General features: G+C 48.6%; 2 protein-coding genes across 3 annotated transcripts; both read left to right on the top strand.

The window, feature by feature from the left end:
- Nucleotides 1-38,374: 38,374 nt before the first annotated feature.
- On the top strand, nt 38,375-232,648 carry ARHGEF9 (Cdc42 guanine nucleotide exchange factor 9). Of its 2 annotated transcripts, XM_082323303.1 has the most exons (13): nt 38,375-39,908; nt 48,739-48,886; nt 51,427-51,536; nt 163,728-163,907; nt 176,855-177,046; nt 184,113-184,292; nt 186,767-186,999; nt 191,510-191,639; nt 200,210-200,341; nt 216,648-216,891; nt 217,602-217,670; nt 228,718-228,877; nt 231,308-232,648. In XM_082323303.1, exons 1-13 carry the CDS (start codon nt 38,478-38,480, stop codon nt 231,312-231,314), a joined length of 3,216 nt encoding a protein of 1,071 aa, XP_082179429.1. In that variant the 5' UTR covers nt 38,375-38,477; the 3' UTR covers nt 231,315-232,648. The 2 variants fall into 2 exon arrangements, with proteins under 2 accessions (XP_082179429.1, XP_082179428.1); XM_082323302.1 differs by having other exon boundaries at nt 228,718-232,648.
- LOC309595733 (uncharacterized protein) lies at nt 113,709-113,888 on the top strand (the record flags this gene model as incomplete). The annotated part of the gene is made up of 1 exon (XM_082322998.1): nt 113,709-113,888. One exon carries the CDS (start codon nt 113,709-113,711, stop codon nt 113,886-113,888), a length of 180 nt encoding a protein of 59 aa, XP_082179124.1.
- Nucleotides 232,649-251,331: the final 18,683 nt, after the last annotated feature.

Here is a 251,331-nt window from a genome sequence, read left to right as displayed (position 1 = left end):
GCTGCGTATGACTTGCCTGGTTACATATGCAGCTTTTCAGAGTCAACAGCCAGCTGGTTTTGGGCTACGATGGTCTCCAGCTGAGCAGGGAGGAGGGCAGCGCTCTTGCCCTGAGCCAGCCCCGGAGCTGTAATGCGGTTTTACTGACCCTCCTGCGACCGTGAATTCAAGTCCTGTTTTCCTGGACAAGGACTAACAGCCCTGGAGCACTTTTCCTGCAGGATCCTTAGCTGGCTACTCTCCCTGGACTTGCCTGCAGCCAAGGTACATCTTAGCCTTTGCCGGGACAATTATGCAGCTCTGCATGCCTTTCTCTTGTTGCAAGGCTGGCTCTCCACACCTTGGCTTTCTCCAGCCCCTCTCTTCTGAAATCTTTTCCCGACGGGTGATCAGGAGGGCAGTGGTGCCGCTAATGATGTGTAATGTCATCTCCCTGCCTGGGTCATCCCAGCCAGGAGCACAGCGCCCGTGGGAGCTGCCCACAAGGGCTGCAAAGGGCCCGCTGGGGTCCACCCTGCCTGCACCTCCCCTGCCAAGGATAAAAAGCAATTTTTTTTTCCTTTTGCTGGTGCGAAATGCACCTGGGCACACATGCTTTTACAGTACTGTTGGTGCTTTTGCTCAGGTGCCTGACGCCAGGGTGAAACCAAACATCTGTCTGAGCAGCAAGGGGCGGCAGCAGTGGCTTTGAAAGGCTGCGGGGATAAGGTGCAGCCGGGCAAGCACCAGAGCAAGGTGTTTGAAAAGGCTGAGCAGCTCTGACATTGAAAGCTCCGTCATGAACAGTCAGGAACAAGGGCTTTCAGTTGGCTCAAAATACACCCCAGGGTATGTAGGTGGGGGGACAACACACTGGGGGTTATTTACAGAAGTGTGTAACTGGATGAATACGTATAAATAACAAAACATAAGCCAAAATAATGCTTTTTTTTTTTCCCCCACCCACTGAGCTATGCTGGCAGCAGACCCCCATACTTCTACGCTGCCTGTCATTTCAATCCTGTATTGATCTGTTCCGTACATTCCTCCTCCCTATTTACTATTAGAAATGACACTGCACCAAAAGGGTGAATCATGGAGCCAGCGTTTCTGAGGGTGTTATCCATGCCACAGCGGCTGGGGTGCGTTAGTCACCGAAGCTCCGTGCTGGAGGTGCTGGAAATCCCCTCTGGCCGGGGCTTGAGAGAGGAGCTGGAGGGATGGGACGGCAGAAAGCATCCCGCCGTGATGCTGCGTCAGCGTTCGGCCGGCGGTGCTGGGTGAAGGTGCTCCTCTCTGCCTCCTCCCGGTCGTATCCAACCATTAAATGCCTGTTTGTAGAAACGAGTGGGGACGCAGCGTCAGAGGAGGCCAGCACCGTATACGATGTAGAAGAGGTCTGGGATTTTCAGACTGTATCTGGCATCTGGAGGAACTTTGCAAGGCAGGTGGCAAACTCTCCATTGCTCTGAGGGCTTTTGTTTCAAATTAGGTGTTTTCTCCGATGTGGGTTTTCCCTCCGGCAGCATTTCCAGGTCAGCAGCCGAAACTCCATGGCCCAGGAGACTCAGGGCAGGCTGGATAAATAAAACGATTTCTTCCAGGCTTAAAATCAACTGTGGTATTTTGCCTGGGTGCTGGGGCCCTCAATTCTCCTCCGCCTGTGCTCATTCACTTGTCCCCACTGAAGCAGCAATCCTGCAGAGCTGACCAAGGAGATGGGTCCTTGGGGGTTATTTCTGGCAGAGCTGGAGATGAAAAGGGTCTCTACCAGGACTCCTCTGTTTTCCACCTCTTCTGCAGCTTCACTCAAGTTTGGCCGTGCCCTTGTCCCGAGCCCACCGGCGTGACCGCTGCCGAGCAGGAGCCGTCCCAGTGACGACGGCTGGCTGGCAGCTCTGCTGGGCCCCAGCCCCTCCGGGCTGCCGGTGGCTTTGCCGGGGTCCCCGAGCTGCTCTGGGGCCAGGCGAGCGTGAGTCACGCTGCAGAAATCTCCCCGGGGCTGCTCCTGCGTCGGGAGATCATGCCCATCTCCAGCGTGCACGTTGGGACTGGTTCAAGCAGAGCTGCTTAACTGGGTTAATGCCTTGGCACCCCCGTGATGGGAGGAGCCGGGCTGGGGCGAGAGCATGGCTCCTCTCCCCGGGGAGAGACCCGGAGGCTCCTGCCCACCTCCCCCCTGCCCGCTCGGGCTCTCCCTCCTGGTTTTGGCTCTAATCCCCAGTGTGGCTGAGGGGGGTGGTCTCACAAACACCTTCCCCCTCGCTAGAGGCCCGTGGCTGTGGGCTGAGCGTCGGCAGCGGGAGGAGGAGGATGCTGAAGAAATGTCTCCTCGCAGGCCATCGCACGGGAACGGCAAAGGATGGACAACGAGATGTTTCAGCTGGGAGCTGGTGGGGAAACGAGGCTTTTGGTCCCAGCCATGTCACCGAGGGGTCCCCCTCCCCTTGCTGGCACATCCCGGGCAGCATATCAGAGCAGATCGATCCCAAAGGCGCTGCCGGGGCGAAGCACGCGTCGGACGGGACCCAAAACCTCCCTGCCTGACTTGCAAGCATCCAGCTTTGTTCTCTCTCGTCCACTGCTCGCTCAAAAGGCCACCTCTCCAGTTAAAAGAAAGTCATGTGCTTTAAGAAACACGCAAATGCTCGAGTCTGTGCTGTCAGTGATGGAGCTATCGGGGTTTCTGCTTTCGTGGGTGCTGCCGGGGCATGTTCCTGGCTTGGGCTGCAGCCTTGCCTTTGGCTGCCTCCCCTCTGCTCCTGCTGCTGCACTGGATCCCAGCGGCATTTGCTTTGCAAACACAAGGAGACCATAGTTTCCTCCTCCACAAATAGAAAATAATGAGACTGCAGTAGGTTTGATGTTAAAAAATGTGGTTTCCAGCATCCCAAGTTGAGGAAGCAGTGAAAACTCGGGTGTTTCCCAGATCTTTCCTCAATGCTATTTTCCTGCGAGGTGTTTGCAGCGCAGCTGCAAGGGACATGGTTTTTCTGCGTGTTTAGGGAGTGGATCCCACCAGCATCGTCCCCTCCCGGGCATGGAGGGGTGCTGGGAGGCTGGAGCCCGGGCCAGCCCCGGCCACGGCTCTCGTCTGCAACGTGCTATTAATAACCCACCAGCGAGGCTGCCGGGCTGGAGGAAACGAAGGAAATGAAGTTAATACATGGAAATGTTTCCTTGTTTTCCCACTCGGTGCTCGGGGGCCTGCCTGTTGCTCCCTGCCCCTCTCGCCCAGCCCAGGCTGTGGCTGGGCTCAGGGGCTGGCTGGTAGCTTTGGGAGAGCCCAATTTGGGGAAAAGTGCTGAAGAACAGGGATTCGGGGGATGGCAAGCAGAGAGCAAAGGACGGTTAAGGCATGTCTGAGCTGCTCAGAAAGAGGGAGAAGGGTTTAGGGGGCTGTTCCTTCGGGGTGAAGGGATGAAAGGGCTCTCCTTGTGGATTTTGGGGCAGCGTTGTTCCCTGCCAGTCCCGCACGAGAGCTCTGCGGTAGCTGGAGACTGGAAAACCACCTCGTGCGCGGAGGACGGGCTCTGCGGGGCCGGGGCGACGCAGCGTGACTCAGCCCAGCCGCGCTTCCCATGCCGCGGTGCCGCCGGCAAGTCCCTTCCTGCAGGCTCTGCCCTGCTCTGCCTGCTTCGGGCACGTGTGGTCCTCGGGTGCAACTGCGAAAACCCCCCAGCCTCCCTTTCCCACCTTGTCTGCATTATTTCTGAGCAATCCTGCCATTCTCCAGGTGGCCCTATGGCCACTGCTAGCCGGGGAGGCTGCTGGTGGCGATGCTTTCCCGGGAACTCGGGGCAGGAGCCTTGGCTCTGACCCAGAGTGCAATGCTTGTGCTCAGCAAAGAGTGGCTTCGCCTGCAAATCCCAAACCCTGCCAAGGTGCACGGGCTGCTGCAAAAAACCCTGCCTTTGCAACAGGGAGAGAGAAACGGCGCCGTCTCCGTGGGGCGGCTTCGGGGTGCCGAGCAGCGGCGGCTGGGGTATGTGCTAACTCTTGTTGTTGTTTGTTGTTTGCTCCTCTGCCAGCTGGTTTCTTGTTAAGACAAGATCCTCCTTACCGAGTTCCTGGGTGGAGCTGAGCCTGCTGCAGGGCAGAGCCATAACGTATGGAGCTGAAGTCTACGCCATGCTTGGGGAGGGCAGAAACGGGGGTGCAAGGAGACCCGTACGGCGGACGCTCGAGCAAGCACCGTGTATACAAACCTCTACAAACGATGCAGCAAATCAGCGGTGTTGCAAGACAGCGAGACCTTCCCCGCCAAGCACCGGCCAGCGGAGACGGCAAGAAATACGTCTTGCAAGCTTTCTGCTGAGTTATGGAGAATCAGCTGGGGATTGCAGCGGGGAAGAATTTGTGAAAACCATCTGAGCTCCCGCGGAATCGGAGCGACTCCAGTGATGTGCCCCGTGCTCAGCTCTCGCCTTGGGGATTTCATCCTTTCCTCCAGGTTTCCCACCCTTAATTTGTTTCCCACTGCAGTTTGCCACCCCCAGGCTCTCGGGGTGCGGGTGATGCTGTGAGGGCTCCTGTGTTGGTCCAGGAACATACTCCTAGGCTCACTTTCCCCTCCCTAAAAAATTATACTTGCAGACGAGGAATAAGCAAGGCCCAGGGCAAGAATAGGAGTCACCCGGGAATAAACCCAGCATGTTGAAAGGGGGACAAGGAGCACAAATGAACGCTCATTATAGCGCGAATCAGGAGTTAATGAGTGTGGTTTGGTGATGTGCTCGAGAGCAGAGCATTTCTCTGCCCCATCCTCCAGCCATTAAAACTTTAAATGGGGAAAAAACCCCAGCCCCTCTCTGATCTCCTGCTCCAGGTGGACTGCCTTGTCTCGGACGTGCAGCTGGAACCTGAAAGAAAACCCAAGCCTCTGGCGAAGGGGTGCTAACGCCAGGGTGAGGGCATTCATCCCCCTGCCTGGTGTGGCCGAAGCCGCAGGGCTGTGTGTTATTTAAAAGGTAGAATAACTGTTGCTGATGGGCACCAGGCTGTACCTTCCAGCCCACCGTCCTTAACTCAGCATCGTGCTGGCGGTGGCTACGTGGAAGCTGTCCCCAGCCATGCCCCTGAGCTCACCAGGGCCACCTCGCCTGGCCTACGGGTCACTGAAATGAATTGTAGGCTATAAAACTGGGTGATGGACTAAGCCACCCAATGCCTGTCGCCTTTGAGACCACGAACCAAGATGACGTGAGTTTAATCCTCCCCCTGCCTTGTTACGGGTGTTTGCCCGACCCCAGGCCAGGTCTAACCTGAAGCCAGAGGGAGCACCAGGAAAACGACGGGGTGGGGAAATTGCCCGGTTTTAGGAGGCTCTGCATTTGGATTTGACTCCCAAGTGCGGGGTGCTGGGGTGTTTCTCCCCCCAGACAAAGAGGCGGGTATGTCCGGCTGCAGTACAGGGGATTAGGGAAAAGAGAGCGGAGGAGAAGCTGGCGCAGCCGAGCAGCCCCGCCTGCCACGGCGGGGGGTTTGGGGTGTTTTGGGTAGGTGGGCAGCGCCTGGGATTCCCCGTCCTGGGTCAGCACAGGGTGCACGGTGCTGCCCAAGCAAGACTGCACCCCTGCCGCTGCGCAGTCTGATGCCCAGCTTCGGTGGAAGGACGATGGGGCCAGGCATCCTATCTCAGCTAAAACTATTTGAGCTGAATGTAATAGAAAATGAAAGGAGACAACGAACCAGATGCTGCTGGATCTTTATAAAGATAAAAGATATGGAATAAATTAGGAGTATGGAAGCACTTAACCCTTCTGGGAGGGGGGAAGGAGCCTGTAACAGCTGGTCAAGGTGTATCCATTAAAAAAAATGAGGATCTATGATTCTATGATCTCGTGTTTTCATTGATTTCAGTGCACACATTGCGTATGAAGAGGTATGGGACCGATAACGGGTTGGCTACAGAGAGCGGAAAGGACTTTAGGTTGTAGGATGGGGTAACGCCGGGTGACCGGGCACCCCTCCACTGGGCATCCAGAAGAGACCGCTGATGTGACCCATTTCAAACGGGCTTTTGCAACCCACTCCCAACCCCGTCCATAAGCCCCAGCTGTAAATCGGAATCCCTGCAGACGCTTGAGGTCCCCTTTACAAGGCGGCTGCACGGGTTCCCGAGCTGCTTTTGCATTGCTGCAGGGCTGAGCTCCCTATGGGCATCCCAGCGGGAAGCAGTCGGGCTGTCTTAATTACAGAAGCACAATTTCTGACGCCTGCATCTCTGCAGAAACTTTGTTTGGGTTTCCAAGAAGCTGTTAATTCCTTATTGCTTTTGTTTTGTTTTTTTCTCACTTCAGGGACATGGAAGGAGTCGTGTTTAGGCGGCCCCAGGGCAGCTACGTCCTTGATGGTATTTGAAGCGAGGCATCACTTGGGGGAGAGGTAAGGAGGGAGGGAAGGGACAGCGGCTGGGGAGGCCACCACATCGCCTCTGGCCGCAGCTGAGCCACCTTAAGCTGCCAATTTTTGCTAGACCCAGAAAAATAAATCAATAAGCCAGCTCAGCATTTTCTGGGCTTGCCTTCACCTTCATCGGTCCTTTGGTCCCTTAAGTTTGTTGATCTGTTGGTGGGCCTAAGGCAATATTCAAAGGAAAGTCCATTTGCTCCTGTCATTTATTTCTCGCCTGGGCTCCATCACCTCCTCTTTGAGACACGAATCGCCCAGCCTCACCGCGAGCCTGCCTGCAATGTCAGTCATTCAGTTCTCGGCAGAGCACTGAAAGTAAGTACCGGGGAATTTCCCCGGTGTAAGCAGGATTTAAGGTCTTCCTGCTGATTTTAGAATCCTCAGTGTTTTCCTGTGGGTTTTAGGCTTCTACTCAAGTGAACCCTGTTATGGTTCTGCTCTTTCTGCCCCCGAGCAAAGCCCGGGAGCGGGAGGCAGCGGGGAGCACGGCCAAGGGCTGCCCGGAGCTCGGCGGCTGCGGTTCACGCAAAAAAAGGAGTAGCAGTGTGGCAGTGCACAGGGTGCTCCTGGAGGGAGCTCCAGGGTGCTCCTAAGGTCTGGCCCTGCAAACCTTGCTCAGGTATGCGAATCGGTGCCGTTCCCCTGAGTTAACAGGGCGGTGAAGGTCTCGTCCTGCACCTGAGGTTGCTCCTGTGCCTGATTCGGGGAAGGGATATTAATGAGGCCCAGAGGGAGGTGAAGGATGGCAGCTCTGGCTTGGGGATGAGCAGTGCTGGTGCTCCTGTGCTGGGTAACAGGGGTTTTTTTGGAGGGCCTTCATAAAGGGGAGCCTAGACCTGCTAGGGTGATGGTCCTGGAGAGGTGGCGTGGCTTGGCCTCCTCGCCCCCAGGCAAGGTAGGGAGATGCTGGGATGCTGAGGCTGTCTCTGCAAGGATGGGCGGTGGAACACTTGCTGTGTCCGTATAGCTATAGGTTTCTTCTCTCGTGGGCATGCAACCACCCTCCTGGGACCATCAGTGCTCAGGGCTCTGCGATGGCACCACTGCCAAACACCAAAAGCCAGTTTCCAAAGTCAGTAGGTCAGAAAGGGCCAGAGCTATACGCCGTCCCGAAGACAGGACAGAACCATGCTGTCTCAGTAACCGCTGTTGGTCAGCTGGTGATGGTGGCCCTGGCCTAGATTTCATTTTAGTCCATAAAAAAAATATATCCTGGTATCTTTAGGGAAAGCAGAAGCGGCCCCATGTTCCCTACAGGTCATTTAATAGCTCATGGCTTACTGGCTCTCTTGCAGCACGGTCAGCTCTACAGAAGCAGCCGAGGTCTGGAGCACTTGCGACACAGCAGGCAAGGGCACGAGGTGTTTCCGATCAGTCACAAATTCAGGGCCCGCTCCAGTGCTCCGTGATTTTTGGCCCACGATCAGCTTTAGCTGAAGAAAATGGAAATGATATTGGTGGGAGGGAGGGGGGACGAATGGCTTCATGCACTGCGCCTTTGGTTAGCTAAGGTGGCTGTTGGCCAGTGCTGACTTAGCAGAGGGAAGAAAAAGCCGTGTGTGCTGGGCTGTTTGTTAGGATTTAAGGGCTGATACATCATAAAAGCTGGGGTTTGGGGGGAAAAGGGCTGAGGGTTGCGAGGTGTTACCCTCATCCCTGGGAGATTTCATCAGACTTCCACCCTTCTTTTCTGGAAAAGCGAGCTTTTAGCTGCTTCCCGCAAGCAGGAGAAGAGGAGACGTCACGGCTCGATGCTCCGAGGGCAAACAGAAAAAGCAGTCCAGAGAAGAGCCCTCGCCTTCGCAGCCAGCCCCACGTGTCTGACCACCCGAGACAGGGTGCTGCGTGCGCCGGGGCTGCCCGTGGGTGCTTCCCTGTGTGCCGGGTGCCTACGGGGTGGGGAGGGGGCTGGATGTGGCCCCAGCAGGGCTGAGCTTTTCCCTGGGAGAAGCATCAGCCGCCAGCAAGATGCAAACAGCCTCAAACTCCTCTGTGCCGCGATGCAGTTCGCTCCGTCAAACACCCGGGGTGACCCATCTCCTGCTCGGAGCAGAAAGGCAACGTGGTCCGTGCCTGGTGCGGAGCCCCCATCTCTCATCCTCCCCTGTAGCTTAATGAACGCTCTCAAAACCTCACTCTTCCTATGGAAAAGGCGTTGTTTTCCACCTCTCCGAGACTACGCAGGCAGCCATGCTTTTGCCTACTGATCTTTTTTCCTGGCTGATCTGTCCTGCTCCCAGGTATATCGATAAATCTCGGCAGTAAAAAATAAAATAAACCACCAGACTGCACGAGCCCTGTGGCACAGAGGCATCTCAGCTCTACCCCAGGCCAGACAGGGATGGGTGTGAATGCTTGGAGAAGCACTGGAGCAACGCGGGTGGATTTTTGGCCTTCAGGTTAACTCTCCGTGAATGGGTCGATGGCGTAGAAAGCTAAGGGGCTTCTTTCTGCCTGTGCCCAAAGCCAAAGAAAGCATTTGCAATTCGATGCATCACCGAAACAATCGGAAAACCAGGTGAAAAACTCTGAGCTTGTGCTGCTCCATGGAATGATTGATATGATGATCCCAATTACACTTAATTGTGGTTATCCTATTAATAACACCCTCTTTCTGTAGCACACACCTGCCTCTCCATGGGAAACACTACTAATATAACTTAAAACACCAATTACATGCGATGGAAAAGCAGCAATTAAATTCACTGAGCCTTGCCTAAATAATGGTTTCATTTCCCTCCAATATTTTTAATGTTATAAAGGCTGTTTCTTAAAACAAAAGCAATTCTTTTATTCGCGTGATCTCCTGTTTACCCATGCAGGAACACCTCCAGACTGGGCGCTGATGGGAAGCACGTGGGGTTTGCAGGGGCTCTATGGAGAGCCGGCGGGGATGCCAAATCTCGTTACAAACTTTCAGGCAGTGCTGTTCGGAAATTATTTTTCTCCAGGGGTGTTTTTCTGGGGTGGGAAGAGTGAAGCCGAGCTTCTACTTGTGTCGTGTCAGGGTTGGGGAAGGGGCTGGTACAGCTCAGCGCTGCTTCACCAGGTGTCTGTGGGTTATCAAATGAGTAATTGGAAGCACCTGGCCAAACCCAAAGGCGCTGGTTTGGCCCAGGTGGGCTTGTGGCTGTGTAAAAGGTCTCCTCTCCGTCTGGGAGAAGGAGGAAGGTGGAGGAAGAAGTGGTCTCGCTTCCAGGGAGAGAGACAAAAGAAGCTGGGAAGAAGTTAACAGCAAGCCCAGCCCGTGATGGCAACCCCATTCAGAAATAAGGAGCCTGGATAAAACTGAGGTAGTTTTTTAAATCTCCCCAGACAGGCTGTTCGATAGCGGGGGAGAAGCTGTGGTGCAGCCCGGTGTCTGGTGGTCTGACTCAGCGTCTTTTCGCCATCGGCACCCGCAAAGCTGGGGTGTTGGCCCACGTGGGGTCGGGGGCCCTCGAGCCCCCGCAGAAGAGGCCGGTGGTGGCCGGGCACCCTTTGTACGGCAGCGCCGGGGCCAGGCTTGCGCCCAGGCCTGCTGCATCCCGCGGGCCCTCGATGGCAAGCTCCCGTGCCTCGGTTTCCCCGTGCCTCGGTTTCCCCGTGCCTCGGTTTCCCCGTGCCGGGGGGCCGCTGCGGGGCGGGATGGGGCTGTCACCCCGGTGTCCCCCCCGCGCCGGTGGCGGGAGCAGACGTGGCCACGCTTCCTCTGATTGTCCTTACCGCGGGAGGGGGGACAGCAACCCCCGCGGGCTGTGCTGAGCGGGGTCAGCGTCTCCCCAAAAAGCATCTCTCCCCCAAAAAACCCGCTTTCCCCTCCGGGCACCCCCGTCGCCCCGGGGCGCTGCCCGCCGTTCGGCGGGCGCGGAGCCTCCCCCGCGCTTCCCCCGCGCCCGCGGAGCGCAGCGCAGGGCGGCGGGCGGCGCCGCGCAGGCTGCCGGCGGCGGAGCGGGGGGGGGCGGACGGACGGACGGACGGACGGCTGGCTGGCTGGCTGGCTGGCTGGCTGCTCGCCTCACCGGCTGCAGAAAGTTTCCCTCCGGGCTCCCGCTCGCATCCAGGCCTGGGACTTTCCTAAAAATTAAGAGTGTTCTTTGAACTTTTCCTTGGGTCGTTATTGCCGTTTTCGGGCAGCGCCCGGGCGCGGCGAGCACCGGGCGGGCCCCGACGGGCCGGGGCTGCGGGGGATGCGCGGCGGCGGCGGAGCAGCGCGGCCCGCGCCGGGCCTCGGCGGGCGCCCCCCGCGCCCCGCTGCCCGCGGGCGGCCGCCGGCCCCCGGGGCGGCCCTCGCCCGGCCCGGGGCGGCCCTCGCCGCCGCTCTCTGAGCGCGCTGCCGGGGCCGGTGCCGGGGCCGGGGGTCCCGGGCCGGTCCCGGGGCCGGCGGGGAGCGCTCCCCGGGGCAGAGCCGGGCGCGGCGGCGGGAGGCAGGTCCCGGGGGCGGCCCGGCGGACGGGGCCGCGCATGGCACGGGCACCCCCTTGTCCAGCTTTTTTAATTTCATTTTTCTCGGAGGAGCTCGCACCATTAGTCGCTTCTTATTTTTTTTTTTATTTAATTTTTTTTTTTTTTTTTTAACATTTCAACTTCAAGACGCCAGCGGAGAGCTGCAGTTATTCCCCGGGACCGAGCGGCGCCGAGGTAAGAGCGGGGCTGGGAGCGGGAGCGCCGCGGCGGCTCCGGTCCCCGTCCCCATCCCCGTCCCCATCCCGGGACTCTCAGCGGCGGGGGTCGCATCAATTTTCTTTCTATTGTGACCTGATAAGTACGTGTGTGTCCCCCCCCTGCCCCCAATATGAGCACAAAGCCGCAAAGTCCTGATAAGTTTTGAAAGAAAATCTGTATAACGTAACATGGAAATACTTTTTGATGATGTTTGTTTTTTTTTTTAATTTGGGCTACTGAGGAAGCACCAACTTGAAGTTGAGCTGGGCAGTTACCACTGCGGGCCCAGGGCTGACTGCAGCCCGGTTTTATTTTCCAGCGTATGTGTCAGATTTCAGTAGTTTATGCCTGGTTTACGCTCGTGTGAACTGCCGGAGAAGTGGGTCATTACTCACCCAGGCTGATTCAAAGTACGTTTGAGTCCAGGAGAGTATTTCTCTTGGCTTTAGTGAATGTTTTTTGGCTGGGAGGGTTCAGTCCTTACCGGTTTTAGGAGTCCCAGGCAAGCTGATGGGGCAACCTTGGTGAGAAAGTCTTAGTCATGTGTTTACAGAGCCTGGCTGGAGGGTTCCTGTAAGATGCCATGTTCAGATCTCCACCTCTGTGGTTTTGTTTTACACCTGAACATTTATTAGATGAGATATTTCAAAATACAGGGATTAATGGCTGATACAACCTCCCTGCTCCTCCCTCGCGTTTTATTATATGATGAGGCACAACGCTTTCCCGCAGTGGCGACTGCTCACGGCAGAGCCAGCGCCGGCTCCGTTTTTAAACCAGGCCGCTGCGGTGTAGCGGTCATTGCACGGGGCTTAGCGGTTGTGTTGGTTACAGGTCATTAAAACCTCGGTCTGTGTTACAGCCAGGCAGATCTAAACATATTGTAACCATTTAAATCAAATATTTATGGAACGCTGCTCACTCCCTCCACGGTATCTTCACTCATGAGCTTTGGGGAGAGTAAAAGTGCCAAATTTATGTCTGTTAGTAAGTTGACTTGTCCCGGTCCAGGTGAATGCTTTGCTGGAGACCCCGCACGGAGGCATTTGGGCTGCCCTGCTCGTGTGCCGAGGGTGCCCAATGCTGGCGGGACGGCTCACGCGGGCGGCGTTTGGTCCCCAATTGAACAAATGACCCGACAGGGATGGGGAATGCCCAATTTCTGCTGTGCCATCTCGTTTCCCTGCTGCTGTGTGAATGCTGTTCATGCCCTCGCGCACAGCTGGAATAAATTAATTTGATTTCTACATGCTCCTGTAAGGAGAACCGACCGAGCGGTCGTGTCGGGGCGGGAGAGGAGTATGCTGCGCTGCCCAGGGTCCGCGGTACCCAGGGAGGCTACGTGACAAGAGCCGCTTGGTGCAAAGCCTCGTGTCCTCCCGTGTTACTGGTGGCCCGGCTGTGGCGGGGACGCGGGGCAGGACGGGCGGCTGTGCAGCCTCCGATGGGCTCCGTCGCTCAGAGAGGTTGCAGCGAGTTCGCTGCATGCTCTCCTCCTGCAAAAGAAGACCCGACCCAGAGCCCAGGAGCTCACCCAGCTGCTGGCGGGGCTCTCAAACCAGAGCTGCGGGCGGTGGCCATCACTTGTGTGGCGGGGCCTGAGCCCTTGGGCCCCGGGAGCCGGTGGTCCGAGGGGAGAAGCTGCTCGTGGGAGGAGGGAGAAGCAGGTGCATCGCACGTACGCTGCAAGCAAGGGAAGGGAAGAGGCATCGTCTCCTTTGCGGGAGCCTCCTGATGAGTTAAGCTGGAAGCACTGGGGCAAGGTCTGCCCTGAGAAGATGAGTCTGGAAACTGCAATTCCTGATCCTGGATACTAAAAGTCACAGGTGCAAGAGGTTGATTTTCTGGCCCTTTGCTCCATTTTTGGTTCATCCCAGACCTGTTGCCAATGTTATTTCTTCCCATCCTGGTTCCCTGAGCACCGGCGTCTCCTGCTCTCTCCCGCTGCTGTTACTGCGCATTTTCCTGAGCGCTAATTGCTCCCAACCATCCTGTTTGGTGGTTTTTTATTCTTTTCAGCTTGCAGGCTCCTGTGAAACTTCCAGGTGAAGCGTGAGAATGGGTTTGCTTTTGGACTTATCTTACTAAGACCTCTCAGAAATAGTCTTGGGAATCCCGAGGATCTGAGGCCAGGAGCTGAAAACCACCCAGCTAATTACTGCAACCCAGTTACGCTTGGAGCAATTCTTTCTGCCTGTATTTACCTGGCTGTTTGTTTGTGTCTTGTGATCTCAAAGACTTCCCCAATTTTTGCAATAATATTAGCTGATTTAATAAAATTGCTCTGCCTCGCTTAAAAAAAAAAAAACCAAAACCCTGACACCTGCCATAAATAACATGGGTAAAAAAGAGGAGAAATAGAAGGAGTAAAAAAATGCCAAAGGAGCGGTGCTGCCCTGGGCCGGGCGCTGCTCCCACCCTGGCCTCCTCCACGGGCCAGGTTCCTGCCGGCACCGCGGGCCAGGGATCGGAACACGTGTCTTGCCCGGTGGCCTCTTGCCAGCTGTGTTTCAGGGCATAAGCATCACCCGGTTTGATTTTTGTGAGGCTTTTTTTATTTAAGGTTTGTTGTATTTGGCCTTCTTACATCAAACACGCAATAGCTGTCTGTGGAAAAGAGGTTATTTCTGTGCTCGGTGCTGACATTAGGACGAGCATTAATATTCTGTTAAATGACAGATTTATTGGAGTTTTCTTCATCTACACAATATGACCCGAAAACCTGAGTTATAATTTGCCAGAAGGGGGCATTTTGCAAACATCGTAAAGGATTTCAGTAGCACGGGAGATGGGCAGGGTGAGCTCGGCTTGATAATTAAGCAGGCAGCGATGCACGTTTGGAAAGCACTGCCTGCTGGGGAAGAGTTCCCCGGTGCCTAAATGGTGTAAGAAAATTATGGTGCACCTGCGTGGTAAAGAATGAGTTTTGGAGTGTTGCATGCGGGGGCTGAGTGGGTGGTCCTGAAAGTAAGAAATCATGGAGTAGCGTTGGATTTTTTTTAATGAAGCCACTTCAAAATGCGTTTTCCAACCATCTCCCAGTGAATGGCTTTCTTGCTGTAGGTTGAGCTCCGAGAGCTTCGGGCTGCCCTGATGTTCTTGCACGTGGTTTCTCCGCTCTTCCTCTCTGGAAAGAGGGCATCGCCCCATCTGGAGCCCACGGCTCCACGTCTCCCTTCATTTGAACACGTTGCCGAGCTGCCCGGTGCTCATCCTGACCCAAGCCAGACACACATGGCCAGTAAAGCCGGTCCTTCACTGTGGAAACGCCGAGGAGCTTTGCTGGGGCTCTAGGGGTTGGTTTTCTTGCGTGGGTGGGAGTTGGATGTGGGGTCCCAGCCAGCATGCACTCTCCGGCCGCACCATCTCTGTCCTCATCTCTTCTGTCCCCATCCCAAACATGGAGATCCTCCTTAATCTTGGGATTGAGGCTTTGCTTTCTTTGTCTTTAAACATTTATCTGCTGTAGGTGCAGCTGACTGTAAGAGGCTGGCGGGGGGCAGTCCTGCCCTTTGGGGCGCTCGGCCGCAACCTCGGATGGTGGGAGCTGCTGCGCGGGGGTGCGACGTCTCTCGTTCCCTCTTCATAGCAGGGGAGAACAAGGCAGAGACAAGTTAGGTGAGCTGATGGAAGAAATGGGGTAAAAACCTCTTCCTTCTGCTTTACCGGTCTCCTGTTCAACACGCCAGCTGCTGGGTGTACGGTTTTTCCTTGAAAACTGGTCTCTTTGTTGTGTATCAGCGTATCTCTGGAGCAAAGGCCCCGAGCACTGGGTCTCTAAACAGCCCGGACCGATGTGCTTTGCAACAATTTGCACTTTATACCTGCTAAATTCAGCAGTAAGGGACTAAATTTGGCCAGTTGTGTTAGTCAGAGGTCTCCTGAAGCATCCCGAATTGTTTGGGATCGCTGCTAAGCCAGGCTCAGGTGCCATCACCCGTTTTCTGACCTTTTTCCTCTTGAGATAAGTGCTGAGCTTTCTGCGTGCCCATGGCAAGGGCCTTCCTGGGCTGACGGGGAAGGGACTGCCCTGCGGTGTAAGGGCAGGTGCTGCGGGATGTAAAAGAAGACGCTTGTATTGTCCATATTTTGCTATGGATGGTTTCAGGCAAGTAAGTAACTTTAGGGCCAAAAAACCTCATAGAAATGGTTTCTGCCAGAGAGGGCTCTGGAAAAGATTATAGAAAAATGAATGACACCAACGTTTGATGACAAGTGTCACAAGTAGAGCTAGAGTGATGGTAATGATGAGACGTCAGAAAGACGTGGAGTGTGAGGGTGGTCCTCTACCCCGTGTTGTGTGCTGAACGTTGCATCTCCTGCAGCTGAGAAGGGTCAGAGCTCCCTGGACCGGGGAGGGGATGGCAGCAGAGCCCAGGCACGTGATGTTTGCAGCTTCAAGCCCGTAGCTCTCACGTCGTGTTGTCAGGTGGAAAGGCAAAAAGCTCTTGAGCTTGGAGCAGGGCGCTGGTGGTACCTGTGTTGAGCACACTGGATTAGTCCTTCCCTCTTTCACTGATCTCTCCTCAGATCCTCAAGCCCAGCAGAGCTGTGGAATAGCCAATTCCTGTTTTGCTGTAGGAGTCTTTTCATTTGCTTTTCTTTGTGCTTGGGATCGCAATCCATTTTGATCCCTCATTCTCGGTGGAAGCTCCAACGGGTCAACACCGGAGCATTTTGAATGCAATTACTACCTCTCAGTGTCCGATGCAGTGCCAACGGTTGCTCTTGTCTTGCCGGGACCTGTGCCACCTGTGGACGGGTTGCTTTACCATGAGAGATGCACTGGGCCAGCCCTGCTCCTCGGCTTCCCACACCATGAGAACGGCGACGTTGTTCGGGTTCACCCCAGCCCAGCTGAGATTGAAGCCTCCCAAGTCACAGCCCGCTCCGACATGATGTTTTCACAAGGGCTGCAGGGTAGTGAAATATCCGTGAGAGAAAGCTGCGTCCAGATGTTGCAAAAGGCTCGGTGCAATAATTAATTATCCACAGCCATTCCCAGGCTGGACGGATTCTGTTTCGAGCCGCTGGTGGGGTTTTGCCTGCTTCCCGGCCTGGACTTAGTTGCGGTGCTTTGCTTGTTGCAAAAACAGTGTCCCCGGGAGCCGCGAGGAGTTGCCCCCGTGCCGTGCAAAGCGGCTTTTCTCGTGGCAGTGCTTTCCCATGGTGTTTTTCTCCCAGGAGCTGGCGCGCGCCGCCGCACAGGAAATTCTGGTTGCACCATTATTGCAGAGCCTATTGTTTGGGGCAAGAGCAGGATTCGGTCTTGCTCACATCCTAAAACGTCTCGCTGCGTTGAAAGGACGTTGCAGAGCATCCAGGGCTGCCGACGGAGCCGCAAAGCTCAAAGCTGGTTTTGCGCAGAGTTCACGCTTTAGCCTAGATCCCGGTGTTTATGCTCAAACTCGCCACTCGGGTTTTTCACAGGAACCCTCAGGGTTAAGGAAAACATGGAGTGAAACCAGAGTCAGGGCACGGTCCCTCATCGCAGTTTGCAGCTTCTTGCTGCCTTGCCCACTGCTGCTTGTGGGTGATGTGTATCAGCCGCGTCGAGTGATGCAAAATCAGCATCCGCGGGTGTGCAGAAGATACAGAAACCCATCAAACCCCTGCCTTTGAGATGCCAAAAGCTGTGGCGTGCATTGCACAAGCGTGAATAGGCAGATACAGCACGTGGCAGGCTGTGTTTTCATCTGCCGCAGCCTCGTGGCGTGACCGAGGACGCCTGTTAACCTCTCCGTGCCTCAGTTTCTTATCCGAGTGCTGGAGCGAATGCTGGGCTGCCTGTCTTTGCTTTCACTTTGTTTTTTTTTTTTTTCCTTAACTAATCTTTGTGGCCTAGATGGTTGGCAGTGATAGCCTGTATTTCCCAGGCTGCGCTATCCAAGTTGCAGAGCACCTTTCCTCACCCGTGCGAACCGCAGGTCCCCTCACGCAGGGCTACGTGTAATGTTTTGGCTACAACTTGCCCAAAGCTTCACTGCCCGAATTGCGTTCCCCCTCACTGCGGGGATGGTTGCTCACTCCTCGACTTGCCTGCCCAGGCTCTCGGCTCCCCTTTGCTGGGTTTTCCCTTTGCTTTTGGCTGCCATCCCAAAAAAGGGAAAACACCAAACCGAGGCAGGTGTAAAGAATGAGGCCGCACGCGTGACATTCCTCTGCTGCTGCGCGCCGGGACAGAATTAAGCATGGAAGTTCCCAGGGCTTTTGCAAACTCTGCATCCCAAGAGCTGAGATTTGCTGCCCCAAAAAAGCCCTGGAGAGCCTGCACAGGCAGCCAGCCCCTCTGCGGACGGGCTGCACAGAGCTGCCAGCAACCTGCCCCGCGCTGGGAGTGAATTTGCTGCTGGAGGCTGTCTTGGTCCAGATACCACGCTTCAATGTGCGTAGGTGAGGAGGAGACCCCCCTTGGATCCAGCACTGGCTGGTGAGGGTCTCACCACCCGGCTGGCGAGGCAGCGGGAGATGCACGCTGGCTCCTTTGCTGCTGCAGCAAACTGCTGGTATCTTCGCTTCAATAGACGCCGGCTTCGGTTCGTGGGCTCTGCTGGATTTGTGGAAACAGGGTGGCTGACGCCGCTGTGCGCTGGCACGAGAAAGCGAACCAAAGGGCTTCTCTGATGCTACGGTGACGAGCGGAGCAAAGCGTGTGCCTGGCAGAGGGATGGGGAGCCTGGCAGGAGCCGTCCCGTGGCCCTCATCTGAACAAGCCACACTGGGAGCGGTTGTAGCCCGTTTGCTCTTGCTGCTCCTCTTACGCCGGGTTGGTGCGGGGTAGCAGCTGGTGCCATCCCAGTGTAACTGGGTTGACATTGTCTGCCAGAGGCCTCCCGTACACTCAGAGACTTGTTTGAGAGAACTATTAATCAGTTTAAAACTGCCCCATTTCACTTGCGGATATGAAAAATGCCTATTGTGTGTAAAAACAATGCCGCTGATGTGAGTGTCTGCCCTCAGCGCTGGAATTGTTTAGCTGAAGTGGTATGAAGTCGCATGTCTAGCCGGAGCGGTGCGGTCGCGGAGCCTCCAGACTCTCAGCTTCAGCCAAGCGGTTGGTGTTGGGCTTCACCGCGGCACCATGGCAATGCCCGGCCTCCTCTGCCTGCACGGGTGTAGAGGATGCCGCCGGCTGGGCGGCTGGAGGGTGGCACCAGGGTCCTGCCTGAGCTCAGGCAGTGCAGCGGAGAGCGAGGAGGAGGAGGAGGAAGAAGAGAGCATCCACCAGGTTTCTGAGCAGCACAAGAGGTTGGGTTTGTGTTGGAAGGGCGCTTGCCGGCGAGCAAAGACACCAGCCCTGGAGCCCGTTACCATCTTCCCATCCCTTCCTTCTGCCGTAGGGAATTTGACAGTGTTCCTGGGTGCAGAGCACATCCTGAACTTCTGCTCTGCACTCTGATTTCCACACCGTAGACCGGAGCCGAAAAAGACACCGGCAGCGGTGAGAGCAGGCGAGCAACACACGCCGTGTCCCTGCGATCACGCTCGCAGCGCCTGCTTATAGATAATGGGGAAAGCCAGGAGAAGAAGTGGGGCTCAAGGTGGTGGCCTCTAAGCGTTTTCACACCGCGCCGCGCATGGCCCCGTGGGGTGGGCGATGCCGGCGGGCTGGGCGCGGCCGGGGCGGATGCGTGGGAGCCCACCGCAGCCCCGGGATGCTGTCCGCAGCCGTGGGGGATGATGGCTGCACGTGTTTTCCAGTGAGATTTCATACAACAGCGGCCGGTGAGTTTACTTTATATGGTGTAATTCCTGCCAAAACAATTTCTTCCTGTTATTGCTCCTCCGGTCTTAGCGGAGCGATAAGAGCCTTTTGCAGGGAGCTGGTTTCTCCCAGGGGCTCTCCTGCTCCGAGCTGGGAGCTTTGACCAGCAATTCCCAGGATGGCTCTTCCACAGTCCTTTAGCTAAATTTGAAAGTTAGATTTTGTTGAACAATAAAAGGAGCATCTGAGTGTGGTCTGTGTAGGGTCTTTCCACAGCCAAATGGATTGGGTTCATTGTAGGCTGTGTTTCCCATGAATTATCTTGTCACTTACAACGGAGATGCTTATGGGATGGCAAAGACCTTGGCCTTGAAGACAGGTGTTGCGTTAGGATATATTGACGCGGAAGCTGAGACAACGTGGGGCTTTGCTTGGACCGGGACTGGAGCTGGGAGAGCGCCCCAGGTCTCGTCACATCCCCAGCTCAGACCTGGTGGCTTCAGCGGACGTTTCGTCTTGCCGCCCCGTTTTATTTCCTGACGCTGAATGGGATCCAGCGGTGCCCTGCGCTCAGGGCTGCTGCAATGGTGCTTGTAGGTTTTACTCCTAACCGGAGGGCTGCGTGGGTACCTCACGCTCCCTGGAAAGTAAAATACCATCCTTTTCGCACCTAATTCTGGCAGAATTAGGAAAATGGCTTGGAGTTTCAATAGCTGGAAAGCTCTCCAGGCTGGGGGAGCGATTTGCATGGAAAGCTTTCTCAGCTTCATAGCGAGAAAACACTCTTGCTACAGGAATGCTGCTGTATATGGGTTTCCCCTCCTGCAAAGGAAGATTTTTAAGGCCAAGCCTTAAATGTTCTAATGGGAATGACGATGGATCGTAAAACCCCTTCTGCTTCTTTTTTAATTCCTTTTGAGTGAATGAACTGAACCGACAGCGGAGCCACAAGAAGGGGTGCTGGCTTCCAGCGCAGCCTGTGGCAGGCAGTGCGGGATCAGCTGCAATTGCTTGCAATAAAGACATCGTTTCAGGTTTCCCGATTGCAAACACAGTGCCGGAGCTGGGAGGCCTCTCACCATCACTTAACAATTTGACTAAATTGAATAGGCTCCGCTCCCGTTCCTAAGAGTGGGCTGCTGAGAGGAAGGAAAAACAGGAAAAAAGTCAGTTAGTTGCTAGGGGGAGGTGATGCCCTTCTGAATATGGGCGGCAGGGCAGCCCTGTGATGCTGCAGGTCGCCACCTCACCTATGGAGAGCAAGATTTGGGGTGGATGTGTGCCTGGAACCGCGTCTCTGGTGTGGTTACCCCGCAGTGTGGCTGCAAGGAGAGCAAAACGGCGGTGCCGCAAACCGCCCCGCGTTTGGGGCTTGTGTCAGAAACGCTGGGCTGTAGAGCAGCTTTGTTGTCTAATTATGGTGCACGGCGACGACATTACCAGTCTCCTGCTCTTTCCATCGCCTCGTTAGCCCAGCCGCAACCTCCGCCGTGAGCGATGCTTCGTGCCCGGCGGTGCTCAGATCGTGCAGAGCGCTTCCCGCTGCCGGCAGCAAAGGCAGCTCGTTGGGGAGGCGAGAGAAAAGGGGCCACAAAAGCCTGATGTGAGCGAGCAGACATCTGAGCGTGCGGGTTGATCTGCAAGCAGGGAGGGAGCCGAGTTCCTCGGCTAGGCTCCCCAGCGGGACCTCCTGCCCAGGTCTGATGCTGTGAGCTGCGTCAGGTCAGTTGGGGCTTGCAAACAGGGATCCTGCAGAAGGGATCTGCTGGAGCAACAGCCAAATCTTTGCTTCTGACTCTTCAGTGGTTGATGTTTTCTCCCTCTGGGATACTACAGCAGTGCCCGTAATAACCCCCAAGGGCAGGCATTGGCTTTCTGGCCTCTCCCTGGTCTATAATTCATCCCTGTGACTTCTTGCCATAGTAAGTTAAAGCCAAGCATTTTAATAAACTTTTAGGAAGATAATGAGTTGCATTAGGTAGAAATATTTATATAAAAGGGAAGTAAATAAATGCATTTCGGGGCATAAGGCAACCCGTGTTTGACACAGCTAGAAGCAATTTTCTCCAAGGCACAGGTTATTCCGTAATTGCTCACTAATGAAGTTCTTGCCTCCTTCCTCTGAAGCGTTTGCCCTTGTCCAGAGCACAGGAGGAAACAGCGGGTTATGTGGAAGCCTCGCGTGATCCAGGCTGGCCTGTTTGTACTCCTTAGTGCTCCTCTGATTGTAATCGGTGGGTTTTGCACCCATAAAGAATTGGGGCAATGTCACGTAAACTGGCTATAATAAATACAGGGAGTCTATTCAGATGGTTTCAGGCTTGAACTTTCTGAGCGATAATTACTCTATAATCTTTCTAGGCACCTTGCTTTGATTCTGAAAGGTTTCACCTTTATTTACAGCTATAGGGTAAACATGTTTAATAAGACAGAGTTGAAAACACAAGTAAGTTTTTTAGGGAGAAGAGCTTTACTGCAGGATGCTGCAGGACAACGCCATGGCTCTGGGCAGGGCTCTAGCCAGGGGACACAGACCTGATTACTGGATACTCCTTGGGGCACCGTTCAGAAAAGCAAAAGCGTTGCCTGTCTTCCTTCAGACACGCTTACGAGTGAGGTGCAGCTTTTGCTGGGAGCAGGGAGTCACTGATTTAGGGATAAAGTTGTCTTTGGAGACCAGCTCTGTCTGAATGCTGGTGTTGGAGAAACCCCTCTGTACTGCATTTCCCTGGTTCTTTATATACCCTCTGCTGCATGAGGATAAATAGATTGCAAGAATGCATATTGAGATCCCTAATTTGAGTTTAGTTTCGGCACCTAGATGCACGTTTGAGCATGTAAGTGGGAACTCTGATTTTTGTGCTAAAGGTGCAGCTCTCCCCCCGGCAGTCGGGCCACGGCTGCGGTTGGGGGTGTCTGTGAGATGGATGGGCTGTGAGCGTTTCCCGAGTGTGCAGGGGGGGTTCCAGAGAAGCAGCAATCTGGGACAAGATCTTCTGCAAAGAGGCCAGCGAAGTACCCTTTGGAGCCCTGTGTTAATCTGCTGTTTCTTTCTGCTGGTGGTAACAAGCTGGCGTTCAGCCTCATGTGGCTTAAATTGTGCTTTCTAGCTATGAGGGTATGGGGAGACCACATTTTGAGCTGAATAAATGGCAGCCAGATTTGGCCTGGAGGCTATGGAGCCACGTTGCTATAGTGATGGGTCACAACTTCACATTCAGCATAAAACCCAGCTCCCAAATTAGTTGGTTAATTCATTCATCTTCTCCTTTGCCCCTTCTCTGCTATTGCATCCAACTGCCATTGAGGCCGGGGAGGCAGGGAGGCAGAGGAGGTGCAGCTTGGGAGGAAAGTTCAGCTCAGCTTTCTTTCAGGGTTGAAAACAAACTGAACATGGGCGTATGCCTTGGACGTGAGGATCAAAAACATTGGGTTTAATTTGGTACACGGGCGCTTCTCTTGCTGCCTCGTTCCCGACTTCCCTGGACCTGTTTTCGTCACCCGCGCGGGGCCGCGGGGCAGAGCGGTCGCTGCCTGACGTGCGTTTCTGTATCCAGGCCCTCGGCCGATGCTGCCGGGACTGAAGCATCCTCCTGCCCGTGTGCCGGGGGTAGCTCTTTGCAACCCTTCCCAATTGCCACGTCTTTCAGGGAGGTTGTTTCTGGCACGCTGACTGCGTCGGGTTTCTCCATTTTCCTTCTGCGAGGAGTTGTGAAACAGCGGCTGCTCCGCTAATGCCAGCGATGGCTTCCCTGCCGTCCGCTGGGGCCCTCGCTCTCGTTTGCACCCTGCTGTGGGGCGGGGGGAGCATGTATTTAAAGGCAGACAAGAAGAAGCCCAAGAGCGACTGAAGTCAATGGAAGATCCCTCTGGCTTCTGTGGGAATTTTGCTCAGGTTTTCCGCTGGACAAGACCATATTCTTAAATGCTTTTTCTTAAGCACTTCTTTTGTCTCCTCTGAAGGAAGAAGGGGTCACTTTTTCCATGCTGCTGACGTGAGCGGTGAATCACAACTGTTGTGGGAAGGTGCTGTTACTGGGACCGGTAACCTGTCAAAATATTTGTCATCTTCATCCCGATGTCCTCAGGCGTTTTGCAGCCCGGGTGCCAAATGGTTGGGCATGACCACAGTTCAGAGTGCTCTTTTGATGCTTCTCAAGTGGGCTGGGCAGGAAGGATTGACTCCTTAAAGGATTTTTATTTTAAAGGAGTGATACAACCTATGTATGGGAGAGCCCGTTCATTTTACTACAGGAAGGAAACGTGTCAGCACGTAGCAAAGATCCAGCATATGGCCTGTAAGCCGAGGTGATTTTGCCTCGGTACTGAGTGCTAGCTCCAGCCAAATAAAAGACACAACGCTGGAATAACATCCAGAAAACTCAGCAGATTTTGCAAACGCTGGCAAACGCCGGTGAGCTGGAGCCAGGGCCGGCCCTGCCCTGCCTGTGCGGGCAGGTGGAGTGCCAGCGTGGGAGTTTCTGCAGCTCTTGCACCAGCTGAGCAGGGTTTGAACCTGAGCACGGAGAAAACACGAGCTAGTGTGCCTTGGCTCGCCGTGGGCTGGTCCTGTGCCTCCAACAGCGCGCGTGTCCTTGCAGAAACGTATATGCTTGTCTTTTCCAAGGTGTGCTGCTGTATTTGCAGTCTGATGCCTGGCTTGCCTGTGGCCTGCTGCTGTGAAGGTCCAGAGCCTTCCAGAGCTGTGGCAAGGGTATCGCTGCTGCTCGGTGTTAGCTCAACACCGTAACGTATAAAGGATTTAGGTTCGTGTGACATGAGCCGGCAAATCAGCGTGTTGGTTTTTTCCATGATAGCAATGTTCCTGTATCCATGCCGTGCAATTTCCTGCAAAAACTAGATGTTGCCTGCATGTGTTCCCAAACCGTTTGTCCTTTTAAAGCACGGGTGAAGATGTAAGTGCGCTGGGCTCATCCGTGGAGATGGGGAGACGCGCCTTCGGAGGGATGTGACGGGCGCCTTCAGGGTGACTGGTCCTGTCCTTTCCTGCTTATGGTTTTTGTTTAGTCCCTTGCCACCCGTAGCAATAAATTCACTTGCTGTTGAAAAGGAGTTATTGGAGAGGCTTAATAGAATATAGGAAGGGGTGAAATAAAAAGATGCCTAATACTTGGAACAAAATCCCCAGCTCCTTGTAAAAAAGATTCAGGCTTTGTTCCATAAATGGTGACAAAGGGAGCCTTTAGCTGCTCCTGCTCAGCTGGGTTTTTAACCCTAAAAAAGGGAAAAGCGTATCCCTGAGGAGGGCGGGGGGGAAGGCGGAGGAGACGGGACCGTGTGGCCACCTGTGCGTGCACAGCCCCATCCCGGCGGCGCGGGTGCGTGGCGGGGGCACAGCCGGAAGATGAAAAAGCTCGTCGGTAATGATGCTAATTGAATCCGACGTTGCTTCCCTATGTTCAGAGCCGGCTGCTGCCGCCATCGCCCAGCGGAGTGTGGCTGGCTCGAGCGAGGCCCCGGTGCGTGAGGAATGCGAGCTGACAGCCTCTTTTGCAGGGAAAAGCCACGTCGGTGAGACCGTGCAGCGGTCCAGACAGGGGATATGCTCGTGGTGCCTGCTTAAAAGCTGCTTGTTTGGTTTAGTATCCGTATCGGGTCGGCAGGGCAGGCTTGCATCGACAAACTAAGGTTTTGAAGTCTTGGGTTGTAAGATGTGCATGTGGGGACCAGCTCTGGCCGAGCTGGACTGCAGGAATGCAGGATAACACCTGCAGCAACGGCAGCACTGCCACCAAAACGGGGCTCCAAACGTCACCCACCCACTGATAATTCCTGCAAAGCAACCACCACGAGCGCCAGCCTGGGCTCACCGTGTGGTCTCGGCCAGGGTGTAATGGCTCTGGATGCAAATAAGGATTATTTTCCGTTGTTGCTATTGAGGGGGGAAGGCAGGAGGAAGGTGTCTGCATGTCTAGGAGGCACCTTGTGACTTTTGAAGGTTCTGGGCATGGGGTGGGCATGCTTGGATTTGATGATACACTCACCTTGTGAGGGAAAAGTAAGGCGCAGGTGGGTGTCAGACCCCTAAAAGCTCTGTGCCGCTCTGGGGTGAAAAGCCCCAGCCAGAGATCAGGCTGGGCACCCGGCAGTCGTCGTGCTTCTCTAGAAACACAAGATTCGGCTTTTCACATATCTAAAAGCAATTTTGTGCAAGGCCACCTGCCTCCCCAGGTCGGATATCCCGGAGTGCGGCAGTGGCCGAATGCCCAGCAGGTGTCATTGGCCTGTTTGGAACATCAAACCTCCAAATACCCAGAAATTGGGTTGGTTTTACTCAAAAACAGTGCAGAAGACTCCTAAAGCAATTGTTCGCCATTGAAGGCAAAGACACTTGTACACCTGGTATGCTGGGCTCCAATCCGAGGATTGCCACCAATTTCGGAGCACGGTAAGGTTATACCTCACTTTTTAGCCAAAAGGCTTTGCTTGATGAATTAGGTTTTCTGTAACGCGATACTTGGGGAATTGAGAGCAAACCAGCAACCAACTGTTCAGTCCCGTGCTGTTGTGTTTGTGTTTAAAGGAGGTGTTGGTCGTTGCGGTTTGCTGTGCTATAAAGCACGGCTGTGCGGCAGGTTTGTTCCTAGCAGCCTGTTTACGAGAGCAGCCCTCCAGCCTGCGTCGTTGCCTTTCCATTTCCCTCCTCTGACACCGCGATGGGTTTGGCCTGTTTGATGGAGAAACCTGAAAGAAGTGATGGTTGCTGTTCAAACTGCTATAAGGAAAAAGGGCATGGGGGAAAGAAGTACAGGGGAAATCCCACCCATCTAGCTGCCTAAAAAGAATATATCACTTGGTATCTGTCTGGAGGTAGAAATAGGGCTTAGAGGGAGGCAGTGAAGTCCGTGTGAGATGCCCTTTGACATCGCCAGGGCAGCGTAAGGGAGTTGCTGAGTAATATGCTGAAATAATTCTTGGAAATGTTTGAGCAGAACCGGTTGCTGCATGTGCTCCCAATCCTTGCATGTGAATTTGGGGCCGTCGTTGGCACTCAGCTCTTTGCTTCTGATCCTGAGCTGAATGTGCTGAACATACATTAACACAGAAACACAGATTGCAAGGTCTGTAACTATGGCAATATATCTACAAATGTGACCCTCCGCACCTAATTTCAATATTGGCATCGGCGAGCTGCCTTGTAAGATGGCACTTATTTTTTCTAGTAGTAATTCCATGTCAAAGAGGAAATATAAATAAACTCCCCAAACAAAAGAAGCAAGGAAAAAATAATTCTTTCAAACATTTGAGCAGGAACAATAGGGTAGGATATGCACTCTCTGGGGAGAGCTAATGGCTGAAACCGATAGGAGCACAGCGCCTGCCTTACTCCGCTTTGTAACTAGCGCAAACCTTTGCTCAACCGAAGGTTATTTATAGCAAATGTTATGGCAGAAGCATGTGTGACCTGTAGGCTCCCTGCTAGGGGAAGAGCTTTCCTGTACTGTCTCTGGGATACAATAGACAATTATTTAGACACTATCTTTGTCTCAAGATATAAACAATTAAATGCTGGCTACTGATTTCTGTTCTTATGTTCAGCCTACGGGCAGCCGTGCTTTTTTACTTAAGGATTTTTGGAGAAGGAAAGGATTTTTAAGGGGTTCATTGCGGAGAAATGTCATAGCTGTCAAGTTCCTGAGGCACCTCTACTAAATCGACTAATTGGGAATGCAAAGTAATGTCACAGGCATCATGAAGTCGTTGCCTCCCAGCATCCTCACGGAGGATGGCAGCCCGCGGCTCGATGTTGTTCAGCTGGCAGTAATGGGGCATGTATGGGTGTAGACCCCTGAATCTGCCTGTACGGCTGCCTTTCAGCTCATCGCTGTGGTATTAGGAGTACCTACGTCTGCTACTGGATAGTGATTACATGTTCTTGTATATAATTAACTACTTTCAACTGACTACTGAACAGCTTAAATAATCAACGTGTAATGGCAGATATTTCTGTATTATAATGGCAACAGTCAGTGCCAAATACCTGAGAAGACTGGGGAAACAGCTATTGTGCATCAAAACATAACCTTGTTCTGGAAGATGACTACTTTCTCCGGCTCCCTCATTTTGTTGTCGGTCCCTGCGCATCCTGGGTGTCAACAGCGAAAGTACGCTTTTGGATCTATTCGGTACTCACCTTAGTTTTATTTTCTGTATAGCAAAAGACTTTAGAATTGCAAAAAAGGGCTTATGGAAATGTGAAGGAGTGTGCAAGGGATAATGCTACCACAAACACGCCGCCGGTTAAATGGCAAAGGGTGCATTCTCATCTGCAATTCATGGGTCAGCTGTGCGAGTCTGGGGAAACGTTTAGCAACAGGTACAATGCCAAAGCCGCCTGGGCCCTGCGCAGAGCCTTGCTCTGAAATTCAGCTTCAGTAGGAATTAATCTGCTACATCTTCGTCTCTTCATTCCAGTTAACATGGGCTTTTATAACTCTGCGTTTTCTTCTCGAGTTTCTCCGGCTCAGCTTTGCATGAGGAGCTAGATGATGGCTCTCCCCTTTTCTGGGCAGGCACTGCAGATACAAAGCCGTTGCTGGCTTGGTGGAAGGCTGTAGGGCGCAGCGTGATGCAGAGCCAAGTGCTGGTACCCTGGTAAGCTGCCTGGCACCCTCTGCACCGTCACGCCATTGCATCGGGCCCACCAAGCCCCGAGTGTGGAGCCGCTGGTGTTTGCGGTGAGCCGGTCCCTCCCCTGGCAGCACCAGCACAAGTCCAGTTTATCTGACAGATGCAGCTGAGCAACTCCGTCTCTCCCTCGGCTGCAGGCAAAATGAGTCTCCTGCTCTAATTTCATTGTGTTTAGCCATCGCACAAACTCTAAAGCTCCCTGAAATGGGAAGGAAGTAATGTTTAAATTATACATGAGTGAACTGATTTGCTCAAACCGAAGTTTTGAGTTCCGTCCTTATGAATACAGGGATGGAGCTATCTGTCTGTGCATCCATCCGTCCCGGTGAATACTGAATTAACAGAAACACAAATGCAGTTTCAGTACTGTAAAAGCTTTGGCTTAAACCAGTGAAAACCGTGCGGGGCAGATGCACGCTGCCACAAGGAAAGCGGCGTGGTTGCCTAGTGTTACTGTGTCTGGTAGGTTGCCCTCAGTGATGGAGTGAGACCATTGCTGCAGATTCCCTTCTGCCACCGAAAACTCAGTGTTTTGGTAAGTTCTGTCCGCTCCCGACTGGGAGGGGATTCCAACTGCTCTCCTGTCTGCCTCCCGCTCCTAACGAGGGGGTTTAACTTCTGTGTAACGTATTTTGCAGAGCATGTCAAATGCTGGTTAAATTCTATGGTCGCTTCCTATGGGCACTTGCTCAGCGCTCCTCGGGGAGCCCAGCACCGGAAAGCCGTAACCGCGCTTGCTAATGGCCTGGAGATCCCTTTTGCAGATGTTACACCCAAGTCTATTCTCCATGGTCCTTCCACCTCTCTATAAAAAAAAAATAATGTGCAAGCTGCAGTACTGCCATGCCTGGCCGAAGCTGAGCAGCAAACCGTCCTTCTTGTCCCCTGAACAAGAGATGCTGAATTTTTGTAGGGGCTGCAGCAATGGGTGGTGCGGGCGGCTGTGAGCTGGGGATCTGCTGGGCGGGCAGGGATCTGCTGGGCGGGCAGGGATCTGCTGGGCGGGCAGGGGCTGGAGCGTGGCTGGCTCCTGCCTGCATCATCTGGGAGCGCGCTGCGAAAGCGGGAACGCGGCTTTGCGGTTGGTCCTTGGGAGCGGCACCGAGAGAGGCTGAAATGTCTGTGGAGAAATAAACAGAAAGGGGGAGAAGTCACGATTCTCTCCCTATTTATTTGACCTAAATACACTGAAGTAACCGTACCCTCATGAAAGAGATAATTTCCTGACGCTGGAGAGCTTAACATCTGTTTCCTCCCATTTTTTTTCGGTGGTAGAACGTGGTAACGGAAGAACTGGCGGGGTTTTCTTTCCTCTTTTTCTTTTGTATAGCAAGAGGCGCTGCATGCTTGGGCTAAATACGCTCTCCGAGAGCAGACAGGTTTCTCTCAAGGGTTATATGATCATTTGTTCTCTATTTTCTCTCCTTCCTGCCTCCCCCCGCCCCTCCTGGAGAGGAGCGGATACACCGAAGCCCAGGCAGGACTTCCTTAGCTCAGCCATGCTTTCTGGCAGGCTGTGCCGCGTGCCCTCGCCCTGTCACCCCCCTTCACCGAAAAACAATGGCCAAAGGCTCCTTCTTGTTTGTTGTTTTGTATCCCGCAGAGGAAGAGCCGAGTGGAAGATCGTGTCCCCAGGGGCCCTCGGTGCATTCCAGCTCCGGCTGCCGCCTTGCAAGGCTGCCGGCGCCTTTGCTGTGCCGTCCCCAGGCCTTGTAGCACAAATTGGCAGCGCTGTGTGATGCTGGGGGCGGCCCATGGGTTTCGAAGCAAATTTAGTGCTGCTGAAAGGTGAGAGAGGGGGATGGAGAGCCTCGGAGGGGTGTCTCGAGTCATTGCTCCGCAGCAAGAGCCGATCCTGTCCTTTGAACGTCCAGCGCAGCACAGGTAGTCATGGTGCCAAGAGGAGCTGGGCTTTTGTACCAGCTATTTCTGACGTGGCTTGAGCCCCCTTGTGTGCTGCTAGTATCTCCTTTGCAGTTGGGGCGTAGTGAGCCTCAGACCTTCTACAGCCCTGGCTCCAAAACCCTAGAGGTCGACCTCGGGTCTCTCCAGGTGCTTTCTGCCAGAGGCTCTGCCATGGAGAGCACGTTTCTCGCATGTGATCCTGTCCGGACCGGCCCAAGGGCTACCGCAGCACCAGTTTCCTCTCAGATCTCTTCAAAGGCTTGTTGCTCCTTGGGGCCCCAGTCGAAATAGTTCCTCTTTCGGGTCACTTGATAGAGGGGATTTACAAGTTGACTGTAACCTGGAATAGCCATTCTCCAGAATCCCAGAATGCCTAGGAATGCCTGGCTGGGGACATGGGTGTTATCTTATTGATTGCATCTTTTGGGATGTACACCCTACCACCCAGAGATCCATCGTCTTGGAGCATGTTCCCATGTGGCGTTCCCAATTAGTTGTTTCACCTTACCAACAGTAATCAAAATCAGGCTCACAACATGCACCAGTACAAACAGTCTGATTACACAAGGATATGCAAGGAACTGAAAGGCCATTACAAGGCTGTAAAGACCTGTCCTGGAGGAGAGGAATGGGTAGGTGCCATTCTTTCCTCTCTCCACAAAGCGTGTCCCAGGAGAAAAGGGGGTAATTGCTGATTTTCTCCATGAGACGATTCTCAGAGTACTGGGACAGCAGCAAGGTAGGACCCAAATACTAGATCAGGCTCAAGGCCAGTGCTTTTATCATAGCTCTCCCAGGGAAAGCAAAACAAAGTGATAGACAGCACAGCAAACAGCAAAAATGGAAAACAGTCATTAACAATTCTTGGAGTTTATTGTACAACAAAAAAGGGATCAAGCACTGGCATGTGTGAGGAAACGCGTACGTCAGCTCCCACAGTAAATACGCCAGCAGCAGCCAGTGAAATAACTAAACAGGTATAACAGCTAGAAGTTTAATCTAGCACACACCAATCACATCTGTTATTATCTTGAACCCCTTGAGCCCCACAGTGGCTGCCAAAAAGGTTGTGGGTTAACCCTGGTAGGCTGCTAAGCAGCACACAGCTGCTTCCTCACTGTGGGATGGGGGAAGAGGAAAGGAAGAATAAAAGCAAGAAAACTTGTGGGATGGGATAAAAATTGTTTAATAAACAAAAGAGAAGTGGAAGAAGAAGGAAAGAAAACAAACCAAGCAATGCAAAGGCAATCCCTCATCACCTCCCACGGGTAGAGTGGTGCCTGAGCAAAGGACGGCCATCTTCTCTAAACCCCCTCTTTTCCCTTTTTATTGCTGAGCATGACATCATATGGCACGGAAGTCTCCGTGGTTAGTTCAGGTCATCTGCCTGGTTGTGTCCCCTCCCAACCTGTTGTGTACGGCCCAGTCTATTCAGTGAAGGGGTAGAGTGAGAAACAGAGAAGGCTTTGATGCTGTGCAAGCACTGTTCAGCAATAGCTGAAACATTAGCGTGTTGTCAGCGCTGATTCGGTCACAAATCGAAAACACAGCACCCTACAAGCTATTATGAAGAAAATGACCTCCATCCCGGCCAGACCCAGTACACGGGGAAGGAGGTAGTTCTGTCTGCCCAAGCCCATGTGGCTTGTATGTTCCTGCGGCTCTTTGGGTGAAAACCAAAGTCAACGTATCTTCTGTTGGGTTGTTTCCCCATCTAGCTCTGCTCACGCCCGTAAATGCTTCTCTTGGTGTGAGGGCAGGCAAGCAAAACTCCAGCTACAGTGAGAGGAGCGGTGGGTGGCAGCGGGGAGCTGTGCTGGGTTGGGACATGGCATCTCCCCGACCTTGCTGCCTGCCTGGGTGGAGGCTCGAGCCCTCCCTCGTCAGTCTGCTCTGCTAAATGAAATTGCCTCCTGCTCAGAGGCCTGATGCCGAGGCAGCAGAACACAAGCTCAGATTTACAGTCGTGTGCCGGGTGTAAGTGCAGGTGAAACTAATCCTCGGCAAAGACGTTTCCCAAAACATCTGCTGTGTTCCTTTATATTCTCCTCTGAGGGGTTGTGGTTCAGTTGAGTTTTAATGTTCTCGTGGCTGAGAGCGCCCTTCCAAAATATTAAAGCCTGAAACCCCATTGTAGGTCCCCTTTCATAGAATCACAGAATCGTCAAGGTTGGAAAAGACCCTTAAGATTGTCGAGTCCAACCGTTAACCTAACACTGCCAAGTCCATCTATACCATGTTCTCGAGCACCACACCTATCCATTCTTTAAATACCTCCTTTCCTGACTATCCAGCATTTTTGGTGTTTCTTCTAGGTAGTGAGCAGCTTTATAGTGCTAAATATTAAAAAACCCCCAGCCTTCTGCTAGTTGCCTGAAAACTGCAGTGATCTAAAGTAGATTTCAGGAATTGTGTGCTGCCAGCCTTGCAAACAGCCTGAACTGTGAGCAGTTCGAATAGTAAATAAATGGGCAGTTTCTTTCCATCATTGGGATTTCTTGGGAAAACGCAGCTCAGCCTGGATTGCTAGCTGGTCTCGCTACCCTGTTGCCTTTGGTAGGCACGTGGACACCCTTATTTTGCTGTGGTTGTGGATAACTCCTGTACATTTATGAAGGGCCAGCGCAGAAGAACAAGATTGCCCAAGAAAAGCATCAGTCCCCGAGTGGTGGCTTGTGACAGCCCTGATTGCTTGGGCCTTCATTTGGTGTCCTTTGAGTCTGTGAGAACCGTTAACTTCGGTGGGTGTTACCTGGGCCCGTGGTGTTATTTCTGCTCTTGTATCCGTCTGCTAAATCACACTTAAAAGGAGCAAAATTGCTATTACTCCCACCTATACCATGCAAGAAAAGCCTCGTTGCCAAGGAAATGTTGTGCAATCATGAATGAGATACGAAGTACCTAGTTCTTTCTTAAGGATTTGGGTAATGCAGAAAAAATGGGAAGAATTTGGAGGGGGAGTCATGGCCATAGATATGGATGATTGTGTAACACACCTGGTGCCGTTTGCTTGGGACTTTGTGCAATCCTAACTTACTTGTCCACCTCAGTGACCTGGAAAAGGAAGGTGAATTTTCAAAACGAAGGGCTGCTGCTTGCGTGACGAGAAGGACAACGGGGTCTCGTGCAGAGGGCAGGGTAGGGACCCGCGTAGCTCCTGTAAGTTGGAGCAGTTTACAGTGTTTGATTGATAGCTGTGGTTTTATGAAACCGTTTTCCTCACTAGGTGAGGTGTTGTGTGTTTTGTAGACCAAACACGCCGGCCACAGCCACCTGGCTGAGCCACCCTCTTTGGGCTTGAGGTAATTCAGAGGGTAGTGGAAGAGGTGTAAGGTAATAGCATTACCTCATGTTTTCTGTGGTTAAAGTCCGGCACACAGAGCAGCTTAGCTGCTAGGCGGTAACTTGCTACGACTTGACATCTGCAACTGTGCCTGCAGCCCAAGGAGGGGGAAAATTAAAAAGGTGGTTGACTAACTGTTGTCGTTTTCTGGCTAATAGGTGTTCTCAAAAATATATTCAAAGTGTTACTTCAAAACCTCCTTCTCCTGCACCCCAGAAGGATGATTCATCAGATACTCTCGCGACTGTTCTCCATACTCAAATTTTGTGTTGTCATTATGTCCCTGAGCCTGTGTGGTTTGGTTGATAAGGCCACCTTTTCTCTGTTTGCCTTATTTAAAACATAGGTTTCCTGCAAGCATGCTGCTGTTGTGTGTTTGCACAGTGGCAGACGCTGATTTCGGCGGCTCCATCAGTTGATGGAGCATAGCAGATTTTGGCACCCGGTCGGGGAAGACTGGGCGAAGCTGGCTGAAATTTGTTCAAATGCAGATAATTTGCCTCGGTGCTGGGAGGCTTTGCTCTGGGTGAGGCAATGCCAGTCCTCGGGCTGGATCTGGTTCAGGTGAGAGTGCTGGGACCACGGGCGCTAACGAAGCTGCGCGGCTGTGAGTTGGCTCCTGCCAAGGTTAGCCAGTGGTTTCAGTGTGTGCTGTCCTGCAGGCTTAATTGGTGTGAATTAGACAGCAAGAAGGTGCTTTTCTCACACTGAATATTTGCTAGCAGCCGGTCAAAAGGCCTTTTGAGCACCATGCCTGTGTCCTGCTATTCCATTTATCCCGCAGGGAGAGCTTTGTCAAAGCAACGATGATGGTTTTAAGGGTTAGTAGAGGTTCAGGTGAGGCTGGGTGGAAGGGAAGGTGGAGAGGAGCCACCAAGCACTGGTCCCCTGTCTGCTTAGAGCACTCAGGTCTGGCTTCGTGGTGGCGGCTGGTTTTTATGTCTGGTTTAAAGCTGCTTTTAAAAAAACTAAATTTATATACATTTTTAATTTTAAAGCCACCCTTGCGCCCTGTATTTCTGGGTTGTGTTGCTTCTCTGGGGAGGGCTGCGCAGGATCTGTCTCCTGTTACGGGCTCTCTTTTGCTCAATGCATGAGAAACAGCCTCTCTCCTCTGTGCTAGCATCCATCCAAAGACTTCGCAGACAAGCCTCTTCCCTTTGAATCTTCTTTCCTCATGCAGGATCCACCCAGCCAAAAACAATAAAACATAAAACTGGAAAGAGAAAACAAAAAAAATAGGGACCTTTTGTGATTTTTGTCTTTTGCTGCCAGTTGGCTGCACAACTTGAAACTACTCAAATGCTCTTTTTTTTTCCCACTCCTTCAAATCCATTCAAATGTGTTACTCTTTAAATTGCAGCAGGGATGCCTGTGAATAACTCGCAGACCCAGAGCGACAGATGGAGGAACTGCCCCGCTAAACCCTTGCTTTTTGGGGAACAAAAGCTTTCTGTGGTCTCCGTATGGACCCAGGGCAGCACAGCTCCTGTATGAATTTGTGCTACAGGGTTTAAGTGGTGGCAGGCGGCACCAAGGCCCCAAAACAGGCCTTTGCCTGGGGAAGGAGGTTCTCTTCTAAAACCTCCATCATGGCGAGTACAAAAGGCAGTGGGCTGAGTAAATAGATGGCCAAAGCAGAGCGAGGTGGCGTGCATGGAAGATAGTCGCTATGCAGTTAGGCTGTGTAACCGTATGGGGTGTACTTGGCGATATACAGTTAGGCTGTGTAACCGTATGGGGTGTATTTGGTGAGGGGTTGGTACCGGGGGCTGCGGGGGCCGCGGTGAGGAACGGCAGGGCTGCCCCATGCCACGCGCGGCCGGTTCCCGAGCGGCCGCACCACAGCCCGGAGCGGAGCCCATCCGCAGCGCTGGCAGCGCCTCTCTGGAAACATGTTTAAGAAAGGGCAAAAATGCCAGAGAGGAGTGAAGGGGGATAAAAAAAAGTGAGAAACAGTGCTGTGAACACTGAGGTCAGTGAAGATGGCGGGGAGGAGGTGCTGGAGCAAGGGGATGTTCCCTGACAGGAATTGCGACCTGTGGACGCTCCACGCAGGAGCAGGTTCTCCTGACAGGAATCGTGACCCATGGAGGCCATGCGCAGGAGCAGGTTCTCCTGACAGGAATCGTGACCCATGGAGGCTCCATGCAGGAGCAGGTTCTCCTGACAGGAATCGTGACCCATGGAGGCTCCATGCAGGAGCAGGTTCTCCTGACAGGAATCGTAACCCATGGAGGCCCCATGCAGGAGCAAGTTCTCCTGACAGGAATCATGACCCATGGAGGCTCCATGCAGGAGCAGGTTCACCTGACAGGAATCGTGACCCATGGAGGCTCCATGCAGGAGCAGGTTCTCCTGACAGGAATCGTGACCCATGGAGGCTCCATGCAGGAGCAGGTTCTCCTGACAGGAATCGTGACCCATGGAGGCTCCATGCAGGAGCAGGTTCTCCTGACAGGAATCGTGACCCATGGAGGCCCCATGCAGGAGCAGGTTCTCCTGACAGGAATCGTGACCCATGGAGGCCCCATGCAGGAGCAGGTTCTCCTGACAGGAATCGTGACCCATGGAGGCTCCATGCAGGAGCAGGTTCTCCTGACAGGAATCGCGACCTGTGGAGGCTCCACACAGGAACACAGGGAAAGGATGAGGAGAACAGAATGGCAGAGAGGGACTGTTATGTCCTGACTGTACCTCTCCCAATTCCCTGTCCCCCTGTGCCCCTCAGGGGGAAGGCAGAGCCATCAGGAATGAAGGACGGAGGTTCAGCCATGGGGAAAAGGAGGTGGGCGGGGGTAAGGTGGTGTGTTAGTTTTATCTTTGTTTCTCGTTATCCAATTCAATTTTAATTGGCAATAAAGCAAATTAATTTTCCCCAAGTTGAGTCTGTTTTGCCTGTGACAGTAACTGATGAGGGATCTCCATATCTTTATATCAACCCATGAGCTTTTTCATCTTACTTTTTCCCCCTGTCCTCACTGGGGAGGGGGACTGATAGCGCGGTGGGGTGGACATCTGGCAGCTGGCCACGGTCAACCCACTGCAGTAGCAAACATTCATTTTTGCTACCCTAAGTACCACTGGTGCCAAAAATGCTTGGTACAACCCCTGTGTCATGGCTGTAGTAAAAGCCAGATGACTGTTGTTCATAAAAAAGTGCGATGGTAGTTGTTTCTGTTAAGGTTTTTGATCTCACTTGGCTGTGCTCTGGTTCCTTGGTGCCTCTGCCGTCCGTGGAGGTCTCACGGGTTATTCCTTATTGAAGACAGGTGTAGTGGCAAGGTAGAAACAGAGGCTTATTTGACTGTATGCAAGGGTGAACCTTTCCTTGTCCATGAAGTGTCCAGGGCAATAGCTGCTGCATTAATAACCTTTGTTTTAATAGAAATAGTGAGTGTAATGGGTTTTTTAAATAGATATGGGGACTGCTCACAGAGCAGTAAGAGTAAAATGGACGAGAGCGGGAGTGAGGTTCATGCCTTTGTGTCAGCGCTGCAGGGTGGCTGCCTGTTCGCCCTCCGCTCGGGGGAAAATGGGGAGTTTTTCCATTGTCAAACCCGTGTCTCTGGGGCTGTACGCCTTCTTGTTCCTACTCCTGCTTCCTTCTTTCTCCTGAGAGTAGGATTGGGAATTGAGAGAATTTAACCCCGTTTAGTGCCTGGCATGTAGTTCTGCATGTCGCAAAGGTAGACGGCAAACCCAGGACCACCTTATGAAGCTGTAGCAGCGAGACAGGGCAGAGGCACACCAGTGGAAGGGAAGCTTTAGGATCTGTATGAGCAGGAGTTCAAATGTATTCCCACAGAGGGTTTGGAGTGATTTCCATTGCTCTTGCATATGGGGTATTTGTAGTTTTAATCCTGTTCACTTAGGGTGGAACTCACTTGAGGGGAACACATGTGTTTTGTGTAGCGTTGAGTGGTGGCCAAGCAGCTTTCATTTAGCAGTCCAGTTCCAGCGAGGGATTCCCACGCTGGTGCCATAGCTATAGTAGGAAAAACCTGGCTTGGCTTTTCCGTGAGTTTTCTGATGTTGTAGTATTTCAGAATTGCATCGGTTCCAGGAAAAGGCTCATCCTGACTTTTCTTTGAATGCCTGCCTGAAGAGACTGAACTCGCCGGGAGCGCATTGCTGGTTCCTGGCAGATGGGGCCGGTAAAGATGACAGTGACATGCGCAGGGACGCTTTACTGTAATTGCCTCTTTTCCTCTCTGTCACATACTCCGACATATTTAGAGTCCTAGTGATTTGCAAAACGAAGATGTGATTTATGGTATTCTCTGCATACTTTGTGGTAACTTTATTAATGCAGGAAGTTTATTTGTGGTCACTAAATCTTCAGTCATTTAAATCAGATTTAAGTTGTTTTAAAATTTATATGGTTTGGGAGCAAAATTTCAGCCTCTCTGAAATCACTGGCAAAACCACCATTGCCACTGGGATAAGATGTGACCTGTGATGCTTTAACAAATGCGTCTTCTGAAAAAACTTTCTGCTCCTAATTGCATTCCTTTGTTCTTTTTTCCTTAAGTCTTGTGAAGAAAACAATCTGAAGACAATGCATCTGTGACCCCTGATACCAGCTGGCGAGCCGGGGCGATGGAAGTTATAGAGGGCTGCCGGCATACCGGTCCCGTGACAGCTCCAAATGGATATGCAAACAGGATTTTCCAAGCAAGCATGGAGGAAGGGAGTACTGACGTGTTGGAGGTCTGTGGTGCTGAGCACTGCACCTCCAGCGATGCAATCCCGAATGAACGGGAGGAAGCACCCAGGTATAAGAAGATGACCAAGGGCAACCGGATCTGGAATTTTGTTAGACGACGGAAAGGACTCTCTACGAATAAAGGAAGACCCCAGTCCATGATCCTACTGGGAGGTACCTCTGAGGTCTCAGAATTAAAAAAAACATCCTTCATGGACAGGGTAAGGCCATTAAAAAAGGGAAGAAACTCCAGGATGCCTAAGAATGCGGATTTGAGAGCATCCAGAGTGCAGGTTGCTTGTGACCCTGAGGAGGACCATCATGCCAGCGGGCAAAGAGCTGTCTACAGGGTTAAAAAACTGGGTGACAGTCGGAGGCCCTCCCGCCACTCGTATGCGGGGTACATTGAAGATTTGGATTCTTCTTTTGAAGACATAGAGCTGAATATCAGCATTCCTGAAATTGATGCCAATGAAAGTAAATGTCTCAGGGATATTAGTGTCAGATTACACAGTGAAGATAATGATAGTAACTGCCATAGAATACCAGCTAGAAAGAGCGAGTCTTTGAATTTTGAAAACTTTAAGAGTCCTGCAATTACAGAAGGGGACAATCAAAAGAGGTGTGCTGTGCTCCCACAGGAGAGCAGAAGAGGAAGAAGCTCTGATGTCTGGAGCTATCTGAAAGGAATTTCATTAACTAGCAAAGATAATTCAAAGCTTCCAGATCAAAAGGCTGAAACCAATTTCCAGAACTTAGAAAATATAACTGATCATTCTACTTCTTATTTTGACTTTGATATGAGATGCGAGGAGAATCTCAGCCAGCGGAAAAAATCAAACAGGGCAGCCAAAGCCACTACCTTTGTGGGTGTTGTGAGGTTCTTCACCAGTGTGGCCGAGGCAGCTCGGAGGCTGCGAGGCTCCTCAAGGGCATTTTCACCTGATGAGAAAAGGCCTCAGCGGAGCTTCCGAAGCTGGAGGCAGGATGTTACCTCCCACAAAGAGGACTTGGTTATCGAGAACGAGAGTGCAAGAGCCTTCTGCACAGTGGGAGCGTGTCTGCAGTCCCCAGATTCAGGCACATGGGACAATCTGAGCTTTGAGAGTTTGGCAGGGAAGGAGTCCATGCAGCATTGCAAAACCACAGAAGCGTCGCAAGACATTGGCTCCTCTGCCCTGGGCAGCAAGAATGATAGATTTAATGAAACGTCACTTTCTCCCTTTGGGCCAGAACCATCCATCTCCCACCTGCCAGAGCTCGCAGATGGCTCTTTCACTGAGCTAAATACTAAAGTCTCCTGTGAGGATCTGATCAACTTTCCACAGACAACTCTGACTAAACAGATTCAGGATTTGGGCAGTACTGCAGAGAAGACACAGGCCATGGGCAGGGACCTGCCATGTTCTCAAGATCTTCCTGTGAATAAGCTGGATACTGTGGACCTGGGCCGTTCACCAGCTGCTGATGGTGACTTTTCTGCAGTGACTGAGGCTCAGATCCACCTTCCACAGACGACCCTGACTAAACTTGATACCAAGGATGTCGCTTGTGCTCCAGTGGTTGCTAAAGACATGGATCCGTCTCCAGCGGTGGCTCAGGAGCTTTCAAAGACAGAACTGGATATGCAGGACTTGAGAAATCCTGAGCTGCCTTTGCAAGATTTGTCCAGAGGTGAGCTGGGGATTCAAGACACTGGCAGCACTCCAGAGGACACACAGGTCGTGGGCAAGGACCTGCCATGTTCTCAAGATCTTCCTGTCAATAAGCTGGGTGCTGTGGACCTGGGCTGCTCTCCAGCTGGTGATGGTGACTTTTCTGCAGTGACTGAGGCTCTGATCCACCTTCCACAGACGACCCTGACTAAACTTGATACCGAGGATGTGGCTTGTGCTCCAGTGGTTGCTAAAGACATGGATCTGTCTCCAGTAGTGGCTCAGGAGCTTTCAAAGACAGAACTGGATATGCAGGACTTGAGAAATCCTGAGCTGCCTTTGCAAGACTTGTCTAGAGGTGAGCTGGGGATTCAAGACACTGGCAGTACTCCAGAGGACACACAGGTCGTGGGCAAGGACCTGCCACGTTCTCAAGATCTTCCTGTGAATAATCTGGATACTGTGGACTTGGGCCATTCTCCAGCTGCTGATGGTGACTTTTCTGCAATGACTGAGGCTCCGATCCACCTTCCACAGACGACCCTGACTGAAAAGATTCAAGACGCTGGCAGTACTCTGGAGAAGACACAGGTCGTGGACAGGGACCTGCCGCGTTCTCAAGATCTTCCTGTGAATAATCTGGGTGCTGCGGACTTGGGCTGTTCTCCAGTTGCTGATGTTGACTTTTCTGTAGTGACTTTTTTAAAATGTGCCACAGTTAAAGGACAGGTTTTAGAGCAGACTGATTGCCGCTTTAGAAAGCGCGGAACCGCTTCATTTGTAGAACAAAACTCTGTAGAGATAACGGACAATGGGGAACAGTTTAACTGTAGCGACGAGTGCCCTCCGTTCCAAGTGCACGTCTCTAGAATTGTCTCTTCTGGACGACTCAAAAACGGAAAGGTAAGAGTAACTTTTACTGTAATGTTTTCAGTAAGACGATGCTGTTATACATCTTATGAAGATGGTTTGCACTTGAAAGCATTCCTCATTGGGATTTTCAGTTAAGTAGTCCATCATACGAATGATGGCGGTAGACCCAGCTTTTGTATCAGGCTGAGAGGAGTCAGTTAACTGGTGTATCCCTGAGCTATTAGTGCAAACCTCCAGCGCTGCTCCTCCTACGGCCCTTTGGCCATTTGTTTGTATCAGTGCCTCTAAGAGGGCTCAGGCAGACGTTTATGTATTTCTAGGCACTACCTTTAATGTTTTTCCTCTCTGCATTTAGTTCATTTGAAGTAGAAACTTGTAAGAAGAGTGCTTTCGACAAATTTAGAGTTTTAAAGTGGTTTGTTGATTTTTATTCAGTGATGCTGGTTACAGCACAGCATCTAGAATACCAGTCAGAGTCCTGGCATACAGTGCAAGAACAGGGAAAAAAAAAAAGGCGGCCCATGTCTTGTAGAGCTCATCAGATCATTTCTCTGGCAGATCTAAATGAGCTCTCCAAACCTGTCAGAAGTTGTGTGGCCTCGATAGTTTGGTGCTGAGCCTGTAGCAGAAAGCCTTGCTAAGGGGCTGGGTGCATAATGTGAGCAAAATGCCTTCCTAACGTGACTACAGGCCGAGTGCTGCCTTGCGTCCGTCTCTACACAAAACACCATAGCCTTTTGGGATGTTAAATACCCAGCCCTAAGTGAAAGGTGGACAATGGTGGTGGCTCTAATTATGGCAATGCATTCCTGTTTGTTACAAGCAAGTCTTTCAAAGCCCTTAAAATTGTCAAAACATTGAAGCAGACATTGCATTTTGGACTAGGTTCTGGTATTACAAATCTGCATTGTCCAGCTTAAAGCTAGGAGACCTCAGCAGTCCCCTGGCTGAGGGAGTCATATGTGCAGAATGAGAAGAGGCCTCCTGAAGCCGACAGACTGCCCCGTTAACTCTCAGCCCATCGCTATAGCACCTGTGCCTGCACCTCTGTGTGTGGAGCAGGAATCTGTGAGCGGTACCAGTCCTGTCAGCCCTGCCAGGTCACTTGCCACCATGCCCCAGCCTCGTCTCTCACAGCAGAGGCACTTTTGTGCCTTGCTCAGCCGCTGAAGGGTCTGCTGAGGCTCAGGTTGCTCCGTGCCGGTTGTGGAATCCGTACAGGTTTGTGGACAAAGCGTGGTGGGACTGACTGCGAAGCCCAGCTGTTTTCTTTTGGCTCCCTGCTGATTAGCTGAGGCTGAAATGAAGACTTTTTTCTTTTTTTTTTTTTTTTTTTTAAGGTGCCAGGTAGGGAAATTGGGTAAATTCGTGAAGAAACTTTCTCCTTTCCTTTTGGGCTTGGAGAGACCAGAGATGTTACAGAGGTGATGACATTGTTCCCTGTTGGAAAAGGGGTCACTGTAACTTCTGAGCTGAGAGGGGAAGTGTTTGAAAATTGGCAGCAGATTAGAAATGCCGGGCGAAAAAAATCTGAACTTCTGACTCCCAGCTAAAATGGGCAGTACCATTGTTAGTTATTCCTGGATTTGTTTTTCTGCTCCATTTTGTGTAATACAAAAAAATAAAGACAGCTCGCTGTGTAATTCCAGGCACTTACGAAGTGGGGTGAATAGGGGTTAGTCACTTCTTGTGGTCTCTGGAAGAAATGTTTTTAGGAGGAGCTTAAATGAGAGGGCTGTGGTTTGATATCCCCTTACAGGGACCAAGCTGAAAGTATTCTGGGCAGGAGCAAGATAACAGAGGCACAAAAGGATTGAGTGGAGCAGAGGAAAATATTGGTGCTCTCTTCCCAGAGCAGCCACATCTCTGCTAGCTGAGGGCAATGGCTGCATGCCTAATCACAGAGCTCTTAGGGCAAAATCTGAGCCATTTCCCAGGTCAGCTGTGTGAACAGGAGATGTGGTAAGCCCCAGCTCAGCTGTTGCAGCTTACAAACATTACCAAGAAACTCAAATATGGTGCTTGAGATAACTGGACAGGAAACCTCCCCCAAGTTCCCGTCGAGTGTGGCGATAGCAGTATGACCTCCAGATTGCTGTGGCTTCCGGCTTCACTTCACGGCAGGCCCGCTGCCGCACCAGGCAGAAGCAGCAGCGGGATGGAAGGGAAAGCATGCAGCCTGCCCTCGTTTGTAAACACCTTCTGCATCCCAGAAACTCGGACTAGAGATATAGAAATGCGCAGTGATCTGGCAGCAGCATCAAACCCAGAGCAGTCAAGAGTGAGGCTAAAGGAGGGATGCTCGTGGATAGGAACGGACCTGGAGAGTCCACCAGCAGCTCCCGTAACCAATGTCCTGAGATACCCGAGGGATTTGCTTGCCTATCTCTCATCAGGGAGCGGCACTCGGAAACGTTTTACCCAAAATAAACATGCAAGAGGAATAACTTCAGCCTGAGCGTGGCAGTAGCAGCAAACTCCAGCCTCGTATTGTTTTAGGGCTAAATCCAGCATTTTGCTGGCACCTGCTCCTCAGGACAGTTGTTGGCCCTCCTGCCTCCACTCCAGGCTGCTCTGCATTAATTGAAGGATTTGTATTTCAAGTGAGATGCTCAGCCACAAGTAGGGAGAAGGTGCTGCCAGGACAGGGTGGCTTGGCTTGGTCAGCTGCTGTAAGCAAGCGCTCCAGCAGTTTTAAAGTGTGCTGGCCGTGTAGAGCAGAAGTAGCTCAAGCAAATATTTTCAAAACAACCTACAGATTGTCCCACAAAGAGCACAAAAGCGCCGGTTCTCACTGAGGCTCCCTGCCCAAACCTGTTAGGAGATGATGTAAGAGACTGAGGCTGGTGTAGCACAAAGGATGCTGGAGTGGGATTTAGGGGACCTGCGCATTGGTCCTGGCGTCTACCAAATCTGTTTAGCTGTACTCTCCTGCAATTAATGCCCATTTCTTGCTTTCCTAGTCTTGCCTTTTAAAATTTTAATGTCTTTGGGCCGGAGCTGAGTGATGTTACAGGCAAGTAACAGCTCAACAGGAATTGATCTTAATGCTGTAAAGGAAATAGATTTGTAGCAGCATTTTAAGAGCAGCTGTAGAAAGGCGGAAAACCACTTACTTCTCAAACTGTCCCCCTGCCTAGTTGCTTTGAGACCCCATCCCAAATTCTCGTTTGTTCTGGGAACTTGTGAAACAGTGGAGATAAAAGCATTTTGAAGAATTGAAAGAACAGGAAAGGTCAAAATACAGATTGTCAGTGGGAAATGAATTACTGATTTCACCATTCACACTGCTACAACTCTGGAATGAAAGTGCCTTCCTTGTTTTCAGAGAGAGAGATGAGAAACGAACTGAAAGATGATATGGAGGTTTTACTAGATTTTGGACAGCTGCAAACTAGAAAAGTTTCCATTTTCCGTGTCCGCACTGAAGTGAATTATCCTCATCCCACCTCTAAACAGCATCCCAACAGGGAGAATGCTGCTGGAGGGAGTGGGGCATAGCCCCAGAAGTTGTATTTGACACTTCCAGCAGCTTGAGATGATGCTTAGGGGGAAGGAAGATTTGATACCACATAGACTACTTGGCGGTTCCAGCTTTTTCATCTGGGTTTCAAACACTTGATGTGTCCTTGGATAGGGTTTGTGGGGGATTTGATAGTTCCTTTGGGAATGGCACGAGGAAAGGTTGCAAAATATGCATCCGATTTCGTATTTCAGGCATCAGTTTAGAGTTTTTAGGACGCAGAAACTTGATTCAGGCTTATTGCTGGCAGGGAGATCCTGCTTGTCTCAGGGGCATGCCCAGGGACTGGGCACTGCAGAGCATTTGGGCTTGTGTCACTCTTGCAGTGAAGGAGCAGAGGGTTTTCACTGCAGTCTTTTTATGCCCTCTGCTGGCTTATTTGTGAAATAAAGGTTTATTTTTTACAGAACAGAAAACCTTATCTTTTTCCTTAGGATTTTGAATTTTACCTCCAAAAGGTTTACAGACTGCAGCTTGCTGCTGGCTGTTGTGGCTGCACATAGACACCAGCTGGTTTTGTGATGCCATTTTCTGGGGGAATTATGATTACCAGAAGTGCGAAAATGAGATTTCTACAGGTTTGTCAGCCTGGGCAAAAGGTGTCCATCCCATAGGATGAGGTGCCAGGCCGACCTGGGATGCCCCGGCTTTCCCAGCCAGTTTGGTTTCAGTGCCCTGTAAGGGGCTGCCTGATTAAACCCACTCCTCAGCATCACAGCAGATGGTTGCAGATGTTTCTCTTGAGCAGCTGTTGAGTTTGTTCCTCTGAGTCCCGTGCTTAGGAGCCAGCCTGTCCGGGTGCCATAAAGGTGCTCCCTGTTGCAGAGCGGCCCGTGCTGATGGCACAGGATCGGTGCTTTCATGGCGTTATTAGGTTTTGTGATTTCTGTGCTGCTCTGTCTGGGAAAACCAGAGGCTCTCCCTGTGCGGTGGGTCTAACTAGAAGCACAGGATTACTGATTTGCCTGAGTGTGCGCGTGCCAGAGGATGCGTTTGCAGATTTGTGATCTGATAGCTGGGGCATATCGCGGATCCTCCCACAGGTTTGGAGTTTTACTTTAGCAGCTGCAAGTGCCTTTTCAGGAGAGGAAGTTACAGCAACTTTCTTTTTCTGTGTTTGATGAGAAGTTGCAAGTGATGTGCAAGAAGTTCTCATAGTGACCTTTAGCTTGAGATTGTTTTATTGTCTCTCTGCTACAGAACGTTTGTCGAGCAGCTCCAGAAATGGGACTGCGGAGTTGATTTGTCTTTTCCCTCCCTGCCCTGTTGAATGACTCCAACCAGGAAAGGGGGATTTCTGAGAGCTGATCTTCAGAGCTCTCTTCATCTCCTGGTTATTGGCAGTAAACTGGGTTGTGTCTCACCCTACTGCTGGTGGTTGTGCTTACAAAAGACTTCATAGTCCTTCCAAACTAAGAAAAAGTACTTTACTTTCTAAATCCTGCCGTTCCCAAAAAAGCACCATACTCCTCTCTGTAGCAAGGTACGATTTAGTTGCAGAATGAAGTTTCTGTGTATTTATGGCTTTTAATATGGTTATGTCTGACAATCATCTTATTTTTAGTGGAGGCAAAACCTCTAAAGCCTGTCTCCAAGCTGTTCAGATTTTCCTATTTTTAATAACCACGGGGTGCTAGCAAAATCTTGAATTAAAGCCTATATTTAGTGCTATGTATAGTGGGGTAGGGTTTTTTTGGGAAACATATTTTTAGCATCGTCAGGGAAAGGCAGGTTGAGTTTGCAAAGCCGATAGGCTTTACATGTATATATAACCAGCCACCGAACACATGGATAATTCAGATTTCCACATGTTTTCTTAAAATACTTGTTGGGTCTTGCCTTCATCTAGTTCCCAGCCTCAAAAAGGCCACCTCCTGCCATCCTTGGTGCCATCAGAGTAGTGATATGAATGGGGACCTCTGGGCATTGCTGGCCTGCATGCTAAAGGGACTACGTGTCCAAAACTTCTCTGGGTGGAAGGTTTGCTTTGGCTTTTACCTCCTCCCAGCTGTTATCCAGTCAAGAGAAGCGTACTGGGTCACTGGACACAGTGCTGGTGCTGGGAGCAGGGAATGGGAGATCAAGCCTTAATTCATCCACAGACTCCCACTGTGCCTTTGGGGTAATTATAGCCTGTCCGCTTCGGTTTTCGCCTGTAAATAAAGATAACAGCACATTAGTGAAAACTGGGGCTGCTGGAGTCTTGCGGACAGATGCGCTAAATCATACGAGGCACCCAGTTATTAGCAGAGCTGTGGAAGTATGACAGATCTGTCTCTAATTGAGGCTAGAAGCCTCCCAGTGAGGACCCCCTCCTGTTTTCTTCTCCTGACCTTTGTAAACTGATTTTTCTGCTGATTTCTTGACTCGTAAGATTATACACAAGACTTCCATGGTGTCACATGTCACAGAGAATAAAATGAAAAATAGGAGTTTGAATTGTGATTTTTTTTTTTTTTTTTTTACAAGAAAATTCCATTCTGCAGAATGTCACTGTACAAGTTGTCTCTTTCAGGATCTTTTCCTCCTGAAATAGGATAATAAAAGTTGGAGTCATCCAAAAGCGAGGGAAACTCCAACATTTTTCTCCAGTTAGCTATAAATGCTAATTCATTCTTTGGATTAATGTTACCAAATGTTAAGGTATAACTGCGGTATTTGACCACTTTATGGGTGCTTCAATCAATTGCAAGTATCTTACTGTTTCACGTAATATTTTGTAGGCTATTGATAGAGAGGATGTGCCTTGTTAGCAGGTGTTATCAGTCAGCTTCCAGAGAAACTACTGTGATAATTTCTGCTTTCCTCTGTGAACCTTTCAGGAAAAATAATTGTTCTGGTTTTGCTAAAAACATACCTGGGCATTTTGAGAGAATGAGAGAGAGGTCCCAGTTTACTTTTAAGTGGTTTGCCCCATCCTTGCATTTGGACCATCTGAAACCTGGCAAGGGCTGTAACTTGTGTTCTCCCTGGAGATGAGGCACGCTATAATAACTGAAAAAAAAACCAAACCACAATTGTGGTGGTAGGTGCTACATACATTAGAGAGAAAATGGTGTAGAGGGGTGTGCTGTCGGTGGCCCCCTGTAGCAGACGTTCAGAGGAAGGTGCAGACCAAACCTGTTTGGTGCATCGTGCCCAGCTGGAGGGGGGTGTGTGTGCAGTGGGTGCTTCGGCACCCTGTTCTGGTCCAGACGGTGAGGCTGTAAAGAGCAGGCATCAGAAATGCTGGGCAGGGCAATTAGGAGCTAACCTTTTAGCAACAGTAGCAGGACTTTGGACCTGTTTTGATCAGCAGGGAATATTACCTGTGTTTCATGCCCTACAATAAGCTAAACCCCAATATTTTGGGAAAAGACCTAGAAAAATTCATCAGGGTAACACGAAGGGCTGAAGCATGGGCTGAAGCCGATGGTCCTTGGTGGATTTGGTCCAGAGCAAGGCCAGGCCATCTGCAAGCAGCTAGGTACATCTCCCCGGTCACACCAGAAGCCACCGGGAGATGTAGGGTGGGTAGGAAGTATCTTGAAAGAAAAGCAGCTGTGCTTATAAAGAGACTTGATTTTAAAACTATTGGGTGGCAGGAGGGTCAGTGCATTTGTACTAGACCTTTGTTAGCAGCTAAGTGATGTAAGACTCAGCTTCTGAAGGAGGACAGGCGGTGGCTCTGATATGTTCTTTTGCAGTTATGTATTCTACCAAAGCGATTCAAATCCATCTGCATGTGAAGAGTCCTTTCTCTCCCCAGAAGGCTCTCTGTACCCTCCCGATGACTCCAGCAGCACAGCAGTAATAGCAATTGTTATGTTTACTCACCTCCTGTCCTCTTCATAGACCATCTGTAGGCTTCTGTTTATGGAATTGGAAAAGACCTTATATGACCTCTGGAAATACCTGGAAGGGAGTGTTTGGTTAAGATTTTTGGGAATGAGGAAAATGACATCCTGTTACTAATTTAATTAACTTTTACATGGATCTTATTATCAGGAAGACTCTTGAGTTTTGCAGGAATTGTTCTTGATGGGTATCCCAGCTTTATTCTAAGAACTTGTAACTTTTATTTTTATAACAGTATGGGCAGATCCTATTATTACACTGCTGAATGAGCGCACACATTAAACAGGCTGTTCTAAATTTCGCCATTGCAAACTTGTTGCTCTGCTCATGACTATATCTTTCAAGTCCTGGAGATCTTTCTGAAAAATCCTCGTGTTCCATTTTCCACTTGTTACACACATGTCTCTTGAGCATGGCTGTACATGGAGACCAGTGATGACTAATAGCTGTAACCTGGCAAAAAAATCCAGAAATTAAGTCTCCTGTTTCCTGTAGGCCACCAAAGGATGCATCTCCTAGTTGAGTTCAGGAGTGCCTGTTGAAGCAGACCTCCCAGCTGTCCACCATCAAGGTGCTTTGAATGCACTAATTGCTCTTAATGACCCTAAGCAGTCTCACCTGGGGCCTCTGCACCATACCCAATGGGCTTGGCAGCTCATTTAAGCTCTGCCCTGGGTGCTCAGTCCTTCTTTGAGCAACATGGGAGGAGGAGTGCTGGTCTCCAGCCTAGCCGTGGGCCCTGCTGGGCTAGACACCAACCTGGGGCCTGATTTTCTGGCTTCACCTTGGAGTTGCTTCACCACCATGGACCTGCCCGATGATCAGGGGACTTTGTCTGACCCTAATCTGTAAACTGACTCATCTGCTTTACCTTGGACCTGCTTCATCACTAGGAATGTGCCTAATGATGTGAAGTCTAGCAGACCCTCGCCACCATCTCCAGATCTGGCCTGGTCCTTTGCTTGGGCACCATGGCATGGGGCTGGTGGCTGAGGCCCCATCCTGCCAACCAGGTTATCTCTTTGGCTGCTGGTTTGCTGTCCCTTAGCCAGCCCTCGCTGCACGTCGTGAAGCCAACCTGAAAAGTTTTAGCTAGTACTCGGTCCTCGGCACCAGCTAGTTCACTCCCTGTGCGTGCTTCTGCTGGGACTTTGTAACGGGAGAGTAGATAAAATGCTGCCCAGAAAGTGGACATCTTCATCATGTGTTCCTCTCAGAAGTGCCTCGGAGGCTAAATGCCACTGGAAGTTGTTGGACTCAGACACCGTGAGCTGCGTTCAAGGTATGAGCCCCATGCAGCGGGAGTTAGGGCACTCCAACACAAGCCAGCAAGTCTTAATCTTTCAGTCAAAAACAATGAAGCGGGTGCAGATTGCACTGAGAAAGTCTAATGTGTGTTGCGTTGTCCTGAAAATTATATGTATTAGTATATGTTTTGTGATTGCTTTGTCTGAGGTTTGGCACATTCTTAAAATTCTTCTCTGACCCTTTTCTTGCCAGCCGATGTCTCATCCTTCTCAACCATCGCCGCAAGCACCACCCTTCAAAGTCCTTGTGGAGAGATGTCGCTCCGAACCCCTCTCCCAGAGCACCCCGATGGGGCTGGACCAGGTGGGAGGGCGCATGCAGCACTTGCTCAGGAGACGGGGTGAGTAGCTTTGCGGTGTTTTTCTCCCAGATTTGATTTTTGGTCTTGCCCATCCTGCAGAGCAAGCCAAGGGCACTATGGGTTGAAAAGTCAGAAGTGTGGCTTGCATCCATGCTTGTTACAGCCCTGGAGCCAGGTGAGGGAGCTCTGATAGCCACATGCTACAGAGTTTCTTGCTAGCTAATAAGATCTTTTTGTATACAGTGTATTTGTGAAATAAGGCTATATTCTCTCTTTAATGTCTCTGAACACAGTCCCTATAGTTTGGTTACGAGAAGATGAACAGATAGGCCCATAAGGTGGAAAAGCTGTTCAGCAGCTTCTGTGCGAGTTTTCATTTGGTAGTTTCCTCTTGGCTTTCTGTCCTCTTACCAGCCTCTGTTGTGAGTACTTGCCATTTGGAGGTGGCAAGTGGTGATGGATACCGAGATCACAACTGAAGTCTGATCTTTGTTTGGAAACACAGCAAGAAGTGAGGGTGTTTTTCTCCTGTGCTTGGGTACTCTTCTGATCAAGAAGAGAATCTCATGAGCCAAAGACTGTGATGAGCTATCCTCTGCATTTGCCCTGCTCGAAACGACGCTAGAGAAAGCACTACAGAATGTATTTGCTGGAAGGGTCTTGCGTTGGCAGGTGAATAGGCTGATGGTTGAATAGATGACATCATTTTTTGAACCTCTAATTAAAAAGATTGATAATTAGAGTAAGGAAATTATTTCCTGAAGGGATACTGCTAACACCAAGAATCCTGTGATTTAGCAGCGGGCAAGTACGGGAGTGCTGCCAGACTGTGCTGGCATTGCTCAGGAGCACACGAGGAGTCCAAGCCGTTAATGGATGGTGGCAGCACATCAGGGTTAAGAAGAACTAGGAAGGAAAAGGCAAAGTGGCTGCCTCTTTAATCCATGGCTCTTCTGTCAGTGTGCACATGTTTCTAGCACATGGGGGATAACACAAGCATCTCCCAAAACGCGAGCATTACTCTGTTTGCACATTGCTCCTGAGCGCTACTATGTCGGCACATTGCCTCTGGAGCCTGGTTGCAGCCTCTTGCTATAATCGGCACTCGCGCTGCAGCTTGATTATCTGCGAGTCTAGAAAGTGAAACGCGTGTTGCTAAAAATAACAGCAGGCTGCCTGCGTCAGCATCGCGTTTAGGAAATAGGTCTCAGTGCAATCACTCTCCCAGCAACGCTGGAAGAAAATCAGGATTGCTGCCCACCCAGCCATGCCAGGGCTGCGGCAGGGTCCCGGCTCTGCTGCACTCTGTGCCGCTGTCCTGGGCAGAGCAGGGTCCCCACCTATTTGATTTGGGGACAGGGAGCATGTGGCGTGGGTGTGTTTTGCCCCTGTAAGGTAAAGGTGACCTGAAGCCCAGGAGCAGGGGTGTGGATCTCCACTCTCCCAAAGCCTGGGACCATTTACCCTTTGTTATCTGGTTTCAAACCCCTCAGGACTGAGACAGTCCGAAACCTCTGCCTGGGTTAGAACTGCATCAGGAAAAAGGGAAATTAGCATTGTGCGTCTTTCGGGGAAGAATTCCAGAATTGTCCTGCTGACAGGAGCCGGTGCTGGCAGCTGCCGTGGGGGCACGAGCGGTGCTCAGCTCTGTTTCCTTCCTCCCAGTGGCTGTCACTCCAGGCTAGGGGATGTGAAGAGTCTGACAGAGGAAGGGATTAAAATCTAACCTTGCCAAATGTGGGAGGGAAAAACCCCCGTCTCGCACAGAATGGCAGTTTCACCCCCAAAAGAGAGGGAGCTGAAAATCTGGGTTGATTAGAAAAGCAGAGCTTAATTTTGAAAGGTGAGTTGCCAGCCCTCCTCCACCATTTGCCTCTCCTTTACAAGCTGTTTTGTGCTTGGTTATATACCATCTGTAAGGCCAGGCTGAGATTTGGTGTAAATGGTCTAGCTCGCTTAAAGCTAGGTCAGAATTGCCTCTGCGAAGGATTGGCCTGAAATGCTTGGGGCGAGAAGTAGCCCAGTTTCTTTGAAAAACAGCTTTTACGGACTTTTCTGGTTTTGTTTTCTGCATAAATTCGAGGAGCTGTTTCTTTTTCAAGGCATTGCATCATATGGACCACAACGACTGTAAAGCTGGGATTTCTGCAGGTCCAAACTGCAGAGGTGCTGTTAGCAGTTACGACCCAAGGAGCTATTGCACTTTCAATGCTGGTGCATGCAGATGAGGCTCTTGTGCTGCCGGGTGCTCCGAGGAGAGCACTCTGGCTTCACACCCAGCGTGTCTGACCCCACCTGCGGGCACCACCTCTGAATTTGGCTCTTGGCTCTTAGTTTGTGCCTGCGTTTTTGTAGTATCCAAGCTGCGCTATTTTTCTTGTATCCCAAGAGCACTGAATAAAGCACCTAAATATACTCTCTGCTCTCTTTTTCTAAAGAAGAGGTTGAATGAGTCTCTTGCAAACAATTTTGTTTCTTTCATTTAAAAGAACAGCCTCCGCCCCCAGCCTGAGCTAAAGCACAGCATTTATCTTTTGTCATTCCTTTTTTTTTTTTTCCTGTGGATTTTATCCTGGCAGCTGAGAACGAACAGGCTTCAAAGACTCTGAAGGTGCGCGGGAACTGCAGGAACGGTGGACGTCGATGGAACCTCTTCAAGCCTGGAGCTGAGAAGCTGCAAATCACTAGGGTAAGGTGGTGTTTGAAATACGCCTCCGCCTGCTTCGGGGTGCTATTTACCTGCTGCATGCTTGGCCTCGGAAGCTAACGATATGCTTTACTAACAGCTTCCTGAATCTGTGGTTCCTTCAGCTACGGATGGGAATTTTTTTGTTATTAGAGTTATTTTGTAGCAATAAAAGAATAGTTGCATTATCGTTTCCCCTCTGGATTAGTTCCCCTTCAATGTATATCGGAGGCTTTATGGTCTAACGGAGGCCAAAGAAATGCGAGGCCCAATGCCTACAGATTTGCTCTGTGGTTTTGCTGATTTTATTTTTTTTCCTTCCCTTTTTAACTATGAGTTCTTTGGGTTTGGTACTGCTACCAGCACTGTCTTGGTGACAAACTCATGTCACCGATTCTTTCCTAAAGTATTTTGCAACTATAGGCACAATCCACTTTGTTCCTTTTTTGTGAATGATACTTCTAGAGGGGGAAGTAAAAGCTGTTGTGGGCCTGGGGACGTTCATGTGTTTCTCTAGGAAAAATTCAGAAAAGATGGCAAAAATTGTACCGTTTGTCTGATATGTTTCCTTGCTTGTGTGTGGGGTTGTTTTTCATCTATGCTGTGCCATGCGTTTGAAGTCTGGAGACCTTGGTTATTCCATGGTCTTGTTTTGGATTTGTTATTTGTGAGTCTGGTTTCACTGGTACCCAAGGTGTAAGACTCTGGATTGTCCAAAACCCAATAGATTTCCTAGCTGGCAACTGATGTGATACAAGGAGAGTTTTCCAGTGAATAGGGCAGAAGAGGTTTAGCCCTTGTTGTTCTGCTAGGGCAGACAAACAAAGAATGATCTGGGAGCCAGGAATTTCCCTGCTGGAATCAAGACGGGGAACTGACCTTCTGTGGTTGTGTCTGTGTGGCTCTTTCCCTCCCTATTACTGTCCTTCCTTACCAGTCCTTTATTGTATTCATTTTCCCCTTGATATCTGATGAACTTCCTGAGGCGTGACTTCCCGGGGGGACCTGGCCTCTGGCTCTGTTTTTCCATCATAGAAGCAGTAAGCTGGCAGTAAGCGAGGCTGACTTCTTCAGCCTGCTTGTGCTGGGTGTTGGCGTCCCGGGAACGCGGGCAGGGATGGACCACTGGTGTTTCAGTCACTTGTGACTTTCTGGCATGCCATCTTGCATCCCTTCTTTTTTTCTTTCCTGATTTTTTTTTTTTTGTGGGCTGAGGTACAAGCCAGAGGATAGATAGACAAGGAGTTCAATGCTTCCTTTTTTCTCCCCTCCCTTTGAGTCCTACCTTGCTTCCCAGGCATAAACTGCTTCTTTCAACTCAGGAAGGCTGTTTTGGTTGTAGGCATGCTGAACATCTAAGCTCCTGGAAGGTAAAATGCTCCAAACCAATACAGCTGTTTGTCCTCGGGGCCAGAATAAAGGCAGGCAACTGCAGAGTTGCTGTTACAGCAATGAAGTATCCTGTTGTACAGTATGCAAGCCCTACCTCAGAGTATTGTCAGGTGTGCTATTTATATAAACCATTTCCATGTTTAGGATGTGGTGCTGACCAGTGCATGGATACGTCTGCTCTACCTTAATTAATCAAACACTTCCTTAGTCTCTTAAGAGGAGCCATATGTTTCGCAGCCTTCGTAGCTGTCCTTCAGGCCCTGCTTGGAAACCAAGGTGCAATTCTGTTTTAAGGCAGTATTGCTACTGAATGCATGAGCAACAAGATGGGCTGTGTCCTGAGTCATCTCCATAAAACCAGACCTGTTTCTGATTGCAAATAGAGCCTGACGTTAGAGCACCCTTACAAAGGCAGCTGAACTGAAACTTCAGCAAACCTACTGCTGAAATTTGGGAAGGGTTAGTTGAGAAACTTTGCTTCTCCAGTGGTGGTATCTAGGAAGGATGTGGAACTGGAAAGGGAAATGAGCTGCTCACGAGCACGAAGACCTGTGTGTGATGTTTGCCTCAAACACGGGCATGCCAAAGACCTGCGCATCACTGGGACAGAGAATTGGTTTTGGGTGCTGATCGAGGCGCCCTCGGAGACTCGTTCAGCGCTGCCACTAGGCAGCTTGTTGCTCAGCCTGAATTACGGCGAACAGGCAGGTGTGAAACCTGGGCTGGGGGTTATAAATCAGAGGTACTGTGTTAAGTGCTGCAAGAGTAGGATATATAAATGTGGCTCACAACAGCAGTGCTGGAAAATTCATCTGTCGCCTCTGCCCCAAGCTGAATGAAGATCTACGGGTCTGTAAATCACCTCTTTGCCAGAAACAAATTTCTTCTTTGGCAAGATTTATAAATTTGAGATAAGATTTGTGGGCTTGGGTATCTCTTGTTAGGTGCATTCATTGACGGCTGGCGACCAGTCAGGTGGCAGAGCTAGCAGAGAAAGGAGTGAGTTATACTTCTAAACCAGAGGCCAGGCTTCTGCAGAAACTGTGCCTGATTTCCATCTGGAATGAGAATATGTGAGGTGGAGAGAGAGCAAGGGGAGACCGACAAAGCGTTGGGCTTGTTGTAGTGGCATTGGTGCCATCTGGGCCCTTGGAGAGATCCGGGTGGTTGTGCAAAAAAGAGCCTTGGTATCACTACATGTCATGCAAAAATGCGGAGCTGTCGGTGAGCAGCTGCCTTGTGAACCCTCAGAGGCTGCTTATTCTTTGCTCTGTGCAACGTGCGGATTTTGGCAAAAAACATTCCCCTCCCCTTCCTCTTTTTTTTTTTTTGGGGGGGGGGGTAGAGTTGTATGTGTGATTTAGAAATGGCATCTCTCAGCTACCTGCTGGCCCAGAAGTCTGGGCTGAGAGACAGATCCTAAGCCCAAGGAGGAATCCCCCTTATCAAGACCACCGTTTGTCACTGTTGTTTGTCACATCTGGTAAGTGTCCATCGTTCTGCAGCTGGCTGCATCTCAACCCATCTGTCCAGACAGCGGGGATGGCAAAATGCAGTTGCAGAAGTAAATGGTGGTAGCAGGAAAGGAGAGAAGGACAAATGTCTAATCCCGTGCTGCATCTCATCTTCATCCTAGGAGCGCACTTGTGCACACACAAACCTGTGTTTTTTCCTTCTGCTCATGGCTCTCTTCTCTTATCAGTCATGCCCAAGCTGTCCGAGCAAGTGAGTGTCCGCAAGGCTGAGCACAAGCTTTGGTAATTGTCTGTGGAGTAGGTAAGGTTTGTTGTTCCCACTTTGTAGATGGGGATAAGAAAATGGAAAGAGGGTGATACATGTAGAGCCATGCAATAATTTTTTATTTCTCTCTTAATTTCAAGAAGCAGGAAAAAAGTAAATAGGGTCAAACTGAGTCAACTTAAAAACTTCCAGTATTTTTTTTTTTTCAGAAGTACACTTAGCCTGGAGAAAACTCTGAATTGAAATGGTTTATGTGCAAGCTGTTTTGTTTTAGCACTTAGGTCACTTGGAGCCTTTGCTTTTATGGGAGTAGTTTGGCACGATCAAGACTAATTTTCACGAGACCTCCAAGTGCCCAAACCACAGGCTTTGCTGCAGCAGGCAGGTGAAATGCCAGAGTAACCCGAAGGGGTTACAGAGCCCTAGCTCTGACGGGGCCCTCGGCGTCTGTCATGCCCCTGTGATTTACCCTCGGGCAGGTCCTGCCAGCTGGGCCATGGCTGGACCCCGGCTGGACCCCGGCGACAATGGAGAAATGAGTTACTTTCTCCAGCCCCAGAGCAGTTCTGGGAGGTGTTTTATGGTCTGGATGGCAGAAGCAGAGGATGACAGTCCCATCCCGGACTGGCTTCGTTCTCACCCAAATCGCTGGCCTCTGCTGCTGTTTATGAAGGGACTTGTTGCTGCTAGTTAGCTGTCCAGTCTAAGTTGTCTCAGCTCTTTCCATAGGCAAATGCTGTGGGGACGTACTCCAGAAGGAGATTCAGCCCATCCTAAAACTGGAACTATCCTCTCAGCGTGTGGAGACATGTATGTTGCTTCTCTCCATCTTGCCTGTAACTAGTGGTTTAATTTTTAGCCTTTACCTTAGCAAAGATGACTGCAAACATTCCTGTTCTCTGCTCCCCCTTCCTATCCTGTGTGCTCTTGTACGAGGGACTAAAGCCCACATTTAGAGGCTGGAGGAAGCCACAGTCTAATTAGTTGGAATGGAAACTTTGTATGAGAGCCAGCTTCTTTGACATCCCCTATACTAATAATAGGCAGGCCTGCTGTGCAAAGGTGTTGAATATTCACAACAAAGCCACCAGCCCGGCCTGTCCTTTCTCCTCTCGAAGTCATGAGCTATTTTGAGAGGCTGGTGGGGGGTTGCCATTGCAATGATGGTGGATGCGTGAGTCCCCAGCTCCCCAAAGCTAATTCCCTCCTGGTGTGTTCATGAGGAATAGGAAATTCAAACAACGTGTAGCCTCCGAGAGAATAGAGTGAAGGGAAGGTTGATTTGGGTCCTCTCTTGCCCACACCGTGTTGCAATGAATAGGGAACGCTGCTTGATATTCAGTACCAGCTCTCCTGCTTTCTATTTTTGTCTTCTAGCATAATGCTGAGTGAGCATTTTGTTTAGTGGGGTTATTTTTTCTATTTGAAATGTGTCCTGCACCATGTTTCTCTTGCCTTGCTACTTAGGGGAGGAAGGGGGTGTGGCAGGGATCACGGACTGCTGCATTCTGGTACGTGAGCTGTATGTAATCGCAGTCATTTTTTAGTCCTTCTGTCCATGTGAATAGGCTGATAGAAAGCATAGTCCCGTGGCTTTCCTGGTGCTAATTAGCTTAAATATCAGTGCGCTGGTTACGAGAGGTTTATATGCACATAGGGAGGGCTGCCAGGAAAACGCATCCTCTTATAATCTCCCTTCCCTCATTTTAAGCACTGCGTACTGCTGCTGGCAGGGTATGTCTGATCTGGATATTTTTGGGGGGTTTGTTCTGTATGTTGATAAACCTATTAAGCTGCTCTACTTAGCAGTGCTCTGAAATTTTTATATAGTTTGTTCCATTGCTTTCCTCTGTGAAGCCACTATTAGGAATTTATAAATGTTTTTTGCAAGTTCTGAAAAACTGTCTGTGCAGTATTGTTTAAAAAAAAAAAAAAATTGGCTTGCTTATTCAAGGAAGAAACAGCAATTCAGTTCAGGCTGACGGATCCTGATGGCCCTGTCTCAAAGCCGTGTAACTCTGTTATATGGTCCCATCTGTCTGCGTGAAGCGTGCTCAGCAAGGATCTCTGAATTAGCGGGGTTTGCAGCCTTTTAAGCACCTGAGGTCTCATGTGTCTGATCCGATTTAGTTTATGAACTGGTCAGAGCCCGGAGAACACTGAATGAATCTGGATAGTCTCGGGTGAACTCTAGGTCATCCCTAAACCCATTTGCATCCATTTCGCGTGAATGGACCTGCTTTGAACTTGCTCCCCAGTGACTCTGATTGTTAGTGCAAAATACACTGGAGGATTCCGGGTGCCAGAAGTGAGCAGTGCGTACAAACTTGCCACGCTCTGGTGATTTTGTCTTGCTTAGAAATAACATTTAAGAGTGCTGTGTTTCTGTACAGAGCAGGGCCGGGGGGACATAAGCCTTGATTATGTTGGTGTTAGACCAACAGTGCCATAGCCCGGGTGTTTCTCCACCGCACCCGGGGACAGGCAGGGCTTCAGTGAGCGTGAATCCTTACGGAAGTTTGAAACGATGAAACGGTGAACTTTGAGTTGTGGGTTTCTGGTCTGGATAGCACAAGAGAGAGACTGGAAGTTCCAGACTTAGAAGAGGTTCTTGGCTGTTTAGAGGTGACGTGTAAGCCTATATTAAGAAGAATCTCGGCTTCCAGTTCGTGATGGTCTTTACAGTGCAATTGGACCTTGGGGGTGTTTTCTGCGCAACTGCAGGTGGTAGGTGCTGCATCCTACAGAGTACTAAATGTGCATATAACGGTGACTGTACATAATCACTGCTTCTATAGTTCAACTTAAGCTCTCTATCCTCATCTTAAATATCAGCTTGGAATGGATCCTTTTCCCTGTTGCTTAGTAGTTCCACCTTGATTGCTCTGCTTCAACTCATTGCTCAGCTCTGTTGCGGCATTTCACTCTGGGATATGGTTTATACAAAAGAAGCTTTAATGTAAACTCCGTTTGTGTTGCGTTGCTAAAACCTTAATGACATTTTGCTTGGCAGCAGTATATACTCTGTGGTTTGCCCTTCCCCACTGCACTATGTTCTCAATAAACTAAAGTCCATGGTAGGTGTAGCATGAAAAATCTCTGAGTAAATATTGGAACAAATGCTTTTGTAGTGCTTCCTAAGCTCTGGCTGCATTTATGATTCAAGGCCACTGCAGTGTCACCAGTATTTAGCTGAAAAGGAGCTAAATTTGGGAGGGAAAGGCGAAAGCACAGGTCATAGCTTCAAAATCTCTTCTGTAGCTGCTGAGATGTGATTCTGAGATGTGTCTTCCATACAAAAGTGCTGCTGAAGCCACTGGTCCCTGGCTAGGTGAATACATCCAGAAGCTCATCAAGGGATGAAGGGGAAGCGGTCACCATGTGTGTGGCTCCCTGTACTCTCGGAGATGAGGTCCGAAGCGCTTCGCTGCATCATCAGACTGACATGGCCAAGGGCAATTCCCCTCCGGCTCCCGTGATGGAGAGCTGCAGTGTGGAGGTGGGAGGGCTGTGCTTCTACTCCTGTGGTGGTGTGAGCTGTGTGCAATACCATGCTGTGTCCAAAGCTGTTGATTTATTTCCGTTGACGCCCTGGAAGGGGCATCGCCTCTGTTCCTTTCCCCCATCTCTTCTAATCTGATGATACTCGTGTAACGTGGAGGCGATACATTCATAAAAACCAAAGACAGTGCACCCAGCCACGCTGCTGTGATGCTTTGGGGTGTGAAAATCTGGGGCTTGCAGGGAAGGTGCAGTTGCTTTGGCTGGATTTTTCTCTGCGTTTTGAAATTAAGCAGCTGAAGTAGGGTTTGGGTAACAAGCTGCCGCTACCTAGTACCACAGGTAGGAATAAAGGGGCTAATTTTGTCCCCGGTTTTGTCCTATAGAATTATAGTGATTTTCAAACCTGAATTAAACTCAGGACGTGAACCTGACAGTGCACTTGTACTTGGAGAATGAGAAGTATAAAATTAACAGGACGAGAAGCTGCAAAGGGAACTTGGGTGTTATATTAGTGAAATCACATGGCCTGCGATGAGCTCCTTGATGAATCAGGGAAAACTTCATCTCTTAATGGACTGCACAGAATATAGAGAATAATTCCCCTAATAAATCTCTTTCAGTCTCTAATATCTAGGGAAATACATTATCCTGTTGTCCAAAAACCTTGAGAGATCAGTCTTATCTGAACAAGAATACACATTTCATGTTAGCTCTGTCTGGTGTGATAGGGTCAGCAGTTGCACTCCTGTGCAGCTGGAAAAAAGATGGAATAATAGCTGGTTGCAGTACTGCTCTTCCCAGTATTAAATAGTGTTTGCCATCGCCATACCAAGCCAGAGTGCATCGGCAGGATGCCTTGCAGCATGCTTTGCAGAGCTGGGGAGGCTGCAGAGCCTGAACCACCATGAGCCAGCACCAGAGAAACCACCCGCTTGTCAGGGATGCAGCACAAAGCCTGTGGCCATTGGGGACCACCTTTGGAGGGGTCTTTGGCCACTGGCCTTGAACTGCTCTTGCCCTCCGCAGTGGATTTAACTTCGGCTGAGTGTGGAGAGCTGCTTGGGCACTAGTCACTTCCCAGGTGAAGATGTATTTTCCTGCAAATCTACATGCTAACAAAGGGTTGTCTTTTGCAATTCTGCTTGGCTGCTATTGCTTTGTGTGGTGGTGTCAAGCGTGGGGTTTCTCCCCAGTGGTGCTATATATGATTTGGTGAGAGAAAGGAAAGCAAAATAATTGCTGCAGGCCTGATGTCAAGCGCAGCTGGAGTGGGATGTCCAAGAGAGATGAGTCAGTACTGAATGATTCCCCGTTACACTCCTCCTAATACAAGAACTTACCTATCTAAAAGCAGAACTAACTCCACCACTGCCCTTTTTATGACACGTGCTCCTCAGCTCTCAGTCTCTTGACATGCTTCCAAATTTTTAGGCGAGTTCAGCCTTGCCTGGAGAAACAAGCGGGTCCCACTGCAGCCAGGCATGATTTGTGACTGTCTTTAAAAGGGGACTTGCTGTGCTGTAGGGAGAGTTGGTATCTCCAAGATATTTAGATTTGGAAGTGGAGGTTGTAGCGAGGTGGGGGTTGGTCTCTTCTCCCAAGTAACAAGTGATAACGAGGAAATGGCCTCAAGCTGCGCCAGGGCAGGTTTGGGTTGGGTATTAGGAAAAATTCCTTCCCCGAAAGGGCTGTCAGGCCCTGGCCCAGGCTGCCCAGGGCAGGGGCTGAGTCCCCATCCCTGGGGGGATTTAAAAGCCAGGGAGATGTGGTGCGTAGGGACGTGGTTTAGTGGTGGCCTTGGCAGTGCTGGGTTAACGGTTGGACTTGATGATCTTAAGGGTCTTTTCCAACCCAAACGATTCTATGATTCTGTGATGCAATCAGTGTCAGCATAATGCTGGGGAACGGACTGAATAGCGAGCAGCATTTTGCCAAGCAGCGACAGGGCTGCCTTGCGGCAGTTGTCTTTCAGGCACTTCAATGGGCTGCAGTCAGGCGATACCCTCTAGAAAGCAGGAAAGCAAAGAGGAAAAGGTAAAGCAAAGCTTTTTCAAGACTTTACCATAGCAGTGATACACTCCAGTGTCTCGGCCATGAGGACTGCGTTCCTGGAATTGCGCAGGGCGATGCTGACAGAGGCTGTCTTGTGGGATTGTCTTTGTCTCGTGAGTGTTGACTCCCAGATGTTCAGCTGTGTGGGCCACTGCTGGCTTGAGCACCTCTGGGAGATTTCCACTGTCTTTGCCGTACGACAGACCTGGGCTCTGCACTGTGAGGCTTTCAGCTCCACAGCAACTCCATGAAATGGTTAAGAAGCTAATGCAGTCTTTTGCAAATGAGTACGTTATTTTGTCTCCGTCAGGCCTGCTGAAGGGTGTACTGTCAGGTGTTTTCCCTGTAATTGCGCTGTGTGGTGCTTGCTGTGTAATTCCCCTGCTGAAATCTAACACGGCACAACTGGCCAGCCAACGCCGTCAGTGAAGCTCCCAGGATGTGGTGTTTCAGCGCAGGGTAAGCAAGATGTTTCTAGAGTCTCCTCCCATCTCTGGCAGCTCAGTGATTTGTGCAGGTGAGAAATTTCCTCCTAGAGATGAGGAGGGAGAGCTATTCCCCACCACAGCCTCTGTCCCGTCTCTTTCCGGCGGCCAGGGTTTGTAAGGGATTGAGCTGCTCATGGTCTCATGTCATTCGTTTATCCGTGTGCCTTCACTGGAGCCAATGAGTAGGCAAGTGAAATGCCTCGAGCCCTTTTAATGTGGGGTGCGGATAAGGGTGATGGATGAGGGAGGAAGATGGCGAAGGGAGATGTCTCAAGTGTAAACTGAGCAATAATCCTGCCCAAATGTGAAATTCTTGCTCAGGCAACACCATCCTGGGAGGCAAAGCTTTGGCTAGGAGTGAAGGAAGAACCTGAAGCACCGGTGCTTTCAAAACAAGGATGTGCTACAACAAAACCAGTCAATTCTCTTGGCCCAGTCAGCTGTGCAGATGAGGAAAATGTTCAGTCCCACCTCTACAGCATTTTGCAGTGACAAAGTTGTTATAGAAATGGATTTTGTCCATCTTTTGCCGGTAGTCAGGGACTGGCGAAGAAGAACCAGTGTTTGGATCTTTTTGTACACACGATTTATTTCCCTGCATTCTTTATTAGGGCCACCTCTTTCTTTTCTAAGCTATCTCACTTTTATTTTTAACACTGGACAAATATCAAATATTCCTCAAAAGAGATCTGTGATTACAGCTCAGTTTTGACAGTTGAGAATCGTCCAACCGACACGCTCGCTTCATCTGAAATGCTGCTATTTTGAGCTCTGCTTTTGTTTTTAACCATCAGTGATAAGTTTGCATTTCCTACGGGTGATATTTTGGGTTGACGTGAGTTGTTACAAACCGGGGCTGCAGTGGATCTGGCTGTAGTGTTTAAAACTCCACTGTGTAAAATGGTTATCTTCCTGTGTGAGTTTTGTTTTGTCTTTTCTGGTTTGATACTCTTTCACCCAAAACAGAGCAGAACTAAATCCCCCTAGCCCAGCCGGTCCTCACTAAATAATTTGGTTTACGTATTTTATATATATATATATATATATATATTTATATTTATATATATATATACACACACACACAATAATTTTCAATAATTTGCTGAAGCATTTTATAAGTGCTTCTGCAGAAGGAATTTTTTCCTCCTTTTTTTTTTTTTTTTTTTTTGACCTTAAGATAAAGGCAAACCGAACTTTACAGGCACTTCTGTAGGAATCGGACATTTTCCAGCTATTATTTTGCAAACTATTAGAGCGGCAGATCATGAGGTGGGAACCCAGTTATGCAAACAAAGCCACGTCACTCTTGGCCAAAAATAGCTTCAGTACATGTGCAGTAAGGTGGAAACGAAGGCCTTTGGTGTACATACAGCAAACAGCGATGGGAGGGAGGCGAGAGGGGAAGCTGCAGCTTTTTGTTTAGAGCCTTTCAGGAGATATTTAGAGAAAGTGCGTTTTCCAGAGATGGGCAGAGTATTGCTGCTTATCACTTCAGTGGGACAGGAGTTACTGCCTTTCTTATACAAAAAGGGGATGAGGGTTTTGAGATGGCACTCTCTGTTCCCAGGGGTGTTAATAATTTTTAACATCCAGGTCCCACACAGAGCATGAAGAAATACTGGAGAATAGTTATAAAATGTTTTCTTTCCTTTTCTTCCTCTACTCAGTCCATCTCTAGCGCAGTGAAAGCCTGTTTGTTTCTGCAGTCGCATGTGATCCTTGGATAGCCCTTCGGTTCCTTGCTGTGGGAGATGGTTTCACGTCTCATTGCGGAGACATTTCCTTTGCTACCTTGGCTTAAGTCTTCATCTGTGTTCATTTCAGCCTCATCCAGCGCTGCAGTGCCCTAAATAATTTTGAGATCGCCCTACTAGCTATTTGCTGTGTGCTTATGGACATGCTGCCAGTTAAGTTTACTGGGTATTTGCAGCAGGGAAGTGGTCTGGCTTCCTTTAATATGCTCCATGTTACTCTCTACGAGGCTTAAAATAAGCTTTTTCTTTCTTCTGGAATATTGCTACACTGAGCTCCCTTTGCAGTGATGTGCTTAATTGCAGTTTGTTATCTAGCTGTTAGGAGATCGTATAGCGTTTCTGGCCCAAGATACAGTTTTAGGTAAAAAGAGGAAATAAAGTAGGAACTCAGGTATAGAAATGCAGCTTGTAGATGTGTAGATGTAGCTTCCATTGGATTAAAGCCTACTTTTTATGAAGACTTGCAATTTCTTATCTCAAAGTACTTTTCTGGGGTGAGTCGAAAGGGGCCTATGAAGTTGAACAAAGGCTTGATGTCTTCTGTAGTGGGCCAGGCGATTCCCAGGCACCGTTCGTTACCTATTCCTCACAGAAGTTTTTTTTGTCTCAATTAGAAATCTTGGTCAAATTATCTCTATGTTCATCCAGAATTGCTAGTGCCTATCAGAACATCTTACTTAATGTGTTCAAATAGGAGTTCTCTATTCCTGCTCCTCCTCTTTCCGAAGGTATGTATAAACTTTTTCTCCTGCAAAAATTTCCAAACCCAGATTTTTATTGTTTAGGTGTCGTCCCCCCCAGTTTTGTTATGTGTGTGTCTCTGTTTCAAGTGTTAGGATGCTTTGCCTTTCCCAAACTTGAGTGTTTTCCCAACAGGATTCTCGGGCATGTTGCTGTTTAGGTTGTGCCAGTTGAGTATTGCTGTATTCTGAAAGAGCTGACCTCGGCTGAATGTCAGCATGCACGGCTACACAGAAAGGGGAGATTAGTGCTGATTTATTGGCCTGTCAATTAAATGAGAGCACTAGGATTCTCACCGCGTGGCTGAGAGGTTAAGTATTGTGGTGACAGCAAAAGATCGGCTTCCTTAAATGTAACTGCTCGTTTCTATACATTTATGTTTTAATTAAAATATTCCTACATCCTGCACTCTTCAACATGAATTCTGAGATTTATTTTGAACCATTGCCAGGGGAATACATTGTTATGGCATCCTCTTTCCACATCTATTAGCAGGAAGAGGATAATTGAGGAAATCTCACACAGATTTAATTGGGGACTGAGGGCAGGAGCAGGGAGGGGGAGAAACACAACACAGAAGTAGGTCAGAAGTTTGGCAGTGGATAACTCTTGCTTGACACTGATCGATTGAGCTGAGCGGCGCTGTCGTGCGCAGCCTGCTGCGATTTTGGGGTTAACCAGGTAATTGGTGGTGGTGCGAAAGGAGTTGCCTCCCATGGAGCTTATATAATGTGCCGCATATAGGCCAGCGCAGGTCCGGCATCTCCAAGGCGCGGAGCATGGTGCAGCCCCCTCTGCGGGAGTCACAAGGGCGGGCGGCGATCCCTCGTGGCTTTGTACAGTATGGGTAAGGAGATGGGGATGGCCGAGAGCAATTCAGCCTGGTTTGGGGGCAGGCTGTGTGCAGTTTTAAGCTCTAGTCAGGAGAAGGCAGATGTCGTGCTCCACTTTGCGGCCGCCTGCGACATGCTGGGGAGCAGCGTCCTTGCAAGGATGAGCCCTGGGCTGTGCGGGGAACGTGTACTCCCTTCGCACGCTGTCAGCCCCTCCGCTTGCGCCGTGGAGCCACGGCTCTTGTGCTGGCAGCAGCACCTCTGCAGACGCTGAGGAAGGGTCAGGATCTTCTTGCAATTATTATTTCATTATTTGCTTTTTGCCTGATGTGGCTGCAACACGTGGCACTGTTCTGCAAACGTGCATTAGGCATTCTTTTGCTGATGACGCCTCTGCTGTCTAGTTAGATCCACATGCTTTTTATGCTAAACTTTGCCTGCATAGCACAGATGCATAAGCAGGCCGCATTCAAAAACCTTGTGAAGCTGCAATCTTTTGGTCAGGGCTCTAAAAACGTACGGATTTTCTTTGGACCCTCAGTCTGGTGGCTCCTCCATCGAGCTTTTAGACTCCAAGCTCCTACTTGCAGTGCAAACCTTAGGTCTATACTTTGGACTTCCCTTCTGTTCTGTGCCTAGACAGTCCCTAAAGCAAACCTGTGCCCTGTATGGCCCGTGGGCTGGGCTGCACCCCTGAAGCAGGTTCCTGCCAGCTGTGGGGTGCTGACACACCAGCATGACTGTCCACATGCGCCAAGAACTGACTTGGGGTGCATGGATACAGCACCCCGTAACCAGCAGCAGGTGGGCTTACGTGGGTGTCAAGGGTACCTCCTCCGGGGACAGCATCAGGCTGGGGACGAGGGAAACGTGGTGTGAGGATGTGGCAGGCAAAAGCAGTAGAGGAGAAAATACCACAGTGCTTATGACTGCCGGTCTCTTTATCGGCTCATTTGCGGTCTCTAACAGCCCACCCCCTGTGCTGCCAGGGGGGTGTGGGCAGGAGGGGGTTAGCTCTTTCGTACAGCCATGAGATAAACAGAGATAATCGCAGTAAATGGTCCTGTTCTTGAATATCGCCTTCCTGACTCAGTGTGGGATACTGGAAAACTCACAGCTTTGCTGTGCTTTGGCATCCCCATCCCTGGGAGGGGCAGCATCGGGCTGGCCTCCGTGCAGCAGTGTTGCGAGACTATCGCATCCCCTTTCTTTGGTGCAAGAGATGTTGGGTATCAGAATGTTTCATTTGGGTTTATGCTGCTGGGATTGCAGTGCTCGATGCAGTTGTGTCCGTTGGGATTTTTTTGTGGCTTGGGGGAAGCACAGCACCGTTGTGTTGGGGAAGGCCAGTGGTGTTGGCGTGCAGCACGAACTCTGGATTTGCTGGCTGGATCGCCGTGTCCAGGGATGCTCAGGGTTAATGAGCAGAAAGAGGCTGCCGCAGGATGGCCTGTGGAGTCTCCCAGCGCCTGGGAGGAGAGGATGACCACCGCCTGGGGCGGTGCAGCGACCGTCGGGAGCAGAACTGGGTGCACTTTGCTCATTGTCTCCCAGAACTGGAGCTGGGCAAAGCCCGCGGCTGGTGCCTTTCGCAGGCCTGGCCCGCTGCCGCAAGCCCCGTGGTATTTAGCTCCCAGCTGGGAGCAAAACAGCTCGAGCGAGAGATGCCCGTGCTGTGTGTGTGTTGTTGAATATAGCTTGCGGCCCGGTCCGGACCGAGGCTGTTGTATCTGAGCTTGTGCAAACAGTAAGCAGCAGTGTTTGCCCTAAAGAGCCCGCAATGCAAACACAGAGAGACACTTTCTAATAGAAGAGGGCATTAATTGCAAATCTTGCTGTTGAATATTTTTACTGGGTTTTCCCGAAAGCCTCTTCCACCAGCATTGCCAACCTGAAGCATCAACAAATACAGGTCTGGCTTAGAAACTGATGTAATTAAGAAATACAAACACACAGAAAAGGGTGGGGGTTATTTGCCTCTGTTTTTTGAGCCTTGAGGCAGTCTCTTCTCAAGCTTTTTCATCTAGTCGCACAGACCAGACACTTTTCCAGCTTGTATTAAAAAAAAAAGAAAGAAAAATTATTCTCACAATAACAGCAGGTCACCGACTGTTTCTCAGGCTGTAATACGGCACAAACCCCTGCCTGCTACTTGGGGTTCTTGCTGCCATACCATACTGCCAAGGTTTTGGGGTTTCTTTCCTCATTACTGCTTTCTAGGATTCTCCCCCCTGTTGAAGCGTTGCAGTGTGGGTGCTGCTGTGGTGGTGAACCTGTGTATTTTCTCTGGGATGAGTCTTTCTTTCCAGCTATCGGTTGTAAAGCCCACAGATGCGTCTGCTTGTACTGGAACAAAATGTACAAAAAATACAGTCCTCAAGGACATGGCTTTGTGTACTACAGTGGCTGATGTCAGAGGATGGAAGAGGTCTTGTTTTCTCCGGAAATCTTTATTCTTAATGTGCATTCGAGAGAGAGAGAGAGAGAGAGGCAAAAAAGTGTGTTCTGCTAAACCTAAGTTAAGAAGCTTGTTCAATTTTTAAACAGTTACATAAAGCCATCAAAGTCTGACAGGAGAGAGATGCAAGTTTGTGCAAAAGAGAAAGGGAGACAGAACCTGAAGTGGAGTGTTAAAGTTAATTCCCCCAGGCTTGCACCTAAAACAGCCTTAACTCACAGATGAACCCACTCCTGCTCTATCGTTTTCTTTTTTCTCCCTTTCTCCTTTTTTCCCCTTTCTTGACAAAGGTCTTCATGTTGCTGAACTCCTGGCTAAGTGTGAATGCATCTTATGTCAACACTCTGCTGCTTTTACCAAACCAGCTCCAGGTCCAAATAAGCATTTCTGTGCTACCCTTGGGGAAACAAATCTGTGGACATAAGCAATGGGAATAGGGCTTGTCTGAAACACAGGCGGGGATCCTGGGCTCCTGCATGTTTTTTGCTCCTCAACAGCTAGGTCTGCGTGAGATTCCCTGTTTGCTACTGCAAATGTTAACATTTGGGGTACTCAACACTACCAAGACTCAAGCCTTGGTGGAGAGCAAGTGCTGCTTTGGCCCATGGCTTAAAACCAGCTAAGCCTTCCAAAAAAGTCTGCCAGTTCCTGATGGTGGCTTTTTCTCAATGAAAGAAGAAATTGGAAGCTTAGGATAGTGGGCTTTGATGTAAGGCTGCCAAGGATCACAGCTAACTGCTGGTGAGGAGTGGGTGCGGGAGAAATTTGGGGCGCATTCATGGGAGTCACGTTGTCCCTTCCAAAAGGAAGAAGTAGGGCTAGTCTGCAGGGATAGCACCACGGTCACACCGTGCCGTACAAGTCTTGCAGTCAAAAATATACCGATCTGCGAAAGAGCGCAAGAAAGGGCGATCAGACAAAGTTTTGATGCTGTCTCTGCCCTTGCTGGTTTTGATGCACCTGAGGCCAGATCCCTCTTTGGCACTGTGCTGTCCATGGACCTGTGCTGGACAGTCAGAGGGGCCTGGGCATCTGGTCACGACAGCCGCCATTATGACTGTGTAGGATGCTGGAGGAATTCCGTTCATACCTTTTCTGGGCTGCTGGCTGTAACAGATGGGAGTATGAATTTCTTAGGAGCTCAGAGCTGGGAATTCATCTGTCTTTGAGGGTTCTGAAACATAGTCATGGAGTTCAGACCCAGGTTTGACCTCACATCTGCTATTCTTGTTTTCTTGGCCGGTTGTTTGATTTGAACACTGCCATTCCTACCTGAAGTCAGAGGCTGGTAGGGCGCTTTGCCCGCAGTCTTTGGATGTGGTTTCCTGATCTTCAAAGTTTACTGAGCTTCCGTTTTGTTGTCGGGTCTGATGATGTTTGTCACTCCCTTTACCAGAAGAGAAGAGATTGGCAAATGGACTCTGAGCAACTCCCCAGCACCCCTTGACCATTCTCCTCCAGGCAGCAGATGCACCTCCAGGTACCTCCTTGCAGGTAGTGATTCAGGAGCTGAATGGGGCACTCTTCGTTAGGCAATAGATGTTTGGTAAGGGCTTGTGCTATAGTGTCACTCCTCTCTGGATAAGGCACAGAGATGTTCCAGGTCTTTGAGTAATATTAATCTATTTATATCTACTACCTAGATACTAGAAATCCATTATATCTGGTTCTGTCTAGACGTGATCAAGGACATACTTTCAACTCCCATTATTTTTCGATAGCATTAATATTAAAGCACGTCTTTGTCTTAAAATGTATTCAGAAAGCTGTAGTTATTGAGGAAATTCACAAAGAATAAAAAGAAGTCCTCTGACAAAAAGGATGTCATATCACAGAAGTATACATGGAGGGTAGCTGGCACGTCTGCTATCAGAGTGCTTTCCCCCAATCCCCCCCACGACTCTGAGCTATCGTTCATGTGTGGCTGAACAGGCAAATGAAACTCATATGATTTCCCCTGGGTCATGGAGGACGGCTGTGATAGAAATGAAGTAACTGCTCTTGACTCCCTGGCCTCTGTATAGGTTACAATCCTTTTTATTCAGCTGCCGAACTTTCTAATGTCGTATTCAGTATTGAGAACCTAGCTTTGGTTAACCTCAGGCATTCACTTTCTTCACATCTGCTGTAAAGGAGATGTTTAGATGAAAATTGCTACCACACCTATCATGAGCATAATAATTGTTCCAGTCGAATCTTCAGGAAATCACAGTTTAATGGTGCTTGGTTGGTAGTTGGAAGCCCTGGCTTGCCACTCTTGGGAGAGTGGAGTGGAGGTGGGAGCCAGGAATCTTAGGAATTTTCCTTAGATAAGGAAGGTTTGTGTCAGGAATGGATGTATCTTCTTTCTTATGCGCAACAAGGCTTTGTTCCATGCGAGGGATTCCTAGAGAAAACAATTGGGGAAAAAAAATGCTCAAAATTCAGGTTTGCCCTTTAAAAAATTAATAGCATTTGAGCCTCTGAAGTGCTCTCGTGCTGTCTGTAAATTGCACCGTTTCCTTCCTGTGTTTGAGAAGTGCCTGAACCTCCTCCGAGTCTCCGCAAGCTGCAGGACGTCAATGTTTACTTGAGGGTACCTGACTCAGTGGCATTATCTGTGTCTCACAACACTGTCTCCAGCCTGAAGGTCTAACCAAAAAAATCTGGTTTTAACACGATCAGAACACAAAAACTTCTGTACTCTTTGTGCATCTGAAGAGCTGCCCCCGTGTCTGCATGGCAGCGTCCCGAAGGGACTGACTGCTTTGGTAGGACTGTGCTAAAGGTCTCAGTGCCAAGAAACTCGCTGTGTAAAGTTTTTTCTTTTACCTTGTTGTCACAGGTGGGGGAAACTTTCCTCCCTTCATGCCCGGATCACTGCGTGCGTTAGAGCTGCCGCGTTGCACTGTTGAGGTAGTTACGGTTCAGGGATAAGTGCTTCCCTGCTTTTACGGTGCTGGGGGATTCTTGGGGATGACAGGCACTATCTAAATACAAGTAATTGTCATTAGAAAAACTCAAAATATTTCTGCTCACACAGCCTCAGGTAAAGGACTAATAATGAAGATGGGCCACAAGGGAGGCAATTCTTGCATAATTAAATCACTGGTGTTTGTATGACAGATGAAACAGAAATATTTGGTCTGCTCAGTGGGGATACAGTCACTGCTCAGTCAAAAATCATGTGGCAGGAGGAGAAAGAGGAGTTTGCAATTACTGTGCCCGGCGTTGGCGTGCCTTAGAGCGCAAGGACAGTGCAGTGGGAGCTGAGGATGGCTTCAGCCAGCCCTGGAAGGCAGGAGGGCTGTGGAGCAGGTGGCCGCAGCGATCTCGGTGGTGGAGGGCACTGGTGTCGACTGATTAGAGAAAACGGGGAGACTGACCTGTTTGGTGCATCTCTCTCATCAACACTCTGAATTTCCCAGGGATTGAAGAAAGTTTTTGGAAACGAGCAGCAGAGGAATTCTGATGAAACAGCTGCCAAGGAACAAAGCGTAATAAGCTGGTGATGTGTATGCCGTGTCTCCTGGTGTGTCTGCCTGATACAGGCTGCCACACCTTTCCTGTGGGAATGGTGAAGTGCCGGTATCCTCATCGTAGGCACAGATAATGGGGACACTCAGAATTGACCTTTAATTTTTAAGTTGAGACACGTAAGCTGGACTTTGCATGAACTTTGGAGAAGGGTGTGAGCGAGCCGTTTGTCGGAGTGTGAGTTGCCAGCAAGATGATGCTTGGAGGGTAACTATTTCTAACTCAGCAGCCCTTCCCAATAAACCGTATCTCTGCGTATCCCTCAGCTTTAACTGCAGGCAGCATTTTGTACTTCCTGGACAGTTCTCAATGTTCCTATCCACCTCTCTTAGTCTGAACCCAGTTTTATGCTGGATTTGAGCCGGTGCCAGTCCGAGCTGTGCTGGGGACACAGCAGCACTCCCAGACACTGACTTTTTACCTGTACAAATCTGCTGCGCAGATCCAACTTTCTGCCTTATCCAGACTTCCCAGTCCTAAGACTGAACCCCGATTTCTGTTTAAAGCGTTGCAGTGGCAGCTTCTCAGGTGAGCTATCTTTGTTCTGGATGTGAGAAACCTGACGGGGCTGCACTTTGTTCCTGAGCTTTCAAAGTAGCATGCCTGAAATAGAAACACCGCACAGGAAGGTCTCCAGTAAAAATTACTTCCAATAGGCAACTCTCGTCTTGGATTATCACCCTAAGGATTCAGTAAGGTTTGGTTCTACTTGAAGGTCATCCCTGCAGGTTCAGTCCTGAGCCTTGTCACGGTGCCACGGGAAGGGGCTGAGACACGCAGCTGGCTGGGGGTGGAGATTTTCCCCTGTTAGGGAGCTCCCTGTTTCTCTGCTCCCACCTGGGAAGCAAGGAAGGCAGCGCAGCCGAGAAGCAGCACGCCAGCAGTCCCCGGCGGGTAGATAGCCCCATGGGGCTGTTGCACATCAGCATAATTGAGAGCAGTCCAAAGGATTTCTCTTGTGAATTAGACTGACTTACAGTGACTGCTCAGGGATAGAGAAAACCCGTTCCCTGCGGCAGCTCTAAGCCGTGCTAGGATCTGAGTGGGCTCCCAGCTGCTGCAGGAGTAGGAGATTGCAGCATTTATAACCTCTGCTGTGCTCAGCAATGGAAGAACAAATTGGAGGTCCCAATGGGACCCATCTCCCACAATTCCCCTTGTTTCTGAGGTTTTTGTTAGCTGTGTCTAGCTTACAGGTAAAGATGGGTCTCTCAGTGCTGTCTTTGTCTTTCTAGTGCCATTGATACTGTTCTGAAAGTCAAGCTAGCTTTGTGGTTCCTGTGTTTCTACCAGAGCTGGATTTTTGTTTTAATTGAACTATTTGTCCTTATGGAGACCAATTAGTCACTAATCTGTGGAGTATCTAGAAAGAGTGCTTGTCTTAACCCCTCTGGGCTCTGTCTCTCCAGCTACCAGGTCCTGGCTAGTCCTGGTGCTGGTTCTGCCACACGGATTCTTCTGCTTCCTTTCGAACACCGCAGGTGTCCCAGATGCTGCTCTCTGAATTCTGCCTCTCCATTTGTCTCTTCCTTTCTATCCTCTTGCTGTTAAAAAGAAAAGAAGGGAGGGGAAAAAAAGCAGTTTTGTGGTCTAGAGGGGTTCCCCAGTCTCCGGTAATTGTTGAAGTGTCAGCAGTCGTAAGAAGGGAGTCTAAATGAAATATCTTGCCTTCCTTTCCTAGCACGGCTCAGCTTATCCATTTTGTCACCTGAACTTACAAGCATCCATCAGTTAGAGGATGGAGATTTGCATAATTAGTGTTTTTGAGGTACCTTCTGAAATGCAGGAGAAGATACTCTTACACATCTCAGCTCTTATCTAATGAGGTGCTGACAAAGAGGTATCCATGGAGACATCCATTATAAGGCACTGCTCTGAAATCGGTTCTTTCCAATGCCTGTTAAAATGCCGAGAGGTTTTCTTAAGCATAATTTATACCATTTCTTTGCTTCATCCCTAAACAAAAATAGTTATGCCTGAATGTGATGAGAACCATAATTTTAAAAATGAGGTTTGCAAGCTCTTATTAAGAAACAGGGATAGGAGTGAATTGGGAGACAGGTACTGAGTTTTTTAAGGTATCCTACAGGGCCTTTGAGCACGGAGAACTACTGCTGGGATGCCAGGACAGAAAGCCTGTAGCCCTCTTGGCCGAAGAGAGGTGCTGAGCATCGCTGACCCCTGGGGCATCCTCAGCATCTAGCGATTCGCTTCATCTAGACGCCTCCGTGGTGCTGGGGGTGACCAAATTCCACCCATCCAAATGGGTCCATCCAGATTGGCCACGGAGATGGCGTCCTGTGAGGAGGACACCTAAACATCCTTAAGGGGCTTCCATGGCCTCTTTCCAAGGGGATGGAGCGGTGAGGCTGTGTGGTGGCCGCAGTTGCTGGTTTATGGTGTTTGCCAGCCTGTGAGAAATTACGGGAAGAGTTTTGGCAGACAGGAAATAATCCTCTATTCTTGCAGACTGGGCAAACTTAGTGGGGCACGGAATTCTGGTGTTTTTGGAGACAGGTGATCGCGTCTGTGTTGCAGTGCATGGATTTTCTTTAATTTCCTCTCTTTCCTTCCCTCTCCGCCATTGCTCTGGTCACAGCACTTTGCAATTCCACAACCCTCTCCAAGTCCTGAAAAAGGTGGCTGGGGGAAATCAGGCCTTTCTAATGCAAGAAAGGAGCTGGCAGCGTCAAGCTTCCTATCACACAGCTCTCCGTGTGCTCTGGCTTTCCTGCTGTGAGCCTTGAGCCCATACCTTTCTCTGTCCCGTGGCTGTGGGCTGGTCAGAGACATCTTTACCGCCTCAGCCAGCGTGGTGGTTTATGATTCTGCAGCTCACACACGTGTCTCTTCGGCTCTGACAATCTGCGCAGCATTTGTATATAAGCATTATCTGTTGTTACAGCAATATGCTGTTAAAAAAAAAAAAGAGATGGCTCTAACTCCACCCTTTCTCCTTGCCTTTCCTGTTTTCTTGCCCTTGCATGGTGAAAATAGGAGTTTACTGAATCCTGCATATCTGACTTGGTTATTTATAGCTTGAGGCTGTTGGGGTTTATTTTTGAGTTCAGCTAATGGGTTATTCTTTGTTGGAGCTGTGAAGAGGATAGGAAAAACCTACAAAATATTAGAACCCAGACTGAAGTGATGATTAAGCTGTGTGCACAGTCCTCCTCTGATCTGTTCCTGTATCCACGTGAATACCCACAGTCGTGTGTTCATTAAAAAATAAATATCAATCTCTAAAGCAGGAGGATTCTCCCAAAGGGAAATCTGAACCGTGGCTTAGACCGCACTAGCTGACACGTACAATTCACACTGTGTTGTTAAGTCATGTAAGTCATCTAATTAGAGAGCATGCTCCTGTGACCTGGTCTGAAGGCTTCGGCGTGGAATTAGGAGGCTGGAGACGTGCTGCCGGCTGCTTGGGCAGGGCAGAGGTAGTCCCATCACCTCTCTGCACCCTACCTTCAGTACTGCTTCTGCAGAAAGCCGTGTGCCTTCAGGTCTGCTGGGATGGGTGGCTGGAAGTTTTCTGCAGAAGCATAAAGAAGGTGGGATTGGTTGTTCATCAGGGAGTTGCAGCATCTCAGTATTTGAAAATTCTGCGCTGGCTTGCACAGAAGGAAGATGGGCTTCTTCACGTACATCCGAAGTAAGTGGATTCTTCACTTACGGGCTCGGAGCACTCCTAGATAACTCATTTGAGAATTAGGGTATCATCTCCAAGCGAGGTCAGAGCCTAAAACTTTATCCTTCTCTGTCATCCAGGCGTATTCTCTCTGTCTGGTGAATTTGAGGATTGCTGGGCAGCCCTCAAGCTGTGGAAACTTGCTGAGCTCCAGCAACTGGTGTCTCAGGTGTATTAGTTAAAGCAGTGGTTTCTGAGCTGTGCTCCATGTGCTGCTTTGAAGGGATCTCTAAACAGTAACTAAGAAAAGTGGGTCTAAACAACGGGCAGCTTAAATTCATCTTTGAGTGATCTATCGCCTTGTGCTTCTCCACCTGGAAATTTGTTAGTGCTCTACAAGCCAATTCGGCTGGATGCCACAAGGTTAGGCACCTGTAATTGAGCTGACCGCTCAGGCATGGCCATTGTGGAGCAGTCCATCAGCTGTAAAGATCTGGACAAAATTAACCTAGCAGCTGCGCTCCTCCGGCAATGGGGAGCTTTGGGGAGGGTGCCACCAGGATCAGGGAAAAGACAACTCCAGCACCTTTGCTGGGGGTGGTGCATAAAGTGCTGAAGTGACTGAGAGGGTCTGGTGGTGAAATTAGTATCTGAAGACAAATTTTTTTTTTTTTTTTTTATTATATCAAAGAACAGGGAAGAGAAAAAGGGGCTTGGCTGTTTAGGAAGAGCAAAAAAGATTTGAGCATCTCTGGGCATTTGAAAGAGTCTGGCTTCTCTTTTCTGACAGTCTCCTTTTAGCACGTACTGGAGACATGGCTTTCTGTTATCTGAGCTATCTGAATATTCAAGTCGCTGTGGATAATGCAGACTTAAGTGGAAAAACAAAAATGCGAAAACAACAACTTTCTGGCAGCAGATTTCAGCCTGACATCAGTCTCTAGCTGACAGTTTGTTTGGATACTGAGAAGGGTTGCAAGGGGAGGGAGGAGGGTTGAAGCCGTGTTTGTGCTGAGCAGGAATTATGAGAGCTCGGAGGAACTGCAGCCCCCCAGATCTTTAAATGCACTCTGAAAAAAATCTCAATGGGGAGCTCCCCGTACGCCAAACCAGTCCCTACCGTCACCTCTGTTCTGCTCCTTCCCTTTCCCGTCCCTGCAGGTGCTGTGGCTGCCAGGTCTTTGATGTGCAGACACAGCGATGCGTGTTTCATTCCCTAATCGGAGCCCGGATAGTTTTGGAGTAGGGGGAATGTTCAGGGCTCCAGATTGTACACAATGCGGCAAAGATGTGGGGAGGAGGGAGGGCAAGGGGGGTATTGGAGCAGGCAGGAGCGTTCGGGCTTGCGTGTGTGAGGGGAGGCAGCAAAATGTCGCTGGAGAACCCCTCTAGGTTGGTCCCTTGCTGCTATTGCAGCCCTTTGATTCTCCAATCGCAATAATTTTCTCCAGGGTTGAAAGAAAGGACATTTAATGGTGGTTCCCCCCATCCCTGCGGCACTGCCAGCCCGAAGCATTCACAAGTCCTGAGTCAGTCCTCACCATCTACCCCCAAATTATAACACTGATGGAAAAATTGCATCTTTGGAATAGAAATGAAAGGAACATGTTAGTTTTGGGTTCTTTCTTTAAACTGGCCTTTGCGCCGGAGCTTTTGTGGTGCATTTGGCTTATGTGTCTCAGTCCCGTGCTCCTCTGCCTCCAGTTTTGCTCACACTGGGCGCGTGCAGACTGCTGGCACTTGATACAGGGGAATTAAAAGCTAGCATTTGATGAATCTGTGACTTCTAGGTGATCTGCGACTTGAGCCAGGCTTCAAAACCCTTCATACCTTGCGATCCACATGCAGAGATTTAAGTGCTGCAGAATGCTGCTGGGAACACCCAGTGCTAATAAAGGGCTTGAGAAACCCAGCTGAGATCTCGATTTTGAAGCAAAGAGTCACTAAGCATCTGTGGTTTTACTTGAGGCCCATTTATATCTATTATACGTATTAGTCAGAGAAGAGTGTCGGGGCTAGCTGCAGTACAAGGCAAGGTGCTGTATTCATCACAGGAATAATCCCACTACCTGCCTTCAAATTAAATCTGCAATGACTTTTTTTTTTTGACCCTGAGGATTGCAGCAGAAGTGCTTATTTTGGTGTTATGCTATGTGATATCTTGCAGTGGAAAGAGAGCTCATTGTTTTCTTGCAAATCTGTCTGTAAAGGCGTAAGATGTCAGATTTTTTGACCCTTAGCACTGCTGCTTTTCTGAGCTTATGGCTTCCACAGGATGGTCATGGCATGGACTGTGCGAATGCTCCTTGCCCAGATCTTGAGGGTGTGTGGCTTAGCTCCGAGCCTCCAGTGGCACGGGAAAAGGGATTTTCCTTCACTGCTCAGTGCCCTTCTGCATGAACAACTGATGGCTCATCTGTCTCTCACCGGCTCAGCAGCTTAGAGTTGGGTTTATGTTACACTTGTGGCTAATGTTAATTTATAACCTGTTTTCTCTCTTCTGGCAGTGTGCTTTAGCTTCTGATTTGGAAATTAAGCTAATAGCATTTTAGGTAATTTAAAGAATCTGTATGTGAGTGTATGCCTGGTGGGAATATACAGCAGGTAGTTTCCCACATAAAGAAGGTTAAAGGCCTTTGTGAAGGCTGGAAATTTCCTTTGCTTTCAAAACAGGCTTCTAATCCAAAAATAGCAGCGAGCTGGTAGCTTGGCTTCTTGTTTATTAGCAGCAGATGCTGCTAATAGATGCAGAGAGCTGTCTGGAGGAGCGGTGTGCACACAGGGCACCGAGGTACCTTGCTGGTTGCTGATCCAAAGCAGACACTCATCACGGGATCAGATCCACACATTCCTTGTGGGATTCCCAGGCCTGCTCCCATTGCAGGGAAAATACAGCAGTGACAAGCCATTATTTGCTCTCAGCTGTCCCAATTGGCAAGGAAAAAATACAACTCAAGAATCTATTTTATTCTGTGATAGCTATTAGCTTTTATACCTATGCAGGCAGACATTCCCTGTCTGCATGTGATGATTATGCAGAAATTGGGACAGGAGCTAGCTTTGGAGTTTCAGGGCTCATCTGGGAAAATCTGTGTCCTTCTATTACAGAGTTGTGCAGTTTGCAGAAATACAAAAATGAGTGAAACCAAGCGTCTGTTCATGCAACAAATCTGCCTTTCCCCAAACGTCAGGACTGTTCTCATGGCTGATGTCAGGACTGCATCATATAGCTGAGGTTGTGGTGGCAGAAAATAAATTAATGGCGAGGCACTGGAAGCTGCTTCTGTGGTTGGTATGTTTTCTGGAAGGTGGCATCCCCGTTCTGCTCTGGGGTGTTGCCTTCCTTGGTTGCGTTTGGGGCAATGCAGGACGCAGCATTGAGGTCTCCTGTTGAGGACCTTCAGTAATTCAGTCTCTGCTATGGAGTAAACCCACCTTGTTGACAGTGCTGCTGATGCTTGTTTTACTGGCTCCCTTTCATGCTGTAAGAATGAACGCAGACCTTCCTCTCATGGTACCCTGTGTGAGCATGCAGATATGATAGAGCGTGTCCATCGCCGGACCGAATTACTGCCTTCGTGAGCAGATTCTGCCCTGGCCTGAGACGCACACCTCCAAGCTGAGGTTTGCACAGCAGCCGGTGGAGCTCTTCTAAAGGCAAAACTCAGTTCAGCCTCCACCTGCACCCAGCGTGGATTCCGTAGGTTTGTTCTTGGCTCACAGAGCATTGGAAGGATGTTACTTGGTGGGAGTCAAAGATGACTCCGCAGGACATTGCTGGGAAAATCGTGCTCTAGGTGAGTTAGAGCCCAGGGCAGGGTGGTCTGGGGCTGATTCTGGGAGCCGTACCTTCCCCTGAGCTCAAATCGAGTTGCGCCGCTGAAGAGGCTGTGGGATAGGATGTGGCTCCCAGGCATCTTCCTCGTAGCCCTCTTGCCTGTTGGATGCTCTTTGCTTAACGACTGTCCGGCACTGTTAACCCCATCCAGAACCTGTGTTTCTGCGAACAGTAATTCTTCACGCTCTCTCATGTGGTTCCTGGAAAACTTTTTTGTGTCCAGTGGTCTTCTATTTTCCATTTCCTCCAGCTCCCTATCTTTTTAGCTTATACAACAAAACAAAAGACCCTGCTAAATTCCTGTAATTATAGTCATCCAAGCAGGCACATTCACGATAGGCTTAATAAGGCAGCAACATGTCAAGCCTTTGTTTCTGAGAAGGGGGAAAAAAAGTCCTTTAGTACTTCAGTACAGTTTATGACTGTTTCTGTGTATAATTTGCAAGGCATTAAAGCCAGGCCTGGTGGTGGCCCAAAAAGGCAGAATGCAGTCATGAAAATGGAAACAAATTGTGCAGTTCCCCACTGTTATCGGACTCATTGCAAGTGAAACATCCAGGAGGAATTTTAACTCGTGGCTTTTGATGCTCTAACTTAGTCGTAGCAGGGCTTTTGCAAGGCAGGAGTTAACCCACTTCATTTCCATTTGTTGCGGGGTAGGGTCTTTCTCTCTCCCGGCCAGGGTGCACAAAGAGTCAACATTGAGCCATCAGGTGATTTATCATTTAAAAAGTTTTATTTGAAAGAGATTGGGAATATTGATGCACGGAAGGGTAGCATTCATTTGATCCCAGGGATCCCATGTTCAGTACTGTGTGGTGGGGTCAGAAAGGAGGAAAAGGGGGCGGCAGGAGCCTGAATGCGTCTGGTGTCAACGCCCTGGCTGCACGGAGACGACACTGGAGCTCGGGGTCCCACGGCAGCTCTGCGTGGGCTGCTCTGATTTGGGTCAAAACCACCTTTGTCTCTTTGGGCGGCATCTCCCCAGCAGGGAATCTGCAAAATAGATGTTCAGTTCTCTAAAGCACCTTGGGGTTTTACAGCGAGGGCTTTCATGGGAATGCAGTGTTTCATGTTATTGTTCACCACCTGGGCGTGCAGTGATGTATGGTCTTTAATAAAGCGGATAGGAAGAGCTGCTTGAGCTGGCCAGAGGTTCTGCCTTCCTTATCGACTTACGTATATTTGCAGAAGGCCCAAACCTACCAGCATGATCTGTTATAGCTGATGTGCATTTAATCCTATCCCCTTTGACCGTGGGTGTCGCAGAGCTGACCCAAGGGTTTTATCCAGGTCTTCCATCAAGTGACGACAAAAGGCAGCGGCTGTTGGGGGTAACAACAGACAGGCTGGAGGAACAAAACCCCTTCTGCGGCTGCAGGAGGTGATATTTTATCACCTTTGTTCTCTTTTTAGCCACATAACTATTCCTGGAAGAGCTAATATTACCTCCCCGTGTCTATTTTTTAGAAGCTGGGAAAACAAAAATCCAATTGAATGTCCTTGTTTCCAGGTGAACTGATGGCTGATCTGTACAGTTGGCTCCGAAACCCCTGATGAGCTCTTACATCACCAGCCCTTGGTGTGGGGAGGCATCGAAATAGGTGGTTATGGAAGCGGCAGCATGAGAGGGATTTAAAAATATTCAGTAGTTTATTTAATCTTAGTGACAGACTGTTTGGGAGTTACTTTCTGTGCCTTCCCTGGGCATGATGCAGATAGTCACGGAACACACTCGTCTCGTTTTGCTGTAAAAAAGCAGGTCCTGAGATGGTTTCAGTAGAGGCTCAATTCCAAAAGTCAGAATTTAGGCAGGATATTTATCCAGGATTTGACAGTGTGTCTTGTCCTAACGTTTCCCATTGTATCCGGGATGCTTAAGGCTAGATTAGAGACGGGGAAGCGAGTGTAAAAATGGATTGCAGAGGTTCATGTTTATTCCCTGAGTGACATCCATAGCAATGTTGCTCCGATTAGAGAGAAGGGATGATCCTTCTAACTGCCACTCTGCCACTCCACCTGGGACCCAGCAGACAAGTGTGCTCTTTCTACATTTTAACATCGCCAGTTAAAAAAAGCCTTTAGCTGGTGATTTTGTCAGTGAGACACAGGTCAAAATCAACTCTGCTTCGTTCTCCCAAAGCTGTGATGTCGCTGCGGAGTGAGAGGAGCAGGCGGTGCCGTGCCTCTGCCTTCCTCCGGCAATGGTGAGGTGGAGAGAGACGTGGCAACCTCTGTGTGGAAGGAGGGACGGGTTGTCCTTGGGTCAAGGGAAGAAAAGCAAGGCATGATGTTGGACTTGCTTTCCCCAGAGCTGACGGGGTGAGACTGGGGCTGCCCTTGGTCGCAGAGGGACTGGTGGGACTGGAGTACCAGGGCCAGGAGGGAGCCGGGCTGGGCATGTCTCTCCACCCGGGCTGGCTGTGTGGTCCATCAGGATGCTTTTTTGCTGAAAACACTGCTTGAACGTTTAGGTAACGGCTGCCTGTTTGTGGAGAGGCGTCAAACCCCAAGTGTCAGTGAAGGCCAGGGCAGGCGTGGAGGAGCCACGTCCCCCTCATCGCTGCCTTGAGACACCTGGAAGAAGGGCTTGGTCTCTCCCAGGAGTGTGTAAGCTCAGGGGAAGATGCTTCTCCTCATGAATAAAAAAATGAGTGGCAGTCAGGACCAGAGTTTTTAATTAAAACGTCTTTTCTAAGTAGCTCGCCGATAGCAACCATCTTGAACAGCATGAGTAGCATGATTTGGTGAGCAGTTGGCATCAGAGCCATCTGAGGCACTGAGAGAAACTCTCAAAGATGCTGTAAAACCACCTAAATAATTAAAACTAATAATAATAAAAAAACCTGACAACTTCAATGTTTAAAAATTAAACGTTTTGATGAAATATTAAATGCTAATTATTTCCTTGCACTTGTTGTGCTGGCATCAGTTCTCTTGATGTTAGCAATATATCTTCATGTATCAGTAACTGAAGTGTATTGTCAGCATTAGTACTACACTTACTACACAAGGCCCAAACCCCAAAAGCTCTAAAGCGTGTGTTTGATTTTAAGTGTTGAATACTTTGAAGTCTGCTTTACTGGACTGGCCGTAATGCCGTGAATACCAAAACCATCCAGCTAAATGCCACAAAATCTTTGGCCGTTTAAAAGAGCCCCTGCGCTCGCTGCAGGGATCTGACAGTCTAATTCCAATAGCGAGCACGGTGAGGTGGGCTTAATCGATACGCGAGAGACTAAATGAAAAGCAAAATGAGAGGGCAAAAGTATATTTGGAAAGCATTTTATGGCTTTCATGTTTTGTATGTCATTCTAACTTTTAGTCAGTTCAGTTGAATTAATTGTTTGATATTAAAAAAAAAAAAGTAATTGAACTTAGCTCAGGGTGGGCAGATGAAAGACCTGACTAGCAGAGGAAAATGCCCGCATGTGTTTCTTTGGTTACTTGCTTTCCTTTCTGTGTGAGAATGTATCAGTGTCTTCATTTTTAGGAAGATGGCTGCTGATATTATCCATGAAGGAAACATCAGTACAATACACCCCCAGGGGCCTGATTCAGTACACCCTTCTTCTCTTGCTCCCCCCCCAATAATGGGGTATTTTACACATTTGTAATCACCTTGGGGGGTATGCAAACATCTGAGAATCATTCTTCGCCTCTTACTGCGGATATTGGGAGATCTGCTGATGTTTGCCAGTTGGAGACTCCTTTCTCTGGCACGCACCTGGCCTTGCCAAGAAACCTGCCGTTTGCTGCCGTGGCTTTGGGCGCTCAGCGCTGCGAGAGGGTGCCTGCGCCCTGTCCTGAGGCACCGCTCGGAGGGAGCGCGGCGTGCGGATAGCCAGTGCTCCCGTTTCGGGGGCAAAAATGACATGAGTTCACTCTCCAGCACTGCAGATCTTTAGAAATCACTGATGTCTGGAAAAATAATTGGAAGTGAAAGATGTGACACGTTTTACGGCCGCTTTGCTTTGAAATTAAGGTGGTTTCTTTGCAATGTGGGATTCTCCTTCAAGAGGTGTCCGAGCCTTGTACTCAGCAGAAAACGGGTGGATAGCCTTTCCCGTCCTCCCCGCGCTCGTCTGATAGCTAAACCACAGGCTGCTGCTGCTTCAAACTTGCATAGGTTTTCATCGTGTTGACACAGCATTTCAGGCTGAGCTTGGCCTACATTTGGCTTTCTGGAATAGCAGGACTCTGTGGCTGTATTTAAATGAAATTACTTCTATAAAAAGTGGCGGCTGGTTTTAAAAGCTAAAGCCTTCCTTTTCAGAAATGCTGTCACATACTGTGCAAGTGAAACAGGCAAACCACAGCCAGCTTCCCCCAGCACCCTTTTGCTGACAGTGCCCCGTGCCAGGTGCTTCCAGGGAGACGTATGTGGGATGAAATGCTTTTCCCCTTGACTTACATCCTCATACAGAAGAGCTGAAGGTTAGCATGGAAGTGTGAGAGTTCATATTGCTTCTCTGGCTCCTGCCCTTGCTGCTGGCTCTCCGGAGGTCTGGACGGTTGGAGCATCTCTTTGCTCATCTGCCTGAGGTTTCTCAGCTAACCCAACTGAGAACCACTCCTTTGGGTGACTGTGGGGACAGCCCGCTCTGGTCCCAGCAGCACTTGGCATCGCCCATGGCACGGAGGCTGCATTCAGGTTCGCGTGGTGTTAGCTTTTTAGAGAGGATGCTGCAGAGTTGGGGGGGGACGCTTTGCATGGTCATGCCTTCCCAGGGCACTGCTTATTTTAGACCAGGCATGAAGGAACTATTAAATATTTTTCAATTATTATTTGAACTGGAGAAATGTTTGCATTTGGGGGTATTTGTCCTGCTGTTTCATCATCTCAAAGACATTCGGGCAGCTTTTTCATTTTCTCCCTCCCACCGTATCAGTTCATGAGTCTTAAAAATATTCCGGTGTGCAGTTTCAAATAGGATTTCCAAAGCAGGTGGGAGATGCACATGAATGCACATCTGGGAATAAGAGCAGAGCCTTGCTGAAGGAAAAGTATTTGTTGATTTGCTAGAATGTGCCTCGTTAAAGTGAACAGCATCTCTTGTCTCTGAAAGAGCAGCTTGAGAAGACAGATAAGAGTGGAGAAGCAGGGAGAGCCCAGGGATGATCTGGGATTCCCAAAGCTTGGCTCAGAGTATGGAAGTGATATTGTGGGACATGGTTTCAGCCTGAAAGCGCTTCTGTAAGATTGAAGCTTGACACTAAACATTCAGCCTTTGGTGAATGGCTTTGGAGAGAGAGGAGGGGATCTAAACGAGGAATCAAAGTCAGGTCTTCCCACCATACGCTGTAAAGAAAAGAAAGCAGCAGCTTCCAGCTCGGCATCACACGACGGCTGCAGCTTGAGCAGGTGGGGAATGGGGCGTGTTGATCACCACACTGCTAAAGAAAAATGTGCTTCTAAAAGGGTAAAGAAATGTTGATTTGTCCTTGGAAGTGATAAGGGGGGGGGGGGGGGGGCACGGGTGGGACAGATGGCTCAGGGGGCTTGTGCTGAGAAATGGGTTCATTCAGAATGACTGTCTGTCCTGCCCAGCTTGCTGGTGGGGAGGGAAAGCCAGGGAACTGTGCCTTTTTGGCAGCTCCTCTGGGATGGGGAGCGTTAGTGCCTCCTGCCCGATTGCCCAGGTACCAATAGCTGTGCACAGATGGTAACTGAAAGTGCTTTGAGGGCACAAACTTGTCCATCTCCGTGTCCAGGAGCACTGTACACGGTGTCCTCGGGTCAGTGAGGCGCTGGTTTGCTCTCAGGAGGAGCTGGATGAGGTCCTACCTTGGGGCAGAAGTTGGCAGGGTCATGGGAGGACGGGGAACGGACCGATGCTTTCCTCTTTTTGGGGGGGGTGGTCTCTAAGTCATGTTTAACGAATGGTGCAGTGAGGCTTTTGTTGCCAGTGCTTATCCGAGACCTGTTTTGGAGTCTCGAGGGTTATTAAACTAGCATCTATACCCAACCCTACATTCACTAATAACTTCTAAAAGCAGAAACGATTAGCAGACTCAGTGGGAGAAGAGCTTTCAGGGAGAAGCAATTTAATGTGCTGAAAGACTGCATATGCAACATAATCGATGTCGTGTACTGTATGAACATACCAGAGGTGGCTTTCCAGCAAGCTTCACGTACACTGATTTTTCAGGCTTTAATAGTCTTCCTAAGCTCAAGAAAGCACTAAGCTCCTTGAGGGAACAAATAAAGCAAGTGGACACAAAAAGTAGTTATATCAAGGATAAATTGCCCTGTTGTTCCTGTTTCTTATGGAGCTTTTGCAGTGTACCTTGGCTTCCTGAGGCAGGTCAGACCCACAGTCCTCCCGTGATCACCAAGGATAACTCCTTGTCAATGAGCTCTGTAGATGTTTGAAGGTATTACTAAAACCTGTATGCTTTATAGGGAAGGCTTGCAGGAGGAGCCGCTTCCCGGTGAGAAACTGCAGGGCTGCCAAAGCTTGCTGCACTTTGTTGTTTCTCAGCCTGGCGTACTCTCATCCTCATGCCCAGGGAAAGGTTTTTGAAATTAAGGATGTTTGCAGTGAATAGCGGCTCCCTGGTGGCAGCACCGCGGGGCACTGCCTTGTCCCGGGCAGGGCCGTAAATGGGAACGGAGCAGGATTGCTCATCGCATCCAGCATGGTCGAGAAGGGACTAGTTTCCAGTTTCCCTTGCACTGCTGTGGTGCCTCTAGGCTTGGTAGAGTTATTTGAAACCTCCAAGAGAAATGGGGCCAGCATGAAGCTCCCACATGGTAACTGCAGAGCTACACGAGGTTGCCAGGGATTTTTTGAGTCCTGCTCATGCGCGTTCCCCTGGGGAACATCCCTGCCGGCACCACTGCCCATCCCGTATCGTTAAACCGAGAGCTGCTGAATGAGCACAACAACAATTTAACGTTTTGGGGTTTTGCAGTAAATCCAAATGTAAAACTCCTGTTGAAGCCAGTAGGACTGCAATGTCCAGTAAGACATCTCCCCTCTTCTTTTTCTCCTGTTTATTCACCACGGCTGACACAGCAGTGATGGACCAGTGAGCACCCAGGCTTATGCTGAACAGTTTCGTTAAGGGCTGCTTGAATATTTTCCATTGAGATTGTGGTTTTGGGTCAGAAAACTAGATTGACAACCAATTTTTCTGTTCATTCTGCTACCTGGAAGTTTTTCCTTTCTTTCTGAGGGTGAAGGCTTAAATAAGAAAAATCAGAAAGTTTTAAGGCTCTGAAGTATAATCAAGTGTCTCCGTCGGCACACTTAGCTTTTGCATTTTAGCTGAAACTGAAAATTTTCTTCAGAAAACTTGTTAAAAAAACCCAAAACCCAAACAAAAACCTTCCACAACCTAAGCCTGTTTTTAATATCTGTGAGCATTTTGTGCAGAGGCCGCAATTTCCGGATCGGCTCCGCGATGGCTGTGGTACAGCGTGCATTTGAGTGTTCTTTGCCTTGGGCCTTTATCCATTGTACGGTTTTTCTGGGGGCTGTCAGATAATGGCTGCCTTCAACAACGAGCTCCATTTCAGTGAAAGAGAAAGTGAATGTTGTGTATAATTCCTGTAAATGAGTGTAAAGTGATTTGAGGTCTTACAAGATTCAGCATTAAGAATATTACAAAAAAGTGAGTAGTTAAGAGCCACTAAAGCTCAGCCCTATTGCTCCATCTGTTTTACGTAGGCTTGAAGTCAGCGGGAGCAGAGAATGCCTGGGGTATCGCAGGAGTTGGCCCCATCCGGGATGGGGGAGCAGAGCTGTTATTAAATGTTAAAAATAACATTGAAATACAAGAAATATGGTGGGGGAAAATAAAAGAAAAGAAAAAACTGAGGGGGAGATTATGAGCTATTTTCTCTCCTCATGCAGTTTTCATAGCCACCAGGGCCAAATGATACTAGGAGGTTTATGTAGCATCAGAAAATAGAGCCTGAGCATCATGTAAGAAATGAAAGCGTGTGAGCTCTGAATGGCATAACAACTGGCAGACCAGAAAGATCGAGCAGATATACTGTGGTGCCTAAATATGTCAAATCCAGGCTTGCTATTCTGAATGTGATGCATACAGGGCAAGAAGTGCTTATTCCATTTTTTGTTGCTTTTTTTTTTTTTTGTGTGTGTGGGGTTGAGTGATTTTTGAAAGCAGTTTCCCATTGTTTTTCTTTTAAAACCTCAAAGTCAGAGGGGAAGTCTAGAATACTGCTGGGGACTTTGGAGAAAAGACAAGACTCCTGATGAATAACCACTCAGTGCTGGGTCCCTCCTGAAAATGTGGCCTTCCTGTCGCTGAAGTACGCAGCAAAATGGTTTTCTGGTTTCCAGCTGCAACTGTAGGTATCAAAGCAAATCATTTAACAAAAATGATCTCTAATGAGCAGCAATTCTGGGAATCTTTGCCAAAATCCAGTTTTTTCTTTGGTTTCCAGTGAAGTTCTGCAAGCTCAAAAACCTCGGGAGATGTTTTGGGGGAAATGCAACCAAATAAACCTGCGCATCATTAGAGTTGCTGGTATAATCAGAACGCGGCTAAAGAACTATCTACTTTCTTTTGAGTTGGAAAAGTTAACTCGCTCTTTCCTCTTTGGGTTAAACAAAACTTCTCTCCTTGTAGAAGGTAACTGTTTTGTTTCTAGTCTAGGCAAAAGTCGTGTCACTTGGTCATGAGAAATGTGGTTAAAGGACGCTATGACAGCATTCTGCCCTTGCTGGTGCTGGCTGGGACAAATGTGCTGTCATTTTCAGAAAGAGCAGGAGGGAAATCAAAGTTACTCAGTATACTTCATCCAAGAAAGGTCTGAAGTCTCTTGTGCCCCCCCAGAAACCAAGCGTGCGCACAGGGCTCTCGTGGCGTATCAATCTCTGTGCAATTCCCCACCTTTTGTAGTAAGTCATACTCTCCCCAACATGTGTAGTGACTGGATGTGAAGAAGAGGCTGATTGTTTTACCACCAAGGAAAAATTATCAACCAATAATTAGGAATTTATATCATCCTGTAATAACTTCAAGCAATATGTATCTTATCTCCATGTAAAGAGTATACACATATTTAGGTAAAACTAAGTCGCAGCCCCAGACTTTGTGTAAATAGATAGCACTACTGCCAGCGCCACAAGGTTTTGCCATCCTTGGGAGAATGCATTCGCCGGGACTACAGCACGCAGTCGAACCAGCTTTAAACCAGGTGTGGGGTCAGTGTTTTCCTGAAAATCCACTTCACGTCTGTGGGCAGGCAGCGAAGAGCTCCTCGCCGATGCGTCTCTGCTTTCCATTCAGCGAGTTTATAACCGGCCTGGGTATGCCGCAGAGTGCTCTGAAGACATCTTTTAAATACAGTTAGTCCCAAAGACGATATGAAAATTTTGCAAAGCCTGTTTGCCTGCTGAGTTCATGTGTAATATTGATCCGCCGGCTGACGTTTTTGATGGACAACCAGAGTAACTAAGGTTATGCAGCTGTAAGTGAAAGCATCTTTGTGCCAGAAACTTTAGCAGTGAGCTACCGTGTAACATGGTAACATTTCTTCTTTGAAAGAAGAAATGGCTGAAGTAATTATGCAGTGCCTAATATGCGAGTCATTAGCTGCTGTTTGCCGGTGAGATGCATCTCTCAGGTATGCTGTAACTGTCCGTGTTCGCATTGCTTTGTGCCGACTGGGAGCTGGGATGTTCTACCCGAGACGTGGCTGCGATTCAAAGCTGGAGGAAATTCTGCATGGTTTTATGTGTCTTTATAATGAAAAGGCCCATGTATCGGTGAGAGATGAGAGAGTCATTCAGAGACGCAGAGGAAGCTCCCCGCATTCTTCCTATTTGTGAGTGGATCAGTGTGTTCTTAATCGAGGGGTTTGTAGACTTAATCACTTTCTCTTTATGGCAGAGCTGACACCTGAGCGTCACTATCCACTGAAGGAATCGGCATGAAGTATTTATGTACTCAAAACTGTGCGCTAGTTGTGCTTATCCACAGACGCGAAGTGGGGTAATGGCAGAGCGCTGAGTTTATTAATAGAACACAGCAGCCAACATATGGCTGCATAGTGGAAGCAGAGTAAAGCATAAGCCACACATTTCTATTTAAGAACATGTATTTCACACCTTTTCACACAGGAATATTTTTGCGATGCCTCTACAGTTAGTCTGCTATCCTCAAAAGGCTATTTTTATATTTTCACAACATGGCTTAATTAAGAAAATTTGTGTTTTATAAACAATCCTGTACATTTCAAACCCCCCTTTCAAAAAAAAAACCACCCCAGCAAGATCCAGGTGGTAAATGGCAAGCAGGCTGCCTGGTTCAGCACGCTCAAGAGGAGTTTTCTGGCTGCGTGTATAGCCTCCGGAGCAGCTTGGTTGAACCGTCTTGTGCATGTCATGTATTTCACATGCCATGAGAGGTCCTGTCTGGCAGAGAGTTTAAGCAAGCAAAGGCCACACACCCAGCGTTTGTTTTAGCACTGTGCCCTCGATTCTGTCTTGTTTTTTCACAGTTGAGATTTTAAGGATTCAGTGATTGTCTTTAGCCACGTGAGTCAATGTGTCTGCTTGTTGTGTTTCCAGAAGCTTTAGTTTTGGGGAAAAATTTCAAAAGATGATCTTGCAGCCTTACCTGGCTTATGCAAGTAATCTTGCCTATTTCTTTCTTGAGGGACTTTAGGTACATCTTTATTTTGTGAAAATCTAGGGTAAAACACAAAAATCTGCCTTTCTTGTAGATGGAATACAGGAAAATTTTCAATGGCTGCCTGTATAACTTACTTCTCATGCCATATTCTAAACACTGTTAAAATTGTCAGTTTACAAGAACTGCACTCTCGGAGGCGTTAGGACACTCATCCCGCCTGACAACATCCCTTTCCAAGAACCTGCGAAGATTAGTTTGTAGCGTAGATGTTTCCCGTGTTGAAGTTTATAAGGATGAAAAGCCCCATGTAGAATATATCTATGCAACTTTAGTGACGAAAATTGCTAAGCACATTATATATAAATAGCAAACCGCCTTCTTTAGGGACTGATACAGACTGCTCTTGAGATAGCTAAGTAGACAAGTATATAGTAAAATATGGGTATATTTAGCACTCGAGAAGGCGATAGATGATGTTCTGACTTCACATCACATGGGCTCTTAAAGCCTTTACCTCTGTGTAATCCCTTGTACTCAGCAGTGATGTGGCACATTTGGGACCTAATTACAAGCTTCCCTGCCAATCCAAGTACCAAATGGCAAAGGACAGTTTTGGAAGGCAAAGGGGGGACCTGACTCTCATGAATCGTGAGTAGCTGGGAAGGAGGAGCCGGAAAAGGCCGGGGCAGTTTAATGGGATTTGGATTCAATATGGTTTAATGGGATTTTGGCATAAATGTGGTTTTTAACATCTGCCTGCCTCATTGGTTCTTAGAGGCATCTGCTTGGGTGAATGTATTCTGGTTTGCATCCACTTCTTCGAAAATCAACACTTAAATGGTTATGGTCATACGAGACTGATCTCGCAAACGCCCCTGCCAGGCTTGTCGCGGTACGTCTCCTTAGGGGCAATGGGAGAGAAGTGGCTGAGATAGCGGCCAGAGGGGCTGTGAGGAGCTCGATTAACCTTTCCCAGGCCGGTTCAGAACAGGTTTTCCTTCTGGATGTGTTTTTTCCTGGTTGTGCGAATCTGTGCCAACCTCGAGGCCTTCCCACTTCAAACTCACCCTCTTTCCCAAGGCTGTTGAAAAGACTCAGCTGTGCTTCTGATTGGCATGCGAGTCTGGAAATACCGCAAAGAATATTTGTAAGCGTTACCTTTGAATCAAAACCACCAACTCACTTGGATAGCATCCTTCACTTCTTTCTTCCTTTTCCCCTAGCCTTTTATAAGAACAGTTTTGCTGCTGTTGAGAATATTCATCCAGCATTCATACCCACACATACATATTTTGTGCTGATGTAATGATGTCTGTTATTGAGTGTGACTTTTTTTTTAGCTAAAATAAATGAAATGGTAGAGTTGTGTTGCAGTTAGTGGGAAGGCGCTGTCTTAAACTGGTATTGCTATGTTGTCTTCCTTCCAAGAATGCTATCCTTCTAAACAATGCTGCGTTTATTTAAAAGGAAGGTCACATACCATGCTAGTTATCCTTAGAGGATGGGTTGAGCAGCAGAAGGCTTATGTGACAACACGTCCCAGCACTCCTGTAAATAGGGAAGCCATGTAACCAACTCTGGGATCCTAAGAGTGGTACAGAGCTCGGTATTTTGTGATCCTTTGAATCCTTGAGCAATACTAACACTAAGATAAGTATATTCAGAAACAGTTTATTGGGGAGCTTCCTGTATTATGTCATCTCAAGTTATACACTCGGTTTGTCCTCCTAGTGCTCCCGTCATTGCGGTCAGACCATCTCGGTGACTTTTTTTTTATGCCTGGTGCTTTACTACGAGCACGCTGACATTGTAAGGTGTGAGCAGACCTGGCAGACTGACTGGTGTGGGATGATACGGTGAGAGTAAGTATGGAGTGGCTCTTATGTTCTTGGCAATGGTGCATTAGCAACTACTAGTCTCAAAGTGGGACACTGTGGAGAAGAAAAACAAATGCACGCAGGCAAAGCATGTAGGTGAGCGACTCTGGCGCAATAACCCATGGGCATCTAGTGAAAGCAGGCTGAGTTTTAGATACCAGCTCGTTGAATCCTATCTGCATAGTCTGATGGGGAGTGACTATTGCAAAGGATTTAATATCTTCTCTGGCCTTAGTACCTGCTGGGGTGATGGCTGCCTCCCTGGGGCTTTTCGGGGACGGACACACTGGGACAGCTCCATTTGTTTCCAGGAATTGCAGGGTCATTTTCCATCCTCTTAATTTCCAAGCCTCCATCCACTAGAGGGAGAGAATGCTACATATTTATGGCTTCATATGCGTGTGTGGATGTGCGTTTAATAAGGGAATTGCTTTTCTACAGGCAGGCTTCCCAGGCAGTACTGTAGCTGGTTTTAACCCCTTTACTTACTTGACTGCAGTTTTAGAACTGCTCCTGAGATTTGACCTCTGTAGACTTCGGTTGGTTTATGACCTAAAATTGTAAATGCTCTGGAAGATGTTAGATGATCCTTGTCCATGTTTTACACCCTGTGTTTGCTGTTGAGCATCCCTGCTGTGAAATGGCTTCCATGGGGAAACCTTTGGCTCCTCCTGGATCTGCCTGTCTCCTCATGTTACTGCACACCCGGCTGCACTGATACGGCATAACATACAGCGTGGCAACGCAGAAATGAAAGACGTGGGAACAGCGGGAGAGCAATACCCCTTCCTACTGCTTTCTTCCCGGCAAGCCAGAGTCTCTTTGAGCCTATGGCCTCTTTCCTCTGCAATAATAAAACAAGCCCAAGAGGGATCTCATTTCATTTGGAATTAAACCATTGAGTTAGTAATTATTGTAGGCAGATGAGTTTTAACAGTTTCAAAGGACGCTAGCAAGGAGTGGAAGTTTTAATAAAGGCAGTGTCAGAAAGTGAATTTTGTATATTTTTTTAAAAATGAAACAAGGTTAAAACTTTCTTTAGCAGATTGAGCTCAGTGGGGAAGACCCGTGGACTGGCTGTGTCAATGAAAGTCTGATGAGGGGACTGTGGGACTTGGAGGGGACTTGAAAAGTAGCCTGGGATGAAAGCAGCCTGCTCAGTGGGTTTGAAGAGCTGCAACCTTCGGTCTGCAGTACTATTTATCAGGTGAATTTACATCCCTCTGCGGATGGTGGGTGGTGAAGAGAGAATCTCTGCCTTTCTTTTAACTCCAGGGCGTGACTCAAGGCAGTGCTCTCTCAGAAGGGAAACCTCATGGTGCTTTAGCAGCCTGAAGTATTGAAGGAGAGCGTCTCTCTGGGTAATTTTCCTGACTCTGAAAGTCAATAGTTCCAGTTAATAGAGGGACTCAGCAAAGAGGTTTCCTTATGCTGATTGGAGCTGCAGATGATGCTCCAGCACAAGAAGTTCTCCTGGTGAGGCTGGGGCTGGTCCCAGCTGCTCCTTCCCCTGCCTGTTTCACTTGCCCAGCTGCACCCTGGCTGGCACAGCTGATGGCAGGCACGAGAGAGCAGAGAGGGAGTTGTGCAGGAAGGCACTAGAAACCTTGAGATTGACCTAACCCAGGCCCATTAGAAAAATATGCGTGTAAGGACTAAATGTCATCATCCTAGAGAAGAGGGTCAAAACGCTACTCGTTGTCCTGGGGGTCCGTCACTGGACATCCCATACTTGTAGGGCTGAGGTTCGGCTGCTCTGGGAGCCCTCCCGACTCTGGGGTGCCCTCCTCTCTGCGCACCCTGCTTGGCTAAGAGTCTCTTATCCTGTACTGGGGAGACCAGCTGAAGCCTTGAAAACACGGCTGCGAACCGAGTTGCTTAAGCTCAGCACCCAGGGCTACAGGTCACAGCTTGTATTGAATAATAGAGCTAGAAGAGCGACGAGTGAATATGAAAGACTTCTCTACATCTCTCTGTGCATTTTGATGAACTGTGGCCATAACTATATAAATATGACCTGCTCGTTAAGCCTTCACCTGCCTGATGGAGATGTGAGGTCTTGGGAGACCAATCTACTTGCCTTCCGTGCAATAGCTTTGTTTATTGAGAGCCAAGCTGTAAAGTTGTTATTCAAGCAGTAATCCCGTGGACTTCCGTGGGAGCTCTGCCTTGGCTGGATCAGGCCGTGCCGTCTCACCGCTGTGGTTTCTGCGGGTGCAGATACCTCAGTGGGAGGACAAACATTTCTGTTCCAGGGTTTAGTATATACTTGTGGGCGTAGGACCAGGTCGGGATGCCTCGTCTGAAGGCACCCAGCTCCAGTGGATCCCCACTGGCTTTGGGTGGGGGCGAGGGGCCGGGCAGGAGCTTGGGTGCGAATCTAGCTTTCGACGTTACGACAAGGGAGGGCTGTAAGAGCCCCTAGGCCGTGAGGCATGGCCATACTGTGTGCCCCGGGGGCTCTGTCCCCGGGTCCTGCAAGGGAGCATCCCTCCAGGCAGGAGGGAGGAGCACGGTTGCAGGGTACATAGCTTCACCAGTCCCTTCAAACATTAAAATGCATGACCTGGGGGAGCCTCTGTTGTTTCCCTGTGGGTCTTCTTGTCACTAGTCATATTAAGCTCTAGTTTTCTTTAAAAAAAATGCTTTTTTTGGCTGCAGATCTCTCTCTAAGTACACAAACGAAATGAATTTATATACAAGCATTGTGCTACTTGTAAAAGCCCTTTCTTTTTCAAATTTAGTTTTATTCCCTTTTTTAATCTCCGTAGGATTTTCCCTGAATAAGCAGAACTAGGGCAGTGCTAGTAACAGATGGACATAAAGAAGACTTGGATGCTGGAGAGACTTTTAACTGGCTTGGGGATCTGAAGCGGGGTGCTTTCCTCATCACCCTAAGAGTTTAATTTGACTGCAGGTTATTAATTTTCGCCTCTAAAGCAGAGGTCTTAGCAACAGAGCGCGTTCCCTGGCAACAGACTGCCATGGTTTAATTAAAGCAGGTGTGGGAGTTTTAAAAATGCCACTGTTGGAAAAAGTTGAAAGATATTAGCAAATCAAATGGGCTGAGGCATGAGTCGTCTTGTCAGTCAGACGGGGGTGACAGGGAAAAAGGAATAGTAAACAAGATGCAAACCGTGGAGGCAGCTTGGCAAAGGAGCGGTTCTGGAAGGGAGGCAGGTACGGGGCTTGCATGTTTTGCTGCCTTCCCAGGGGCCGGGCTGTGGCCCGTCCCGCCGGACAGCCTGGAGAGGGGTGGGAGGAACGGCTGTGTGTCCAGCAGGTCTTGTGCTGCACACTGAATAGTCTACTTTATTAAAAAATTGCTTTTTAAAAACAGGTTTCCAAACTGTGGTTTTCCACTAGGGCTTTCATAAAAGTTATAGTTTGTTTTCGTCCTCTCAAAAATGGAAGCTGTCATTTTGTTAGTAAAGTCAAACAAAAAGTCCTTTGAGGAGAGCCTGTGGCAGCGTGGCTGTGGCCCGTTGCGTCCTTCGCCTCCGGTACCACGGGAGCAAGCTGTGTCTGATGCGCACCTCTGCCTGGAGCTGGACTGGTGTCTGCGCTGGGACTGCTAAATACAAATCTACCGAATAATTAATAATGCCAAATACGCACAATTAAATTAGAAATAACTCTAGCTTGTGCCAGCATATAGAGTGTACGTACACGTAGCTGATCTGGACTGGAGAAGTGGTTTGGAGCAGAGAGAGACAAGTTTGGGCTCCCCTGTCTGTCCCTGCCGCCGTGCTGACATGTAGCCTTGGGCAAGCCGGGGGAAGACCTTATGCCCCTGCTTTGCAGCTACGAGAGGGAGATAATCATCTTTTTCCCTTTCTGTGGTAAACAGCAAGATCCCCATCGCTTACATCAGAGCAAATGATTTTTATGCACTTGTTCAAGTCCTGTAATTTATGACTAAAACTATCTTTGTGTCAGAGTCAGTTCAGGAGGACGCTTGTATCTGGAGCTTCTGAATATGTCATCTCCTATTAGAGAACAAACAAACTATCTTGTAATGTACCATAAATAATAATAATACTTTGCAAGAGCCCGAAGCGCTGCATTATTGCTGTGCTAATCTGAGAGGCACTGGGCCATTATGAAAGTATTCCATAGGGTTTGGGGTTTTTTCCTGAAGGAAGGTACGTATTTCATAGCTGTGTAGCGTGGCTGATTGGTTTATAAAGCCAGGCTGGATAATTCCTAGCAGAGGTTAGACAAATTCCCCTCCTTTCTCATTAATTAACCTGTAAGGTTTGGTGCCTTTTCTTTGCAGCTCAGTAGAGAATGGCTGCAAGAACATATTTCTGCTCTCTAATACGCAATGAAGAACAGCTGCCTTCTGCAGCAATGAAATACGCACTGTGCGGCAGGGCTCTCCAAAGAAGAGCACTGTCGGGCTCCCCCGTGAATGAGGCGATTCGGGGCTGGAATTTCGCTGGGGGGTGTTCTCCAACACCTCCAGTGAACGCGGTAGTTGGGGAGAAAGGAGAGAGTGGGTGAAAAGCAAAGGAAGGGAAATCCCCTTGGGAAGGGGGCGGCAAGGGAGGGAGAAAAGCATCTTGGAAAAAGTTTCCACAGCCAGAGAGTGGCTTATAGCAGTATTCTTATGGTGGGATTAAAGAAAGGAGGCCTTGAAGACCTAAAGGAGATTTCAGTGGTGATGTGGTACTATAGTATAGTGAGGAAAAGAGATTAGAGGCAGGTGAAATCCTGTGATGCTGCTGTGCTTCCTTTACTGCTCTCGCAGGTTGCAAGAAAATTAACCATCGAGTTTGGGATCCCGGTGTTGCGTTTTGGATCTGTCTCAAGCTAGGGATCTGCACCCAAAAGCTGCCCTGCGATACCGCAGCATAATAGTGTGTAACAGTGGGAGAGCAGGGTGGGTGTCTGCGTGTATTGGATCGGACAGCGGGTCGCGGTGGGAATGTCGTTCAAGTCTCGTGTGTCACTTACATGACTCCAAATGTATTGGATGAGGTACAAGGATGGGGGTTACTTTTTGCCTTTTCAGCAGTGCGGTGTGATAGTAAGTGTCCTTCTGCTCATACCCATTTGCTTGGCTTTTGATTAATTCTCTAGCTGCAAGTAATTAGGAGAAAAAAGTTACCCGTGGAAAAGTGGCATTAATATAATAATTATAGTCCTTATATCAGTTACTACTGCTAGTACAGAGTAGTTTCCAGGTGAACCCTGTCCCTGCCTTCCCACCTCTGCTCACCTGTGAGGTGGTTATACATTATGAGTATCAGTCACTTGCCAGTCAGCAGTAGACCCCAGACTGGACTGGACTGTCAAAGGGAAGGTGTACCTGTGATTTGCCATTCCCCCCTTCGGGGGCTGGAAGGATGCTCCATGCTGCAAGAGGTTTTCTTAGTCTGTACAGATTTAGACCGAGTGGCTGGATTATCCCAACAGTTGGTTGATCCAGAGCAAGATTGCGGTAAAAGGAATTGTGCAGGCAACAGGGATCCAGAGGCAGCAATCAGAGCCTGAAACGCACCAGCTGGTTTTGGTCCTTATTCCGTAGGGAAAGAGACTTTTAGAGTCTGTGGCCAGACCAAAGCTCTGCTGAGAATGACTGGGACTTCGTGTTATCCACAAGAAAGGTGTGTGTTCTGACAGGGGACTTATTCTGGAGCAATCCCCCAGACAAACCAAGGACCCGCTCTGCTCACCAAAGCAAAATCTGCTCTCTGCCTTCCCAGCGGGACTTGGCGCTGCTTTGTGTCGTCTCAGGTGTGCGAGTCCCCCGGGGCCCCGCGGCAGCGCGGGCAGCCCTCCAGCTGATCGGAACCTCTGCAGAAGCGCGCTGAACGTGCTGACGTGCGGCTGTGACGCATCCCCGCCTTCCATGGCCAACGGAGCGGTGGGGAAGGGATAGCCAGAAGGACCCTCTTCTATTGCCGACATCTTCAGTGCCTTTCTAGAAATAGAGGGATTTCCTTAAATTATTTCAAGCAATATTGAATTATTCACTGTCATTGGTAGTAAAAATCACATTTTTTGTAAGCTGAATCACAAGGCAAGAACCTGCAGTGCAAACTCTGTGCCCAAATACTACACACTTCCAGTTGCCTCTGTTTCCCCTTAGGCAATGTGGATTTTACTACCAGCGCAGTGCCTGTGGCGCTACTCCGTAGTGCTCTGCGTGACTCACAGCTCCGGTGTGGTGTTTGGAATACCACGTGTCCGGCGCGTGCTGGTAGCGCTACCCACTGTGCGTTCACGTGCGCTCGGTTGCAACATCCCCACTCGAACGTCCGGCAGAGGAGCCAGGGCGCGGTGCCCTTTCCTGAAGGGCAGGTACCTTCCCCCTTTGTGGGCTTGCTCCAGTGGAGAAGCTCGCAGGTGGCTGCTCCTGTTGCGCCCTCGGCTCTGGCAGGGGCTCTGGGGTTGGTCCCCTGCCCGCTGGCTGCAGAATGCTTTGCGTAGAGAGTGAGGCAACAGAGGTGTTTTCTTGGCAGGGGAAACGCAGCTGGGTTCTTTCTGAGCCTGCATGTGCCAGAGAGAATCGCTGCCCCACGGATCGGGGCACGATTGGCTTTGTGTGCAGTCTGATGCCGATGCGGGGATTTGGCTAATCTCTGGTCCTTGTTGCCTTTTGTCACCTTCGCAGGGAGGAAGAATTAACCTGGCAAGCTTTGGTTTACCTCTCAAATCAGCTTAGCATAGACAAGGGATAGGAAGTGAAACAGTGGAATATTAGCCTTATTGACAGGCCTAATCAACAGCTGACAGCAGGAGGAGAGAAATCAGTATAATTTCTGCTTGTGTGTAACAAGCCTCAACAAAAATTGTCCTCCTCCTCCTCCAGATCCACTTTACCAATTAGAGCAACAGGGTGGGATGTGTCAGACAACTTCTCCCCCCATTTGCGCTGCCGAGGTTAAGATGGTGTAACTTTGACTGAAGTTAGTGGAGTTACTGGGATGATGCAGTGCGTGTTTTAAAGATGATCTTGTGCTTAAGAGGGTCTTTCTTGTGTTATTTGTGTGTGGGCTTGACAATAATGCAGATCTCTCATTTAATATTTCCTTATAGAAAAAAACATTTACCCTTCAATTACAGGTAACCTGATCATTGCTTTTATTTTTAGTTCAGTTTTCTGAAGGAAACAATGCCCATGCGTTCAGGGTATCTGTCTGTCTGTCAGTTCTTCTGTCCCAGCTCTCCCCAGCCCCTGCAGCTTTTGAATCAGTTGGAGTGGCACTGGCTCCGACTGACATCCCAACCAGATGATGTACCTATGAGCTCTGTGAAAACCAGGGCTGCACAAAGACGTGGCCATCACACGCAGCCGGAGATGGGGCTCTCCCCAGGGAGGAAGGTGAGGAGCAGACCCAGATTGACAACACGTACGCTCCAGAACGGTTTTCAGAGGTGGGATTTTCAGACCAGAGTCGTCCTTTGTATGTAAATAACTTACCTGGGGTTTCTGGCACCTAACATAGGAAACTTAGGCAGAATTCCAGAGTTTGGACATCTATAAGCATTTGCCTGCTGACTCTTTCTTTTGTCAGCCGTCTCTGGGAATACTGATGGCTGTCAGTGCCTGTATAAAAGGTGATGGAATATGGCTTGATGTAACTAGAGCAGGCTGCGTGGGGCCCAAGCGATGCACAGATGCTGGGCAGCATCCCTTCGCTTTTGCCTGTGCTTTTGTTCTGTCCTATTTAAATAAGTAAGCGAAGACACCTAGGCTCTGATCCCTCGCGCATCCTGCTGAACGGCGCAGGACCAGCAGAAAGTGGCAGTCACGAGGAGCTGCGTGTTGTTTCCTGACTCAAAATCTCCAGCTGCAGGAAAAACATTGAGTCCTCCGGAGGTCAGGAGCAGGAGATTCAAATGCCCTCCTGCCCTTGAGGCAGGAGCGCATGGGAAAAAAAAAAGCCATTCAACCACAACCCTAAATCCTCTGCAAACGTGAGAGAGGAGATTGTAGCTTCTCTAGAGGTTTTGCAGTATATCCTGTGTATGGATCCAGTATATCCAGTGTACCCAGTGTGTGTATGTCCTGGCTGTGGGCTTCTGTACCCAGAGCAGGAGGTCAGCCATTTCCCACGTTGTCTTCACGATTTGCACCTGCCCTCTCCTGCCTCTGAAGCTAGCTGCAGACTTCATCAGCTGCCAAAGAGGAGATGTTGGGAATACTGGTGGGGTATTTTGACTGTATTCAGGTGTCTGTCAGTCCTTGCGATGGGCTGCCCCTTCCTGCGGGCAGCCGGCTCCAGGAGGATGGGCAGAGAGCTGCTGCGGCGGCGGCGGCAGCAGCGCAGCAGCCTCTTTGAATGGCCTTGGCCAACTCCTTTCGATCTCCACGTCGCCTCCATAAAATGGGGAGAACCATGTCGACATACGTGTCCCAGATGGAGGAATCGGGAGGATTCAATCCTGCTTCCAGTTGGCTGTGCGCATCCCATATGCTATCGCCGCCTCTCCTAACCAGCGCCAGACAGACTGGTCTCATCTACCCCGGTGTGGTGGGTGGCCGTATTGATGATGAGCGCTTAATGAGCATCTTTTCTCCGACTGTGTGGGGGGCTGTCGTTTCCTTGCTCTGACCAGAAAGTCAGGCAGAAACAAGGGGAGTGGGCAGGGGGATTAAACATTTAGCAGGGAGCAGAGCGCGGGTGCCGGGGGGAGGGTAGCCCTGGGCAGGGGCAGCGCTTTGCCGGGCTGGGAGGTTTTGCTTTGGTGGGAAGGGGACTTATTCTGCATGCGGAGAGCAAAGTGAGAACTTACTGCTCTTCAAAGTCAGCAAAATCCCCAGCCCCTGGCTGAGCGCGGGTGCACGTGCTGGCTCTGCAGATTTGGGAGTCCCGTGGTGCCGGGGGCGAGGGTGACCGGGCACTGGCGGGAGGGCAGGGGTGCTGAGCGCCTGCGGGGACCCTCCCGAAGTTCTCGTAGCTCCCCCCCTCCGCTCCCCTCCTGCAGAGTTTCAAAGCATGGCAAGGGAGAAAAAAGGACATCCCCTCCCCTCAAATCCCTGGGTCTGTGACTGAAATAAATAACTACAGGTAGTGAGGAGGCTGCTAATAACGTGCTGTTGGCAGGCACGGGATTGCCAGGCTGAGGGATGTCTGACTGAAAGCTCCCGGCTAGGGTGGGGGTGGGGGGCTTCTTTTTTTTTTTCCTGCCAGCTCTCGCCAGGCAGTAGGGATTTTTTTTTTTCCCCTCCCTGATAATAAGGACATCATCAGAAGCAAGATGCAGTGGCTAAGGGATGGATCAGGAATGGTGAGTTCAGGTAGCTATGTCTTTCTCTTTTCCTCTTATTGCAGTACTCTGATAGGGAAATAAGCCTCCGTCCTATCTCCTGACTCCTCCTTTACTCCCTGTCCTTGAAACCATTGATCACTCTGTAGCCATTTTATGGACTCTGCATTCCCAAACTGCTGAGCAAAAGAAGAAATTAAAAGAAAGGAAGGAGGGTGTGCATGCCTTGGGGCGTGGGAGGGGGGGAGCGGCGCTTGGCAGGGGCTGGGGAGGTGGGTTTCGGTAGGGTGAACTGGTGGGTTTGTGGGGGAGAGCAAAGGATTTTCCAGGTGCTCGCATGTGGGGTGTGTGGTGTAAGAGCTAGGGGAGAGGAGTACGGAAAGAGGGATGCTGGCTGTCGGCAGCGCTGCCGCCGCTGGGACCTGTCAGATCTGCCCCTTCTGTGGATGATGAGTTGCGGTGCACGGGGAGCCTGAATTTGCTGCTGAGCTGGAGCGTCCCTGCCTTCGCTTGCATCAGACTGTAAAACACTCCTCTGAAGTGTACAGGCTTCAGAAAAGCTGTTTAAACAGTGACAGCTCTGCTTCATAAAAAAAAACCCCAAAAATCAAACCCCTGCTAATTTGCAGATGCCCTCGCTGTGCCTGGAGTACAGCTCTGAGGGGCTGTATCTGCCAGGAGGGAAAGCAGGGAAGTTCCCCCATCTTGGCAAGGGTCTCTGTTTCTTTTTCAGAAACTTCCCTGTGAAGAGATGTGGTTGTTATTGAGATCCTCCTCCTCCTCCCCAGCTCTCCTTCATCGCACAGCTTTGCTTTGCAATGACATTTGCCTCCGCTTTCCCCTCTCTGTGCTGGGCTGGGTTTTGCAGGGGTTTTTAGTTTTGCCCTTGCCTGGGCGTTTTGCATCCTGCAGGGAGCCTTGGGGCATCCCTACGGGCTGGTCCCGCGGCATGGACCGGCTCCGGGTGGCTGGCAGCATCGGGTCGCTGGCGTCACCTGGCTCAGCCCCTGCGTTTCGGCTCCGTTGGGGGCACCCGGCAGATGCTACTGGCAGCGGGGATGATTTTGGAGCCAGCGCAGAAATCACTGCCCGTTCTCGCCCGGCCGCCAGCGCCGTGATGCCCTGTGCAGCTTGCTCCTGCCCTCCATCCCCTTAAGATACTTACACAAACGGGAGCTTAATGGTTTGTGCTTCTGAAAGACTCTGAAGCCGGTGCTGGAAGCGTAGTGTGGGTGTGCAGACAGCAGCCTGCGGCAGATAGCAAATTTGTTTAGGGTCCTGTTTAAGGCTTGTCTACCACCTAGCAACAGTTTGGGGGTTTTGCTGCCTCCTCCCACCCTCTGAGCATCCAGGCTTTTCCTTCCCCTCTGCCACCCTGTCCCCGCACCTCCCCGCATGCACGCCAGCGTAGCACTTTCCCCCTCTCTGCCGGTGTCTAAGCAACACAAATCGCCTTTCACCCGTTGCCAATTTACATTTTCAGAGATTACGAAGCTGAAAGAAAAGTGGTGATGGAAAGCTGGATATGTGGCTCTTTCATCCTTTTTCCTTTCCTCCCGGGTGACTGCTGAGCTCGGGTGGGGAGGGGATGCGGTGCAGGGCAAGCTGCTTTTCTAATTGCCGTAGCCCAGGACCTGACGCTTTCTCTCCCTCTTATCTTTCCAGCTTCCTTTCTTGCTGCTGGCAATAAGGGAGACTTTGTTATTTTGTTCTGATTAGTCTAATCTTTGCTTTCTCTCAGAGAGAAATTATAGTGGTTGTTGAATAGCCTGTAATTTAAAATATTTTGGGGGGAAAGTGAAATTCCAGTGATTGATTTTTGAAGCAGGTTCTACCCAGGAATTGCCCAATATTGCTGCTTCTAATAAGGGAGAAATGAAAGAGAGGGCTGTGGTTTCTGTATTTTGTACAGCACTTCAACAACCTCAGCAGTATTTGAAGATGCTCCATGTATCTCTAGATCATCTGAAAGTAAGGTGAAAAAAGATTACAAAACAGTAAAGCAGAACTAAACTGAATAAGATCAATCCAGCAGAGATCTTTGCACTCGCTGGCGAGCGAGGAGCCTGGTTCCCCGGGGACGGGTGGCTGTGGTCCGAGGGATTTGACGGGCGAACAGCGCTCCTGCGCTTGGAGGCACCGGGCTGCTGGGAGCGCTCTGGCGGCTGCGCTGCGAAGCCAAGGTCCTGGTGACGCTTGGTCCGTACGAATTCTGCTCTCTTTCTGCGAGACAAGGCATATCGGGCCAGATGTCCTGGCCAAATGCCAGCAGAGATAGCTACATTCCATCTAATGCAGATTTTGCCTGCTGTTCCCATTGGTGAGTTACTTTAATTTTTAGTACTTAAAACGTTGGGTCATATTGATGTACTCTCCTAAACAATTGAGTTATTCCACACCAGAAGTAGCTGCGTTTCAGCAAGTCAGTGTGAATACTATCATCTCCGTCTGCTGGCTAAAACGTGCTACAGAAATATAAAATGGCTCAGTTCACTCCTAAGCGAAGGTTGGCTGCTCCGTTCACACACATTAAGCTGCCCACCGTATGGTGAAGAGCCTCAGCCTTTCATGTAGAGCAACACCAGACCAATTTTCATGGGCACTGAGGCTCTATTATGAATTTTCAGCTGTCTTTTTTTAGTCCGATATTATTTTCTGTGTACCTACTAAAGAAGAGCAATAGATACTTGTTTTGGATAGCATCCCTGGACTTTGTTCTCCTCAGGCACGTTGGTCTAAACCTGGATTTTGGACTGATTTCTCCGAAGTTCTGCACAGCTCTGATTCATTGAAAGTGCTGTTTTCTACCCTTGGCGCTGGGTTGGGTTAAAGAACCAGACCCGCTCCCTTTCAGAGTTAGTCATCTCCAAGAAGCATGTCACTAATACTTTACAAGTGATAGTACCTTCTGTTCTCATGGCAGGTAGCTCTTTATTTCTAAATCAGCCCCTTACACCTTGCTATTATCCATAATATTAAGCTGTCGGGGCTGCTTTCTTTTCTCCTTTGCACGTGTTGCTTTCCGTTTTTTAAACAACTAATCTTTTGCCGATTATGCTAGCATCCCATGAGGGTATTTTACATGCTTCATTGGTACTAAGTTGCTAAACTCTGCTAGTATCTGTTTCTAACCCAGAAAGATGAAACTAATTGTCACTGGTAGTGATGAGAATAAATCTACGCATCTGATCGGCATCGTAAGTGCGATGGTTATTTGGTTAGGCGTTCTTCACCCGGAATATTGATCCAGTGTGATAATCAAACGAGTTGGTTTAAATCATGCCATGATACAGCCTTTTCTGGAATAGTTTTTTATCTGACAAGGGCAGAGTTTTTCCCCAAGCCTTTGGCTGCATTACAGGAAAGACAAGCATGCATCTTCCTTGGTGTTTCCTCACCTAGGGTCTCATTCTGGGCTGTGAAAGTCAAAGTGAGTGCAGCCGTGAGCTTCGATAGATACAGAGTCCCAGTCTTTTCAGTCTTTTTTTTTTTTTTTTTTTTTCTTTCCCAGGCATATATAGCCATATTTTTACAGTGCGTGTTGTTCAAATATTTAAAATCAATCTGTTGTTGATATTTTACATTTCTGTCGTAAACAAAAAGGAAGCTGTTGTAAATCAACACAACTTAAAATATGTTGAAAAGGAATTCAGTGAATAAAAGGGCCAAATACTGCAAGTAGTGGAGATGTTCATAAGCAGGGCAGTTCAGCAGCCAGAAACTTTCTTACGTTTTTCCTTACTGATTCTTCTCCGCTTATCAGTCTGCAAATCATGGGATATTTAAAGTACAAAGACTCTTTGCACTCCATAATCCTAAAAAGCTCAATGTGATGTCAGAAAAAGAGAAGTGGAAGAAAGCAGTTCTGGTCTGATTTTCATTTTTGGAAGTTCGGATAAGCAAATGCAGTTGGTGGGGAGAAGCCAGGCCAGGATGGGATGGAAAAAGGATCTTGCAGTATCCAGGCATTAGGGAAAAACGGGACTGAACTCCCTGAACTCCCTGACACCCTGAACTCCTGCAGAGCTCAAAGGGAACAGAGAGCACTCGGCTCACTGCTGATGGAGCACCTTGCCATGAAGCACCCGGGGAAGCCGCAGCAACCTGCTGAACGGTTTGGGGGTCCCGCAGAGGATGCTGTCTGGTCTCTCCTCTCCGTACAGCCCCAGCAAAGAGCGCCTTTTTCCACGAGAGAGTGGCTTACTGCAAGTTTGTTCCTTTTCATCCTGGGATCTGCTGTCGCTGGAGGTTGATGCTTGGGTTGAATGAGCTCTGCGTGCACGGGAGAATTTTGTGTTTGCTGCAATGCCATAGAGCTCCCAACGCCTTAAGTCAGCCCTACCGAATGCATTTCTTCGTGGGATTTTTCTCACCCACATCATTTCTGTGTTTTGCATTTCACTCCCAGTTTGGGGCTTCCTTTAATCTTTCAATTATAGCCTCCTACTAGCGTTGCTATACGAGTACACAATCAACATCCATGTTAAGAAAGAGCTGATGTTATGGTAACTAAAAATATTTGCATTAATAGCTGATATATGCTGATGATTGCCCTTGTGTCCATCCCAAGAGTGGCTGGGAGGAGGCCTGGCTCTAGTCCCACGTGCAAACCATGGCTCTGTGCCCCCGGTCCTACCTGCTGGATAACGGACACGCTGATAACTTCTCTGTCTCCTGAGATATGTCCCGATGATTCATCAGGGATGTCTGGAAAGCCCTTTGAGACCATTGCTTGGAGCCCGAGTCCCTCTGTCCCTCCTGCGTTCAGGGTTTCGGTGTTTGAGCACAGCAGGCTTTGTAAACTGCAGTGGTTTTTAACTGCGAAGACCCTGATTTCTTTGTATCTAGTCAAAGGGTTTTTCTTTTTTTAAACACTTCATGAAAAATCTCTGAAATGCTTCAAGCTAACATCTTAATGTATTTATGACATTAGCTGCTTCTGCTCCGGAACGGTTGCTCTGAATCTCTTTGAGCCTGGCTGTTATTTTGAACATGACTAATTCCCTGAGTGACTAAGCTCTTAGATAATAGGAAAAATTCATCAAGTTATCTCGGTCTCCAATAGTTTCTATTGTTATGAAAAGACATCTTATGAAAAATAAATAAATAAACTTGCCTATTATGTAATGTGGGCAGGGAAAGGGAAGGCAAGTATTGTCAGAGAATGGCGGGAGCGTCGGATCTGGGAGCCAGTTTCAGGCTGTGAAATCCCTAACCTGCTCTAGTAGGAGGGGGTGGGTGAGAAGGGAAGTCCAGTTGCTGGCCCGGAGCTCTGGTGAACTCCCACTGAGCCCAAAGAGGTGTATTCACGTGCACAAGTGCTCTGTTCAGAGGGCATCCCAGCTTCTGTCTCCCCAGCTCTGCCATGCTACAGAATTCCTTGGATTTAACCCAGGATAACGTTGGGCGTGCAGTAAATGACACCGCACCTTCTCTGCTGTAGTTGTTTTCGGGCCGAAGGGCTCAGAACTCCTGCAAGCCGTGTTTCGGACAGCACGGTGAGCCTCGGCTCTATCCCAGTGCACCTCTACGTTGGCGTTGCTGATGAACGATGCACAAGTGCAATTTGTGCTTCTTGAAGAAGCCAACGCACCACCAGGTTCTTTTCTGTGCCCGTTGTGTTTAACCCGTGTCCTGCAGCAGGCAGGTTTATCCGTGTGATCCCGCACAGCGAGCGTCCCTTTGGCTCGCTGCGGTCGCACGTTGTCAGGAGCAGTCGGCAGGAGGGCAGCGCTGGTCGTTCCTGGAAGGCTGCTGTACAGCATCAGACGGGGACCGCAGCCGGTGCGAGCGATCCCACTGAGTCGGGGTGGAATAGGAAATGAAAGCCTGTTGGCATTCGTTTGCCTCATTTGGAGGAAAAAAAGAAGGGAAAAAAGCTGTAAACTTTTTTTTTTTCCTTTTTAATGCTGATAATATTGCTGATAAAAATGAGTGTTTTATGTTCTATTCATACATCTACTGATATCCAGCTGGAATTCCTACTTCATTAGGTTGTCTGGCATCGTTTTCTTCATTAAGAGAGTGCCAGATTCAATAGGCTGTTCCCTCTCCTATTTTGGGAGGCAGAGAGAGGGGGAGAAAATGATTTCTATGAAATACATCCAATTCTCTAGGTTAATTTGTGTGAAGAACATGAGACCCATGGGTCAGCTTCTTAATAAGATGTTTTTTTCTTTACTCAATATCTTGACAAGAAGAAATCCAGCGAAGCCAAAGTCGTCAGTGTCGCAGAAGGAGCATGAGGAGGGCTGCAAGGAGCTGCAGGCGGCTTCTTGCCATCCTCATCCTTCTTGCATGAAGCAGGGCCGTGGCTTCTGCTCCCATCTGCCACAGCGTTGCATCGTGACTCTCAGGAGTCATGGGACTGGGCCTGGGCTCAGCTTTCCTAATATATACATGGTGGATAATTTCATACTTCCCTCAGAGTAAGCTCAGGCTGACAGAGCAGCAGTAAAAAGCTGAATAACAAGTCCCAAGGAGCATACTGCATTAGGACTTTCGTACGCCTTTGCATTTCTCATGGTGCACTGGGGCAGGGCCTGATGTGGCCATGGCCCTAAGCAGAGCTGGTTATAAGCTGCTCGGTGGAGAGGGGAGAGTCCTCGTGCAGGAGAGCTGCTCATTAACCCCACGCTTTCTGCAAGGTCAGTCAAGAAAGGCACAAAGCAAAACCAGAAACTTTCTCTTCTTTTCTGCCTTTCCCTCTGTGTAGTTTCTGACATTGCTGTTCAGTATGTGCATCATGGATCACACCGATTCCGTTCTGCCCGGCATCTCGCTCTTGCACTGCTAATTGCTGGACCTCCGCAGGCTTAGGCAGATGAAAATACTCTCTTAGATTTGCTTTTTAACTGCATAGGAAATGCGATGCATTGGATTTCAAAGGCCCTTCCTGTGTTGGGGCAAAGCTGAAATGCACCCTTTGATTTTCACAGCGAAGAGCTTTCTCTTCTCCACGTCTGCGCAGCTGTATTTCTCGGGGACCGCACTGGGGACACTGGCCCTGGCTTTAGTAAGGTAGTTTCTAGTGGGTGATGATTTTTTTTTTTCACTTACCACTTTGTCCAGGCATGCGTTGATGTGAAGATCTCTGCAATTTAATTTCAGAAACGAGAGCAGAACTGGAGTTCCTGTAAGAGTGCCTGGAGGGAGCAGTGGAAGGAGGGGACTTGTCTTGGATGCTTCTGCAGTTTGGGCTTTGGGGTTTTTAGCCTTGTTTCCAGGCTCAACTGCAAGCCCAGAAGCCTGAGAAGCAAATTTAAGAAGTAAATGTCTATATATTTTTTTAAGCCGCTTTTTTTCAGACAAAAGAGAGCTTACATAAGGTTAAAACGAATATCTGAATTTGATGGGTCATCTTTTAAACTGAACTTTCTCGGTCCCTGAAGTCTTTCTCTGTGACCAAGGTAACTGGTGTTACCACATCTGATTTCTGCTGGATTTAAGCTTTTGTTTTTCTTCTCTTTTTCAAAATTGGGAGTCTAGGGATGCTTCTAGAGTACAGGCTGAGGTGTGGAGCAGATGCAAGGAGAAAAGAAAGCACTTGCAACATGATTGCTAGGGGCAAGGGATTTTAGTCTGTCTTAATGCTTTAAGTTCAAATAAACTTAAAAATAGAAGTTTTGTTTTTCTCAGTGCAATCCAGACAAGCACAATGGAATCAACCCCCCAGACAGGCTCGCTCTCCGCGCCATTTCAGCATGATTTGTTACAAAAGCTATGAAAACTGATGATATCGGTCCATCGCTCCTTGTTGCAGCGCAGCCACGCTGGGGTCGAGCCTTGCGGTTGGGTACGCGTGGCACGGCACAGCAGCTGAGGGCAGGGCGTAGGCAGGGACGCACTGAGCCACGCTAGGACGCAGGTGACACCTGGTCAGGGTGCTCTGGAGAAAACATCTGGGCACCTTATACGACAACAGTGACGAGGCTTTGGCTTTATTTCCCCCCTCACAGCATCGTGCAAATGCTTTAATTCTTCAACAGAGGAAAGAGCACCATCTGCTGAGATGCTGGCTCTGTTTGTAGAAGGAACCAGGATTAATCGAGGTCTCCAGATGTGGTCCAAGGCCAGCCTTGGTTAGTATCTGCCATGTCACTACTGCCCTCGGCTCAAGGGGTTAAGACCTGTTTATCTGGAACATGGTTGGTTTGCAAGAGGGTGGTTAACCAGGGCTGGTGCGCAAATGCATCGCAGCCTCCCTGGCCTAGCAGTGATTGTTGCCTGGCTGTTGGTACTAAATGAAATAGCCATAAATAAATCAATCTCTACACTGGGAACGTAATTCTGTTGTGTATCACTTCTTGTTTTTTGAGATAAAGCTAGAATTGGTGAAGAAAGGGAAAGAGTTCACCTACTACAGCTCGCCTGAGCAATGTGTGTCTTTGTATATAGTACGTATATACAAGGGTCGAGCTGTGGAGGTCAATGTGATGCTTCCCATCTTTTGGTGAAATTCTCGTTTTTCTTTTCCATGGAACGTTTGGAGCAGCGACCCAGAGATGCTCGGGTCTGTCCCCGTAGCCCCTGAGCTTCGAGTAATGCTCTTGGCCACTTGGTCACGCAGGTTAAGCAGCGCAGCAAGCTCAACCTCCGACAGTGCCCTATGTTCTCTAAACATTGCAAAAGTGGGCTTAAAAACTTAACTTATTCTCTTTTCCAGTACTCTTAGCCTTGCTAGAAGAGCAGCTTGCTTCACGGGTCTTGCTCTGCACTCTTCCCCATCCACTTTCTCTCCTGTTTCACTGCTTTGCAGGCTCTCAACTCGGTCTTTTCTTATGCAGTTCTTCTTCTGAAGTCTCCCCATGCCTCGCCAGCTTTTCAGATCATCATCTTATCCTTGCCCACCTCTCCTGCTTTCCACTTTGTCTTTCTGTAATTGTATTTTATATTAGTTCTGTAAATTGGATCATTTTCTTGTCTAGCTGTGCTGTGAATTTGCTATAGCGTGTTGTGCCGTTAACGTGGAAGATGCTGGAGGAAGCTGTGCTTGCGGCAGCCGCCCCGCCACTTTGTTTTGTTGTTTGTCTCTCTGGTAGAGGACACTCGAGCTGCCGTGGGAGGGAGGGCTGGGATAGAGGGGGAGGTAAAATAAAAGCTTCTAAGGGAGATGTGTAGAGCAAGGAAAAGGAAGAAGGACAAAAGAAAGAAGTAGGGGAAGTTACTGGAAGAAAGTCCCAAGTTCATGTGGGCAGTGAGGCACCTTTGCATTTGAAGGATGGAGTGGAGAGGCAAGGAAGAGTGGGTGACTGGAAAGATAATTTTTAACTGCCAAAATCCGTGCCCCGAGTCCAAGTCTTTACAGATATTCCTCCATTTTGTATGCTCCTCAGTTTGGGCAAGGAATTTTAGGCATCTGGGGATTTTTAAAGCATCCCATGAAACCAGTCCATAAACATACAAGATTACAGAGATTCTTGAGGGGAAAAAACTGCCTTTTGCAGCAGCTTTGCAGCTCGTAGGCTGGTGCCTCCCCTCTGGCCGAAGGATGGGAGAAGAGGGCTCTGTGTCAGGCTTACCACAAAGAGAAAGGAAAAAGAGGCAACTCCCAGTTTAAGAAAATCCTCCTTTTTGGAAACTTAGCAGATCATAATCCCACTGGCCTTTAATCTCTGAAACCCTGAGCTTAATTCCTGGCTAGATTTAGAAAAAAAATAATGAATTTGGTGGTCTCCTGATAATCTCTAATACAGCCCATGACTCAAACCCCACGTCGGTGCCTGGCGTAGCAGGCAGCAGTCAGTGAGTGCCCAGCAGATGAGACTGGGAACGGAGGAGCAGTTGCCTGTCTCCTGCCCACACGTCCCTGGGTACCGTTGCTGCTCGTTCCTCTTTGGGGGCAGTATTAATTCAAATGAAACGTTTAAACTTTTTTCACGGTGCCATACAGGTCTGAGATGGGGCTTGTGCTCAAAGAGGGAATACAAAAGAACCGAAGCAGTTCAGGACTGATGATCGCCGGCAGCCGTTTTCCCCAGGCCATGGGTTTCATCCAGTCCAGACCAACACAACCATGCTTTTATTCCCACTCAGAATCACAAGCCACTGTGGGATTTTTTTGGAAACATTCCCAAATTCACCAAAAGATTTATCTGCTTTGGCTGACTGATGAGCAGGTTTTCCTGGCCTGGCAGAGCTGGGGTCCTCAGGCCAAGTCCCAGAGCTCAGCCACGCTGCTTCCTACAGCGGCATTAGCAGGATTCCCTGGGTCTGCATTGAGGTTACGTGTTTGAGTGCTGCGTTTTTGCAGTTAATGGAAGATGGAGCTGATGTGTTAGGAAAACATAGATGCCTCTGCACGTCCAAGAGATTTCTGCGGCGGAGGTGGTTAATGCACACAGGGGATCTACGGCAGAACAGGGAACCGGAGCTGAAACCCTGTACTGCCGCGCACCCCGGCCTATCCTGCCAGCTCACGCGGAGACGCTGTACCTGTCGGTGGGAGTGCAATACAGGACCTTTAAGCATTCAAATGATAAACCCTCACTCCTGAGTTGGAGCTGCATTTGTTCAGCTGGAAGCGGTGGGCTGTGCTAATTACTGGAGCCATCCATTGGAGGGAGTTGTGGCCACGTGGCTGAGCCCAACCTCTTACGCGCAGAAGGAATCAAGCCTTGGCATCCTCTGCTTCAGAGGCTTGCCTCGGAATTACCATATTGTGATTAATGGTATTGGAGTGGCCCTTCTGATTTGTCCGTTATTTGGGAGGCCAGAATACACTCTCTCTTTCTATATACGTGTATATACAGATTTCTGTATGCTTATAGATGTATGGATGTGGTGTGTTAGTGAAAGCCCTGGCTGAAGCTCAAAACTGCTTTCTCATACAGAAGCCATCGCTGATCTTGCATTACAAATTGTGCTCCTGCAAGCTACTGTAGTGTCCGGGCATGTGCTGTGCTGTCAGGGGAGGTGGTATTTTATGTAACTATTACAAGTCTTTTCTCCTTGCTCCTCGGTTTAGCTCTATACAGAAGGTTAGGCTAAACTTCTCAGAAAGCAATGCATGAAGTTAAACTTTGCGGTAGTTTTATATAAACCCCTGATGTGTAGGTGTTCTTTTTCAGTAAGGCTTCCAAGAGAAAGTATCATCCATTTTCATAGTAAAATTAACATTTAGTGCACGCAGAAGGCATGGGAAATTATATAAAGCAGCAAGTACTATTGGGAATACTGTGAATATAATTTAAATAGATGCTTCTATGCAGTAAATCTGCTTGTGCTGATCACCCTTGGTAGCTGTTACACGCACAGCTTTCACTGGAGCCCAATATTGGGATGCGGTGAGGCACCCGCCGCTTTCCTGCCTGATCTTTTGGGGCGTTTGCTCTGGAGCGTGACCTGGGGAGGACGCGGATGCTGCGGCCCGAGCCTCCCGGGCCGCACCGGCACTGCGCGCCTCTCCCCCGGCCCCTCCGGCCAGGGAGGACGGCGGCGGGGTCTCCGCAGCCATCGCCCTGCGGTCCGCAGCTGCTCGTGACGCACAAGCTGTGCATGGTGAGTGGGATGGTGGGGGACCTCCTGCCTGCTGCTGGCAGGCGGTTACAGACAGGGGGGCTGGCTTCATTGCCTCTATTTATAATCTCTGCCCTCCCCTGCACTGTGACTGGCTCAGCTCTTGCAGAATGACTGCCTGAGACCTGCCAGGCACATTGCTCATCATGAAATCCTCTTTTTCAGCTACGGAAGTGGGTATTGAGCATGTGTGATAGCTACTGCACCTTTTTTTCTGGATATTTCTTAGGCCTGTGCTGCTTTTACCTGCCCAATTTTTGCTCCCCCTGTCTATATGCAAAGGCACAGACGAGTCTGCCTTGAAACCCTGCCGGGCGCTTCCCATTCTTGGCGTTGAGAAGACACGAAGCGCAGGACAAGGCGAGGGACGGGCTGTGTCTGCGGAGGTGTCTGCGGGCCCCTGGGGCTGCTGGGGACGGGTAGAACATCTCCGCTGCGCCTTCCGTAGAAGTAAGGCTGAATCTGAGGCTGGGGTCTAGACCTAGGCACTCTCTGTGCTCATTCCAGTTTAGAGGACAAGATTAACTGGCTGTAAAGATGCCTCGAAATTTGGGCCTGTTGCAGGCTTTGGAGAGGTCACTGTTATTACTGAGACCGAAACTGGAATTTCCTGGACGTTTGTGGGAGGTCAGGCTTGGGCTTTGGAAAATTGCCTGTATTGTTTTGGGAAAGGGTGGTAACAATAAGAAATACTCCACATCTATTATACGTTTGCTATTCTCATTAGTCTAAAACTGCATCAGACAGACTGACTAACCTAAAAACACGTACTTGATAGGAAACGCAGGTCTGGAAGCTGGTGATGCAGCAGATCCATCACCTGGGCACAGCCTGGCCGTGTGCTAATGGGGCAGCCGGGCTGCTTGCCTGGGGCAGGTGTAAAGCAGCTTCTTGTAAATGTGCAGGTGAAAAATCGCCTTTCCCTGTCCTCCTGAATGAGAAATTCTCTGCTTGAACAGAGCAGGGGGTCTCAGTTGCTGGAGACAGTCTCTGGCTTTTAGTTATCACACAAAAGAAAAAAGAGAGAAAAAGAAACCACCTGACTAACCCAAACCTTTCTTATTTCTAACTCTGCTCAACACAACCCACCCTCTGCGTCTGCGAGCACGTCACGGCCCACATGTGCTACAAAGCTGGCCAGAAACGAGGAGGACGGTGCGTTGGGCAAGCGTTGGTCTCGCCCAGACCGCTGGGTCTCAGTGGAGGCCGAGGAGGGAGGGCGCTGTGGGGGCTCGGTCCTCGCCCACCCGACGTGCTCTCTCATTTGATGGTGTTTGGGGGCGGATATGGAAAAAGCCTGCTCCTTTTGAGGGAGCCCTCTGGCAACCCAAATAGCAAAGGGATTAAAATAAGATAAGCCTTGCAGTAAACAACTGGGTTTAGTATCGGTTTGAACGGTAAGGTGGGGTAGGAGCGTAATCCAACCTCTCCCTCCCCCAAATGCTGGTGACAAAAAATATCTGCCCTGGAAGGATGCTGCGACGGGAAGAAGGGCGGCCCCTCGTTGGCGCGAGCCAGCTCCAGGCTCTGTCCGTTCAGGTTTAAAACATGAAAGTCTTCCTGAACTCTTGTTGTTTGCTACTGGAGAAGAAAATAAGTGCTTGTTTGTGCATGCCGGCCTTGTGTCCGTGTGCGAATGTCCCGGGTGTGTTCGAAGGAGCGGGTTTCCTGGAAGGTGCTGATGATCAGCCCCCCGTATGCAGGTTTTAGCGTGTAATGCATATGCATTGGCAACATGTCTATATTTGTCTTTGCCTGTAAAATCATTTGCTTTTTCCAGCTGAGCACATCTTTTTGTGCGCGTGTGTGGTGCCTCTCTAAGGTAACTGCTGGTTCTGGGATCTGAGAATGAGGTTTGGGATAGAAGCTGGCACCTGGACCATAAACCCTGAGCGTGTATGTGAATTTAATGTAGGAATGAGCTTTTCTGGCTGCTGTAGAAGGAATAAAGATGCTCCAACCTGTCCTCCTCCCTGCTCCTCCACCCCCCTTTGTACATCTCTATCTGTAGAATCAGAATTCAGTTTAACTCTTAGCATGGAGAAACCCAGTGCAGTGCTGAGGGGAGAGGCTATGTGATAAATTTATGATGGGATGATGTCCATAGGATTGTACAGAGCCAAAAAGCGATTCCCCCTACCAAATCCCCACGTTAGAGGCTCGCAACAGATTTCCAAGTTACCAGGGGCTGCCTTTTTGTTATTTCGGCTGCTTTTCTTCCCCGCTCTTTCTCCTGCTCCCCTACCTGGTCTGAGCAGGCTCCTAGCAGCACTGGCTCTTTTTGCTGGCATTTAATATTTTCCATCCGAAGCTTAGCGCAGGCGGTACAGACGGGGCAGACGTGTCCCCGCCGTACAAAGGCAGCGAGGAACGGGATCTGCGTTGCACAGAAAGCCCGGAGACGCCTTCCTGGAGCTCAGCGTTGGCATCCGACCGCGACGCCGGCTTCCCGGCCCCCCGCACAGCTCTGTTCTCCGATCTGCCGCAAAAGTCGAGGGGAAAAACATGCCTGCATGGCGCTCCCTGTCACGGCGGGCGGAAGACTTGCGTATTTATGGAGCCAGCGCTTCCTTTTGCGTTTGACTGACAGCCAGGATCCCTTCGCTGCCTGGTCACTGGAGCTGATTAGTATGCGAAAGGGTCCGCCTCGCACCGAGAGATGCAGCCGCAGCAGCTTGCAGAGCTGTCACACTCACACAGGCTTCTTATCTGCACTGGCTTGACGAATTAAAAAGCAAGCCAGCCAGCAAGAGAGAGACCGGGAGAGAGAGGGGGGAAGAGAGAGAGAGAGAAGCTTGCAGACAGCGCTCGCTTTCTTTTCCTAAAGGAAGGATTTTGCATCTTAAGTGCTCACTGGTTGTGATGATGCTTCACTTAGCGGGCTCCAGAATGAGCTAGAGACAGCAGATAGGGGGATAAACTCAAAGCAGACCACAAAGCATTACGAACAAAACCAAACCAGGAACAGTTTTCTCCTCTATTCTAGCATGGTGGATGTATGGACAGTCTTACAGAGCAGAGGTTGACTTCTCCAAATCTGCCAGCCCCACATCTTGAACACTACAGTGTTCTGCATTGCACCATGACCTTGGATGTTCAAACGGTGGTCGTTTTTGCAGTGATTGTGGTGCTATTGCTTGTGAATGTCATACTCATGTTCTTCCTGGGCACTCGTTAAATGGATTTTTTCTCCTGAGCTGTTGGGGGCTACTACTACCACTAGCAATTCAACAAGAGAGCAAGAGCGAGAGAGAGAGAGAGAGAAAGGCGAGAGAGAGAGAGAGAAAGAGAGAGAGAGAGATTTCTTACTGAGGGGGGAAACGCGTTGAGCTTCAACATGGCCTCGCTGTGATATGTATGACGTTGGTATATTATCTCTCCCTAAATCTTTTGTCATGTCTTGTCTTTTAAGTATGCCTGTAAGTGTAGCTGCTTTTGCCTGGGTTTTAAATGTGATAAATAATAGTAATCCATTCCTATATCGTTCTGTGCTAGCGAGATAGAGCTATACATATTTAGTTAGAGGCAGAGTGAAAATATCTTTCTGTGGTAAGCACTGGCTGTGTTATTTTGCTTCCTTTAAAATAGAGACAAGTTAATAATAAGTCATTTTGTGTGGAATTTCTAGCAAGCAGTTAATGTGCAATGTCTGTGAGAGTAACCATGTAGCTGCCAGGTGAGAGGTGGTGGTGTGTGCAATTGAATCGAGCTCTGGACATTTTGAAGGGGGTATGAGAAATCCTATTAAAGGATTAAATCTTTGCTAAAATAACATTCAGCCACAAAAAAGGGAGAGAAATTCTACTTTCTTTATTGATCTGTGTTGCCTTGATGATCTGACTTGATTTCTCCATATTCAGCCCCAAAGCCTCCAAATTCTACCTCCACACTGATGTAGCCTAGCTCCTTTCTTTAAAGATGTGAGAGGGACCGAAACATAACCTGCCGGGCTTTTTTTCTGTTTGTATGTGGTTTATATCTCTGCAAATTGGGAAGGAGGGATCAAAGAGAAAAAGGGGATTGCATGCTTTGTTTTTCTTTGCTTAAGCAACAGATACGGAGGGGTTGGGGTTTGCTTTGATTTCTTTAGAAATTTTATTTTGGCTTTCCTTTTTTTCATGTGTGTGTGTGTGTGTGTATATATATATATAATTTTTGGTAATGTATGTAAGAAAAATCTTTGCCCACCTCAAGGATAACAAGATTTTGAGATGGGTTGTTTTGCGTGACTTTATTTACATTGATTTTCTGGAAAATGAAGTGCTAAGTTGTATATTCTAGGCTTGCTGAAAAGGTGTCCACTAGTTAGAGGTCCTTCTGTTGAAAGATGTCGAGACCAAAATTGCAATGTTTACAGCTTGGACGCAGAGCTGGCTGGGGGGTTCAGCGTCAGTGCGTGAAGTTTAGAGAGAATATGAAGGGAATCTCTGAAAAAGAGTAATGTCTTTTCTTCTTGAAAATACGTCTCTGTACTGTGTTTCTGTTAGAAATCTATAAGGATTTTTTTATATGTTATTTTCCCCTCCGGAAAAATCAGAATTGCTCAAAACAAAAAAAAATATCTCAGTTTGAAAATGTTTACATCTCTTGCTAATGTTCGCTGGTATTGTATTGCCTTGATAATTTAACTAGTTCGTGCTAATTCCAGCTGTCTGTTATTTAGCTGATGTCTTCTGCTAATCGGGGGGAAAAAAAAATATCATGTAACTGATTCATAAAGACATAGCTGGAGGTTATAGATGGAGACGTATAGTTATTTCCATGTGAGAGTCTGCCTGCTGCAAGTTAAATGCATAGCTGGGCTTAGGAGCTGATTTCTTTTCGGCTGGTGGCATGATTGGAAATTGAGTTAAATGCTGCAAATCTGGCACTTTCAAAGTGGCTTTAGCTGTAAATAAAAGAGAAAAAATAATTTCCCCGAGTCCTGGGGTGGTAGCGGTCGGCCCCCAAAGCTGACAAGAAGTGTTGAGTGGCAGTAGCCCATTTTAATGGGTAGAAAAGCCGAGAGCCGGTGACACAAGCCCAGCGAAGGTGCTCCGGTGCCTGCTGGCTCTGTTTCCCCCTCTTCACTTGTAGCTATCTGTGCAAGAGGCATCGGCTTCACTTCAGAAGAGACTGAGCGCATCTTCTTCTTATAAAAAAAACTCAAACAAATTCAATGCTGAGGATGGTTTGGGTTGTTAAACGGCTCAAATTTGCTTTATTTTCCTGTTAGCTATCATATGTCATTAGTTTTATAGGCTGCAGAATCTCCTGGAAATATCATTAATGAGCAAAGATCACCGTGGAAAGGGAATCAATCGAACAGCAGCCCAAATAATCCTGTCAGTGAAACAGTTTTAAGCGACATAGTGATTTGGAGGAGTAAGGGTGGAAAAATGAGAAAAAAAACCCCAAAACAAAACCGCGAGTTAAAAATGGGATGCGGCTGTGTCTGAATGTTTCTTTTTCTCCAGGTTAGCTCTCTGGCACGAAGGTTTACCTTTCAATAAGATTTCTATGAGGAACGCTTGGTACCTAATGCGGTTTTCTGGCGCGTGCAAAGTGCATTCCGTGATCCGGAGCTTGTACTTCTCGGGTGATAGCTGGGAGGCGTGCGTGTACGCGACGGCGTGGGTTATCGCATGTGTCGGGAGCTGCTGTGTCCGATCGCTAATCCCGGCCAGCCCCGTCCGGTTCCGTCGGCGGAGCCGTGTGCTGCTGGAGGGTCTCCGGCTGGTGGGCTGCATGGGGAGGACCAGGGTGGTGTGCACGCTCGGCTGCTGGGCAGTGGTCGCTGGGAGCTTGTTTTTTTCCATCGTGGAACGTGCTTGAGAGAATGAATGTAATTTTATGACAACTTTCTCACCTTTTATTCTCCCAAAGGCTGGTGGAGTCAAAGAAAGGAAGTTTATGCAGAGCAATATGAGCGTGAAAGTTGGGAGCATAAAACTTTGTTATTGTAGCAGCACCGTTCTTGTGTCAGGCTTCCCGTTGGACTTTTGGGGGAAAGAGGGGAAATAAGCCTAAAAAGTGAGCAAGGGCTGGGGTTTCTGCTTGTTTGGTTTGATCCCCGTTTCCCACCCCCAGTCCTCAGCGGCCACCTTCTCAAACAGGCCTTGAGCCACCTGCCCCAACCCCATTTTTGTAGTTTTGCCCCTGCAATTTTGCATTTTCCAAGCCTGCAGTGGAGCCTCAAACTGCCTGGTTTGCAGGAGCAATTAGCTGGTTAAACAGCTTTGTCTTCCCGTACTTTTCAGGAGCAGCCCAATCCATGACATTCTGCATTAGCAGCTTTTTGGGGCGACAGCATTCCTAGTCGCTTGCAGTGGATCCCCTGTACTCCTAAGTGACTGTGCTTGCAAAATTCGGGGTGTAATTTGCACGCTGTAAAATATCTCCATGTCGTGGAGCTTTCCTTCTCCCTCGGCTCCGTGGGACGATTCGGGTCGCGCCTGTGGCTGGTCGCGGTCGGGTTCCTGGAGGTCGTTTGGCCCCCAAACTGCCTCCCGTTTGTGGACCTTGGGTTCGTCATGTTTGTGGGGATGCTCAAGCCCACGGACGGGGAAGAGGGATCAGTCCTTTAAATAAATCAAGGCACTGACCCTCTGGAAAATACAGCCCCAAAGAAAAAAATACTCATTTGTATGCAAATAGCATATTTTATAACGCATAAAATCTCTTTCAGTGATTGCTCCTGTGTATTTGCTAAGGCTGGGTGATGGGAGACCTGCCTTGCTGTTTGTCTGCTTAAGCAGGATTCAATGTTATTTGCCACAGGATTCATGAAAATGCCTCTGACTGTATCATAGCAACCCCGTTTCACACAGTCCATAAAAAGTCCATTCCTCCTGAGCGGCAATCCGCCGTCTTAAAGATTCAGGCACCCTTCTCGCCCTGAGGAAAGGGTGCATTTCTCCCTCTTCGTATGCCTCGGAAAAAGCATACGTGTCAGGATGATCCCCGCTAGTCCTGCGTTCGCTGTGATTTTAATGCTCTTTCTTTAAGGCTAATAAGAGGGCTTCCTTTGGGGTTTTTAAACGCTTCCTCCCCCACCCTGGATATTTCCCACCTCTGTTTTAAACCTCACATGACAAGTTAAAAGGGGGACGGGACAGCTCAGAGGTCTCTGACGCGATGGCTCTTTTCTGTCCTGCCATTTGGATTTTCCCCCGGGATGGCAGCAGCACAGCACTTGCTTATGCTTTGTAGTGAATGAAGATCTGCCCAGATTCGAGCCCTTCTGTGGGAATGCAGAGGTGCTTTCTCATCCCGTAGATGAATGTTGTTAAGAGCTGCATGTTCACCTGACTCCTGCCCCCATCTGTTTGCATAATGTGGTTATATTTCTTTTTGGATCAGGTATTCAGTACACAGCCCAACTGCTGTGTATAATGTCTGAAGGAAAATTGCCAAAAATCCATGTAAGTTTTTTTGTTTGTTTTGGTTTAATTTGTGAATAGACCCCCTCTTCTGTATTGTTCACTTCATTTTGTTGTCGTTCTTCAATTTCTGTATGTAATGAATGCTGGTTGTGATGGGAGATCCGGTGCTCTTTGTGTACGGTGCTTGCTTGCATGTATGTCTGTGCGGTGCCTGTATCGTAGCTGTGTGTGCTGTATGTCGTGATAATGCATCTGTGTCGGTGAGCAGGCGGTGTTGTGTATTTTGCTTTTGCAACGTGTATCTCTCTCAGCTGGGTGGGATAATCGTGTTCAATCTGTATCTCCCAGTGAAACGTTGTGAGAGCTATTCTGATAAAATGCAGGGATTTGTCTCTTACAATGCGGGGTCTCCAGTGACCAGAAGTTAGCAAGCTTGAGGGAGACTCCCTGGTGTTAATAATTGTGTAAGGCTTGTCCTGTTGTGAAGGGGGTGTTTGTTCAGGGGCTACAGCGGTGGCAGAGGAGAGTTCTGCCGGGTCCTGGTTTTGCCACTGATTTACTGTACGGCCTTGGGCATGTTCCTTCGCCGCCCTGTGACTCCTCTTTCCCAGTTGTTGAAGAGGAACATCGCCCATTCCCGAGGCGTAGCCAAGACCCACTGACTCCTGTTTCTTCCCTTGCTGCAGTGCCCTGCAGCTGCAGGGCGCTGTTCTGGTCAGGCGGCAGGGGTACGGCCGTAAGGGTGCCCACGTTGGCCCAACAACGCGTAGCTGGATTTTGCCTGTTGGAACTGTTGTAGATGGCAAACTGTCGTGATTTATGCTTCTTGCTAAAAATAGATGCTCCTGGAGAAAGAGTTGCTGGAGGAACCATGATTTATTTTTTTTATTTTATTGGTTATGGTTACTTTCTTTTCTGAGTGGAGATGAGTCTTAATCTACAAGAGCCCACAGGTGCCCAGGTTGTCTCTAGCCCTGCTGTCCTCCTCACCAGCAAAACACCATGAAGCCTCAACTGCTTATTTCTAGTTTTTGTAGAGTATTACTCCTGCGTTGTCGGAAACACCGCGCTGACGGCGTGTTCGCTAGGACATCTGAGCTCAGGGCAGGAAGCCCTCAGAGCTCTCCTGTTGATGAACGTGTTGGGCAGGCCTGAAAGCTTTACCATCCGAATTAAAGAGGGCTTTAGGGGCTGAAGGAACACCTGCATGAAGGTATTTAAAGAATTAGGTCTGAATTTCAGCTGACTTTGGTTTATTCATAGAGAAAATTTTATCGGAGTGTGCTACTTTGGGGAGCTACCCCAGCTCCCATCACAGAGCCAAGGAAACTGAGGCAGGCAGCGGTCAGAGAGCAGCAGGTGGTGGGGTGGGGGTTAGGAGCGGAGCTGGGAGCGGGAGCAAAGCTCGGGGGCCCGTCGGTTGCTCTGCCCGCTTGGCTGCGCTACCTCCTCCTCCTCCTCAGGGAAGCAGGGCGGGCAGCCATGCCGCTCGGTTTCTGGCTCGTACGTTTTTATCCGAACCTTCCTGTTTGGAAGTGTCGGAGGGACAGGCTTGTGCTGGGGAGCCGTGGAGTGAGCTGCCTGCAGGCTGCTGAAGGATCTCTTTTAGGGTATTTTGGAGCTCCCGGAGTAGAAGACAAGTCAGGCCCGTGTGGAAGGTCCCATGTGGTTTAGTGCCTGCCCCTTCTTTCGCATCATCCGAGACATATATAACATAACGTACAGACTGCTGGCAACGGTTGTGTTTCTATTTTAGGCGGCATCTCTGGCTAAGTAAAGCAGGGGCTACACTGCAAGCCACTTTGCTCTGCGATCTTATTTAAGTCTCTGAGGGATGAACTGTTTCTCTGGCCCTGTTGCCTTCCTCTGGGACCTGCCCAGGACCTGCAAGGCAGACAGCCGTAGCCCCGGTGGTGCTCGGGTGAGAGCAGGCAGCCCTGCCGTGGCGGTGCTGCAGCCACAGAGGTAAAGCGGTCTCGATAGGTGGCATCGCCCCATTGCCACGGCATGGGGTCCATTGGCATGGGGTCCATTGCCACGGCATGGGGTAAGGCAGCCCGACCTGGCAGCCTGTCCCCCCCCTTTTTTTTTTTTTTTTTTTTTTTTTTTTTTTGGATAAAACCCACAGTTAATTTTTAGGTCATTTATTGTTATTAGATTACCTTACTGCCCCACCACAAGCACGGGCAGCTGTGTGCTCCGGCATCCTTTCCTTCTCAAGCTAAGCTGCCACGTCGCGTTGCTGCCGTGCCACGGCGTGCCCCAGGGAGGTCCGCGCTTTTGCCGTGGGGGGCTGTGGATGGAGCGGTCCTTCCACTTTGTCTCTGGTGGGGAAAGCGGCATGCCCAACTCTCCTGTTGCCTCTCAAGACCGTGGCCTCTGTCCCCAGATCTGCTTCCCCGCCTGCCTCCTGTGGTGACCTTTGCGGAGCGTGTCCTGCCTGGAACGATGAGGATAATTGTCATCGGCTTTGCAACGTGGGCAGGGATGTACCTGAGCATCCTGGATGTGCCCTGTGCCACCAGGGAGCCGGCTCGGCCTCACCAGTCACCAAGTAAAATTCCCTGGATGTTGCTGGTTGGGTTTGTTTGCCTCAGTTCCCTCTCGCTACTCAGGATCTTTGCCCCAAGAGCGTCTGTTTCTAAAGGGTTAAGCTTCTCCTGGTGCCGGTTCTTGGGTCCGAACGGCGCTCGCTCAGAGCTCGTGGCTGTGACAGCGGTTGCAGCTCAGACTCGAAAGATGCCGGGAGAGGAATGAGCCGAACTACGAGGATTTTGAAAGTAGCAAAGATCCTAACTGTGCAGGGGGTGTTTCTTATAACTGAAACAACGCAATGTGGCCTCAGCTACACAAATATGAATTTAGAGAAACACCCTAAGGATCAGTCTTTTACCCTGCTAAGCAGTGGGCTAATTTGCTGGGCATCTCTCTAGAAAAGTTTTGTCACGTAAAATTGTTCCATTTGAAAAAAAGCATCGGGCTCTTGCTGGCGTTATCAGAAAACATCTTTTTTTTTCAAAGAATTTCTATGGACCACGTTCCCCGTGCTATTTCTGATGCTTCCACTCTCCTGTATTGTATTCAGTGTATCTGACAAGGTTTTCTTAATAGGTTGTGCACTGAAGTTTCTGTTCCGATACCAAATTTAGGGAAGGCTTGTTATCTAAAATTCTTTCTTCCTGGCTTGATAAGGTGCTGATTAATTTTATGCAGCTCTCTTCCCTTATCTAGTTGAGCTTCAGTCAGTTTTAGTGTAATCTTGGGAAAGTGCGATCAATCTTTAATGTTTGTTTTTAAGGTTTATTCCAAAGCCTTTTGGGCATGCTGGATGTTTGGTCTTTTGTGAAGTTCTATGAGAGTTAAGTTAAAAAGTAACAATGACAGAACAGTTTTGGAATCCAGATGAAACGGTTTAAAGTTTCTGTAAAACAAGAAAGAGCATCCTTTAAATGGTGCTTGACTCTGATGTGGTTTTAGGTATTAAATTAGAATTCTATTACTCTAGTGTTGTACGTATGCAAAGGTGGATGCATAAACCAGAGAATACTAATGGTGCCCGCGTATAGGAACGCGTATGAGGAACGAAGGAGAGGGACTGTCCCCTCTCCATAGGTTATCTAAAGGTAAGGTAAGGAGGGGCAGGGGCAGCTTCACCCATCTCTGCCTCCCGCTGTCGAGAAGGGCTGTGGGGGCACAGGGTGCTGTACTGGGGAGCCGCCTCCTGCTTCTGCCGACAGGCACAGGCGAGAGGAGGAGGAGACGGTGCGAGGAAGACGGTCGTGTCTGTCCGGTGCAGCCATCTCGCTCGGGGCGAGGAGGGGGCTCGCCGGGGCCGCGGCAGCGTTGCGGGCAGCTGCCACCCCTGCCAGGCGCTGCGAGCGGGGGCACCCGGGCTGGGGTGGCGAGGAAACTCGGCTGTCATCGGCGGAGAGCGTCTGCCTTGATTTTGTGATCAGGAGTTGACATCTGGATAGATTTTCAGTCTCCTCTGGTCCAAGGTAGATGAATTTCTCATCTGATGCCCAGCAGCAGATTGATCCTGTCTCCTGGACACTGAGGGTTTTGCAGAAGCAGCTAAAAGTCTTTCCTAAAGAATTAAAAGTACACGCGCCTGCAGGGCAAAGAACCTAAACCTCACAAACCTGCAGGGTGGGAACAAATATGCTTAAGACTAACTGGCTGCCTTATAATTGTAAGTCCCCAACCAGGAGGAGCCCGTCTTCTTCAGTGCATACCTGGAGCCCAGGAAGCGCATTCACAGGCGTTAACAGGATTGAGACCCTAGATTTATGGAATTTAGAAAGCACTGGCCTCGCTCCCCTGCTGCACCCAGCACCCCGCTGCAGGAGTGGGTGCTGACGAGCCAGGGGCTGATGCCAGCCCCCCGGGACGGGACGGCACTCTCGGCCCGCTGCCATTGGCAAATTGTCACAGTGGCCCCAGCTGCCGCAAAAGCCATTTTTCCAGCTCGATTTTAAGCTCAGTATGAGACTGTGTCTAGTCCCCAGAGCCCAGGTTTGGCTGGAGGTTGTAGGCAGCGCGTTCCCGGTGCTTCTTATTTTGCCATCTCCCCCCGTAGCTTCCCGGTTCCTTGTTCTCCTCCTACACTCCCTGTGTTAAACAGTAGCTGTGTTTTGCCCCAGAAAATGGTGATGGTTTAATCTGTCTCCAGCGTGTGTTTTTAGAACAGATGCCAGGCTGTCCCCTCTCTCTCGTCCTCGCACGCAGCACCGTGCATATGTGTGCATGCTTCTGCTGGCACTTGTGCATCTTCGTATATATTTCTTTTTCCATATACAGGGAGCCATATAGATTAAAACACATGTGCATACGTTTTCCTTCCCAGATATATTTTGGAAAATATGAGTCAGCAGCAGGCAAGAACATATTACATAATCTCTGGGAGTGAAGAAAACCTTGCAGTTTATTAGGAGGCAGGCATTCTGCAAGCAGCATTTTTTAACATCGTTTTGTTACCACACGTTGGTGTGTGCCTCTCGGTCGAGTGGCCTTATTTCCATGGTACGCAGTTGTGTCCGATGCAGAAATGTAGTCCCTGTAGCTTTGGGTTTTGTTATATTTTTAAACGCCACAGTAACAATAGCAGAGTCTCGGGGCTGTGATGATGATAACGACTTTTCTCCTCTTCCTTAACATGTTTTCCTGCAAGGACTCTGCGCTTTTCCTTTTTGGTTCCCCCCACTCCCCACCTCCTGCTGTTTTCTATAAAATCTCAGTGCCGAGAGAAATCGCACATGAGTGCAGCTGGAAATAAATGTTGCCCCCTCCGCCTCCCCTCTGCTCACGGCCACCCACCTCCACCGCCTACACCCAAATGGGAGAGTGAAGTCAACATCCACTTTTAGCCCTCGTCTCCTGCTCTCGCGCGGCTCTCCCCGCAAGCTTATTTCCAACGCCTTGCCGAGCGCGGTGGCCGTGCCTGCTGTACGCGCAGAGGGTGACATTCGGAGGGGGTTGAACACCGTTTTAACGGCTTCTGCAGCCATAAGAGCACTTGTCTGGTCCCATCGGCAGTCGTGCTATCATACGCCTTAACATAAGGGGATGAGAGAGGACACGCGGTTTTCTTCTTGTTCACTAAGCATCGCAGGGAGGGGGGAGCATCATGAATTATGGAGAGAACAAACAAAAAACCAAGTAAGATGGATCTGGCTCAAGTCAGAGAGCAGTAACGCCAGGGCTTTGGATCCCTCAGCCTGGGCTCCGACGGGTGTCGTGAGCGGCGGCACGCGCGTGGGGATGGGAGGCGGCGGGGCACCGAGCAGGGCGCGGTGCTTGGGTGCTCTTAGCCTCTCGGCAGTGCTGTATCTCAGTTTTTCCATCTCTAATGCCAGGCTTAATTCCAGGCTGTTCAGTCGAGTCCCTGCATTTCTGAAGGATGCTTTGAAAGCCTAGGAAGGGAATGGGCACTAGCAGAGTTAAAGGAAATAAAGAAAAGGACTTGTTTGTTTATTTTTAATTTGCCCAATAAAAACAAAAGGTTTTGAACTGCTTTCATCTCCCAGGGCACTGCAAATACTTCCGCTGTGGCTAAGCTAGCGGTTGCCTTTCAAGCAAAGAGAAAGCTCTGTTGTGGTTTTAAAATATCAAAGCCTTCCCAAGGAGGCAGTAAATTGCCATGCTGGCTGAAACCAGGAGTGCAAGCAGCTCCGTGCCCTGTCTGGGACAGCGTCTGAGAGACATGCTGTAGAGAAAATTGAGAGAGACACAATAATTGATGGTGACGGAATAACCTGTTTATCCAGAGCACTCTGTCTTCACCCCCATTAGCTCGCGGGTTTCTGATGCTTGGAGACAAGAGAATTTAAATCTTCTGTATTTTTAAAACCACAAAGATCTGTGCTAAACCCAGGAAATTCTCATGAGCTCAGCAGAGGGGATGTGCTCTTCAGTCCACCATCCATCAGGGCTCTCCATGTTTTATTCCAAAGCCCGGTTTGACCCGTATGGGTCTGCCCAGCGTTTGGAGCAGTTGGGGAATGACGGGGTGCTCCCGGGGCGGGGGTTCAGGAGAACTGCCCCCCGTTCCCAGCCTCTCTGCAGCCGTGGGTGATGCCGCAGAGGCCATTTCATCTTTCTACATCTTAGCTTCTCCTTCTGTAAAACGCGCAGAAGGAAATTGCCCTTTCCTGTTAAATGGTTTGACAGCTGAGGATGAAAAGTATTGTATTCAAGGCAGATGGGATTATAGCAGACTGAGGATTGCTGAAAAACGCCACCCTGCCCTTGGGAGGCGAAGAGGAGAGAGGGCGATGGGCTGTGCGGGGGGCCTGGGGCACACCAGAGCTCCCGCCCGGGCCGCTCCCTCCTGCGCGTAAACGCGGCATCTTGCACTCCACCTGAGAGCCCCATGGAGAGGAGGTGCCAGATGATGTCAGCAGGGTTCCACCAAAGATTAATTTGGCCTCAAATATTTTGCATATGCACCGTCAGATTGCATCCTTATTATTTTCACTGCTTTAAACAGCATTCAGCTAGATAAGGTCTCTGTACCTCTTTAGAGCCTTCAATCGTTACTCATTAATAATACAGTTGCTCTCTGTTATTAATTGATCCAAATTAGGCTTTTTTGTTTCTCTAAGCCTTTTGTGATATTTCTGTGCAGTTAAGAAATTAATCTGCGTTAAGTAGAAATACCTAAGTAAAAATAGTGGCTTTGCAGTAGTAGCTTTTCAGTCTTTCATGGCGTAAGCTCCAGGGCAGAGCCGTTGAGGGTAAGCAATAATCCTCACCTCAGAGCAGCAATAAGGTATGGGAGAGGCTCACAGTGCACGAAGGGGTGGCTCAAAAGGCACCCAGGGCAGCCCAGCCCGCTCTGGACGGGGGATCGCCTGGAAGGGCTCTCTCCTAGAGACGCGCTGTCACTCTGAGCGACACCAGCTCCCGTCTCACTTCCCAGATCTTTCCCTTTAGAGCTTCTGTGTCCGGCCATCCTCTCCCCAGGAGGAAGGTTGTTCCCTGGGGCACGTTCCCTCCTGTTTTGTCAGACCTGGCAGGAAACGTCCGTAGTGGTTAGTCTCAGATGGTCATGAAAGACTTCCACTCCTTCCTTTGAACAGTTCTCCCACGGCTGAAAACATCTCACCGTCACTAGCAGTGGGTTTAGGTTTCTTTTATTTCCCTTTTTTGCTTTCTGTTTCTACTGCAGACAGTTTTACCTTTGCGGGATTTTTTCCAAATCAGATTGAAATTCAAGCAATAATAATAATACTCGACAATCCTTCATTCCAGCGTCTGTTTTCTGAAGTTGGGTTACTTAAAAGCCTTTGTGCTATATAAATACTCGAGTACTTTTTTCTATTTTGAAATGGAAATGGGTGCCTGAAAACCCTCAAAAGTCAAATGAAGATCAAAGGCTTGATCTACTAGCAGTTTTCTCCCATTATCCACAGGAGCTCAAGAGTACGGTTGTATAGGATACGTGCAAAGGGACTGCTATGCTGATAAGAGCCCAGTGCATCTGTAAAACTCACCCCGATGCTATTGAGGGCTGGGCTTGGGGTCTGACGTTCCTACTGCTGGCCTGGCTGGAAATCCCATCTTTTATCATCTTGTTTTCATGTCCATCCCTGTGCAACAATGGCCAGCAAATGGCTGGAGCGGGGTTAATGGTAGCACTGCCCTTTTCAGTGGCAGCTGGACTTGCTTCACAAGCTTTTCAGAAAAGCAAAGCTGTTTTCCCGTCGTCCGTCCTTCCTCACCATTTTCCTCCTTCCCTGTGGCTTATGAGCGGGAATCAGGACAATAGATGGAAATTTATGTCTTGGAGGCGTGCGACAAGGGTATCCTGAGGGTTCGGGGCAGCTCACAAAACAATTGCCTCTGATAAATGCTCGGAGGTTTCCGTGAGTTCTCTCAGCAGCTATAGTCAGTGCTCACAGTGGGTATTTTCACCACTGACCAGCTATTCGTTGGGAAATGTTAGACGGCTGTGTAAGCCACCAACAGCATAATCCTTGTAGTAATAAAACATAAAAATGGATGCAGAGCAATTTGGAGAGAAGAAGAGTGGACAGAAAAAGATAGTTAAAATCCAAGGAGTGGCTGTTGAAATGCAAAAGGGTCTAGAAAGCAAAGATGCAAAAATAAAATCTGAAACGGAAATGAGTAATGTTTTTACAGCATTGTATAACTCACTTTAATTGCAATCCATCTAGAAATCTATTTGAGGCAAGAAATCAATTCAGAATTGTAGAGCAAAGCATTGGTCTTTCAGATGTTTGCAGCTTTCTGGATTGTTATTTTCAGCTTCCTTCCACAGTTTGTTTGAATTCCTTCTCCCTTGCAGTGCCCATGGAAAGGCTCCCCCCGATTGTGTTGCAGATGGGGCAGTAAGCGGAGTGTCCTGGGGCTTTCTGCTCTGAACGTTCCCTCTCGTTGTCTCTTGAGAAACCCCATGAGGTGGTCGTACTGGTGAGCACGGGGGGCTGGAAGGTGGAAGCCCCAGGGTTTCTATAGGATAACCCCGCTTTGGAGAGGACCACGCTACGTCTTCCAGGCTAGACGGAGGTGGTCAGGATGGACTGTTGCCCACGCACAGGGAGCTCCTGTTTTCCCTAGACAATAGATCTGTATGAGTGATAGAGCTGGGGCCATACTGTGCTATTTACTCTGATCACCTCTTTTAAATACATTAGATCAGGTCATGCAACATAGGCATTATAGCTGCCTAATCATCTGGTATTTATCTTTCACCATACTTATTCTCAGCCTGCTTAAGAGACTGGTTGAAGTCCATCAGCGTTAAAGGCTTCTGGTATCTAGGCGGGTATGGTACGTTTGTCTTAGCAGAATTAAGTTCTGAGTCTAACAGATGTCATCAGTGTGGTTCCCAGCAGTCTCCTGAAAGGCCACCGTGGCGCATCTGACATTTCTCTTGTATTTGGTGGAATTTGTGAAGGAGGTTTTACCTTGTTTCTTGTCCATCTTGAGTGTTCAGGGCTGCTGACAGTGATTTGCATGGAATCCAGTTCTTGGCAAGTGCCGTGCAGAGACTAAAGCAGCAATGTGTCCGGGCAGAGCTCAGCTCTGCTGCCGAGCCACCCTGTCGCACGGGACAAGCGTTCCTCCCCTCCTGGGAGGCAAGGCTCTGCTTCGCTCTGCCTGTCACGGCCTTTGGTCAGCTGTTGCTGGCCCAAGCTCACCGTTTGGCTTTGGGCTGTGCAGATTGCTCACCAAGTGCCCCTACTTTGCGCATGGGGGACTCGAGGAGCCACCACTCGCTGGCTGCTTCCAGAAGGTCCCTTTAGACTTGGTCTCCTCCAGCCTCTTGTACTTGCCTTGGGTGCAGTCCTGGGAGCTGGACTCAAGCAGTGGGGCAAGAAGCAAGCAACCGAGGAGGCAAACCAGGCTCCTCATAGATCAGACGTCTCTTTGGAAATCAGCTTTGCAGGCAGGTGAGGATTTGAGACAAGAATCCAAGGAAACAGGAGACTTTCCTGACAGCCAGACACTTAGAAAGCTTTCCCAGCAGAATGGCCCAAAACATAAGCAATCAACTCTGGACAGGCAATATCTCCTCTGACTTCCCTCCTCGCTTCCTAGTGTGTCCCCCTCACCTTGTGTCTCTGGGAGTGTCCTTACGTGCCCGGCTGAACCGTATCCGTCGCCGCTCCATCCCCTCTGGGGAATGATGGTGCTACAGGCTGTTACTTAGCGGGAGCTACGCTGACCTCCCTGCTCGGGCAAGGAGGGAATTTCCCCCGTGGGACAGCACAGCGCAGTTTGGCTGATGAGTCTTTTCACATTAGTGGTGGATGCAGTCTCTAGTCCTTGTTTCTGCTGACAGGGTATTAAATGCATTCATGTTTAAATTACCGGCTTAGAGCAACAGAGAGAAATGGAAAGGGGGTTTGCAGTAGGTTTACCGAGTTGGGATGAATCTGAAGAGATTGCATTGTGGAGAAACGGTCCGTCGTCTGAGAAGGAGGCGAGGAAAGGGGAGATGCAGGCTTTTCCAAATCAAAAGAGTGCAGATGAAAGAGCGAGAAGGTAAAACTAAGTATAGAGGAGTGGTGTTACAAAGGGAAAACGGGGGCTGGAGACCAGGACAAATTAGAACATGCAGAAAATGTAATCCAGTAGGCCATGGATTTGTATTCCTGGGAAATAACTGAAGTATCTTCACATGGGACAGTTCTGATGAGATTGGAGAAAATACCAGAACAGGTACTCAAGGGGACGGTCTTCCTTTGGCTTTGAGCAGAACAGATGATCCAAATACGGTTTTTCGAGCGCAGGGCCCCCTGAATTGCGAGGAGCACTGCGTTTCCTCACGTGCCGGCAGCACAGCTTAATGAAGGGGCAGCACCAGCAGGATTTGCACAAAACGGAGTTTATTCTAATGATAACTGCAGAGAGGAGCAGCAGACCTCCCAAGGACAGATGGATTCACAAGTAGAAGGGCTCTGGAAATGGGCCGTTGGTAACACTGGAGCAGAGAGGAAGGGAATATTTTATTATTATTACCTGGAGTGGATTCAAGCCTTAAACAGATGGTAGGATTTGCCAGTTTGGCTGTGCTAGAAAGCTGGGCGTCGGAGACTCGCAAGCCGGTCAGTCCCATCCGTCGCTCTGGCTCCGGGGTCCTGTGCCCACCAACGCTTTGTGAACCTGAAAAGACTGGTTAAGTACAAGGTCAAGGTCTGGTTTGGTGGTGATGCTGGTGTAGACTGTGGTTATAGGTGCTAGGAGCTTATGCCGCAAATAAGTCTTGGTTTTGGCACCGGTCCTAAAGAAGAAGAAACAAATAAGTGAGATATTTCATATGCTGGAATCAGTGCTTTGATCACTGCTTTTGAAAGATTGATAGAGGTGGATTTGGCTGTAAGAGAAGGCTTTATCTTGGCAGTTCAGTAGCCTATTCCAAACCTTCCTGATCTCTCTAGTGTAGTCAGAAGTCCCCTGGATTGATGTGTGACCTTAGAAAGCAGAGGCAGCATTTGGTCAGCCGGGGTGCTAGAGAGACAGGGCTAGAGAGTCTTATCTGTGTCCAGCAGCCTCAATATCTTATTTTTAAAAAGGCTCCTATATTCATTACCAAGAGCATCGGGTTCTTCTTCTAACACATAAAAAAGCCTTAATTCTTAAATAATTCTGTCCCATCCTGTGCTACTTATTCATAAACTCTCCCTACTTTACGCTGATGCATAAATACAGAACAGACTTCTTTTTCCCCATTTTCCTTACCTGCAGTAGCACCAGCCATTTTAAAACTGTGAGCTGCAACGCCAGGGTTCTTGCAAATCCTGATGGACCTAGTGGGGGAGAACACTGGGAAGGGATTCTGGGAGTCTGGAAATGAGCCCGAGACCTTCGAAACCATGAACCTGCTTCTCAGTCAACTAAGGCTTCTGAGCTTTCCTAATTTGTTAGGAAGTCACAAGATTCTGGTAGCTATCAGATTTTAATTTTTTGTCTTAGACTATCGGGTATCGGAAAAAGATATCAATAATTTAAACCTATCCACTTCATTTTCAGGAGAATTATTTTGACATAACAGTAAATATACAACAGTTCCTAGAGGAAAACGTAAAGGCTTAGTCTCTTTGGAGTTTGTATTAATGAATATGGCCAGGCATTTGCCTATTCCCAGGGCATTTGTAAGGTGCTTTCTGCACATACACGCTACCCATCCAACCCCAAGAAAAGGCTATTTTTTACTACCTGATGTAATTAAAAGCACAGAATATAAAATGCGTGTTGGCTGTTGCGTGCTCACAAACACATATAGTGTGCAACGGGATATTGAATTGCAGCCACGCACGTCAGAATTTACCTGCACAAGTGCTGGGGATGTGTGGACGTGTGTAATCACGCATCTACAGAGCAATGTCGAGGTGACCCCCCGTGTGTGCAAGCAGTCTTGAGTTGTGTGCAGCTCCAGCGAGCCAAATATACAGACATTGCTGCACGCGAGTTTGGACACGTGGGATTCTTGCGTAGTTCCTTATGTGTACGGTTATTGCATGTACAGAGACAGACCTCTGCTGCTCACGGATTTACACGGAGGTGCCTGCCCACTCTGACTCAGATCCATGGTGGTTTATTGTTGAAGACTCTCTCTAAAAATTCCCTGGCATTCATCCAAAACGAGTGCCAATAGCCTTAAACGCAACTCATTTTCCTTTACATCAAATGACGAAGCTCATCGATAGCAATCTCGGACTCCAGCAGGGAACACAAAGGCAGTTTGGATTTGACACCCTCAATAGCCTTGCGGTAAATAGGTCATTACTAATACAATAGCAGTAATAAAACACAATGTATGAATTTAGAGAGTTAGGAATGATGGTGTTTGTGGTCCTTTTCCTTTGGTAGCCAATATTATTTCTAGTGCCAGCAGAGTCATTTAGGTAATATTTGCTTGTTTACGGAATCGGTGAACGGCATCTTACCACAGGTTTGCGTCCGGGGTCTGACAAACGCGCAGGTGCTTTTGTACCTCTGTGGTTACTTTCATTAACTAAAGTGGGCTTAAAAGAGAAGGTGACACCCAGGAGGTCGCTGCTGCTAGTCCTGTTGCTGCAGGCTGGGGCTCTAACCAGTTCGCTGGGGCCTTTTCCCAGCAAGTTGCTCTCAGAGCCTTTGGTTTTTCCAGCGGGAATGTCACATATGATAGAGAGACTCAAGGGGCCAGTTTTACCTTTGAAGTCTAGGTTTAATTTTTTCTGTTAAAAAAAAATGTGTTTCGACAGTTTGTCACATCGGCTCAGCCTGCCATGTCGTGGGCAGTGAAGTGTTAGGAAGGAAGAGCAAAAAGGATTTTGATGAAGGATCAAGTCAACTCACTAACGTTTTCTGAACATCTCCTGTGTTGCCCTTGGTCCGTGCAGACACCCGCCTGCTTCTCCAGCTCTCCTGTCTCTGGGAGAGCTTCGGGAGGTGCTGGGAGACTGGCCAGGCAGGATTTGGGTAAAAGTTTTGAAGGGGATTTGCTGGAGGTTTGTGCTTTGCAGCAGAGACATTTTGCCAGCTTCTCCTGAATTGAAGTCTCCATCATGTATTTATTTTTGAACTGAGGAGGAGGGAAGGAGGGAGGTATCATCATCAGGCATTTTTATAGCTATGGAGAGTGGGGAGGGCAAAGTCTGTGTATCACAAGAGACCCTGAATCTCCATGCTCGGGTTCAAGAAAAGCACAAAAGCAGTCTCTCGTGGGTTTTTTCCCCTTTTTTTTTTTTTTTTTTTTTCCATTAGACAAACATTTAATTATTTTACCTTCATGCTGCTGCTGAATCAAGTGAGAGAACTACAAAAGATAATGTACTTCTATTTTTATATCTTATACTAATGAGGCTCAGGCTAGAATTTTCCCCTGTATGATTGGCTAAAACAAGGTAGGAAAAATTCAGAGGGAGAGGAGGAGGGAGCGAGATGCTAAACATTTAGCAGCGTGCATGTGTGCGTTTCGGAGAAAACGTGCAACGCCTTAGCGAAACGGAGCGCTTGGAAAGCAAGGAGAGAAACATTTTATTCATATAAAACGATCACGGGAGGATGGGTCTCTCTGGGAGGAGCTGTGGCACAGGGTGGAAGGAGGCAGCGGCGCTGTCAGGACTGTGCTGCTGGCTCTGATTTCTTGGCACCGCTGCTGCGCGGCGGGGCCGTGCACCGGCGCTGCGTTGCACAGCCCCTAGCCACCAGCGTGGTCTCGCTTGCTTTCTGTAAAGCATCCTCTTTCACTTGGCAGGATTCAAGCACTCCATCAAAAGTTCATTAATATGTTCAGTTAGAGACACACGGCTGCGTGCAGCCCGCTAGCAAACACTAGGGAGAGGAACGTAACGGACCGGACTAGGTCAAAGAGAGCAAAAAATGTATAGTGCCTTTGCTATTAGTGGAGAAACAGCTGCGGAGGGGAGCACAGGTAGCGGTGCGGGGGCGTAGGGCTGACCTGCGTTGACTTGTTAATCTTAACCGCAGTATCTGACACCCGGGCACTGCAGTGACTGATACCTCCGAAGCACCGTAGCTGGACGGCTGCTAGATAGCACTGCGCGAGCCAAGGGCTTAGCTAAGGCTGGTGTTGGCGGCTCAGCATCAAGAATAAAATCAAGAACAAAATCAAGTCTCTGTGTCTGAGAGCACGTTCTCCAGCAATTTCAGTCCCAGACAGCGGAGATTCGGCCTCGCTGCTTGAAACTGGGCTGTGCTGGGAGTCAGCCTGGTAGGATTGGGTTTGCAGCTGCGGTGAAATCGGAAATGAGATCTGGGGTTGTGTATGGAGCAGCCCCGGTGAGCCGGTTGTTTCACGGGTGAGAAACTGCTCCTAAACTGCTCAAATGCTTCTGAAAGAGTCAAATTAAAGGTCTGAGGATTTGACATTTTTCTTTTGTAATAAAGGAGAGGGAGTAATCAACAAACAGAGCCGGTGAGTGATTTTATTAATCTGCTGAACTGCAGTGCTGTCGTTCAGTGGTAAATAAGACATTGGTTTTTATCTGTGAAAAATGTGTGGGGAAAGTAAAGTATAAATCACAAAAAAGCAGCATCGCTTAGGTGTTCCAGCAGCTGATTTGAGCTAACCCAAGGGACCTGAAGGCCACAGGTCCTCAGCGTCCCTGCTTACATTTTGGGAGTAATAACGTGCAATATATGCACCTCGGAGAAACCAGCTGCGGTATGTCAGTACTTGACTGGTTGTGTCTTTGGTTCGACCTCCTTTGAAGGTGACACAGAGAGGATGTGCGCTTGGTGAGAAAAACTGGGGGAAAGGAGGAGTGTGCCTGAAGAGTCGCCCTCAGATACCAGGAGGTCTATGTAGAAATTCGTCCTCTTAAAAGGGGCTCAAATGCGGAACGGTGTTTTATAGTGCCCGTAAAAAGAGCTGTTAATAAAATTAATCTGGAAGGGAAGGACAGCATGGGAAGAAAGATGAAATTTTACAACCCTAACATACAGTAGATGAAAGGTGTAAATCCAGCCCTGGCTGGTCGTGTCTGGGAAGCATTCCTGTTTGACCCCAAGTAATGTTGCAGCTTCAGTCCAACCGGACAGATACCCACACCGCCCCCACCATTACCGTAATTCATGTCCCCGTTTGCAGATGTCGTTGTCAAGGCCGAAGACTGAACTGCCTTGAGCCCAAGAGATTGCCTGCTGTACCTACCAGTGAATTGGCGTGGTGCAGCCTCGGGCTGCTGGGGCTACGGTACGTGGTGTGCGTATCGCAGGACTTCGGTCTGTCAGCGACACAACAGCGTGTCCGTAAGGGCAGGAAAAGGGAGAAAAAGGAAAGGATGAACCACCGTGATCAATTCGGAGCCCGCCTTACGGGAAATAGGAACCTACATGCACGTAGGAGATGTATGGAAAATGTAAAGACAAGGGAAAGCGGGCAGCACGATCGCGCGTGACGCTGAGGTTTGTCATCTGACGCTGTTAAGTCTGAAGGGTCCCATGACGGGTTATTTTAGCTGTTCAGGAAAAGTTTTATCTCAAGAACGCAAAGAGCTTAGAACATAAGGAGAGCAGAAAAAAGTAAACGGCACCACGTTAATACGGGAAACGGTGAACGCTTGCGCGTCGGAGGCACAAAACCTGACAGCTGGGAAAGACGGCTGGGTCTTTGATAAAAGCTAATGGCTGAGGCTTCCCTGCTTCACAGGACCTGTGTTTGTGCTTCTGGCCTTTTAAAAATTGAAGCTTGAGAATCTGGAAGAAATAGACTTTTTATTTGGTTAGTCTTTTGGACCTGTAAAACTGAAAGTCATAATACGCTGTAAAACATTTGAGGCGATTTGGGAATATAGCATTCCTTATTAAACTCTACGGGTTTTAGAGACTTCTTACGTTTTCATAGCAGCGTAGGGGTATGACCTCGATAATGTTCAACAGGATACTTGAAAAATTGAGACCAATTTAACAAGAATAGCTGCCACCTTGGTGCTCCAGCTCTTCCATTTCTTTTCTGGCTAGAGTTAAGTTCATAATGGTCTAACTGAACCTTTTAGTTGCTAAAAAAAGAGATTGTTGTGGTCTGGGCATAAGGGACTAGTTTTGACAGAGATTTTATCAGAACCATTTGTCCATGCCTGGAATAAGAAAGTGAAATGCCGTAACTGCAGTGTTTTGAAGAAGGTCAGAAATTGTCAGTCTTTGCATATTTTCAAGGTTATTTTTGGCCATTATAACAAAATATACTGTTATTTGGGAGTATTGGGGAATACAAAACCCTGTGGATGAAGAGGAGGCCTCCCAGTCGTTTGCCAGCTGGTGTGACCTGACGTCTCGGGGATAGCAGTGTGTTTGCACCAGACCTAAAGTGAAGGCCCAAGTCCAAAGCACGGCAGCTGCAAGCCTGAAATCCAGCAGCAGAGATGTTTTTCTGTAGCTGGCATTTTGAATGCTATATGTCTGAAAATCAGAATAACCAATTTGTTTAAGATAAGAAATGGTTAAGAAATCAGAATTCTGGGGCACTGTGATTTTTCTGCCTCCAGGATGCCAGGTTTGTCTCTTACCTTCTTTTCTCTTTGTTTCTAAATGAGATGTGCCCAGTTTGCCGCACCAGGCAGAGGGTGCTGTACTGTGGCATCTGGAATACTCCGTTTCCCACACTCTTCCCTGTTTTGCGAATCTTGCTGCTAAAGCTCTGTGTGTCTGCAGGATGAGCACCAGTCCCTGCATGGCACTGGCACTTTGGAAGAGCAGCCAGAATAAACATTATTGCGTTTCTTTAATACGTAGTATTTCCTAAGGTGAAATAAGAATGTGGCTGCCTTGCTCCGCAAGAAGCTCAAGCGAGCTTTTAGAGAGGCTGGAGAACAGTGTGCTACAGGGGTTTTCAGTCTTTTAACCTTTCTCGAATTGACGAATAATTCTTTGCTGTTCAATGCAGAACGGTGAGTTTCTTTAGGGGTCACATAGCACCTCCCTCTTTTTAATATTGCCTTATTGATGAGTCTGAACTGAGAATTAATCACTGTAATACTTTCTTCCTCCAAGCCCTCCATCCCTGAGGCTGGTCCCCTGCAAAGCCAGAGAGTGGGCAGCCTTCAGCCTCTGGTAATGACTGCTCAGGACTGGTGCCTGTCTAAACCAAAGAAATTCAAGAGGTATCGTGATATATGTAGGAAGGGAGAGCGATTTCCACGTCAGGTCTGGCAGGTGGTTATCTCGAAGCCGCAGCTGCTTGGACAGGTAGTGGTATTCTCAGTAACGCCGCGAGGCCGCCGGCAGAAGGACATAGGTAGGAAACGCAGTGGCACCGCTCACGTTACCTGTAAGTTAACATCCTCTCCTGACATCCATGATCCTTTATGTCAAGGTGTTTGGAAGATAGCATCAAAAGAAGAGGCGTGGTCGGAAGCTTGTTTAGGGCAGAAATGCTTTCCTGAGGGAAAAGGATCTGTCAGGCGAGGAGGGGATGCTAGCACTGTTGCAAACCCCAGTGTCTTTCCTTCCCGCTATGTTAACTCATGTGCGCTGGCCATGGGATTTATCGGCGTCTTCTGGAGTCAGTGGCACAATCCCAGATTGTCCCAGGGAGCTGTGCTCCTGCACAATTATCTTTGTTTGAGAGCAGGGATTAAATCACATTTTTAAAAAACGCAGACAAGCAAGCAAAATCTACTGGCCGGGTTGTTTGAGGGGGTGAAGGGGACTGAGCAGCCAGGGGAGTGGCTCTTCCCGTCGGAGTGTAGCAGACCACACTGTGAGGTCTTGTGGGTGATGGAGAGTGGGAAGGATCAATCTTAAACTGCAGTTAGCCCTCATCAAGATGCTTTCTGTTCCTCTCTCACGGAGGATGCGTGCTCGCAGGCTGGCGTGTCACTCGCCAGAGCCACCGCAATACTCACATTTTTGGCAGGCAACCAAGCCGACTGTCCACCCCAACTGTCTGCTTGTCCTTCCTCCTCCCCCAGCTGAGTTTGAGCTCGGTTTGCTCTGGGTTCATTAATATGCAAATCCTCCTGCTAGGCTGCACCGGTCCCCGCTCGCCAGGCTTGGGGCCGATACCTGCAGTTGCTGCGGAAGAAAGGTGATTGCCTTTCTGTGTCATTAACACAGCGAAAGAAAGCAACTGAGGTGTTTGACCTTGATGGCAGAGAGGTTTTGGAGGTGTGTGCACCGCCTCTTTGGGGCCTTCATTATATTCTATGTAAAACTTTTAAATAATGAATGGATGATGACTGAGTAATTACTGTCATGCTGCCTTCATTCCAGTTTTGGTCTTTCAGAAACAAGGCACGCACACTTGTGCCCGTGTGCGCGCACACACGCAAGAAAATTCTTTGTATCGGTGTTTGGAAATTAATGAAATCAACAGAAGCTTAAAAGCTCAGAGCAAAGCTCTGTTGCTGATTTTCCAGAAACACCACTGAGAGAAAAGAGAATTTCATGCAGGCCACCAAAAAAACCAAGCCCAAAAAAGCCACGAAGAAGGAAACTCCCTCCAGGTTTCAGTTCAAGAATTACCCTGATGTATCGGCTGCCCACAGTTTTCTCTGCAAAACCTCCCTTGGGTCCCTCTCAGGCTGGTGTTATTTGCACCACCGAGGCTGGGAAGCGGAGAAGCAGCAAATAAGGCACCTTCTCGCCGGTGAGCTCTGCCGCGGGAGGACCAGCAGCCGGGCAGCTCCGGGAGCTGGCATCGGGCACCGCTCCTGTGCCGTCCCGGTGAGCGCCATCCAGCTGGTGGGGAGCTGATGGGTCTGCCAGCTTGTTTGCAAAGGTTGTAATCTTTAAGGTATCAAGCAGCAGAGTTTAAAAATAACAGAAAGAAATTTCCCTTCTACAAGGCACAAATAAAAAGAGAATGGTTGAGATAACAGTAATTTAAAAACTCTTGTTACTGCCTCGGGCGCTGCGGTGGAAGGAGTGGCACGTGCACAGCAGTTTTCCCCACGGACAGCAGGTGCTTTCCTTATTGTCCAGCTGGGGGAATCCAGTTTTCATTTTCATTTTTCTTTAGTTTTTCTAGTTTTTCTTCAGTTGCTTTATTTTTCTTTAGCATTCTTAGGATCGTCCTGTGCTCCTAAGCCCTGCTGTACCGGATTTGTGGTACAAGAAGAGCAAGTTGGGCGGGTGGGGGGGGAGGTTATATTGTGTTGAGCTTAATTTCTATTAAAAATCCATGCTGTTAGAGAAGAGGAGTTTCTGTCCTGCTTGAAGCAAGGAATTTGGGATAAGATGCTTTAAAGTGCTTAGAAGCTTAAAATGCAAGGTCAGTAGCAGTTCAGATGTCTGAGACCTAGTGAGCTGTGTACGGACCCCTGCATCACCTTTTAGGCACCACAGAGAAATGTGGGTTTTTGGGGGGGAACCCGTAGGCAAGTGACGCCGAGGGACGCTTTGCAGCCCCGCTCTGAGCTGCCCCAGGGCGGCCAGCCGCAGCCGCCGTGCTGCTGCCTCATGGCTTAGCGCTGGGGCGTTCGCCTCGAGACTGTGAGATCTTTGGGGTGGATGTACCGTTCTGCATGCGTTCTCATCGAGGTGAAAGCAGCATTGCGCAAACCTTGGTGGCATTAGGGAGCGAGGAGCTGGTGGAGTTAGCCAGTTTAGATCCTCTACAATGCCTTTTTCAGAGCAGCCGTGCAGAGCAAACTCCCAGCTATGTCCGAAGCAAGTTTCTGCACGCTTGAATCATTTGCATGCGTAAGTATAAATCTGCGTTTCCCAATAAAGCTCTGTCAATAAGAGTACCACATCTTCTGGTGCAAGGCAATGCTTAAATTAAAGCTGCTAGAGAAAAGACTCGTAGGAAGAGCACTAAGCAGAGAGGGGAGATAAGGAGAGTGTCTGAGCTGCAGAGCTGTCGGCACGCAGCTGATCTGCAGCTCCGAGCTTGGGTGGTATCACGTCTGCGCTCTGCCTGTGCCTGCCCGAGACTGGGGGATTTGGGGGGAGGATGAACTGGCAGAGCATCCAATCTGGCCAAAATAAAGAGGGATTAAATCCTGGAGGAAGGATCAGGAGGGTTTTTCATCTCTTATCCAGGAGGTTTGCAGCACAGGCACCTGGAGGTTGACAGACACACTCAATAAATCTCAAAAAGACACAGGAGCAGAAGTAATCGTGAAGGCAGCGCTGAGGAGGGCTGCGGGAGGCTATCGGGGGCACGGGGCTGGCTTTGCTGCTGCGCGCTACCTTCGTCTGCGCCTTGGTGCGCTCTCCCCAGGCGCGTTCTTTGTCTCCTAGGGCTGGTTAGTTTTGGTGGTATTTGATGTTTTCAGGTTAGACGCATGAGCAAAAATCACTCCTCTAGGAGAGAATGGCAGGCCACAGCTCTTTCCCCCATTTAAATGTGGTCCAGAGCTGCAGTAGCCAAAGCTGGTCTGAAAACAGAAGCACTCATCAACCAACCAGCTTTTCGTTGGTTACCGAAGGGAAGAGGATTTCTCTTTGGAGGCAGATCCTCAAATCTCTGCTGAGAAACCAAAACAGCTGTGTTGTGTCAGGTCACTTGATCCGAACGACGGTTGAATTGCAGTTGAAGGCCCCTCTAGCTTCTGCTTTCCTCTTCACATTTTGTTTCTCTCCTTTAACCTTTGCCTGTCTTTCCCTGCCCCTTCCTTTGGGCCGGGTCCTGGCCTCGATCACAGCAGTTAAATCTGGGGTAGCTGCTCTGTGGGTGAGCCAGTGGAGTATGTCTAGAGCAAAGTTTTGCTGCTGGATACTGTCAGCCCCTGGGTCAACCCAGTGGTGGATTTGGGAGGCAGAACCGCACACCTGCACGAACCACTAAGCAAAGTTGTAGAATTTTAAGTTTGTTGGTACTCTCTGTACAAAAGACGTATTAGAAAGTCTATAAGCACTGCTTTGTAGAAGGAAATTGCGTAGTCTGAAACATCTGGATGCAGCCGATGGCGTAAGTGCGTGTCCGTGTGTGGTGTGTACCTCTGTGTTTGCACGGGAGTGTGTAGGGTTTGTAGTGCATGTATGTAGGCCTTGGTGTGTGTGCGTGTTTATTATTTATTGCTATTTTTTTCAGTGTGGAATACTGCACGTGGCTTTTATTCTTTTATTATCGGTAAGGGGAGAATCAAATTTGGCTTGGATACTCACAGAAATGTCTGGGAATTATCCAAGTATAATCGTACCTTTTCTCAAATTTGGATGACCTACCTTCTTCGTTTCCCTTAATTCTTGGTCTCCCCCTAATATTCTTCCCCTTACCAGAAATCTTGCGGGAGTAGGTAACCCAATCCTACGCTGGGACAAGAAGACCCGATCCTGATCTCATTCACACTCATACAAACCAAAAATAAAATCTATGGGAAACTGGGAAATCTAGCATATTGACACAGATTTCCCAAATCTGCTGGTGGTTTCTGGATTCCTGTCTCCTTGAAACTGGACTGAGAACTATTAATTCAGGAAACAGCAATTTGAGCTTGATGGGAATGTATTGACCTTAAGGCTTCCTTAATATAAAATCAGCTTAGTGCCCTCGGTTGGAGGGAAACTCTCTTCACTTACTACGCGACGTGAAACTTCGTGGTCTTGTGCCCTAAGGTAGGCCAGTGTGCCCTGGCACCGGGGCTGTTCCTTCTGACAAAAGATTGTCTTTCTGGAAGCTGAATCTCTCCCGTTTCAGGTTGTCCATTCGCTTGGGCTTTGGAGACCAACCTGGGTTTAGCATTTCTGTTCCTCGCTATGTTTATGCCTTGAATTATTTAACAGGAAAGTGAGTTGCTGAAGAAACATCAGCCTGTGAAAGAAAGTTTCTGGAGCTTTTAGCACAAGCCACCAGTGTTTTTCCCCAGAGTTTGAAGGGTGTTTTGAGGAGGGATTTGAGCTTGATGGGGATGCCAGAGAAAGTTTGAAAGTATGGAAAATGTCTCTGTCTTTCCTTAAGTGCAAAAATAACTATTTATTCAAGATGAGAAAAAAATTCTGCGGGTGGATTGCTAAAATGATGGGGAGGGATGGAGAAACTTGGCAGCGGGTATCTTTTTCAGCTTGATTTCTTCAATGGTTTTGTCAAATTCAGTTTTCTTAATGTGGACACTCACGGAGAGGCTGAACTTCCTCGCATGTCCTGCTCTTGTGAACCTGAACGTCCCTTTCTTTTTTTAAAAGACAGAGATGTTGCAGGTTAGTACTTGTTGCACGGATGGGCTGAGCTGTGGCAACTGCTGAAGCTGAGGTGCGAGTAGAAAAGGGTCCGCCGGTGTGGGAGCAAATCCTGTCCTGGAGCGGGAGGAGGTGTTTTGAGGTGGGATTGTTGTGCATCGCTAGTGGGAAACCACCGCTCCGGCACACCTCTTACTGCTTCTGCGTAAGGCAAGAGGACTTTCTGTAGAAGCAGGTTCAGGGCTGGTTCCCTGTTCAGGGAGCTTTGACGTGAGCCATGTGCATCCCTCTGGAGCGAAAGAAGGTGAAAAGGGTTAAAAAAGGCGGCATATCTGGCTACCTCCTCCCTCGTGAAACGCTTGTACGTGCAGCGGGAAGGTGGCTGCGCTCAGCACGGTGCGTGCAGCGGGGTGGCTCTGAGTGGCCGGGCTCTGCCTCGTCTCTGGTGTTTTAGAGGTTGGAGTAGCCAAATTTGTTTCTCTTCCAGTACGTGTGGGAGGGGGGAATTTGCCTTGGTTTGACCCGCTGAGGTGACCTGCTGGTAAGTGCCTGGTCTCGTGTTCCTCAGGAGCTGGCTCAGCAAGGTGCGGACAAATCCCTGCTTTTATTTCAGGTTTTGTTTGCTGGGGGAAGCTGTGATTTTGTTCTGCTTCTGAAATACCTTCATTAGTCTGGTGCTGAGATGTGGGTCTAATTTTACCCGGATAGTGAAAACTGGCTATTTAAAGAGGTGGTTTAAGCCTTGAATTTTTCTGCTGCTTATATTAGCAGGGAAGTGTATGGAATATTACCAGGGTAACCAAATAACCAGACCGCAGATTTGAGGTTACTGGCGGCACACAACAGCAGAGAGCAGTATGTGGCTCACAGGGGGAGCAGTGCCTGCTGCAGCCTTCTCTTGTGCCTGCTGGAAGAAGACTGAGCTCTATCAGGGTGATCAAAGACTGACGATGAGCTGACAGTGTGATAGGGCCATAAAAAAGCAAGGTATGATCCAAGGATGTATTAGAAGATGAATTTCCAGTAGAGATTAATGCTGCTGTACCAGACAGTGGTGCAACCTCACTTGGACTAGAGTAGGCTGTTTGATTGCCAATATTCAACAAAAATGAATGCGAACTGGAACAGGGACAAGGACAATCGGGGGAATGGAGGATCTGTCCGTGAAGGGGAAGCTGCAGAGTGCCTTGTCTAGCCTGGCAAAGCGGCGACTGAGCAGGAGCGTAGCTGGTCTCTACAAATGCTCTGAGGACAAAGACTGGCTGGGCAGAACTGCTTAAGATGAAGGATGAAGGAATGAGTAGGTATTGGGTGATCACAGCAAAATACAGGCTCTTAGTTAGAAGGTGGTTTCTGATCATCAGGCAGGAGTGTGGTGGTGGAGCAGCCTCCCTTAGGGTGTCACAGGGATAAAGGATGGAGAAGGATAAAAGAGGATAAAGGATCCTCCAGAAGGGTGGAGGCTGAAGAGCAGAGATCCCTCCAGGTATAGTCATGGCAGCGGGAGGGTGCGTTCGGGACCCCTCCGTGCAGCCTCGCCACCGCCACGGCTCGCACGGCTGTTGTGAGCACTTAGCGGCCGCGGGCTTTAAACTGGCCGTGGCTTATTGATAATTACTGACAATGAGTGCCTGGCTCTGATCACATGCCTTAATTTTTTTCATAGACACTCAGCTCAACCTCTTTTGCTCCGCTTTCTTCCTACCAGTATCCTAAAATTGTATTTGCTAAAACATCAGGAAAATGAGAGCCTGCCCTCAGACTCATACGCAGAATAACTAGTCCTAATGTCCAGGTCTTTAGAAGTTTTTTCCAGCTTTTATTGAGTAAAGAGGTGTCAAAGCCTCCATCAAAGGAGCAAATCTGGCTTCTACACGCACCCCAGGCGCTGGTGCCCGTTGTGGCACCTGTTGCAGGGCTCTGATCCGTGTCTTACCAACCTGGTAAATGATGCGCTGTTAACTCGCGTTGCTGGGTTTCCATGGCAACCCTTTCGCTAATTAACGCGCAGTAGTGAGGGGGAAAAATCTGTCCTTAATGGTGAATTAATTTGACAAGATTGTTATGGTAAGAGTTCTGAATAGACGCTCTGAAGGTGTATAGAGGGGATGTGAGCACGCTCGTTGCTTATAAGAACAAGAAGAAGATGTCTGTTCTTCTGACCTTGCAGCATTCAAACTGAAATCTTGCTCACAATTTGGAAAGGGTTTGCATTTCAGAAGGAAAAAAATTATCCTGAAAAATGTCTAAGAGCTTAACTCAAATGGTTAGGCTTTTTTGTTCCTTTTTTTTTTGGTGAGACATTTTAACTCATTTTTTGGTGTTGAAAAGATTAAATAAAAGCAAATTGAATTTAAGAAGTTAAATGCATGAAAGAATCAGAAAATTCAGATTTAAAACCTACATTATTTTATGTCAGAGAAAAACCCAATTCCTCATGACTCGTCCCAAATTTCAACCCACTCTGCTCTTCCTTGCTCTCGTTCCCCGAGCAGCGCACGTGGGAAATCGGCAGTAGCTGTTAAGAGACTGGCCCGAATGAAACCCCAGATTGAGCCTGTTGTTTTGAAATTCGACAGAGAACCAAATGCAACTTCACAGCGTGGTCCTGACCACCGAAGCGGTGGCCTCGGAAGCACGTTAGCAGAAGTAAATAAGGAGTGAGAAAAACAGCAACTTTCCGATGTGTGTTGGAGATGAGTCACGGATGTAGATTCCCATCAGTGGCAGCAATTAAACTCCTTCAGCACTTTGTGCACAAGGCAATGGGTTAAGTCACAGTGTCCTGGCTAAATTCTTACTTGGATAATTGTACTCAGCCTTCCTGAATCCTCCCCTCCTGCAGTTTTAATTAGATAGAGCTGTGGCTCATGAGCTTCTGCGTTGCATGGACCACAACCTAACAGGGAGTTTGGTAGAGACTTGTCATCCTGCCAGTGATCTTGCGACTACCTCCCATCCTGTTGGGACTGCCGCAATTACTTACACGGAAAAGTAGTGTTAGGGAAATAATGAGTGTGTTTTCGCTGCTGTTTAATGAGATTTCACTTTCAGAAGTGAGGGCACCATAGAATCGTTTAGGTTGGAAAAGACCTTTAAGATCATCAAGTCCAATCATTAACCCAGCACTGCTGAGTCCACCACTAAACCACGGCCCTAAGCACCACATCTCCCCAGCTTTTAAATACCTCCAGGGGTGGGGACCACTTCCATGCTGCTAACCGGCTCTTGGCAGAACTGCCAGCAAGCGCCCTGTGAATCTGCTGTACCCCCCGCCAGAGCCTGCAAACTGGCAGGGTCTTGAGCTTGCTGGATCGCACCTCCCGGGGTCCTGCAGGGCTGGAGGAGCAGTTAGAAGTTGCTGTAGTGGCTGTGTGTTGGTGGAGAAGGGAGTAGAGAGGTGGCAGGTTGCACGGTCTTGCCGTTCTTGCTCTCCGTGGCTGCTCAGGAGCAGCCCTGGGATGGAGGCGGGTGCGGGGTCCAGAGGATTCGTCTGCTGTGTAGTAGAGCCGGGCTTGTGCTCTGCCCAGCCCCATCCAAACACTGCTGCCTTCATCACCGAGAGGTCCTGGGGTCTCAGACTGTGGCCACTTGAGGGTTTTAAACCATTTACAGCTGGGGAAGGAGGCTTTTTTTCCTGGTGGGCGGCAGCAGCCAGGGTTGTGCACAGTGCATGGCTTCAGGACAAAGCACTTGTCTCGCTGGAGCCAGCGCAGCGGGGCTATCGGCAGGAGCGCTGGGGCATCGCTCAGCGGCTGGGGTTATCGGGGGGTGCCGTTTTGGGGGGAACTGCAGCTTTGGCTGCCGTGGTGTCTGCGCCTGGCTGGAGAGCAGGGGACTGCGCAGGGAGAGCGGCCGGGGCGCCGTGGGATCCTGCCATCCCACGCAGCCCCGAGGCATTTGCCTTTCTCCTCTTTTGCAGAAGGGCAGACAGGGTGAAAGACTGGAAGAGATTCTGTCATGAGATTTTGGCCTCTCCGGATCCCTGGCAGCGCCGGGGCACTGCAGGGTTGTACCTTTCTTGGTGACTTACCTGTGCTCCCCTGGCAAAGCTGTCCCTACACACGTTTGCACAGATGACAACGTGCACAGGTCTATGTTTGGTAGCCACGGGCCGCCCAAGCCCACGTGCAGCTGTGCCGACGGCTTTGCGTGGACGCGTGAGCTTCTTGAAAATGTGTGCCCAGCGTCCAAAGCTTGCAGAGAAGTCACTGCATTTGTTGTCTCTTCACGTGGTTGCCCCTATGAAACAGGCATGTTGCATCAAGGAACACCTTCCTTTCCCCCTGGATAGCTACTTCTATCTGAAAACAAGCATGCCAAAACCTGATACCAGCACGTGATCTGTGTTTTTAATTCCCCCAGCTCAATTTAAGTGCAAAAAATGTTCACGCTTCCCCCTCCAACGCCGAGTGACCCACGGAGGAAGGGCTTGGAGGGCTTTATACAGTGTAAACGATGCTGTAAGTTGCCACTAATGACAGTGCAGACACCTTTATTGAGATACTTTGTAGTATTTATATATATTCTTACTTAATTAAGGATGTTTTGGGCACTGAAATGATGTGCTTTGAAACCTTCACAAATCTCCTCTGGACTTAATTGGCTGCTGACTTGAGTTGTTCAAAGTTGCTTGAGGAGCTGCATTACCAAGGAATATAAATAATAATGGAGATGGGATTATTTTTGCCTCCTTAGGGAGAGAAAGAGAATGTGTCTGAGTACTTACGTACCTTTTAGAACAGGTCGGTTCTTAGAAGGCTGGAAAAGGTCAGGCTGCACACCCAAAAAGCCACGGGCCCTTCAGCACAGCAAGGTGGAAGAATTCCTGGGACTGACAGTGGCAAACTGCCTTGAGCTTTCAGCAGCACCGTGTTACTTCCAGCCAGGAGGCCGGGGCTGCTGTGGGAGAGGTGCGGGTCTCCGGGACGGTGGCACCTCCGTGGCCGCTGTGGCGAGGCAGACCTTGCCTTGGGCATGTGCTGGGATCAGAGGAGTGAGCCCCCCCGCCTCGCTCCGTCTGCTGCAGTTTAGGAGGGAAGAACATTTGGGTTCTCCAATATCAGACGTATTTGAGAGTGGATCTGGAGAACTAGGCGCTCTGAGAGTGTTTTCTTATTTGAAAGAGTGAACAAATATTGCTGCTCTCACAGCGCTGGTGTTGTGCTGTACTGACGCTGTCCTCTTACTGCCACAGCCCAGTTAATGACAGCGCCTGTGCAATAGAGACAGCATCAAGTATATCAGTGTATTATTTAGGCCATCATGGGCCCCGCTATCAACATCAGGGGTGGTTTTGGTCTTTGCCTTACATCACCAAGGAGACTTTCAGTGGTCTGTCTTTGGCCTGCAAAGTCATAAAAGAGCCCGTTAATCTGCTCAGCCCATCGCGCAATAGCTCTCACCTCAGCGTAGCTGCTGGCCCCGTCGGGCTACATCCACAGTCTCCTCCTGCGAGTCTTGCATTTGAGAAACTTTTTCTAGGTAGGTAGACATCCACACCCCAAGCTCTTCATGGTTGGGAGAGGCAAGAGCAGAGAGAGGGGCTTGCTTCCATCCTGCCAGGCGCTTTGCCTGCAGCCGCACCCTTGTGCTCGCCCTTCTGCGCCGCCCTCCCGCCTTCCCGGGGCTGCTGCAGCTCTTGCGCTGCTGCCTCCTTCTGGGTAAAGTTGTTTAATTTATTTCTTCTTCAAAGGCTTCTTCACCTTGTAGATCCTTTGTTTTAAATCCTTTGTTGGTGTTTTGATTTTAGATAGTTAAAATGGAGCCTTTCTCCATTTCAGACTCCTAGCTCTCCCCATTATACATAAATAATACCTCTCCTGGAACTATTTAAACTGTGTTAGCACAGCCTCTGAAATGGTAGTTTAGCTGAGCTTTTAACAGGTTTAATCTCTTTTTGGGTATTAATCCTTCCAGAACCTCTGATAAAATTTGTTGCTTTTCTCTGAATCCCTCCCACGCTGTCAATATCTGAAATGAGTTGCTTCGTGCAGAACAAGCCCTGGGAGGAGGGACTGCTACAGCTTCTTACCGATCCTGCTCGCATTTCAGTGCAGTTCAAACTCCTCCCTGATTGCCTGCCACTGTTGCTCCCTGTGAGCATCTCTCCCATTGCATATGGGTTTGGAATCAGTTTTCCTCCTGTTCATTAGCTTTATTTCTCGGTTCTCAGATATATTCGCAAGGTTTTCCTGTTTGATATTATCAGGGAATGTTGGTGAATAATAGCACCTCTTCCACATTGCAATGAAGATGTAAAAGTATCAAAGACTGCAGCAAATGTTGGGTCCTGTTTCTAGTTTGCATTTGTTTTTTCTTGCTTTCCGCTCCATTGCAGGATCCCTAAGCCTGTGCGGCAGCAAACTCAATCTGTGATCCAGGTGATCAAAGACTGCGACTGAACTGGAGGGGAAATTATCTTTTTTTCCATCATGTCACCGTAGAAATGACACTCTCTCCTGTGAGGCAGTAGCAGACTTTGGACAGCCTCTTCTATCAAGTATTAGGTCTGAAAAAAACAGGACTTGAACTGTGAAACCATCCAGCACACCTTTGAGATTTCTGACCTTCCCTAGAGTTGGGTTTGAACCAGCCACCTCCTGCCCGTTTGTAAGCCTCTCAACTCGAATTCATCGTCCTGCGTTGGTGCCGTTACCGTTCCGGCTCCCGCCAGCCCAGGTGCCTCGCAGGCGAGGAAATGGCAAAGTCCCTTGAGGGGGGAGCTGGTGGGAGAGGACCTCTGTCTCCGTGTTCCGCTGAACCACAGCCTCAAAGCCAAACTCCTCTGAGCTGGAGCTGAACTTTGTCTCAGAGTCTCTCCTTGTCCAAACATAAACCCAAGGAAAAATCTCTCCATGGTTTTCAGATGTCCAGGGTCTCCCTGCTTCCACCTATTATGGAGGAAATAGCAAGGAGAAGAGTTTTTTTTTTCCCATCGTACTTGACCACTGTGCCACTTGCAGTGTTGCACATCGCACCCTTTGGCCATGGGTATTGCCACCACGGCCAAATTTCTCCGCTGCGTCAGCTCTTTCCTGTGCTTTTTCCCTTTGGATACCTTTCCTGGCTGTTCCAGCTGTGCAGTTTTGAATGAAGGCAGCTGCCATCCTGAGCAACACTGGCCATAAAAAATAATGTGAAAATTTGTGAGATCAGGATAATTTATTATTTCCACGCCTGTGCTATAGGAGGGAAAAGCAATGAGACGTGAGGTATGCAGTAGCAATGCAAACCTGTGACAGAAAGATCACATTACGTCTTTCCTGTTTCTTTTTCTCTGAGTGGACCCTAAACCAAAACCAGATCAGGCCATCGGAGCGCCTCTCCATTTTCATAGGGCTTGTTTAGATGAGGATTTACTTAGACTAAAAGCTCCTTAGAGCCACTTAATTCTTCTAGGTGGAGTACATATCTAGGCCAGTAGTAAAAATTCCTTACCAGATGTCTTCAAGAGGGTACTCACCAAGTACTTTCCCAAAGAGAACATCTTGGATGCTTTCAACAAACGGTATCAATTCTTAATGATGCTAGAGTAGATAGTGCGGACAGGGCTTGCCGTAGCATTTTTTAAAGCCTGGGGAATGTTTGGAAGTTGCTCCAGTGATGGAAAGAGAAATTAAATGGACTGCAGAGCAGTGAGGGGTACGTGTTCTTGTTTTCAGCAGTTAGTCAAAATAGCTCTAGCTGAAGTTTTTTATTTCAGAGATTTGAGCATATGTCACTATCAAGGAATGTTCTCCCGTGTGGCACTGCTCGTTGCAAATACCCTGTGAATTCCCTGGGTGGATCCCAGAGCCCTTGCAGCCAACGCCTGTGCATTTACATTTTGCCTCTGTTTGCTCAGCACGTTTCTAGGAGCAGCGTCATCGCAGTTGGCATAGGCTTAGCCAACACATCTTTCCTATCGTTCCCCATCACCGTTATCATTTTGCCATGCTTGCCTGATCCGTGGTGCTGCCCAGCGCGCAGTGTGTCTGGGGGAAGTCTGCACGCTTGACTTCTGTTGAAAAAAAAAATCACCGTGAGAAGGGCTGGAGATTTTCCATTAAGTCAGAATCTCCCACCTTCGCTATATGGTCACTTTTCTGAAAATTTCTGTTCTAGAAGTAACAATCCTTTGAGGCATCCTTTAAGCGTTCTGAGTCAGGAAAACCTATTTCTGAAATGAATAATAATTATATACTGGGTATAACTGAGTGTAGATTGCTTACCAGGCAACTAATGTATAGTGTTGCTGAAGCTGAGCCTGAGCAGATCCTTGGATGAGAATTCATCTGGATTAGCAGACTCTAACAAGCCCAACCAACAGCTGCATTTGGGCAAGTTTCAATCCAAATCCAAGGTGCACTCTCATCGTGCACCCTTAAATCTGTCTGTACCTGTGTGTAGCAACCTGCCTGGACTGCCATTCATATTTTACAGTAGCTTTGCTCTAAAAATTTTCTTCTGAAAATTGAAAGCAGCATTGAAGTGGGCTGAGACATCAGACAGTAGGGTTATATGTTCCTTGAAGCAAGAACCCAATGTGTTTGATGAACGTAGGCTTGCAGATGTTCCCATTGACTTTGATGCCACTATTCACTTGAGTAAGGAGAGAGCCTTGCAGTACAAATGAGGCTGGCTGTGCCTAACTCAGAATTGGGTAGAATAGTATTATGGGGAAATAAGAACAGTTTAGATTGCTCTGAAGATCTGCGCTGAGAAGTTGTTTGCTTTTCTTCAGAGTATGAGCCTGGGTGTCTGTGGTCCTCCTGTGCTCTTTAATACCATTTCTGAACTCTGAAACCAGAGCAGGACTTGCATTTAACATGCTCTTTCAGGTACTAACCACGACCGTAAGTGGTTGAGGGTTATCTGACTACTCTAAATGACTATTTCTAACAGTTAGCCCAAGCACGCAGGGGACGGAGTCAGGCCCCAGCAGGAGCTCGGTGCGGGGAGCCAGGGAGGACCGGCACGAGCAGCACCCTGTTATTTTCATACGAAGCAACCAGGGGTCACTCCAGCCCCTCTGCAGGTCAATGCAATGGGACAGGCCAGGGGAAGGAAAGACCTTCCACACCAGCAAAGCCCACGCAGCCAGGGATTAGCTTCACATGAGCCGTGCTGCTGCCAGTGCTTCTGGGGTGAATCATGTCCCAGTATGAGTTGGAGGTTTTCCACCCAGAGGCTGGTATGGATTTTATACACCCTCCATTTGCCTTTCCCCTCTGATCTGAGAGTTGACTTTTTTTTTTTTTTTTAAATCGTAGGTGTTTTAAAAGTAATGTTTTGGTTCACCTTTAGAGTTGCCATTTGACTTCTTTGCCGTAACACGTCCTGATTAATGATTAATTGCAAAGGACGTGTTCTGACTCCAGCCTGTGTCCTGGGGTGCTTGTCGCAGCAATGATGCACTGGGTTATTACTCACTCCCCTTAACCTGACAGCTGTATTTCTTTCTTTGACTGGTTAATGACCTTGACCAGGTACGCCTGCGTTTCTGTAGATGTGTACGGTTGTCGGGCGTTGGGGATGTGCAAATTTTTCTTTCACTTGCGTGACCTTCATTTTATCTAAGTAAGAAAAAGGAACTGTTCCATGAACAGATGGAGCGTTATTTCTAGAGGTAGGTGAATAATGCAGAAAATTGTTCATTCAAAACCCCTTCAGACAACTCAGATGTTTGCCTTAAGACAGTGTTGCAAATCCTAGTGCAAATATCTGTTCCCATGAATGTTCAATCCAGCTATCTTGAAAATTGTGTGTGAATGTGGTAGTCATCCAGTCCAGGAACAGAGTAGTGCCGGGTGACTTGATTGCTCCGTTAAGGAAATTAGGAATAATCACTATTTTAAGCAGTAGTTACAGAACAGGTAGTTTGTAAGCAATGCATAACCAAGTTAGACTAAAAAAGGCTGTCAAATCATAGCAGGTAAAAAATAATAATGTGCAAACCAGTCTGTTCATGGATAATTCACCAAGGAGGGAAGGCTGCTAAAATCAGCAAGCGTTTGCTGCGAATAGTTTGCCCGGCTCTTGTTGTTCCTTAATGAATCAAATCTATTAGCCAGGGAAAACATCATGTTGTCTTGAAAAACAAATCATATTTGGATGCCTCTTTCTCTGCATTTGGACCCATTTTAACATGAACACACTAATTATGCTGTGGAGATGATTTTGTTACAGCAGAAATGAAAGCGAGTTTGCAGCTATAACTACTCAGCTATGAAGTGCTGGAATAGGTATATGGGGAGAGATGCCTTTTAATTCTATTGCATTTCTCTTTAATATTTGTATCCCTTTGCTTCACATACAGCTTCAGAGAACGTTTCTGTTCTCTTGGGTGCGGAGGCAAAGGGCCTGGCTTTCGGGTCTCCGCAGCCTCAAAACGGCCATTTATGTCAGAGGGAGTTTGTCGTCGACCGGTTTGAAGAATCATGTCCACGGCCTAATTTGTACACAGATGGTAACTGGCTCGCAAATTCCCAGTCTTCATGACATGCTTTCTGATGCACAGGGAACCGTATGAGTCATATTGCTCCAGCTATGGTCTTTTTGGATGGAAATTATACTTTTAAATATATGCTGTGATTACATACAGTGGTGATGGGCACATTTGAAGGAGCTGGAATGTAAGCCATTAAGTTGAGTGGCTGCCATTATGTACTGCGTTTGCCAACAGATAATAGACAATGATATTTCATCTGTGACAACTTTGCCCTCTAGACTTTGAATAGAATTATCTTGGTACGTAACCGTTTTCTTCAGCACCATCCAGGTGATAATTTTGTTACAGGAGACAGCAAACGTGGCCTTTTATGAATAGGAAGGGTGGCATGGAGAGGGAGGGAACTTGCACGCGTCTTGTGCGGCGTGACCTGGAGAGAGGGGAAGGGGCCGGTTACACAACGGAGAGGTGACACCGGTTTGGCATGGTGGAGCCAACCGCACATCATGCCTTGCTCTCCGCTGCACTTTGGCAGCAGCGTTTTGCACAAACTAAAATAAGAAACTACGTGCCAATGGCTTGACTCGCTCTTAACAGGTGCTCGGGCGAAGCTTGCGTTACTTGCTCCGGGGCTTTCGTAGCTCCTGCAAGCCTCTGAGCCGCGCGGGGGTTTGGGCGCAGCGCGGGGCGCGTTGGGCTCGCGTGGCTGCAGGCAGCTGCGGGGACGGGAGCACGGGGACGCTCGGGCTGCTCTCCCTGTGCCGCAGAGATGGCTGCTGTCCCCCTGAGCAGCCCAGCAGGCCGTGGCGATAGCTCGTGTTTCAGAACGGGTGGCGATGACTTGAAAAAAGACCTGATATTAGGGGCTTTCCACCCTGTTTTAATTAGAGGCTGAGAAGTGTAGATCCAAGCTGCAGTCCAGTTGAGGGAGAGGGTTGTGGCAAGCGTCTGCTTTGAATTACTCCATTAAAGAGGACTGTGACAGTTTTCCATAAAATCTGAGAAGCCGTCAGACAAGTGACTTCCATTCATTCCTAACCTGAATTGAGAAAAGCAGCTTAGAGGTGGAAGGCTGCATATCCCCTTACTGATCTGGCCAATCCATGTAATAGGCTTACAGGGTCTGATGACAATCTGCAAGAGAGTTAACGCACATTTAACTAGCATCAATTTATTACCTTACTGACGAGGCAGCCTTTTACATCCAGGATTGTCCATTGAGCTTTTAGTAGGAAAAAGCCATGGTAATGCAAAGTCAATTAGATGGGAATAAGAATATCATGCCAGATAGCTGGGGCATCTCTGTTGAAACCAAGGGAGCAATGGTACGTGCTGTGATACGCACCCCGCTGTGCCGCCCCTCTTCCTTCCATCGCCCCGCGCGCTGCTTCCCCAAAAGCAGCGGTCACGGCAGGGTTTGCGCTACGTACGTTAAACGCTTTCGAAATCTGTGAGTGATGCAGTGCGTATAGCAAGCGGTTCTGGGCCCGTGGCGGCGAGGCCAAGCCAGGGCGCTGTGCCGACGCCGGGCTGCGAGCTCAGGGCTTGGAGAGCCAGAGGACACCCCGGGGTTTGGCTCAACAAGCGTCTCAAGGGGAGAAGCTGTTTTACATTGCTTCCTTTTAAGTCCTGCCTGTTTGCCCTCTCGGGAGCTGACACGGATGAAAGGTGAGATGTAAATGCAAGATATGGTTGCTATAACGACTCGAGGTCTGTCTTGCTGCGTTTGTTGTGTTGTGTTATCGATTGCACGCGTGGGGTGGTGGCTAGCAGAGCCTGGTCGCCTGGGTGTTTCCTTGGGGCTCAGGATGCCTCTCGCTGCTTTTTGGTCCAGGTGCTGTAATGCTGAAAGACATGAGGAAGACTTGCGGTTTTGCTGGAATAATTCTCTAGAAGATCATAATTTAGGGATGAGAGGCTTTGGCCATTTCTTATTTTTAGAATCACAGAATCGTTAAGGTTGGGAAGGACCTCTGAGATCATCGAGTCCAACCTGTTAACCTAACTGCCTGGTCCACCTCTAAGCCATGTCCCTGAGCACCACATCCACACGTTTTTTGAATGCTTCCAGGGACTGTGATTGCACCACTTCCCCGGGCAGCCTGTTCCAGTGCTGCCTTGCTGCTCATCCTGGTTTTCCCTCTTGCTGCCTGAGACAGAATCAATGGGATTTTCGCTGGACGGCTCTTGGTTTGCGCAGGAGCAGCTGGGCGGGCTCCGCGTCCCACTGGCTTGGCTGGCAGTCAGCCGGCTGAGCCGGCGCTGTTCCTGCCCCTGCAAAGTCACCCCAACCAGGGCTGGTTTCTGGGGGTCATGCGTTGTTTCTCCAGCCATCGCTCACTTTGAGCTTGCATTTAATTAAACTTTTCTGTAAGCTCAGGTCGGCAAAACAATTTGTAGATGGCATTCCCCCCCGTGCTCCTCTGCCAACAAGCCACTCCTTGGCTGCGTTAGCCGTGAGCTGCAGTGACTTACACTTAGAAATCGAGAGATCAGAACAGCACCTAAGGAGCCCGAGCAGTGAGTGTAATCAGTGTCATGCATTCATCTGGACTTTAATCCAGCCTGAGCACTGATTTGCATTAATAACAGCGAATACTTTTTAAGTTCCAAGTTCTCATCACTTACTAAAAATCTCTCTCTTTTTTTTAATGTTGTCATTTGGCATCATACTACAATACCAATATACGGGAATTTTGCATTATTAAGTCTATTGCTGAAGATGTGTTTTAATACGTTGTGGTCTAACATGACATAATCCAGGCATCTGCTTCATTTTTAAAGGGTATTTTAAAACACATTGCAGTGATTGATAGCACGAAGGGGCTCTTGCAGCTTGTTCCTTGCACTTGGGCATCCAGGAATGATGTTTCTGGTTTGTATTAACAGCCCTACATTTGAATTAATTTCCTTTCATGATTTTTAGACCCTGGCCAACTGTGTCAGCTTTTATAGGACAAAGTATCTACTTACGCTTTCATTAGTTCTGGTCCTGTCACTTTATTCATTTCACTCTGAATGCCTGATTCTAGATAAGTGCAGCTGCTACTCTCGGTAGTCCCGGTGTGCGCGTCTGCGTGCCATTGCCCCCCGCTAAGCGGAGCCGGGATGGCTTGGCTTTGGCACCAGCTCTGTGGTGGCTGATGGCAGTTCTGCAGCTTCGGGGTAAAGACCCCACATCTGGGATGCGCAGATCTGTGCGCTGTTGCCTTGTGAGTAGCTGTGTTGTGTTGAATAATGCAATCCACTGGGAGTAATTTGTGTAATTTGCTCCTTAATTCCTTTTTGCTTTGGCAACTCCCATGCCCCAGAGTAACAGGTGATGTACGTTTTAAAATAAATAATCTCTAAACCATCAAGTGCTCTTGCCTTCCTCAGAGCAATTACAATTTTATCTTCCCTCCCTGCAAAAACTACCCGGTTGCTAAGATGAACTCGGTTTGCCTGCAGTCAGCCAGTCTGCTCCGTGGGAGAGAAGTCTTTTGCTTTCCACTTTCAATAAGGACAGGCTTCTTGGCTAAAATGAGTCAGATTTGGCATTCCTGACGTTTCCAGTCAAGTCTTGGTTATCCATGCATGGGTTTTGGTCTTGCGGATTAGCTACACCACGGGCATAGGGATGCTCAGGGTGATCTCTGGGCAGCTGAGTGCTGCACCTCCTGGCTGGGTCCCTTAGCTCAGGGCTCCACAGCAGCCTCTTGCCCCGCGCTGTGCATTCCCAGAGCCTAATGTATATATATTTTGTAATATCCGTTTTGCTTATCTGCGTTCTTCTGCACCTTGGGTAATTGAGAGATAACCGTATCAATCTTTTCCCGAGTCCTGCAGCGGTCTGTACACAATGCTTAGATATCATCTGCCACCGCGAGCAATGGGGCTGGGCTGATGCTTTATTAACGCTGGAAACATTGCGTGGTAATCCCGACTGCTGCCCCCACCCATACAGCGTATTGCAGGCTCAGCCCAGTAAGGTTAAAGTGGGCGTAAATCAAAGCACAGCTTAGGCCCTCTGATCACAGGAAGGGTTTCCAGTACAACTCTGGGGCTTTGAGGCAGTTACGGCCTTCGTTTAGGGATGTGAGGAGCCCCTTCTGGGGTCAGAAGGCATGGATTTGCGCAGGTATTTTAGGTTTAGATCTTGAAGAGTAGTTAGACAGTTGTTTTCCGTGTGCTGTAAGGAGGGATTTATGCTGGCAGCCTGTGTTGGCCCCGAGTCGGGAAGGTGCCGTGAGCTGCCCTGGCTGTGTTTGACGAAAGGTGCCGTTTTCCCCGGCGCAGTTTAAACTTTAAGTCTCAGAACTGATCTTGTAATTTATCTGAGTTAAAAGATTATGGTTAGTGGTTATTTGTAATTACTCTACATGAAAGATATGTCATCAGGCAAGGGGAGGCTTAATGTGCCCAGTACGCAAAAGGGATGGGAAAGCAATTACGGCGACATATGCACCATCAAAGCGGAGGGCTCGCCGGTGCTCCAGAGCCAATTAACCACCGCACGGGCAGTGCTTTATTGGGGTAACTCTGTCTTGTTACTCGGCCTTTTCCTCATTGCTGCCTTGGTTTTATAGGCACTCTCAGCTCTCCCGTTACTGTATGCAGCTACTGTTATTAATAGGAATGACATGGACAATAACCATAATAAGGTGGAGAATAAGACTAATACCATACCCTGGAGTCTACTACTGTACCCTACATGAGGCCAGGTGATTTCACATGTGCCAGGCGATATCTTTTCAAGAAAATTTAAATCGATGAAAAATATAATAACCCAGTCCTAATGAACCTTTAAGTCTGTACTGCTTCTCCACCTTTAGATATCTATATAAAGCTTCCAACCGAGTGTGACAGTCTTTCCAGAATGTGGGGCTATCAGAGGCTCTCTCACTCCAATCAGCCTCTTTCAGCTGAAATCCAGCCATTAGTCAAATTCATCAAAGGGCTTGAAAGCAGAAAGGGAAATTCTCTGCCTCGTGCTTAACCTTTGTGTGATTGCACCTCTTCAGAGAATAAGCAAATCAAGTGGAAATGCCCTCCCATTTGTTTTGTGAATGAGCCGTGCGGCAAATTCACTATGATTTGGCATTATTCAGTTTGTATAATTTCTGACAAGAGGTTTAAAAATAAATACACAATCAAAGGGACTATTGGGAGATGATACAAGAGCAAAAGTGATGGGGTGGGGTGACATTTTCTTGTTGTGCTTCCTTTTTGTCTGCTCCATCAACTGAGCGAACCTGCCCTAGCTGTGCAAACCAGCGAAATGTTGGACCGAAACATGGGCTGCGGCTTCTGTTCTCTGCGCGGCTCAGGTGAGCGCCCCATCAAACCGCTCCCGTGCTCGTACCGCGGACGTGGTTTTCATGGGGGAGGCGTAGGAGCGGAGCTCGGCAGAGCTCTACGTGCCCTCCTTGGGAAATCTTTAAGACGACAGCATTGCTGTTGCAATAAATGGCCCCGTGATTAACAGCCCTATCAATCTGCGTTGTAAGCGTTACTGCTCACGAAGGAGCAATGCAATTAAAACACAAGGGGGTGAAGCAGCATGAGGGGCCTTTCTGGGAAGACGGGAAGCAAAGCGGTCTTCTCATTTGGCTGGGGGTTTGTGGATTGTTTGTCTCCTGTTCTGCTGGGGTTGCTTTGAACATTGATTTCTTTACTCTGAATGCCAATTCTCTGTATATTCTTGTTTGAAGATGTTTTGGCTGCTGCTGTTATGGAAGGGCCTGTTGAATACAATGGGAAATGCTATTGTTATTTTACAGTGCTTTTACGTTGTCTGAATAAAGGGCATGTCTGTACAAGAACAATTTGAACAAATGGCATAGTCTCACCACGTTTCTCCATCTCCCCTTCCCAGCCTGCTCCCTATTCCTGCCGTCCCGCTCCTGTGCAGGGGTACATAGTTTATGTGATGCTGATTTGAAAGGGAACTACCCAGAGCTGTTGGTTTGGGTTGTTTTTGTTTTTGTTTTTGTTTTTTACTATTATAACTCTATTGATACATTAATAAAAGATCTAATAGAGAAATATATCCCTGCCTTAAGATTATTCATACTACCCAGAGGCCATGGTCCTAGAAACTTTGTAGGTACTTAGAATTTTCTAAGCAGATGGTGATCTATGGTGGATTTCTTTGGGTTTTTTGAGAAGGTGGCTCTTCATTAAGTGACTTTTGGACTAGTGAGAAACTCTGTGCTGGAAACTCAATGCAGAATCTCATGAGCTAACGATGATTATCCCTGGAAGAGGTACGGATAGGTAATAGTGATTTTGTGTGGCCTAGCCTCAAACCAAATCACCCCCCTTAAAAGATTTCTGCTGTTTTGTGCCCATTTCAGTCTCCAGGGACTACTAAGTCCCTTATTTCTTTTTCAAGTTGGCCCATAAGAAGCCAGTAAGTGTTGATTAGTTGGGAATACTTAGCAGAATTTTGCAATAGTGGCTGATTTCACTAAACCATGTTTCATACTCGGCTGCCTCACTGCGGGCAGTTGCTGAGAAGAAGCAGATGTTGGCCTCCAACTGTGCGTCGTGGCTTTGGAAGTGAGCAAAGTCAAGGAAAATGCACCAGATGGATCAGGGGCAGAGGCTCACCCATTCCTCAAACTCTTCTTCCAAGCTGCCCCATCTCGTAGAGCTGGAGCAAAGTCCCTTTGCAACGACAGAGCCGGTTGATGGCTGGTAGATTTAAACCCTGCGGTAGCCTGGAAGAAGTTGTAAACCTTGGTTTAGAGGTCACTTTCTGAAATGTGCTTTAGAAGAATATCCTAGGTGGTGATCCTGGGCTTTTTTAATCAGGATGTGCTATAGATAGAGACGGCGAGATAGCTGGTGACAAGGTGTGTGGGACCCGCTGCTGCAGGAGGGTCTTTCATGGCATCCCCCTTCCCCTTCTCTCCTGTCGGCCGTACGGGTTTGCTCCAGACTTGCTCTAGTAATGGGGTTATGCAGAGTGATTCCGCCCTGTCATGTAACAGGGTGTTGTTCCTCTTATTCCTTCTATTTTTATTTTCCTGCTTACTTTGGCAGGGAGAGTTATTTTGTCTTGATAGCAGTGCCACAAAGCCATGGCCAGAAAAAAACCTTGCAAATTCCAGAGTCGATCTACCACATTTGAGCTCCTCTCTTATTTTCCTTGGAAGCTGCCCCCGTGGCATTAATGCCAACCCCTCCCCTTTGGCTGAGGCCTTTGGAAAGCGCGACAGAAGAAGGAGACAGTCAGCATCATTCTCCAGAGAGGTGTTTCTGAGCTTTGCTGACACTAGTGAGGACAGTCACAGCTAGGTGAGCTCAGCAGAGGTTTTGCAACGATGTACCATGACACGTTTGCTGTGGTACAGCCTTCAGCATCCCTGCCGTGGCATGCCGTGGCGTGCCAGGGTCAGGAGCTCTCAGCTGGCACGTGCCGACGGCACTGCACCCCGGAGGTCCCGACTTGCAGAATCCTCTGAAACCCTTTTTTACTGTTTGTTGTTGTTGTCATTTTATTTTGGCAGCACCTCTAATGTAGTTCAGTATTTCCAGTGGCCATGTTCCATCCTAGAAATAACACCAGACTAGAAGAGAAAGGCAAATCCACACGGACCTCAAGTAGGAATGATTTAATTCCTTTCCACTGACTTTACTTGCTGTTGTGAAAGCGTTCACCTGTTGTACATGGGTGTTAGGAGTGTCTTAAATAAGCGTCTTTAGAGTGAGGGTTTGTGACGGAATTATTGGAGGTTTACAGAGCGCTTTGGAAACCTGCAGTGAAAATCCCTGGAAAGGCTGACGCGGTCCTGGCGATACAGCGATAGTACCCCATGTTCTTGTTCTTAGTGGGTGTTCCAGAAATGTGTCAGCTGTGCGTATAATTAGAGAGAGCATTATCTTTATTTCCTTTTTCTTTTCCTCATTAAGTAATTTTATTTGTGGTGCTGGGACACAGAAGTGGCCCCTCGTCTGTCTAGCCTGGTACTTACCGTCAGCCAGGACCAGGTGTTTGCTAGGGGGTGAAGAAGGGCCCGTGATGAACAGTGACTCTGGTCCCTACGCCATGCCCCACGTCCCGGTAGTTAATCTGGTCTTCTGCCCACTGAGAAAATTTTTTCTTCACCCCAGACAGAAAGTGGTTGGCAGTGCTCTGAAGTCTCCCGTAAAACAGTAAAAATTATTCTTAGGTCTTTTGTTAAGAAATGCTCTTGGGCATTTCTCCTGCGCTGATGTTACATGATGAAAGCGTCGATGAACTTTTCTCTTTAGGCTCTTTAGCTTGAACAACCAACTGACAAGAATAATTGATTTTAATGGGAACTAGGACTTTCACTTGGAAGACAAGCTGTATTCAGGGTACGTCAAAACCAAATGTACGTTATCACCTATTGCATTTCTTCTAGCTGCCTCCCTCTTCTTATCAGTAGGACACTTTTCCCAAATATCTAAGTCCTTGTTATTGTAAATTTACAAGGCTGCGATTTTGTGAATTCTTCCGGTGAGCACGGAGAACATAATTTTATTTACAACTTCCTTCGCGTACTGAGAAACTGCTGTGTCTGGGAGAGTGTGATTTAATATTTGACTATTGTGATTATTATTGTTAAATCCAGTTCTTTGTTACCCCCTTTAAGTGATGGCCAAATTGTGGATGGGGTGGACGTAAGATGTTGGAAAGGGAAACTTCTGCATCACCCAATTAAACACAGAGAAATAGTGATTTCTAGGGCATGATTCACCTCACTTGAAGGTAGACGACTGAAGTAGCCGAGATGAATCACACTCCAGATGTGTCTCTTTCTCTTCACTGATTATAAAGGAGTCCAGATGACTGGCTCAGATGCTGTGTGGAAGACATCTAAAATTACGGGAGATAAGTCCCCTTCAAGGTCTTTGGCTGAGTATGTCTGACCACAGTGCTAAGACACAGATTTGAAACCAAGAGACGTGAACTTTCTGGAGTGAAGAGCTCCTATATTGAATTCTCTCAGAAAATAATATTTTATCCTGACCTTTCTCTAGTTCATCATCTCTTGCTGCTGCAGATGTCAGGTTCTGTCTCTGTAACCCTGCCCTGAAAGAGTCAGACGGCTCCACAGATGCAGCAAGATGTCTTGCAAAATAAATTAAACTGGATCTTTTAATTTTAGGCTCTGACGTTCTCTCAATGGACTGAGCACGTGCGATGGCTGGAACTCGAATTCTGCCATCCCGTTGCCGTCCTTTCTTCACAGGCTGAACTGTATTTCTATTTCGGAAGGCCAAGGCTTGCTTGCAGGCTTCCTGGCATGGGGATGGATCCCTTTCTTGGGCTAACGATATGGACCAGGGGCTGGAAAGGACTGGCTAAAGGGGCCTTTCTTCTGTCTACTGGCACTAGACAGAGAAAACCAAGAACTTACAGCGTTCCTCCTTGAGTATCAAGAAACACCTTGCAAAGCCACCTCAGCTCCTGACATCCACTAAAAGCATCTTCCAGATCTCTGCGTTAACAGCAGAAAAAGGCCGAGCACCCCCCTGCTTTTCTGGCCTTCTGCGAGTCCCTGGCAGCCCTTGCCGCCGGCCAAGCCGCGCTCCTTGGAGCTGGGACTTCGTGCCTCAGGCTGGGAAATGCACTTCGGCAAAGTAGGCTAGGAGGCTCTCAAACACGATCCCTCTGAAGTCTGGTTTCAGTGACGTTTCTGTGGCAGTTTGTGCCCGGACCTGCCTGTGGGTGAAGTGACAGCAAAGCCGATGTCAGCTGAAGCAGAAAAAGCAGAACCACGGCTTCTGCGTAATAGCTCCATTCCTGGTTCATCATCGGTGAAAAATGGGCTAAAATACCCAGTGGCATTAACAAAAGGAATGAGTGTCAGGCCAACCTGATTTATTTTGTGACAAAACCCCTGATTTTCTAGACAAAGAGAAGGTACTCTACCTCGTTTATTTAGATAAGCTAAATGCAAGATCACAGTGAGCCACTGGTGGGAGGTAGCCATGGGAAAAAGGGGGAGATGTTATGTATTTCTGCAAGATTTCTGTGACACTGTAATAAATACTTCATGCCGTTTCACAAATCTCTGGTAAGGTCTCTTTGGGAATAGTAATTACAGTTTTGGTCATCTATGTTCAAGAAAGATGGAGGCAAAATATCTCGATGCCTGAAAGTGGTGGTGAAATGCTCAGGGGAAGGAAGAGCCGTCTGCCAAGGCAAGGCTGAAAGAGCAGAGCTTGCTTAACCTGGGAAACCACGGGTTGGGGCGAGGAGTGGCAGCGTCCGTAAATACGGCAAAGGGAAACACTGGTCAAGGAGAAGAGCTCAGTCCTGGCAGAAGAAGAGGCGGCTTAACTGGTCTTGCGTATATTAAGGGGGTTTCCTTCAGCTGTGAAGTCTTCATTCCTTCCAGATCTGTCTTGGGGTTCTTTGTGGTTTAAACTGATTGATATTTATGAAAGCATCTAGACACCTTGATTTAGAGCGACACGGGGTGTTGTGAGGAAGCACTGAAACATATCTCTGCCTCGGTTGAGCATTCAGTTGTTGCACTGGAAACAGAAATCAATCTTTATAACTTATTTTTCCAGATGTAGCTACCATACTTTGCTACGTGAGGGCCCCGAGCTGGGCTGAACTGAGGGTCCTGCACCATCTGGCTTCGGCTGCCGCTAGTTTGGATGGGATCCTCTGCTGCCTAGCTCCTTGCAGCTCTGTATCAAAAGCCCAAACGTGAGACAAACCCACACTAATACAGTAGATGCCCTCTGCGATAAGTTCAGCACATCGATTAGGTCCATTGCTTGAATCTTCACTGAGAGCTTGTTATTAAGCCGTTGTTCTCTGCCTGCTATCAGGTGATCTTGTGAGGCTCGTGTGTAGAAATCCCCTGTATGATACACAAAGAAGCCATGTTTCTTTTACAGCTGATTTTGAATTGGAAAGGACGATTTGTCAAAATGGAAGTGGGAAGAAGATTGTTTTACTTTGTCTACTGCAGGAACAAGAGGTCCGCTGACTAGATACATCTTGGCTTTGAGGATGAAAGGCACTGAGTGTCAAGTTAGGCTCTCTTAGATCTTGCTGCTTTATGTACAACTGACTCTAATAATTGAAAAGCTGGAACTGCAGTTGTAATTGTCACACACCTAAGGAGCTTGATTTCTTAAAGGAAAGTCAGTTGAAGGAAAAAGGTAAATCAGGTCCTTTAATCTGTTGACTGAATTGCCTATAGGGACTTGAACGCTCTTATACGTCTTTGCGGAGAACCCTGCAGCAGTGCTAGAAGGTTTACTGCAAGTTCTTACTGTGCAGGCATTTTGGTAAGCCAAACTTATAAAAGAGCCGTTAAGAGCAGTCTAACCATTCCCAGTGCTCCTGCACTTACACAACCGCTGCGATGGGTTATTGTCTTTGTGCTTTGTATCGCTTGCCTGAATTGAAAGGATATCTGTGGCTGTAAAAGTCCTGCCATGTGGAAGGTCTGTAATGGTTGCAGCGCTGAGCTCTTTCTTTGTGAGCTGAAATTCTGATTTGGAGGCGAGCCCAAGCGCATATTCAGTGCGTCTCAGACGGCAGAATTAATGAACAAGGTTCAGGATGGCTGTGACAAGCTAATAAGCATATGGGTAAAGTCTATATTTGCTGTGGCAGTCTTTCTGTTCAGTGTAGAATTCCTGCAGTGGACGAAACATAAACACAATTTATTATTCTGTTAAAAAATACAGGACTGTCATTCTGAGGAGCAGCGGGTGTCCCAGGCATGGATGGATGGATTTGTCTTGGGGATGCACAAGCATCAGTGTTCAGATGAGTCCTTCATTAAGCATTAAGCAGGAGTTTTATATATATAAACTAGGTGGTTCGCAATGAAAATGAGAACTGGTTAGGTCCTTGCCGTGGTGCTGGTCCAGCTCTAAGGCAACCGTGTGCTCCGCATGGAGAGACGTTCAGTAGGTCCTGTCGGACCCGAGTCCGGCCTCAGTCCCGTTTCTAGCGGGCAGGAATCTGCGCCCTGAAGGCTGGCACAGCGGCCAGCGCCGGCAGGGTTCTTGTGGGCAGAGCGAGGTTTGGCTGTGCCGTGGAGCCGGGCTGTGCTCCGGGGCAGGTCTGAAACAGGTCAGCGGGGTGCCACGGTGCCCTTGTCTGCTCTGTAGCTTGAAGATTTCAGAAGCGATGTCAGTACATCGCCAGCACGAAACAAACTCTCAGTTTAAAAAAAAAAAGTATTCTTCTAAATATGTTTGCAAACTTCGCTTGGATTTGCATGGAAAGCCTTCTGAGCCTCGAGCTGACGTTTGATCCTTTAGCTGAGCAAACTTGCTCTGAAACAAAAATTCCTTTGCAGGACACCGTTGCTTGATTTTGCCGTTTTTGGGAACTCCCAGCTATACATTACACTAACCGAATTGTACCTGAAAGCCGTGTACCTTGCTAGATGTGCATGCTCATAAATACGGCGTGGCGGTGGCAGGGGAGGTGTTGCTTTTCCCGGGGGTAGGGCCAGGACATCCGCAGGCGGTGCTCGCTTGCGTGGCACGGTTAGGAGCAGAACGGCGGGCTCTAGCAATGGTCGCAGGCTGGTTTACATCACGCGAGGGTGAAATGGTTATGGATTGGAATGGAGGAAAATTGTTTTACTTTGGCTGCGCGCTTTTTTCTGTGCTGCTGCTGTGCATGTGCTTGCATCGGGGAACCGAGCTTTTATTGACTGCTGGTTTTCTGTTTTCAAAGCTGATCAGTGGTGGTTCTATTGTAAGTGCTGAGGCAGTATGGGATCACGTCACCATGGCCAACCGGGAGTTGGCGTTTAAAGCAGGAGACGTTATCAAGGTCCTGGATGCTTCCAACAAGGACTGGTGGTGGGGTCAGATCGATGATGAAGAAGGATGGTTTCCCGCCAGCTTCGTGAGGGTGAGTGACTTTCTTCTTTTTACCACTACAATGAATCACTGTTGACGCCGCTCAGAACGGTCGATGAACTGAACTGGTTACTGTGTTTGTTATCATTGATGCTTATTTCCAGTGTGTCTGTTGTCTGCCCAAAAAAAAGGGGAGCAAAGAAGATTTCAAAAGAAATGAGAGTAGGGTCGAGGGAGGCTGGAATAGGTATTGGCTCTGCTGTTTATGCTCTTGGGATATGGAGTGGCCTTTGCTGTGTGTCTCAACATGTTGTAGCCTCTCTCCTTAAGCAGTTCTTCGGAAAAACAGCTAAGTATTGTGCCGGGCTATGAGTAGGTGATTTGGTGGGGCCTAAAAGTTCACGCCGGCTACAAGCGACCTGCATTCAGAAGAGCGTTCTGGTCTGCGTGTCGCACAGGGAGGTGTCGGCCCTCCCCTTTCCAAAAGAATTGCTGTCTTTTAACTCTTCAGCAGTTCTGGGTATAAAATGACTTCCCTAATCAGTCCGTGACTAGCTCTGGTTATTTTTTTTAAGGGGCCAAGGAACCATTTTGCTTGCCTCTGTTTTTCTGCTGAAGCAGGTTTTGCTGTACCCAGCCACCTCTGCTGGCGATCCGGCCTTTCACAAGTAAGGATTTGAGCACTTAATGGTTTTTTGCTCAGTATGTGTTCAGAAAGCAAAGGGACGAGAAGATGCCCTTTTTGCTATCGTCAGCTCCTGCCACATTATTTGGGCCCTCTCGAGCCTTCCTCGGGGAGTCAAGACGTTGGCTTTGACCTTGTGCGCTTCCTTCTCCTCTCCCTTCTGCGCAGGGTTCGATAGGCAGGATCAGAGATTTAATTCCTTTAGAAGCTATGGGGATATGGTTCAAAAAATGAAGATTTCTTTTGCCTTGTAAAATTGTGTGAAAGATGACTCTTTCCTCTGAGCCTCCCAGGCAATTTGACAAGCTCCGTGGCAGTCAAGAGGAAGACTGTTCTCTCTGAAACGCACGCTGAAGACCATGCGACCAGGCCTCATCCCAAGGAGATGCCACGTTTGCTTTGGTTCTCTGCCTCTCTTACCCTCCCTCTGAACCCTCCCTCTTTTGCGCAACCCTGCATCAACAACATCCCTGTTTGATTTTATCGCTTCATCCGGGAAACAGCCATACGGATTAGGAAAATTGGGTTAAAATGTATGACCTGGTGTTTCCTAGTGATGTACAATGACCACCGATAAGGGAACCCAGACATCTGCTCGCTTCTGCCTCGCAGTGCACGATGTTTTTTTGCCCTGTGGGACACACGATGCAGCTCTTCTGTCTGGCCTCGGTCTGGCCAGTGCTAAGGGCAAGGGATCGGTGACTGGAACTGGAGCCCGGGCTGCCTGCGTGTAAAAGCCCATGCTGTTATTCTGGCCCAGAATAACAAGTAGTGTTTAGTGTTTTGTTGAATAGGACACCATGAGTCTGACCCCCACAGCCGGGGAGATAATGAGTTTGGAAAATGGATTTGCATCTGGTGTGGTCAAGATGATAATCTTATTGCAGAAAATATTCTCACCTGTGTTGCTAGCGCATCTCATCTGTGTGGCTGGCTGGAAAGGCTGGATTAGAAAAATCTGTCTGATTATTTTTGCTTAATTTGGAGACTGAAATATTCTGGGCCAGTTTAACTTCTCAGTGCATTGACCAGTGCTGTTTTGTTTTGTGATTCAGGGGAAAAGATTTAATATCCTTTTTTGTGTGATGTTGTAAACATACTGTTCACGGTAGGTTTAATAACAGTCTTGTTTTTGCTATCCTGTTTTCTAAAAAAAACCACGCCTAACAACTAAACAAACAAGCCCATTTACTCTAAGGTCCAAAACCATGGATCATTTGACTTGGCTGAACTTTCCATCTCTCCCTACACTTTTCAAAGGTGGGGAGGATGATTTTAGAAACTGGGAAAAACAAAGGAGAGGAATCGGTGAATCTCAGACTTGTACACAAACGTCTGCACAGCATCCTGGAACAAACCTTGGTGCTTAGGATCGTGATGGCCTTACCAGGCAAGTTTCTTGCCCGTTCTGTCTAATGTCACAACCCCGCGGCTTGACTGTACTCCAACAAAATCAGTCCTTCCATCGGCTCTGCAAGAGGCCGGCTTGGTTATTCCATCTGTGAGGCACTTGTTCAGCACGGGCCGGGACCAGACACCTGCCCTGGGACCAAATGATGTGCTCCCACAGCGGGAAACGGCATGGTTTTGCTGCCATGAATGATAATTAATATTTAAAAATAAGTACCAGGCATTTCAAAAAATACGCAAGTGGAGTTCTGGCACAGTTTGTCCGCAGCTCTGCAATGGAAAATTCGCCACTCGGGTTTACAAAACAGAGCTGCCTTCTCCACGCAGCGCTGCTGGGTGTGCTGCCACGAGGCAGCCCACTCGCTGGTTGTCCTGTGCTGAGAAACCAACTGCCATTTGGGCTGTCATGTTCTCCTCTCCTCTGTTGGCTGAGGTCGCTTGCTTGCCTCTTCATTTCTATTCTTGCATATTCCCCCCCGCCCCCTTCGCTCTCTGTCTTTCTTGGTAATTTGAACCAGATGCCTGCAAAGCCCTTGGGGCCTCTGGAGAAGGTGCCTGTGACCCCTCTTTTGCTTGCAGGACCGTTGCGGCAGGTTTATGCTCCTTCAGGGTCCTGTCGAGGACCATTTAACCTGAACACTTTTCACTTTGCTCTTCTCTCCATCTTTTTTCTTGCATTTCTTATTCAGCTGATCACTCTTTCATGATGAGGAGGCTGGGTTTTTTCTCTGTTGTACTTTGAGCCCTGATTTTTTAAGACGATGCCAGAAAACTGCTGAATTTAGCCTGGGTGGTTCTAGTTTTACTTGCAAAAAAAATTGCTTTCCTTTATATCTGTATTTCTCTTATGCAAGTACAGGAGGAAAAGGGAACAACATGTTGCATAGCGGAGGATGAAAAGCAGTTCAAGTAAGAGATGACAGGAGAGACCAGACAGGTATAAACCAAATAGGATTAATTTCAGGATATTTGAGACCGCAGGTCTCTTGTAGGCACTAACAGGGGGTGCAGCAGAAGATCACTGCAACGTCAGATTCCTCTAAAAGTCATTTGGATCACTTCTGAGGACAAAACTGGGCTGGAAACCTAGTTTGCAGTGAGACGTCTGACGCTTCTTGCTCTCCAGCCAGATCATATGAAAATCTTTGGCAACGCGTTTGGCACTCACAGAATCTCATAGCAGGAAAAATTCACATTTGCAAGTGCAGAGGAAAACAGTAACCTGCTGATTCCCTTGGCCTCTTTTACACGCAGAGCTGGGGGGGTGGCAAACAAAACCTGCACTCGAATTGCCTGCACGTACAGGAATTGTCGTCTCCATGCATAACACCTGCAGTTATCCTCTTAGTAGCTCGAGACTTGGATAGAAGAAAGGGAGAGAGAGGAAAGCCACAGAGTTCTGGGAGCACAGGAACTTTCAAGGAGAAACTGGATGATAAAGCGATGCTTTTTGGGGAAGAGAAGAAGCGCAACATAGGAGGAGTAAAATTTGGAGCCAGTAAGCAATGGTGAATGGGTTCCTGCAGGAAGCTGCTGCACTTGGGGAGAAAGTTATAAAAGCCCATAAGTCATTAGAGAGGCGGATGAGAACTCCAGAACTAGGTTTAAGGCTGAACAATGAGCTGGGTTTAGGACAGATGAAGGTATCTGTGTTGTATCTTAGCACATGTTATCAAGTGACCGCGCTGGACAACCACAGGGTGCAGCCATCAGTCTCGTGAGTAGCTGCGCAGTGTCTTTGGCAGTCCTGAAAGGGTGGGCCGTGCAACTGGAAAAAAACAGCAGGAATTTTAAACAGGATTTCATATACTTGTAGTGGTGATGCTACTTGTTGCTCTTCTCTCCTTTGCGGATGGCATAGCCTTGGGCTGTCTTTACGTGATGTGGTACAAACGAGTTTTTGCGTGCCAGCACATCCAGTGTCCACATCTGCTCAAAAAAATAGGCTGAGTGTTTGTAGGGAGGAATTTACAGCACAGAATAATACTCCAGTACTGCACATGGATCAATTGTCGTACTGTAAGGTCTCCTTTAGAAAATACAGTAAGTCTCAAAACAAAGTTTTGATTGCAGAGCCCGATACCAAGTCTCCAAAATGGCCTGGGTGAAATTCAAACACTCCAAAGACAGGAGATCAAGTGGCATCGTGTTTGGGCTCTGACATATTTCCACTGAAAAACAAAGAAAAAACTGAAAGCTTATGGATGTTTAGTGCTGTGAAATCTTTCCGTAGAGACACGGCAGAATGCACCCATCCTGAGCAGAGAAGGGGATTTATTTCGTTATAGAGGTCTCCTTAATCTCTTTGGATACCAAGAGGCAGACTGAGTTCCCACAATACGTTTCTTCTCACCTCAGCAGCGGTGACTCTTCCTTCCTTATATTTACCAAGCTAAGCTAAAAAGCAGTTCTGGGGTTGAGGAGGTTTTACTACAGCTTCTTGTAGTGCCCGGTGACCATTGAGCTGTGCAGAAATGAAGGGTAATGGTCCTCCAAAGGCGTGAGCAAAGACGCTGTATAAATGCTTCGTGGTCCTTACCTCTTACAGAGGAGAAAACGCAGGGGTGGGTCAGCGCAGCAGCGCTCCTTCTTCTCTCTCATCATTGCCTAGGTTTCCCCAAGTGTTGTAATTTTAGATTGGTTTTCCTGCTGAAAAGCTGCCTTTGACCCACTTTATTTTCTGCTGCTAAAGGAGAAGCGCTAGATAAATCGGTGTAAGCTTTCAAGGCACTGTTTAGTAGGAGACTCTGAACGCGAGTCCCGTCTGAGTGCCTAGCAGCTCGTACGCTGTGTTGGGGAGGTGGGTTTTGCTTCTGTCCGGCGGAGCTGTGGCTGTGCTCGCTATTGCAGGTGGTGTTCCAAGAGCCAGCCGCATCTTGCTGCCCTATCTGCTTTTTTTCCCCCTTTAAAATCTCATTGTATGGTAAAACAGCACATCACTCACCTGCTTTTCTGCCCGCTGCAGTCCTTGCATTAGCATTTACTTAGCGCCAGTCGCAGCGGCATCTAGGTGAGATTTTCCAGGGAAAAGAGGATGGCGCTGAAGTAGCATTCACCTGTTGGACAGACAGAACGGTATGTGCTGCAGTGCCTGCTGCAGTCAGTGCCTTGTAAAGGAGATTTTATTCTCCCGTGGCAAATCCAGCATAAAAATAGCTTCTGGTAGAGGTATCACACACAGCCTGAGCAGCACTCCACAGCGACAGGATGCACTGCAGACAAATTGTGGTGGTTTTTTTTTTTAAAGTCAAGCAGCGTTTTAGCATCCAAATGCTGCCTGTGCTAATTGCAGCTGCCATTAACGTGACAACTCATGCCACTCAGACAGCTCAGCATCCGTCAGATCCCAAAGGTTCAAATGCTGGCACTTGGGCCCTTCCCTGTACAAGCTGGCTTGCAGGTGCAAAAACAGCGTTTTGAGGCCATTCTTTGAATCAGGCAAACTAGGCACAAATCCTCGCAGCCCCTTCCCTGTCCTAACCAAACTGGTCGTGAAGAAAGATCCTTCCCTTGAATGAAGCAGTGGCTTCCTCGGCCTGGCAGGGTTTCTGCAACGAGCTGCTGGAGCAGCTGAGCTGTCGCCCTTCCCTGTTGAGCGTCGGATGTAGCATCACACACCGGGGGCTTTTGGTTTTTAGGAAACGGGGAGGGCTGAGCCCTAACTCACAGTATTTTGGTGGATATAGTGTAGCAGCACATGCAGTTTATTGCAGTGGCCATGCAACTTTTGCTACATGCTTCATGGTGGAGCTCCAGCCCCTGGGAGCATTTAGACTGCAGGAGCCAGAGGGAGGAAGCACAGGGCAAGTTCTTTGGAGCCATTTTTGTTCACCTTTCACGGACACAGAGTCTACAGCTGTCCCTGTAGACTACGCTGTTTTCTCCTTTTCCAGAAACGAGTGAAGAGTATTTCTCACCTTGGGTAAAGGGAACTTCTGAGGCTGGGAATGGGGAGGTTTAGAGGAGAAGGAAGAGCTGGAGGTGGGTTTGCTGAAGCTGGGGAGTTGCAGGAGAGAAAGAGAAGGTATCGAAGAGCCTGTGAACCAGAGCGAAGCGAAGGACGGTGAGGCTGGAGCCAGGTTACAGAGGGAAAAATTTGGGCCGAGGGAGAAAATAGTGGTAGGACCACAGGAGGGAAACCCAATTTCCTTCAACTGCCTTTCCTTCTAGTGCCAAATGTCCTATTCCTCATCCTGGAAGAGGATACAGGGAGAAGATGGTGTGTGTTTCCCAGCAAACAGTGTCCCAACCACAGCCCCGCGCTTTCCCTGTGCCTGCAGCCTGCCCGCAGAAGGGCAGCGAGGCCGGGGCGGCTGCTGGGAGGACAGGCAGCACCCCTCTGCCTCTTGCTGCCTGCCAGGTCCTCTCCTCCTCTCTGAAGGCAGGGAAGGGAGAAGCATCTGCTCCTGGGCGCTTGTAGAGCCTGGGACGGTCTGTGCTTCCTCCCGAGGGCAGGGGGAGGCTGCGCCCGGATCGCTGGGTTCACACGCAGAGACTGATGTTGTTTTACTTATGCAAAGCTCTGCACCATGAGCCCTACTTTATTGCAAATAAGCAAGTGATCTTTTTAATCCAGCATAGAGTCCAACAGAGCGTGCATATGGCTGAAAACAAGGGCACAGCGCTAGCTAACCACCAGCTTAGGGAAGAAGGGAGAGAGGGGGCAAACCCTGCGGCTCGCAGAGCAGCTCTGCCGGGCAGGGCAGCCCGGCAAGGGGCTGAAATAGTCCCGAGGCTCTCTCCTGCGGCTTGTTGCTCTAGGGTTATTGGAGCCTCCTACACTCCCGTGCAGTTGTTGCAGGGCTGATGACGCTGCAGTACCACTGTTTGGTGCCAGATTTTGGTAAAGGTTGGGCTGCTCCCACTGGTATTTGTTATAAAGTCGCTGGTGAGCAGAGATTCAGTGGAATGGCAACGGCTCTCTGGAAGGATCTGCCTGTATCATTAATCTGCCACGTTATTTAATTGAGCTAGAATCCAGGATGGCACATTATCTGCTAGTTGTGTCCTTGTGAATATCCAGTGGAAGGAGATTAATAATCCAGATGGCTGGTAAAATGTTTGTTTTATCATGCTTTCTGATTATTATGAGACTATCAGCCCTCAGTGCCTATTCAAGTAAAATGTCCTCTATATACAGTGTATGCATTCAGCAGTCTAAATATATAATAATTACAGGTCAGCTAATGTTGGAACGGTGCCATTTGGTGATTTTATGCACCATTTGGGTATAGCTGCAAATTGATAAATCGCATTTTTACAGATTTTGTATAAATCACATATAATATTAACTAGTGCAATGAAATGATCAGCTCGCTCTGGCTCCCAGAACTGAGTCCTTAGGCAAAAGGGGCTTTTTTTATTTGACTATTTTACTTTTATCTGCCTCTGCAAATTATTATGTTATGCAGGAGCTGGTCATGACTTCCTAATTAGGGCTGAATTTTGAAATAGGGCTGTGAGCCTCATGATAAGCCTGTTCTTCTCCACACGTAGAGTGGCCTTTCAGTGTGAAACATCACTTAGGACTAGCATTATGCAACTTGAATTTCTTCTCTTGTAGTTTTTCTTGGTTTCTTTTAATTAATTCTTAATACAAAGCGTTTGAAATGGTTCTCAGGGCCGGCTTCATTGTTGGGCCTGCTGGACCTTTTTGATAGTATGGGGGAGACCCACACAGCGCTGTATTATTTCACAGCCCACGCTTTTTTGCATTGCAGAGGTGTTTAAAAAGGCACTGAAGGCTGCTCTGTTATCGTAGGGTTGTTGATGATTGCCGAACCGCTTTTATTATTTATTCTTTAAAAAAGGGGGGGGGGGCATTGGATGCAGTAATTCAGGCTGCTATCCCAGCGCCCCCATCTGTGCCAAGCCACGGCCCCTAATTGCTGAAGACAGGACAGGAGCCTAGAGAGACTTCTTGAAACCCAAAGATTTCAGAGCTGATGAGCTGCCAGGGAACCGGAGTCCCGTCCCTGCTCTGTGGAAGCCCCCAGGAGCTTCACTGGGCCTGGGCAGGGAAGACTGGGGAGATGAGGTGAAACTGGGCAAAAACTAGAGTTTTGAAGTTTCTTTTATAGAATCATAGAATGCTTTGGGATGGAAGGGACCTTTAAAGGCCATCTGGTCCAACCGCCCTGCAATGGGCAGGGGCATCTACAACCAGATCAGGTTGCTCAGAGCCCCATCCAGCCTGGCCTTGAGTGTTTCCAAGGATGGGGCATCTCCCACCTCTCTGGGCAGCCTGTGCCAGTGGTGTGTGTTTGTTTGTTTTTAATAAAAAAAGATACATTTGCACTGGGAAGGGGAGGTACATCTGTGCATTTGTGTCCAGTGCACGTTGGAAAAGCTGGGGAGGAGAGAGCCCTTTTTCTATTAGCGGCATCTCAGCTGTTACCCGCAGCAATGCAAGTCAAGCATGTCAGGCAGGAGAGCATTTTGGGGAGAGTTGTGTGTGTCTAAAACATAGCGAACACCCTACTTACAGGTGACTGTGGACTGGGCTAAAATAGGAACCTTTGCAGCATTGTCTAAATCAACTAGATATGACTTTTAATAAGTTACTGGGAAAAAGCAGTGTCACCCCCAGTTTGCTCGTTCACCGTACTGTTGCCTGCAGCACACCGTTGTTGCGGTTTGAGCGAGCAGGGCAGCGAAGCAGAGAGGATCTGGCTTGGGGTGGTGATGCTGGGTCAGAGGACGCAATTAACACCTGAGGTGCAGCCTTCCCTTGCCCCAACGCAGCCCAGCTCCTTCTCAGCACAGGCACAAGAGGATTTGAGAGCTGAAATTGTGAAACCAGCCGTACCGCATCAGACCAAAGGGCTGTCGAGCCAAATTGTTGCTCATGGATGAGTGCAAGAGTGTGGCGAGCCCACAGTGATGCATTTCAGTCCATATTTCAAGGTATGCATGAGCTTTTCTGTGCCCTCCACTTCAACGTAAAGTCTGTCAACCTCAAAAATATTAATCAAAAATGTCATTGGTAAGGTAGATTATCCCCGTTCATCGATGGGGAAGGCCTCCACCAGTTTGATTGGCCCAAGGTCAGCAGCAGAGCTGCCATGTACCTCATCTTTTGTGAGCCATGGTCCGAACTTCAAATGATCCCCTGGAAGAATGATCCTTGCTTGAATTACGGAGAACTTTAGAGGTGAAGACAGAAAGCGGGGGTGTTTGAACAGCGCAGTGGGATTAATCCTTTCAGCAGCTGAGGCTGGAGAGCGCGGGGTGGAAGGCACATTCGGCTTCCTCTGTTACCAATAAAATTGTTGCATTTGTTTTTAATCTAAAGCAGAAGTCACCTAGACTAGAACTGTAATTTTTTTTTCCTTTTGGGAACATGAATCCTAGCAGGAAGGAGCGAAAATTTCATTAAGGAAAAAAGCAGGAGTCCTGAGATTCCCAGATGTGGAAGCAGGGAGTGCTCCTGCAGTGCACAAAAGGCAGACCAAATTCTGAGGTTTTCAGAAATCATGAAAGTTTGCAAGCTTGCTATTTGCCTTAGAGTTTCAAAGCCTTTAGGATTCACGCTTTCAAGCTTCCTCCCCCCTACTATTAGGATGTGATCTTTCCTGCTTTATTTTTTAAATGAAAATTGAAATTTTTCTCATGATCCCTTGACTCCAGGAGGTAGAGGTTTAAAAATATCCTCTTTTGCCAAACTGGCAGGAGTGTCATGAAACTTGGTAAGAAGCTGTTCCAGTTGGGTTTGGGAGAGCTGCGAAATACCTTTTCATTGTAGCAGGAAGGTAGGATGGGAAGTTATTTTAAACTTGAGCCAACAGGGTTTAATACCTACATTGGTCCTGCTTGATTTTCAACATATATTTGGTTTGGAATGCCGATAAAGCTGTCATGAGGACGTATCCCTCAAAGGGCTCCCTGGGCAGTTCTGTCCTTCCCAGGTCTAGCCCATTTTCCCTTCCGAGGATGGCCCCCAGGTTTCCACAGCAGAGCTCCCACTAAAACCAGCGTCACTGATGGAAGTGAAGTGGCCCAGGGTCGCTGTGGCAGTCTTAGGCCGGCGTGGCAGTTACTCAGAAGCAGCACTTGGGCATTTATTTTTCAGCATAAAACACTGCTCACGTAGGTGAGGCGTTGCTCGATCTCAGTGTAACTGAAGCCTCTTCCAGAGCAGAGAGGGGGGTTTGCTGGGAGGAGGCATGTTTTCTAACTGGCTTTTGGGTTGTTTCTCTGAACAAGTGCCATTCTTCTGCAATTTGTTTCAGTGTGCCAGGAGAGGTTTTGCATGCTGGATCCCCGTATCTTTGGGTGCGATTAGATCACTAGCTCACTGCTTTCCCTCGCAGTGACCCAGGGCTCGGCCAGGCCTCCCAGTGCTGATGGAAATCCTACAAAAAGCCCTTTCAGAGATCCATGTGCAGTCCCACAACTAGGAGACAACACGACCTAGTCCATCTTTGCAGCAGATGCTGCAATGGAGAACCCCATCCTGTGGGAAGGACCTGGGGAAAGGCATGCAGAGCTGCTCCCAGGCATGCTGCCTCTCCCAGGGGTTTCCCTGTGTCCAAACGGGCATAGCTGGACCTGGCTGGGGTCACTGAAATGCCCTTCTGCAGCACCCAGGGCTGCTCGCCCTTAGGACCAGCCCTGCTTTGACCCTGGGTGCTGCCAGTGGCGCAGGACCGCACGGCCGTCCTGCGCCTGGGCGCACCCCTTCCCCCGGCCCGCGTCGTGACGTAAGGAGCGAGAGCTGACAGCCGTACTCGCTGGGTTCGCTTCTGCTCCGTCACGCAAGACGTTGAATTGACTGTTGGCTGCGCTGTTGTGGGGAAAGGTGTGAAGCCTTTGTACTTCAAGGATGGCTCTGTCATGCAACGGGAGCAGCGCCGGGGTGGCGGGAGGGGTTATTTCACCTCCTTGGCAGGCTTCAGCGTGTCCCTCTGGCCTCCTGATGTGCAGAAGGAGGTCCCATGTTGGCAAGCAGGGTGGGGGACAGGTAGGAGATGGCGTGGGCAGAGCAGGTAGGATGCCCGGCTCCATCCCAGCTCTGCCGCTCGCTCCTTCGGGCGAGTGGTTGGCACTGGGTTCCTGGCCCTGGAAAGCGCCTGGCGCTGTCAGGACGTGGCGTGAGCACAGCCCGGGGCCAGCAGCTCTCTGCAGTGCTCAGCACAGGGTCGGTGTCCCCAGCGGGTCCTGCCCTACTGCCGGCAAAGCGGGCATCTTGGCATTTAAACAGGCATTGCTGCCTTATACGCCCTCGTGTAACGTCCCTGACAGCTCCCGGACACAGGGCGCAATCGTGAGCAGGGTGAAGAGTCCAGCTTTTTATTGCTTTGGGGTTTTTTATCCCCTAAGTTCGCAGCATCATTGACATTCTGCTAGAGAAGAGATGGGTTTTCTTCAAACATCTCGGCTTCTTGGCCTTTATAACTCACTGTAGGATGACAAAACGTGGGAGCTGCAAGAAGTGGTTCAGCAAAACATGATATCGGTTAGGAAAGCAGGGAAGGAGCATGGGCAGGTTTAGTTTTTTTACTTTACTAATTTACAGCAACACAGCACTTTACAATCTGTTTAAAACCAAATTTAAGCTGAATAATGCCAAAGTATTAAAAACTATTAACACTGAAAAGAAGACTGAAAGATCAAGTTAACGATGCGGTTTGTTTTCCGTATGCTGCTCTGTTTGTGTGGACAGTTTCACTCTTTGTGGGTAGGTGTATTTTTATGTTGGAAAGTCTCCGGTATTCGGGGCTTTAAACGTTGAGGAAAAAGTTGCTTCCTTTACATAACAACTTAGGTGCTCAGTGTAAGGTAGCAGTATTTCTGTCCGTTTTAAGATTTATGTAATGTTTGTTTGCAAACTACACTGAGCCCAGTTTGAGTTGGTCAGAGTTATTTTAAGCAGGTTGTATTTGGGGGAGAAGGTAGCAAAAGGAGGCGCTTGGTCAGCATGCTGGGTGCAGAGCACAGTCTTGTTCAAAGACACAGAGACGAGGAGGTGGCATCACCTTCTAGCTCACAAGTTCAATGTACGTTTTTTATTTGAGGACAGAAAGAAAATTTAGCGTGCTGAAAATGCAGTGATCCTTTTTCACCGCTTTTTGCAGTTTGTTCCAATTTAGAGTACGCAGTGCCCAGGGGTGCTTGGCATGCTGGCCAAAGCTGCCCCCAGCTTTTAGGAGACTTATCCAGCCGGTCTGATCTCAGTGCAGGTTAGGGATCCCCATCTCAGGATGCTGAGATAGGGCATTTGCCTGAGAGAGAAAGGCTCTTCATGTGAAATGATGAGGAAAGCTGCTGTGAAATGAAAATCAATGCTCATTCACAAATCCTGGCCTGGAAAGTTTACAGAAAACTCAGTGCCACAACCTGGTTAGCCTGGGCTGATGTTCACATTCGTTCTGATTTCTGAATCAGACTTATCTTGACCTTCTTAAATCAGTCACCTGTAAAGGCCTTATCCCTCCTCCCTGTCTGTTCGGACAGACCCCAGCTGATGGTGTGCGGGAACTGGGACAAGCAGTGCTTTACACTAGTAACTGCCGTTTTCTTTAGGTTGGTCTGGTTTACACATGCACATCTTGGTTCAGAGCACTTGACAGCATCCAACAGTCCAGTTACCCATTCACATGATGATTTTATATTTGGAATCAAAACTGTCAACACTTGAAATCCCTTTGCTTATGAGAGGAGCTTGGCAGTGTGCAGGGACCCATTTGGGGCTGGTTGCACCAGTATCAAAACGGACCGTCTGGGCTGTAAGCTGTCACGGACACCACGGTGCATCGCTGGCAAGAGCATCGCCATCGCTGTAAGGAGGGAATCGATCCAGTACCTCCCAGAGTTGTGCAACCCAAGACCCAGCCTCCTTTCATTCGTTGCCTTCCTGATGCTTTTATGAATAAGCCTGTTGCTCTCCCCTCTTCTTCTCGCAGCTATGGGTAAACCAAGAAGATGGAGTGGAGGAGGGAACCAGCGATGTGCAGAATGGCCATTTGGATCCAAGCGCCGACTGCCTCTGTCTCGGCAGGACCGTTCAGAACCGAGACCAGATGAGAGCCAACGTCATCAATGAAATCATGAGCACGGAGCGCCACTACATCAAGCACCTGAAGGACATTTGCGAGGTACGTGGGGGTTGTGACGCTGGGGTACTGCAGCAGGACGTGGGACGGGCTGTTGAGAGCCGAGGACTGGGTTTGTCCTTGGGTGATGGGGGAGAAAGACGCAGGGTGTTTGAGAACTGTGTCTAACAGAGGAGCAGCATCTGTCAATAAGTATTGATACTTCTGAGAATTTTCTGCTGGATCTGATAATTACCTTCAGTTTGCATTAACTGAAAGTACAATTTTCTGACCTTTTTTCAATACCTCTTTGACTAAAAAATGATGAGGTTGAGATCCTTCAAGCCATCCTCTTAATTAAAACCCAATGCCATCTACTTTTGAACTTGTGATTGAGGAAATTAGGTTGTAATTAAACCAATCAGTTACCCATTTCATCTGTGTCTTTCACATTGGGTTCACAATTTCCCTGGCTCAGGATGGCCCCCATTTGCCTTTTCTTATGGTGAGACTGAGAGCAAGGCGTTTTCACCACGGGAAATGAAGTACGGTACGTTTATCCAGTGTAAGGGAACCGGCAAGCAAATGAACTTTGGTGACTGACCCCTCGCATCTTCAACTTGGTTCTTCTTTGTTATGCTACAGTTAACCCCTACAGGCCCTTGCTGTCCTGCAGCAGACAGAATTAGTGCCACAAGCTAAGCCCAAAGCGCAGTGCATGCGGTGCTGGGTGTTTGGGAAGGAGAATGCATGGCTGCACCGGAGAGTGTTGCAGGACAGCTTGGGCATTGCGTGTAGAGCACATAGTTATCGCTAAGAGGCAGAAGTTTGATAGCACCAAAATCAAAGTTCGTGGCTTTCAGCTCATCCCTCTGAGTGTTTAGGATTTAGCGAGCCTGTGCCCAGTCTTTGCAGAGTCAATGTGCTGAAGCCCCTTGTGAATTCTGCTTAGAAAAATGTCTTCCTCCCTTCATGCTTGCTACTTTTCTATTGACAAGGCAAAGCAGCCATCCAAAAAGCATCTATGACGCTTTTCAAATATGGAAGAGTCTTGGGATTTCATTTTGGAAACAAATGAGCTTAATTTCGCTGTGCTATTTCAGTCGGAGGACTGTGTGTTGAAGAAGGGAAGAACTGCAGGAACTTTTCCACATATTGTTTCTTTTCCTGCATTTGCACTTTTCTGTTGAAAAGCTAAATAAACCTTAGCTTGCATTTCCCAGCCACGTCACCATGCTTTTGCCAAATCAGATTCTCAGGAGGTACAGATGGCATAGCTCCAGTGACATCTGTGGGGTCGCACTGATTTACAGCACCTAATGATATGTCCCAGATATGAAAGGGATCTCTCTGGCTCCTGCCTTGCTTGGTATGATGCAAAATGGTATCGAGGGGATAAATCCAGGTAGAGCACCAGGAAATGATTCAGCTGCCTCTCTTAAAGAAGGAGGAGGGCTGAAACGGGCATTCTCATCTGCAAAATGATGAGCAGTCCCTTGCTGGAGAGAGCCTCATTGTGCTCAGTTTAATCAGAGCAATCCATTTGCCTCCAGGAGAAGGCTCTGAGACAGCTCAGTCATCCCAGGCGTTCCGGCATAGCGTGACGTGACTGTTCCTGTTTGTGCACGAGAGGAGGGGGGCTGGAGCTGGAGAGACGCGGGCCGGCTTCAGCTCCTCCCAGCACCACTGGATGAATTTGCACGGGGGTGTTATTTGTGCCGAAGAAGGAGCAGACACCAGACAACTGCTGATGAGATGCAGAAGTGCTGCTGACAGTGGCAAATTCCCCTCTTCCCTTTGCTCTTTATTTTAAGGTGTCAGGACAAACGGCAGCGATACGATGTATTGGAGGGGATGAAAGAGGAGTTCTGGCTGGGTGGTGAAGGTTGAGCCTGATTTAGTACTGAGTTTAGCAGGGTGTAGTTATACTCTTGTTGCTGAGCTATAATGAATAGCAAATCCTAATACCAGCGAGGCACCTTAAGACGTGTGGTTGTTATCGGAGGACCGTAGCCCCTACTAGGTGATTAAGAGCCCTCCAATTTCTCTTCTCTGCTTCAGGATGTATTCCTACTACCTGCTACTATATTATTATACACCCTGTTATTATTCATAATACCCCTGGCACTAGTCATTCTGAGTCAGGAGCTCACAAGCTAGCCAGCACCAGAATGAATTACCTGCGCCAGCCAAGACCTGCGTGAAGCAGCTGGCTTGGAGGGGAGTTCCCCATCGCAGCAACGCCGTACTGCCCCGACGGCTTCTGCTGCTGTGCCCTCGCTTAGGGTATGAAGGACTGACTGCTGCTTGGTGAAGGAGATTTGTGAAGATTTTTTTTTAGGGGTAAAATGTGGAGTTTTCCCTGGACTGCATTATCAGGAGCGGATGGATCATTATTCTGAAATATCACTGAGGGAAAAGAAAGAAGAAAGAATTTGGCCTTAAGGAAATATCCAGCAATAGGAATTTCAGGCTTAGTGGTTAGAGCTTAGGAAAATAATAAGCTACGGAAAACTAGGCTTTTATAATGGGTAGCAATAGGCAGCCTTACTGGCAGGCAGTGCTGCTCGCTCCCTGTCCTGTGAAGCGCCACATGGCCATCTCCGGGCTGGAAAGGATACCCCCTGCGCCGGCGTTTGGTCCCGGGAGGGCGCAGGGTCTGCCGGTGGCGTGGCACCGGTGACGGCGGCAGGGCAGCCGAGGTGCTTGGTCAGGGCAGGTACCTCGATGAGAGCAGAGGGCCAGGACGGTGGTTTGAGCTGTAGCGTGCGGGGGGGAGAACGAGATGCAGGAGGGCTACAAAGAGCAGGGTGCCATGCGTTGAGAAACGAGCAGGATTTGGACCAGCATATGGATTAGGAAGACAAGGCTAAATTTAAGGAGGTGTTAGATGGAGAAGTGACGGAGCTTGGATGGGAACAGCGAGGCAATTGGGAGATCAAAGGAAACCTCCGTATTATGAGTAATTTGAGGGTGGGAGGTTAGAAAGGCCAGCCAGCTTCCAGTGCTGCGTTTTGCTCTTTTCCAAGTAATTTCACTTTGAGTTTATTTTTTAATAATGTTGACTGGATTCCACCTGAGCTTTGGTTTGGTGCCAGGACAGCTCCGAATGCCGCGTGGAAAACATCCTCATTGCATCGTAGCGTGTCCAGCTGAGTCTGTTGTGCAGAGCTGATGGGACAAGTTTTCATGTGGTCTGGATGGCGTTAGCCTGACTCATTCTCGGAGACAGATAAAAACCACTTTTTTGTGCTGCCTCAGAGCAAAGCAGCATAAAACCTTCTTGGCAGCAATGTGGCCCTCCTTCAGAGGAGCACGTCTGAGGCGCTGCTGGTCATCCTTTGGATGACCAGTTTCTCATCCATGGATACCAGAGTGGAGGGTGGCTCTGCACGAAGCTCTTTGGATCAGTGGGGATATATATACCACATATACGTATTCCCCAAGGCGCAGTTTGTAGCGACAGCCTGCTTGTGCACACCTCGCTTTTTTGTTTCGGCGCTGGCTGCTTCTGGCCCTTTGGAGGAACAGGCTCATGTTCCTGCAGGACTTTATTTTACATTTTAGGTGGGCCCCAGTGCTGTCACAGCGCCTGACATTCAGTGCTTGCTGTAGACTGGTATTTGAATAAGTGCTTTAGAGTCCTGGCTGCCTGGGACCAGACATGGCTCTAGCTTGCCTTTTCAATTCAAACAGGCTCAACTTTGTTCTTGTGCTTATTCTTGGTATGTGCCTATCAGCACAACACTCCCCTGGCTGCTGTGAGCACTGCTCTAGAGGATGGTATTTTGATAGCTCAAACGGTGCTGGTCCAAACTGAGGGATGGTCTACAGGACAAACTGGCTCAGAGATGGACAGAAACTGGCCTACCGTCACAACTGCCTTTGAAGGTATAGCCTGCAGTGGCTATCATCTCCTCATTCTCTCCTTTACCTTGCTCTCAGCCAGACAAGAAGAAGGATGGGTGGATGGACCACCTCTTCTGACTGTCTCTCAACCCACTCTGAGGTGGATAAAACTTAGCACTTAACCTCCTGCAAATAGTTTCCAACTTTGGCCTATACTTCAGGGACTACATGGAAACATACTTTAAAGGGAGACAGTCTGACAGCTATTTTTAGGTATTCGTTGAGCAAAACACTCTCCAACATCTGCTCATCAGTCAGCTATCCCTTCTCTGAGCAAACCTGACGGGATGAGCAGAAGGAAGATGACATTGTTTTATGTAACAGAAGTAAATTTACTGGAAAAACTATACAGCAGCCTTCTAGCTGGCTCTTGCTGCGTGTTATATATAAATCTTCCGTCTCCCCTTTCCTGGCTTGTGCTGGAAGCCAACCATCCAAACGCACGAGCTGGATAGAGGATCAGGCTTGGGAACTCCGTGCGTTCTTCTGTTTTCCCCGTGGTTTTCTAGGTGCCTGTACAGAAATGTGCTGCTTCAGCTTCTCTGAAACACATGACTCAGGCAAAGTGATGAACCAGCACAGGGAGGACGGGGAATATTCAAGACCGTAGTCGCAGCCAATGGCAACCCCAGGGCTGAAAGATGTTCACGTAAATCACCCCGTGACTGATTTCACAGGACAGCATGCGAGAGGGGAGGCTGGCTTGCAGGCAGCCTGCGGCGTGCAGCGGGGCAAAGGTCCTAACACAAACGGCTTGCGGCAGTCGTTCAGCGCCGCTACCGCCAAAGCCAGTGTCAAAAAGAGCCTGGCCTCACGGGCAGGGGCGCATCTTTTTTCTTTTTTTTGAAAGCTCTTCTGGGATAAGCAGGTAAACATGAAAAGCAGCGTGGAAAGACATTCTGCATTATTCCTTGCTAGTTTGAATCTTTATTTGCCCTGCAACTGTCCTGCAGCGTGGGAACCAGCCTGCTCCCGTTCCTCCTGGCCTTGAAAAATGAGAGAGGGAAGCCCACAGAAATGAGTCATCAAGGAGCTCCTGTAAGAAGAGAGACCTAGATTTAGTGAATGCAGAAGGTACTCCATAACTCAAGCTTCCCAGCTGAAAAAGCCAGCAAATTCAGGGTAACGGCATCCTTCCAGCTAAGCTGGACATTGCAGAGGTTGGTTCTTTGCCAGGTTGGCCAAAGTTGCATTTATCATTCATCTGTTTGAAGTTCTCCCTCCCAGGAACCACATGGTGAGGCTGAAGGACAGTTTATTATAGCGTTCCAATAGTTCTCATTGTGGACCAGCAGCTGCGTGTCACCAGCTGGCGGTTCGGCTGTGTGACTAAGCATCTAGAGCTCCCAAATATAGCCATTCAACTGGAACTGTTGGCATTTTTTTCCCTTCATTTTTTTCTCTTCCTATATAATAAAGGCAGGCAAAGTCAACTCATGATGACCCCCATGTTATTTCTTCTCAGTTGAGAGGCTGCAGTCCAGACCATAACATCTGATATTTGGCCTTGTAAAGTTTCTAGTCTACATAGTCCAGACAGGCAAAGCACAGGGGGGACGAAGTGATTTGCTCAATGTCACACAGGTCGGTGGCGGAGCCAGAAATTCAGCCCAGGCCTCCAGAGCCTCCAAGGGTCACCCCATCCCCTGGACCACATGTGCTTCAGGCAAGCATGTTTGAAGAAATCCTCATGATTCAGTTGAAAGCAGGATGGCGAGTTTGTGGATAAGGCAGGGTCAGCAAAACAGGGAGGCAGACAGAACTTGGTGTGTTACGCTTTTTGCCGCAATATTGATCCACTCAGTCTTTTTTAGGTCAGGAGGCCTTCAGAGCAGTGCTTGCCTACTGATTTGCGTTCCTGTGATGTCCAGCTAAGCTCAGGCTCAGTACCAGGGGGTATCACGGGCATACGAAGAATAAGCAAGAAGGATCTTTTTATTATTGCACTGGATCAAAACGCAGGAGATCTGAATTGTTTCCAAATCTACTGCAGATTCATTCTGTGATTTAGGAGAATTTCCTTAAACTCTCTACATCCTAGTTCTTCCTCTCTCTTTCTCCATTTGACTTTAATGTCTATAGACTCTGTAAGGGAGCCTGATGTTTGCACAGAGAAGGGTGCAAAGCCTTTTCCTCTCATCCCACTTTAAAAAAGGAAGAAAAGCAATGAAAGACGATAGTTGAGAAAACAGGAGAAAAATTCTCCCTCATTTTACGGTTTGGAATAGCATATTTGCGCGAATGGAAGGAGGGTATAGGAAGCAAAATTAAAATAATGCTGCTTTCCTCTGGATGGCATTGAGCAGCAGCTCGGGCTGCTCCCACTGTGGCTCCCTTGCTCGGGCAAGCCAAACCACCCACCCAACCTACTGCTTCGCCTTTGGGGTTCCCCACCACGGCACTCACAGGACAACAGCCCTCCCGTGTCCGTCTCAGACTCAGGAAGATGAATAATGGGGGGGATAAACCATGTTGCCTCCCAAGTCAGGGAATGCTTGAGGAGTGTTTTCCTTCAATGTTGCACTTGGTGCTGAAACAACTGGGATGGTTACACCCCCCACACCCTCTTCCTAGATCAAGGGCACGCAACCACGCATTAACAGAGTATTTCTCAGCACGATTATCAGCTTCCTTGTCCTGATTACCAGAAATCAGAGTGGGCAGACGATCAAACAGCCCCTCACAGCTTTCTCTGTAATGCCATGTGCCACTGAAGAGGACATGGAAACAGCAATGTTTGTAGGAGCTACCCTGGATATTGGAACCTTCCCTGCGCAAAATTGATTCATGCAAAATGCCGAGGGACACTGAGGCAGAACCCAGCACTGTCCTCCCAACGCACCGTGCACACGCTGTCTCCGGCATCTCCTGACGCAGGCTGTGAAGCCCTGTGCGTACTGGGTCTGGCGTGTCCTTAGCAAGAGCAGTGCTGTGGGTCTGCTGTGGGTCTGCTGTAGGTTGCAGTGGGAGCAACAGTTGCAAATGAGATATTGTCTATCAAAAAAAGGACTGGTAGAGTTTCAAGGCATGTTTTGCATATTGCACGCTTACTCATAGACGGGAGTTGATGGAGACTGTCATGTCGTAACAAGGGGATTTTGTTTTCGGAGCCATTTTCTGATTTTGTTTTTACTTGCTCCTTCCTCAAGAATAATCTGGGAACAGCCTCAGTATAAGTGTTTGGGTTATTTCATGGATTGTTCTTTCTTACTCCTTACAGGGTTACTTAAAGCAGTGCCGGAAGAGAAGGGATATGTTCAGTGATGAACAGCTAAAAATCATCTTTGGTAACATCGAAGACATCTACAGATTTCAGATGGGTTTTGTCCGGGACTTGGAAAAACAGTACAACAACGAGGACCCCCATCTCAGTGAAATTGGACCATGTTTCCTTGAACACGTAAGTTAATTTGGCATTTTTGTTTGGGACTTTTGGGGTTGGTTTTGGGGGACGGGGAGCCGGGGGGGAAGGAGTTAGCAGAAAAAGTCAGGAGGCAGGAACCACTCAGAATAACTTTTGTGCATCAATACTGTTCTACTTACGTATTAGGGACTACTCCATGGCCCTCCATTTACTTTGTGAGACATAGAGAAGGGAGAATTTGAAGTGAAGCATGTAGTTGGCTAACCCCCCAGTGCATTTGAATCCCAACACTTTTTCACTTCCTCCCTTAATCATGTTATGTAGGCGCGATGTCCCTCATCCACTCCCCACCTTCTTTTTCTCTTCAGAATATGACTTAAACCCACTCACAGGCCATCCTAATCAGGTCATGGATGACCAGAAGGTTGGAAGAGGTAAGAGAGTCCAGAGAAGTAAAAAGAGGCCTTAGTTGCGCGTTACACAAAAAAAAGTAGAGGAGAGCAAATGCCTGGGCTGTTTGCTGTGGCACCGAGATGCGCTTGCAAGGGATGAAAAACCCACGCAGCTTCAGTTGCCTTCCCCTGCGGAGCTGTTGGGCCGGTGGGGAGGTGCCAGCTCGTGCTTCATGCTGCCCGGGTGGCAGCAGGGCAGCAGGTACTCGCTCACGCTAAGTGCACACTGAACAGGACATTTTAGCTGACGATATAGTCCTGGAGGCTTTTGCCCAGCCCATCGTGCTGTTACATAAGCCGCGTACTACGGGAGCTGATAAATTGGCCAGTGTTGTAAATATGTCAGGAAATGTCAAGAAAATTATAGTCCTGCAGTTGTAGGCTTTGCTTTGGGGAGAGCGAAGTGCTGTATCAGAGCTTCCGTACGAGGTGCTCCAACCCGGGATGCAGATCCTGTGCTGCGTTACCTCGTTACTTACAGTCAGGGCTGAGCTGGCAACAGTTCACCTCTTATTAGAGAAATTTCTGATAGACGTTCATGAAACTTCAGCAGGGCATCCCTAAAAAGGTTCACAGCATCTCTTAAGCATCATTGGTCTTCTAACTTAAAAGCAGGGTTCTTTTTGAGAAGTTGCATGCTGGTGTTAACATTGCTCGCTTTTATCAGAGCCTGCAATCTCCGCTGCTTGCTTCCAAAGCAGCATCGTATTCCACCTCTGTGCTAAAAAGATGTAAGAAATCTTTGTGAGAATCAGTAGCTAAAACTTCATGTCTTGGGGCTGTGCTGTCAATTCATTTATAGTGACGATGGTAAGAATTCCTACTGTTACTCGGAGGAATATCTGACACTTTATCTGTCATCAGATGGGGGCTGAAATCTGGCTAATAAACTCCTGATAAATTATCCCTGTTTAGCCATTTGGGGAAATTGAGGGATGAGGACATTAAGATCCCGTTATATGGATCTGCAAAGCATTTTGTTCCTCATCTGCTCCAGGGAGAGGTGTCAGCGCTTGGCTCTTGGTCAGCTGTGGGGATGGGAGGGAAACCGGGCTCCCCTTTTCCCAGACAGGCAGGTTATTTGGGCCCTTATGGGACTGAGAAGTAAGAATTGCTGGTCAAGTGTATTTCAAAAAAAAAAAAAAAAGGATCTGTCCTTTCTGTAGTTTGTAAGGTATTGGCCGCAACCTGATGTAGCAGCTCAGGCTGTTGACCTACAGCACCCGGGCTTATATCTGGGCTGTCTCAACTGCAGTCTTAATATGTGATACTGGGCAGTCAGTTTGTGTCTGTCTCTCCCTTCCAGTGTAATCTTTCTTTGACCTTTCCTCTGCCTTGTCCCTGTGGCCCGGATGAATGAAGGCTGAGTTAAGGGTGACGAACTGCCATGGCCCCATCCGTGGTCAGTGAAGGCAGAAAAAGGAGATTCCAACAAAATTGGCACAAAAAGACTTGTTAGACCAGTGCAAAGGGTGGGCGGGCACATGTGTGAGTGTTTCTTTTCCTTGTTTTTCCAGTCTTTGGTGTTTTCTGGCTCTCTGGTCCTGGGGAAATCCACACAGTCCTTGGTGCCTTGGGTTCCCTGTCGGTAAAGGGAATTCCAAATATACCCAGCTCCTAAACGCTTGCCAGGTGCTCTTTCAGGGAAAGAGCTCTAGAAATAACAAGGTTGTCGTCTTGTATTACCGAAGGCCAGAGCTCTGTTTGGTTCTACCTTTACCTTTTACAAAGAAAACCCCACTGCACAATTTGAAACTGAGAACACCCACCGCGCGGCTCAGGGGTTCACCTTAACACGCGCCGTACCTGCAGGGACCTCGGCGACGTGTCGGTATGCAGGTCCCTCTCTGCCTCCCTTTTCCCCCAGAGCGACCATGCAGCACCTCCTCCAAGCAGGAACAGTGCTCTGGGATCAGTCCTTCCTCCTCCTCCTTGGGGTATTCCTTCTTCTTTAGTTGTAATTTGTTCTTGTTGGCAAGTTGGGTGGCTGACTGCTCGCAGCGCTTGGCTGACGTGTGCTCCCCTCTGTGTGCGTCCCTTTTCTCCTGCCTCTCACAGCAAGATGGCTTCTGGATCTATTCGGAGTACTGTAACAATCATTTGGATGCATGCATGGAGCTTTCCAAGCTGATGAAAGATAGCAGGTACCAGCATTTCTTCGAAGCGTGTCGTCTATTGCAGCAGATGATTGATATCGCCATAGACGGTTTCCTTCTGACGCCAGTGCAGAAGATCTGCAAATACCCCCTGCAGCTCGCAGAGCTACTGAAGTACACCGCGCAGGATCACAGGTACGCCCATCGCTTATTACATGGAAGGATTTTGCTCACTGCTTCTTTACGTGGCCTCTGCACGCACACGGGGGTTGGGTTTTTTTCTGTCCAGCTCTTCTCTTCGTGACATCTTGTATAAATTGAAGCAGGGCAAAGGTTCAGCAGACAGTTAGAAAGCTTCTCAAAGCACTGATTCTCAGTGGAGCCAAACTGATCTCTGTTATAATCAGACATGTGAACTAATTACCCTTGGATGTACTTTCTGATGCTACCAGTTACACTAGAAAAATTACCTAATTAGCATGCAGTGGTCAGAAAGGCTCATCTCTTTATCCTGAAGAGGACCTCAGCACATAGCGAGTAGAGGGCCAGGATCTGCAACTCAAACCTGAACATGCTCAGATTTGGGGAGAATTCAGAACCTGCTCTGCTTTTCAGCCTGATTCCATCTGGGATTTTGCCGTTGGGTTGAGGTTCAGAGGAGCACCCAGCAGTTTGATTACTTCCCAGAATTTCCAGGATCTCTTTCGCTGCTGCTGAGGGCCATCAGCCTGACTCCCTGGCTTTGTGTAAATCAAGAGTAGTACCTATGACACCACTCGTGATAACACTGCTATAAAAATAAGGTGAAAGAAGAATCAGGCCCCCTAAGAGCAGATTTTCTCCTGCCTTGCCGATTTTCTTTCTTTTTCTAAAACCCATTTGAAAGGAAGTGCTTCAGAAAACAAAAAAGACCACAGATGTTTCAGAAACTTCTGCAAGTGTTTGATTTTTTTTGTTTTTCCCCAAACCCAGCACTAGATGTGCAGAGAGATGAGATATGTGATATGATGCGTTGATTTGCTTTGACCTGATTCACGAGTTTGACTGATTCATACTAGCTGAACACCCAGTTCAAAATCACCAATTTGGACATGAATGTGATCCAATTTCTGGTTTTCCCTTCATAACGAGACCAAATCAAACTTGGAGTGGACTCATGGGAACACTAGGGTATCAGAAAGCAGCTCTAGGATCCCGAATGTTGTGGCTTTTTTTTCCTTCCCAGCCATGCGATGTCCCCACAGTACTTAGAGTGTGAATTCAGATGCGGCTTTGCAGTGGGAAGACATCAGTGGCCTCGGAGAGAAGTCGTCTGGGTTTAAAGTGACCTTCTCCGAGTTATTTGGTAGCGATACCAAAGGGGATGTGGACAGTGTGATTACACAAGGGTTGAATTATTTTGGGAGTGCATTCCTTTTTCCTTTGGGATGTTTTAAAATCAACATGTTGTTAAGTAATCAGATATAGTCATATTCTGAGAAGACTCAGACCTTTCCTGTGGTTAAGCAACAATTAGTTGATTCAGACCGAGAGCTCTTTTTTACTGGACTGTGTCAGTGATAGGACACAGCCATGGACACTTCATTTCTCTTGCTTCTTCATTTTCTGAAAAGGGAAAGCAGGATTATATTTGTTTGCCTTGCATTAGTAAAGAGTAAGCCCCCCGAAGCTGTAACACCATGCATAGATGAAACTCAAGCCTGCGCAGAGAGCCAGCAAACGAGCTGTGCCTTACCTCAGCGCTGGAGCGGGGCGTACTTCTGTTGGTGTGGGCATGCCCTGGAGAGTTCATTGCCTCGTGGAGGAATGGTGTTATAACTCAGAAATGGAGTGGGTTATACCACGCTTCCCTGTGGTCTAGCTCCTCCGATTCAAGCACTCGGAGAGCCTGGGAGGGACTGATCCTGCGGGCAACCCAGCTCGCATCCCAGACAAGCTTAATGCCACGAACGGGGAAAGCGAGGCACAGAGAGCGCGTCTTACTCACCACCAAATGATTCTGCGCTGGGGCTGTGCAGAAAACCCAGGCTGCCGTGGTTGCCTGCTCGAAATACAAATATTTTCTGCTCCTGTAATTCTGGCTTTGGGATCGGGGCTGAGATGAGCAAAGCCTGAGATTGGAAAGGCAGATAATCTTTGGGGAATGTCATGTTGTGACAATATCAGACACAGGGAAAAGCCAGATACCTGCAGGCTGGGATGCCAGCAGGGTCAGCTGTGAATGAGAGAAACTGAGGAGCCAAGCAGGGAGCTTCGGCTGGGCCCGTGAATGAGGCGGCGGGTCGTCCTCACCCGCGGGCAGACTGACAGCGCTCGCAGTTCGATTGCGAGTCTGAAACAGAAGCTAGAAAATGATCGAGTGGAGTAATACTCACAATGAAATCAGGCTCATCATTGGCTGGATTAGGAGTCTCTTAGGCACTCTGATTAGAATTTATTATTTAGAAAATACTGTTTAAATCAATTGAACCATTTACGGAGTAAGGCAAAACTCAGAAAGGACCAGGAGTCCTAATGAAAGCAAATATGTTAGCTTCATCTAACAGCGGGACATTCTATTCTTTATTTTTTTCCCTTCTTCTTCACTAATACCATACTTGTAGAGCTACGGATCTTCCCTGTACCAGGTCAGGACAACAGAGCTCTGAAACCAGCAGCCTGAGCACTCTCCCTCAAGTTAGCATGTGATATTTGGCAAGAGTCTAGACTTGCGTTCTGATTGAGCACTGGAAAGAGGTCGCTGCAGCCCCAATATAATTGACAAACAATTAATTTCATAGTTAATGCTATCCTATTATTATTTCACTAGCCAAATGCTTTGCTTCTGTTATTTTTTCTTCTAAGTTTTTGCCAGCTCTGCCACAGACATGGGCTAGGAGCCCAAAAAGTTCAGTCATGACTCTTTCTTCATTACTGCGTGAAAGAAAATGTGCATGGGGTTTTCTCTTCCAACAGAACATTAGAATTAGTGAATTAGCATCACCAAGATAAAACCCAGCTTGATTGGCACTGGCCCACTCCGCATGGAGGTGTTTTCAGAGCCTGGCTCCCTTCAGTTGCTTATTGTTTTGAGAGTGGATCATTTCAATTTTTCACAAAGCCACATCTGTTCACCTCTTAAAGATTTACTCCAGCTTAATATGAATTAAATATATGAAGGTCCGAAGTACAGCTTGCTGGTGTCCTGCTGCAGAACTGAGCTGGAGTTGAAACTGTATGAACACGTTACGTGAGACAGGAGACTCTGCTAACGGGTGGGCTGACGTGAGCCTTCCTCCTTTGCGTGAGCATAATTGCTAGGAGATGATTAGTGACTGTCCCTAAACCCTACACCTCTCCCTACCTCTACAGGTCCTTTCTGGCCATAGTGACTTACCTATTTCTCTACAAGAACTCATGGGCATTTTGAACACCAGACTAATGTCTCTCCGGCATACCTCTGTTTCTCCCTTACGCTCACTTCATACAGATGGCCCCACAAAGGAAGGCACAAGAAATTCTTCGTTGTGTGTCATGACGGCTGTGTCAGACAGCCCATCCTCTATTCCCCTTTACTTTGCTGAAGGACCAGTCCTGATGTGCTGGAATTTGTAGGATTTTTTTTTTTAACCTCAGCTAGAATTTTGATGTAAGAATTGAATAAAAATTGAAAACGCATCTCAAGATTTCATCCAAGAAAGGATGGCAAAATAGCAAATAATATTCTGTTGTGTATCACATTGTGATTGTTTCTTAATATTTATCCTGCTTGGATCACATGGAGAAATGGATCTAATTCACAGCGTTCACCCCTATTTTAGCTGTCACCAGTGCAATTCTTAGCAATAATCAATAAAGCCATTCCCCCCTGCAGCTGCCCAAGATCGCAGTTTTTCTCATTAGTCAGCAATCAATAGCAACCCTTAAGTTAATAATATATTATGGTGGCATTATGGCAGCTGGCCTTGTCTGTCTTTCCGATTGAAATGAACTTTAAGATTCCTTGGAATGGAAAAGAAGGCACAGGGCGGAAATCAATAGCATTGATTTCAGCATCACTTTTTGAAAAGACTGATCATCATCTTTGCTGGCCCTGGCGGAAGGCTATTTTCACTCTTTGTTATTAAACTCACAGGCCCATCCAGGGAGAAAAAGAAAAAAGAATTGCTTTGATTTGCTCACCTGAAGTCTGCAGTAAGAGTGAATGCCATGGGATAAATGCTCTGTGGCACTCTTGGAGTCACCGTATGGCTTGGAAGGCGCTCCGGCCTTGTGTCTAATTGAAAAATATTTTCTAATGTTCATTTTAAAAATGGAAAAATCCAGGCCCAAAGACACAGGGTATAAAAATGTTCAGACTTTCTTTTAGGATGCTCTTTAGCTGAGCACCTTAAGACTTTAAAGAGCAATGCTTGCAGCTGTGGTACGTTGGGTTGGTAGAGGCTAGACCGTACTCATTGGGGTTACCCTGATCCAGACAAGCTGAGGAGCTGGCTGGCTTCTCTGTCTCATACACACGCCATTTCAGTTTCAAGCAATCCGTTCCTTTGTGGTAATCCAGAAACATGTTGCTGATGGAAAAAAACTGGTATCGTAGACATGAGCGGCAAATCCTACCTTCTTTCTAAAAGGATGGTGAGATTGTGCTGCTGCTAACGATAGGCTCCTGTGCATTTCCACTGCACATCAGGCTCCATTTCATGGACTTTTCTTTTGTGTTCAACAGTGACTACAGGTATGTGGCTGCTGCTCTCGCCGTCATGAGGAACGTGACTCTACAGATCAACGAGCGGAAGCGGAGGTTGGAGAACATTGACAAGATAGCTCAGTGGCAGGCCTCCGTTCTGGACTGGGAGGTATGTAAACGCTCAGCCCTGATTTAGGTGCTGTAACCCTGGAAAAAATAAATTCCATGCAGTTGTTGAATTATCCAAGACCGTATAGTTCATTTCACAGAACCTAGTCTTGGGATTAAGCTTGGGACAGAGAAGGCATATTTGCAGACTTTAGAGATGGTACTTAAGCTGTAAAACATTAATGGTACTCTGAAGAAAATCTAGGGTCCAGTTCCAATTTCATCAATAGAAATCTGGAGTAACTTTTGCTGTGTCCTGGGAGTGAGAACTGGATCAAACTCTTATGTGCATTCTGGCTCTGTACGTTCTGGCTCGGTGCTTTGTCATTGGGGAAGAAGTAGGGAAAGAGGTAGCAAAAAGCCCTAGAAATTGTGACAGGTTAAGAAAATAGAGAAAATTCTTCTGGTGGTTGCTTTATGATTAGAAGCCAAAACATTAAGCTGAAGTTAGAGATGCTATTTGCACATTTAAAATGAGTACCCACTTACAGATATTTCTGAACCAACCCTGTGTGTAGTGATCGTATAATTAAGGAGCTGAGAAACACAGGCAAGGCAAAGTCAGCAGAGGGATTCCTCACTAGCAGGCCTTCAGTCTCCTACATTTTTGCCATGTGTTTAAAAAAAAAAAAAGCCCTACTAAAATTATGTTCTCCTTTTCTTTTCATCCCTGATTTTTTTTAAAATCGTTGTATGAATGTAATCTGTAAATAGGGTTTTTGAAGGAGACCGAGGACAAATGTTCCCGTAAATCCCTCTCTCTGTTGTCATTGATCCGTGTGTTTAGCAATTAGATACTCAGAGCGACGGAGCACCCTTTCTTCTTCCTCCCAGTCGTGAAGATCTGGAATAACTTCACGTGCAAGTCAATGGGATCATACTATGTAAATTAGTATATGGGAAAGATGCATTAACCCTTTAATTATTTTTTTTCCCAGAAAAGATTTAGGAAGGTTGGGAGGAGAGGGAGAGAAATACAGGTGCATCACCTTCTGATTGTGTCTCCTCCTTGACCGAATTAGTTTTATTGCTGTAATGAAGGTTGGATTCAACCCTGGATCTCTTGCTAAAACATATAAATGCAGCAATCATAGCTGGTTCTTAAATTATGACTGGCTGTAGAGCAGAGAATGCAGATGATTTGCTTGATTGTTTTATTGTTGTTTACTGTGAAGAAACCTCTCTCTCACTGACACGCAGACTCATTTTCAGAATTAGGAAACTGCTCTCAAGGAGGCAAAGGACCATCAGATATATCTTCAGCCTTCAGTATATTCCATGTGATGAGCTAATGTGTGTCATTTGTAAGAAATACCGGGACCCTCATTGTAAATAAATCTAGATTAAGGACGGATCGATTCCAAGTCAGTGAATATTCATGTGTGAGTGGAAAGCCAAGGTGACCTCCACATAGGATCTATGGAATAGCAGTTTCTTTTTCTCTTCCATTAGCTCAGTTGATAATTCATTTTTATTTAGCCATATCCTTGATAATTCATTCCTGCTTAGCAGTACCCATTCTTTATCTCTGTCCTGTCTTCAGGAACTTGCCAAATCATTCTCCCAGGCTTTGTTCAACTATTCCAAATTTTAAGCACAATATTGCAGCAGCATCCTTCAGCTTCTCATAATATAGCAAAACCTGCTGTTGCTACCGCTCAGAGATCCGATGGGAACACAGCTACTGCCCCCATTCAAAGGAAAACACCCTTCTTGCCATTTTTATTCTGTATTTTGGACCAAGAAGAGTCAGAGAGTTGTGATGAGAATACTAGAGGATGAGAGCTAGATCCAGCAGAGGACTTCACTGCTTGATTCTTTCCTCTAAAGTAACTTCTGAATCATCAGATCCAGCCCCGACTTCACAGATGTCCATGCAATGGCCAGAAGGATGCACAAAACCCCAAAATACTCCGAAGGTAACTATAGTATAATACAGGAAGAGAGAGGGAGAAATCAAAAGCAGTGCCAGACGCTTAGATCTGTCCTAGATCTGTGCAGATACTCTCTTTAGGCATTGCAAACCCAAGCCGCTGGCCTCTGAAAACCCCACTCAGCTGATCTCTGCAGGACATGTCTCCCAGGACACAGGCCATCAGGGCTTGGCTTCTTACCCTGCCTGTAGGGGTTCAATCTCTCCTCTTCTACACGTAGGCAGTTACAGAGTAGAAGAGGGATCTCCTGGTGCATCCCTTTAGCCTCTTCCAGTCTGGGGGGAACATGTATTTATTATCTGGGTCAGAGAGTACAAGACCATGACTCCCAGTTCGTCTTTGGTGGAGGATGCTCAGCTGAGAGTGTGACCTGCTGTCAACTTTGTGCTTCTACAAACGCTTATCCAGTATATATTAAGTGCTTGCAGAAACAGAGACAGGAACCCGCAGCATTACCCTCCCCTCGTTCTGTGGCCCTGAGCCTGTACCCAAAGGCGCTCCCTCTCGTCCCTCTGGGTCGCAGCCGCTTCCTCAGCTCTCCAGCACTGCAAACGAGCAGCAGCAGCACGGACCCGGGCTGTACAGCACGCTCTTCCTTGAGACGATCTGAAAAAACCACTAAGTACAAGGAAGCAGGAACTAGGAGACAAAATTATCACTTCAGGCTTTTTTTTTCACCAGAAATCCAGCCAGGGCACAAGATAGAGACAGAATCCCTAATTCCCACTGCATGTTGCGCTTGGTGAAGTATTTCAGCAGCAACCAAGGCTAAACGTTTAAGCCCGTTGAAATCTTTCATTTGGAGAAATGTCTGTTTTTCCTCAACATCGCTAGACTAATGATGTTGACTGATTTGAAACTGCATTTTCATTTCTAAATTTACCCGTGTTTTGCGATGAGATGTTGGAAAAAGATTTTTAAAGAAGATGAAAAAATCCAAATGAAACAAAAAATGTTTAGTGAGTGAATATTTGAAATGTCCTTGTATACAAAGTGTATGTACACATCTTCTTGCAAGGAGAGGGTGTTATTGGGAATGTATCCATATTGCTGATCCTAAAACAAATAGGAAAAGGAGGGGGCATGTCCTAGCTAACTTCAGCAGAAGGGATTTTAGTGAATCCCGTGGAGTTGTGCCTGTGTGTTTCAGGAAACATTTTTATCCCTCAAGATTTTCTGCATGGCCTGTGAAGGTGAATTTCAGGGTCAGCGTTTGAAAAATGCGAATGTCCTTGAGTTAATCACGGCTGGATTTTTTCTTTCCAAGAAGTCACGTAAGCAGGGTCTGATGGTTTAAATTGCAAATGGGACCAAGAAAGGGTGGCCTGACTCTAGCGGCAGCTGATAACCGTGCTGTGGCAGCCAGGGCGTGAAGTCTTAAGGAATTATTGGCAGCATTGGCAGCTTTATATAAGTAATGACTGAGCAGAATCTTAAGGGAAGATTCCGATCTCACTGACTGCTGTAAATTAGAAATAATCCCAGTCACTTTGAAATGTGTGTCTGTATAATTCGTAGGAATGTGGTCTTGACCGAAAAGCCTGGATTGGACCGTTGCCATGTATGACTCCTTTATTTTGTAACCTGAATTTCCAATATATAAACAGACCTAGAGAGGTGCTGCCCCTGCCTACACCAAATTCTCTAGTGCCTTTCGTCCTTTCAGTTGTTAATGGCGCAGAATGTAGGGCTTCCACCACCTCCTGCCGAGACCTTTCAATGTCTGAGAGCTCTCCTTGTTATGAAGTGTTTCCTGATGTTCAACCTCTATTTCCCTTCACTCAGCGCCATCCCCTTATTTGTAGTTAAATACCCCCAGATCAAAACAGTGACATTTAAAGGCAGACAGGCAAAACCGGCACACAAAGTCAGCTGCAGCGGGTTCAGAACAGCCTGCGAAGTCTCCTCTGGATCAGACTTCAAACAAGCCAGACAGAGCCCATCCTGGGCAGCCTTCACGTGCTCAGTCCCTTCTTCTGCTCTTGCCCTCTGAGAGAGTTACAGATCGCAAAGGTTAGTGGGTAATATCTAGATATATACACACACACACCAGTACTATAAAGAGATTATTTCCACAAAGCCCATCAGCATTTCTAAGTCCTTGCAAGCCCCAGTTTGGGCAGTGCTGTATTTACAGGCACACAAATGAGGCAGCGGGAGCGAAGGAGCGGTACGTCCTGCCTTCCTCTCTGTCTGCTCCCGCGCAGTCTTTGCTGGACAGCCATCGGAGCAGCACGCTCACCGGGCTCCTGCCCTCCTTACGGCTCCTGCAAGCCCGTGGAGGCATGCTGGCTAGCATGCTGCAGCACCCAGCTCGCTGCGGCGCTGCTCCTGGGCAGGATTTGCAAGCTTGCCATTTGCTTGGGCATGACTGCGGTGCCCACCGCAGCCTCGGGTGCTGCTGCACCCTTGCAGAGTGCCCGTTACAGACGATGGGGAGGTGGAACACAGATCTGCGCTTTGGCACACCTCAGAATTGCTCTATTTTATGCCTTTTCATACAGCTCTTGAACCACATCAAAACAAAACAAAGCAGCGATCCCTGCAGCGTTTCAGGCTCCCTCTCCGGCCCTCGTGGCAGCTGCCAGCAATGCTTTCCTCCCCTTCAGCCCGGATCTTTCTCAGAGGAGGGAGGCGATGGGGCACCCGTTCCCTGGGAGGGGATCTGTGGAGGTCCCCAGGCCGGTGCCAGGATGTTTGGCACAGGAGAGAGCCTTGCTCATCGGCCTGGATTAGTTTTAACTTGCTATTTAAACAGCTTTGGTTTATGTAGATATCTAGCTATTTCTACCAAAGATTCCCATGGGTTGCCACTTTGGCAGGTTTCAAGAGTATTAAATTTACATGAAGGGAAAAATACATATAATTGAGAAATATAATGAACACTGTCCTTTTAAAATTTCTTCCCATTTTTGTTATTTACAGGTCCTTTAAATCAAGGCTTGGTGCCCTTAATTATGTAATATATAATAGTTGGCCTCAGCCTAATATTATGTTATTGAATCCAAGAATGACATGAAAAAAAAGATGCATGCAACCACCGTACTGTTTTCAAAGTGAGGACAGGCTGATGAGAAATCCTCCTGGGAAAAAAATCGCGTCAGGGACTGAAACAGATCCTTCTTTTTTTTTCTTCTTTTTTTTTCCACACCCCCCCCCAGCAACAGAAGGTATCAAAAAATGAGCCTGATGAAAAGGCCAACGTTTCTCTCGCTTTCCTTTTTCTGATCTCTCTGTAGCCCAGAGTGCTAATCAGCCTGTCAATCTCTAATTAAAGAACAGCAGTGTCAGGCAGAAGAGAGCCCCGCTCGCTGAATGTTAACTAGCAAAGGGGATTTTGTGCCCGGCAGTGACAGCAAGGAGCCATGTCAGGAGGTGGGCTCGGGCGCAGGGGAGCGGTTCCAACGGGCTGATGAGCATTTCGGAGCCCGGGACAGCATCTCCTCGGGGACGGCTCACTGGAAGAAGGAGCGGGGCAGACTGGGGGGTGTAACGTGCTGCAGCTCGCAGTGCCGTGCCCTTCCTTGTGATGTTGGTGCTCCCAACAGCATTTCTTCCATGACACTAGTAAAAACCCTTTGGTTCCTCCCAGCTTCTCGTTATGGAAAGTGCTGGTCACCTACAGCATAGCTGGGGAGCTGATGATCGACTTCTTTCTGTAGCAGCAGCAGAAGAGCTGACCCTCTGCTGCAACAGCCGGGATTAGCCCCAGGACTTTATATGTCATTCTAGCGCTGGCAAGCTCAAGGGAGCACGAAGCACACGTCCAACCCAGATCTGGGTGACCTTCTGCTCCCATTACTGCACAGTAAATAGTTGCACTCTGCCTGTGACTGCATGAAGAACAGAGGAGTCGGCTTGCTTTTTCCGGCCCTTTCTATGTAGCAGGATGCACAGTGCAAACCCTCGATGCAGGCTGGGGAGCGCTGAGGTTTTTTATTACAGGTTTATAGGGTAACTCGGGTTGGAAGAGACCTCAGGAGGTCATCTAGTCTTCTCTTGGCCATTTTGCTGCTCTGCTCTGCTGAAGTCAAGTAGGCCATCTGCCGGTTCAGAATAACTAAAAGTTCAGCCTCTTCCTTTTTTAGCAGTATTTCTCTTAACTTACAGAAGGATAGAGATGATCCAGCCTCTCAAGGAGTTGCTTGGGCAACAATGGAAAAGGAAAAGAAAACTTTTTCCTAGTTTTGTATAGGATTAGAGGGATCCAGGCCTAGGACCGGCTTTAGAGAGGGGCTGGGAGAGGCACTGCAGAAAGCCTGCCTCAAGTCGGGACCGAATATCGAGGCGTGCTGGGGTAGTGGTGTTAACAGTGGAGCAGAAAAGCAAATGCTTCCCTTCTTGCCCACCACCCTGCAACTGACCCCACCAGCCTCCCCAGCAGGGACGCTCCACCAACAGAAGACGGTTCGTGCTGTTCAAAGAGGTGATAGAACTGTGTCGGGAAAAAAAAATGCCTTTCAAGGTTCATTGCATCTGCTCCAGGAGGTCTGGCAGCACAGCCACGCTGCTGCATTGCTGTAGCAGCCGAGGGCTTGAGGAACAGGCAGGGCCATGGAGATGCTGCTCTTGGGGGCTGAAGGCTGACCAGCTATCTGCTAGTCCAAAACTATTTGCAATATATATTTCCAAATTTGCTAACCGAGCACTGGAAATCATCTATTTCTAGCCTATAGACTATATATAAAAATTGTTTTCCCAACATAAAAAATGCAATACAAATCCTATCATTTCAGATCTAAATTTTTTTGTTTTATATTGCTTGCAGGGACTACACAGTTTGGATTCGGCTAATCAAGTAGAAGTGTTTACAGAGTCTTCTATCTGTCCTCAGGCTTGAGATGCTACCACAGGAGTAAAAGACAAAACTGGCTTTCTATTTTTAGCAGCTAGCCTCTTCTGGGCTCGCCCCCTCTCATAAAAGCTCCCATCCATAGGCTTGTATGAATCTTCTCCATATAAGCTCATGTTTAGCCAGGAAAGCCCACAATTTCTGGAGCTGGTGTGTTTTCTTCAGAGGCTTCTTGTTCAAGGGCTTGCGTATACCTGAGCCGTGGCAGCAGCGCACAGTCCCCGGTTTCTGGCCAGGAGGTACCACGGCTGAAATTGGACCCTGGCACCACGCTCTTGAGACGTTCAAGCCCATCCCTTCTGGGAACGACCCTCTGTGTTCCCGGGAAGTTATCCCTAATTAGGCCTTCAGATACCACAGCCACCGAAGTGAGATAGCGAGGTGGATAAATACCTCGCTCAGGCGATTTGAAGGTCTGTGCTGCAGCATGATGATGCAGCGACTTAATGAAGTTGCTGTTGTCACAGGGCCCAAGGACTCGGGCAGTCGCTTGCAGTCAGTGCTGAGAGGTTAATTACACATTTACCTGAACAGCAGTCTGAAATCCTCCCCAGGAAATTAGGAGTGCGGATGATTCTTGGTTGCTTTGGCACCCACAAGTGTAAGCACAACCAGAAAAGCGTGTCTAGATGCCCCCCATAGCTGGCTGAACCTTTACAAGCTGTTTGCTGAGATTTTGAGATGGTCTTGTCCCAGAAACTGGTTCTAGTTTGGCATCAGAGCCAGAACTGCACTAGTTTCAGAGCCAGAAAGGAGAAAAAAAAAAAAAAAGCCTTTCTCTCACTTGCTCCTGAATCCTGCTCCTTACCTCTTAGCTGAAGTCATCCTGATTCCTTCTGTGGTGTTGTGGAGTGAGAGAGACACTGAGATGCCCACAGGGCAGGTGGTGGTGAATTCACCCATTTTTAATAAATAGATTTTAATTAACTTTTTAAAAAGTCCAGCTCATCCCAATTAGTGGAGGGTGACTGCATTTGTTCTCTCAGAGAGTGGGAGAGAGTGCGCTGTGTTTTCAAGACCATCTGCTCATGAATCCTTAAAAAAAATCGGAGAGGAAAACAAGCGTTAGCCGGAGGCAGAGAAAGGGTGAGGGCATTCTGGCAGCCGGCTGGGAAGGCCTCGCCAGCCAGGGGGGCCGGAGGAGCCGGGGTGGTCCTGACAGTTTTTTGGAGATGGGGAGCTCTAATGAGCTATGGGAGAAGGGACTGTCATTGCCTGAATGAGTGGGAAGAGAGGCAGCAATCTGGAGGGGTGAGTTTTGGCAGCCTCACGGGTGGGGGAATTGATATCCCGGCGTAGCTGACTTGGGTAGCTGGCCTGAGATCTCAGGAGGGGATGTGTGTTGGGATGCTGTTTTAAAGGGCGGGGGTGCCAGGGAATTTGCTACCCTGAACACAAAGTGGCTCTGCTGTGGGCAGGAGGAAGGGGCTTCGCTCTCGGGATGCCACCGGCACCTGTGGTGAGACCCAGGGTCTGGTGGTACCTGGAGAGGGGGGAACAGGGGCAGTGGCTGGAGCAGTCCGGCTGTTTCGTTTGTCATTGCGATGTGAACCGTGATGACCATGCTTCGAGTGTCCACACTTCTTCTTCATTTATTTCCCTTCCTTCAGAATTATCCCCTATCTCCAGTTTCAGGTCCGAAGTCAGACGGGGCAGCTTTGAGAGCTGCAGAAGGGCCAAAATCTTATTTAATTATTGCTCCTGCCTGTCCTGGAGAAAGAGAAATGTATCCACTGCCCTGGCTGGGAGCGGTGTTCACTCGGCCTCGTTCTCTGTGCCCTCTAGGGAGACGATATCTTGGACCGCAGCTCCGAGTTGATCTACACAGGAGAGATGTCCTGGATTTACCAGCCTTATGGACGGAACCAGCAGCGTGTTTTCTTTCTCTTTGATCACCAGATGGTTCTCTGCAAGAAGGTAAGGACATCCAGGGAGAAAGCAGCACGGCTAAGGACATGCTGCGGACAGGCTTTCCAGTCCAAAGTGGTTTTTAGGGCAAGGTGGCTGTTTGCTGCACATGCAGAAGAGGACACGGATAGCACTGAGGAAGGGCAATCCACATGCTAGAAATACTGAATTACAGGATGGTGAGTATACTGTCGTAGAGAGATTTTTATGCTCGTAGCAAATCCAGCCTCCACTTGTTCATTTCATGCCTTTTTCTCACGTGCCCCTCGTTTGGCTCGTTGCCTCACTTCTACTTTTGGGTTTTGGCTGCAGCATATGATCTGGGATTAGATAGCCCTGGAATTTCTATATGAACTACGAAGCCTGACAACTCAATTACTGCATTAAAACGATGTTCGCTGCCACTTGAAGAAATAGGCAGCAGCCTGGTCTGTAGCAGGGTATATGTGCTGTCACTTGGTGAAATGCTTTTTAAGCCTCGCCCTCATGTAGCTGCTGTGCTGGTTTTTATAAGGCCTATCTCTGCCATGAAAGCCATCAGGAAGGTAGAAAAAGGTAGTGAAGAATACCGATGCTAATGTGTTGTAGTATCAATAGCAGCAGGTGAACTGTGTTTCGGAGCAGCTGTGTTAAGCAGCAGCATCATAGCTGTATCGCTGTAGTCCCGCTAAGGTGATCCCAGCTCATTACCATCACAACGGTTCGAAGCGAAGTGACAGAGCTCATAAGTCCTGGGTGCATCTGTGTGCTGACAGACGGGGATTCGTGGACGTTTTCACTGCAGCTGTACAGATAACTGTGCAGAGGGAGTCCCCCGGACCGGCTTCCAGCGGGAGCAAGGGCAAGCTGCAGACGTCTCCGGCCAAACGCAGCGGGGCTGCGTTCCTGTCACATCTCATACGCTAAGGAAAGGTCGAGCGAGACCCGCGCGGCATGGCAGCCCTCCGAGGAGTGCCCCGCCGCCGCAGGACGGGCGGGGGCGGGGGCGGGGGTGGCTCCTGACTCACCGCGGCATCACTGCCCGCTGCCGCGCTACGCGGAGCCGCGGCCTGTGCGGTTCAGTGGGTGGCACTTTCTTCTCCTGAGTCATGGTTGACTGAAATTTTGCCTTCTGGAATGCGTGTGCTTGTTTTTCCCCTCCTCGTTGCTGTGCCTTTTCTTTCCTGGCTCTGTAAAAAAAATAACTACAGAGCAACAATAACAGCGTCAGATGTTCAGAGAACTGTCAAAATGAGTCTGGAAGTATGCAGCTGGGTTTAATTTTTAATCTTGACCTCCTACACTTTGATTGTGGCCCTGAATTTCCGACTCATATGGCAGCATCCAGTTTGGCTTGCACTGGGTCTCATCCAGAGAGCTATCGAGCGTTCCCTTAACTCCTGGGAAAATCAGAGCTGGGATTTCCGTGGTCATCAGTATGAGCAGAGAGTGTTCAGCGATTCGCAGCAGGCTGCCGGGGGCTCAAAAGGTTGTATCAATGTGCAAACGGCGTTAGTGTGACGCTGGCCTCTTCCCTTATGGATTCAAAAGGCATTTTGTGGTGTGAGCGTGGCAATGCTGCACAAGAGGTGCCGTCACGGGAAAACGCCGTACAGATTTTAGCTGTCTCGGCAGCAGCGCGGGGTTCTGGGTCTTCCTGGCAGAGAGGTTGGCTCCATGTCAGGATCTGGCAGGCTCTTCTGCCACTAGCCGAGGTCTTGTGGGACAGGGTGCTCACGGAGCTTCAGGGTGACGGGGCAGAGGGTGGTAACTCATCTGGTGAGCCCGATGCCATGGCCACAGGGTTCATACCTCGTTGGAGGTTCTCCTTCTGCATCTCTTTTTCCAGCATCAACCTGCAGCTGTTATTCTTCGGAGTGTTGGGGTAGGAGGGGAGACAGGGTTACAGCTGGACTCTCCCATCTTGATAATGTTTTCCTTGAACGTTGCTAAGAAAGGTTGTCTGAGCATGGAATTCAGAGGAGCGGTAGCTCACATTTTGGGATCACGCATCCTGTATAAAATAAATCTGAACGATTTATAGCCTGTGTTGTCTTGACCCTTGTGTCAGGCTTTGCTGTTACAGATCCCAACAGGCCACCATCTAGCAGGATAACCTCTGCTTCACAGCCAGAGCGCTATATCCTGGGGCTTTCTTAGTGAAGCACCATTTATATCAAGGTGTGGGAAGCTGGGGCCAGCCTTCTTTACCCTATGCTTTAAAATTATTCTCGGAGGGAGACGAAGCATGACCCACGCATCCCCGAGAGCAGGGAGAAGACAGCAGGGCTGTGGGGGTGCTGGTGCTCCAGCTCCGGCTGGCCAGCAGCGGGAATTAAAGTGCTTGAGCGTGGCATGAGCTTGCGATACGCTTTTGTGCCCCACTTGAACAAACCCGCAGGGAACTGGAGTTGTCTGAGTCCAGAAGGGAAAGTTTGAGATTTCCAGAAGGGAAAGTTTGAGATTTCCAGAAGGTTTCACAGTTCAGACTGGTCCAGGGCTGCCAGCTCCTCTTTGTGCACAGGGAGAATTAAGTCCTTTGGAGGTTTGCAAAGCAGCGCATTGAACAGCACCCCTCCTATTCCAGACACAGGCAATGAGCAAATTCGTGGACAACCTGACCTGTGTTTTGCATGAGGTTTGTTTGGTTAGTGACCCTGATCACAATATTCACCTCTGGTGCCACTTACGATGGCACATCTCAGTGAATCTTCCTCTTCAGAAAATCTTCTGCCTATGTGGGTTTTCTTCAGATATAATAAATTAGTAGGTATGATACATCCTTAATCATGACACGGTCTATTTGAGAATACATTTATTTTTTAATTATAATGGTTGAATTTTATCTCTTCATTGGTCAAAAGAGATTTTTAATAGAAATAAAGGAACTAAAACCAATTCCTTATTTAAATATATCACAGATACTTTAGTTTGATGAAAGCATGCTAGATACCCTGAGAGGCTCTAGAAGACAAGCATAGATTTCGAACAAGATCTCCCACTCCTCCAGGTCTTCGCTACAATTATCTGCACGTCATCCTCGCCTTCGTTCCCTCTTGTCTCCCTGGTAGATGTTTGCAGCTGCAGCAGCCCCGTGAATCCCGTAGTAATGCATGGGGATTCTGTGGTTTGACGGATGCTGATACAGGAGTTTCTGATGGAACAGATGCAGTTCGGTGTCATAAGCTCTGTGGCACTTTTGGATGTTGGCATTCTCTGTCGTTCCCTTTGAACTCCATTGTCTGCAAAACTCGTTCCGCAGTGGGCTCACCTTGCAAAGACTGTCAGATTCCTGCTCCCTAGTTCGTGCAGTGGAAGATGAAATAATTTCTATGTGGCGAAACGGGCTGGAATTAGCTTCAGCGCGGGAGGCTAAGGTGAGGTTTTAGTGGCATTCACCGATACCAGTAGATGCATGTTAGGTCCAGGAAGATGGTATATGAATTCCTGCAAAATCTGGAAAAGTGCTGGTGAAAGCCAGTTTTTCTTCTCCTGCAAAAATGTCAGCAGCATTCTGCTTGCAGCCAGCCGATGTGCTGCGTCCGTCAGTCCCCAGGGAGCAGACTGCTGCGTGCACGCCCGCAACCCCTGTTTGTGCCTGCATTGCAAGCTGCTGACCCTTTGGGCAGGCTGTATTGCTGCTGAACCCAGGCCGAGCATTAAAAAATTCTATCTGTAGCCAAGGTAACAGCTCCTTTTGTACCCCTTATTTAAGGTGAGCGCTGTGTGCAAAGTTAGTATCTCCCCCCGGCCCCATTTAAGTTTGGGTTTCTTCACAGCAGTTTTGCTATCAGTTAGTAAATGAGGGCTGCTCCAGTTTCCTTTGTGTGGCTCTAAAGACAAGGCACAATCCACAGTCTCAGAAAACATCATCTTTTTTTTTCTTTTCATACGTTGGATCGCATTTGTTCCATCAGCTATACAGGCAGATGGCCTAGGAAAGTTTCAGCAGGACTCCGATGATATGCTACCAAGAATTACCAAGTTTCTTTTTCCCACTGATGCGTGGAGTGTTGCCTGTGCCTAAGGAATAAGGTCTGTTGGCTGTGGTGGTATTTCTAGTACCCAGCTATCTGCTTTCAGCAGCAGTTAACATATTTCCAAATAAACCCCTGTCTGCTTTGAATACGACCTACTTTCCAGAAGCTTTGCCATCCCTTTCTGTTGATGTCTGAAAATGTTTCAAGGTTATGGGGCCTTTTTTTGTTGAACATCTGGCCAAGACATTTCTGTGAGGGAGGATAACTCAGGGTGATTCTTCTTGAGATTATCACCTAGTTCTTCCCCTGCTTGATACGCCTGCAGGAGATCGCCAGCAATGCCAGGCCAGCCATCGGACAGACAGGAGCTCGCTGATCAGCATTCACTGTATTTATTGGTTGTTCCCAAACATTTCGAGCAAGGTTTCAGCATCCACCTGGCCTTTTGAAACCGTGGGTGTCCGCAGATCTGTGCAGGTTGGAATCACCCCCTTGTATCCCGTTGCTCACTCCTCTCATAAAGGTGACCTGCTGCTCAGCAGATGGGTGGGATGGACTGAGAGCTGCTGGTGGGAGCAGTTCCTCCAACGTGAACGTCCTTGTCGTCTTCCCACTGGCTGCATCTCCTAGGATTTTTCCAAGGGCTTTTGCAATGTGAGCCAAGCCACGGGTCTGTCTTTGCAAATGGGCATGTGGGCAGCTGGGTGATTACCTGGTTGATGGTTTGTTTGCGTGCAAAGAACCAGATATTAGTATGGTCATTAATATGACTATATTGGACTCTGTGACTCTGTTAGTAGGACTATAACGCACTAGTCATGAATACACTTCAGCTGTCAGGAAAGGAGCGATGGCACTGGTCGGATCCAGCGGCAAAGCTCAGACCCTTCCCTGGTTGCCAGTGTAAGTTCCAGTGCCCCAGACTGAGAAATCCCGAATGCATTTCCATGACCACCACAGCTTGGAGAACTGACGGGACTTCAGAGACCTAGTTTGTGAAAATAAGTAATTATAAAGGGCTGCATTCGAATGTGCTTGACAGATGTTATCGTCACCAGTATGGGTATATTTAAGTCTTTCTTCCAAGCAGGAAACTTGCGCTAAGATTCAGGAGGGCTGCATGAATAAGAGCAGCAGCAGCAGGTGGCGAAGCTGACACTATGGCAGCCAGCCTTCATTCCTGGCAAACGTCTTGCAAAGCAACTCGCGTGGGAAAATTTTCACAAATAAAATTGGTTTCGGAGCTTCACAAATAAATCTCTTTGGCTTAGATTTTGCCATCAGAGACAGCACTGGTCACTTCCTAATATCACCACTGAGTTATTTTCTGGTGCTAGGAAGCGAGAAGTTTAATCAGATGAAATGGCCATGTCAACCGTTTCAGTGCTCAATAAGCTGAATACTGAAGTACCAGTGGACGTGGGCAGGCACTGCAGAACACTTCCAGAACCTGTGGCAGAAGGGGAGCGCTGAGTTAGTGTGGATGTCCACGGTTCCTGATAAAGAGCCACTGGGAGAGCTCAGGATTTGGATTTTCTTTGCAAAGCTGGGTAACTTTCAGCTATTGGATTAATGTCAAACTCCCCTAATGAATTTTCTGCCCGCGTTTCCTGAACCAGAGGTGGAGACGTTGCAGCGTGCATGAGGACAAAGCGGTGCTTTCCTCAGAAGAGCCTGTCGGTTGGTTACCCTAGTGCAAAAATGCCTTTTGGAAAGGAAGGAGGGAATAAACTGTGTGGGAAGCAAGCACTGGCCTCAGTTTGACTTACCATATGTCTATAATCAGGAAAGAAGAATACATATTCCAGTATGCTAACCGTAATTACCAACAAATGAAGTCAATCCTTGATGATAGTAGCATTAAAAGATGTTGCCTTAAAGGCACAGGGTCTACTTCTCACCCTGAAGTTGAGAGAGTTTGACACAGAGATGCTTTAAATTTGCAAATCATAGTACTTAACATCCCGGACTGTGACACACAGCATTAATTATGATCATAGCTCGTTATGTTGGGGGATGCTCGAGGTGCTTATCACGTAATAGAGGAGGATCTTGGTTTTTCTGTGCTGGGTAATAGCCTGGATTTCCCCAACGGGCTGAAGAGCGCTGTGGCGTTAGGCTGGAAGTGACAGCGTGGAGTATGAAGGGTTAACACGGTTTCTGCACCACATCACGCTTTTCTTTCACCAGTAGTCGACCAGTCCTTGGTGGGGCTCCCTGTTTAGTGCTTTCTGACAGCGCAGAAAGATCAGTGACTGCATGAAACACATTTAGTTTTCATTTGCACTTTTTATGCGTCTCTTGTAATCAAGAGGCAATGCAAACTCCAGCTTGTGGTTTATTGCTATTGCTGTCTTCCCTTGAGCTCTCGGAGCAAAGCAGGTTGGATGAGAAGCAAAATGAGACCAGTTTAATAGCAATAGCCAGACAGTCAGCCCGAAATAGCCATGCTATAGGAGATAGAGTAAATAAAGCAATCCTGTCAAACTCCATTGCAGTTCAAGTTTCCAAATGGGAAGATAAAAGAGACATTTCTGAGCCCTTTTAGTGTAGGAAGGTCTAGTTCCCATATCGCTTCTGTTAAAAACATTGAGGTAATCTTTGCACCAAAACAACGGCCCTGCTTTTATTACAGGCTAAATAGGTCTCACAGGGCTCGCTGAAAATCTTGTTTGCAAACACAGAGCAGCACTGGGACAATTCGTATTACTTCAAGTGCTTTTTTGACCCACAAGGAACACTGTTTGACTTTCGCAGCACCTCCCACCCCTTCTTTTTTCCTCCCAGTAACACAGATCTCCATGAAATGCCATGTCTTGGGTCAGGCCTGGGTCCAGCCTGCAGCAGGGTGGGAAAATGGGTCAGGCTGCGTTTCACTGTTTTCAAACAGCAGCTCGGGAGAGACGGGGAGGTGTGCTGCTAGCTGAGCTAGTGAGATGGCATAAAACGAGCATGAAGGTGACCAAAGAAAACACACTGGCTCGGTCACAGCCCCGAAGCAAAGAATAAAATGAAGTTTTCAGAGAGCAGTGTTTCCGCAGCCCCGCGTTCCTGCCCCGCTGAGCAGTCGGTGCTGTCTGCAGACCAGAGGTTTCTGCGGGTCCAGACCGCAGAGCACGGCAAGGAGGTTTGAGCCTCCCGTCAGTCTCCTTGGCTAGCAGACAGCTGAACACCAAGGATGAATTCCAGCAATTGACAGGATGTATATTAAAAACAGTTATAAAAAAGTACTTTAGCTTTCAGATATGGCACATTCAAGAAAAGAAAACATTCCTTTTAATAGTCAGAATAGCCCTGAATGCATTTGCTCGGCGGCCCCTTTGCAGGGACGTGCACATGCCAGTTACGTGCCCTGAGCGCGGTTTTGCAGGAGACTCGTGCCGATGGGCCGTACGGACCGGAGCCAGCAACCTGCAGCAGCCTGCTGCCGTCCGGCTGCCTCGTCGCTGCTCGGTGTGCAATAGCAGAGAGGGAAGAGCAGACCCCAGAGAGGTCGCGGGGACGCAGGAGGTGCAAGGAGAAAAACATCAGGGTCAGCCAGAGGAGCCAGCTGGAGGAGGCTGGGAGAAGGCTTTAGGTTGTTAGCTGCTAATTCAATGGTAAAATCCAGAAAGAGCTGAATTTAGAGTCCTTCACAGTCTGTGTTTGCCTTTCTGGGTAGGGAACAGGTTTAGCCTACTCATATAGCCATACAGATAAGCAAAATGCTATACAATATCCTCTCGTGTCTAATTTATCACTCCTGTAATTGCAGTGGGTGTAAATTTGGCCCACGAGCAAAACCTCAAAAGCTGAAACTCTAACCCTCCTCCTGCTGTGGCCTTTCAGCAGCACAGCTTTAAGCCCCTGGGAGCAAACTGAGACCAGAAGAGCCGAGTGACGTCTCTGTCCCCGCAGAAGGGTTTCCCGTCTCTTCCTGTTATTAGTTCTTTGGAAACGCACTCGCCCTCGCCTCGCTGCTTCGCGGCCAATGTGACTGGGCTTGAGGTGGAACAAGGCATCAAAATGCCACTGATGTTCCGCTAAATACATTGAACGAAAATAGCATTTCCACATAAATGCTTTCAGCTCCAGTCCTCCCCCACTCGGCTCCCACACTGCAGCTTCATGGAGCTGGCAAGGATGAATCAAACATCTCTTTCCAAACTCGGGAGACAGACACTGCTGAATAATTTGGCAGGAATCTGCCGACCTCCCCGGCACAGCTGTCCTTGTGCAAGGAGGAGTTACGTAAACCCGTATCGCAGAGATTTCGGCTCCCCTCTTCCCATGGCAGCCCCTGGGGAAGCTTGTAACAAGCAATTTGGCCCATCCTAGGAAGTCTGCGGTAGGAAAAGACTGGCCGAGGTTGTGTCGCGGAGGTGGTGGTGTATCCCCCTGTTTCCAGTACGCTCCATCCCTCTTTGCATTTTCAGGTTGCGCTGTGCAGGCCCCATTTCCCTGCTCCTAAAGGCTGGCTCAGCCCAAGCTGCTGTGCCCGACGGGGTGAGAGCAAAGCTCCCAGTCACTGGCATCCAACCACTTAGCAGGGCTTAGATTTATTTTCCGATACCACAAACATTTAGGACAAAAACATTCAAAAGGGTTCATTGAGTTTTCGGGTCTCATTTGGGCAGAAGAGGCCCAGTTTTGCAAGGCGCTCAGGCTCCACAGAGGCCGATGAGAACGGTGCGTAACTGTCCCATCTTAAAATCAGCCTGCAGTAGGGTTAAGTTAAATGAACAAATGCTACGGAATACTGTCCCCTCGGTGTTCATGAAAAGCAGGCTGGGCTGCTTTCTTCAAAGGGTCGCTTTAAGGTAAATTACATTTTAAAAATGTAGGCTCTGAATCTTTTTTTAAAAAGCCAAAGAATGTTGAAAGCCCTTATGACTAAAGATACCCAAAGACACGGCAGAGTGGCAGCATGCCATGCTCTCATTGCTCACGGCAGGCTGGGCAGAGCGAAGATGGAGAGCAGGCAGGCAGGAAAATCAGGACGGATTTCAGGAGTACATTGAAAAACTCTGCTCGCTCCCTGTGCTGCCTCCGTTCTGCTCGGCAGTCGCTGCCCAGGGCAACGAGAAATCATCGGAGAGGGCGCTGAGACCCACACCTTAGTGCAAAAGACAACTCGGCCTTTTCCAAATCTCTTTCTTTGCCAAATCGTGGGTTGGTGTTTGGGGGCAGTTATTATGGACCCTGGCTTAGTCTTTTCCCAGTTTCAGCATCAACTATTCACTATTCATCAACTGTTTCAACATCAACTATTCACCAAGTTGTGGAGCTTGCCCGTCGCTGGGTCTCTCTTCAGCCTCATCCTTGGATCCCCATTCTCCTTTGATACCTGAAGAACACATCGTCTTCGGGGCAAAAATAGTCTGTAAGGATTGCTGCTTTTTACGCTGAGCACGCTGCTACCTTGCTGCCTTGTCTGTGTTACGTTTCAATTATTAGTCGTTTCAGGCGAGCCCTGGCTTTGCTTTATCTGTGTGTACACAGCGTAATACTCTCGGCCTTCCAGCCCCGTGAGTGCTTGCGAGGGCTGTTGCTTCACCGGCGACACTCCTCGCTCCGAGCCATGATCTCGGGTAGGGAGGAGTGAGGGGAGAAACCCCTCGTGCGACATTGCGCCGTCACCCCTGCTCAGTGCAGGAGGAAGATATCTCAGAAAACTTCTACTGGGATGATCTGTAAAGCTGCGGTGGGGACGGCGTGACGATCCCAGCGGACGAGCCGCCCCGTTGCCTGTTGCTCAGGCCGCCCTTTGCCTCGCAGGAGGGACGGGGGGATCTGCGCCGCGCTGCGCCTGCCACCCGCGGGCTGCGCCTGCCGCCTGCAGAGCCGCCTCTGCCGCCCTCTGGTCTGCCAGCCCCCGGTCCCGAAGCCCGGGTCACGCTAAGCTAGCCTTACAAGCCTTTGAGCTGTTAAAGAGCCACCATCAAAGGCTTTCAATGTGTCTTTCACTGATTACTTATTTACAGGTCCCAGTTGCCCTGTAAAATAAGCAAATATCGTTATCCCATTACAGAGATGGGGAAGGACTGAGGGAGGGATTGCATTTCACCCGAAGGCCCGCAGCCAGTCCCTGCCAGCGCTCAGAGGACCTGACTGCATCCGTGTACTCGGAGTGCGTAATTCCTCCCCGACTCAGCTGGAAACCTTTCCCATTGGAATATGCAGGATTTTGGTTACCAGGAGGACCAAAAACTTACATGTGCAATGCGAAACTTGTAAGAGATTATTCTGTGGTTGGCATCTTTTATATTGTCAGCTCGTAAGAGGGATCTAATGACTCATGGCTGGAAAAGGCTCTTTCTTCACTTGTGTTTTACAGATGATTTGTTTTACGCATGAGAAGTAGAGTGTGACCTAGCAGAGAGTAAACCATAGAACTTGAAAAAAATGTGCCATCCTAAAATTGTAACCCTTGCTTAAGACCTCCCCATCCATCCTTGCACGCCACCTGCTAAGAAATACAAAGGAGGACTTTCTGAAATGCAGGGAGATGGCTGGACGCAAAGCTAACGGGAACAAATTACCTGGGGGACAGCCCAGGCCAGGTCCTCTCAAGTGCTCAGCTGATGGAGGGGCGAATTTCCTCCTCACGTGCTATGGGCTGCTTAAGCCGTTGAATAGCTTTTAAGTCTAATGCCATTTTGCACTAGCAATCGACTGCACAGGCAGATTGCCCTCCTTGTGATTAATACGGTATCTCCTCTGCAGCATCACGGGAGGGTTTGCCTCTTAGAGGGTCTTGCACAACCGCAGCGTGCAAAGGCAGTGCCTGGCACACGTAGCCATGGCCTGGGGTACTCGTGGCAGAAAAAAGCTAGAGGGCAGGAGGAGAAAGCAGAACTAAAGACAAGTAGAAGGCAACTTAATGATAAGAGTTATTGAACAGTCTGATGTACAGGTGCAATCCTTTCTATAGGTAGCTATAGCCACTGCAGTAATTTGGGGGTAGGTGCATAATTCATTGTGGAAGCCGCGTCCCAGCTTCAGGTGTTTGGGTTTTCCAATAAAAGTTCAGCCTTGGTTTGCTTATGATGGTCACAAATGAGATTTTTGTCTTTCAAACGCAGCTAGAGAAAGTCACCTCCCCCCTTCAGAGAGGGGACGGTGAAATGGGGAGATTTAAGTCGTAGTGAGAGCAGGAGAAAACGGCCCGAGCAGGTCACACAGACAGGTACGTCCCCCTGAGCGCAGCCACCGCCGCAGGCACGAGCACTTCAGCTGTAAACCTCCGACACAGCGAAGGCAGAGAGCAGAATGGTGGTAGCTTTACGTAATGTGTCACAACTTTGTTTTGTGCTCCCATCAAATATTACTTTTTTTGGCTTCATCTTTTCCTTGTGAATCCTTAGTACGTATTACGTGAACAGACTGCAGAGCATTATTCAGAAAAGCTTAATTAACCTCAGCTAGGGAAAGAAAAGGAAATCATAGAAGCTGTAGGGTAAAAGAAGATCATATTTAGACAAATAAGTGCAAATGACCTAGATGCATCAACTTCCTCAAGAGCCATGCGACGCAGTCTGGATGCCGGCTGCGGAGACTGCAGGTTTCTGCCACTGCTCCCCGTGTTGCCCTCCTGGTCTGCGCTGTGGGGCTCCTCCCGTACCGGCCCCGAAGTCCGTACGGGTCCTGCCTGCCCTCACCCCGTTCCCTCCTCCATCTGTCACCTCTCTCTTAGACACCATCCAAATGCGGAGCTGGGAAGGACCCCAGGAGGTCGGCCGTTCCCTTCGCAGGATTAAGTATACTCAGATCATCTCTGCTGGATGTTTGTCTAACCTTATTTTTGAAAACCTCCAAGGAATGCTGTCCCAAGACTTCCCTATTTTGTCTGTTCTAGTGGTTAACTACTCCTATGGCTAGAAAGACTTTTTTCCAAGTATCTAATCCTGTTCTCCCTTGTGGTAAATTAAGCCAAGCCACAATCAAAATAGAGAATAATTGAAGCAGCTTTCGCATATTGGAATACCAATAGCACATTCCCTTTTATTTATGTCCTTTCTAGATTAAACAACTCCATTTCTTTGGCTTTTCCCCACTAATCAGGTTTTGAGAATCTTTTTTTGTCTTTTCATATTTTCTTGCACTTCTCTGATTTAACTACAAAAAATAATTTTGTATGACATTCAGAACCGGACAGTGTAAACCGGTCGTCATCCTGGCTTAACTATGGACAGGACAATATAGAATACTATACTAATATAGCCAGCATATAAACGAAGGTGAATGCTATAGCTTAATAATTTCTTCCTAATTCTCTCGTACGTTATCCGTGGGATAATCAGGAGTAATCGCAGCAGCCTGTCCCATTTCTGCCCTTCCCTACGCCTGAGCTCCTTTCCACAGTGTGGCTACTTACATAGCTGATAAATCTCCATTTTGGTGTACACGCTTGTGTTGTCCTTCTGCCGTGTCGTACTTGCCCCAGTCTGGTTAAACAATCCATTTTCACCCTCAGCCACCCATCTGCTTTCCTTTATCTTGTGCGTGCTTGTTTGATTCAGCTTACGTGCTCGAAGAAAGGAAAGATAGTCCTGCGCTTGACAAAAACGCTGTACGGAACACCAAGGTTCGTTTCTCGACACTGCGACGGGCTTTCTGTCTGCGTCTTGCAGAAATGACACAAGGCAGCATTGCTTCCATTGCCTGCCTGTTCCCTGAATTTTTATTCTCTTGTCCACGTACATAAAAAGCTCCTTAAAGCAGAGCTTTGGCCTTGTTTGCTGTACACCTCTCGTATAGCCCAGATGAACTCCTAAATTTTATTGAAATCAATTACAGTGTAAGCCAAGTGCATTTGCCCATGCTTCGCTAAGGAGTTAAATAATATATGTTATTCTTTAAGACCTGTATGAACATATGTGATAAAATATCTACGGATCAAATAATTATGTTTCCCATAATATGGGTGTTAGAATTTAGCCATTTAGGAAATAATATCCATTTATTGAGTGTTGGCAAGAAGAGGGGAAGAAAGGAGAAGAGGCAGTAGGAAATGCCTAACCCAGTAAAAATGACATTATCCAGTTACAGTTATTAATCTGCTATATGGACTGAACTTTCTCGAAACCAGGTGTGCAAAGTGTCTTCCATCTGCAGACACGTTATTCACGGAGATGTTTACGTGCTCTACCAGTCTGAAAAATAGAGGGTCTCTTAAAATCTTGGGGTGCCGGTGCCGGAGTTTATAGTCAACGAGTGGGGAGTGGTCCCTTCTTTTGTGCAAGTAGGAAGGAAACGCACTGTTGGCACAGGGCGGCGACCTGCCCTTGGGTGCTGTCGGCATGGACTTGCTCTGAGCTCTTCACCTTTCCTGCGCCTTTTTGAATGGTTTCCTCTCCCTCCGTGTCAGCCCCTCTCTCTCCGCTGGGCCTCCCCCCGCTCCAGGCGCTGTTCCTCCACCAGAAAGTTCCTGCCAAGCGGGAGGCTGGGAGCTCTGGGGAGGCCGATGGGAGGGAAGATGATTCATTTCTTCTCGATTTCGTTATTGAAGGTTCTTCTCAAAATGAAAGTAGAAGTGGAAGGCAGGAGCTCTGCGCTTACTGTCCTTCCCTCGTTCGCCCACGTGCTTACTCGATGCTCAAGGAGAAAACCGTGGTGCTGCTTCTTCGTGTGTTTTCTGCAAACAGTCTCGATAGCTCAGCTTGTTCCTTCCCGCTGTTGCGTTCTCACCAACGATAATATTCTTTGGGGCCATTTTATTTCCAAAAGCACTTGTGTGATTCCATTATCTCCTCATGGCTCCTTCGGTAACTCCTAGGCAACACCGTTATCTTCACATCCAATACTCAGCAACACCTGCAAAACACAGGCGCCTCTCAGACGCGCTGCAGAAGCCTGGCGGGAGGCAGCGATCGTCCCGGCTGCAGCCTGGGAGGGGAAGCGTACGGAGCCGTGCAGTCAGACGTGTCCAAGCCCCGTGTGTTGTCCTCTGGAAATACAATGACAACACAAAGCCGTTAAAACATGTACTTAGCATTAGGTATTAAAAATAGCTTGTAATGTTTTCTAAATCAAAATTGGAGAGATAAGAGAGGAAAAAATGGTATGTGTAAGAAAAAAGCTAATGCAGAGCGCCTTGTATTTTCAGAGCCAGGTGAGGAGGGTTGTGATTATTCTTGTAATACCTTTTACGAACAAATCTCTACATAATCATGAATATTGCATAGAAAGTACGTTTGATCCCACTTCACCCACCTCACTCACAAGGACAGTCTGTTCAGTGTTGTGTTCTGGAAGTTTTCATCAGCAGGGAGTCGGTTCTCCCCGGCTGGGAAGAAGAATAGTTGCTGCTATAGCTAATTTCAGGAATAGTTGCTGCTATAGCTAATTTCAGGAATAGTTGCTGCTATAGCTAATTTAAGGAGCACATCTTTTTTTCCTATGAGATTTGTTATCAAGTTTTTTTTTTGAGAATGTGGTGAAGATAAATGCTATTTCTAAGAACTAGTCCAAGGCTCAAATTTAAACACAGTGCACAGTATTGATTTAATTGAACAAGTTTTGTGTGATGCTTACAGCCCGTTCCCAGCACTTCACGGGGCGCAGAGGGAGAGGAAAGAAGCAATTTTCCAAGTTCGGACAAAACAGGAAAGATTTTCTATCGTGTATTCGGCCTGAGATATCCTTTTCTCATGTTTTGGACAGCATCGCTACTCAAAGCCTACATATTAGAGGAAGATATTTGTACAAGACATTAGTTAATGGGATTTTTTTCCCCTCTAGAGCATCCCAGAGGAAGGAGCCAGGTTTTAAAGACTACGAGCTTCTGGACAGTGCCCTGTCTCATGCTAGTTAATACTGTCTGGCAGATCCACGAGCAAGCTTGCTAAAAAAATTATGATGTACAATTTATTTTCCAAGATGAATGATTCGTTTAAAAGAATACCTACTGCTTATCTTTAAAAAACCTCACTACTAAATCTTATTTGAGTAAATAAATGCTGTACATTGATTTTATTTTTCCTCTTAAATGAATCCTTTGACATAGCATTTATCTTTAGGGCACTCTCAGAAATCAAAAAGTATTTAAGTTAAATTAATTTAATACACCTAAATATTGGCTTTTGAGAGTGGGCAGACGAAGGAAATCTTGATTGTGTGTTGCTAAATTTGGCTTTTTAAATATGTATGCCTTGTAATTTGAATCGCCTTATGTGGCCATGACTATGTAATTAACATTCTGGTTTCTGATGATCATTTTTTGTTATCTGTTCCTATGAAGACATAGAGATGTGGGACCAACGCACCTCTTACACCAGCATAAATCAGGAATAGTTCTAGTAAAGGCAGTATAAAATTGGATGGGCAAAGCCAAAATAAGTATGAAGAGGGTAAGGAGGAAAACAGGAAATTATCTGGTTTTTACTACAGTTTATCAGCATCCGCAATTTCACGTCTATGATTGAGCAGTTGACACAGTAGATCTCAAAACGCTTTTTTTTCATGCCACCTCCACTTACTGCTGTCTGCCAGCTGCCGTGACGGCGTGCCCTCCGTGGTTTGGCAGGGGGGATCGCGGTAGCCGATACACAGCACAGGCTGCTGCCGGCACGGAGCCGAGGTGGCGCGGGGCATGCCAAACAGCCACGGCGCTGTGGGTGTTCTCATATGGGTTCTGAAAAATTAATGAAGGCTTTTCCCTTCCTAATGCAGAGAAATGAGCTGTTGCTGAAAAACAAGAATAATCAACTTAGAAAGGAGATGAGGATGGACAGGTTTGGTTGTAAAGGTTATAAACAGCAAGGAGGGAAAAAGAAAAAATTGAAGCTGGATCAAGAGGTTAAAACCAGGGCATAATGGGACAGAGATAGGGTAGGAGTTCTTTGAACTGAGCATCAGGGTGTTTTTCTCGCCAATGAGTTGTCTATGAATGGGAAACGGGTGCCAAGGAGAAGGGGCAGAGACCCATCTCCCCTGGCTCTGAGAATGTGTCTGGAAAACAGAGATCTGCCCTGCCAAACATGCCCGAGCTGATTTCTCAAGATTTATGCTTCTACACAGCCTCGTTTGCAGCGTAGGAATCCCATCAGGCCAGTGGCCTGTATTGTCCGGTTTCTCGTCCTATGGAACAGAACTTCCCATCATGGCAAATGATGGACCTATGTTACCTACTCAAAGCATTTCTTCACGCCTACAAGCAAAATTTTGCAGCATGAGGATTTGTATTTTGTTCTTTTATGCCTATGATCTACCCTATTTGTTCAGCCAGCGACAAATGTACTCACGGCAGATGAGGCTTGAAGAGTCTGACCAGGTTTCACCATTACTTCTTTCTTCAGCCCTCCCGTGAATTCCCTCCTAAGTTTAGGCTCTGTAAGTATCTTACGATGAACCCATCTCTCCTTTTCTCCCTGTAGGATCTGATACGAAGAGATATTCTGTATTACAAAGGTCGCATAGACATGGATAAATACGAAGTGGTGGATATAGAAGACGGGAGAGATGATGACTTCAATGTCAGCATGAAGAATGCCTTCAAACTTCATAACAAGGAGACTGAGGAAATGCACTTATTCTTTGCAAAGAAACTGGAGGAGAAGTTACGATGGCTTAGAGCTTTCAGAGAAGAAAGGAAGATGGTAAAAGAAGATGAAAAGATAGGTGAGGAATATGAAATGAATCTGAAAGCAGATTGTTGGTCATGCTTACTTTAGCCCCAACTGTTGGAGAAGCCCACTTTTTTTGTAGTAGAAGTACAGTTCAACCTTGTTCAAATGTCCTTGGTTGCTCTCATAGTCATAAATAGGTCTCTTTCCAGTTCAGTTACTGTTAATTTTGGCCCTCAATAAACTAATTCTGCCCATAGCTTCAAGCCCGGACCTCCGTGGGTATTGTGGGAGACGGAAGTCTTTGGCCATCTGACTCCAGAGTGTCCTGGCTGCATCATTTCTGCTCTGGTTAAGCATGTCTCGTGCAGGGTAGGAGGGTGGCGAAGTCCATGACTTATCAGCCGTGCCCTTCCCTCAGCATCAGCCCATAAATTGACTGTAAGCAACGTCAGTTCAGGCTCAGTTTGTGTTGCTCAGCTGTAAAGCACTGGGCGTATTTATGATACTGTATAAATAATAATGGGTCTAATCTTACTTTTCATACAGCCCCTGCACAAGTGAGATTGTAAAGAGGCCTGCCCTTTCAAGGAAGATTTGCTTTTCAGTAGAATACCTGCCCGTACACCCAGCTCGCGGGGTGATGCTTTGCCACCTAGGGTGTTCTGTGTTTGCCAAACAGTGCAGAACATTCCCCCTCCCCAACAGAAAAAGCGGTTTTGTAAGCAATCTTCTGAATTGTGTTTGCCGTGTTCCCTTTTTCAGGCTTTGAAATTTCTGAAAATCAAAAGCGGCAAGCGGCAATGACAGTAAAGAAAGTCAGTAAGCAAAAAGGTAACCGGCAACATGCACTGTGCCTGGTGATGTGAGGGTGGAGCGGGCTGGGCTGAATCCTGCTGGGTTAGGATCCAGCGTCCCCCTTGAATTTCCCCCTCCCCTTTCTCTTTTTTTATAAAATACCGTTTGTGCTTTGTATCCTTTCTTAATGTATCTGTGGGCCAAATTAATCTCTGGTCTAATGTGGTTGAAGCCAGTGGAATTTCACCAGAGATGAATTTGATCTCGTGTCTCCAGTCTGATGTCCAGAAGCTGTCCCTGGGGGCAGAAATCTCTCTCGGTTGTTTATCTCAGGCCGAAATGGCAGTGAGTGCGGAGATGTGTAGGGGTTCTGCTAATTCCCAAAGTCTCCCATTAGTGAAGAAAGATAGATGGCTAAAATACTGGAGATGGTGAGGGATCTACCCCTTTCCTGTGTTTGGAAAGGGGACGCTCACGTTTCCTGGGGCTACCTATAACTTTTTAAGGACAGGACAGTAGCATCAGCTCTAGGAAATAAAGTATCTTAGTAAAGACATTATATCTCTCTAACGTCAGACTCATTTCCCCACTCAGGCAGGCTACAGCCAACTACTAAATGCCATGCTAGATATTAAACAGAGTCTCAACTGGCGAAACAGCCAGCGTTAATTATCTCTCGCAATAACTCTTGCAGCTACAGGTTTTGAAATAGTAAATACGGAGGGAAAGTCAGAAGGGTCATTTTTCATGTTTTCCGAAGCTTCACAAAGTCACCGATTCGTTACCAAAGTACCGTGGCACAACTAGGCCTATACACGGGTTTTGAGAAAACTCCTCGCTTCTTGGCTATGGTCAGTTCCAGGCAGATTTGTCCCCGCTCTGTACAGGCATTGGGTTGGTTTTTGCAAAAGTTTAAGGAACCTCTTTGCTTTCTGCCTCACCTGTTTGTTGTCTACTGGCTTTGCTGGTCCAGTAGTGGTTTGCTAGGCCAACTGTGAACTCCTTGGTTTGCTGTGTCTCTCCATTGTCATTAGTCTTCTCCTCTCTACTGACTGCCTATGTTGTCTTCTGAGATGTTCTCGAAAAACTCTCCTGGCCAGATTTTCTAAGCTCGAAGTATGCACACCCCCAAAAGCGGGCCCCGGGAAGGCGCACCTTACACAATGTACGTGTAGGTCAGGCAGCAGCGGACGCTGCCACGAGCTCGGTGTTGCAGATTCGCCCCTCGCCACTAGCATGCTTGTCCCTCAGCACAGAAGCAACCACGGAGATTATGGCAACTGGAAAATTAGAGAAACTGATTTGCATGATGGCCACGACAAAACCAGTTTTAATTATTATGTGCTGTTCAATTAATTATATTATTAATTAATTAAGGTATCAATTAATTAATAATTGTACTGTTCAGTCATTAAGTGACACAGTTCAAAGGTGCCTGAGCATGCCTACCAGTATTCCCACTTAAATCACTGAACTTGCATCCTGACAAATGTAATATGCCTAACCGTACTTATTTCTTACACAGCAATTGCTCTCGTTTTCTCTCTTTCTCTTTCTCTCTCTTTCTCTCTGAGGTGAAAAAGGAGGGGCTGTTATCTTAGACTTCTCTGACTATAAAATTCATTAGCTCCTAAAACACCAGTCAGTATTTCTTTTATGAAGAAGGGGCTTATGCTGTAACACTGGCAGGTCTTTGTAGGAGATGAAGTCCTCGAGTCAGGCAGACTCCAGTCAGACCCCAAGCACCAAGTTAAGTGAAGCCTGGTTGTTTTACTTAAGACATGAGATCTGAAAAACAACAAATAGGGTCATTAAATTCGTAGCTCTGTTTCTTTTGTCCTACATTGTGGTAATCATAGCCCAGTCTCAGATTAATTAACTTAAGTACCGGCATGGCATGTTTCTCTGAAAACTCCTAGTTTTCTTACGCTGTGGTTTGTCTCTTGCCCACGACCCAAGGAGGGGCAGGAGGCTGCCGGAGCAGGGAGCTGCTGGCATTGCTCAGAAGAGGGAGGAAATTCCCGAGAGCTGGCTTTTAGCGACTGATTGTTTGAATCTTGCCATATGCATTTTACATATATTGCCAACAATTTTTCTGCCAGAGACCTTGGCAGGCACCTGGGGCTGTGCTGCTGAGGCCGAGGCGCAGCTCTCGGGGCCGGGCCGGGCAGACGGGCGTGCCTATGGCAGGCGGTTGCTGCCTGCAGGCACCGCGCGCTGCCTCTGCCCTGCCCGCGCAGCCTCCCGCAGCACGACAGTGGCTTGGGAAGGGGCTTTACCTTGGGCTTGGAGCATCAGTTATGCCTGGAAAGCAGCGAAGCCCGTTAGGAGTAGGAATACTTCCACTGCATTCACCTGAACTATTTATTCATACCTCGCAGGACAGGTCTCAGTGGCTACAGCAGGGCCTGACGGCTCAACAGCTCGACCTGACGTGCCGAGAGCCCTGCTCCGCGTCGGCGGATGCCTATTACAGATTTGTTTCTAGATTATCTCAGCTGTTCCCTCCATCTCTTAAACGGGAAACCATGGTAATTTCCCTGTCACAGAATACTTAAGGACGAGAGAAAAGCCGTGAAGGAGGTGAAATGGAAAATGCAATCAACTTTGTTAGAGGTGAAGCAGAAAAACATTTTTCAAATAGTATAAGCTGCCGCTTATTTCATGCGCTGCTGTACCACACCTCCCAGAAGTATTACCCTGGAGCTGGCTGGCGTGCCTTTGAAAAGGAGGCATTTAAACTGCCGCGGGCTGCGGCAGGCGAGGGAGAGACGCCGCGAGATCAGCTGATAGCAGGAGAAGAAGCCTTAAAACTCTGCTTTTAAACTAATGGAAACTTTATCCAGGTGGTTAAGAGAGGACAGAACTCTCAGTGTTTTGAGAAGTTTTTGACCCCGACGTGCGGGCGCTCCGTGGGGCACGTCAGCCCCCTCCGACGCTCACGTCCGCGCAGAAACGCGTGCGCGCAGGCAGCGCCAGGCTCCCTTCCAAATCGCTTTAGTGATGCGCGAGGTCGGATTTCAGCAATACGCTAGGGTTTGCACTACTTATTGGATTGGGCAAAATGTAATGATATTGGACCAGGTGCCTTAAGACAGCATTAAACCAATTTTTGGCCTTCTTTAAGTCCATTAGGCATAAACTAAAAGGGTCGTGTTGGCTCTGCACTTTACCAACAGATAGAGAAAAAGGCTGTTTGCTGGTTTGTTTTTTCTTTTTGCATTGATTGTTCAAGATTTTGCCTCTCGGTTACTGCCCTTTAGCCTCTTTTCAATGTCAGCGTGGTAACTGGGAATAGAATTCACTGTGGTGTCTCCTAGAAATAGTAAAGTAACAGAGAAATTTATTTGTCTTGACTTACAAAAACAACAAAAAATCCCACAACCCTTTTGAAGCTGCAGCCACTCAGGCGTGCAACTTTTCTGCAGAGGAGTCCCGGTACCACTGAGGACCTTTGCTGCCTGCGCTGACGTGCAACATTAAGATAGCATTGAGTTGCACTTCCAAAATTGTGCTCGTTATTGACTAAAGCAGTGGAAACACGTCTAAAGTTCCACTGAAAATGGATCCTTTGTGGATCCCCAGTCCATCCTTAACATAGACGCAGGGTTATCCCGGGTACTTTTTCCATTTCTAAGTGTCTGAAAACCGAAGGCTCCTTTAGTGCCTCTGCCCATCAAGGGCTTCTGTCCTGCTGGCCACTTTTAATCTCCCCTCCAATAATTGGTGTTTGCAGCTTTCAGAAACATTCGGTTACTTTTCTGATCCCCGGCTTTATCCTCATCTGTCCCCACGCAGGAGAGCGTGTACACGTAAGGGATTTTTGCTCGTGTTCCCAGACGCTGTCAGGCAGGGGTGCCAGGGGGATTAGAGGTTCCGGTGCCCAGCAAGGAGACCCCATTCTTCCAGCACCATTTCCCACTAACGTTTCCATTTTGGAAAATGTGATGTCTGTTCAAATTCAAAGAAGTGACCTTAGTACGAGGTGGGAGGGTTTCCCACCCCAGGAGAGCTCTTCAGACCCGTGCTATGAGCCAGCTCCTTCATGCCCTTCTCTCTGTCCTCTCTGTTCTCCTCTGCGCTGTGCCACAGCTTCACCAAAGCAGATGCCCTCTGACCAGCCTTTAGCCGGGTGGTCTGGGACTTGCGGAAGGAGGGAAACACGTATTCAATCACCATCACCCCTAGCCCTGAGCTTAGAAGGATGCTGTCATTAAATCTGCCCATAAATACTCAGCAATGCAAACCCAGCAGGGGTTAAATCATCAGCCAGCGTGAACTGCTTTGGCCTGCAGTAAAACACCCTCTGAGTCACTGAATTTTCCTGCTAATTTCTTCCTTTCTGATCCTTTGAGCTCAGGGCCAGCTGTGTCATAAAAACCCCGACCCAAACACCCAACAGCTTTTCTCTGACTTCTCACACTTCTGCATTTCAAGCCCTCCCCCAGCAAGTCTGCGTAGCAAACCGAGACGGCTGCATGTTAGCGTACTTGTGCTGGCTTCGCCCAGCTGGCGAGGACAGGTCTTACCAGGTAACAGCGTCTGCAGGTACCTCCTGTGGTTCTCCTGAGTGTTTAAGCCTATTTTATTGCATCTTCGCTGCTAACAAGACTGCTGTGGCCCTGACATGTTTCCCCATCCCATTCACACATGTAGGCATAGCCTCGGGGGGATTCAGAGAAACTGAGCAACACATAGACTGACCGCTTTAAGACAAAGAGGGACGTTTGCATTTTCAGATAATCAGGGTCACTTCCCTTTTCTCACCGAGCTTCCCCCAGCGGAGGTGAAAGAACGGAGCTAATCATGTTCTTAGTGGTATTTCCCCACAGATTCAGAGAAATCACAGACCTTATCCCATTGCTTGTAAAATACTGCCCCTACCCAAACCCTCCGAAACGCAGGCGTTACGCAGTGCCCATCTGCAGCTCGCCCAGGCACTCCGTGCGTTGGGTCCCCATCAGTAGCCTCACTGATGATAGCAGAGAGAGATGGCATTGGTAACCCAGCTGGAGTCAGTAGTTTTACCCGAGACCCGGTCAGTTATACAACCTAAGGAAAATCATGAATAAATTCTTGGCCGGGAGCCCTCTAAGGATGGTACCGGTGACTCGGCAGTGGGCACATGCTTCTGAGCAAATTCTCCAGGGGAGTTGTTTGTTGAGGTGTGAAGCGGGCCTCTTGGGTTTTCCACTGGCCCTCGTTTGAAGAGCCAAGATGTTGACATCAATGTCACGTTGAGATTCCAACTGGAATAAGCCTGGCAGCCCAGATTCTCCTGCACTTTCAGTTTGGGGAGGTATTTTAGGTAAGGGACAGTGTTGCTACCCAGAAGAGGCTGCGCTTCAGGGCAGAGATGGATGAAATGATCTCTTCCTATCAATGAAACGGACAGAGTGATCTTTGCTATCAGTGTACAGCATGCTGGAGGAGAGGGAGCCTATATAAATACACGATGGGATAAATTAGTTTTCACCTGGCTTTGATTGATAAAGCCCTAGTATCATTTATTGCATCTTGCCTCACTTAGCTTTTGCTTATCACATGAGGAATCATTATCTTAATGTCTAGTCTAATGACCTCAGGTTGCAGTACCAGACTTGATAAATAGACTCAGGAAGGTGGAGTTACCTCAGTAGTTGTAGATGCTGTGGTTGGCTGTGGAATAGCCAGGACACAAGATGACTGTTTTCCTCTGCTGCATTTCTCAAGCTACAGTTAGCCCTTTTCCCTCCCCCTTCCTCCAAAACATGGAAGTTAGGCTAGTGGATAGAAAAGGGAGCGAAGGCACGTTCTCCTCACCGGTACCATCCCTGCTAACATCTGCCTCTGCCAGGCCATTGAGTGAAATCCCCGGCTGCGTAAAGAGCCGTGGCTAATGCACCACTTAAATTCCTCTTGAGCTGGGCGAGTATGACAAAACTGGAGTCGGGTAGTTTAGCACGCAAGTGTAAAGCGATGACGTCCCCGGCTGCTCAGGACTGCCTTCGGAGGCAGACGGTTCCTGTTCACAGCTGCCGTCCGCACCTCTTGCTGGAAAAACTAGGTCTGCAATCAGGGAGCAGAACTAATACCAGACACAGCATAATTTGCCAACTCTAAACGTAACAGCAACCAAGTAAATAGTGGTGAAGTGCTTTGAGATCCTCTGTTGAAATGTGCTGAAGAAAGGCAAAGGGCTGTACCCGTTCAGCCGTTACTGCTTCTTATTTCTTTAACTTAAACTTGTCGTTATTGCAGGAGTAATTAACCGTACAATTAGTGTTCCTGAGGTATGTTCCTGGCTACTCCACGTTGTGTATGGGTTACGATATTCAGGAGGAAACAGAATTTACGGGATTTTTGAGCACGGCTCCCAAAGGATGCAAGTTGGCTCAGCCGCTGGTGAGATCTGGGGAGACGAGGGGTTCCTTAGCACAGCTCTGCTTCTCCGCTGCCAGCAGCCTCCGCTCGGCCCGTAGGGACAGCGGGCGGCGAGACTTGCTTGTCTCCCACTCGACTCTGGCCAATGAAGAGCAGGAGACCTAGACAGCGAGGCAGAAGAAAAGCCTATGAAATAGCTCCTGATCAAAGTATAAGCTAAAATGGTAAAGGCTGAGGGTGAGGCAAGTTTCCATGGTTATATATAGGCAATTCCGAGTGTACTCTGTGTATGTTTTGTATTCACTCTGGAGGGGTGCGGTGTTAATGTAGCTGTCCCGCTGTATTATAACCGCCTCTGTCTGCACGTGTCCATGTGGATTGCCTGTGAGTTAACAGCATGCTCCGAAACCTTCAAGCGCTGCTGAAGTCGTGTTGTAACCTCAGATAGAAGAGCCACTCTGAAAAAAAAGAACTAGAAGGGGGAAAAGAGACAGTTTTAAATCTTTTTAATTGTTTTCTTCTGAGCTGAGAAATCCGAAAGATTCCAAGTGACGTTGCCTAGTACTAAAAAAAGACATGATTTCAACTGACAGCGCAGCATCTCTCTTTACCAGTTTTGTCTAGTCAAATTATAAACCCTGGAGTTTTCTTTTTCTCATTCTGAACAGATCTCCGCAACCCCCACCCTGCCGAACCATCTCGCTATGCAGCTGCAGCCTTTATATTCTGCTACAGTGCAGAATTATGCATGAACCAGCAGAAGGAGCTCCAAGTCTGGTCATGGGTGCAGAGCTGCTTTCTTACGCCTTGGAAAGGCAGCGCAGCAGCTGTGTCTAGAAATCATTACTTATCTATCGATTCTTTCCCTTTGCGCCTTGAATTCTGTTCGCCAAGCAGCCCGAAATCGCATTGGAAAAGAGCTTTGCTCATTTCTTTCTGTTGGATCGCAGCGGAGTTATGGCTTTGCATATAAAAAAAAATCCCTCAAGAGACAATTTTGCACAACGGCCCCGCGTTCTGATGAGGGAGCAAACCACTCCAGAGCAGAACAGAAAAACCAACCTGTCATACTTTTTCCCAGAATTGCTCTTTCTCAGGATTTGAAGATCTGCAGATTAGATGAATCTCCGTCTTCCCCCCCCCCCCCAATTCCAGTGTTCCACCTTGTCAGGAACACGGGTATGTCCAAAAAACAAAAAGCCATTCTTGGGGCACCTCAAGCTGTTGCAAAGTGCTGTATCACAGCTTCACAAGAAAATGTAGTCTTATGGAATTATCAGCCTGACTTGCCAGAGCACCAATGTTTTTATTTGCATGCCCACAAACACACGGTAATTATGCATGCCATCGAGATCCGCAGTCTTGATCATTCAGGCCACGGAGGCCATTTGATAAATATGATAAATATGCAAACCTTTGGCTGCTTGTTCAAGTAGAACCAGCCAGGAGCTTGTGACGTTCATCCAGATGAGATGTTAATGCCAACAGCCTAGATCCTCGAGCAGGGCCACGCAAACAACTTTGAGAATATGGGTCTGAGCTTCTTTACTGAGGGAAGCGGCAGTGTGTGCATGGGTGCGTTTCAAGCAAGGACAGACATTTTTCAGGAGTGGGGTTTGCTAGTGATCTGGCCAGGGGAGTCTGCCTTTTCCTCTTTTGGAGAAGACAGACTATGGATTACATTCTTTGCAGGTTAACTCCATCAATGTCAGTGGACTTCAGCCAGACTCTCTTTTCTCTACTTCTCCAGCCTTCCAAGTGCATAACATTTTGCTGATCCAGGACATTTCGTAGCATTTCTGTGTCATGATTAAAATACATTAGTTCACCCTCCGCAAATTGGTTTAGAGACACTAAAGAGCTCAGCCCAGCTCAGCGTGGCAGACTGGGTGCATCACGAGGCTGACTGCTACTCTGCAGCCACAGGATGCAAAAGACATTGGGCCATGTCATTAAAGCAGTGTGGTTGTAAGGTCTTCCAAAGCTAGAAGCAATTGCTGCATGTCCCTTAGTAGCAGCTTTAGATACACAGCTCTTTTGTGTTGGAGAACGTTAGTTAGTAATCTTGGTGGCACAAGGCCTGTTTGAAGTAATTCCTGGTCCTTTGGGTCAGTCAAAGATCCCAACCACCTACCAGACAGAAGAAGATGTATTTCCCAACTCTAGCCACGTAAGGGGCCTTTACCAGATCCTAACCTTACCACAGATCCTAAAATTCCTCACCAGTCTCTCCTGGGAAAAGTGGCCAAGGCAGTAAAGGCTGGTGGCCTCCAGGAGAATGTCTACACTCTTGTATGGGTTCAGGGCTAGGGTCTGCCCTCCAGAGCAGGCTCTGCAGTTGGTTACACTGCCCACCCCTTCACCTGCCTTCCAACAGGGCAACTGAGAGCAGGACAGCGGCAGAAGGGAGGGAAGAGGTAGGACAGAGATGAGCTCAAGCCCATGCTCGACCCTTACAGGACATCATTGCCTTAAGTCACATAGTGTGGTCAGTTCAAATGGACGGTTGGGGCCTGCCAACAAGGGTGGTACAGAAGTTGTCTCAGGTATCCTAGAACTGCCCCTGTTCCAGGTTTGACCCCAGCACAGCGAGGGCTCTGGGGCTGCACCCTGCTCTGCGGGCTTTCTGCGGGAGAGAGGAGCTTGGGGAAGACAGAGTAGAAAACTTGTTGATGAGTAACTCTGTTCCAGCATGCAGATACAAATGCAGAACATCTCCAGGCTGTTCTTTTCAAATAAGTATGAAATATGAACTGTGATGAATTTGTTAAAGGTTAATAAGTATGAATCACGGAGTGTTTTTTGTCCACCATAAGGAAAGGTCTTTGGTTACTCCCTATGGTGGACAGAGAGCTGCATGATTTGATGGTATTTGCTGTAAAGAAGGAGAAATCAGTTAGACATAGTCAAGATGATATCTCCATTTGGTCTGAACCTTTTGAGGATTTTAACAACCCTTGATTGGTAAATTCTATAGCAAGGGGAAGTGAATGAATTCTCTTTCCGAAAGCCATACGAAAGCCTTAGCTTTGTATCTAAAAGAAGTCCTGAATTATAATGCGGCAACATACAGAAGTTGTCTGATGAGCTCCGTGAGTGCACTTTGTGAGGCTTTTCCCTTTGTCTGTAAGTACCCGACTGTCTGCAGCCTTCCCGTGCGCGGGCCGGCCGGCGCTGGTCCCGCGAAGCATGTGTTTGTGTGTGGGTAGGAACCGCTAACTGAATGCAAAGAGTCGCATTTCTTTTGCACACGTTGCTGTGGTACCTGGGTGCTAATCACCGTATTTTGCCTTCTCTAGCACCTTCCCAGCCGAGGATCTCAAAGTGTTTTACAAACATTAATTAATTTAGCTTCACAACCCTCGTGTGAGGTAGGTGGGTGATGCCATCCCGCTTTCCAGATGAGGACACTGATCTACTTGGGTAGAGTCGCCTCGCTCCTGCGGTTAAAACCAGGGGAGGCAAAGGCCTCGAGATGGCCCTTGCGAAGCCTGCCACCCGTCACGCGGCCGGGGCTGCCCTCCCGCAGAAGGAAGAGCAGTTCTGCATGCAGCAGAGGGGATCCAGAGATGGCCAGAGCTTACAGCAACCTGCTTCAGAGCCCTGCTCCTCTCTCCTTCCTGCCCTTCTCTGGAGTTGTGGTTTCCAGCCAGTCACGCTACCCTGAGGCTGAAGGAGGGATTATCCCTCATCGTTTTGCGGGGAAGGAAATACAGAAGTAGCTATATTACTGTTCCCTGTAGCCTGCACTTTGGTGGTGACCTGCCTCCCTTCTGTTCCACTTCCACTCGCCCAGAGCCGCCCTTTCTACACCATCCTGTACAAGGGGTTGCGTAGGTCCCAGCTCGCTGAAGCTCCCCCTTTCCGTGGGAAGGCTGTAAGGCAGCATCCCCTCACCCCCTTCCTGCGCCGGAGCTGTGACTCACCTCTGCGGGGATTACGCATCTAGAACCTGAAAGCGTAGCCTTGCCAGTCCATCCATTGCTACCAGTTTGGATTGAGCAGAATCAGCCTTTTCTGCGTTGCATGCAGCCGTTTTTGGCTGAGACCAGACTGGTAAATTTAAAACGAACCCTATGGAAAAGTCCTACAAACTTTCCTAAAGAAAACAATGAGTCGCCCTCTGTATAGGCAGAATAGCGCCGAGGCGGCGCGGGTCCCTGCAGCGTAGCGCTTCCTCCACAGCAGCTCTGCTCCCTTCTGGCGCAGGAACCGGTGCCGAGTGGTCCTCGGGGTCGCGCTGCTCGGGGCTGGTCACCGGGGCGTGTTGGGGGAAAGCCACTTTCCAGGCGTAGCTGGGAGGGAGGGTGAAAACGAGCTTTAAATTTAATTTAGCAGCAAGCGTTAAATTAGCGAGCGGGTTGAACGATGCGGTTGTCTGCCTTCGTCTGACCAGACTGATGCTGCACGTGGCCTGGCCTCGTTTGTGCCTCCGTAGGTCACGCAGGACTTTTCCATGAGGGCAGGCAAAACTCTGCCAATGCAAAAGTAATGGATCTTTTCCAAACCTTCAACTCGTGGTCCAGCGTAGGGAGCCTCCGAGCTGCGAGTTCAGGCAGCTGCTGCGTTCTTCCGTAGATCTGCCGTCTCTAGCACGTCTCCCTGTTGTTTGGGACCCTGGTTATTAAGTGATAAGAAGCGATAGCATGACGAAGAAAGACTATTGACCCAATTGCACTTTGACTGATCTGTTTCTTTTTCCCCCCAATCATCGATGCAGGTGTGAGCTACTCCAAGTCGGTTCCTCCAGCCTACCCACCACCCCAGGATCCATTAAATCAGGGACAATACATGGTGACAGATGGCATATCCCAGTCCCAGGTCTTCGAGTTCACCGAACCCAGACGCAGCCAGGCACCATTCTGGCAAAACTTCAGCAGGTTAACACCATTCAAAAAATAATACCTAGAGAGATGGAGAATTTTAACTTAAAAGAACTAAAATTTAAAAATAAAAATAAATAAAATTATATTTATAGATGGACCTTTTTTCGGAGAAGCACTGTTGCAACTAAATATATATACATATATATATATACACACATTTTAAAAATAATAATATATATACATATGTATATATATAGAAGGACCAAAAACTTTTTTTGTTGTTTTTGGGAAGCAATCTGCTACTAGATACTAGGAAGCACCAATGATTTCTAACCATGTGACCTGTTTTATTTTATTCCATTGGTTGGACATCTTTTTTTTTTTTTTTCCCTTTTCTTCTTCATTTTCATTCAAGTCGTCATTGGCATCCCAGAATGCTTTCTCGCTTGTGTGAATTCGTCATCGAAGTTCCTCATGGACTACATTGGTGTATATTTTATTTGATCTTATTTATGGGGGGGGGTTGTTTGTTTTTTGGAGTGCCGGGAGATCTCTGCTCCCTCTCCCTCCCTCTCCGTCCCCTCCTTGGCTGTCCCCGGAGTTACCATTTCAGTGAGGAGCATCGACCCTTCCCGGTCCCCGTCCTGCATTCCCTGGTCTGACTCGTGCCTGTCTGGATGTGCTCCCTCGTGCACCATGCTCTGCTGCGCAGTATTTCTCTGGCTTTAACTGTTTTGTTGTGGGCAGGTGAAGACGAGCAGAAGGGGCATCAGCTATTTAGGAAGCGAGAGATGGGTTTTCCTCAGTTAATTTTTTGCATTTCTTTTAAGCGCTGTCTTTTTCTCAATTCGGTGTGATTTGTTCACGCTGGGAGTAAGACTGAGAAAAGAATAGCAGGGGCTTTTATTTCTTTTGCGGTTAGTTTTCTTGCTGTGGGGTTATCTTTGATTTATTTTCTTTTTAAGCTGGGAGACGACTCTGAAAAGCCCACTCCTATCTTTGTTTTCCATGCAAAGATAAAGGCTTAAAAACCGATGGCTTCATGCCCTCCATTCCAGCTAGAGGAAAACTGGCTATTACGCTCCAGCAAATGGCCACTTTTCTTTCTTCAGGAACTAAGGTCCCGTCCTGTTGGCCACACTCACGCCTGCACAGCACTGCGTCACGGAACCACTAACTGCCATTTGCAGGAGCAATGACCCAAAAGCGAGGGCCGCGACGGCGCTCGCTGCCTGCTCCGCTCTTGCCTATGAGGTCCCTGGCTCCACCGGGGCACCGACCTCCCCGGCAAAGCCGGAGCGGCCCGTGGTGGCCCTTCGCGGAAGGGTCATTGCCCCGGCCAGGGGCAGTATTTGCCGGGTGTTTAATGCACCCAGGCTGCAGGGGAGGTGAGAACTGCCTTTCAGGAAAGATCTGGGTGTGACCCGAGAAGTTTAGCTGTATGGCCATGGTTACGTGACCTAATCGAAATCAGAGATCAGTTTAATCCGACCGGGATCAGTGGTTCAGCAGGGGTGTATCAGTGTCAGCGGGCTCTGGAGCGATTAGCTAAACTCTCCAGGTCTCTTTCTCTCTCTTTTTCTCCCTCTGGAGATTCATAGCTCCATTTGCAAAGACAATTCCTACAATTTCAGCCTTAAGTGCATTTGTTTGCGAGCCCAAAAGCTTACGTTTAAGCTTGTAAAACAAATCATTGTGCACTAGGATGATTTTTTTTTCCTAGGGCAAACGAGACTGTTTAACCAGATTTCGAAGATGAACTTCAAAACTTTGCAGAGCTATTCTGCAAGCTCCTTTGCAAATGCGGGATGAAGTGATTGATCACGGTCTTTATCATTTCCTTCCGAATCTGATCCCCCACACGAGCACCCCAGGCCAGCTAGCGTGGAGATACAGTTTTTTTCTCCCCTGAGAAATACAAGCGAATGGGAAGAGCAGAGAGTGGGGTTTCAGTATTTCCATGGAGCCTCTTTTATTTCAGGGCAGTGGCTGTATTTTTTATTTAAGTACGAAAATAATCTCAGCGCTGTTGAGTGATCTCGAAGCTATCGATAAAGAGCAAAGCCGGGTCCGTGTTTTGGAGAGGAAAGCGGCCCCTCTGTGACAGGCAGCAGCGAACCAGCGGGAATCCCAAATAGGAGGCAGCCCAATTTTCTATCAGAAGTTATTTTTATGCTCTTTTGTATCTTTGCATTTTTACGGTCAGATTTTAATATTGAATATGTAGCAAATGTTCTTTTGTTTCTTTAACAGAATGGGTATTTAAAGAAGTGAATGAGATGGGTTCTCGGAAGTTAACTGACATGTTTTACTGTTGCTGAATGGCTGGAGAGATGCAGAGAGAGAGAGAGAAAGAGAGAGAGATGACAAACTGTTGTCAACATGATGAAAATTTCACTTATTCCTTTGCCTTTTTAATTGCTTAGGGAAAAAAAGTAACAAGCACATTAGTTAAGCCTGTTCATTTACTGTTTTGTGCCTCAGAGAGTGAGACTGAGACATCCATAATTTTTATGAGAAGATGCTTCCTAAATATTCAGCACTAGGAAAAAAGAAACACCACCGCCACACCATTATTTGCATCATAAATCAAGACTCGCTTGATCTGACAAGGCCACTTGTTGGACTCGCAGCTTCTTTCTTAAGTGGAAAGCCAAACCAGACTAGCGTGGCTAGCGCTTGCCGAAGCCAGGCGGCCGGCAAAGCAGATGCAGGCGTTTGTTCCAGAGGGAAGAGGGGCTTGGCTCTCAGGCATGGCATTCAAGAAAGCTCTTCCCCTCCATAAATTGCCAAGGTGCTGCAGGAGATGGAGCGTTGTCACAGAGAAGAACCAGCAGCGGGTCCCACTTTACCACCTCCTGTGGCTTTCCCGATAGGGAGCAGGGCTGGGCTGCCTCGCGTGTCCGCAGCGCTGGCAGCAGCGCCGATGCAGTCAGATGGGGGTGATTCTGACTGAGCGTCCGATACAGACTTTCATTTCACTGCCAGACAGGAGGAACCCACTTCCATTCCACATGCAGCAACAAGAGAGTTGTAACAAACTTACACGTTTACGGTATTTCTCTGGCTGAATCTATATATATATATAAAAAATAAAACCACCCTCTTCCCTAGGTAAATGACATGCATTACCCCTTGACCTAGACACTAGAACAGAGGATCTAAATTCAAGACTTTCGCCTCCCCACCCTCTCCAAAAAGATCAAACAAGAACCAACCTAGGTGCATCTACCAGTTGTAAATAGAAAATAATACATAGAGAAATATATTTGAAATTTGTTTCAGTTTCTGGATGGTCGCCGGCCGTCCTTTGCAATGTTATTGATAGTACACTGTGGTGCTTTGGGTTTCTGGTTTTGTTCTCTTTATGCTCTGTCATCTTTTCATTGCAGCTACATTTCAGGGAACATGTATATTTAGTAGCTATTGTAAGTTCTGCATGGCATCACCAAGCTTATTTTTCCTTAAGAAGAAAAGAAGAGTCTGTAGGAGTTTAAAGGCACTATGACGACAGGGACTTGTAGCAGAGAATTTAAAAAAAAAAAAAAAAAAGGTTTTTAAAATTCTAGTTTGAAGCCAAATACTGATATTTTAGTGCTTTTCGGGTTTTAACAGTAAGAGCAAAAAAAAAAAAAAAAAAAAGAAAAAAAAAAAAGGATTTTGGTAACCCAGCTGATCCGCACTTGCCAGTTTTATTATTTTGTTTATATTGGACTGTTTGACCCTGTCAAACAAGTGTCAAAGTTGTGTGTATAAAACAAAAAAAGTGTTTAAAAAAGTGTTGTAAAGACACTGAGCCTTATGAAAATATTTATGGAATTAAATAAAAAGAAGTGAAAAGGCATCTGAAAGCATTTTAAATCATTTTCCTCAGAGCGGTCTCACTCCTTTCCCAAAGGCCGAGCGCAGGTCGCTGGGGGGGCTCCAGCTCGCCGGCAGAGCCGGCACCGAGACATTCGTGTGTAACCAAAAAATAGGTTTGGTCTGGAAATATCCCCCCTCCCCCTGGCTTTGTGTCCTCCCTCTGAACCGAGTGAAATGATGAACGAGTAGCTGGCGGTTCAGCGCTGACAAAATACCGCCTTGCCAGTGCTGGCAGGGGCTGCTCTGAGCGGGGCTCGGATCAAGTCTTCTGCGAAACAGGGCTTTAAAATGCTTTCTGTGCCTGAGCGTCGCTCAGCTCCAACCCCAGCTTGACGGCAGCTGAGTTCTGCAGCCAGCCATCTCGTCGCAACTACGTTGTGAGCGACGTCAGGAGCGCTCCCGAGCACGGGCAAGCGGAGCGGGGTGGCGGGGAGGGAGCCTGGCCACGCGCTGCCGAGCCGAGGAGCGGAGCAGGCTCCTGCCCTGGTTTTCCCTTGGCGCGGAGGGAGCAAGCGCCCGCCGGGAGAAGGAGCCGGCTGCTTTACCCCTGCAAGGCCAAGTGCTCTCTCCAGAGACCCAGTGGCATTGCGCAGGTAAGACAGTTGAGTCGTGTATTTTTAGATAGCCCAAAAATCCAGTCACACCCAAGAGAACTGGGGTTGTCGCACCACGGCACCCAGACCCGGCAGCGGTTGGGAGCGATGCCTGTCGTCGTGTGGAGAAAGACACAGGCCCACCTACCAAGTTGCTAGAAATACCTGCCGCCAAAGAGCTACGTTTTCAGTAAGGACGCTGACTTTCTGCTCTTTCCTCTCTGTCCCGCGGGTGCCTGTCGGGGTGAGCGATGGCCAGTTCGCTGGCACGCGGACTGACCGCGTTTTCAGCCCGCACATCTTAGGAAACCAGTCAGACAAGGCAGTAAAAAAATGCAAAAGCCAAGCAGCTCTGCCCTGGGAGAAAGGGAGAGAGGCAGGAGAGAGGCAAAGCTGCGAGCACGAAGGCTTCTGCAGGGCCAGAGTTTGAGCAGGTCCAGGAGCAGGCTCACCCAGACCTCAAACATCGCAGCTTCACATCTGCCTACCGCTTCAGCAATACCCCAAGCCAAGCTTTTTTCTCTTGCTTACATTATTGCTTGCAGCGAGGAGGACGTTGGTGCCGCGCTGGGGTTCGCCCGTCCCGATGATCCTGTTCCTCTTGCAGCGCGTAACCGAAGTCCGTCGGGAGGGCTGGCGCGGCGCCGCTCCCAAGGCACGCTGCTGGGGAGGACAGCCCCAGAGTGCAGTTACGTACAAAACCTCCCCTCGAAGAACACCTCTCCTACCCGCGCCGCCGCCTTGGCAGGCCAAAACAGTTGTTTGCCAGAATTTTGCCCTTCCCTCCCGGTTTGCAAATGTGAGCTGTGGGGAAGGAGGGGGGCGGTCAGGGAGCATTGCCCGCGATGTGTCACGTACCAAAAAACGCCCTGACAAGGAGGGAATGGGGAAGAAACCCAATCACCCAGCGCGGGTGCTGGGAGCGAGAGCCCCACCAAAGCTTACGCAGAGGCGATAAACGACCTTCATGCTCCCACAGCACGCTCCCACCCCCAGCTTGCTTTCCCGGCGGCGGCCGGAGAGAAGAGCACGCCACGGCCGGGAACGCCGCTGCGGCCCGTCGGTAATGGCCGACTTACGCGTTTCATTTAGTGACAGTATGCGTTTGGTTTTAGCTTTCTCCAGCCACCCAGCATTCAGCCAGCTACTCTGAACTTTGGTTGCATGAAACAAAAACCAAAACCAAAGAAACCCAGTTTAAAATCCATTTGTCTCGCGGGGTGCTAGGTTCGTTAGGCCGTATTTCTGGATGACGGACCGAACCGACGCTGCGAGGCAGCAGCAGGGGCACGCCAGGACAGCCGCGGCCGGCAGATCGCTGGGACCTTGGTTCAGAAATTCACTGAAGCACGTGCCTGGGTCCACCATTTTGTGCCAAAGCTTTAATTCCACATATGTCAAAGTACAGAATTCAGTCCTCGGCATGAACGATGATCGGTAGGGAAGTGACCTTAAAATGAACATCTGCATCGGTGCTGCCTGTTCTGATGGTCTGGCACGGTGCTTCGCCTGCCTGCGCAGGTACCGAGCTGCGTGGCTGGGGCACGTGGTTGTGCGAAACACGGGGCAACGGCGCGCAGCGCTGGCAGCCTCCCTGGGCAGAGTCGGGCCCGGCTCCGCTTGGAATAGACTGAGTAAAGCTTTTAGGCTGTTTGTGACGTGACAGGAATGTTGTATGAACGCCTCTACGTCAAAGCCATCTCTGTTTTATCCGTGTGTATATAGCCGGGGTATTACAGCCCAGCTTTTGCTTTTTAAGGACTCAGACATTCAATCTGACTGATGGTGCTGGGATTACAGACCCCAATCTGCCCCAAACAATACATTTTCTTATTATTCTGTAGCTAAGAAGCAGCACCAGGTTTTGCACAAAGTGCAGTAGCGGGTCAGCATCCTCCAAAGCAGGTAATGCACCATCTGTGCCGGGTTGTTAAAGAACAAACTGGGATTGCATGGTGCTGGGGATGCAGCGGGAATAACTGGCATTTTCAAGAGCATTTCTAAGCACTGTCCACCGAGGGTTTCGCAATCCTTCGCTGCTAAGGAAGGACACTAGCGCTTTAACTGCAAATATAATCTCCCCAAAACTGCAGGTACGAATTGTAAAACTATGTTTATTTGTCTAAATCTCTTACCTTTGCTACGGAAAAGAGATACACGGTATTTCTTAAATGCTTTTAATGTTCACATCCTTTTTTTTCCCAGCTCTCTCAAGGCAAAATGCATCCTGGTGAAGACGTGCGCCTTCTCATTTCAGAGCCACAGTAATGTGTTGCCTCTTGCAGCTTTGACAGGGTCTCTGTGCTCAGCCCTTCCCCGGCCGGGCGGTGCAGCAGCAATGGCTCGGAAAGGTTCCCCCGTTCCCGGAGCCCCCGGGGCCGTTCGCAAGCCCCCCTCCAGCACCTCGCTGCGGCACGCCAGCCGAAGGCTGAGGGACACGGAGCCCTTCCTGCTTTCAGTACTGGTTACAGCACCAACAAAAAATCTCCAAGACAGGAACACTGTGGGGTTTTTACTTTTTCGTTTAGGAGAATATATAAAAAAATGTTAAACTCTTCCAGAAACTGTTGCCTCATAAAGAAAACATCAGTGCTTGAAAAAGCGCTCTGGTCTGGGGCATCTTGTCGAGCGTGTGGCACCGCTGGCCACCTCTGCGGCCCACAGCTGGGGAGGAGAGTTGGTGATCGCATTTTGAGCCGAGATAAGGGCTGTACACACACAGGTCTTCACACATCCAGGCTTTCTTGCCCGTTGCTGTCACAGCAGAGAGCCACAACGTAGGCAGCTAGCGCCTGTCTGGCTTTTATACCCATTGTACAGCTGGAGGGGAAGAGCCACACATTGTTGCTAGGTTGTAGGTTTTTTCAGAATAAACCGTGGTACTAAACTGGCTTATAAATAATCTCTGAGAATTCGGGCTGCAAGAGGCTCAGTGGTCTCTTGCTGGCTGGTCCTGGAAGTCAGTGGAAGTTAACTCCATAAGAAATTTTATTCGCTTTTTTTCATCTGGAGGAGCATTAAGAGGATATTTTGGTATATTTGCTTCTCTTTTCAGCTCACTTCTACAAGAGCTGTGAAGCTTTTATTCATGAAGCAAGTACTCGAAGGGCGGGTATGTCTGCATTCAAGCCTCTGCAGGCTCATAGGAAATGGGACCGCAGGTGGCCCTTCCCGCAGCACGGTTGCCCCGGGTGGTGATGCTGAGCAGGAGCGAGCCGTCACCCATGCCAGCAGGGCCAGGGCTCCTCTTACCTGCACAACAGCCATCCAGGGCCTCCTTTGGATCAGTGGGATTTTTCCCTAGAACTGTGTAACTGAGGTTAAAAAAAAAAAAAAAAATCCCATTCCTGACTGTTTTCTGAACTGGTATAAATTGGAACAACCCCAGTGACCTGCCACAGGCCTGTTACAAGTGTAACTGAAAGCAGTACTTGATCCACGGGTTCAGTGACTGGACCGATCCAGACTGGAAATGCTTGGAAATAGTTTAGCTCAGCCACTTCAGCCACTCTTCCTCCTAAAGAGAGCAATTTTTTAGGCAGGTTTTATGTAGGCTGGGTTGATACTAGGTCACATTCACTGCAAAACACTGCAGAAGTGTGACGAGAGCAGCAGGTTTGAACAAGCAAGTCATTTACCGGAGTGGAAGTCGCTGCTGTCGTCATCTCAGAAAGTCCTTTGGTGCTGGCTGTTTCTCTCCTGGGCGAGAGCTGGCCTGTCCAGATGACTGGTCTGAGCAGAGCTTTACTGAGCCGTACAGCCCAGCTCGTTTTAATATCAGTTCGATGCTGGCTGACCTGGATGTTTGATAGCTTTTCCACCTTCGGTCACTCCTGTGCAGCCCAGGCCACGGGGTTTTTTTTTTTTTTGAGTTGAAGGTATTATGTTAGCACATCTTAAAGTGGAATTGCTTTCCACGTATTTGTGCTATCACACTAGTTCTTTGTTTCCTGTTTGGAAGCTGGGTAAATGCAAAGAAGGGCCATTTGCTGTATTTTAACTCCCCAGCAGCCAGACCAGTGCTTTTGCTGTGCCAAAACCGAGCAGCCTCACGGCACGCTCCGCTCCCCGGCCAATTCAGCTGGCATGAAAGCGTGCGGTTCTTACAGAGCCTCCCAGGCCCGAATCCAGCAAAGGACCAGACAGGCAAATTGCACTAATAGTACAATTGTAAAAAATTCTGTCACTTGCTGCCTTATCCAACCTAAACCACATCATTTGTATTTCGCAATTTATTTTTTGGTTTGGCTGGAGCCGAGCCCCGTTGTGTTGGTGTCCACGGCCAGCTGCGGAGGGCTGTCACCCACCCAAGCGACACAAAAGCCTGTGGCAGCCACCGAGCGCCCTACTCCAGCAGGCAAAGGCACTGGTGCTGGTTACGTGGGTGGGCGCTGCGTACGCACAAGGTGGGTCAGGAACAGGGAGGGTTATTCTCTCGTCCTGCCAAGGGGAGCTGTAACCGCGTTGCCACCTGCCTTTACCAGAGCCCGTAGCTACAGGCTGCTTTTTGAGGGAATATGTGACCAACGCACTGATTTCCTCAAAGTTTCACTCCCCCACAGATACAGGGCAGCAAGAGAGGAGTCCCTGGCCAGCCCTGCTGCTGCGGTGGTTTCACGCTATACAAAGGAAATCCAGAGTCTTTGGACCAGGAAAAGAAAATAGGAGCAAATACAGTAAATACTCGTAGCCGTGGTGCGAGCCGGGACGGGTGACGCGCTCGCTGGTTCTGCTCCCAGGACGGTTCGTGCCCGTTCTCTAAGGACTGCGAGTGTGCAGGCTCCCCACAAAGCCACCGCGTTTGGTCCTGCTGAATCGCCGCCTGAAGGCATCTGCTGCGTACAGGTGACTGCAAAGGTGATGCTAAAAGGGCTTTGGCACGCAAGGTAGGTATCCTGCCTGCAGCACCTGCCCCGGCCCGATTCCGGCTGCGGTACTCGCAGCCTGCCCGTCAGGTGCGGGCAGGATCGCCGGGCAAAAGGAAACGGGTGGAGAAAACCAAGAAATATTTGTGGGCCGCAGAGAAGGGGCTGGCTAACGGCGCGTGGCCTGCCCGCTGCAGGCAGCGCCGGCTGCGCGTGCCGCCGGCCGGCTGGGGAGGCAAGCGCGCAGCCAAATTGCTCAAGGATGTGTCATGCTGTTGTTATCGTCGGTGTTGCTAGCGCAGTTACACTGGCCTTGTTTTTACTGTCTGGATGTACCATTAAACAAGTTTGATTTTGTTGCCTGATTACAGATGAGTGGTTTCAGCCTTGCACATAATTTAGTGCTACCCGGGGGCTCCATTAATGACATCTCTGGACAGGGAGAAGCAAGTTGTTGTTGTTGTGTGTGGGTACGATGTGGTTTTAAGCTGGGTGGTAACAACACTTACCCGGCAAAGGGAAACAGGCGGTTGGGTTTTCCCATCCCCTTCTTGCACCTTGGGCATGCTGACCCTGCTGATTTCCCAACACGTGGGAAACCGGACTGCGGCATTTGAGGTAGCAAGGGCTGTGTTCTTGTCTCCTGGGGAGGTGAAAAAGAAATCAGAGCACATACCCAAGAGGCAGCACCCACCAAAGCCCACGTTCACTGTTAAAACGTTCCTTCACACTCCCCAGACAGACCCGTTTTGAGTTGGAGACTAGAAGCAGGGCCAGGAGCTAAAAGGGGGATGTTTTACAGTTCGGGAATAGCAGGCCCCCAACAAGCCGGAGTTAACAACCCCGGGGAGGGCGATGTGGAGACTGCTCAGGGCGGGTTTTCACCCTGCCTCTGTCATTCTTTTGGCTTTTCACAAAAAGGCATGTTAGTAATACGCAGTCACGTAGAGGGTGAAAAGCCATACTTATCTGGCACCAAACACAAACAAAAAGCTTTTACTGGAAGAGAAAGGCTGATATAAAAACTGCTGTAGAAATGCCAGTTTGAATTCCACCCCCCGGTTATAATTCCTGTGCTATTCCCAGGCTGGAGGATGAGAAACTCCGAGCGCGCAGCAGAAGAAGGGCATTGCCTTCAGTGACAGGCGTTATTTACACCCGCGCCAAACTGCTCGTACCAGCGGGATCTGTGCACTCGGATCTGCTGACGCGTACGGCTGCTGCCAGGTGTGCGAGGAGTTTGAAGACCAACAGAAATATTGTGATGGGCTCTCTTTGTGCCAATGGGAACAGATGGTTTAAATAAATAACCATGTCTCTGCAGTGTTTCTATCCAAACATTGCGGCGGAGACCCTTCAAGTGAAACTAAGCATAAAGAAACCAGCTAGCAAAGCCGAGCGCAGTTATTGTCCCTGTCCGGTCTAGCAGAGCGCTCAGAGCGAGCAGCGGGCAGATTGCAGGCTAAGTGGACTGTAAAAAGATTTAGCAAACGAAGGCAGTATTAATGACATAGTAACGCTTGTCTAAGTAAAATAGATTGATTTTGTTTTTAAATTGTTCCTCTTGACTTACGGCTCGCATCAACTTCAAGCCGCTCTTGAAGAAGCGTTGTTATTTGGCTCCTGAGAATAGAGTTCAGTGCTAAAGCTAGTGAATGATTAGACTGGGAAGACTGAGGTGGTGGGAAGAGGCTGGTGTACTAGGGGACATCATTTCAAGCATGGCAGGGTAAGAAATTTCAGCGGTATTTGAAAGGGACAGAAAGGTCAAGGGCTTGCAAAATGAACAAAGCCGGTGCTGATCACAGGGAAGCCGGTGCGGAGATCACAGCGTGATCACAGCGCCTCTAAAGAGGCGAAAGCCTCTTTATGCCCAGTTAACACCTGCCTCTTGCGCTGGATGCTCCTAAGGGCCACCCAAACTGCCGCCCTGGACATTGGGAACGCCACCACCCCTCTGCGAAGAAGCAATAAGCGTTTCTAGCCAGACGGTCCCGGAGCTGGCCCCAAAGAACAGCCCATGGCTGGGGCAGCTGCCCAACACCGTGTGTCCCCAGCCCGTCCTTGGTGCCCCCATGGCCAGCCCGTCCCTTGGCCAGCCGGCCCACTGGCCCCGCAGCCTGGGGAGATGCCAGAAGCCACGTTCGCCGCCTGCTTTCCTGTTTCGCTTCCTTGGTCTCTAGCCCAGCCGCCTGCTCCTCTCTCGCCGGTCACCCTTGCAGTGTGTCTGAATAGTCCCAGCCAAGCCCCACCACGCATCCCTCTTCCCAGGGCGGGCCGTAAGGGAGCGCTGGACTGGCCAACGTGGCCACGTGTCCAGCCGAGCCGAGCCGAGCTGAGCCGAGCCGAGCCCTGGCTACAGCCACGGCCAGCCCCAGCCCCAGCGGCTCTGCAGAGCCTCAGCCAGGGCTGGCCTGGGCAGCAGCTTGGAGGGGTCCTGCTCCCATCCTTCTGGGTAGCTTTAGACTTACAAATTGATGGAGTCCCTTCTTATCTTCTTTCTTTCTTTTTATTCCTTTCTCTTCCTCTTGTTTTCCTTCCTCTTTGCTTTTTTTATTTCCTTTTGTATTTAATTTGTTGCCTTCTCGCTTCCCAGACACGTCTTGCTAGTACAGCTTGTTCAGAAAACGGAGACTTCTGCCATCTCCCTATGTTTCCCTGCTCTGACCGGCGCTGAGAGCTGTAAACCCTTGATCGGTGAGGTGATTCACAAGCTCCTCCACTTTCTACTTGTGATTTTTAACATGTGCTGCGATTTACGGGTAAAAATTCTTCTTTCTCATTATCTGCCAGCCCGATGACATTACAGAAATAAAGCCCAGGGTGTGCATTCATTTGTGACAAGGACGTTGCTGTAATGTTAGTGATTAGCCATTAGTTCTGCAATGTTGTAACGGCTGAAACAAAGCCATGAGCGAGTCATTTAAACAGCGGCATTTCTTCCACTGACACTATTCCTTGTTATTCGTGTAATGGTGCCTAGAAGCCCAGCACGGATTGGGAAAGCACTGCGCTTGGGCGCTGTGCGCACGCACGCACCTTCCCGCGTTCATTTTGGTAACGAGAAACATCAGCACACCAAGACATGGGGGGTGTCGGGGCACTGCCCGGCACCGGGAGCACACTGCAATTTGTTATTTCGCCTCTTCTTTCCCTCACCCCCTCCTCGCCTCACCCCACCGCCCAGCCGTTAAGGTTGCACCCAAAGCCTGGGTTAAGGACACCCCTAACTTCAGTTGTTTGGGTCCCATGGTTTGATTCCGACGCAATTGAGAGGGCAGTCCATTTACGGCTCTTTTAAATTACAGCTCTTAAATTCAAAATTAGTCTGACGGAGCCTGGATCCCAGCTCGATAGGACGTCTCTGAAATGTCTTGGGAGCAATGGCCAAGGCACGAGCACAGCAGCCCGTTCTCAACTTCTGTTGGTTTTAATAATTTCTCTTTGCATTTAATAATTTCTCTTGGTGCTTTCCATTTTTTTCATTTTCGTGCCAGCGGCCGGTGCAGGTGCAGAGAGCACCGCATCGCCCCGGGCGGGCAGTGCCGGCCCTGCTCCCCAGCCTCCTCAGTTCCCCTTCTCCGGCTGCAGAAAGCGGTGAGATAAGGGGCCCTTTGCTTTGCAGGGCTCTTGGCTTTCACTTGCAAACTCCTTTCCAGCCCACTCCCTGCTAGCTAGCATCTCGTATCCTGCATTAATCACTGTCATTCTCCGTTTCCAACTGGACCAAGGTGCCTCCCCGCATCCAGTTCTCAAGCATTTGTCTGTGCGCGTCCTTCCAGACCTGCGGCAGGTTTCCATAAACATCTGCAAAGCTCCCTCCTTAAAAACTGCCTCTCGCTATGGCACAGAGGCTGCTCTCTCTGACGCTTTTCCTCCTGAGCATTTTCTCTCACTCTTCCTCTGCCTCTCATTGTAGCCGAGTTCCCAGTAAGCAGGCCCAGGCAGGCACAGATGTGTTATGAGCGCTATAAATTAGCGGTGAGCCAGGCATAGAGGTTAAAACTGCTATAGCTGACGGTGGGAAAAGGCACCATGTCCAGGAGCGCTGGACGTGGCGGTACCTGGCGGTACCCAGCTGCTGATGCACGTGGCACTTTGCGAAAGACATTTGTAAGCTCCTGATCACAGGAATAAAACTTGAGCCCTGCTGCTACGAGGGAACAGCACTGAGCAATCAGTTAGGAGCTATGAGAACAAAAATGACAGCAGTGGGGGAAAAAAATGTATCTCAAAGTAGGTAGCAAGTGGGAACGCCCTTAGGATAACTGTTGTAATGGAAGGGATGAGACTGAGCAAACCTCCTCTTAGGAGCTGCTGAGAACCAGCCAGACACAAGTCATGGAATCACAGAATCATTTAGGTTGGAAAAGACCTGTAAGATCAAATCCGTGGCCCTGGCCCATCTCTCCTCATTCCCTGGGCTGCGGCAATGGTTTCCCCCCTCCATTTCTTCCATGCCAAGGTTGCTGTTAGCCATACTGCGTAGCCAGCTCTAGGGTCCTACGGCCAGAGAGGAATACCACGTATTCAACAGTACGCCTTGCCGGCCGTAACTGCGAGGGGGCTCGCGCTGCCCTCGGGAAAGGTGCTGGAGCTTTATTCTCGCCAGGCAAAGCCCCACGGGAGGCGAACTGACCCAAACCTGGCAGCAGCAGCAGAGGAGGAGCCTCCCGCAAAGCGCACCGCGCTCCACGGGGAGTCTTCCTCTGGGTGAATCAGGCAAACATCAGGATCTAATCCCGGCGCTTTCGTCCGCAGTATAAACTCTGCTTTCGATTTTTTGACTCTTCTGCACGAATCATCTCAGTGCTAAGTCTCCCCTCAGATTTTGTTTCAGATTTCTCTCATTCCTTTTGCCAGGCCCTCTTCAGTCTTGCTAGCCAAATCCCTCCCAGGCGCGAGCCTCTGCAAGCCCTGGTGAGCCGCTCTGGGGGTACAGAGGGCCCGATCCGCTCTCGCCTCCCGCCTTCACTCACAGCTCAAAAAAAGTGGGGGACGAGCAGGGAGCGAGTGCGTTGGCTTCTGCAGGCTGCCGAGCGAGAAGTGGGTCAGGGTTTTGTTCTTTCTGGATGCGATGCACCCACATATTCCCAGGTTTATCGAGGTTATAGACCAGCTACTCCCCCTTCATCCTCCCTTCACTAGAGTCAGTCAGGGGTTTACTGTTGACTTGCAGGATTTCAGCCTTTCTTGGGAAATAAAACTCCAGTCCAAGCACCACGTGTATGTCAGGGCAGCTCTACTACTTACCGGGGGAAAAAAAAACCCACCCTACATGAAATGCTCCAGAAAGAATACGGTTGCTTAGGCAGCAGCATGGCTGCCTGGGAAGGCTGGTATCTCAAGTGTGCTTTATTGAGCTAAAAATAAGTTTATTAAAGGAAAACAAAGTCTACAGCCAACAAAGATGTGAGAAGGATAATGGCAAAGAGATGAACCCACAACAAAACAGGAGAAAGCCCCTTTTCCCAGACTGTGTGCTGAAACCACAGAGGGGAAGAGGTTCTGCTACTGCGAAAGAAACGGATTTTAGGAACTGAGTGTATTATAAATAATATTCTCAGGAAACCCTTGACTACAGCAAAGTTCACATTAACGACACAGAATTAAAAGAAAGGGCTACATCATATGAGCCTCAGTCATGACTGTGCTGAATTCTTATGCAATTAATCCTTGTGCTTGGGGCTGTTCCTCCAGCCCGTACTTAAGCAAAGCCGTCCCACGCTCGCCCTGCGAGGCACATCTAAAATTAGTTACATCGGCTGGGTGAGTTGCACAATCTAGCCACAAAAGAGGAGATCTGGTGGGGGATGCTTGACATTGTCCAAAAGTCCTCAGCTCCCACTCAAAACTGAAGCTGGTCTGGAGACTAGAACTTGGCAGAAAAACAAGTGAAGCCTCAACAGAGTATGTGGCTGCACGCTCTCAGTACTGAAAGTGCTAGCTAAATTATTTAATTAGCTTGTGTTAATGAAAAGCAAATTTTTAATACTCTCTCCTCCAGATTTTCATCTTGCCAAATGTTAAGATAATGCATTTTCAGATGCCTGAACTCTTCCTTAACCTCAAATACACAGAAGCTTCACAGTAGCAATAATCACAAGTGTCAGTACTTCATAGTCCTTCCATCTTCATCAATGCAGGTTGTTCTCTGCCACTGCTCAGAGAAACACAGGTTGAAAAGCGACGGGAAGAAACAGCCTTGGTCCATGGTCCATGGTCCATGGTTGCCATTTCCATCGTGCTCCGTTCGAAAGACCCGAATGCAGCGCCATTTCAGCCTCAAACCGCATTTCAAAATCAAAGCTTTACACGGCAATGACCCAAACTGGCCAGCAAAAAATACCTGGGGGGATGGGGGGGGGGACAACACCCATGAAAGGTAAATTTAGATTTTATTTCAGTGAGGGAAACACCCATTGCCTGTCAGTGCTGTGCCTGCTCTGCCAGCCTTGTTTCCAGCAGAGGTAAGGCAGGACACATCCCTTCCTGCCCAGCAACCCTTTTTTATTAAAGCCCATCTCCACTTAAATAAAACGGGAGAAAAAAAATTGTTTTCTTTCAAATTGAGCAATCTGCACTTTTTCTCTCTCTAGGAGCGTCACCCCCATCTTCTGGATGTGTGTTAGGCTTTTAGAGAGAAAGCGGGGGAAGAAGGGTTCTTCTCTCCCGAGAGCAATAGCACCTTTGGCTTAAGACGCCCAGGCAAAGTAATGCCAAACCATTACAATGGGTTAACCTTTGAAGCCATTCCCTTTGTCTGCCGCATTGCTGATTTGATTTCTCAACTATACATCTGTGTTCAAAAAAACACCTGGAAAATATTCTCAAGAGAAGCATTCATGCCAAAAGAGGACCTGTACTGTAGCCAGAGCTTCTTGAAATCAATACAAAAAATAAATACCATTGGAAGTGTTTTTGAAAGGAGACACACTTTATATGACAACAACTCCATTTCATTTCTAAGTCCCAATTCTCTCACTAGCATTCATCTACGACAATAGATTGATGACGGGGTTTTTTGACGAAAAAATAAATGCAGCGAGTTGGGCTGCTCCCTGTTCCTCTGTGCTGGTTGCCCCTTAGGTGCTTGTTATTAATGGGGAAAAGAGACTGCCCTTTTCTTCTTCACAGAGTACTGGAAATGCAGAAAGTTTGTATTTTTGATGCACGCCAAATTCAGCAGAACAGGAAAGAATTTGATTTTTGCTTTCAGGCAACTTATGCTATATCAGTATTTTCACTTATTTGTGCAAGCGGCAGCCTTGTCTTCCGTACTTACGCTTTGTACTTGCAGTTCATAAAAAGCAGAGAGGAGAGACTGCTTTAAGTGACTGCAAACAAATGTTGTGAAATCAATTAACACATTAATGAATTAGAGTGTCACCATTTCACATTTCTTCTCCTTGATAATGCGAAACAGTTGAACTGGAGGGCAAAGATTTTCATGGCTTGTTATTGCTGTGAGCTTTGCTAATTATTTCCCTGACGTTGCTGTCCCAGCAAACGGCCAGCAAGGGGTGGTGAGGAGGGAGAGGACAAAGTGGGGCTTATTCACCACATGGATGAGACACTTGGCAAAACCCAGGGAAAAGGGGTTCCAGATGGGAACCGATATACCGACGCCCTTCCGGGCCCCGTTACTGCCCAAAGCGCAGGGGCAAGGCTGCTGCCGAAGCACGCAGCCGAGGCGCAGGAGGGAAGGAAGGAGGATTGACCAGGGAGTAGAGGCAAAATATCTGTCCAGCGCTCGCCTAATGTATCAGTGTCATATTAATGACTTCTACATTGAGTAAGTCAGAGGTGAAAAGGGAGAAGGCAGCTAAGCACAAGGAGGGATGAGCAACTCCTAATCCAAACCCAGCTCTTCCACCTACTCAGTTTTCTAATGACAAGGCTGCAAAGTATCATCTGGTGAATCTTATTTCCCTTCGCTTTCCATTTGACTCTACAGCCTCCCTCCATGGATTTCGCTGCTAGGGGTGAGCAGTGGTGCCAGGAAACCAGGCTTAAACAGGAGGTTATCGCTTCATGATTCCTACACGTGGGGGTTTTTTGTCTTCTCATATTTATGATTTTAAATAAATAAATAAAAACTATTTCAATGCTTAGAAGAGAGTTACTTTCCACACAGACACCCTGATCAAACTCATGCAGCAGAGCATCCACAAATGTTGTATTATTTCAGCTGGAAGTAAGATGCAGAGAACCCAGAGGGACTTCACCACATAATATTATTTTCATTTCAGTGGACACATACATCATATCTATCATACAGATAGAAGTATCATTCTCTCTATGGCCTTGGGTAAGATACTTCCAAGAGTCAATGGCCAAGCAGCTGCAGACCTCCAGAATAAGCACATAATGCTCTTACAGCAGTAACACAATACCTTTGTCCATCCCGGAGGCAAGGATCAGAGGATACACAGGCATAAAAGTGTATGAATTCCCTTCCCCATCCAGGCTTTACCCTTAGGTCCCCATTTTTGCTGAGTGCCAAACTCAGAGGGAGCCAGGAGCTGATGGGGGAGGCAGGAGGCATAGCAGAAAGGTGTGGGTGGTGTGGGGAGGGGAAGAGGGGGTGAGAGGGGTGTTCGGTGGTGTTTAATTTCTTCATCTCTGATGAAGACTTTTCTAGTTTCTATTACAGTTCTTTTAAATGGTTTGGAAGCTGGGAATAGGGGAGAAGAGAATTCCAATAGCTACTTGCTATAAAGATGATGACTCAGAAGAACTGTCGCTGGGGAATTTTGATTGAAATGACATAGCAGGTTTCACTCAAAATAACAAGAAGAAAGCCAAATACCCTTCCATTATTGTAGCAAACAGGTTAGTGAGCAAGCACTTATCTGGTCTAAGAATACTTCCTAAAGCAAAACCTTTGCAAATGAGACAGAGTCGCTACATGACAAGGAGAACACCTGCATTTGTCTTGCGGGTCCCCCAGCTCTTACCAACCTTGCACTGGTTTATGCTCTTCTTAGGCTCTTAGATTGCAAAATGAAATTTCAAAGGTTCATATATCAAGAATATTAGCCAAAAGAACTTCCAGATTTCATGCCAGAAATAATGATTATAAGGTCACAAGTTGCAACATACCCCATCATTTTGTGGTACTAAGTTCAGCAGGCCAAAAACAAACACTTTTTCCCGTCCATGCTGCAGCCGTTTCTACTTGCAGTAGTACGAAAAGCCGGAGCATCGGAAAGGAACTGCCCATGCGGTGACCACTAGAGGTTAGATGGGGGTTGGAGGGAGCCGTTGCCCTTTGCAGCACAGGCAGAGGACAGAAGCAGAGGAGAGGGTGGTAGCAAACAACGCATTTGCCTGGCTGGGATATTTAAGGGGTGCAAGCTGTTAATACTGACATGATGCAAAAGACAGAACAGAGCTACAAAGATAGATATGAATAACAAAATATAGATATAATAAAATAAATTTATCATACAGTCAGGTTGCAAAAGATAGGAAGGCTGTTGTACGGATGGGGGCAACCCGCTGACCACCGACGGCCACAGCAGGGCCGTGCTGAGTGCGCTGGACGCCTGCACCCGGCGAGCATCGGCTTTTGAAGCTGCCCGGGTACCTCCCCGCAGCAGCCAACGCCCCGGCTAGCACACCGACTCCCGGCTCCTCACAGCCGCGTGCCCCGGCAGGTGATTATCCCCGCGGGCCGGACCCGCCGCGGGAAGCGCGGGGCCGGTTAGCAGGTGCCGCACGCAGCTTGGGTTTTCGAGTGACGCTTCCCGCGTGGGGAAGGGGGAGGAGACCCCCCCCGACTATTTTGATCCCAGCGGCAGATGGAGGAGACAGGTTGTACTTTTTCAGGAAACACTTTGGCAATGAGAGGAAGGGTGTGATCCTGACTTACAAAGCAGGGAGCTGTTCTGAGCTGTGTAAACAAGGGTAAGGAGCAAGGCACCATCCTTTATTTTAGCAGGGAAACCAAATTCACCTTTCTTACCATTGGCCAGATTGACCTTTGCAGGTGAGCAAACACCTAACTTCTTGCTCTCTCTTGCAGGGTCTTGATATTCAAAGGTTTAGCACAGGCCTACTTTGATACATGTAATAGAAAATAAAAAGAAAATTGTATACAGTGTTTTGAAAGGATTAGCGACGAATGGGATGGACTCGGCGCTGCAGCGACCAGGGAGAACAGTTACGCAGCAGGGAAAGGGCTCCTGGGCTCCCAGAAAGACCAGGTTCAAAGCACTCTGCAAAAAAGTCCATTTTTTCTTTTATAGAAAGAATTGCAACAACCTCACAAAGATTCCCACATGCATATAATGTAACACACGCCTATAAAAACAAGACCAATGGGGAGGGAAGGGAACTTAGATGAGACCCAATGCTCCGTTGGCGGGGAGGACCCACCGCGTGAGCAGAGATTTCCTCCTCTCCATTACCCTATTTGAAAACTAGCTTAACATTATGCTCATCTGCTCCACAAGTAGCATTTTAGCTTACTAAGGAGACAAAAAGTATAAAATGGTGAGAAATAGTTAATTAAATTTAAATTTAATTCATTAAAAATGAGCTCTGAAGCAAAATCATGCCAATTACCCCTAACTTCTTGGTAGGCTAAATGCAGAGATAATTGGTGCTACAGCCAGACAGGCACAAGCCCTCATGGAAACCTGTGATTAAAGGCCAGATCCTGCCCAGAAGGCGGACTGGGGTAGGGATGCCTTTGCAGACGGGCAGGCACAGCCTCCGCTCGGGAGCAAACACCCCTGGCGGGGGTCGGGGCCCCCCAGCCCTGGCAGCCAGCGGGGAGCAAGGGGGAATGTTTGCTCTGGCTGAGCAGCCTGGCTGGAGCGCACCCTGTTTGCCAGGATACCTCCAAAAAGGAAATCTCATTGTTCATGTTCAAAATAATTTAGTGATGCTTCAAAAGAGCAAATATCCAAGAGAGGAAGGCTCTGCTGGACAGGGCCACGTACGCGACCACAAAGGGTCCATAGTGCATCAGATCAAGCTAACCGAAGCTGGTAAAAAGGTACATGGGACTCTCTGGGAGCTGGTCGCAAGGGCAGCTGTGAGGTTTTTTTGATTTTCTTTTTTTGCCTTACATCTGCTTTATATCCTAGAGGCATGGAAGCGGCCTGCGTTAGATGTTAGCCATGTTTCCACACGGGTGATAAGGGGACAAGGGCCGATCACAGGCCTGCTTGTGCACACATAAAGATCTTGCTATGCCTGTACAAAAGATGCTTTCCAAGAAAATGAGGGATAGGAAAGGCACCGTGGCTTTTTTTGAAAATAAAACCAAGCACTAACCACCTAGAGAAGAAATTTAAGATCCGCTCCAAAGTCCTCAAAACAAGAGGAAACCTTTGGTCTCGTCTTTGGACAGGTTTAATTTCTCTTTGCAACCCAAGGACTAACAACCCAATTTCGCATCTCTCTGGGCTTTCACTACAGAGACCTCAAACCTTGCTGCTGTGCATCTGGCTCTTTAATGGGTGAAATCTGCCAGCAGAGGAGGCTGGATCTGCCTCCACTCTCCAGATCTCACAGGCTCCCTTTCCACAGTCCCCTCCCGGTTGCGTGTATGATGCTACAGCTATTGTCAAGGCTCTTATTAATAAAACAGCACTGCTTCAAGGCTGCGCAGTGGTGTACCCATCTGAGCTTTTGTTATCTCGCAGTCCCTTAGGGCTCATTAAGGTCTGAATTAGCTGACTGTCCATGGCCCTAATTAGTACTTCAGCTCTCTGGGAAGCAGCCAGGGCTTTTTTTAACCATTGCTCCTCACCCATGGCATCAGCTCCCTTCTGTGATTTGGAGCGTGCAATCTGCAACAGCTTTGAAACTAACTGAGATAAGCACTTATCCCCTCGCTGCTCTGCACTGCTTTTAATTATTATTAATTGCAATGGCCAACCCTGGAAAGTGCCCAGTGAGGGGGCACTGCAGGACAGTATGGAAATGCAAGTTGGTTTTGGTTTGTGAAGCTGTTGTCCCGAAGAGCAGAGGGAGGTTTTTAGGTACAAACACCTCGTGTGGTGCTTTATGGTGGACAGGGTGACATACGGAAGGGTATAGCCATATATAGGTCTTGGTCCTTGCAAACCTGGAGGAAGAAGTATTTGAGCGGTCATTTCTTGTGGGCTTGGTGGAAAAAGCAAGGGCTTTTTCATCACTCTTGCAACTCCACTGCTGTTGCTGCAGTTAGGCTGAGCTGCACACGCTGGGCTATGGACCCTGAGAGGTTTGGCTGTTTGCTTTAAAGTTGAGGTGAGAAATATTAACTTCACTGCAAAAATTTTGAAGGGAAATGAAAAAATATTTCATCTGTGTTGAATATGGAAAATGTTGAGTCTTCACTAGAAGGCAACCGCACGTACAACATCAAATGTATCAGGATTTGTGTGTGTGCACACATAGAACAAGTACCTTCTGAAAAAGTGATAATTTAAGGAAAAAAATAATGCAGCCTGGGAAACTATTAAAACTGATTATTGACTGGATCTTGTTCCCAGCAATTTATCTGAGAGCCTTATCAGAAATACCCCACTGCAGTGTTAAGCCTCTCGCTGAAACAGTAAGACCAGGAGCGTCCCACACTGAGAGCTCTATAGAGGGGAGATGGCCTGTATGACTTCTAACAAACCACTTTTAACATCTCTGTGCCTTGACAGAAAAATGAGGGCAATACCTTGGGATCCCCAAACAGCTCGTGCTGTACTGAGATTCCCAAAGTATCACTGTTTTTCAGCGGCGATTTCTAGGCAAGCATAAGCAATACCTGCTCATTGACCTCGACAGCACCTGGGATAGCTGGGGGACAGAGGAGGAGACCTACAAATAAGATGAAAATGTATTTCTGTGTTCTCAGTACACTTTGACAACCTGGGGACGTGCTGGTTTCCTCAAAAGCCTGTGGCAGTAATGCCCAGCGCTAAAGAGAGAACTATGCTGGCGGTGTTCGGGAGGCCTGGGTCACTCATCAGATCCAAAGGGATGACGAACACCGGCGAGGTGGCTGGGCTCCACACCGAGCACAGCTCCAAGGCTCTCACAGTTCTGTGGAAAACCCTTCTGTGCTGCTTGCAAAAAGGGCACAGGCTGACAGTACCATAACATCTAGAAACAGCAGCAGCCATGCATGCTCCCTGCCCGTGCTCAGGGGAGGAAAAACCTGCTCGTTGAAAACAGCCACCACGGCAAGAGC

Source organism: Platalea leucorodia (genome assembly GCF_965183815.1).
Source record: "Platalea leucorodia genome assembly, chromosome: 10".
NCBI classification, from domain to species: Eukaryota; Metazoa; Chordata; class Aves; order Pelecaniformes; family Threskiornithidae; genus Platalea; species Platalea leucorodia.
The sequence above is the reverse complement of the archived record's forward strand: the minus strand, read 5'-3'. Positions and strand labels throughout refer to the sequence as shown.

Bases quoted from the DNA above. Each gene is read 5' to 3' on its own strand.
- ARHGEF9 (XM_082323302.1), top strand. From the start codon at position 38,478: ATGCAGCATTGCAAAACCACAGAAGCGTCGCAAGACATTGGCTCCTCT. The intron at 39,909-48,738 runs GTAAGAGTAACT...TTTTCTTGCCAG, and splicing joins GACGACTCAAAAACGGAAAG to CCGATGTCTCATCCTTCTCA. The intron at 177,047-184,112 runs GTACGTGGGGGT...TACTCCTTACAG, and splicing joins ACCTGAAGGACATTTGCGAG to GGTTACTTAAAGCAGTGCCG.